At 46.1% G+C, this 288358-nt stretch overlaps 1 protein-coding gene across 1 annotated transcript; it reads right to left on the bottom strand.

Moving 5' to 3' along the window:
• Positions 1 to 53885: 53885 nt before the first annotated feature.
• LOC147705723 (coronin-1A-like) lies at positions 53886 to 281325 on the bottom strand. The gene is made up of 11 exons (XM_086932158.1): positions 281255 to 281325; positions 251899 to 252101; positions 153924 to 154046; positions 124597 to 124726; positions 111765 to 111946; positions 111314 to 111433; positions 110359 to 110463; positions 62862 to 63007; positions 62522 to 62579; positions 60902 to 61123; positions 53886 to 55385 (listed from the first exon to the last, which is right to left on the bottom strand). Exons 2-11 carry the CDS (start codon positions 252094 to 252096, stop codon positions 55281 to 55283), a joined length of 1389 nt encoding a protein of 462 aa, XP_086788284.1. The 5' UTR covers positions 252097 to 252101; positions 281255 to 281325; the 3' UTR covers positions 53886 to 55280.
• Between the last annotated feature and the right edge of the window lie 7033 nt (positions 281326 to 288358).

The raw sequence follows: 288358 nt of genomic DNA, 5'->3' as shown, positions 1-288358 counted from the left end.
ACCCAGTCCAAAGATCAGGGCTTGATCCATCACCGTTATTTATCTCACTGCCCCATCCCAGCTCAGAACCTGGCTATATGCAAATCAGTCTGTCCCTGGCCCAGTGCATCATGGGAACAGGGCAGACTAAACTACCAAGCCAATTCTTCACCAGAAAGGAGACAAGCTACCGGGGACCGGTTTCTGGCATTTCAGCCGTCTTCGGCCCGGCTTGCTTGAATCCTGATGGAGCAGTGAGAAAGGGACTCATGTCTGAGTATACCCTGCCACACCTATAGTTGCCAAAAATGATTCAGAAAAGGGGGTGGTGATGAACAGAGTGTCTGAATTGAGCAGACCACTCTTACCCAGTCCAAAGATCAGGGCTTGATCCATCACCGTTATTTATCTCACTGCCCCATCCCAGCTCAGAACCTGGCTATATGCAAATCAGTCTGTCCCTGGCCCAGTGCATCATGGGAACAGGGCAGACTAAACTACCAAGCCAATTCTTCACCCGAAAGGAGACAAGCTACCGGGGACCGGTTTCTGGCATTTCAGCCGTCTTCGGCCCGGCTTGCTTGAATCCTGATGGAGCAGTGAGAAAGGGACTCATGTCTGAGTATACCCTGCCACACCTATAGTGGCCAAAAATGATTCAGAAAAGGGGGTGGTGATGAACAGAGTGTCTGAATTGAGCAGACCACTCTTACCCAGTCCAAAGATCAGGGCTTGATCCATCACCGTTATTTATCTCACTGCCCCATCCCAGCTCAGAACCTGGCTATATGCAAATCAGTCTGTCCCTGGCCCAGTGCATCATGGGAACAGGGCAGACTAAACTACCAAGCCAATTCTTCACCAGAAAGTAGACAAGCTACCGGGGACCGGTTTCTGGCATTTCAGCCGTCTTCGGCCCGGCTTGCTTGAATCCTGATGGAGCAGTGAGAAAGGGACTCATGTCTGAGTATACCCTGCCACACCTATAGTGGCCAAAAATGATTCAGAAAAGGGGGTGGTGATGAACAGAGTATCTGAATTGAGCAGACCACTCTTACCCAGTCCAAAGATCAGGGCTTGATCCATCACCGTTATTTATCTCACTGCCCCATCCCAGCTCAGAACCTGGCAATATGCAAATCAGTCTGTCCCTGGCCCAGTGCATCATGGGAACAGGGCAGACTAAACTACCAAGCCAATTCTTCACCAGAAAGGAGACAAGCTACCGGGGACCGGTTTCTGGCATTTCAGCCGTCTTCGGCCCGGCTTGCTTGAATCCTGATGGAGCAGTGAGAAAGGGACTCATGTCTGAGTATACCCTGCCACACCTATAGTGGCCAAAAATTATTCAGAAAAGGGGGTGGTGATGAACAGAGTGTCTGAATTGAGCAGACCACTCTTACCCAGTCCAAAGATCAGGGCTTGATCCATCACCGTTATTTATCTCACTGCCCCATCCCAGCTCAGAACCTGGCTATATGCAAATCAGTCTGTCCCTGGCCCAGTGCATCATGGGAACAGGGCAGACTAAACTACCAAGCCAATTCTTCACCAGAAAGGAGACAAGCTACCGGGGACTGGTTTCTGGCATTTCAGCCGTCTTCGGCCCGGCTTGCTTGAATCCTGATGGAGCAGTGAGAAAGGGACTCATGTCTGAGTATACCCTGCCACACCTATAGTGGCCAAAAATGATTCAGAAAAGGGGGTGGTGATGAACAGAGTGTCTGAATTGAGCAGACCACTCTTACCCAGTCCAAAGATCAGGGCTTGATCCATCACCGTTATTTATCTCACTGCCCCATCCCAGCTCAGAACCTGGCTATATGTAAATCAGTCTGTCCCTGGCCCAGTGCATCATGGGAACAGGGCAGACTAAACTACCAAGCCAATTCTTCACCAGAAAGGAGACAAGCTACCGGGGACCGGTTTCTGGCATTTCAGCCGTCTTCGGCCCGGCTTGCTTGAATCCTGATGGAGCAGTGAGAAAGGGACTCATGTCTGAGTATACCCTGCCACACCTATAGTGGCCAAAAATGATTCAGAAAAGGGGGTGGTGATGAACAGAGTGTCTGAATTGAGCAGACCACTCTTACCCAGTCCAAAGATCAGGGCTTGACCCATCACCGTTATTTATCTCACTGCCCCATCCCAGCTCAGAACCTGGCTATATGCAAATCAGTCTGTCCCTGGCCCAGTGCATCATGGGAACAGGGCAGACTAAACTACCAAGCCAATTCTTCACCAGAAAGGAGACAAGCTACCGGGGACCGGTTTCTGGCATTTCAGCCGTCTTCGGCCCGGCTTGCTTGAATCCTGATGGAGCAGTGAGAAAGGGACTCATGTCTGAATATACCCTGCCACACCTATAGTGGCCAAAAATGATTCAGAAAAGGGGGTGGTGATGAACAGAGTGTCTGAATTGAGCTTTGCCCCACAAGAATGTTTTGTCCTTGTTTATGAGATCTCTGAGGGGTTGAGAAAGTATTGCAAACTTTTTGATATACGTAGCCATATATTCAGCCAAACCTAGAAACGAAAGAATTCCCTATTTACACGTTGGGGTAGGTGCTTTTCTCACAACTTCAATGAGACGATCTTGGGTTTTATTCCTTCCTCCGAGATGGTGTGTCCTAAATAATCAACTGACCTTACCCCAAGTTTGCATTCTCTTATTTTAGTAGTGAACCCAACCTCTCTCAGTCTCTTGAGGACCAATCCAGCATTATCATTTTGTACTGTCTCACTTGCACCATAGATCAAAATATCGTCCTGAAAACACATAGTCTTTGGGCAATCTTTTAGAACATATTGCATTGCTTGTCGAAATGCTGAAGCTGCAGACGCCAACCCAAATGGCATCCTCAAGAATTTGTAGTTGCCAAATGGGGTGGTGAATGCAGTCAAAGGTTGAAATTCAGGATGAAGCCTGCTCTGATAGTATGCCGAAGAAAGGTCAAGGACACTGAACAATTTTGCTCCGTGTATAGTGCTCAGCATCGCATTAATCCTTGGTAAGGGATGTCTGTCAACTATAATGTTGGCATTTAATGCCCTCAAGCCATCACATAGCCTTATACTCTGTCCTCTATCCTTGGTTGTGATAACTATGGGTGACAACCATGCCAAACTTTCTATTTCTTGAATGACACCTTGTTTGACCAATTTTTCAATTTCCAATTTTAAAGTTTCTATCATGAGCAAGGGGGTGGAACGTGTTATGTGTACTACTGGTATTGCCCCTTCTTTTAGAAAAGTTTTATGCATATCATTTTTTAACAAGCCCAACTTTTCATTAAATACATCTGGAAATTCCTTAGTAAGATTAGCACCAACTACTGGGGGTTCAATAAGTAAAACTTGCTCATGATTATTGGGGTCCAGGGTAATTCCTAATTCCTTCTGATGTTTCCACCCCAGAAGACTTGAGCCTTGCTTGGTTATATAAACTTTACCCACTGTGTGCCTGTTTTTGAATGAAATTCTCATTCTTGCCATTGCTTCCAAGGGTATAGGTTCTCTATTGTACCCTCCCTGAAGGACTTATATCAGCATTTTCTAACTTGATGTTGTACTTAGAGAACTTCTTGTTAAAGATTCTCTTATCCACAAGTGTAAATGGGGAACACTACGCGTGATGTTTAATTACTGTACTCTCTAATTGGCCATTGGTTAATCTCTCTTTTTCTCTTCATGACTTGATACTGAGAATTGTAAATAGTATATATATATTATTCACAGCCCTGAAGAAGCCTGTGTTTGGGCGAAACGTGTAGGCTGTGGATTTTGGCTGTGGATTTTATGACACAATAAAAGCATTTGAAAATCACGTCACCGCTTGGAAAACCCTTACTCCTGTCATCTGTATTGACTCATATGTATGGCATTTAAAGTCACAAATAAGTATAGATACGCTTTGCCTCTCCACTATTGTGTTGAATAAGTTTATATGTTAAGACCATTTCTGGTGGCTGGTCTTAGGAGGTGGGCAAGAGTGGAAATTGCAGTGTGTAATTGTTAACTGTTCAGTTAGTGCAGCAACAGTGCCTGCCACCCCTTCTGTGTTGCGAACTAGCTTCTTCAAGGTCCGGAGTCCTAGTGAGTAGTTCTTCCTGAACCTTCATATTGTTGGTGCATCTGACTAATTGGTCCCTAATAAGGGAGTCTGTCATAGCTCCAAATTTGCAAGTGGCGGACATGCCCTGTAACACCCTTCCTTTGACATCTTTTGAAAAATGTGTGCCTGTCTAGGACCACGTTTAATTTAACCCTGAAATGTGCCTCCAATTTCCTTAATTTGTATTCATATACATCACCCCCTATTCCTCCAGTGGCTCATCCTCCACAAGTCTTCCTGTGATATCCTCAAAAACTTTACTTCCTTGAATACCCAGATTATGCAACAGTATATATTGCTTCCTTACATTTGAAAAATTACCACCCCCAATGGCTATTAAGTATGATTTGAAAATTCCTTCCCACCTTCTCCACTGTATATCTGGCTCTCCCAACTCATTCAAGAAGGTGGGTGGCTGACTCATGCCTGCACCAGCCATGTCAATACGCAGTATAGACAGTGCTACTTGGGAATACAAAGAGACTAACAGGAGTGTAACCCCTAAATGGAATTACTGTGGGTAGATGGGAAATGCAATCTGTATATAAATATAAAAAATGAATATATGCATAGTGAGAAGAAAATCACAACAATTAACGTAGGCAAATCGACATTTTCACATTTGTGGTGACTGAAAAGCTGATCCAAAGTGTTCTATAGTCCTGTTTTTATGACTATAGATGTTCTATAGAGAACTGCCAGTTCGGGAGGGGGCGGGAACTTTCTGACTGAAACCACTGCGGGGAGACTGGCCCTCAAACCTTCCCTCACACAGCACCCGCCAGAAAACAAGACAAAAATCATGGGCCTCTCCTGAACCCAGTCCGCCTTGCGTGAACACCTAAGAGCAGCTCACGCTGAGGAGCCTTTCATTCTCTCACACTAGCGCCCTGGAAGCGAGCGATGGGAAAAGGATCCAAATATTCCTTCGCTCTGTCTATGCCGTTTCACGTCAATCAGGGCGGTCACGCATCATGCTCGGACCACCTCCACAATGGCGACTGTTTGAGGAGAAATTGCTGGGATGCAGGTACGTCCCCCTTCAGTGCTCCCTGAAGTCCCGGTGGGTGCTGTAGTCACACAGGTGATCGGACCACTCAGAAGGGAACTCAACAACGTAAAGCGGCACTGCAGTAACACAGGCAGGCGGCACCAGGAATACGAAGTGAGCAACACACTGTCCTGCCTCTAAGCGCCTATTATCAACCAAGCAGCTGAACTGGCAGGAGTAGGGCCGGCGGGGAAAGACATCCCAGGACCTTCCCTCGAGGCATGAGAGAAGTGAATATTCGCTCCAAGTAAACACCAGCTAACAACACCTGGCAAGAGCTCCCCACGACTGCCAAGAATGCTATCAGCTTCAGCTGGGGATTTATGAGACTTCCCCCAGTGAACCCCTGGAGGGCAGGCAACTGGCCACCACCGTACACCTTTCCAACCCCTGCCGACAACATGCCTGGGTTCGCAGTTTTGTTCCAGACCCATGGCAGTCCCATCCAAGTGGCCTCTCCCCTGGGAATCTGCCTCTGCTCCTTCAGGTGTAGCTACAGGTGCCTCCTCTTTGTGTTGTCTGCTATCTCAACAGGGGCCTCTGCTCAGGTCCCAGCCGGTTTGGGTAAGTAGTTCCACTCCTCCAGTGTTTTCTCCTTACATCCTCCTGCACTGCTCTCTGTACACATCACGTTCTGTCGCCTGGTAATCCTTCCAGGCCATTTTGCTTCTGGTCTACACCGACATTGTGATGGTCTCCCCCCACTTTAACAGGATTGGCTACCATATGTTGAACCACTAGAATGTCAATCTGCTCATTATCTCTGTTAGCCCCGTGGTCCTGGTGCCCCCGCAATATAGTTGGATGCCCAGGAGACACTTCACAGTACCTCCCACCCAGGCATGGCCAATAGGGCCATGAGGAATCAGCAGTCCGAGAGAGGAAATCCACAATGCCCTGGAGCTTCACAGGAAGGTGGTGGGTCTGGAATGAAAATGGTTGAAGAGCTAAAAACCCGGGCATTAGTGTTCTTACTATCGGATAATCAAATTAGAGAAGCCTGATCAGTGAGCAATAAGAATGGGCGACCCAGTAAGTAATAACTGAAGATCCTCATTAGCCTTCTTAATGGCTAAACACTCTGTTCGAGGCATATGGGCTGCAGATGGTACATTATGAATAGATCGCAATCTGGTGTTGGGCTCGGATGATTGCACTTTGTTTTTCACTTTGAGAGTCTTTTGTAGCTTGGTGACTCCTCCTTTGGTTGGTAGTGCGCATGGGCATCGGCTCCATCCTTAGATTGTTTTTTTCCGCCATCGGGTTCGGATGAGGATTGAAGCGCTCCAGATCGACTTCGGAAAGAAGTGATTTTTCGGCGCGTATTCCCTTTCCAATTCGACGGTATTGTTATCGAACGCGATTTCATTTCCATTCCGACGCGTTTCGACTCCAACATCAAAGAAAAACTTTGATCTACGTCGACGAGCAGGAGGCCTTTCTCGACGTGGTCAAGCCCAGAGTCCATGGAAAGGACTCCATTTAAGAAATGTCCAACGTGTGGTGCTAAGTTCCCACACAAGGACCTACACGAGGTGTGCAACCTCTGCTTATCGCCTGAACACAAATCCAGGGACTGTGAGGCCTGCGCAGCATTCTCCTCCAAGTCGACGATTAGAAATCGTCGAGCTCGAAGACACGAGGTTTCCAGAATGCAGTCGGAGGCGATCCCGGAGCTGTTCGAGGACCAGCACCTCGATGAAGAAGAGGATCATGAAGAACAGTCGGGGTCGGAAGGGGACGAGTCGGATGTCGAGGAACTCGACGTGCAACAAACCGTGAGTGACGACGTCCCCTTACCAAAAAACCGACCCCATGCGGTAACGACCCCGCCTTCGAGCCCGGTCAAACCGCAGAAAAAAGTTTCCGACGCCGCGCCTTCGGGCCCGGCAACGAAACCGAAACTGAAACCGAAACTCTCGGTCTCCCACCATGTCGGATTCGAGAAACGGTCGACATCGACACCGAGGCTTCATGCAAGAGAAAGCTCGGCATCGAAGCGTTCCATGTCAAAACCAAAACATGCTTCGACGTCGAAGACTCACTCGACACCGAAAAAATCGGAATCGAACAAATCCTCGGTGCCGAAAACACCGAACATTGACGATCGAAAGCAAAGGCACCTTTCAGAACCAAAAGCTTCGGTACCGATACAGGAGCAGCAAACAGATCCGAAACAAAAGATTTTGTTTATCGATCCACAAACTGGCAAAGTAGTGACGAAGAAGAGGAAGAATGAACAGTTTGAAGACAAACCTCTTCCTTCTAAGAAGTGAACAATGGGGACAAATACAACTCCTCCTACTTCTCCTTGACCCAAAGTCACACCCTCTTCTCCTATTCCTCACACTATACCAAATATTCCTCTACCTTCTACACCAAGACCATCTACACCTCAGTCAGATGTAGACAGTGATACAGGGGAGGGAGAACCTCATGAGGATGATGACACTATCCCAGATGAGGATGACCAATGGGAAAATTATAACGCAGGGTCAGATGATGACAATGACCCAGAGTTATATCCCTCAAAGCCTTCACAACCTGATGATAACACAGGGTTTGTACAGCTCATTAATAGGGCAGCAAAATATCATAAGGTAGACCTACATACAGAACCTCAAGTATAGGATTTCCTATTAGAGACATTACCTAATACACAAAGAACATCAGGTACTCTACCTATGCTGAAGGGTCTTCTCAGTCACACAGCAGACATATTCAAAGACCCAGTAAGAGCTAGGGTGTTAAACCCAAAAATTGATAGAAAATATAGGGCAGCTCCAAAGGACCCAATATTTATCAAAGGACAGGTACCCCTAGACTCGCTGGTAGTATCAAACTCTCGCAAAACAGCGAACTCATTATCCACAGGAGAAGTCCCTCCACCGGATAAGGAGTCAAAATTATTAGATGCATCAGGCAAAAGAGTAGCATCACAAGCGGCAAATAGCTGGCAAATAGCCAATACACAAGCGCTACTTGCACGATATGACAGGGCACATTATGATGAGTTAGAAAAACTCATCACACATCTCCCTAAAGAACATCAGAAGAGGGCAGATCAGCTAATACAGGAAGGAAAGATTATAACTAACACTTCCATTAAGTGCGCCCTTGAGGCGGCAGACACTGCAGCCAGATCCATCAACACCAGTATCATGTTAAGGAGACATGCATGGCTTAGAGTGTCAGGGTTCAAACAAGAGGTACAAACATCCTTATTGAACCAACCCTTTGATCAGAAAACACTTTTTGGCTCAAGCACAGATGAGACCTTAGAAAAGATGAAAAAAGATACAGAAACGGCTAAGTCAATGGGAGCATTACAACAGCCAACACAAAGGGGTTCCTTTCGTAGATCCACCTATAGAGGAGGCTCAAAAAATACAGGAACAAATCAGCAATCCACTTCTTTTACACCTATGTCACCCAAAGGTAATTCAAGAGGTAGTTACAGAGGTAACAACAACAAGGGAAGAGGCCGCGGGAATAATAACAACCGCAACTCCCCAACCCCAAAACAGTGACTTAATACAACTTCCCCCAGACCACATAACACCGGTCGGGGGACGTCTATCACAGTTCCTACCTGTCTGGGAAAACATCACATCAGACAAGTGGGTGAGACAAATTATCCAACATGGTTATTGCCTAGAACTCACAGCTACCCCACCAAACATCCCCCCCCAAACAGCGTCCAATGAGTCAAGATCATCTGACATTGTTAAAAGAAGAAGTACTATCACTGCTACAAAAGCATGCCATAGAGAAGGTTCCAAAACATCAACAAGAGACAGGAATATACTCTCTATACTTCCTAACCCCCAAAAAAGATGGGTCTCTAAGACCAATCTTAGACCTCAGACCTCTCAATGCATACATAAATTCGGAACATTTCCACATGGTCACGCTCCAACAGGTACTTCCTTTACTGAAGAAAGGGGACTTTCTTTCTACACTGGATCTAAAAGACGCTTACTTTCATATCCCAATTCACAAAGCCCACAGGAAATACCTAAGGTTTGTAGTGGAAGGACAACATTATCAATTCAAAGTCCTTCCGTTCGGGGTCACAACGGCACCAAGAGTGTTCACAAAATGCCTAGATGTGTTGGCAGCACACCTAAGAAGACAACAAATACATCTATTCCCTTACTTGGACGATTGGTTAATAAAGGCCAAGTCACAAGAAGAATGCCTTCACAACACACAGAAGACCATTCAATTGCTGCACCAACTAGGGTTTACGGTGAACTACAAAAAATCACACCTGCAACCAAACAAAATTCAACAATACCTAGGGGCTACTATAGACACAGAAAGAGCCATAGCATACCCCAATCCAATCAGGATACAGACAATGGTCAAGTTAATACAAAGATTTCAACCACAACACTCACTACCAGCACGAGTGTTTATGCAGCTGTTAGGCATGATGTCCTCCTGCATACTGCTAATACCTCATGCCAGACTACAAATGCGTCCACTACAGGAGTGTCTAGCGACACAGTGGAATCAGGCTCAAGGTCAGATTACAGATCTGGTGTTGGTAGACGACCGTACGCATCGCTCTCTGAAGTGGTGGAACACAACAAACATTTCCAAGGGACGGTCGTTCCTAGAACCGATTCCACGAGTGATACAGACAGCGGACGCATCACTCTCCGGATGGGGAGCGCATATGGACAAATACACAGTGCAGGGGAAGTGGAGTGTGCAGCAAAAGAAACTGCACATCAACTACTTGGAACTATTAGCAGTATTTCTAGCACTAAAAGCTTTCCAAATGCAAATAACCAACAAGGCAGTCCTGATCAGAACAGACAACATGACTGCAATGTATTATATTCAAAAACAGGGCGGGACACACTCTCTCCAACTATCCAAACTAGCACAGGACATTTGGAGATGGGCCATTCCTCAAAAGATCTATCTGTTAGCAGAACACCTACCAGGAGTTCAAAATCAGATAGCAGACATCCTAAGCAGAGAGTCAGAACAAGTACACGAATGGGAGCTGCACGACCAGATACTGCAGCCATTCTTTCAAAGATGGGGGCAACCAGAGATAGATCTGTTTGCCAATCATCAGAACGCAAAATGCCAAAACTTCGCATCCAGGTACCCACACCACCGGTCCCAGGGCAATGCACTATGGATAAATTGGTCCAAAAGATTTGCTTACGCTTTTCCCCCTCTCCCACTAATTCCGTTAGTGGTTCGGAAACTGCAACAGCATTCAATGACAATGATACTAGTGGCACCCACATGGGCAAGACAGCCGTGGTTCACCGCGCTACTACAACTCTCACAGGTACCACATCAAAAGCTAAGATTATTACCCATGCACCTTACACAGAACCATGGAGAAATAATGCACCCAGATCCCAAACAATTGAACCTAGCGATCTGGCTCCTGAGGTCATAGAGTTTGGATATTTAGATTTACCACCAGAATGTATGGAAATCATTAAACAAGCAAGACGTCCTACCACCAGAGCATGCTATGCAGCAAAATGGAAGAGGTTTGCTGTACACTGTAACAGTAATCACATCAACCCTCTGGACGCATCCACTAAACAGATTATTTGCTATTTACTACACTTGCAGCAATGTAACTTAGCATATACCTCTATCAGGGTTCATCTCGCAGCTATAGCGGCGTACCTACAAAACAGGCAACATCTTTCCCTGTTTAAAGTACCAGCAATTAAAGCTTTCATGGAGGGACTCAAAAGAGTCATTCCACCAAGGCGGCCACCTTCCCCAGTCTGGAATCTCAACATAGTACTTACCAGACTAATGGGACCACCCTTTGAACCTATGCATAGGTGTGAAATACAATTCCTCACATGGAAGGTGGCCTTCCTCATAGCTATCACGTCACTCAGAAGAGTAAGTGAGTTACAAGCTTTTACGATTCAGGAACCATTCATGCAGTTACACCAAAACAAAGTGGTTCTTAGAACAAACCCAAAATTCTTACCAAAAGTAATTTCTGCATTCCACATCAATCAGTCAGTGGAACTACCGGTCTTTTTTCCAAAACCACAGACGGTAGCAGAAAGGGCCCTACATACATTGGATGTCAGAAGGGCAATATTGTATTATATAGAAAGAACACAAACTTTCAGAAAGACAAAACAGCTATTTGTTGCGTTTTCTCCTACACATAAGGGCAATCCCATCTCTAAAGCGGGCATTGCCAGATAGAATGTAAAATGTATTCAAATATGCTACTTAAAAGCAAAGAGGACATTAACTGTTCCTCCTAGAGCTCACTCTACACGTAAACTAGGAGCATCTATGGCATTTTTGGGAAACATTCCACTAGATGACATATGCAAAGCAGCTACCTGGGTTACACCGCACACCTTCACAAAGCACTATTGTGTAGATGTGCACACAACACAACAGGCTAGAGTGGGGCAAGCTGTATTAAAGACTTTATTTCAGACAGTTGCAATAGACACGGGCGACCACCGCTAGGGAGAGAACTGCTGTATAGTCTATTCATAATGTACCATCTGCAGCCCATATGCCTCGAACGGAATATGCTACTTACCAGTATGCATCTGTTCTTGGCATAGAGGGCTGCAGAGTGGTACATGCCCTCCCAGCCTCCCCGGAAACCTGTGTCTGTTCCAACAATATCTTAGTTAGATACACTTACATGGGCATTTCTATCTGTATTCTATCATACTACTCCATTTAACCCTACTATGGCAAAACAATCTAAGGATGGAGCCGATGCCCATGCGCACTACCAACCAAAGGAGGAGTCACCAAGCTACAAAAGACTCTCCAAGAGAAAAACAAAGTGCAATCATCCGAGCCCAACACCAGATGGCGATCTATTCATAATGTACCACTCTGCAGCCCTCTATGCCAAGAACAGATGCCTACTGGTAAGTAGCATATTCCTTCTCAATTGTAGGGTAGTGGAGCTCACAAGTATGTAATTTCCTATTGATGAAGGCAATGGGTCTTAAACACTTGTCCTCATCTGGTTGAGACAGAACAGCCCCAAAAACCCTGTCTGAAGCATCAACCTGAAGAGCAAACAGTTGTTGGGACAGATTAAAACAGGGTCAGTGCACAAAGGGGAGTTTACGCAATCAAAACTCTGTTGGTGTTCAGGTGCCCATTCTCCAATTTGTTGGTTTGGACCTTGAGCAATAGATCAGTTAGTGGAAAAACTTTCTCTGCAAAATGTGGAATAAACCTACCGTAGTATCCTTCCAAAACCAAAAATGAGCGGACTTCATTTTTACCCTTTAGCCGGAGAAGATTTCATATTGCCAGTACTTTGTCCACTTGGGGACTGATCTTTTCCCTCTGAATGTGATATCCTAAGTACCAAATTGACATAGTAGCCAGAGTACGTTTTTCAGGGTTTGCAGTTAGGCCTGCTTCTTAAAGTGTTTGAAACACAGCATTCAAATGAATGGAATGTTGCTCCCAATTTGGACTGTATATCACATTGCCGTCCAAGTAGGGGGCTGCATAACCCCAATGAGCTTTCAAAATTATATCCATGAGCCTTTGGAAAGTGTCTGGTGCCTCATGTAACCCAAAATGCATAACCATGAACTGATAAAGACTGGTTGGTGTGGAAAATGCAGTTTTTTCTTTGGCTGTTTGTTTCACAGGTATATGTCAGTACCCCTTTGTCACATCGAGGGTGGTAAGGTAAAAGTCTGACCCCAGGTTTTCAATTAATTCATCTACCCTGGGCATATAGGGTAGGTATCACATTTGGACTTTGTATTCAACTGTCTAAAGTCGACACAAAACTTAATAGTCCGATTAGGCTTTGGTACAAACACTACAAGAGAACACCACACACTATTAGATGGCTCTATTGTTCCTTCCTTTAAAATGTTGTTAACTTCTGCTTCTACAGCTTCCCTACGTGCTTCTGGGATTCTGTAGGGCCGTAAGTGGACCACCTGGTTGCCCTCGGTAACTATGCCATGAGTAATAAGCGATGTTCAATCAGGTTTAGTGGAAACCGCATCTGAGTATTGGCTGACCAGGTCTTCTATGTGTTTTCTCTGTGTTACCTCGAGGGCAGTGGTCTGTAAACGTTTTAATACCATATATGAGAAGTTGGCTTGACATATGCTGTCCACTATTCTAGTGGGCACCATGCACCAGTCCAAACGACACTTACTGATGGTAGGTTAAAGACAACCTTTATAGAAAGCTATCCTAGCGGTAGCTGTGGAGAGCAGCCTTCAGGCTAAGTCTTGAAGGAATGTAAAGCAACTTGTTTTACCAGTCTATAATCTTGTGAATGACCAAATGAAAGGAGAACCACACCAGGTATTTATAAAAAATATATGCATTTATTCTAAACACATCCCTCTAGTTTCTTTATGAGGCAAAAGTACATTCAGTAAACTTAATAGCACACAGTAAATTAGCACAATATACGTTGAGACCTAGGGGCGTGCCAAACCATATATTGAGAAAGTGGTATAAGAACCATGACTGACCTAGAGACAAGGCCTAGAGCCTGTAGAACCGCTGGGGCCACCAGGAACCACCCATGGTAGTGACACAGGGGACCCACGGGGGACGCGTGCAGTGTCTAAACACAGCTGCGAATCACCATTAGCTTCTATGGGAAAAGTCGCGGTTGGAATTTTAAGGATTAAGGACACTTAGAAGAGGACTTGGAGCAAACCCCTTTAGAACTTGGCGGTTCTAGATTCAACACCCACGGGAGCACCTGAGGACTCGAGTTACCTCATCCAGGGAAGCCAGGTGCATAGGTGTCTTTTCGTGTCGGGGTTCGTCATCGTTTTCAATGGCGATCTGCTGCAAAGTGCTGCTGGCGTCCAAGTGGAAAGTGTCCAAGCCTGGATCGAAGATGAGAAGAACCTGAAAGCAGAGGGGCAGAGTCTGAGTCACTTGCCAGTGACCAGGAAGACGATGAGCAGATGCCCACCGATGTCGGGTGCTTACAGGTGAAGAAGGTGAAGCTTGACTCTTCAGCCACGAGGACCAGGAGGCGGCGACGATGACCAGTATTCGAGCTGTCAGAACGATGTCGAGTGCTGCGGTGTTGGTTTCCGGACTTGACCCAACAAGCCTTGGCAACAGCAACCCACGCATGAATCAAAGAATTGCTTTGGTGCAGACTAGCAAGGTCTGAGGGACTCCCCATGCGGTGGAGAGTCAGGGCACGTCTGGAGCAACCAGGGAAGCCCAAGGAAAAGTAGAGTTACCTCCAAGGGGACCCACCAGTCGACGGCCAGGGATCGCAAAGGGGCCTCGAGCTGAAATGCAAGAAGCGGGCTCAAGGAACACTCGTGGAGTGTAGGCCCACAATGTTCTGCACAGATGGTTCTCGGGGCTTGGGCTACAAGTAACCCAATGCACAACTTCGGGAAAGCTCAGGAAGTCGATGCACTAGCAAATGTGTAAAGTGTCTAGGAGTTCTGGTCCCATGTCACTCGTGAGTGCTGCAGGACTCAGCTTTGCTGGGATCTCGTGTTGGCCTCTGAGAAGTCTGGAAGTCCATGTCCTGTGTCGCAAATACTTCGGAGTCCGGCGAGAGCTTCAGAAATGCAGACCGGCAAGATGATTTGTTGGTGCCTGTTTGAACAGGGGAGTCACTACTTGACCCCAAGGGAGATTCTCAGTCCTCTAGTCGTTAGTAGTGTGTCGAAGTTCCAGGATTCAGCTTCGGAGTTTCATCCAGGTATAATCTAAAGTACTGTTGCCAGGGGTCCCTTACTTATACTAAGTAAAGGGGTTGGACATACTTTGGGGACCTACCTATGGGAGGGCCTGGAAAGAGGGGTGGCTACACCCATTTCCTTTGTCCAGTTTCGTGCCAGAGCAGGGGCTGGTAGCCCCTGCAACCGTTTTGAACTGGGCTATGCACAGGAACACCAAATGTGCCCCCAGTGCTGTCTGAAAAGCACTCTGAGTGCCTCCACCCAGCCCCAATACACTAAAGCCTGTCTGGGAGGTGGTTACACATCCCTGTGACCGGAAACCTACTGTCCAGGCCTCCCCTGATGGAGTTTCGTCCAGCAGCAGGAGGTCAGACCCGTGTCTGTTGGTGCAGCATCCATTTTGTGATGCTAGGGTTCTTTTAAACTATTACCAGTTAGTCCAGTGTGTACATGTCTCTCCCTCTAGAAGGGTGGAATTCTACCCCTGCTGCCAGACTGGTGGGGGGGGGGGGGCGAGGATTCCAAAGTGCTTGACACCAAACGAGACATGTTTCCATGCAGCCATCCCAAAGTTAGCATTTGCCGCGTGGTTATAATGCACTTAAGAGTATATGGTCTGGCTGCATCACAGAACAGCCTTAGAGAATAGGCTCCGAAAGCTGCAGAGGGGCCAGCTCATGCATGGACACCGTCTCACACACAACCAAGCACTCTGCCTTCAGGATTGATAAGGCCTTCCATATGAGTGACTGATAGGTTTATATGTGATTAAAGGTAAATATAGGTAACCTATATCTTAGTAAGGGTTGCATGCACCACCTTACCCTCTCTGCAGTAGCAGTCCTGTGGTGTCATTTTGGAAGGCTTCCCAGGGGTAGCATAATACATGCTTCAGCCCCTGGTAGGCCTCTGGGGTACCTATGCCCTTAGTACATAGTGTACCATATACTGGGGACTCACAAGGGTACCCCAGTAACCAAACTGGAGTGTACCTAAAGTACCTACAATCATTTTAGAGAGGAAGCAGCTAGGCTGGGGTCCTGGATAGCAGGGCCCCAGCTAGACTGAAGTCGAAAAACAGCGAAACACCAGCAAAAAGTGGGGATAACCATAGTAAGCAGATCCTACTCTCCTACACCATAGGCGCCCCAGCCCCAGTGAAAATAAATTCTGGGGCTCCCCCTCAAAAATTGTCACAATTATTCTATTAAACTGGCAATGTTTAAATCTGTCTAGACCTATTTACATTTTGTAGTTAAGTTCTGTTGCTGTTTTTAAACTGCAGTTAAATACATGATTGCCAAACATACTATTCTGGTCCAGCAGGCCAAACTAATGTGTAAAAGTATCCACTGTGCGATAATTAGAAATGGGGTACTTCCACTGAACTTGCAGAGAGTGCTGTTCCCTTCGTGTCCTCTCTTCTCTGGCTGTCAAGCTACGCCTCGCGGCCCCCGCTCCGCGGGTGCCGCTCGCAGGCTAAAGACCTTGCTCTGAAATCCGTCCCTGGGCTTTCCCAAGTGCATAGGAGCACCAGCGCGACCTCAGTGAGCCTACACCTGGACGCCAAGGCTTGAGGCGGGACTGCGAGGACCAGCGTGCAGAGCGGCGCTGATCGGCCGCAGCTGGTCCTCTTCCCGCCCCCTTCACTTGACCTTCCTAGATAACCTGTGGCAGTAACGCGCACGCGGGACGCGCGCGGGGCTAAGGCCGGGGCGAAGACCGGGCAAAGAGCGGGCCGTTTAAGGCCGTTCAAGGACGGCAGAGGACGGCCCTGGCCCTGAACCCCTGCATTTCTGCCTTCCAACCACCGGCAAGGTAGGCGGCATTGCGACTTCCATCTTTACTCCAAGTACTGAGTGGCCGGCCACTAGATCAATTATTTGCTGTTGCCAAGGGTAGCTTTGCTGTATTCGCGCAGATGTCAACCATGCGCAATAGAACCAGAAGCTGCACCAAAAAAGCCACGGCCGTTGCACAAGTGACTGGACCTATAGATCATTTTATTTCACGGGTTAATGAAACTATTGATAAAAGTATTATTTTGCTGGAAAAAAGAGTTTCCTTGGATCTTATGAACGCTAAGCGCTCGTCTTTGGGCTCTCTTGCAACTGCAAATTCTCCCTCCCAGCAAGCCCTGAATAATTGTTCTTTACCCCTAATTACTGCCGGCACGATCACAGTCCCGAACGCTGTCGACTTATCAGTGACTCAATCTGAATCTGATCCATCTTATGTTGACCTTGAGGCTACTCCAGACTTAGAAGCCTGTCAGTCATCTGATAAGCCAGTGCTGAGAGCAGATAGGCAACTTGACATAGCAACTGCTCCTGTATTGATCGATTCAGGGAGAAGGGCCACTATACCTACAAAGGCTGTGCCTAAGCCCAAGTCTAAGGAAAAACCCAAAGCTAAAGCCAGGAATCACAACTTGATATCGCCCACCCCGCATCCTGCATCAGGCATACCCTGTTGGGTCGAAAATATGGTAACAGACCTGAAACTGGACCTTGAAGCTACAATAGCAGCGCAAATCAAGCCCTTAATTTCCAAACTTGATAGACTAACGTCGCTAATTAACTCGAAATGGGCAAATAAGCCGAGTGGGGCTGGGCCCTCTCAGCCGCAAGGGCCTAAAGAAGCACTTTCCAAGAATACACCTTGCAGTAAGCAGCCTAAAGACCCATCTATCAAGGCTAATATACCATTAGCTACTAAGGATCCAGCTACACTACACTTGACCCAAACAAGGAACAATCCTGTTTTACCCCTACCCTTATCTACCCCTAATGTGGTGGGCTCTACTCCGGCATTACAAACATCTTCTGGTCTAAATAAAGCTGATAACTTACAAGCTAAAGATCCAGATGGGAAGTCCACCAACCCAACAGTACCCTCCTCTTCAAACAAGCCCCAAGGTTCCAAGGCAAAACAGGCGCGTTTTAAGACAATTAGCCTGCCACCGGAAGTCTCTCCCTTTGTGGTTGTGCTGACAGCTGTTCCACCACTGAAGGAGGGAGTAAAAGAAACTTTTGTAGAGCTAAGGAATAAATGCGCCCAGTGGCTCCAGTTACACAAACCTCTCCCTAGCCATATGAGTGGTGAAATTCTCACTGTGCGTAGAGGGGATTGGGTGGGCAGGAATACAAAGACTATAGCAGGCGATGTAATTACAGTTAACTTCAGGGACATAGGGGCAGCAAGTTATATATGTAATACACCCAATAGTGGACCTGCTACCCAAATTAATCCACTCCCCTTGTCCTATTTTCTTCCTATGCCCCCAAGACCAAATTCTCGCCGGCCTGTTCTCCCAAACAGCAGAGGCTTTGTGTATCCCCCACAACATACTACCAATCAATGGCAGCAACCTCTACACTTCCCACTACTTCCACAGCATACTACTTTTCAGTGGCAGCAACCTTTTCAACATTCACAACCCCTTTATCATCCTGCTCAGCAGTGGCAGCAACCCCTTCAGCCCAAACAACCTGCTAACCATCAGTGGCAACAGCCGTGGCAAGATTTGCCCCCTCCCTTCGATCCCCTGTTTTCACAGTTTGCTCATCCAAATAGATTCTGTGTGTTAGACGAGGTAGATTGACTCAACCTCATGGAAGCTCTAGCTCTAAACCTTGTTACCAATTGGGATAAGGAGGATATGCCCTCAGCCATCCCTAACCTTACTTGCCTCGAATCTCCAACAGTGGCACCGGTTATACCACTATCCCATGCTCCAACCAGGGATCGCGTAGTTCCATCTAACCCCAAAACTACTATCATCATTGAAGGTAATTCTTCACATGGTGGGATAAAAATTCTTAGCTGGAACCTTGCGGGGATTACCAGGAAATTGGGTTTGCCTGAGTGGAACGCCCTGATTGAAGCCCATAAGATCTGTGTATTCTAGGAGACCTGGAGCACCGAGCCAGTGTATCGAGTTGGGTTCGTTACCATCTTTGCACCAGCCGAAAAATCTAAGCAAAGGAAGGGGCGTCCATCAGGGGGGCTTATCATTTGGGTAAGCGTTTCGCTTAATTGTCGAATAACCATTAAGCGGTCAGGTAATCCTGATATTCTTGGCATTTCTCTATCTGGTCATCGTGGGGGTCTATCAGTAGATCTCTACGATGTCTATGCTAGAGGTTCCAAAAAAGGGTGTATTTCACCCATAATATCTGAGCTTGAGGCCCAACTTGGGGATCATAGAGCACCTGATCACACCATAATAGCAGGAGATTTTAACTGCACATACGAGCCACTCCCCCTAGAAGGAATACCTGATTTAGGAGAAGAGGACAGTAGGTGGGGTATTCCCATGCTTTCTATCCCTCCTATTAAACGCTGGACTCGCAGTGCAATACAGCTCAATGCATTGACTCTAGAGTTCGGACTAAGAGCAGCTAATGGCCGCACATCTTCCGATCAGATGGGTGCTCCAACATTCAACAGAGTTGGTCATTCCTCAAGGATTGACTATATTCTGTTGGACCGGGGACTCTGGAGTTCGGTTATTGATATGGTCGTTATTCCAACCATAGAGAGCGACCATAACTCACTTTCTTTATCCTTAATGAATCCTTGGTCCCCTGGAGTGTCGTTAGTACTACCGAACTATCCACAGGAAGTCATTGTTTCCTCTTGTGGAAGACGCCTTAAGTGGAACAAAATCTTGAGTAATGTCGATAAACTCTCCACTATTGAAACAGTGCTTAAAGGCTCACTAGAGGAAATCAGTTCCATAGACCTACTTATGGCAGCAGATGGGGTAACACCTATCTATGAAGCAGCCGTAAAATCAATAGGGGACGTTTTTTGGGTAAAAGGGACTGCAGGGAAAGCCATACCCCAAAGCAAAACCAAAGGGAGACACAATTGGTACTCTGCATCATGTAGGAAAGCCAAAACACGCCTAATTGAGGCAGTCAAAGGAAAGTCCCCACTATTAATACAAGCGGCTAGGCGAGAACACAAAAAAGTTCTGGGGCTAGCGAGAAGGGAGTGGGAAGAGGCTTACTGGTCAACTCTCAAAGAAGCTAGCTTGAAAAAAGACCCAAAATGGTTCTGGGATACCATACGAGCTCGCAATAGACCAGATAGCGATCTGTTAACTTGTAATATCCCAAGCCAGGCGTGGGCAGATCATTTTTCTAAACTTTATACCTGTCATGATGTTTCGGGCGAGGGAGGGGTGGCTCTACCTTCGTTCACTCTAAATTATGTAATCAGCCACACCGACCTTGACTTTACGATCAAGGAAGTGGAATATGCAATAAGCACTATTATTCCACAAAAAGCGGCTGGTCCCGATGGCATTCCTGGCAACCTCCTAAAGTCCGATAGTGTAAAATGGGGTAAATTGATTCATTCCCTCCTTGTTGCCATTTGTAAAGGTGCCCCTATTCCCTCGTCATGGAAAGGGGCTGAGGTGGTCCCTATTTACAAGAAAGGATCGAGGGATGATCCATCCAATTATAGGCCGATCAGCTTGTTAGATATTGGCCAAAAAGTTGTCGGTAAAGTCCTGTTAGTTAGAATTCTGAATTGGGTAGAAGAAAACAAAATTCTTTCTGACTTTCAGGCAGGATTCAGAGTGGGTACTGGGACGATAGAGCAAGCCTTTAGGCTCATGATGGTATACTGGAAGGTGGTGGTTATAGGCAAAGGCAGTCTTTATCTCGCGTTCATCGACTTAAAGACTGCCTTTGACCTTGTACCTAGGGAATCACTATGGAAAGTACTCGCCGACATGGGGCTACCCCATTATTTGCTGTCCCTACTAGTTAGGTTGCATCAAGGTAGCTTTGCCCAAGTCAGGTGGGGCCCTGGTGGGGAGAAAACGGGTAGCATTCCGGTTGAGAGAGGTGTCCGCCAGGGATGTGTTCTGGCTCCCACCCTTTTTTCTCTTTACATCAATGGGGTGGTTGAGCATCTCCTTAAACATCCTTCTGACGAACCATCCCTGGCGGGCGAACGTATACCGACCCTCCTCTTTGCGGATGACACGCTGCTAATTTCTAAATCCCCAATGGGACTCCAGAGACTTTTGGACAATTTTCAATCCTTCTGCACCAAACGAGGCCTGGTAATAAATACAAATAAAACGAAATACCTTGTGGTGAACCCACCGAAACAACATGTGCGTTCTCCTACCCTGAACGCTGAGCTCCTGGAAAGGGTAAAGGTCTTCGATTACCTTGGCATACGCCTATCGCACAAAATGGACTGGACGCCACATCTAGACAAAATGCTGTTGAGTCATAAAAGGATTACAGGAGCCCTTTTGAAAGAGCAACGATCCAGTTCAATAAGGCCTATAGCCACAGTCCTTGAGATTTATTCAGCTAAAGGCGTTAGCTCTGCCCTTTATGGGGCTGAACTTTGGGGCTCTTCTACCACTGATGCTCTGCAGAGATCTGAAAATAAATTCTGTAGAGCAATTATGTCCCTTCCACAAGGCACCCCTACACTTCCTTTAATGTTGGACCTAGGCTGTCCCCAGATTGTTGATATTGCAAAATTCTGTCCATTATTATTATGGGCACGCATCTGGCGAGTGGAGGAACTAAGTGGATATGCCAGAGGCCTTGAAGAAATCATGTCATCGCCAAGTTGGTATAAAATTAAATGGCTAAAAGACATGAAGAACTTACTGACCAAGTTGGGCCAAGCTGAATCATGGCTGAATAGAACCTCACCCCCGAAACAAGTTCTCAAAAAGCTTTACTGGGACTGGATTGGTGCACAAAGAAATTCCAGCACCACCTTGGGCAGGCTAACAGAGGATTTTTTGAGGTTCAAAGATTGCCCTAGACGGGAGTTGTACCTTGATGCAATTGGAAAACCCTTTGATAGGGCCTTGTATTTCAGGTTCAGAGTGGGAACCCTTCCACTTAATTCCTTCACTGCAAAATGGAAATCCCATACGGAAATGTCTGAGTTATGCCCAGTTTGTTTTGCCAAACCGGAATCACTGGCTCATTTTATGTTCGAGTGCAGCGAGTACGCTACTCCAAGGAGGGTTTGGCTTAAAAATCTATGCCGCCAGTTGGGGACTAGGAGTCATGACGTGGCAATTAGGATTCTTATTTCTGACAGTAGTGTACCCTATGTTTGTGCCCTAGCCAAATTCCTATCATGGGCTTGGGCTATTCGAGCCAAAAAGCTAAAACCAACTGTTTAATTCTTTTTATAAAATCTTTCAACTGAATGAACTGCCATTTTCTCTTGATTAGGAAACTTGCTAAAATTGAATCGACTAATTGGCTAGTTTATGGCTGTACAAAATTCTATCTCTGAAACCACTGTCTTTGTTAAATGTTTTGTACCCAGACAAAAATCTTCTTATTACTGTTTTTATTTGTAATATTTAATCTATTGAGCTGCTTTTATGATAATTGTTTTATCGAAATAAAGCTTTTTGACTTTGACTTTGAAAGAAATGGGGATAGATGTTTTGAATAACATTTGCAGTCCCTTCCATTTTGACACCTCCTTCCAGCCAAGATATGAGTGACAAAAGATGTTAGTGAAGTCCCATTACAGTTTTTCAGCAAAAAACAAAGCACCTATCAGCATAATGCTTCTTTTGGCCAGTGCCTGGTGACACCCCTATGATCCGTGAGGCCCCCCAGTTTGAAGATCCCTGCTCTAGAGTATTCCCCAGGCAAACTCTCTGTCTCTCTGTATTTTCCCCATCTGGAATGAAGCTGATTTCTAAGGATTGTGAGTTAGTCACACACATAGCAGAGGAAGCTTCCCCTCCGGTGTTGTTGTTTGTTTCCTACTTCTTGAGGAGTTTGATATGGTAAGTTTTTCCCCTTATGTCTATGGGGTATCACCAATTTATAGGTCATGGGATTTACCTGGGCAACAATCTTATAAGGACCTTGCCAATGTGCTAACAATTTGTTGTCAGAAGTGGGAGGAGTACTAACTCCTTCACCCCCACGTGCAAATTCCTTATTGTACTTATTTTGTTATAGGCTATTTTCTGTTTATCCTGTGCTCTCTCCATGTTGTTCCATATCTTCTCCCGGAGACTCTGGACTTCCTCCTTAAGGTTTTTGGCATATTTTACAATTCCAATTCCTTCATCCTCTTCCTCCTCCCAATGCTCTGCCGCCATATCTAGCAGGGTACGATGTTGTCTCCCAAACACCAACTCGAACTGAGTGTACCTCCTTAAGGATTGGACATGGGTTTGGATGGTATACAATACCAGTGGAAATTTTTAGTCCCATTCACTTTATGACACTAGTTTTTTGAATGGTTGTGATGGTGCTGTTATACTGCTTCACAAGGCCATCAGTCTGTGAGCGGTAAACAGAGCCTCTTATGTGGTTTATACCCAATGTTGCACCGACATACGTTATTAACTTGGATATGAAAGGAGTCCCCTGGTCGGTGAGCAATTTCTTGGGGAACCCTACTCTGGAAAAGAATTCGATCATTGCATAGGCAACTGTAGTTGTGGTAATACTAGATAGTAGGGTGGCCTCTAGATATCACGTTGCATAATCAACAAGAACAAGGATATACTGATACCCTCGTGCAGAGGTCACAAGTGAACCAGCCAGGTCCATTCCCATTCGGGAGAAAGGAATGCCTATAACCGGTAGCAGTCATAAAGTGTCTTTCCGTGTGTGCGGTGTACTGCTAATCCGACACCTCTCACATGCAGCACAGAATCTTTGATTATCTGAAAAAACCCCGGGCCCGAAAAAAAAAATCACTTGAGTAGATATTATTCTGTCTATTCACTACCAAAGTGGCCACCAGCGGCTTGACTATGAGCCAGGTGTAAGACTTGTTGCCTCAAAAGAAGAGGTACCAGCAACTGACTTGCTAACATCACTTTCTTTAACCTGTCTGTACAACAGCCCTTTGATGAGAGTGAAATAGGGGCCTACATGACCACTAGGGACCCATCAAAGCCTGCCCCCATGCCTGGGTAAGGTTTGGATCATCTCTCTGAGCGGCTCTGAAACTACGTGTAGTGTCCCTTGTATCAGGTGTAGAGGAAGAAACAGAGGAAGTAGTAGAATCACCAGCCAACACATGCAATCAGTTGTATAGTCGCTTTTTCCGATGTGTGAGCTTCCTCCGGCTCTTACCTCCTTGTATCACCACCTCTCGAAAAGGTGCCTCCTTCCACCACACGGTCTCACTTGGGGCTTTTTCAGTGGTGTTTAACAAGGATGTAAAATCCGATTAGTCCGTCCCTAAAATCATTTCCTCCACCATGTGAGGTATTGCATCCACTTTTAACACTTCAGCCTGCCCCTCCAATCAATTGTGACTGTTGACACAGAAAATGGCTTACTATCCCCATGTAAACATGTGATTATTACTGTTCCCCTTGTTTCCATTGTTCAAGCTTCACCCTTTCTTTGCTTATGACTGAATGTCGACAACCTGAGTCCACTAGTACTGCCATCATAACCCCATTCACATCTAGGTGTCTTCTGTACCTATTTGGACAACCCCCTGCCCAGAGAACTTGTCCCCTAGAATACCCGATTTCCATAGGCTATGCCGGTGTGACTTTTTGGGGAAAGTAATGGGCAATGTGACCCTAATCTGTGCAGTTAAAACATTGAGGTCCCTGAGACAAGTCCCTCGCCTGGGGTTTACCGTATAACTTGGGATCAGGAAGTGGTCGGGTAAGAGACTTGGAAGTGCAGCACCTCCAACGTGTGATTGTAGAGGAACCTACTCATGTGTGATTGGCCCTAAAGTCTGGAGATCTATTAAAGGCACACACTAGATCAATGGACGTAGGGACAGTTACATTAGGATGTTGCTTGATCCAGGCCCTAGTGGGTCCTGAAAGGCCCTCCAGGAACTGCTCCAACAGTATTTTGTCCATAACCTACGGAAGAGAAGCCTCATGTGGTTTGAGCCAGCAGTTTCGCAAGTCCTGAATCCTATAGACAAGCGCCCTGAGGTTGTCCTGCGGGTTCCATTTTTAGGTCTTGCCTGGCGATAGCAGCGCATGCACTGACCTCTCCATGCGTGTGCCTTTTGCAATCAATTCTTCCAAACGCTTACATGCCCGTGTCTGCATGGACAAAGATGGCTGTTCTTGCCATTTGTCCAAAGCTAACAGCATGCGCGTGTCGGTACGGACAGTGGACAGTCCGACGAGATCTTATTAAGCATGCGCACTGCACGACCTCTCTAATAGCTCCGAACTAGCGCGCACCCTTGCTCTCTGCATGCTAGTGCCTTTTTGCAATCAATTCTCCCAAACACTTACATACGCGTGTCTGCATAGACAAAGATGGCTGCTCTCGCCATTTTTCCAAAGCTAACAGTATGCGCGTGTCCGTACGGACAGTGGACAGTCCGACGCCATCTTATTAAGCATGCGCACTGCATGACCTCTCTCATAGCTCCGAACCAGCACACACCCTGCAGTTCCCCCGGGGCACAAGCAGGCATTCACTTCTGTTTTTTTTGCTGACCTGCAATTCCCCTTGGGCCCAAGCAGGCATCCACTTCTGTCTTTTTGCTGCGAACAGCTTGTTTAAATTGTTTATGTGGTGCTGGACACTGCTAAGCTTTCACTGCGCTTTGTATTTCGGTAGGCAGCTGCAGCGGTATACTATTGCGGTTGTATGTTTAAAGCTGTCATGATTGTTGTGCGAGCGATATAATTGCACCTGACAACATAAAGCTTTTCACCAAGCTTTCTTTTTTGGTAGGTTTGCCCTTTTAAATGCGCTATCACAAGCATATGTTTTTTACACTGCTCATCTTGTCACAGCGGTTTGTTTTTCCTTGGGTTTTTAAAAATGGGCGCACACACAAGCATATGCTTTTTATACTGTTTACGTGTCGCTGGGGCCGGGCACCGTGGAGCTTTTCACAGCGCTTTGTTTATAGGTACGTTTTTTTAAGAAGTGCACACACAAGCGTATGCTTTTTTGTGCTATTTTGGTGCTGTTGGATACTGCGGAGCTTTTCACAGTTCCGCGATGTTATTACACTAGACACTGCTAGCTTTTTACAGAATTTTGTCCTATGGTAGGTTTTCCTTTTTAATGGGCACACACCATTGCAAAGCGGAAAAGTAAGGGACAAACGGAGATCAGATCGCACAGGATCATATACATGCGAGTCCGCTCTCTTTATTAGCCTGTCAGTGTCCATAGTTCCATTATAGGTGCAAGACCCCACCCACACCACAGCAGAATAGGCATGCATGAATAAATACACAACAACTTTTTGTTTGGCGAAAATATTGCTGCAGGTTTATTCCATACAACAGTATGCAAATTATGGTGGGTTATCTTACGCGCAATCCAAGGGCAGGTAGCCGTACTAACCTATGCTACCCTGCCCGCCTGATGAGCCAAGCACTGTGGAAACCCAATCAGCGCTACCGGTATAGGGGTGATCCCCTTACTGGATCACGTGACAAATTGGTCCCTTATTACTGATGCCCCTTTCAGGGTGGGGCGTAGCAAGGCAAGCCCTCGGTTGTGCAGGCCCACAACCACCCTAAAGGACTAACAGGGCGCCAACGTCATTGTTCCAGGACCCTCCCCTGAGGCTCCTGTGATTTGGCTCTGGCACCCTATTGTGCACTTGCAGAGGTATCCTTCTGTACCCAGACTGCTTCCAGATCGCCCTGTAACTCCGCCACAGCTCTGGAGGCAGCCCCCGTCGTCTACTCAGCCCACCACCAATCAAACAGCACTTAATTCACTTGCAACCGGCTCCTTCCAGTGTCTCTTGTTTGTCCAAGAGGATCAGGTCCATTCCAAACTGTGACAAGTGAACCTTATCAGCATTGAAATAGCCTCTCACCTTCATTTGTATCAGCTCATGTCTGATAAATCCAAAACCTCTTTGGTCTGTGAACTTGCGCATTGCGCTGTTAACCCTTTTGCGTGAATGTTCCACTGCTTCATTGGACTTGGCCCAGTGCCAAGACAAGCGTGGTACTATTTCCAACCAAAAAAGCTCGCATTGGCCCATGCGCTTGCTGATCTCCCCCAAGTCAGTCTTCATAGCCTGTAGGAGAGCTCCCCTGCCCATTGTAGGGAGATTGTTGCCTCCCAAGTGGATGATCAAAAAGTTGGGAAAACCTTCCCGCCCAGCCATGCCCTGTTCTAGTCTGTTCAATAGGCCGGCCGACCTCATGCCAGGGAAACCCCACCAGACGATCTTGGTGTGTGGGAACTTTAGCATCCACTTCCTGTGTGCTACCCACTGGGTCAGTCTGGCGACGAACGAGTGGCCGATCACCCCCATTTGGAATCCTGGTAAAATAAACGGATGCCATTTTCACACACCAAATCTTCAATAGTATCTTGTGCTTGCAAAATGTACTACAAGTTATGCTGATCAGCTTCACTGCACATATACTATACACATGATGCATGGAAAAAGTAACTGAATTACACTGCACACAAATTATTTACAATTGCCCCTTATATGCGGGAGCGGAGCACCAGTTCAACATGTATTACCCGTCCCACTCAAGGACGAATAAAGCGCTTAAAGCAGCGGTATTCCCAGCGTCCCACTTTCTTGATGCTTTCCTGCCCCATGCCCGCCTTAAATGCTGCCCTGGCCGCCCCAATCCTAAAAGAGTGACTTGAGAACTTCTTGTTAGGGCGGACATGGCCTACCCGCCTGAGGTAAGCAGACATGACCTTGTTTAATTGAAATTTAGAAAGAGGCACATGATCCACATGTATGAGGAAGTAACCCGGGACATTGGGGCGGACCATCAAGTAATCTTTGACTCTGCCGACGGGGCAGTATCTGTGGTCCCCCAGTGGCATTAGGACTATGTCCATCCCCTTCCCAGTTTGGTCCGTTTTAGACCTTCTGAGGTGAATCACCAGTTTGTCCGACACTTTCACATCGTGGCTGCATAATGCATCTCCTGGCTGGTCATTTTTTGCCCTAGCCACCAGTTCGCTAATTCTGAATGCCCCGAAGAATGCGAGGCAGAAAGCTGCTGCAAAGAGTCGAGCCTCAAACTGTGAGAGGGTAACCTGTTCCACAACGTCCAGCATGGTTTGGAGTGTGTGAAACTCAATGGGCGCCCTGGTATCTGGGCCTCTGACTTCTTCTCTGGCCCACCCTTTTAAAGCTGACCTGATCTAAAAGGGGTTAGTGGGGTCCTGTTCTCCCCGCAACTTGGCGTCATGGGTTACTGCTGAAAAATGACCCTGCACCCATGAAATACTCTTTGTCTGTTTCTTAGCCCATAGTACGAAACGCTGCACCCGTTGCTCCAAAGGGTGATCTGCTTGGCCTAGAGTCAGTGAAATCTCCTGGAAGGTGGCAAGCTGATGCCTGTATCTTATTCTGGTCCCTGGTGCAAGAGAACGTTCGCCCAACGCTCTTAGTTCTTGTTCGGATGTATGATGTTACAACGCGTACTTTTAGCACGCATACCATTACAACGGATTTTTTACAACGCAGGTCATTTTACAACGGATACCATTACAACGCAAAACACTACAACGCACATACTATTACAACGCATACCATTACAACGTAAGTATAGGTAAGTATATGAGAATAATATATAATTTTAAAATATGTTGTAAATATTTATTAATGTATTATTGAATTTAATTATTTGTTATATATTATTTTAATAAAATTATTAATTAAATTAATTTTAATTTTTTAATTTGTGAAAATAGGTTAAAAATACCCCTCTACCCCAAAACCCAAACCCAGCCCTAAAACCTAAAAATACCCCTGTACCCCAAAACCCAAACCCAACCCTAAAACCTAAAAATACCCCTGTACCCCAAAACCCAAACCCAACCCTAAAACCTAAAAATACCCCTGTACCCCAAAACACAAACCCAACCCTAAAACCTAAAAATACCCCTGTACCCCAAAACCCAAACCCAACCCTAAAACCTAAAAATACCCCTGTCCCCCAAAACCCAAACCCAACCCTTAAACCAAAAAATACCCCTGTACCCCAAAACCCAAACCCAACCCTAAAACCTAAAAATACCCCTGTACCCCAAACCCCAAACCCAACCCTAAAACCTAAAAATACCCCTGTACCCCAAAACCCAAACCCAACCCTAAAACCTAAAAATACCCCTGTACCCCAAAACCCAAACCCAGCCCTAAAACCTAAAAATACCCCTGTACCCCAAAACCCAAACCCAGCCCTAAAACCTAAAAATACCCCTGTACCCCAAAACCCAAACCCAGCCCTAAAACCTAAAAATACCCCTGTACCCCAAACCCAAACCCAACCCTAAAACCTAAAAATACCCCTGTACCCCAAAACCCAAACCCAGCCCTAAAACCTAAAAATACCCCTGTACCCCAAAACCCAAACCCAGCCCTAAAACCTAAAAATACCCCTGTACCCCAAAACCCAAACCCAACCCTAAAACCTAAAAATACCCCTGTACCCCAAAACCCAAACCCATCCCTAAAACCTAAAAATACCCCTGTACCCCAAAACCCAAACCCAACCCTAAAACCTAAAAATACCCCTGTACCCCAAAACCCAAACCCAGCCCTAAAACCTAAAAATACCCCTGTACCCCAAAACCCAACCCTAAAACCTAAAAATACCCCTGTACCCCAAAACCCAAAGTTTATAAAAAAAAAGATAAACTTACCTATAATTATACTTACGAAGTAATGGTATGCGTTGTAATAGTATGTGCGTTGTAGTGTAATGCGATGTAAAGGTATCCGTTGTAAAATGACCTGCGTTGTAATAGTATCCGTTGTAATGGTATGCGTTGTAAAAAATCAGTGGTAACAGTTGCATACCTTCTTGTTCCATTGTAGAAGACGCCAAAGCTGCGCAGGGAAGGGGGTCATTGTCTCTCTCGCTCACGGCCAGGCCTCCGAGAAACGGAGCCACTAAAATCGAGAGAGAGCGTCAGCTGCTAAATTCTTGACTCCCTCGATGTTTCTTGCCCTAAATTCAACATTGCAGTGCATGCAAACCCAGGCCAGCTTCCTCAACAGGCACAACACCAAGGGGCACTTGGCTGTCTGCCCTTTAATGGCTTGTACCACCTCGAGTAGGGAGGTGCCAAAATGCCACTAAGGGGTGGCTGCCCTCCGAGGTGGCCCCCTGCGGGAGCCGCGGGCAGCTGCATATCTGTAAGGGGCCCTCTGTCTATCTATCTCCCCCCATCCCTTACACTCTCCCTCCCAATGTGAAAAGGGCATCCCTCAGGCCATTCCAGCCTTCCGCAGCACAAATAGCGTTCCAGCAAGAACATTATCAAACAATCGTTTATTTAAATAAAAATGCTCATTGTTGTTAGTGCAGCTTCATAATACGACTTCTCAAACCTTGAGTGACAATAAAGTCATAATTTATTAGACAGGGCATTAAAAAAATATCCATACAGAGTTTAATTAAAATAATCTATTGCTTGTTCAGAAACAGTTATAGAATGCTTCTAAGCACTTGGCGGGACCAACAAGACTTGTACGAAGCGGAGAGACTTCCACCCATGTAGCACACTGTGGGGTTAGGAGGGTACATTCTTTATTTTTTTTGGAAAACCTTTATTTCGATAAAAGTAGACCACCAGTGGCCTGTGCCTACCAGTTCTTGTTCTCTTCTACAAGACTATTCAGGGCTCTACTATTCTGTTCTTTAGGGCCAAAGCAGGCTATATTCCGCCAGTCCTATCCTGTTCCTCATGCCCTCATTCCTGGTCGCTTGTACCACTTCTCCTATTCCCTGCACAATTCTGGTCCCTGTGCTAAGTCACAGGGCACCTGCTCTATCCGATTCTCTTTTACCAAGTAACTTAGCTGCCTGCCCCATCACATTTCTCAGTGTCCATTAGCACGTCTGCTATAGGCCTGCTCTTTCCCATACCCTTGTCTCTGCTATGTGTTATTTACAGTCTGCTGTTTCCTGTTCCTCTGCCCAGTCACCACCTGTCTGTGTTATCCTGTCTTCCTGTACTTGGTCACCAGTAGCCTGCCCTGTTCACCTTTACCATCTCGACTAAAGCCTGCCTCAGTCGAGATCTTCCTTGGTCTCCTCCATTATGTAACATACGGCCCACCCTATTGTGCTTAACTTGGACTCTACTAGAACTTTCGATCCTTTCGCCTGAGCTAATTCTTTACTACGGCTACAGCATTTTATGATGTTGTACCATTTTTATTTTTATTAACTTTACTACTGTATTGCAACGGTTTTAATTCACTTATGCATGAAATAAATAAACTGCAAACTACAAACTATCCTGTTGTAAAAACTACGCCACATATGGCGTGTTCTATCATATTTGCGTCTACCAAATCACTCTCCTCACTTCCTCAGTATTTCAGAGAAGGGCACTCAAGGCTACAGTATTCTGTTCCGCTGTCATTTGTACAAGGTCACGTAAAACCAGGTCTGAAGTCCGAAAACATAAGTGTGTGGATTCATTGGTAAATGCAATATCCGCGGCACTGACAGCAGAACCCTTGCATACCACTTATTTTAATGGGAATGGCTCTATTTCCTATCTGACAGTTTAACGTAACCAAATGGGCATTCTGTTTTGTCACCTTGATAAAAATTGATGTATGATAATCTCAGATTTGTTTAGCAATAAATTATTTTCATTATCCCTTTATCCACAAAATATTACTCCAGTTTTTTAAAATTTGTTTTAATCTATACCACAACTGATTCTTATTTTTGGGACCCCCTGAAACTCACTACAACCCCTACTCGTTTGGTTATGGTTTTCCTGATAGGTATGTCATAGGTATGGTTTTCGTGGTGAAAATTTAAAGATTTCCAATACGAATACAGGTAGGGCGGTGTACTTTTCGAATGCCGCTTATTTGTTTAATCTCATCATGGACACTGTACATATGTTTTATTCAAGGGTAGTTGCTGATATCTGATTCCTGATATCTGTTTGTGGGCTGTAGTCTGTCGTTCAGATCCCAGTATTCTCAGTTACAATAACAACACCAGATGCGACAGTTTGTTCCTGTTACCAATGCTCGAGTTCCTCTCTCCGGGTATAATTTTTTTTTCTTATAGTTATTTTTAACATGAGCCAAAGCACTAGGACAGGCACGACTTTCTCAACCCATTAGAAAGACAGTCCCACCTCCTTGAGCCCTGCCCACACATATCAAATAGTAAATGTAGACAGTTCCATCTACATACAGTTAAGAGCTTAATAGGCGCTCCCTTCTGTGAGTAAAAGGAGATGATACTGTGGGCAAACACTCACACCACTTCGAAAGCTTCTGTGATAGCAGACAACGACTAACATGATAAAGTGAGTCCAGTGCTTAATTCATAGTAAGTCGGTTTCCATTCTCTCCTTCCTTAACCCTAGGGTGTGAGGATGCCTCTCCGAAAGCTACACTCCACTTGCGCTCGTCCGAGGGCCTGTTCAGTCGTTCCTGTGTCCTAGCCAATGTACAGACTATCTTTTGTAATTCTTCATCTCCTTGTAGCAAGGGTCCTGCCGTCATGATCACCCATGTCTTGAAGGCCACTTCCCAGGAGTGGAGGCTGCAGGATTCCAGTTGATCACTTTGCTCCAGCACCATCAGTTTCTCTCAACATCTTTAAGGCCAAACTCAAAACTATCCTAAAGTTTCCAGGGAAAGGCAAAAACTTGCCACTGCTAATTGAACCCTGTCCTGCATGACATCGGCTATACCGCTTACTCTATGATTAACCTTTGATGCTACTATGGACCACTATAGTTTCACCCTCGGGTAAAGTGCAAAACATTTTGTTTTCTGAACTTGAAAATATGGTAATTCCAATGTCTGTGCTTTTCCAATCCAGTGGGGTCTCTGTATTTTCTCTCCATGTTGAACTGGTCTCGTCATTCTCCCCTTCTACAAAAACCATCTGAATTTATGATTTATGAAAATCTGTTGTGCAACAGCTTGATGGCCATTAGTCCAGGCTTACGCTATAGAAAACCATGTGAACAAAATACATCTTTTTTTCTGGGTGACCCTGATTGTTGGCAGAGAACGCTCAAGCAGAACTGTGCATATGCATCTCTGTAAGCAGTTGGCCCGCGCCCCTCGGTGAACAGTCAAGGTATGTACACCCATATGATTTAACGGAGGCATTCCTCTGTCAATCCAAATAGTCATTCGCTCAGAATGCTGGAATGGACTTCGTGCCAGTGAAAACTAACCCGCTCTGTTGAGTGAACGTCACAGCCCACCACCATTCATTCCTTTTTTCCATTACAGATTTAGCTCTTGAACCTCTCCTTTCATGTCACATATGCTTGGTTTCATGTTCTCCACTCATTGCGTACTCCTCCCTAAGCCCACAATACTCCCCTTTGATGCCACATATGTTGGTTTCATGTTCTCCACTCATTGCGTACTCCTCCCTAAGCCCACAATACTCCCCTTTGATGCCACATATGTTGGTTTCATGTTCTCCACTCATTGCGTACTCCTCCCTAAGCCCACAATACTCCCCTTTGATGCCACATATGTTGGTTTCATGTTCTCCACTCATTGCGTACTCCTCCCTAAGCCCACAATACTCCACTTTGATGCCACATATGTTGGTTTCATGTACTCCATTCATTCTGTACTCCTCCCTAAGCACACAATATTCCCTTTTGATGCCACATATGTTGGTTTCATGTACTCCACTTATTGCGTACTCCTCCCTAAGCCCACAATATTCCCTTTTGATGCCACGTATGCTGGTTTCATGTTCTCCACTCATTGCGTACTCCTACCTAAGCCCACAATACTCCCCTTTGATGCCACATATGTTGGTTTCATGTACTCCACTTATTGCGTACTCCTCCCTAAGCCCACAATATTCCCTTTTGATGCCACATATGTTGGTTTCATGTTCTCCACTCATTCCGTACTCCTCCCTAAGCCCACAATACTCCCCTTTGATGCCACATATGTTGGTTTCATGTTCTCCACTCATTCCGTACTCCTCCCTAAGCCCACAATACTCCCCTTTGATGCCACATATGTTGGTTTCATGTTCTCCACTCAGTGCGTACTCCTCCCTAAGCCCACAATACTCCCCTTTGATGCCACATATGCTGGTTTCATGTTCTCCACTCATTCCGTACTCCTCCCTAAGCCCACAATACTCCCCTTTGATGCCACATATGTTGGTTTCATGTTCTCCACTCATTGCTTACTCCTGCCTATGCCCACAATACTCCCCTTTGATGCCACATATGTTGGTTTCATGTACTTCACTTATTGCGTACTCCTCCCTAAGCCCACAATATTCCCTTTTGATGCCACGTATGCTGGTTTCATGTTCTCCACTCATTGCATACTCCTCCCTAAGCCCACAATACTCCCCTTTGATGCCACATATGTTGGTTTCATGTACTCCACTTATTGCGTACTCCTCCCTAAGCCCACAATATTCCCTTTTGATGCCACCTATGCTGTTTTCATGTTCTCCACTCATTGCGTACTCCTCCCTAAGCCCACAATACTCCCCTTTGATGCCACATATGTTGGTTTCATGTACTCCACTTATTGGGTACTCCTCCCTAAGCCCACAATATTCCCTTTTGATGCCACGTATGCCGGTTTCATGTTCTCCACTCATTGCTTACTCCTGCCTATGCCCACAATACTCCCCTTTGATGCCGCATATGTTGGTTTCATGTACTCCACTTATTGCGTACTCCTCCCTAAGCCCACAATACTCCCTTTTGATGCCACGTATGCCGGTTTCATGTTCTCCACTCATTGCTTACTCCTGCCTATGCCCACAATACTCCCCTTTGATGCAACATATGTTGGTTTCATGTACTCCACTTATTGCGTACTCCTCCCTAAGCCCACAATATTCCCTTTTGATGCCACGTATGCCGGTTTCATGTTCTCCACTCATTGCTTACTCCTGCCTATGCCCACAATACTCCCCTTTGATGCCACATATGTTGGTTTCATGTACTTCACTTATTGCGTACTCCTCCCTAAGCCCACAATATTCCCCTTTGATGCCACATATGTTGGTTTCATGTTCTCCACTCATTGCGTACTCCTCCCTAAGCCCACAATACTCCCCTTTGATGCCACATATGTTGGTTTCATGTTCTCCACTCATTGCGTACTCCTCCCTAAGCCCACAATACTCCACTTTGATGCCACATATGTTGGTTTCATGTACTCCATTCATTCTGTACTCCTCCCTAAGCACACAATATTCCCTTTTGATGCCACATATGTTGGTTTCATGTACTCCACTTATTGCGTACTCCTCCCTAAGCCCACAATATTCCCTTTTGATGCCACGTATGCTGGTTTCATGTTCTCCACTCATTGCGTACTCCTACCTAAGCCCACAATACTCCCCTTTGATGCCACATATGTTGGTTTCATGTACTCCACTTATTGCATACTCCTCCTTAAGCCCACAATATTCCCTTTTGATGCCACATATGTTGGTTTCATGTTCTCCACTCATTCCGTACTCCTCCCTAAGCCCACAATACTCCCCTTTGATGCCACATATGTTGGTTTCATGTTCTCCACTCATTCCGTACTCCTCCCTAAGCCCACAATACTCCCCTTTGATGCCACATATGTTGGTTTCATGTTCTCCACTCAGTGCGTACTCCTCCCTAAGCCCACAATACTCCCCTTTGATGCCACATATGCTGGTTTCATGTTCTCCACTCATTCCGTACTCCTCCCTAAGCCCACAATACTCCCCTTTGATGCCACATATGTTGGTTTCATGTTCTCCACTCATTGCTTACTCCTGCCTATGCCCACAATACTCCCCTTTGATGCCACATATGTTGGTTTCATGTACTTCACTTATTGCGTACTCCTCCCTAAGCCCACAATATTCCCTTTTGATGCCATGTATGCTGGTTTCATGTTCTCCACTCATTGCATACTCCTCCCTAAGCCCACAATACTCCCCTTTGATGCCACATATGTTGGTTTCATGTACTCCACTTATTGCGTACTCCTCCCTAAGCCCACAATATTCCCTTTTGATGCCACCTATGCTGTTTTCATGTTCTCCACTCATTGCGTACTCCTCCCTAAGCCCACAATACTCCCCTTTGATGCCACATATGTTGGTTTCATGTACTCCACTTATTGGGTACTCCTCCCTAAGCCCACAATATTCCCTTTTGATGCCACGTATGCCGGTTTCATGTTCTCCACTCATTGCTTACTCCTGCCTATGCCCACAATACTCCCCTTTGATGCCGCATATGTTGGTTTCATGTACTCCACTTATTGCGTACTCCTCCCTAAGCCCACAATACTCCCTTTTGATGCCACGTATGCCGGTTTCATGTTCTCCACTCATTGCTTACTCCTGCCTATGCCCACAATACTCCCCTTTGATGCAACATATGTTGGTTTCATGTACTCCACTTATTGCGTACTCCTCCCTAAGCCCACAATATTCCCTTTTGATGCCACGTATGCCGGTTTCATGTTCTCCACTCATTGCTTACTCCTGCCTATGCCCACAATACTCCCCTTTGATGCCACATATGTTGATTTCATCTACTCCACTTATTGCGTACTCCTCCCTAAGCCCACAATACTCCCCTTTGATGCCTTATATGTTGCTTTCATGTACTCCACTCATTGCGTACTCCTCCCTAAGCCCACAATACTCCCTTTTGATGCCACGTATGCCGGTTTCATGTTCTCCACTCATTGCTTACTCCTGCCTATGCCCACAATACTCCCCTTTGATGCCACATATGTTGGTTTCATGTACTCCACTCATTGCGTACTCCTCCCTAAGCCCGCAATACTCCCTTTTGATGCCACGTATGCCGGTTTCATGTTCTCCACTCATTGCTTACTCCTCCCTAAGCCCACAATACTCCCCTTTGATGCCACATATGTTGATTTAATGTTCTCCACTCATTCCGTACTCGTCCCTAAGCCCACAATACTCCCCTTTGATGCCACATATGTTGGTTTCATATTCTCCACTCATTGCTTACTCCTGCCTATGCCCACAATACTCCCCTTTGATGCCACATATGTTGGTTTCATGTACTTCACTTATTGCGTACTCCTCCCTAAGCCCACAATATTCCCTTTTGATGCCACACATGCTGGTTTCATGTTCTCCACTCATTGCGTACTCCTCCCTAAGCCCACAATACTCCCCTTTGATGCCACATATGTTGGTTTCATGTCCTCCACTTATTGCGTACTCCTCCCTAAGCCCACAATATTCCCTTTTGATGCCACATATGTTGGTTTCATGTACTCCACTTATTGCGTACTCCTCCCTAAGCCCACAATATTCCCTTTTGATGCCATGTATGCTGGTTTCATGTTCTCCACTCATTGCTTACTCCCGCCTCTGCCCACAATACTCCCCTTTGATGCCACATATTTTGGTTTTCTGGTACTCCACTTATTGCGTACTCCTCCCTAAGCCCACAATATTCCCTTTTGATGCCACGTATGCTGTTTTCATGTTCTCCACTCATTGCGTACTCCTCCCTAAGCCCACAATACTCCCCTTTGATGCCACATATGTTGGTTTCATGTACTCCACTTATTGCGTACTCCTCCCTAAGCCCACAATATTCCCTTTTGATGCCACGTATGCTGGTTTCATGTTCTCCACTCATTGCTTACTCCTGCCTATGCCCACAATACTCCCCTTTGATGCCGCATATGTTGGTTTCATGTACTCCACTTATTGCGTACTCCTCCCTAAGCCCACAATACTCCCTTTTGATGCCACATATGCTGGTTTCATGTTCTCCACTCATTGCTTACTCCTGCCTATGCCCACAATACTCCCCTTTGATGCCACATATGTTGGTTTCATGTACTCCACTTATTGCGTACTCCTCCCTAAGCCCACAATATTCCCTTTTTTGATGCCACGTATGCCGGTTTCATGTTCTCCACTCATTGCTTACTCCTGCCTATGCCCACAATACTCCCCTTTGATGCCACATATGTTGATTTCATCTACTCCACTTATTGCGTACTCCTCCCTAAGCCCACAATATTCCCCTTTGATGCCTTATATGTTGCTTTCATGTACTCCACTCATTGCGTACTCCTCCCTAAGCCCACAATACTCCCTTTTGATGCCTCGTATGCCGGTTTCATGTTCTCCACTCATTGCTTACTCCTGCCTATGCCCACAATACTCCCCTTTGATGCCACATATGTTGGTTTCATGTACTCCACTCATTGCGTACTCCTCCCTAAGCCCACAATACTCCCTTTTGATGCCACGTATGCCGGTTTCATGTTCTCCACTCATTGCTTACTCCTGCCTATGCCCACAATACTCCCCTTTGATGCCACATATGTTGGTTTCATGTACTCCACTTATTGGGCACTTCTCCCTAAGCCCACAATACTCCCCTTTGATGCCACATATGTTGGTTTCATGTACTCCACTCATTGCGTACTCCTCCCTAAGCCCACAATATTCCCTTTTGATGCCACGTATGCTGGTTTCATGTTCTCCACTCATTGCTTACTCCTGCCTATGCCCACAATACTCTCCTTTGATGCCACATATGTTGGTTTCATGTACTCCACTTATTGCGTACTCCTCCCTAAGCCCACAATATTCCCTTTTGATGCCACGTATGCTGGTTTCATGTTCTCCACTCATTGCGTACTCCTCCCTAAGCCCACAATACTCCCTTTTGATGCCACATATGTTGGTTTCATGTACTCCACTCATTGCGTACTCCTCCCTAAGCCCACAATATTCCCTTTTGATGCCACGTATGCTGGTTTCATGTTCTCCACTCATTGCATACTCCTCCCTAAGCCCACAATACTCCCCTTTTATGCCACATATGTTGGTTTCATGTACTCCACTCATTGCGTACTCCTCCCTAAGCCCACAATATTCCCTTTTGATGCCACATATGTTAGTTTCATGTTCTCCACTCATTCCGTACTCCTCCCTAAGCCCACAATACTCCCCTTTGATGCCACATATGTTGGTTTCATGTTCTCCACTCATTCCGTACTCCTCCCTAAGCCCACAATACTCCCCTTTGAGGCCACATATGTTGGTTTCATGTTCTCCACTCATTCCGTACTCCTCCCTAAGCCCACAATACTCCCCTTTGATGCCACATATGTTGGTTTCATGTTCTCCACTCAGTGCGTACTCCTCCCTAAGCCCACAATACTCCCCTTTGATGCCACATATGCTGGTTTCATGTTCTCCACTCATTCCGTACTCCTCCCTAAGCCCACAATACTCCCCTTTGATGCCACATATGTTGGTTTCATGTTCTCCACTCATTGCTTACTCCTGCCTATGCCCACAATACTCCCCTTTGATGCCACATATGTTGGTTTCATGTACTTCACTTATTGCGTACTCCTCCCTAAGCCCACAATATTCCCTTTTGATGCCACGTATGCTGGTTTCATGTTCTCCACTCATTGCATACTCCTCCCTAAGCCCACAATACTCCCCTTTGATGCCACATATGTTGGTTTCATGTACTCCACTTATTGCGTACTCCTCCCTAAGCCCACAATATTCCCTTTTGATGCCACGTATGCCGGTTTCATGTTCTCCACTCATTGCTTACTCCTGCCTATGCCCACAATACTCCCCTTAGATGCCGCATATGTTGGTTTCATGTACTCCACTTATTGCGTACTCCTCCCTAAGCCCACAATACTCCCTTTTGATGCCACGTATGCTGGTTTCATGTTCTCCACTCATTGCTTACTCCTGCCTATGCCCACAATACTCCCCTTTGATGCCGCATATGTTGGTTTCATGTACTCCACTTATTGCATACTCCTCCCTAAGCCCACAATATTCCCTTTTGATGCCACGTATGCCGGTTTCATGTTCTCCACTCATTGCTTACTCCTGCCTATGCCCACAATACTCCCCTTTGATGCCACATATGTTGATTTCATCTACTCCACTTATTGCGTACTCCTCCCTAAGCCCACAATATTCCCCTTTGATGCCTTATATGTTGCTTTCATGTACTCCACTCATTGCGTACTCCTCCCTAAGCCCACAATACTCCCTTTTGATGCCACGTATGCCGGTTTCATGTTCTCCACTCATTGCTTACTCCTGCCTATGCCCACAATACTCCCCTTTGATGCCACATATGTTGGTTTCATGTACTCCACTCATTGCGTACTCCTCCCTAAGCCCGCAATACTCCCTTTTGATGCCACGTATGCCGGTTTCATGTTCTCCACTCATTGCTTACTCCTCCCTAAGCCCACAATACTCCCCTTTGATGCCACATATGTTGGTTTAATGTTCTCCACTCATTCCGTACTCGTCCCTAAGCCCACAATACTCCCCTTTGATGCCACATATGTTGGTTTCATGTTCTCCACTCATTGCTTACTCCTACCTATGCCCACAATACTCCCCTTTGATGCCACATATGTTGGTTTCATGTACTTCACTTATTGCGTACTCCTCCCTAAGCCCACAATATTCCCTTTTGATGCCACACATGCTGGTTTCATGTTCTCCACTCATTGCGTACTCCTCCCTAAGCCCACAATACTCCCCTTTGATGCCACATATGTTGGTTTCATGTCCTCCACTTATTGCGTACTCCTCCCTAAGCCCACAATATTCCCTTTTGATGCCACATATGTTGGTTTCATGTACTCCACTTATTGCGTACTCCTCCCTAAGCCCACAATATTCCCTTTTGATGCCACGTATGCTGGTTTCATGTTCTCCACTCATTGCTTACTCCTGCCTCTGCCCACAATACTCCCCTTTGATGCCACATATTTTGGTTTTCTGGTACTCCACTTATTGCGTACTCCTCCCTAAGCCCACAATATTCCCTTTTGATGCCACGTATGCTGTTTTCATGTTCTCCACTCATTGCGTACTCCTCCCTAAGCCCACAATACTCCCCTTTGATGCCACATATGTTGGTTTCATGTACTCCACTTATTGCGTACTCCTTCCTAAGCCCACAATATTCCCTTTTGATGCCACGTATGCCGGTTTCATGTTCTCCACTCATTGCTTACTCCTGCCTATGCCCACAATACTCCCCTTTGATGCCGCATATGTTGGTTTCATGTACTCCACTTATTGCGTACTCCTCCCTAAGCCCACAATACTCCCTTTTGATGCCACATATGCTGGTTTCATGTTCTCCACTCATTGCTTACTCCTGCCTATGCCCACAATACTCCCCTTTGATGCCACATATGTTGGTTTCATGTACTCCACTTATTGCGTACTTCTCTCTAAGCCCACAATATTCCCTTTTTTGATGCCACGTATGCCGGTTTCATGTTCTCCACTCATTGCTTACTCCTGCCTATGCCCACAATACTCCCCTTTGATGCCACATATGTTGATTTCATCTACTCCACTTATTGCGTACTCCTCCCTAAGCCCACAATATTCCCCTTTGATGCCTTATATGTTGCTTTCATGTACTCCACTCATTGCGTACTCCTCCCTAAGCCCACAATACTCCCTTTTGATGCCACGTATGCCGGTTTCATGTTCTCCACTCATTGCTTACTCCTGCCTATGCCCACAATACTCCCCTTTGATGCCGCATATGTTGGTTTCATGTACTCCACTTATTGCGTACTCCTCCCTAAGCCCACAATACTCCCTTTTGATGCCACGTATGCTGGTTTCATGTTCTCCACTCATTGCTTACTCCTGCCTATGCCCACAATACTCCCCTTTGATGCAACATATGTTGGTTTCATGTACTCCACTTATTGCATACTCCTCCCTAAGCCCACAATATTCCCTTTTGATGCCACGTATGCCGGTTTCATGTTCTCCACTCATTGCTTACTCCTGCCTATGCCCACAATACTCCCCTTTGATGCCACATATGTTGATTTCATCTACTCCACTTATTGCGTACTCCTCCCTAAGCCCACAATATTCCCCTTTGATGCCTTATATGTTGCTTTCATGTACTCCACTCATTGCGTACTCCTCCCTAAGCCCACAATACTCCCTTTTGATGCCACGTATGCCGGTTTCATGTTCTCCACTCATTGCTTACTCCTGCCTATGCCCACAATACTCCCCTTTGATGCCACATATGTTGGTTTCATGTACTCCACTCATTGCGTACTCCTCCCTAAGCCCGCAATACTCCCTTTTGATGCCACGTATGCCGGTTTCATGTTCTCCACTCATTGCTTACTCCTCCCTAAGCCCACAATACTCCCCTTTGATGCCACATATGTTGGTTTAATGTTCTCCACTCATTCCGTACTCGTCCCTAAGCCCACAATACTCCCCTTTGATGCCACATATGTTGGTTTCATGTTCTCCACTCATTGCTTACTCCTGCCTATGCCCACAATACTCCCCTTTGATGCCACATATGTTGGTTTCATGTACTTCACTTATTGCGTACTCCTCCCTAAGCCCACAATATTCCCTTTTGATGCCACACATGCTGGTTTCATGTTCTCCACTCATTGCGTACTCCTCCCTAAGCCCACAATACTCCCCTTTGATGCCACATATGTTGGTTTCATGTCCTCCACTTATTGCGTACTCCTCCCTAAGCCCACAATATTCCCTTTTGATGCCACATATGTTGGTTTCATGTACTCCACTTATTGCGTACTCCTCCCTAAGCCCACAATATTCCCTTTTGATGCCACGTATGCTGGTTTCATGTTCTCCACTCATTGCTTACTCCTGCCTCTGCCCACAATACTCCCCTTTGATGCCACATATTTTGGTTTTCTGGTACTCCACTTATTGCGTACTCCTCCCTAAGCCCACAATATTCCCTTTTGATGCCACGTATGCTGTTTTCATGTTCTCCACTCATTGCGTACTCCTCCCTAAGCCCACAATACTCCCCTTTGATGCCACATATGTTGGTTTCATGTACTCCACTTATTGCGTACTCCTTCCTAAGCCCACAATATTCCCTTTTGATGCCACGTATGCCGGTTTCATGTTCTCCACTCATTGCTTACTCCTGCCTATGCCCACAATACTCCCCTTTGATGCCGCATATGTTGGTTTCATGTACTCCACTTATTGCGCACTCCTCCCTAAGCCCACAATACTCCCTTTTGATGCCACATATGCTGGTTTCATGTTCTCCACTCATTGCTTACTCCTGCCTATGCCCACAATACTCCCCTTTGATGCCACATATGTTGGTTTCATGTACTCCACTTATTGCGTACTCCTCCCTAAGCCCACAATATTCCCTTTTTTGATGCCACGTATGCCGGTTTCATGTTCTCCACTCATTGCTTACTCCTGCCTATGCCCACAATACTCCCCTTTGATGCCACATATGTTGATTTCATCTACTCCACTTATTGCGTACTCCTCCCTAAGCCCACAATATTCCCCTTTGATGCCTTATATGTTGCTTTCATGTACTCCACTCATTGCGTACTCCTCCCTAAGCCCACAATATTCCCTTTTGATGCCACGTATGCCGGTTTCATGTTCTCCACTCATTGCTTACTCCTGCCTATGCCCACAATACTCCCCTTTGATGCCGCATATGTTGGTTTCATGTACTCCACTTATTGCGTACTCCTCCCTAAGCCCACAATACTCCCTTTTGATGCCACGTATGCTGGTTTCATGTTCTCCACTCATTGCTTACTCCTGCCTATGCCCACAATACTCCCCTTTGATGCAACATATGTTGGTTTCATGTACTCCACTTATTGCATACTCCTCCCTAAGCCCACAATATTCCCTTTTGATGCCACGTATGCCGGTTTCATGTTCTCCACTCATTGCTTACTCCTGCCTATGCCCACAATACTCCCCTTTGATGCCACATATGTTGATTTCATCTACTCCACTTATTGCGTACTCCTCCCTAAGCCCACAATATTCCCCTTTGATGCCTTATATGTTGCTTTCATGTACTCCACTCATTGCGTACTCCTCCCTAAGCCCACAATACTCCCTTTTGATGCCACGTATGCCGGTTTCATGTTCTCCACTCATTGCTTACTCCTGCCTATGCCCACAATACTCCCCTTTGATGCCACATATGTTGGTTTCATGTACTCCACTCATTGCGTACTCCTCCCTAAGCCCGCAATACTCCCTTTTGATGCCACGTATGCCGGTTTCATGTTCTCCACTCATTGCTTACTCCTCCCTAAGCCCACAATACTCCCCTTTGATGCCACATATGTTGGTTTAATGTTCTCCACTCATTCCGTACTCGTCCCTAAGCCCACAATACTCCCCTTTGATGCCACATATGTTGGTTTCATGTTCTCCACTCATTGCTTACTCCTGCCTATGCCCACAATACTCCCCTTTGATGCCACATATGTTGGTTTCATGTACTTCACTTATTGCGTACTCCTCCCTAAGCCCACAATATTCCCTTTTGATGCCACACATGCTGGTTTCATGTTCTCCACTCATTGCGTACTCCTCCCTAAGCCCACAATACTCCCCTTTGATGCCACATATGTTGGTTTCATGTTCTCCACTCATTCCGTACTCCTCCCTAAGCCCACAATACTCCCCTTTGATGCCACATATGTTGGTTTCATGTTCTCCACTCATTTCGTACTCCTCCCTAAGCCCACAATACTCCCCTTTGATGCCACATATGTTGGTTTCATGTTCTCCACTCAGTGCGTACTCCTCCCTAAGCCCACAATACTCCCCTTTGATGCCACATATGCTGGTTTCATGTTCTCCACTCATTCCGTACTCCTCCCTAAGCACACAATACTCCCCTTTGATGCCACATATGTTGGTTTCATGTTCTCCACTCATTGCTTACTCCTGCCTATGCCCACAATACTCCCCTTTGATGCCACATATGTTGGTTTCATGTACTTCACTTATTGCGTACTCCTCCCTAAGCCCACAATATTCCCTTTTGATGCCACGTATGCTGGTTTCATGTTCTCCACTCATTGCATACTCCTCCCTAAGCCCACAATACTCCCCTTTGATGCCACATATGTTGGTTTCATGTACTCCACTTATTGCGTACTCCTCCCTAAGCCCACAATATTCCCTTTTGATGCCACGTATGCCGGTTTCATGTTCTCCACTCATTGCTTACTCCTGCCTATGCCCACAATACTCCCCTTTGATGCCGCATATGTTGGTTTCATGTACTCCACTTATTGCGTACTCCTCCCTAAGCCCACAATATTCCCTTTTGATGCCACGTATGCCGGTTTCATGTTCTCCACTCATTGCTTACTCCTGCCTATGCCCACAATACTCCCCTTTGATGCCACATATGTTGATTTCATCTACTCCACTTATTGCGTACTCCTCCCTAAGCCCACAATATTCCCCTTTGATGCCTTATATGTTGCTTTCATGTACTCCACTCATTGCGTACTCCTCCCTAAGCCCACAATACTCCCTTTTGATGCCACGTATGCCGGTTTCATGTTCTCCACTCATTGCTTACTCCTGCCTATGCCCACAATACTCCCCTTTGATGCCACATATGTTGGTTTCATGTACTCCACTCATTGCGTACTCCTCCCTAAGCCCGCAATACTCCCTTTTGATGCCACGTATGCCGGTTTCATGTTCTCCACTCATTGCTTACTCCTCCCTAAGCCCACAATACTCCCCTTTGATGCCACATATGTTGGTTTAATGTTCTCCACTCATTCCGTACTCGTCCCTAAGCCCACAATACTCCCCTTTGATGCCACATATGTTGGTTTCATGTTCTCCACTCATTGCTTACTCCTACCTATGCCCACAATACTCCCCTTTGATGCCACATATGTTGGTTTCATGTCCTCCACTTATTGCGTACTCCTCCCTAAGCCCACAATATTCCCTTTTGATGCCACATATGTTGGTTTCATGTACTCCACTTATTGCGTACTCCTCCCTAAGCCCACAATATTCCCTTTTGATGCCACGTATGCTGGTTTCATGTTCTCCACTCATTGCTTACTCCTGCCTCTGCCCACAATACTCCCCTTTGATGCCACATATTTTAGTTTTCTGGTACTCCACTTATTGCGTACTCCTCCCTAAGCCCACAATATTCCCTTTTGATGCCACGTATGCTGTTTTCATGTTCTCCACTCATTGCGTACTCCTCCCTAAGCCCACAATACTCCCCTTTGATGCCACATATGTTGGTTTCATGTACTCCACTTATTGCGTACTCCTTCCTAAGCCCACAATATTCCCTTTTGATGCCACGTATGCCGGTTTCATGTTCTCCACTCATTGCTTACTCCTGCCTATGCCCACAATACTCCCCTTTGATGCCGCATATGTTGGTTTCATGTACTCCACTTATTGCGTACTCCTCCCTAAGCCCACAATACTCCCTTTTGATGCCACATATGCTGGTTTCATGTTCTCCACTCATTGCTTACTCCTGCCTATGCCCACAATACTCCCCTTTGATGCCACATATGTTGATTTCATCTACTCCACTTATTGCGTACTCCTCCCTAAGCCCACAATATTCCCCTTTGATGCCTTATATGTTGCTTTCATGTACTCCACTCATTGCGTACTCCTCCCTAAGCCCACAATACTCCCTTTTGATGCCACGTATGCCGGTTTCATGTTCTCCACTCATTGCTTACTCCTGCCTATGCCCACAATACTCCCCTTTGATGCCACATATGTTGGTTTCATGTACTCCACTCATTGCGTACTCCTCCCTAAGCCCGCAATACTCCCTTTTGATGCCACGTATGCCGGTTTCATGTTCTCCACTCATTGCTTACTCCTCCCTAAGCCCACAATACTCCCCTTTGATGCCACATATGTTGGTTTAATGTTCTCCACTCATTCCGTACTCGTCCCTAAGCCCACAATACTCCCCTTTGATGCCACATATGTTGGTTTCATGTTCTCCACTCATTGCTTACTCCTGCCTATGCCCACAATACTCCCCTTTGATGCCACATATGTTGGTTTCATGTACTTCACTTATTGCGTACTCCTCCCTAAGCCCACAATATTCCCTTTTGATGCCACACATGCTGGTTTCATGTTCTCCACTCATTGCGTACTCCTCCCTAAGCCCACAATACTCCCCTTTGATGCCACATATGTTGGTTTCATGTCCTCCACTTATTGCGTACTCCTCCCTAAGCCCACAATATTCCCTTTTGATGCCACATATGTTGGTTTCATGTACTCCACTTATTGCGTACTCCTCCCTAAGCCCACAATATTCCCTTTTGATGCCACGTATACTGGTTTCATGTTCTCCACTCATTGCTTACTCCTGCCTCTGCCCACAATACTCCCCTTTGATGCCACATATTTTGGTTTTCTGGTACTCCACTTATTGCGTACTCCTCCCTAAGCCCACAATATTCCCTTTTGATGCCACGTATGCTGTTTTCATGTTCTCCACTCATTGCGTACTCCTCCCTAAGCCCACAATACTCCCCTTTGATGCCACATATGTTGGTTTCATGTACTCCACTTATTGCATACTCCTTCCTAAGCCCACAATATTCCCTTTTGATGCCACGTATGCCGGTTTCATGTTCTCCACTCATTGCTTACTCCTGCCTATGCCCACAATACTCCCCTTTGATGCCGCATATGTTGGTTTCATGTACTCCACTTATTGCGCACTCCTCCCTAAGCCCACAATACTCCCTTTTGATGCCACATATGCTGGTTTCATGTTCTCCACTCATTGCTTACTCCTGCCTATGCCCACAATACTCCCCTTTGATGCCACATATGTTGGTTTCATGTACTCCACTTATTGCGTACTCCTCCCTAAGCCCACAATATTCCCTTTTTTGATGCCACGTATGCCGGTTTCATGTTCTCCACTCATTGCTTACTCCTGCCTATGCCCACAATACTCCCCTTTGATGCCACGTATGCTGTTTTCATCTACTCCACTTATTGCGTACTCCTCCCTAAGCCCACAATACTCCCCTTTGATGCCTTATATGTTGCTTTCATGTACTCCACTTATTGCGTACTCCTTCCTAAGCCCACAATATTCCCTTTTGATGCCACGTATGCCGGTTTCATTTTCTCCACTCATTGCTTACTCCTGCCTATGCCCACAATACTCCCCTTTGATGCCGCATATGTTGGTTTCATGTACTCCACTTATTGCGTACTCCTCCCTAAGCCCACAATACTCCCTTTTGATGCCACATATGCTGGTTTCATGTTCTCCACTCATTGCTTACTCCTGCCTATGCCCACAATACTCCCCTTTGATGCCACATATGTTGGTTTCATGTACTCCACTTATTGCGTACTTCTCTCTAAGCCCACAATATTCCCTTTTTTGATGCCACGTATGCCGGTTTCATGTTCTCCACTCATTGCTTACTCCTGCCTATGCCCACAATACTCCCCTTTGATGCCACATATGTTGATTTCATCTACTCCACTTATTGCGTACTCCTCCCTAAGCCCACAATATTCCCCTTTGATGCCTTATATGTTGCTTTCATGTACTCCACTCATTGCGTACTCCTCCCTAAGCCCACAATACTCCCTTTTGATGCCACGTATGCCGGTTTCATGTTCTCCACTCATTGCTTACTCCTGCCTATGCCCACAATACTCCCCTTTGATGCCGCATATGTTGGTTTCATGTACTCCACTTATTGCGTACTCCTCCCTAAGCCCACAATACTCCCTTTTGATGCCACGTATGCTGGTTTCATGTTCTCCACTCATTGCTTACTCCTGCCTATGCCCACAATACTCCCCTTTGATGCAACATATGTTGGTTTCATGTACTCCACTTATTGCATACTCCTCCCTAAGCCCACAATATTCCCTTTTGATGCCACGTATGCCGGTTTCATGTTCTCCACTCATTGCTTACTCCTGCCTATGCCCACAATACTCCCCTTTGATGCCACATTTGTTGATTTCATCTACTCCACTTATTGCGTACTCCTCCCTAAGCCCACAATATTCCCCTTTGATGCCTTATATGTTGCTTTCATGTACTCCACTCATTGCGTACTCCTCCCTAAGCCCACAATACTCCCTTTTGATGCCACGTATGCCGGTTTCATGTTCTCCACTCATTGCTTACTCCTGCCTATGCCCACAATACTCCCCTTTGATGCCACATATGTTGGTTTCATGTACTCCACTCATTGCGTACTCCTCCCTAAGCCCGCAATACTCCCTTTTGATGCCACGTATGCCGGTTTCATGTTCTCCACTCATTGCTTACTCCTCCCTAAGCCCACAATACTCCCCTTTGATGCCACATATGTTGGTTTAATGTTCTCCACTCATTCCGTACTCGTCCCTAAGCCCACAATACTCCCCTTTGATGCCACATATGTTGGTTTCATGTTCTCCACTCATTGCTTACTCCTGCCTATGCCCACAATACTCCCCTTTGATGCCACATATGTTGGTTTCATGTACTTCACTTATTGCGTACTCCTCCCTAAGCCCACAATATTCCCTTTTGATGCCACACATGCTGGTTTCATGTTCTCCACTCATTGCGTACTCCTCCCTAAGCCCACAATACTCCCCTTTGATGCCACATATGTTGGTTTCATGTCCTCCACTTATTGCGTACTCCTCCCTAAGCCCACAATATTCCCTTTTGATGCCACATATGTTGGTTTCATGTACTCCACTTATTGCGTACTCCTCCCTAAGCCCACAATATTCCCTTTTGATGCCACGTATGCTGGTTTCATGTTCTCCACTCATTGCTTACACCTGCCTCTGCCCACAATACTCCCCTTTGATGCCACATATTTTGGTTTTCTGGTACTCCACTTATTGCGTACTCCTCCCTAAGCCCACAATATTCCCTTTTGATGCCACGTATGCTGTTTTCATGTTCTCCACTCATTGCGTACTCCTCCCTAAGCCCACAATACTCCCCTTTGATGCCACATATGTTGGTTTCATGTACTCCACTTATTGCGTACTCCTTCCTAAGCCCACAATATTCCCTTTTGATGCCACGTATGCCGGTTTCATGTTCTCCACTCATTGCTTACTCCTGCCTATGCCCACAATACTCCCCTTTGATGCCGCATATGTTGGTTTCATGTACTCCACTTATTGCGCACTCCTCCCTAAGCCCACAATACTCCCTTTTGATGCCACATATGCTGGTTTCATGTTCTCCACTCATTGCTTACTCCTGCCTATGCCCACAATACTCCCCTTTGATGCCACATATGTTGGTTTCATGTACTCCACTTATTGCGTACTCCTCCCTAAGCCCACAATATTCCCTTTTTTGATGCCACGTATGCCGGTTTCATGTTCTCCACTCATTGCTTACTCCTGCCTATGCCCACAATACTCCCCTTTGATGCCACATATGTTGATTTCATCTACTCCACTTATTGCGTACTCCTCCCTAAGCCCACAATATTCCCCTTTGATGCCTTATATGTTGCTTTCATGTACTCCACTCATTGCGTACTCCTCCCTAAGCCCACAATATTCCCTTTTGATGCCACGTATGCCGGTTTCATGTTCTCCACTCATTGCTTACTCCTGCCTATGCCCACAATACTCCCCTTTGATGCCGCATATGTTGGTTTCATGTACTCCACTTATTGCGTACTCCTCCCTAAGCCCACAATACTCCCTTTTGATGCCACATATGCTGGTTTCATGTTCTCCACTCATTGCTTACTCCTGCCTATGCCCACAATACTCCCCTTTGATGCCCCATATGTTGGTTTCATGTACTCCACTTATTGCGTACTTCTCCCTAAGCCCACAATACTCCCCTTTGATGCCACATATGTTGGTTTCATGTACTCCACTCATTGCATACTCCTCCCTAAGCCCACAATATTCCCTTTTTTGATGCCACGTATGCCGGTTTCATGTTCTCCACTCATTGCTTACTCCTGCCTATGCCCACAATACTCCCCTTTGATGCCACATATGTTGATTTCATCTACTCCACTTATTGCGTACTCCTCCCTAAGCCCACAATATTCCCCTTTGATGCCTTATATGTTGCTTTCATGTACTCCACTCATTGCGTACTCCTCCCTAAGCCCACAATACTCCCTTTTGATGCCACGTATGCCGGTTTCATGTTCTCCACTCATTGCTTACTCCTGCCTATGCCCACAATACTCCCCTTTGATGCCGCATATGTTGGTTTCATGTACTCCACTTATTGCGTACTCCTCCCTAAGCCCACAATACTCCCTTTTGATGCCACGTATGCTGGTTTCATGTTCTCCACTCATTGCTTACTCCTGCCTATGCCCACAATACTCCCCTTTGATGCAACATATGTTGGTTTCATGTACTCCACTTATTGCATACTCCTCCCTAAGCCCACAATATTCCCTTTTGATGCCACGTATGCCGGTTTCATGTTCTCCACTCATTGCTTACTCCTGCCTATGCCCGCAATACTCCCCTTTGATGCCACATATGTTGATTTCATCTACTCCACTTATTGCGTACTCCTCCCTAAGCCCACAATATTCCCCTTTGATGCCTTATATGTTGCTTTCATGTACTCCACTCATTGCGTACTCCTCCCTAAGCCCACAATACTCCCTTTTGATGCCACGTATGCCGGTTTCATGTTCTCCACTCATTGCTTACTCCTGCCTATGCCCACAATACTCCCCTTTGATGCCACATATGTTGGTTTCATGTACTCCACTCATTGCGTACTCCTCCCTAAGCCCGCAATACTCCCTTTTGATGCCACGTATGCCGGTTTCATGTTCTCCACTCATTGCTTACTCCTCCCTAAGCCCACAATACTCCCCTTTGATGCCACATATGTTGGTTAATGTTCTCCACTCATTCCGTACTCGTCCCTAAGCTCACAATACTCCCCTTTGATGCCACATATGTTGGTTTCATGTTCTCCACTCATTGCTTACTCCTGCCTATGCCCACAATACTCCCCTTTGATGCCACATATGTTGGTTTCATGTACTTCACTTATTGCGTACTCCTCCCTAAGCCCACAATATTCCCTTTTGATGCCACACATGCTGGTTTCATGTTCTCCACTCATTGCGTACTCCTCCCTAAGCCCACAATACTCCCCTTTGATGCCACATATGTTGGTTTCATGTCCTCCACTTATTGCGTACTTCTCCCTAAGCCCACAATATTCCCTTTTGATGCCACATATGTTGGTTTCATGTACTCCACTTATTGCGTACTCCTCCCTAAGCCCACAATATTCCCTTTTGATGCCACGTATGCTGGTTTCATGTTCTCCACTCATTGCTTACTCCTGCCTCTGCCCACAATACTCCCCTTTGATGCCACATATTTTGGTTTTCTGGTACTCCACTTATTGCGTACTCCTCCCTAAGCCCACAATATTCCCTTTTGATGCCACGTATGCTGTTTTCATGCTCTCCACTCATTGCGTACTCCTCCCTAAGCCCACAATACTCCCCTTTGATGCCACATATGTTGGTTTCATGTACTCCACTTATTGCGTACTCCTTCCTAAGCCCACAATATTCCCTTTTGATGCCACGTATGCCGGTTTCATGTTCTCCACTCATTGCTTACTCCTGCCTATGCCCACAATACTCCCCTTTGATGCCGCATATGTTGGTTTCATGTACTCCACTTATTGCGCACTCCTCCCTAAGCCCACAATACTCCCTTTTGATGCCACATATGCTGGTTTCATGTTCTCCACTCATTGCTTACTCCTGCCTATGCCCACAATACTCCCCTTTGATGCCACATATGTTGGTTTCATGTACTCCACTTATTGCGTACTCCTCCCTAAGCCCACAATATTCCCTTTTTTGATGCCACGTATGCCGGTTTCATGTTCTCCACTCATTGCTTACTCCTGCCTATGCCCACAATACTCCCCTTTGATGCCACATATGTTGATTTCATCTACTCCACTTATTGCGTACTCCTCCCTAAGCCCACAATATTCCCCTTTGATGCCTTATATGTTGCTTTCATGTACTCCACTCATTGCGTACTCCTCCCTAAGCCCACAATACTCCCTTTTGATGCCACGTATGCCGGTTTCATGTTCTCCACTCATTGCTTACTCCTGCCTATGCCCACAATACTCCCCTTTGATGCCACATATGTTGGTTTCATGTACTCCACTCATTGCGTACTCCTCCCTAAGCCCACAATACTCCCTTTTGATGCCACGTATGCCGGTTTCATGTTCTCCACTCATTGCTTACTCCTGCCTATGCCCACAATACTCCCCTTTGATGCCACATATGTTGGTTTCATGTACTCCACTCATTGCGTACTACTCCCTAAGCCCACAATATTCCCTTTTGATGCCACGTATGCTGGTTTCATGTTCTCCACTCATTGCTTACTCCTGCCTATGCCCACAATACTCTCCTTTGATGCCACATATGTTGGTTTCATGTACTCCACTTATTGCGTACTCCTCCCTAAGCCCACAATATTCCCTTTTGATGCCACGTATGCTGGTTTCATGTTCTCCACTCATTGCGTACTCCTCCCTAAGCCCACAATACTCCCCTTTGATGCCACATATGTTGGTTTCATGTACTCCACTCATTGCGTACTCCTCCCTAAGCCCACAATATTCCCTTTTGATGCCACGTATGTTGGTTTCATGTTCTCCACTCATTGCATACTCCTCCCTAAGCCCACAATACTCCCCTTTTATGCCACATATGTTGGTTTCATGTACTCCACTCATTGCGTACTCCTCCCTAAGCCCACAATATTCCCTTTTGATGCCACGTATGCTGGTTTCATATTCTCCACTCATTGCTTACTCCTGCCTATGCCCACAATACTTGGTGCACACAAGGCAGAGAAGACTTGGGCATGAAACACAGGGCCGGTCCTAGGCATGGGCGGTATGGGCAGCTGCCCAGGGCCTCGCGCTCAGGGGGCCCCCTGCCGGCCCCGCAGAGTAGGGAAAAGCGCACTCGCGCAGGCAGTAAGGCACTTAGAAGGGCCTCACATCTTCCCTTTCGCCCGGGGCCTCAGAAGGCCTCAGAAGGCCTAGGACCGGCTCTGATGAAACAGACTTCAGCGGCATCTACATGTGTTCCAGTTATAGCCTCCTCTGACTTGTCAAGTCTGGCAACTCTTGCATCCTTCATGCAATTCTGGTAGACAGAAACGCGAGCCACCCGATTCTGTTCTCCAAATTCTCTTTATTGATACAACTGTTCTGTTGTGAGACTGAGGATGGAGGTATGATTGGCACACCTGCATATTTCAGAACCAAGCATACAGCCCTCTTTGTGCGGCACCCGCATTTACTGCGGGAAAACACAAAGCACAAAACAAACACATATTGGCGATTCTTCCTTCGAAGGCACCGAGTGCAGCACAGTGTCCGGTCCTTCACGTGGGTTGGTTTCATACAGAGTTCTTTCTGGTTGCTGTTCCCTTTACACAGGTTCCCCGGCCACATATCTCCTCCATATTTAATACATGTTACTTAGGATGAAACTCAGAAACAAGTCACTGCACAGGCCAGTAACTGCTTCTGGAAGGTGCGCAAGTGATCTCTACATGATCAGACATCAGACCTGGGATACTGAAACAGGCACAACCTTTCCAACCATTTTGCAGGACTGTCTGCCACAAAAAATAGGTACGACCTTGTGACCAGGTGTGTGGGACTGGACATGGGTCACTGACATGCATTAGACTTTATTCCAGATAATTTGCTTCTCCTCACAATCTCCCTTCTTTAAATTTCAGAAAAAGGGGGAAGTCAAGTACGTCGGGACATTTCCTCTGGACAGGAGTGTTGCCTACATCATCCTGAAACTACTCTGTATTTTGGATCACACATTTGTACTCTCAGCTCTGCTGTCAGAGAGATTCTACGGCGAAGCAATAACAGAAAATATAGGCTTGAAAAGCATGGTGGTAACAGGTTTGCAAAATTAAGGTTCTATTATGGCTCCTCTTCCTTCTTACGTCTAGAACGCTTAAATTCTAGAAACTAAATATTTGGCAAACAAAGAAGAGTAAACCTGGAAAAAAGCAACAACAAAAAAAGCATCAACTAGTCCAGCAAATCGCCTCTTTTTTTATGGAGGTAGTCAATTGGCAACAGTCGGCACTGCTTGTCGAGTAAAATGATGTAACCTTCCCCAAAAAGCAAAGGTGGTGCCAGTGCACTCGGCTTCCCCTATTCAACCCTGGGAGACCTCTTCTGACAGTTCGAGAAAAGCAGAGGGGCGGCAGGAAAGTGGCTGGCTTCTCCCAAGGTTAGTTGGAGGCATAGCAAAAGGTTGCAGCGCTGGGGGATAAGCAAGATCGACACCTGTCTTCTGAAGCAGGCTGTTGTAGCTTTGCTTGATTGGGGAGTGGTCCTTGAGGCAGAAGCACAACACTTCCCTCACATGCGTATATATACATATATATTTCACAGTGGCTCCAAATACCCCAGAGTCTGCAGCAGTTATTTGGTTTGAACAACAAAATGTAGAAGCAGTACACTTTGGACGATTTTTTAATTAAAATTCTCTTGTATATATATGGATATCATAACTCCCTCCCTCAGTGGTGTCTCTATTTGCTGACTCGTTCCTCCAGCTCTGAGATGCGTCGGTCCTGTTCCTTCACCGTGGCCTTTAGCAGCCTAATCTCCTCAGTCAGCTTCTCCAAGACTGGATCCTACGGAGAATATAAAGAGGAGACAGAGGTAAGACATAGCCGTTGACACGAGAGCGCAACCGATTCCTAAGTTGTAACCTGCCATCCACTGTGGAGGAGTGCAACGCTGTGCTCCATCATGCAGATGGGGCACCAAAGAGTTGCATTTGGAATAGAATCGTGGTGGTAATCTGGGGTACTGTGAAAGAGCTGCCCCATTACATTCCTTTTGGAGATGAATCCATAATTTACATAGATCTTCCTTGCAAGTGACTCGGCACTCTCAAGGGAAGGGAAAGTCAGATTACATGTATGTACAAACACATGGCAGAAACCCTCATTTTCACATGAAAGCCCAACTCATGTGGAACTTTGTGAACTTTAGATATCAACTGTAGTTTTTACGAGGATTATGTGAAGGTTACTAATAAAACAAGCATTTGCAATGCATTAAATTGTGCATTTTTTACAGTTAGAGCTATTGAGGTTGTAAATGTCAATGTCCTTTACCTATGTGTTTTGGTTTGGAGTGTAGTGGATATCTGAATAGACACATCTGCAGCACTGCCTAGAGGGCTTACAATGAGGAATTACCAACGGGACCAGAGAATCAGCTGCAGCACTGGCTAGAGGACGAAGAATGAGGGATTACCAGTGAGACTAGAGAAGCACCTGCAGCACTGCCTAGAGGACTTAGAATGAGGAATTAGCACTTTATACCATACTTTAAATTAAACCCTCATTACCACATGTTACATAACCTCAAAGAAAAAGTTCACAACCCATTAACCACCAGAAGAAACAGTCTTTTACACCGCATAATAAAGAAATGAAAAGTAACAATTACGATTTTGCACCAAGCTAACAACCTGCCGTTATTTTATAGAATTATTTTTCTGGAACAGTATTGTTTTGCTTTTATTTGTTATATTTTAGAGATCTTCCCCCGTGCAACAGGGCCAGGCCTTTGGGAAAGTAAGTGCAGTTTAAAAACAATGGCATAACCACGAAGGTCATCATTCCTTATTCACAAGAAAAATACCTCAACTACCTTTTTCCTCCTTTAGACATGACCCAGAACCACTACATCACCAGACAGAATGAGTCACAAAATCATATAACTAATTAAGGCAAGCCGCCGCCTACCGAAAAAAAATAAACCAAATGAAACACGGTGAAATCTCAGCAGTGTACTCCAATTGCCTCTGATAACAAGCAGCCACCTACAGCAGTTCAGTGCCACCAGTCCTAAAAAAAGCACCAGCAGTTTGCATAGAATAACCTTGTCAACAAAATGTCCAATTGTGATCCCTGAGAAGGGCACAGTGAACACTGACAGGTGAGCAACAACAGAATAAAGAAAGGATTTGATTGTGGTAAGGATTAAGCATGGGGGATCATGTGAATAGAATAACATGAAAGGACTGCAACTCCCATCATTGATTGGTAGTACAGAAGCACGCTGTCTGCATGATGAAGTATTTGGAAAGCTGTTTAGTTACCGATAGGAAAGATTTCTTACTTCTTATATTTAAACACAAAGCCAGCAAGACAACAGAAAATAACAAACTAGTCCAAAGAGAGAGAGAGCTAGAAAATGCTCAAATAACAGGACTGAAAATGATGGCCTGAAAGGAGGAGGAAGAGGACCAGTCAATCCTGGACAAGACTAAACATGGGCTGCAGGAGAGAGAAGTAAAATACTAGGAGCAGCAGAGGAGGCAGTTGCGCTTTATAAAAAAAACTGCAACAAAATTATGCATTGAAAAATGAATTCTGAACCGAGCACAGAATGTCTGATAGGGAAAATGAAGAGGCTTCGCTTCCTGGCACACAAACACAGGAAGCGGGGGCTGAGGGAAGAGATGAAAAATGTATCATTTATTACAGCGGAAAAATATTATTATTAATAAATGCCATGTTTATATTTAAATTATATTAATTAAAAATTAAAAGGCACACTTCCTTTAATTGGCAGTCATCCAGACCGGGAGCTGTGAATAAAGCATATCATTTATGTTTACAATTTGAAGAGGGAGAGTAACTGGCATGGACGGGAGGGGACAGGCAAACGGAAGGAGAATGGATAAATGAGGTGGAGTGACAGGACTCCATGATGGGCTTTGCCATTGGGAGACTGACCTCTCTGCCAAAAAAAGGAAATTCCAGGTGGTATCATATTCCGACATCCGCCTCCAGCAGAATGCAAAGTTCCCAAGCAAACATGGCTTGGCTGAGAAATAAACTGGAGAGACAGGAGAGGCCCAATCTTGTGAGGGTCCCTCTCTTAATAATCCCAGCACTTGATCACAGATAATGTCTTCCATTCCTTAATCTGCCACAACGAAGCACCCACATTCAACAACGTAACACATTTTCTGCCCCGCCTTTTTGCCCCTCAGTACACTACCAGGCCCTTTTCAACGCCTGAATTAGTGCTACAATAAGTGCAAAATGTGTTCAAGTCCATGTTGGAATCATTTGAAACTGTGAAAAAAGCGCAAAATACTCTGCTCCTATGGGCAGTCACATCTAGATATCACTTGGTGGCTTTCCGATAGTGGGACTGGTTGAGAGACTACTTTTGGAATCCCCAACTCTCAATGTGTTGGATGAACCAAGAGTTGGTCCGGATCTGTGTTACCACCCAGCTTGGTGGATTTCCGATAGTGGGACTGGTTGAGAGACTACTTTTGGAATCTCCAACTCTAAATGTGTTGGATGAACCAAGAGTTGGTCCGGATCTGTGTTACCATCCAGCTCTAAATGAGGACCTTTGTCAAGAAATTATAAAATTCTATACTCACTTGTTAATACCTTCAAGCAAAAAACTTTCAAAAAACAAAAGGTGCAAGCAGAAAGTGGGAACAAATTTACATTAACCCTAACAACGAGGATTATGAAAAGATCGCGTAATCAATTGAGAAGGCAGATAAGAAAAAGAATCCGAAAAATATGGATTTGTGCTTAAAATTCAAAAAGGTCAATCACAACCTGCAGAAGTTATTGTGGGACGAAAGGAATAAAAAAAACATGATCTTTGGGCTAAAGTACACTTTTGCAATAAAAAATCAAATTCCAGAGAATTCTGGACATTAATAAACGGCTTAGTGTGGCCAAACAGAACAGCTGTAACATCTTCCTTATCTGAGAATGAGTGGATCAGGTTCCTGTCTATACATCTTAATCCTTATTGGGATAACACTGAGTTGAAAGTTAGGGCCAATATGATTGAACTAACAAAGAACGACATGATATAAACAAGTTGATATAATGAGCAAACAAATATGTAAGTTAATCCAGAAACAAAAAAATGGCGCACCTGGCCCGAACGATATTCCGTTTGCACTTTATAAGAATGACCCCAGTCTATGGTCAGTATACCTGACAAAAGTTTTTAAGGAAATTGTAAAGTCAGCATCGATACCTGAAACTTGGAAGGGATCATTGAAAGCTCCTATTTAAAATAAAGAAAGGAGTTTGGTCTTTGCCGGAAAACTACTGACTCATTACGCTCCAGGATACTGATGCCAAATTATTTGCAGGTGTACTGTTATCTAACTTAACTAAATGGGTAAGAGAAAAGCAGATAATCCCTTCGAAACAAACTGAATTTACACAAGGCTTGGGTACTACAACAAATATCCTTGTGTTATCTGTACTAATGGACAAATACATTACAAAGAAACAACCACTATACTTGTGCTTCGTAGATTTTAGGTCGGCTTTCGACTGTGTGCATAGAGATCTTTTGTGGCAGAAGTTAATTGATCAAGGTATACCACTCTCCCTGTTAACATGAATCCAACTTCTTTACACTGACATATGGGTCGGGGTCCGGATGGGAGATGGACAAACAGTATCAGAAAAAATACCAACAGCGTCAGGTTTGAAACAAGGATGTGTACTGGCCCCATTGCTTGTTTAATTTATTTTTAGCTGATCATACGCAAGCCTAAAATGAGGTGAATGCTTGTCCACCTAAATTAATCAATACTCCGATATCAAACCAGCTATATGCAGATGATGTTATCCTACTTAGTCAAACGAGAATTGGACTACAACGCCTGTTAAATTAGATTTCTAACTACTCTGAAGAAAATAGAATGGTGATAAACGAAACAAAGACAAAAATTATGTAGGTTAACAAATGCTCAAGGTCAAAACACAAGTATAAATGGAATTTGATAACTCACAAACAGAACAAGTGAGTACATATAGATATTTAGGAGTACTATTTGATCACTGAGGATCATTTCAACCACACAAGATTGACATTCAACAGAGAGCAAAAATATTGCTAGCGGATTTCATAATTATACAGAAATCCATAGGAAGGCAGAGTTATGGACCGTTTTTGAAAGTAATATCAGCAAAACATTTGCCAACTCTGACATATGGAAGTGAAGCATTGTGTGGAAAAGACTCAGTCATAATCAAAAATGCAGTCACAGAAATCTATAAAGCCCTCTTTTTAATTCCACATAATGCATCACCCGCGCAGATACGAATGGAATTTGGGATGACTAATCAGGCATTTGGGCGAAAAAGCCAATTTATTAAAGTATGGAAAAGGATAACAACGGATACTGTAAATCAATTGTCCAAATTATTGTGGCAGGAAATAAACTTAAACAGGAAAGCCCAGGCGTGGAAATATCTATGTACTCCATTAGAGGAATATTCAGTAAACTCTGCCTGGGAAATGCCAATTACAGTGAACTCATTTTAAAACGTTATCAATAGTACACATAGGTATCTATCAATACTCTTGGATAAAGATACCTTTAAAAAAAAAAACATGCGTGGTCTCTAATGAATGGATATACCAAGGTAAAACTGCAACTGTACCTCGAGATTCCTTGGTCTGTGAAGTATAAGCAAATATTCATAATAGCCTGCTTTTGGAGTATTTCCGGGCACATGTCATCTAATGGCATGATTGCGTACAGAGGCACCAACGACTTGTAACTTATGTAAACTTGGTGAAGAGAACATTATGCACCTCCTTTGTGTTTGTCCAGAACTGAAAGTTGAAAGAGTATTCATTCTTAAGAGATATTTTAATGTTCGTGGAATAAGGAGCTGCAGGCAAGCTCCAATAAGATGCCTTCATACTGACAATATTATTTTAACTTCAGCTTTTGTAAAGTTCTTAACGCGACTGAGAATTAAGTTAGAACATCAAAAACTAAAAGAATGTAATGTAGGATGTACTTAATATGTAAATAGTATAATGAACTTAATGCCCAAATTTGTTTATAATCAATTTTATAATTGGATTTTATCATTAAGAATTACTGCATATATATTGTAAGGTTTTTAATTAATCAAACAATAAACTTTTCATTCGTTCATTCATTCTTTACTCACAACCCACTTGTAAGTCATGCGCCGCTTCATTAACTTATTTAAACAGAACTAGGTAGATTGACCATCCTTGCTGTCCAGACAGAGGACAGATGTAAGAGTGATCCCTGATTCGCTTTCGTTTGACCCTGCTCTACTAATACAGGTTCTGTCTGCCTCACTCTTACCTTGGAGAACCCAGCTTCATTAGACGAATGGCTTCTGCGTGGTCCTTTGCTGTCCAGAATGTTCTTGTTCACTTTCAGCTCACGGGACTTGCTTGGCACATACCCGTCCTTTAGGGAGATCAGGATGGGATTGGCATTCTTACCGGCAAGCCACTCGTCTGCATCCATGGCAGGGTCCGGGCCTACTGTATCGGGATAGAGGTCCTCTTGGAAAAGGTCTGACTGAAGAAAGCAAAAAAAGACAACATGAGCTTCGATACTAGGAGAAAGAATCACACATCTTTACCAGAGTATCCTAGTATTTTCCTGTGACAACGCTGTTTAAGTACTGGGAGACACAGAGTTCATCTGAGATACCTCAACTTTGACATGCAGCTCTTACTTCTATTCATTACTAAGATTTTAACACATCTGACAATGCACTACAATTCCAACTTACAGCACCAGCTGCATTGCCAGTACTAGAACCCATACACAACTCTACCAGTGCACTACACTCCTGACCTGCAGCTATCAATGGTCTGGGCTCAGTGCAGCTCAGTGAAAGCCCCATCCTAATCCACAGAAATCCATGCTCTTCTAAAACTAGGTGCCTTCCACTTTTCAGGTAGGGCATATCACTTGTGACCTACCCTCCCTTTGTTACGCACTCAAAGCTGCGCACAAACCGGCCAATGCAAATCAATACTGAACTGTATAATGACATATTGTTCCAGTACTAAGACCCACATACACCTGCACCAATGCACCTCTATATTGACCTTCAGTGCACCTGGCTATACCACCACGGGGACCCAAGCACATCTCTGCCAATGAAACTTAGATCTGCAGCATCCCTTGCTATTGCTGCCCCAGGACATTCATCCAGCTATGTCACTGTACAGCATTCACGACCAGCAGCTCCCACCTCGGATTTCAGTACTCAGCAGTCATCAGTAGAGTGTCAGTTCCATTCACTGGGTCATCAGTGTATCCCTGCTTTCTGGCTATGTTATAAGAGCTTAAATTCACACCTATGTTGAGAGAAGCTACTTTTGGCCCAGAGTACCTACTATCGACCAATATGCCCTTAGAGCTAAATTCCTTAAGGGGAAGCGCTAACTCAGCTGTACTAGTAGCTAGAAGCAAAGTTCAGTTCTGTTGTTAAACCAACGCAGCAGCCCAGCTACTCATGTGCTGAGAAACCCACAGAACCAATCAACGGCAGCACCTTCAAGACCTATACCAACCAGGGTCGGACTGGGACAGAAAATACGCCAAGGCCCCAAAATAAAAGTAGTCGCTATAAGTAACTTGGATAGTTAAAACCCTGCACAATGTCTACAATTTGGGACAGTTTTGAACTTGTAAAGTCACTCTGTATGAGTGGTTTGCCAGGTTTTAGAGGTAGCATGTACTTGTGCTTTCCGCAGGTAACGCTTGTTTTAATAAGAGGAAAATTAACAGTAACAACCCCATGAACAGCTCATACACTGGCCTGTCAGACCAGCCAGTCGGGCACTGCTGATTGTCCTGTACGCCAGTCCGACCCAGGTAGCAACCCTCTGTATTCCAGCTTTCGGACCAACATACAACTTTTCTGATAGACGTCTTATTCTAAGTCACTTGTGAGTTCCTCACCTTCCTCGGCACTGTCATTGCAATTGGTTCACATTTCCTCTCATGTAATTTGTAAAATCTAGAAGAATAAAATGGGATAAGATTAAAAGGCAGCATCCCTCCTCTTACAACGTCACTGGCACAACGAATGCAGGGAAAGCAACCAATGAGATCTTTCTCTCTAGCAAGGTGTTGAGCAACAATGTATGCACTGGGGTGAAGTTCCTGGCCCGTCCTTCCTCGGATTGTGCCAGGGTAGCAGTATCTCTGCTGTTTTTTATGCTGGAAGACATCTCTTAATGGGCATTAGGGGTGGTTGATGTCAGAAGTGGGATCCCAAGGCCGAAGGAAGGTAACTTACCTGGCTATCTCACACTTGTTGACCTCCAGGCCCCTCTTCGGCATGTATCCCATACCCCGCTGTGACTCCTTGCTGCTGTACATGGACAGGTAGTGCACATAAGGGGCTTCGTCCGTGATCTCAAAGTACCGTATGCTACTGTCCCCCTACGAGGCAAGCAAAGGGTTCATTGGTCGCTGTTATTTTGGAGGCCATAAGATAGTAAATAGTCAAGGAGGTTCAAGTGAATCAGCAGTCCCATCTATCATCCAACCAACAGCATAAAGTTTGCATACAACGGCTTGCCACGGAACCCTGATGAGGATTTCACAATCTAAACACCATTTACCTTGCGCCCCCCATATCAAGTACTGACAATAATGTGTGAATGCAGGAGGAAACCTTTATTTTCTCTCTTACTTTATGACTCTCAGATCCTCTTTCGCCACTTCGATTGTGTTAGATTGCATTATCACTATGCTCTCCGCTACAAGGCACCTTTCACCATATAATACTTCCAGACCATCACAGTCTAACTACAGAGGCAAACCTCTGCATCCCGTCCCCTGCCTGTCTAGCTGACTCAGTGTCTTGTTGCCTTCTACTCCTTAGATATATCAATGATGCAACATCATGCTTAGTGTACAGTACGTCTGTGTGGTTGTGTGGTTGCATAGCGGCTAGCTCTGCCTTCTATATACTGCTCTCTGTGCACTACGGACATTGCTGTTTCAACACCTTGTTCAGCCTCGTCTCCTATCCTTTGATTTTACACAGAGTACCCCCTGCATGCTGCTCAATGGTCAGTGAACAAACACCACGTTATTCCTACACCTTGTGCTGGCTCCTGTACACCGTCCAAGCTTTCACTATGTTAATAGTGATCTTGTGCACAAAGCACTTTGCTGTTTCGACTTCTTTTGCTTCCTCAAGTACTTATATCAATGTATAACGGACTTAATGTCACTCTTTGCATCCATTTGTATACCATCTGCCACCTCATATATAGCGAGGTGCTTGTGTTATATAACATTTTCAAATAACTAAATAAATATCTGTACATAGTGCTCACTGAGCTAGGACTGACCTTCGCTGATGGTGTGCTGAGAACTGGGCTGTTCACACTCAGTAAACACCCACCAGCTTCAGCTAGGCTTTACCTGAACTAGCTCTAACCTCTATGCATTAACTACCACTCTGCTCATGCACATACAGGGCCTCTCAGACCTCACGGTTTCACTGAGTTCGCTTTTTCTTGGCTGCCCTGACCACTGTGCTCCTTACCACCTTTTTCGCTGCATGCAGTGCCACCGCTACAGCAGGAAGGCGACTGCATGTCTTCCCGCTGCACTTCCTGGCCGGTCCAGCCCCGCCTTCTGTAATGCGGTTTGCCTCACATGTTTGAGTGCATATGTGTCTAGATACTGATTGCATCCCATGCAGGTAGGAAGGAAACCAACCCAAGCGTGCCCACTTTAGCAATAAGACCGATCATGTAGCTCCACAAAACTGGACCTGAGAATCCATAGTACGTTGTATTGATGGCCATGTTGTTGAGTTTTTTATTGGTAATGTCAGAGCAAATATTTGCACAAATGCCAGCTAGCTCATTATCATTATTCAAAGGTCCAAAGCGAGCTGCCGTTTAATGCTTTTACTCACTGCTGTAATGGGGAGTTACATTAAGTGGCAGAAGTAATCAATGCATTCAAAGGTATCTATCTTCCAGCTTTTTCAAATCATAATATCTTATGCAAACCAAAATCTATTATTAATAGTACCATTTGGCAAGCTAAAGCTGTTCCTTACTCACAAAACGCGGGAGAGTTAATTTTAGATAGGATCAATGAACTGTGGATGCTACAGGATGTTAACCTTTTAGTAATGTTTCATCCTAAAATACACACCCTTGTGGTTGTGCCACAACCTCTCCTTACGGTAACTCTAAGTCACAATATGTTGTTTCTCCAGGGCCGGCTTTAGCGCCGGTGGTGCCCGGTGTGAGTGACAATCTTTTTTGGCACCCCCCAATGACCTCCTTCACCACAGATTCCCTCTCTATCACTTTCCAACATTGTCCCTCATCTCTCTATAGCCCCTCTCACATACCTTTCATTTGTTTTAAAGCGCTACTCAAACCAGTGTAGGATGTCAGAGAACTTTACATCACATACACATTATACAGAGACAATGAATCATACATGTGTAAATCAGCCTATAAAAATTGTTATATAAGACAACAAGGTAGGAGTCACATGTCACTCATACTAGTAGGCAGTATATTTTGAAAGTATTTGGTCTGGAGAAGCACAAATAGAGAATTTAAAATGTAAGAAAGTGGTTGGGCTTGTTTTTACCAATAAGAATGCAATTCTACCCAACAATCACTTTCTAGCAGCATTAGGATAATGAACGATTGGGGGAAAAAACCTAACGTTCTGACCTATATCATGCAGTTTGCATGCAGCTCTTTAATGACAGTTCAAAAGTCACTGTGCTATAGTTGGATTATGAACCTCAAGTTACAAAAGGATCTCTATGATAAAAACACTAATGTAATGAGCTATCCACATAAAATGTAGGTCAGTGATCTGCATGGCACATGTTCTTTGCAGCAGACATGTTAACCCTCTGTGCTACATTACGCTGAGTTAAAACTGTTATTAGAAAAAACACTGATCTCTCTCCAGCAGGAACATTGATTTCCAGAATTATCTTGGCATTTCTATTGTTACCTGGAAACTGCTGGAGACACAAGTAACTCTGCAGTGCGTGCTTTAAAACCCATTGTGAGAAAGTGGCTCCTTATATACTGGACCAGAATAAGGTACAGTGCGTATAGAGTCCACAAACCCCAGAGGTTTAACAGAGGTTAAAGCCAGGTGTGACCTTACTCTCTAAAGTGGTAGCTTGGTCGAGCAGTAAGGCAGTACCAGAGGACAGTGTAAAGCATTTGTTATACACACCCAGTCAGCAAAAGGTTCACACACTCAAAGACTGAACTCCAGGCCAATTGTTTTTATATCAAAATATATAGTTGTTTTATTTCTAGAACCAACAGGTATCAAAAAAATATACTGTTCTCAATATGAGAGGTCTCCGATGAGTACTTTGCAGAAAGGCAATAAACTTTGTAAAGACAATAGGTACAGAGAATGCAGTAAGCAACACAATTCTACACACAATTTAGTATTGAGCTCAATGGATTTCCTTATATAAACACAGTTGATTACTTTGTAGATTGCTTTGGTAATTCCAGGACTGGCTCCTAGATTCAGTCCTGGGGTCTAAGCTGAAAACAGTTTAGCAAAACCGTTTTAGGTATTGTAGTGATTTTTCAGGAATAAAAAGCTATTTTAAAAGTTCACACTTAGAAACTTTTCAACAGGAATCTGGCAATGTTATCCAATGGGAGAAAATTCAGGTTGCAGGTAAAGTACGATCTTGTTACTTTTGTAATCCAGTACTGGTCTCCTGGGGCCAGCACTAAATGTAAATTGACACTTGTATAGCGCACTACTCACTCGCAAGTGTCTCAAGGCGCTTGTACGAATACCCCTGTGAAACCCATCCTGGCTTTCCCTGTGAGGCATCCTTAGCATTGTGGAGATTAAGCAAGCTATTGCCCAGAGTTGGACTCCATGATTGGAATAGGCACTGAGGCGAAAATTATCAGGTCCATGGAATTTTTTGAGCCCAAGACCCGCCGAGGCGGGGAATTGAACCCTGGTCCCGGGCTAGACCTCTGCATCATGGTCTGCCACTCTAACCATTGAGCCACACTTCTCCACTTGAGCTCTGGGGTCTCAACTCAAAACAGGTAAGTAATTACGATTCAGTATTTCATATGATTTTTAAAGAAATTTCTAGTTTTCAAAAGTAGACACTTAGAAGAAATTTCATAGAAAAGCAGACAATGGATTCCTATGGGAAAAATACAAGTTACTAGTAAACACGGTAAGGATTACTTTTGCGGTTCAGTTCTGGGCTACAAGGTACAGTACTGGCTTCTCCCCTGATCACAGGTGAGTACTTCGGAATTCGGGTGATTTTATATGAATATTTTTAGTTTCCAAAACTTCACACTTCAAGATTTTTCGAGTCAAACCAGTCAATGTTATCCAATGGCAGGTGAGTGAGTTATCGGTTTCCAGGTGAGTACTTGGCTGGTGAAGTTAGGGTTATGGTCATAGACTCAGGGGTCCCCCAGGGTCAGGTAAGTACAGTTGGTTCACCCCCAGCGGCACAGGGGCGGCCGGATGCAGAGGTAGTTAGGCCAATGTTATCCAATGAGGGAAAGGGGGCCTCCGGTTGGTGGCTGCTGGCTAGCAGGCCACGCGGCTGTGGGAGCTGGGCTACTGGTCACTTGCTCAGGGCAATTGGGGAAGTAGGATAGGGCACAGGTTGCACTGCCAAGGGCACTCGGGCGGCTGAGTGCAGGGTGCTTTTGAGCCGTCGGGCGCTCAATGTTATTCAATGAGGAACTTGAAAAGGGAACAAAGGCTGCAGGCTCGGGGACGAAGGATCTTCTGGAGCGACCAACACTTCGAGGGTTAAGTTGGGGTCTTGGAGGATAGGTAGGCACCCAGGAGTTGGGCACAGGGGTCGTGGGACGCCGGGTGCAGGGGTGTCTTTTGAAGTCGGGAAATCTTACTCCCTGCTAGTCGCGGCCGGAGGGGTCCTCTGTCCTGAGGCTGCAGGCGTCGTCTGGGTCAGCGAGGAGGGTCTTTGGGCACTGGACTGAGGGTCCCAGTCGCCGGGGGGATGTCCTCTTGGTCCTGGATCACTCGGGCATGGGCCGGGCTCGGCGGGTGCAGAGTGGTTTGGTCCGGAGCTTCATGGCTGGCACCAGGGGTGTTGTTGCAGCAGAGCCTCTGCTGATGGGAGTCCCAGTCTTTAAGAGGGTCAAGGCAGGCAGGTCCTCTGGGTGTCCCAAGGTTGCTGTCTGCAGGAGTCGCCGGGATTAGGCAGGAGCAGGTTCCAGGATCGACAAGCCGGTAGGGCTGGGGCTAAGTCAGTTGTTGTCATCCTGTTGTTAGCAGCTGCACGGTGGGTCTTCTTCTTCTTGATCTTCCTTCTTCTTTTCTTATCGGGATCTAAGGAAGGAAGGAAGGTTCAGGGAGCCCCTAAATACTGATTTTAGGGGCGTTACAGGTAGGGAAAGGGCAGGGACCAATAGGTCCCTGTCCCGGGTTGGGTACACACCCTAGCCTGCTCCTCTCCTGTGGGAGGGGGGCAGGAGCCTAGCTGTGATTGGGCAGGGCTCCTCGGCTTCAAGATGACAGGAGCCCGGGGTCGTGCTTCACCTCGTCTCCCCCACCTGAGGGGTGGGGTTGGCACCGGTTTGCACCCCCCTTCCTGACGTAGTTTTTCCCGCCAGTCTTCCCGCCAGAGTGGGGGTCAGGACTGGTGGGGGCCAGTTGCTGGGTACAGCAAATGGTCAGGAGAAGCTCACAGAGGCGAATGCCTTTTAAGCTTCCCCTGCCCATCCTGGGGGAGGAGGACTAGCACCTCGCCCAGGATATGCATTGTTGCAGGCCCAGGAGAGCGGGGGCTCTCCACCCAGGGGTCCAGCAACATGTCTGCGATGTGGCAGCCTCTGCAGCCACTCAGCCCAGACGTGGACTGTGGTTAGGTTTCAAGGGCATCTCTAAGATGCCCTCTGTGGTGCATTTCTCATTAAATCCCACACTGGCATCAGTGTGGATTTAATGTGCTGAGAAGTTTGATACCAAACTTGTCAGTCTTCAGTGTAGCTAATATGGTGCTGTGGAGTTTGTAATGTCGACCTCCCAGCACCATATACTCTTAATGGCATCACTGCACTTACAGTGCCCAGGAATGGCCCTGGGTACTGTAGGGGCGCAGGGCTCATGCACCTGTGCCCTCACCACTGGCACAGGGCACCCAGCTAGAGGGGTGACTGATGTATGCCAGGGCAGTGGGTTTGTGGGCATGGCACACAGGGATGTGTGCCATGTCGACTCTTTGTTTAGTTCTGTACTTAGGCACTCAGCCTTCACAGGCAGTGCGTGGGTGCCAGGGTACAGGGCCCCTAAGTGTGGCACAATAAGTGCTGCAGCTCTTAGGGGTCTCCTCTGGTCACCATGCCCTGGGTACCTAGGGTACCATTTACTAGGGGCTGACAGGTGGCCAGAGATGCCAATTGGGTTTCAGTTTCAACACAGCTTTAGGGAAGGAACACAGGCCCTGGGTACCTGGTTGGCAGGAGCCCAGGGCACACTCCGTCAAGCACATCAGCAGTCAGAAAAAAGTGGGGGGCATACCAATGCAAGAAATATGGCACTTTCTCACACCCATGATTTATTTCTAAACTCAGCTCCACTCCCCCTCAACCCCAGAAACTCAGCACCTGATGCAGCTGCACCAGTCGCAATGTCCTAGGCCCAGCCCTGCATTTCTCTGTTCTTTCATCTTACCATTCTAACAGACTCCAAACAAGTCTTTATTAGATTTTCGGTGAATGTTGTCAAACACTGTGAATTCTCAACTGCAGGAGTCTCCAGCTCAAGTTCTTGTAGCAGAGTGGCCTTATCATGAAGTTCAGGACAGACCTTTTGGGCTTGGTCATTGCGTCTGTGGTCTAAGAATCTTTCCACAGTCATGTCTTCCTCTGTCTCAGCATAATCAATCGAAGGTGATTAATTCTTCCTTGTTCTCTCAGTCAGGCATGGACAGATGGAATTTCGTCTGCACCGATCCTCTAAGTCAGCCATTTTTACTGCTTGCCTCGTCCATTTAGAGTTCAGAGTTTGGATGCCTCTTGTGTGCACATCAGTTTGCTCTTCAGTAGGTGCAGCTCCACATGCATGCTCCTGCTTTCTAGATGGATAGATTGTCTGCAACAGTGTGTGGTTTCACACTTTAGTTCCTGCCTTTGTTTACTCTGTTGTATATATTTAAGGTGCCTGTAATCTAACCTTACTTACTAGTATTATTAACTAGCATGGGTGTGGACGTTGTACCAACCCTGCACAAGGGAGATGCCAGAATAACTAAATACCCCCACTTTGAACTATAGACCTGCCAGTCAGTGAGTGAGTGAAGCCTAAGAAGAACTTAGGAGTCTATCTAGATCATTCTTTATGAGGCTTCCAAGGGGTATGTTCTATCTCCTCCCTTTATAAGCAGGCAAGTCCCTGATTCAAGCTTTGGTAATCAGACATCTTGACTACTGTAATGCCCTTCTAGCAGCAGCAAACAAATCCGTACTGAACAGGTTGCAAGTGGTTCAGAACATGGCAGCGCAGCTGGCCCTCAATATGCCACCTAGAACAGCTTCTCTCCCATTACTAAGACGTCTCCACTGGCTTCCTATTCATAAAAGAATGACATTTAAGATTCTGCTGCTTGGTCCATAAAGCACTTAATAACAGGGTCCCTAATTATTTGGTGGAGAAACTTACATGGTATCTACCGAGCAGATCTCTGCGCTCAGGGGAGAAGGTCCTTCTTACCGTCCCTCGGTTCAACAAACTTCGCTCTGGTGGCAAAACTTTCTCATAACTTGCCCCATGATATTGGAATGCGCTCTCTATTCACTTACATAAATGTTCTAATTTCCAAAAGTTCAGGAAACTCCTGAAAACTGAACTTTTAACAACTGATCCTGCTTCCTAGCTTTCCTACGTCCGCTCACAGCTTGGCGATACCCCTTTGGGGTTGAGTCCTGGGCTGTATAAGCGCTTTCATTCATTCATTCATCCCGTTAATTGCAAGGAAGTTCCCCATGAATTGTTCCAGTAGCAAAAGTTTTCTTCTACCTTTTTCTTTATTCCTTTCTATTTTCTCTTTCCATTTTTCTTTCATTCTTTAGAACCTACTTTCCCTCCTGCTGTTTTTGCTTCCATTTTTTCTTTCCTGCTTTGCGCTCTTTTATTTTCTCCCTCTTTCGCACTCTCAATCCATTTCTCTCTGTAACCATGTTTAGTTCCTTTGCCACTCCTTGGCCCCACCACACAACAGTGTCATGTTACTTCCTTTCTGTATATGTATCGGCTTCTGCTTCTGTCTTGTGACCTCAAGGTCACAGTTCAAAGTTAGGAAGAGCCATAATACACAAGTGAATCTGTCCATCTGACAACCCCGCTCACGCTAGTATAGTGGGTGCTTCACTACGCCCTGCACTTTAGGCGATAACTCGTCACAAGCGAATGTGGTTGTCTATCAGGGTATTTCCACCTCCATTCAGAGAGCTCCAGCACATCTCGTACCATAGGAAGGAGATATCAGTGATACCTAGGGTACAATTTTGTAACCATCAATCAGCTGGTGCCATCACCATTCATGCATGCAAATTTGGAGTGGTCATTGTGTTTTAATCCAGTGTTCCCAGTACAGGACCCTCATTTAGTTCAGTTAATAAACCACAAAATCCCCCCAGTCTTCTATTATGATTTGTGTAGGTCCCTGATGCTACTCTATGCATCTTTCAGAATAAGATGTTTACTATTCTCATATATTCCAATATACATTTTAATTCATCTTGGGCCCATGTTTCACTTCACCTTGGGCATGTTTATGTTGGTCATTACTCTCTAAGATGCCCAGTGGCATACTTTGTCTCAGAAGTAGCACTGCCTTAAAGTCAGGGCCCCCTTTGTTTACGATGGGGGTCCACCAGTGCTCCAGAAACTTTGCAGAGCTCTCATGCAATCATGTCCACAGGCTGGGGCAGTGATTCAAGCCACTCACATCGGCTACAGTGAACCCTGAAGCTCAGGAGCTAGCCAGAAAATGGCACCCTCCAAAGGTTTCATGTTTGGAAAGCATAAACGTGGCTCGCGTCTCCCTACCAGATCCCTGTACTCAATCTACCAAGGGAACTCGGACAACAGAAAAGGAACCAGATGCTGAGGATACCAGCACCACTGTCTGGTCATCAGAGAGATGTGTCCATCGCCTCTCTCGTTCACAGCGGCCCATGCAAGGCAGACTCCTCCTCATCAGCACTCCCTCCTTCAGCATCTATCCCCTAAATCCAGGAAATCACCAACTTGGTCAGATAAACAGCCTTGTGCACCATTTGCAGTGTGCAGCGTGTAATTCACTATAAATACCTTGACATCAAGGCAGCATGGGGGAGGGGGGGGGGGGAGCCTAGTCTAAGCCTTGGGAAGCATAAAAAGAAAGGCCCCGAAGCAACAACAGAGTGTGCTGTTAGCAACAGGGCATTGTTCTCAGTTGTAAGTGCTCTCTCTCCCTGATTTTTAACAAAGTGGTGTCTGGAAAGGAACAACAAATCTAACTCCTACACTCACAATCTTGGTCATGCCGCATATCGACTTTACATGCTGACATATGGATTCTTTTTTTTTATTAACTTTTATTCATTTTCAGTAAAAACAACTCCAGGGTGAACAGCTCCATAACAGTTTTATGAAGAACCCGTTATTTATACTACGAATACTGAACGTTCTGTAAATCATTCTTGTTAAATCTACTTTAAAAGACAAAGAATATTATCCTTGGCGCCCACGTTTTATCTGTGGCAACTGTAACAACATTGTAATCGAAATTTGACGCCATATCTTCATGCCAGTAGCCCACTAATAATTCGAGCATTGTTTTACTTGTGGTGCCTTGGTCGCTTGTATTAGTGGGCAAGATTTCATCCAAGGTACGGATACATCGAATGTAAAAATATAATAGCAAGGGAACTTACATTGAAATACAGTGTCCAAGATGAGATATCATGTAGTTGAACATCGTAAACCTTTACCTCGAGGGGGAAACAGAGACATCCTACCACGGGAGTTTGAGACAAAATGGATTACATTTATGGGGCTTAATGCATTACTTATGCAGAAGGTATTATGAACATCAACATTACTATTTCGTTCATCTATTTTTAACCACTGATATTAGAAATTGAAATGACATAGGCCATGCAAATGTGGCTTATGAATGTGATTATTCAGAGTTATGTATGTGTTTATAAATTCCAGAGGAGTTAATTATGTTTTTGAATTGTGCTACATGTTTAGTATTATGAAATTTTGTAAAAAGTGTAAAAAGCTGATAGAATCTGTCAACACCATGCTTTTCCTGTGGGTAACGTGTCTTTTAGGATTGCATTTTCCTGGTGAGGGAGCCTGTGCGCGTTCCTCAAATGCAGTTCCTTCAAAAAGATGATACATGTACAAAAAAAACGTTTTTGATTTTAAATAATACAAATTCATTTTACATTTAAGGATTATTTCAAGCGGTTACTGAATGGAATTAAATTCAGCGTTGGAAAGAATTACACAAAATTATTATTTTTTGCATGAGCTATCGGGTGGAATTCAGTACGAGTCCTGTTGCATCGTCTGGAGGGCAAAAACAGTACTATCGCTAACTGAAGTGCAGTCTGGGCGGAAGGGACTATAGTATTGCATGGAAAAATTATTTCCCTAAAATATAATTATTGAATAACATTCTGTTGTATCTTCTCCTTTAAGGTCTAGCATTCCTTGCTAGGAATGCGACATGTCATCAAGGGAATGTTGATGGTCAAGCAGAAGCCAGTTGGAGCCTGGACTTTGCTGTGACTACTTGCCTCTCTGGTGGGTGTAAATTGAGCTACCCAGAATCACCTCTACATGTGTACTATCGTTTTATTACTTTCGTTTTGATTTATTTAGCTAAAATAATTGGTGAAAAGGTAGTGTGGAAAGGATTGTATCCAGTTTTGTCTCTCTGTCTTTTTTGCTCCTTTTTCTGGAGCTCGCATAGCTACCATGCTTCGGGCAGTTTATGTTCTGAGAACTCAAGCTGCAGTCAGGCAACCTAAATAAAGTCTTGGTATTACTGTGGGAAGTTGGCCTGGTTTCTGTCCACTAATTATAGTGGGCACCTTGCACCAGTCCAAACAACCCTTATTGATGATCAGGTTAAAGACAACCTTTATTAAAAGCTATCCTAGTGGTAGCTGTGGAGAGTGGCCTTCAGGCTAAGTCTTGAAGGAATGTAGAGCAGCTTGGTTTACCAGATTATAACCTCCTGAATGACCAAATGAAAGGAGAACCCCACAAGGTATATATAAAATATATGCATTTATTACTAAACACTCTCTACTAACCTCTTTATGAGATTAGAGAATGAGACACACAGTATTACAGTACTAGAACAACAGTATATAGCACAATACACAGCGGGTTCCAGGGGGAGATCGAACCATATACTAAGAAAGTGGTATAACAACCATGACTTGACTAAACACAGTGCTTAGAGCACACAGAATCGCTGGGACCCCAAGGAACCACCCAAGGTAGTGACACAGGGGACCCATGGGGGATGTGTGCAGTTTGAGAACAAAGCCGCGAGCTACATACAACTCTATGGGAAAGTCGCGGTTGGAATTTTAAAGATTAAGGACACTTAGGAGAGGACTTTGAGCAAACCCTTTCAAACATGTACCCAATAAGGCCTCCATCTTAGGTTCTCTCTCGGACCTTCATTGGCTTAGTGTTAGAACCGGGGTCTCTAGTTGGTAGGGTTAGCACCCTAGTCCAAGTAGGGACCACCGCTTCTGGCAGGGTGGCTTTGCGCAGAGCAGGAAGGCATAACTTAAGAGGCAATGTGTAAAGTATCTGTGTAACACACACCGACAGTGACACAGTAATAACACTCATGAAAGAACATCACACCAGTTTTTATATGAAAACAAAGGTATCTTTATTTGAAAATTATGTAAGATCCCAAAATACGGCAGGATGTTCCATGTATAGTGTAAAGTTCCAGGTATGTAATGTCTATGGGGAGATTGCCACCAATACTGGGTAGTATCTATCTCTTGGGGGAAAGTACTGGGGCAAACACAACAAAACAGTTCCCACATGTTTTGGAGTAGACACTGTTCCTAGAAGTAGTGAATATAAGGCACTTTGGTGCACAGTTCACGATATTCAGGGCATAGGAACGTCTCCAGCAGGCTTGTGCCCACTATGTCCAGAACAGGAGGTTAGGGAGAGCGTTTTGTTTTAGTCCAAGTGTGGCTGCAGAGATTTGGGTTTCCGGTGCCACTATGTCCCTGTTGTACTTACAGCCGCATGCTACTACAAACAGGCTGGTGTATTTAATGTTATTATGCCCCCGGGATGCAGTTGTGCAGTGACGGTGCCCCCCCTTTGTCTGCCTGGCACTCCCCCGCACTTCTAGGTGTGCTTCAACTAGGGGAAGAAGGCTGCCGTAAGCAGGTCCGGCCCCAGACGGCCTCTCAATAATCCCCTACATCCCCAGCCCGCCCAGGCAGCCCAAGGCATGGTAGCGCGGGACACTCGTTACCTGGGGAGTGGGTTGGGAATTGTAGTCTGCTCCAGTGCTGTCCCTTGTCCGGGGTGGTTTTCCTTCCTGGTGGCGCCTCTCAGGGGAACGGAGCAGCCTTCTTGAATCCAGGCATGGCTTCCGATAGGAAGCTCCCTCATCGCGAAGCAATCCCTGGCGCCAGCACCAATCCCAGCGCTGCTCTCCCGATGACGCGCCTGAGATTCCCGGCAAGTTCAGTTCTGCTGCAGACTCGGGCCAGCAGCGGTGTTCACTGGGGCAGTTTCTAAGTCCGGCTGTAGTATACAGACACACGCGCACAGCCCTGCAGGGGTGTTTGCAGTAGCGTGTTTCGCTCGAGTCAGCGGCGGTGATTCTACGGGCACAACACTTGACCTTAGCGCCTTTAGGGGGGAACATGGTAAAGGCTCCTGTCGCGCCCATAGCGGGGAAATTACCATACCCCGCACATTCCTCCGGCGGCGGTGGTGATTACGGCACACAGCGTTTCTAACTCACAGCCCCTTCCAGCACAGTTTGGTTCTTGGCAGCGGCGGTGAGTCCTGGGCAACAGCGCGTCCTCTGCCACAGCGCTTCAGTCACGGCACACAGCGCTACTTTACCACAGCTCTCCTGAGCGCTTTCCCTGCAGTGCTTTACAGTTCAATCAGGATCGTTATTGAAGCCCCACGGGCCAGCGGCGGAGATTTCAGGGGGCAGGTTGAATGATGAATCACCAGTGCCAGCAGTGGTGATGTTCCTGAAGCCCCTAAGACAGTCACAGTTCTCAGGGCTTCGTGCTAGAGGCAGTTCAGAAACAAGGTGATCCTTATGAATCCCCCACCAGGCTGGGGGATAGACAGTCCTTACAGTCCTTGTGGCTTTTACAATCCCCACAGTGAACAGGGGATTAGTTAGCCTCTTGGTGGAGACACTCTGGTGATGTCATTCCTGGGTCCCCTCTGGCAGGGCAAGATCAGCAGGCAGGCAGGAGCAGCTCAGCTAACTTGGGGCAGCAGTTCCTAGGATCAGTCAGCCTCAGTAGTGTAGCAGACCTTTCAGCACAGCAGTCTTCACTCCCGCAGAGCACCTTCCCAGTCATGTATTGTAACAGAGATGTGTGGTCAGGACCCTTCCTAATATACCCTAAGTAAGGTCAGGTGACCGGGAGGGGTGGAACCTTCTGGAAAGATCTAGGGGTTGAAAAACACTAGAAAAATGCAGGAAGATCTGGGGTGTTCCCTTTCCTACTTGTCTGTCAACTGGGGACAAAAGGCTACAGTAGCAAAAAGTCCCAGAACATGCAGACTCCCAGTATGTACATGAAGGGTAGGCCTCACAGCAGTAGCAGGGCCTGTAGCTGATATTCTAGGGTAACTATCATTTTAAAGGAGAGCACCAGCACCTCAGCACTGTTTAGCAGTGGTAAGGGGCCCAGAGTCCTAATGTCCAACAAAAATATAGGTCTAGTAGGAGGCAAAGAGGGCAACAAATGTAGGGGAAGACCGGTTTAACACTTAGGATAGAGAATCAGACAAAAAATTGAAGGCCCTATGCTACATGCATAAGATCAAATCAGGCACAGCACCTCAGTATTTTAGTGCCTTAGCCCACCCCTATCTTCCTACACACCCTCTTCGATCCTCCTCTCAGGCCAAATTTCTAGTCACCAGGATCAAACGGATGAGTTTGGGTGGCCGATCCTTCTCTTACCTGGCCCAGTTACTATGGAATTCCCTCCCCACACCTCTCCGGCACGAAACCAGCTATTGCAACTTTCGTAGGGTCCTAAAAACCTGGGTACTTAACCAGTAGATGTCCTCCTTTCATCTTGCGTTCTGTCTGATGGCACCGGGAAGCCTCCAGGTAGCTGTGTGCCTTATAAAATTAATAATAATAAAAACTTAGAAGCTTCTAAGGCCAGCACCATGTGAGCATCGGAGTACCTGTGTTACCTAACCCAGGGATGCCGGATGCATTGGTGTCAAATGGTGTCAGGAATCTTCGTCGTTTTCAATGGCGTGATGCTGCAAAGTACTGCTGCTGTGAAGAGGAAAAGTGTCTGGTGTGATCCAAGCCTGGATCGGAGATGAGAAGAACCTGAAAGCAGAGGGGACAGAGTCTGGGTCACTTCAGGGTGACCAGGGGCTTAGTAGACAAATGCCCACCGATGTTAGGTGCTTCAGGTGAGTTGACGCGATGCTTGACTCTGCAACCACGGGGACCGGGAGACGTCAATGACAACCAAAGTCCAGAGGTAAGCTGTCCCATGAAGGATGTCGCGTGCTAGGGGGGGTCAGCGTTCGGATGGAACACCAACAAGCCTTGGCAACTGCAACCCTTGAGGTCCAAGGAAATTAGCTTCGGTGAGGACCAGCAAGGTCATGGGGACTCTCCAAGCAATGGAGAGTCAGGGCACATCTGGAGCAACCAGGAAAGCTCCCAGAAAGGTAAAGTTACCTTCACAGGGACCCACTGGCCAACGGACTAGGGATCGCGAAGGGACCTCGAGTGGAATCACAAAATACCAGCCCACGGAACACACATGGAGAATAGGCCAGAAATCTTTGGTGGAAACACTGCTCGGGGTCAGGACTACAAGTAGCCCAAAGCACAGCCTCAGGCGTCACCAGAAAGCATATGTTGCTGCAAAAGAGCATGGTGGACAGGGGTTCGGGATGCACAGTCCCCACAAGGGATATGGGCCTTAGAATTGCTGAGAACTCAGATCGACCTCAGAGACCTCGAGAAGCCACCTCCTGTGTTGCAGAATCTTCAAAGTCCCCCGGTCAGATGCGTTTTGGTTGCTGCTCAGCAGGGGAGTAACTCCATTACACCAAGGGAGATTCTTCAGTCATCCAGCATTGTGCAGATCGTTAAAGTACTTGGTTTCTGTAGCAGAGTTTAGCCCAGGTAAAATCTAAAGTCCTGTATTCAGGGGTTCCTACTTTATACCCAAGGAAGGGGTGGGACAAACTCTGGGGACCCACCTATGGGAGGGTCAGGATAGAGGGGTGGCTACACCCATGTCCTTTATCCAGTTTTGCGCCAGAGCAGGAGCAAATGGCTCATGCAACCGGTTTGAGCTGGACTATGCACAGGGACACCAAATGTGCCCCCAGTGCAGACATCAAAGCACTCTGAGAGTGCACCCACCCAGCCCCTATACACTAAAGCCTGTCTGGGAGGTGGTCACACTTCCCTGTGACAGGAAACCTATTGTCCAGCCATCCCCTGCCGGAGTTTTGCCCAGCAGCAGGAGGGCAGACTCGTGTCTGTGGCTGGCAGCATCCATCTTGTGATGCCAGGGTCGAGAAAGCTGGTAACAGGTGTACCAGTGTTGTCATATTTCTCCCTCTAGGAGGGTGGAATCATACCTCCCACACCAGTTACTGGTGTGGAGGTATGATTTCAAGGTGTTTGACACCAAACACAACATGTTTCCTTGCAGCCGTTTTAAAGTTAGCATTTACCGCGAGGTTATAATGCACTTAAGAGTATATGGTTGGCTGCATCCCAGAACAACCCCGGAGAATAGATTCCGAAAGGCTGCAGAGGGGCTGTGTTCATGCAGGGGCACCCTCTCACACAAAACCCAGCACCCTGCCTTCAGGATTGATAAGGCCTGCCATAGGGGTGACTGTGCAGTGAAATCAGGTAGATATAGTGAACCTGTATCTAAGTAAGGTGTGCATGCACCACCTTAACAATGCTGCAGTAGCAGACCTGTTGTGTCATTTTGAATGGTCTCCCAAGGGTGGCATAATACATGCTGCAGCCCCTGGGGTACCTATGTCCTAGGTACATAGTATACCATATACTAGGGAGTTATAAGGGTACCCCAAAATCCAATCTGGAGTGTACTTAAAGTATATGCAATCAATTTAGAGGAGAAAGCAGCTAGGCTGGGGTCCTGAATAGCAGGATCACAGTCAGTCTAAGTCAAAAACAGTGAAACATCAGCAAAAAGTGAGGGTAACTATAGGAAGCAGATCCTACTCTCCTTCAATTACTAAAAGTCAACAGATAATTGCAAGGTTATGAACTGCCAAATCATCTTTAAAAAAAGAAAGTTAACAGCCAAGACAAGGTGATTAAAAAACACGAAAGAAATCAGCAAACGGCGGGCATTTTTGGTGAGAAGTAACCTGGTTAAATTTATCTGTTCATGTCCCTGATTCTGGAGATGACGACCTCAATAAACACAAAGAATAACACCATCCCTACCTCCCATTCACATCATCTCCTCTTCCCTCTCGCTCCCTCTTGTTCTTTTTGATCTGCCAAGCAGCATTAGTTTTTGGGTTGCAATTGTTTGTTTTCTTCCCCTAATATCTCCTTTTATGCCTCCTTGTTCCCTCTTTCTTTTACAGGTTCCTTCTCAATTACTTTTCCTGATGGACTCCCCTGCTTCAGGGCTGTTTAAGAAGAAATGACGAACAGCATGTTAAGTGCTGGAAGGGAGTCCTCTGCCCTGGTTTCCGGACAACATTTGAAAAACAAGCATTGACAAAGTCAATGGTTCTTGCTTTTGAAATGTGCTTGCAGATCTTTCTGCTTTGCCAATGCTTGTTTGTAATGTGATTGTTGAACAGCATTTGCAAAAAGTAAAAAAATGAGTATCACCAATGAGGACCAGCATCACTGACTTTAGGGCATAGCTCTACAAACTGTGGGGCGCGCCCCCCTGGGGGGGCGCCGCATCCCTTCAGGGGGGGCTCGACCTGTAAAAAGGTTTAGATGGGGGGCTCGGCTGACTAAAGTTTGAAGACCTCTGCTTTAGGGGATGCCTAACGAACTGCTGGAGAGTGTTCTGTCTCCAGAACATGCAAAAACATAATGGCTGCTACAACATGATGCTTGTGCACACATGCGTGTATATGTTGTGACGTTGAAACCATTTAGCCTTGTATTTTTAATTTAGTATTGCAAAATGACAGACACCCATTTTAATGCAGTAAATTAAAAAATATTAAAAGTTGAGTTTTAGCCAAAAAGAAGCATCGCCACAGCAAATTTCACCTGTCGAGCCCTTCAAGAAGAGAAAAAAAATCAATTATGATGGAAAACGTTGCGGGGAATGATGATGCAGTAACGGAGGAGCAGGCCGTAAGGGCGATAACTCAAGTTTTCCGAGCACTAGGAGCAATGTTGGGCAGAGGGACAGGAGAGCAACTGAGGAGCTGTGGGTTTCAAAATAATGACAAACAAAAATAGCCGAGCGGGACAGGGAGGATTAAGGGAAGGGTAGAACAAGTCTGGGATAGAGAGGTGGGTTTGGGAAGGGAGAAGCAGCACACAAGAAAGAGAGCAAGAAAACACAGGCACTCCCTTGGATTCCTGAAAGAAAAGAAAAAATAATTGTTCCCTGAATGTTAGCCACAGGATACAAGTCATCCACTCAAAAAGATGATCAAGAATCTATGCTCTACAGGAAGAACAGACACAAGGAGAGGAAGAAAAGCCATAGAAGAAGAAGAAAGCAATTGAGATTGACAAAAAAGTCAGCAAATGGTAGGCAATGGGCTGCCCCAAAGCCCACTTTAAAGTATTGGTATTGTACTCTATAGGTTCTCGTCAAGACAGCTAAAAGCTGACTTCAGCCAGGACCTAATGAGCCACTGGAGACCTTATGAACCCCACCATTTCTTGGCTGGCTGCCTGAGTCAAGGTTTGGTGGTTATTTTTTTAGTCACCTTGTCATTATTCTTCACTTCTATAAATAAAGAGATGATATGGCAATTCGTAACTTTAGAAATGTCTGTGGACTGTCAGTAACATAAAAGATTGTATTGGTTACAGAAGTTATGGTGCCATTGGCTTCCTACCTACACTGCCTGATTGCAGCTTGAGTTCTCAGCAAATTGACTGCTTAAAGCAAGATGCTTAGACAGGGAGGTAGGCAAGAAAAAAATACTACCCTACTTTAAAACACATCCTAAATGGCTGTGAGCGACTGAGCCAAAATTTCTTAGGTCACTTTGGGGAATTCTTCACCTCCCCCACCCCCACAATAACTACACGCCCCCCACCCAACCCGATTTTTTTCTAAGTAGACTGTACTTAGCATTCTGCTGTTTTTACAAAGTTGTGTGACACTCCAGTATTGTAGGTCCCTTGGAGTTCATATCAGAGTGGATATGTATGGATGGAGCTTTGTTGTGTGCCAGTAGCAGTTGAATATGCATGCCATTGTGGTGGGTTCCCAAGAGAGTCAAACAAATGCCATCATTTTCATACAGGCCAGAACTGAGGTGAGTATTCATAGATAGACCTTTATTATATTAGCACTTAAAGGGTGTAGCCCAGGCTTGAGGTGCTTTGCCAGATCTCAGCACAAATATACCTAATCATAAGTAACGAATAAGTGCTGTTACAAGTTGGTTTTCTTTCAAGTGAAATTTCTGAGCTGGGGTTTATTTTTCATCTCTTTCTCCGTTCACCCCAGCATGTTTTTTTAGCCATCTCAGTCAAAGTTATATAAAACTTGGGGCTACTGCAAGGCGTTCAAAAGAGCCAAGAAATGTTCCTTTTAACAGTCTAATTTAATGAGGCCAGCGGTAGCGGATATCAAATATGTATTTATGTTGTTTATTAAATCGGTGTTTGTGTCTCTCTTCTAGCACAAGCTCAATAAAACTTTCAACCCGCGAATCGGCAATCGGCTTCAGTGTTGTGTTGCGAGGATGTGGCAGCAGAATGGATCCCCAATGGTAACCGCTAGAGCAGCATAACACCTCTTGGCTTTTTGGTCCCCCACGCAACCCTCTGTCCTAGAGGGTTCACGATGAGAACCTGCTTCTATTTCTGCAATGCGCAACACCAAACTGCACTTACTGCTCCCTTAGTTAAACGCAGCCTGGGGATGCTCTTTGTGGATTGTAGTCTACAGGGCTGGCTTTAGCACTGATGGCACCCTGTTGGACAATGTTTGTTGGTGCCCCCACACCATGACCACTTCTGCCACGCATTTCCTCATTACCACCATTTGACAGTGCCCCTCAAGTCTCCATAACCACTGTCTTTCAGATTCATTTAGTATTATAGCACCACTCATACCAGTTTAAGATGTCAGAACACTTTACATCACACACGCAATTGCACAAGACAATTTAATTTAATGTATTTTTTTTATTTATTTATAGAGTTTTATATAGTGCTAGCTAGACCCGGGGGTATCAGAGCGCTTTATATGCACAAAGGAAAAGAAAAAGTTGCACTATATCGTAGGACATGAGGATGCATAAAATATATAAGCAAAGGCATCACACTTAAATATACATTGAAGGAGTGAAAAACGCAGGTGGTTGAAACAGTTAGATAACCCCCATCCTTAAAAGTCAGAGTGAGAGGGGAGATCAGTAGTCTATTGATGCCTAGGTTGGTTGACTTGGTCAGAGAAGTATTGGTTGAGGAGCAGTAGTTTCAGGTCCTTTTTGAAGCAATGGAAGAAGGGGTTGTATCTGAGGTCAGTAGGGAGTGTGTTCCTTATCCTGGTAACATTACCAGAGAAGGATCTGCATTGGGTCGCTTTCCTTTTTAATTTCAGGGGGATGAGAAGAAGTGAGTTGGTGCTTCTCAAAGTTCTTGATTTTCCTGCTTTAACCACTTTGTTGTTCAGGTAATTGGGGGATTGGGCATGGAGGGTCTTGTGTGTGATGCAGGCCAGTTTATAAATACATCTGCCTTCCATGGGAAGCCAGTTTAGTGATTTGAGGGTAGGAGTGAAGTGTTTAAATCTTTTTGCACCAGTTATGAGTTGAGCCGCCATATTAAGGACTGACCTTAGTGGGGCAAAGTGAGCTTTTGGTGCACCTGTTAGAACGGCGTTCCCATAGTCCAGTTTAGAAAGGACTAGGGATTGTACAATTGTCTTAAAATCATCCTGGGAATTGAAAGGTTTAATTTTCTTGAGGTGTTTTAGAGAGTAAAGTGCATCTTTTGCAGAGTTCTTGATGTGGTCCTTCATTGACAGGTTCTTATCCAGGATAATGCCCAGTGATTTTACTGAGTCAGATAAGACAAGGGGGCAGTTTTGAGCATCAAGATTCTTGAGCCAGCCTTAGATAGATCGTTGGTTACTTTTCGGAGAGAACAGTATTAATTCCGTTTTGTCCGGGTTCAGCTTTAAATGGTTTGCGTTAAACCAGGTTTGGATCTTGGTTAGCGTGGCATTGAGGTGTTGGACATTCTTGGGAATGGTGCTGAAGGAAGGAAGTGAACCATTTTAGTACTGTGCCATTAATGCCAGAGCACCTCTTCAGAGTCTCAAGTAAAGCTGGATGGTTTATTGTGTTGAATGCCGCTGATAAGTCAATAAGGATGAGGAGACAGGCCTCACCTTCATCTAAGGCTACGTGGATATCGTCTGAGATATTGAGCATCACTGTTTCAGTGCTACAACCTTTCCTGAAACCTGATTGAAAGGTGTCCAGCAGGTTGAAGTCGTCCATATGTTTGTTGAGTTGTTGGAGAACACATTTCTCTAATGTTTTAGCTAGGAATGTAAGGTTGGAGATAGGTCTGAGGTTGTTAAGCTCGTTGGGTTCGGCCCCTGGTTTCTTGAATATAGGGGTGATTTTCCCTAGTTGTAGGGAGTCTGGGATGCAACCTGATGCGAGAGAGGAGTTGATGATTTTTGTCCAGAAAGGGGCAATGATGTGGTTGAGATTTTTTACTATTTTGGATGGGAGGGGGTCAAAAGTGTGGGAAAAGGGCTTTAAGCTGGCAATTATATTGAGGACTTCTATTTCAGACATGAGTTCGAAGTTTGACCAATTAGCGCCATTCTTCAGTTGGAAGCAGGCCTGGTTGTCCGTGGTATGATTTTGATCTTTTTGGTCAGGAGCGGTTAAAAAAGGGCAGGTTGCAGGGGAGGGAGGCTTTGGGGTTTGGATGAAGGATTGCTCAATTTTTGTGACTTTATCTGTGAAGAAGCTGGTGATTTCTTCGCATCGATCCTTGGTGGCTATTATTTCTTGCGGGGGTGTGACGTTTGTTTGACTATTTACAATGTTGAAGAGTTCTCTAGGTCTATTCTTTGCCTGGTCTAGTTGGGCGCGAAAGAACGAGGCCTTTTTTCTAAAGATGTGTTTTTTATATGCCTTTCGGGTCGACCTAAGTTGCGCTAGGTGGAGAGTCGATGGGTTTAATCTCCAAGTCCTTTCTGATTGCCTGAGTTGTCATCTTTCGTTATTAAGATTACATTGAACCAGTATTTAGATTTGGTAGATATGAAATGTTGGCGTTTGAGTGGAGCTACTTGATCTAACACCTCTGTTATTGTGGAATTAAAGTGGGCTGTGAGATGCTGTGGTTGTAGGTGGGCATGAATCCTGGATTCCAGTTCGGTTACAGGGACTCCGTTGATGTTCCTGGTCCAGTGCTTTGGCTTGTCCGATCGTTTTGGTTAGTTTCTGACATGTGAGTGAATATTAAATAGTATGAGGTGATGATCAGAACAGTCAATGGGAGAAATAGATCTCAGAGAGACCTGCTCATTTTTGGTGATGATGGTAATCCAGTGTAGGTCCTTTTGATGTGTGTTGGTCGGTTGCAAAGTTGTTTGAGGTTGGTTATTTCAAGCAGGTTGCAGAGGTTCTGTGCAGTGGTGTCTTCTGGGTTGTTCCAGTGAATATTGAAGTCACCCAGGAAGGGAGTTATTAGGTCGGCTAGTTCTTCAGTGAAGATGGCACGTTCACCGGGAGGGTGCTAGATGGTGTGAAATTTGATGGGCGTGGTGCCTTTGATTGTAAGTTCAACACTTAGGTACTCAAGCGTTTGGTATTCCGTGGATTTTAATCTGGTAAATTGTATTCCTTCTTTGTAAATGATAGCTAAGCCGCCACCTGTTTTTATCTGTCTGTCGTGTCTGATGATGTTGTAGCCTGGGGGGGGTGAGAAGGTCTAGGATGGGGGTAGAATGGTCATTGAGCCAGGATTCTGTGAGGAATGCGGTCTATCTCTTCCGTGAGTATAACTTCAGCAATATCTGTGGCGTGTTGTACTGCTGATCTGCAGTTGAGGAGCATGCATGATAGAGGACGGGGAGCCTCAGTGCTGGTGTGTTCTGTATGTATAGACGTGTATAGAGCAGGGGGTCTTGGCGAGTTGGCAGGTCTCGGGATTCTGTTTGTGCTCACTATAAAAGGGATTGCAAAAGGGGCCGTGTTCTGACTTATTGTGAGGTACGAATCATTCATCTCCTCTGCTTCTCATTCTGAGATAGGGCAGACAGTTTGGTTTGGTCGATGAGCCTGATTCCTCATAGGGTTAGTGGGCCATGGTGTACCAGGCAGGGTCATGGACGAGGTTGTATGGGAGGAAGGTGTGAAGCTACCCTGATTGTGTGAGCAAGGTGGCTTAATCCGGTAGGGGAGGTCTTGTTGTAGGTGTAGGATATCCGCCGCTAGGGAGTCTATTTTCTGCTGCATTCGGGTCAATAAGTGGGTAAGTGCGCTGAAAGGGCATAATGCCTTCATCTGTGGCAGTGTATGACTAGAGTCAGTGGAAGGAGAGAGTAGTAGGTTGTGTGATTGAGAGGCATCATTGGGATTAGGAGTGGGGATAGATTGGACATGAGGAGTCGGGTCGTTGTTGCTTCTGGTCAAGGGGTTAGGTGGAGGTGTTGTGCATCTTGTGTCCAAGGGCGAGGACTGAGCAATGTTTAGGCTGAGGGCTATTCGGGTATGTGGTGGTGGGTCAGGAGAGGGTGCATATGCAGTGGTTTGAGGGGGGTCAGTGTCCAAGGGCTTATCAGTGGCATTGGATATAGAGATGATTTGGGTGGGTGGATTAGTGGCATTAGTGGAATTGGGGATAGTTTGCGAGGGAAGAGTCGGGACACCAGAAGTCGAGGGGGGGTATCTGTAGTGAGTTCATTAACGGAAAGATTGTTTATTGAGTCAGATCTGCTTGCCTCAGGATCCACCTTGTGGTGTTTCATAACTGTGCATTTGCTGGACCTGATGGTACCGGTTGGAGCCATTGTAATAGGTGTTTGACTGTGGAGTGTGATGATAGGGGTAGTGAAGTTATAATTAGGGATGGTGGATGCCTAAGAGTTGTGATGTGGGTCATCTGGGGTGGGAGATTGGGTTGGTTCAGGGTTAGCTGTCAGGGTGGGGGGATATGGGAGATTGTGTTAGGTGGTCCTGAAGAGTTGGAGAGGAGAGTAATGTTGCGAAGTGTCAATCAAAAGTGGTGAGGTGCGGGTCCCTGGCCTGTATCAGAATGTTTCCTGTTCTGAAGATGGAGATTGCGAGTTCCCCTTTAAAGGTAGGGGAGACAGCAGTGGAGATTGTTTCACCATAGGGAATGTTTACTGACTTGGCGACTTTAAAGTAAAGTGGGAAGGTGTTTTTCCACTTAGTTGGGCGATTTGTGTAGAAAATGAAGTTAGTTTTCGTCTTGCCATTAGTCACAGTGTGGTAGTTGTCTACAATAAGTGTTTCTGGGCATTGTTTTAAGGTTCTGTGTTTTAGGTTCTTTTTAGCATTGCTGGTCAGATTATCTGGGTAATTTATGGACCATGAGTTGGGTCCGTAGCGCATGAGTTTAGAGTTCCGGGTGGGGTTTGGTGGGGGCATGAGTTTAGAGTTCTGGGTGGGGTTTGGCGGGGGCATAGTTAATGACTGTGAGGGTTCGGCTCTAAATGAATCGGTGGGAGGACAAGCTAGTTGTGCATTTACATCTTGTTCTGGTGTGGATTGGTCTTAATAATGAGGGAATGCCCATTACTGATTTAGTCTCTTTACTAGAATCGCTGTTGGTTAAAAGGCAGTAGCATTCCACGGTCCTGTCTCACAATGTCAGCATATCCAGGAAGACTGTATCTTAATTTTAGATACCGTGTAGGAGCTCTAAGCTGGACCCCACAAACAGGCAGTGTGGATTCGAGGACCTGTAGTATAAGCTAGCAGAAAGCAATATATCCTGCATTTCCTCTTGTGGCCACCAGATGGAGCTCTAGGTTTACTCAAGAGGTCAGGGTCTCCTGGCTAGGGTGCGGGAGACAACAAAAGACAGTGGTGGATGAGAGGATGACAAGATGGCTGTGGAGGAGAGTTGAGTGCTCTTCCCAAAATGGCTGAGGACGCAAAGAAGTTGGAAGCCATATCATGGGAGCATATTCCCAGCAGTGGGGAGGGCTGTCTCACCTTGATATTTTACATGGAGGTCCTCTTGTCCCCACTTTGTGATTAATTACGTATGATTCAGTGCTGTGCCAGTTCCTTGCACATTTACGACCAGCCAGGACTCTCAGATGGAGCAGAATAATGGTAGAGCTCAGCGCGGCATCGTAAGTCCTTTGTAGACTTCCTGGGTCTGGTGGTAAGAGGTGTGTGAGGGTGGATCCAGCGCCATGTATCCGGTGCGCTCAATCCGCTTCAGACTCCTTCTTCTCCCCTGTTCCCTTCTCGTTGCCTGTTCATCAGCTGAGGGTGAGGGGGCGCAGGCAAGCCCCTCACTGCGAGCGGTACCAGGAGCTCTCTTTAACTTCCCGTGCCTGGTGCTGCTGTGTCTGGTCCTGCCGTGCGTGGTCCTCTCTCCTCTCTATCCCCGCAACCCTGTCCTGCCTCTGGGGTCTCCAGGAGCCGAGGTATATAGGGGTGGCCCTGACCCAGCAACGTGACCCTTCCTACTCCTCACCCCAATCGTCGTTCCTCAAAACTGCCTCTGGCCGACTCAATGGCACTGGTGGGAACAACGAGAAATCCTATGAGGTCTCGCAATGTAGATTTCTTGTCCATTGCGGAGCCGCTGCTAAACCGGGACAGCCCTCTCTCGGTGACACAACCCCTCCGACACCCTCTTCGATCGCCGCATCTCAGAGCTGCCTCGGGAGGGCTCGTCGGATCCGATGAGGCGACCACGGCAGCACAAAGTCAATTGCTCGTTTGCTTCGATTCTCCTTCCACGGCAAGAAATCGCCGATACATGTGTGGAGCATCCATTGCGGTGAATCTGATTGTTGCGTGGTCTTGGACATGGGGAAACCCTGGATTTTCCCTGAAGGCGATCCCGTCCCTCAGGAGGTGATCTCGGAGCACCTCCTCTGGTGGCCATCTTCCCTCTTCAATCATTCATTGGTGTGTAAATCAGTATATAGGAAATGTTACATAAGACAGAGGCCTACAAGTAGGAGCCGCATTTCATCCATACTGATAGGCAGTGTAGTTTAGGAGTCCTTGGTCTAGAAAAGCAAAAAATTCAGAATTTAAAATGTAACACTATTGTTAGGGTTTTTTGTTTAATAATTAAAATTGATTTCTTCCCAAATTAACCCCTTTAGCAATATTAGGACAACGAGAACTGGGCAAAAAATATTTAGTCTAATATTGTCCTTGCAGTTTGCATGCAGACCTTTGATGGCAGTTAGTAGCTCACTGCTCTATATCAGGATTTTAACTTTTAAACTGCAAGTAACAAAAGGATCTCTGACAAAAGTGGTAACCCATTGACCTAAGTATATTAGATACAGGTTGTGATGTGAATGGGACACGTTCTTTGCAGCAGGCAAATTAACTCTGCGCTATAATGAGTCAAAACTTTCACTAGACAAAGCTCCAGTCTCTCTCCAGGAAGAACATTAATCACTTGAGTTGTCATTTTTATTGATGCCTGAAAGTTTCTGGGACATTGTCAGTGGCTTCAGGTGCTTTTAAAAGGATGAACGTGGTGCCCCCACCCCAAGTCAGCTCCCTGTGCGGTGGCACCGATTGCACCGCCCTAGAGCGGGCCTTGTTAGTCTAAACAGGCTGGCCATCAGTACGATAAATAGGTCTGGAAACTACAATTCCCAAGATGCATCCTGCCTCAAGTCACAGTTGCGTGCGAGCCAGCGAAGTCAGCTCTAGTAAATGACTAACATTGTTATCGGTCCTGAGAGGCAAAGGAGAAGCCCACCACCGGTGGCCCCTGCTCCAATGAATGGAGCCTTGTTTCACAGCACCACTGTGCTATAAACTCTTCCTGCTGGGTATATCTTAGTAAAATACAGGCAAACAGCCAGAACATTTGTGTCTGCTAGCTGAGTTTGCATAGATGAACCTTAAACATACCTGCCAATGTCTCAGATTGCTAATTTGTGTGACATTTTCATAATTTCAGTGTAATTATTTATTTATTTTATTTTAATTTTATTTTTGCTATTTTTAAAGCGCGCAAATACCCATACAGGTGTCTTGGCGCTGGTGATCACAGAACTCCCTACAATATGACGGGGGTTAGGAAGAAGAGAAAAGCCATGTCTTGAGGCTTTTTCTGAATTTGAGGAGCGTAGGAGCGGTTTTGATATGGAGTGGGAGGGTGTTCCACAATTTAGCAGTGGCTGTAGTGAAGCACCTGTCTCCCCAAGTGGCCTTTTTTGTCCGAGGGACGTGCAGCATGAAGGCTGTGGAGGATCGAAGGGTCCTGCGTTGCTCCAATGGGCGAAGAGCTTCTTTTAGGAACTTAGGTCCTGAGTTATTAAGGGTCTTATAGGCTATACAAAGAGCCTTAAATTTTATTCGGCTCCTGATTGGGAGCCAATGGAGCTCTTTGATGTGGTGGGAGACAGATGTGAATTTGGAAATTGAAAGTAAGGTTCTGGCCGCTGCGTTTTGCACGGTCTGGAGTTTGTTGAGAACTCCTTCCTGAGCATTTAGAAGCAGAGAGTTGCAATAATCTGTTCTTGAAAACACTAAAGTGCTGATGAGTGTTTTGCCGGCTGACTGTGGTAGGTAAGGAAGGAGTTTCTTGATTTTTTTGAGGGTGTAGAAGGCAGATGATACGACGGCATTGGCGTGATGGTGGAAAGTCAGTTTATTATCAAAGGTGACTCCCAGGTTGCGGACCTTAACCACCGGTTGGGGGGGGGATCCCAACTCCGGTGGCCACCATTGTGGGGACCATGTTGGTCTCAAGCTCCCGAATGTCATCACCTCCGTTTTATCGGAGTTAAGTTTGAGGCATTCAACGATTATCAGTTACACTTTCTCGCAAGCAAACTCAAGTTTTGGCCCAGAGTGGCCCTGTGGTGGGCATCCAATACAATCAGCGACTTTTGGGTGTTATAGCGGAAACACCGCCCTTCAGGTGCTCCTACCATCCTGCCACAAGACAGGGTAGACGAAGCACCCTAACTGGGCAAGGCACATCCATAACCAAACCACACAGTAGTAAGGGACAGTCATCTCTTGCCGGCGTGCGTGATTCATTCCTGTAGTTATCCAGTATGCACCCCTGTGCCTACATCCTCACTTTAACCTGATAGCCCAGACGTCATACCCCCACCTTGGACTACCACCGGGACCCGTACTACACGCTGCCACCTCCGCCGGTCGTGCTTAACGCTTTTACTCCAGCGTTTCTTACAACCAGACCATGTACACTAGTAGTCACCCGGGTGCCTAAAGTACCCCTGCGCCTACACCCTCACGCTAACCCCCTAGCGCGGACGTCATACCCCCCACCTTGGACTACCACCGGGACCCACACTACACGTTGCCACCTCCTCCGGTCGTGCTTAACGCTTTTACTCCAACATCCCTTACAACCAGACCATGTGCACTCAAGTAGTCATCCGGTGCCTAAAGTACCCCTGCGCCTACACCCTCACGCTAACCCCCTAGCGCGGACGTTATACCCCCCACCTTGGACTACCACCGGGACCCGCACTACACACTGTCACCTCCTCTGCCGTGCAAATATCGCTCTTACTTCGGCGTCCCTTACTACCAGACCCTGTGAACTCTAGCCGTCACCCGGGTGCCATTCCTCCCCTTCTCCGAAACCCGACACATCGCCAGTTCACTCGCGCTGCCCCAGATCTAGAGACCCTATCCGGACACACTATCACCGGTCTCCCCACACTCCGACATAGGCCTAAGCACTTTTATAGACCTCATGCTTGCTACCTTTCCCCGCACCCCGTACACCGCCCGGCCCCCGGTCTCTCCCTGCGGTTGATGCCTCGAGCATCCCCCTCCAGTGCAATGCGCCCCTTCCTTGCTGTTAACTGCATCAACACTTTTAGCAGACCCCCCTCTTGCTTCCTCCACAGATTACCTTCCAAGTTCCTGCAATTTAGTTGCATCCCCTTCTTCTGTGAGTATACGGGTCAATTGATTCTTCTCCTTGTCCCCCTGCATACTCCCCCTGTTGCTCAATTTAGTCAATTCAATTTATTTATTTATTATGGTTTAGAATTCCGAAGAATTCCACATAAAATACATAATTAAAACACAATTCCATACACCCCAAAATTCAAATAAAATTACAGATTCTCTTTTTCATAAAAAAATACATGAGCTTTAGGTAATAAAGTTGCCGTATATGGATTATTACCAATTTATACAGATTGTTTAAGCTAATTCTGTTCTAAAAGCATTCAATTGAAAGAGATAATTTTTCTATTCACTAAACTGTACTCTGCGGTGGTCAACTTAATTACAATGCAGGTGGTTTTTCAACATATACATGCTTATTTCAGATACAGCACACTATAGTTTATCGGAGAAACCTGATTAAGTAAGGTACGCAGGAAAATTAATATAAGGTTATAATCTAAAAATAATTATCAAACAACACACAACATTTGAAAAGATGTACATGTTTGGTTGTAGACATAAGAGCCTAACCTTAAGGGCTGAAGTCAGAAAAATGTGCAAGTGCTCTGTGCGTCTTCTTTTGGAAAAGCTATCCCAATTAATACTAGCAGCAAAAAGTTTTTATAAGGTGCGCAATAAAGTGCTAATGCTCTAAGCATCCTCTATGGAACACTCTATACCAACAATTAACTAGCAGCAAAAAGTATTTTATAAAGTGCACGTAAGAACTTGAGCAAGGCGACTAACGCGCCGAAAAAAGTGCAACTGCTCTGTGCAACTTTTTGGGAAAGTATTTCCCAACCACCCCTAGCAGCAGGGTATTTTTATAAAATACACAATAAAGCGCAAGTGCTCTGTGCATTCACATAGAATGGTCCTTACCAGCAATAACTAGCGCCATACAGTTTCTTAAAAAATGCACATACACAGAATACAAGTGCTATAGACATTCAAATCACAAGAACATTTTATGATCTTAAAAAATATTTAAAAATTCTTTAAAAAAGCGAAAAAATTTAAAACACATCAGTTCGGATGGAGGGGACAGAAGGCAGTTGCAGGCCTGTTCTGCTGTGGAAATGTTATACTTTAAAAAACCAATCCTTAAATGTCTACGTCGTATTGAGTGGAGTGCAGGGCACACAAACAAATCTTGTATACCAAAATGACATAGCTGACAATACCTTTCATTTTTAGGAATACCCTCCCAGGAACCTGTTACAATTCTTAGGGGTAATAAATTCATACTTAATAACAGGATCATCATACGTACTCCATGTTTCAGGTTCCATAAGACATACGGTTGGGGATTTTTAATAATGGTACTCCCAACAATACAATCCAGACTTCTGTTCATTGAGCACAATTTAGAATCTCTTTCACGGGAAACCTCATATATTGTTTTCTTAATTATCTTCTTTAAGGCTGTTTTACATAGAACCGCTGCCCCGTCCATATCTAAACCAAACATTCTTAATGCTTTTAAGTAATTTCTAAAAATAGCACTTTTTTCCCAACATATTTACAAATATTTCCCTGTGCAACGCTGCCCATTTATCAGAGCATTACACCACCTTAAGCACGCGGCCATTGATAGCCCATATGTGGAAAGGAGACCAAATTCGAGTCTAAGCGCTGCAATCGGCGCTGCATGATTTCGTTTACATATTTGGCGCCAGATCTTTCCTTCCACTTTCTCAAATTTGGCCCACTCTTGCGCATCTACTGTTTCGCTAGCGTAGTTCAGAGTCGGTGGGATCTTTATTTTATAAACTGAAATAATATATGAGAAATGTCTTTTCCCACATTGCGTCTACAGGCAATTAATTGTATTGTATTGTATATTGGATTTATATAGCGCTTATCACCCAGGGGTCTCTAAGCGCTTGCCTTGGGAACCCGTCCTGGCTTTTCCCTGTAAGATAGCCCCTACAGGGCATCCCCAAGGTGAAAGCCAGGCATCCCACCGCGGGGGGCCGTTGTGGAGATTAAGCAAGCTTAATGCCCAGAGTGTGAACCCATGATTAGGTCAGGCACCGAAGCGAGAATTATCGAGTCCGTGGACATTTGAGCTCAAGACCCTGCCGCGTCTGGAATTGAACCCTGGTCCCGGGTCTGACCTCTGCTTCAGGGTCTGCCTGCTCTAACCAGTGAGCCACACTTCTCCACTTGCCGAGGCTTGTGAAATCTCTTTACCCTTGCAATGATCCATTTGTCTATTGGCTGAACACCTGTTAGTAAATATTTTTCCTAAATATGGATAAAAGGTTACTACTTCCAGTTTTTCCTTTCCCAGAAACCAATTCAAATTTTTTCTGACCTTACAGCCTTGATAACTAAAAATCATAACTTTACTTTTTAAAATATTTATTTTAAAAAAAATACTCTTCTGTATACCTAACTAGCTCGGTCAGTCGTCTTTGTAATCCAATTGGTGTTAAATCCATTATTATTGCATCATCTGCATATAACAGACAACTCAGTTTTAGGTTACCTAGTTGAGGAGGGTCCCCTTTACTCTGTCCTACATTACTCGGTAGATAATTGATGTAAATCTAAAAGAGTAAAGGGGCCAGGAGGCACCCCTGCTTCAGCCCGTTATGTGTTCTTATTTTCTTTGAGAGGGCTTGTATCCCCCCCAATAAAACTTTTGTCCAGGTCAAGGAATGGAGAGCAATTATTAATCTTAGGAGGTTCCCCATTGTAACCAATTTCCTCCACAGCGTCCCCCGATCTACCCTATTGAACGCTGTGGAGAAATCTATAAAGGCTGAGTATAATAAAGGCTGAGTATAATAGGACCCCCGACGGATGTATGTTGTTACAACGCATGCTTTTAGCACGCATGCTGTAACAACGCGGTTTTTATACCGCATTCGTTTACAACGCATAACAGAAAGGGGTGTTGGATAGTGAATATTTTAATTTACTATTCCAACACCAGTCCCCGTTGACACTAGGGAAGGTGTTGGAAAGTAAATTAAAAGTATTCCCTATCCTTGAGCGCCCCCCAGAGTCATGCGTTGTAATAGAATGCGATTTAAAAACCGCGTTGTAATAGCACTGCGTGCTAAAAGTTGCGTCGTAAACGACGTTCCCCCCCCCCCCGACCCACTGGATATTTTTTGGTTAAGGTTTGCAAAATAGAGATGTTATCCAGTGTGCCACTATTCTTACGAATCCTGTTTGTTCCAAGGGGATATAATTGTTCCGAATGCCCACTCTTGCAAGTGGACAAGGATACTCTTTGCAAACAGTTTCCCCGTTGCATCTAAAAGGGAAATTTGTCTAAAACTGGCTGGGGAGTTTTTAGGGCCCTTCTTATATAACAGGACTAATATACTTCCCTTCGAAGATTGTTTGATGTCCCCATCATTGTAACAGTGGACTAACAACGGATGTAAAAATGTTGACCAATCATCACTGTCCTGTTTTATTATGGCTACAGGAACATCATCTGGCCCCATTGAACTAGAGTATCTCGCCCCTTTAATGTATCCTTCAATCTCCAAACATGTCGGTGCTCCCACATCACCCCCCGTTAGTGAAGCATTGACGACCTCTTCAATCTGATCAACTGAGTGATTTGGCGCATAAAGCTGGGAAATATAAACAAACCATTCGGTTTCTGGGATTAAAATGGGTTTTGATTTTTCTCTCCCATCACAAAACTTTGCTATCAATGCCCAATACTTTCTAGTATCCCCAGATAAAGCCCTTTCTCGTAAGTTAACCCATTTTTCGTCTTCAGTCATCCTCCGATCTGATGCTATTTTCCTTTTCCGAACCTGTTGTAGCCTATATATCGCTCTCTGCCTTTGTAACCTGGGCTCTCTAAATTGGTCTCTAATTAAACCATTAATCTCCTTGTTCAATTTTTTAATTTCCCATGGTCTTATTGCTATTGGGGGGACTCTCGCACCTTGCTTATTCCTTCCTAATCCTCTAATTGCTGCCAAAACCCTCTCATACCTCGGAACCGGTGTCTCCTGACTTGGGCTAAAAGCAATATTCTTGAAAACCCTCTTAAAGTTTGGACGCAACTTATATGACCAGCAAGTACGGCCATTATGTCGGGAATAAGTGAGTTTTCATTCCTCTGATTCCAGAGTTCAGGCTTCTCAATTTTTATAACCATGTTTGCCTCTAGAATGTCATGGTCACTCAACTTTGTGGGGAGTACCTTAAACTGTGTGCATGCACTAAACAGTTGTAAGGAGACTGCCAAATAGTCAATTAAAGAGTGGCCATATGTCCCATTAAAGGTGTAAGCAGCGGGAGAGTCCTCCGGGAATCTATTATTTAACAGTACAAGGTCTAGATTCCTAAGATTTTGCAAAAAGGATAAGCAACGTTTATCAGATTTTAATTGGGCCGGAAATACAGACTCTGGGATAGCCCAAACCTCCTCCAGGTCCGAATTAGAGAAAGACAAGACTGCACTATTACATAGCTTAGCATTAAAATCCCCTACCATCATTATACGTGTGCATTCTTCAGTATTACCTAAACTTTGCACAAAAGTGCAAATGGAGTCGACCAATGGATTAGACGCCTTCCCCAGGGGACTATACACATTTACCAATAACAGAAACATTGCTTGCCCCAAGTTATCTTCCCCTATTTTCAGCTTTGCAGAAATACAGCAATTTGAGGGATGCGTAAGGATCACAGGGTCCCATGCTATGTCGCAACTGAGTAAGATGGCTAGGCCTCCACTTGCGTGCACAGATTTCTTTGCTGTGCTACAGTACACATAAAAGTTTTCAAACTGGAACTCTTCCCCCGCCCACGTTTCCAGGAGGCAGATTATTTTGGGGTCTAATTCTACTAAAGCTTTAAGCTTATAACTTGATTTTCCTAAACCCACCACATTCCATGATATGATGTTCACCAAGTGGCTACCCCCGCTCTGTGGGCTTTATGGTGGATGTTTTTGCCCCATTCAGAGCACCTGCAACCCAGCTCCACTTTTTTACCTCATCTTCCCCATTTGCACTAGGTACACAGCGAACCTCAGGTGTTGAAATATTGATTTCTCTAACACCGGTGTTTCTTCCTACTGTTATTTCTATATCCTCATACTTTATGTGGGTGTTTACACCCCCATACTCAGTGGAGCCATTCCCATGCGCCTGATACATTTTTCCAAGACTTTCGGACGGAACACTACAAGGGACTACACTAGGGATCACGTCTATTCCTCTTTTCCTAAAACCATCGATGTTTGCTAAAACCAGTGCTGACACTACCCCTGATGAGAAAGTAGCTTTAGTTCTAGGGGGTGCATTCCTCCAATCTAAGTATACCAATTCAACATCTTTGCTGGTGATTAACCCCAGATCCTCTATTTCAGTCAGTATTTTAAGGAGGGCGCTTCTATTCAATAGCATTGGTTTAGCTTTGAACAGGGAGCTAAAAGTTAAAACCCTACTCACTTGACCGGCGCCTGTACCAGTATTCCTTATTTGATTGATACCTGGTTGTCCCAGCGATAAATCTCTTTCTAACTTACCCTCTTTACTGTTAACAGCCGTAGTCACTCCCAACCCCCCACCTATCCCCTGGCTGGACTCGTGTCTCATTGGTGACAGATCCTGCCCACAGGGGTGCTGTACGGCACCTCCAGGAGCTAAATTTGATCTATTACAGGGTCACCTAAATTATCCAATATACTTCTTAATATAAGGACACTGCTTTTGTCATGATTTAGCCCACTTTCTTCCTGACCCTCTTGGTTCGAAGGGGCGATCAACACTAAATTTGAGCTATTCGGCTGAATGTCATTGTCTTGCCCATGTTTTTACTCGCATTCAGTGTAGTTTGACCCAGAGTCCTCATATTCTCTATGATAGATGGGGATGTAGTGCTATTTGCTATTTCACTTTCTAGATGGAACCGCAGTTTTTTTCTGTTCACGTTTCGGGAAACGGCGATTCTTCATCTTCTTCTTCCCCCTGCGGCCATTTTTAGCTTTACCTTTACTCACTATCGAGACCTCTCCTGATGTTAGCTGATTCTTCAGGTGCCTGTAGACTGAATTTTTTTTAATTACTTTTTTTTAAAATGGGTAAACACGTAATGGGTTAGGGGTTGAGGGTACCTTTAATTCTAAGTTTTCCATTATTGTAGTGACCTGTGCACTCTCGTGAAGATTAGCTCGAAACGGGCTTATAATTAGCTTTCCTTCAGGAGAAGCACTTTCAGGACCCACAAACATTTCTTTTATTTCCCCCTCCACTGATATTGTATCACTATTTTGCATCCCATTGTGTATTTGACGTGCTTGACTGTATACTAAAGGAGCCTTTTCTGGGTTCGTTAGGGCTTGCCTAATCTGCTTAAGATCTTGAACCCCTACCAATATGGGCAAGAGAACTTCCAATATATGATCAGTATTTAATGTGCTTTTTTCCAGCAAAGATAAGATTGCAGAGAGGGTTCTTTCTAATGCATAAAAAATCTCCATAATCCCCCCCCGTCCAAGCATTCTCACTTATGTTCAAAAAGTTTCCTTCCCCTTTATCATCCCCCTTAACCACTGAGACTCCTGATATCCTTTCAACAGAAAGGTCTAGTAAGTCAGCAGCTTGGGATAGATTAGTAGGTGTACCTCTATACATAATAGGCGTACTGCTGTACATAGTAGGCATATGTGTTTGAGCTCCTGCTGGAGCTGGATACACTTCAGAAACCGGGTACAATTCTGGATCCATCTCCAATGTGCCAGTCTTTTTCAACTGTGTCATTAGATCTGCATTCTTTTCCATTTGCCTAGCAATGTCCGGTAAGGTATAATCTTCCGTTTTCACCTGCCCAGATCTGAGGCTGGATTCTATCCGCTGTTGTGCTTTAAAAGAAAGATCACTTGATTGAGACAATAGGAAACCAGGCACAGATCTCTGCATGCCTATTGAATTATCCAAGAGGGTTACCAATCCTGCCAGAGGAGATAATATAGTGGCTTCCTTTTTTTCAGCATTCATTTTCAGGGGAGGGCCTTCTACTTTGCCCGTCGATGAGTCAATTTCCATTTCCGGAAAGCTACCCTCCCTTTTTTATTTGTCGTACATCGAATTCACGTGGAGGTTGTAACACACCAATTTCACCCCCCATAATTCTGATGAATGATTACAGCGGGGAAGGGAGCTTCCGTGTTTATACATCGACTCTCCACCCTATTCCCTGCTATTACATAGGTGTCCATCACTTCGTCACCTAAAACCTCCTTTATCTCTTCCTCTTTTAACCTCTTACCTCGCTTTGAGAATCTTACCCCTTTGGTAAACATTGACATCACAGATGGGTATGTTTTCAGGAGTGAGAGGTGATCCTCATTTCTCCGGCGACAAATGGTTTTAAGGAGCTTAAGGGTACTCTTTTTGTTCAGATTACAGCTTTCTGACTCAACTGTTAATTTTGATTTCATATTTGAGCGCAAACACCTAGATGGCATTACCAATACTTAGATGACTTAGAAGACTGTTACTTCTTGCTGCTTTTCCACATGCGGGAAAATACAAGGGTGGAATAGGGTGAGGAAGTAGAAGGGTTAGAAATCTACCAAGGAATCGCAGGGCCAGCTAGGGGAAGCACTCGGTAGACACTGCACTTATTTATTCTCTTGTCTCTCACCAAGGGTTTGAATCCTCGGGCCGTGTTCTCTCCACTCTCCACTCTGTTGCTGCTCTGGGCACAATATATATAACAACAATGTGGCAATATGGACACGACCCAACGCAGCACTGCACACGAGTCGCCAGAGAGCAACGCCCACTGTGTTCTGTAAAGCCACAAGGCTCCTACACTGGGAAGCATCCGAGACTCATGCCCACTGGCTCTCGCAAGCTCCCACCGACACCCTCAGCAAACCACTGTTGCTTCCACGTCGCACCAGTGTATCCCGCAAGACACAAGGGGGAACACCCTGCCCCACCGCCGTGCTCCACTGTGCACCACGCTCTCATGCACGCAGTCAGCGGCAAATGGGCCTGGACGAGGTTGACTTTTAGTGGCTCCTTTTGGCTCCGTGTGGCTCCGTGAGGCTCCAAGAACTGGGAACTTGACCTCACCCAGAAGCACCCCAAAAGCACCCCTGAGGCTCCGACAAAGAAAATGTCCATCTCCGACCTCACTGAGGAGGTTTGAAACGACCCTTGCCTCCCCTCCCTTCAGTCACTTCCTTCTGTCGCCACTCAATCGTATTCTAGAGTAGACCGCAAACAAACAACTCACTGCTGCCCAGAGTCACGGCCCGGAGCCGATGCCACACACCTGTATTAAAAAACGCTTTGTGTGCCTCCTGCCTCCTGCCGGGTTGAGCTCTCTCTGCCAGGCAGCCGGGTCGAATCTTAGTTCCTGCTTCGGGGTCAACGAGTGCTCCTGCCTCCGTGGAGGTTTGTCTTACTAAGAGCTGCTCTCCCAAAGCAGTTCCCTCGCAGCTCCTTCACAGCTGCACCCCAAACCACCGCTGCAATAAAGGGCTGGTTGGGTGCTCGGGCGCTCAGGCGGACACCTCCTAGGACCACCGGGCACTGGGGCACCTGCAACCCAGCCTCACCGTCTCGGTGTTGGCGTTGGCCCGTTGGTCTCAGCGATTTTTGGAGTTCGGCAGCTCACTCGCCACTCGCGGCTCACTCGTGCCTCTCGGCTCACTCTCGGCTCGTGAAAAAAACAGGCGTGGATTCCTCCTTTCGAATCCGGAAATAGTAGTAGGCCCTGTTAATTCTCCACGCAGATTTTCTCCGGACATCGACTGCTCCTTTGGATGAAGCTCATCTTCGGACCTTTAGTAAGTCCACATACATAATTTATCTGGGGCTCCTAAATGCACCTCTTTTTTCATATAAGCCTAGACAAGCGGTAATTAGCAGCAGCGCCTTCTTCTTCTTATATCTCTTCCCCACACCAGTAGCTCGATTGCCTCAGAGCTTCTTTCGGTCCTTTCTTGGTCCACTTGTTAGTTCCTCTGTACATAAGTAAATTTGTATATTCCTTTATCTCCAGCACTGCATTTATGTAACCGAATCCTGATGATGGCCTAACTTATCTACAGGCCTAAAACACCGTTGACTTCCACAGCGAAACTTCTGGTGCCTTCACGTACCAGATACACTACCTTACTTCTCTCTATTCATGTACCATTTATTGTTGGGTATCTCAAATTGTACTAAGATTTTTAAGTTCACTTACCTTTTTTTGCGCCCATCACAATTGCTGTATAAACCACATCACCTGTCACTTGCGTCGTCACCAAAACATGCCCTTTAAATGTAACGCAGTGCTACTGTCTCATTTGTTAGTACATATGAATTTGAATATGTCCAACATGATCAGCAATTGAAATACAATTTATCTTCATAAAATTTCCCCCTGGCTCCCTTTACCCCTCTTGATTTTATCCATTGTAACTAATTGTGCCTATTATACTTGCACGCCAAACAATACCTTTGTTGAGAAACTGTTTGTTACATACCACTGACCCAGTCTCCAAGTGGTTTAAGGGTTACCTCCTGTAGTCCGTTACTACTATCTCTCACAAAGAGGCCGAGAGAGTACCCCAGCTGTGCTGTATCGCTTAAGAAAAAAAGAAAACACTTCACCTGTTTCCTGAACCTCAGCACGAACCACTGCTGCTAGAGTTGCAATGAGAACTGGTGCAGACTGCAGCCAGTCATGACACAAAAGGCACATTCTCAGCTGAATTGTTTAAAATTGTACATCCTGTGTAGCCCTGCCAAGTGCCACACATTGCATGACATTATCACACCTTGCAGCGATCTGGTCAAATGATTACAAAAGCGTTAATCTAACATGAGATGTGTGGCACTTGGCAGGGCTGAACACACTGCCAGTGTTATGGTTTGACTTTAGTTTGAGTAGTGCTTCATTTGTAAAAGAATACGTTCTGGTGCGCAAAGCTCTGCGCAGAAGCCTGCAACCAATGCTATTGAATATCGATGCACCAAATGCCCAGACTGGACTCCACCTCATGCCTCTTAAATCCACTACCAGGAACCCTGCCGCTTAACCTTCTCTTGCAGGTTCCTTCTTTGTCCCTTTGTGTTGTTTTTCCGTCTTTCTCTTCCTCCTTCATTGGCCTGTTCTTGTTTTTCCATCTTTTACTCTTGATCAGTGGTCAATGTGGGCAGGATCTGAGGAACACAACTTGCCCAAACTTTTTAAACATGAGTAAAGCCGTTCCCCTACTTTATGTCGAAGGACAATTGTCCCTTTACTATTAATGCTGACAGATTAAATGCTTCAGCTGAAGTGCAAGGGAGAGTTTCTCCTCTGCTGTGAAACCGAGGGAGGCACAGACAGCTAGACAAGCCTTCTTGTCAGGATCCCTGTTGCCTGAAAGAAATGTGAATGTGCACTACTTCTTAATCTGCAAATGTAAAGGGTGCTTGGAAGCCAGTATTGGCTTTAATTAATGGACACACTTGATAACACAAATGTATTCTTTTTAAGGATATTATAAGCGAGTTACCAGTTTAGCTGTGAAGTGTGAGCTTTTGAAGGACAGTTATAAAAATTGCACTATCTACAGTCTGGGTATTACTAAAATTTATATTTTGGAAGCACTTTTTTTATATCAAACATTTTTGCACATTTTGTAGAAGCCTATCTTTTACTGTGTGTTTAAAATAATGACTTACATGTTCATAGTGCTTTTTGTCAGAGACTGCAGCCTCGTAGCTCTAGAAATACACAAGTCACTATTCTCCACTGCACCAACCAGGACTTGATTCTGTGGCCCTCTGGGTACAGGCACAGACCTGTGCAGTGCATTAACTATTAGAGGTTTCATAATTATTGATACTGCATTTCTCACTGATTAAGTTAACTTGCATTAATTTTTTATTTAATCTGTGCGTTATTTTGTATGAAGTTACCTAAAGGGAAAAGACACATTTGACCCTGCCTACACGCTCACTCACCCCACCCCATTGCACACAGCATACCAGTTCCCATACTTTTTTTATGCACTTCGTCCACTGTTCTTTATCAATGTCTGAGGAGGAAAAAAAGGTGGCAGTCCACAAAAATTTGCACCGGTGAATCCCACCGACACAAATAATGTATACGTTTCAACATAGATTTTTGTTGTTGTTATGTTTAGGTGTGTGCAGCATTTAAACTGGGATCCCACTATGTGTATACGTTAGAAATTGGGTTTCTGGTTGTCAGAGTATGCACCCTGTACTAGCAGGAACCACCACTCTAGTCAGGGTAAGCTAGATACACCCTAAAAGATAACCTATGCTCACCCTCTGGTAGCTTGGCACAGAGCAGTCAGACTTATCTAAAGAGGCAATGTGTAAAGTATTTGTGCAACACACACACACAGTAACACAACAAATACACCACAAAAAAACTCCCTACAGGGTTAGAAAAATAGATTATATTTGAAAAATAAATTAGATTTTTATGAAGAAAAAAGCCAAAAACATCAAAAATCCAATAAGTAGACCCAGAGTTATGAAATTGTTTTAGATTAAATCAAAATGTAGTGCTTAGAAGCAACTAGGGGTTACTTTAGGTCCAGTTGGACGGGGTAAATCCAAAGTTCAGGCTGACCACGATGGAGGGCAGGCCAGCAACAGGATTCACGTAGGTCCTGCTGAAACTACCTTGGATGGAGCAAGCGTTGACATAGAAGGCTAGATGTGCCAGTTCCGATCCACGCAGGCTATGAAGGCTTCATTGACGAACCCCTTTACGATGCAGACTCTGCATCATAGTTGAGCCAAGCTGTTCATCATTACTGAGCTGCGCAGTCTATCAAAGCAATGTAATCAATCGGCTCCTGCGTCAGCGTCAGAGGGCATTACGTCAGTTCTGATCAGCGCAAAGTTGTCACTGCTTTGATTTTGATGGTTCTGGACAGTAGAAATAACATTTCAAGAGCCCAGGACTGGATTGGCACCACTTGGCAGGGCAGAACTAAAAAATGGCAGAATCTAGGTGCTGTTGCATAGTTGAGGGAATTATTTGAAGGCTCTGAGACTTCTGAACAGAGGGCAAGCCCTTGGAGACACTCTGGGTTGAAGTGAGATGGGCCCAGTCCTTGTCCTTAGCAGGGCAGAGATCAGCAGACAGCGGGGTGGTGTAACAAAGCAGAAAAGCAGTTCTTCCAGAGTAGCAGCCAAGCAGAGTGGCAATCCTTGTAGCACCGCAGTCTTTACTCCTGGAAGAGTTCTTCACAGGTCCAGGTGGGGTCAGACCCCCAGTACTTATACCCAGTAGTGCCTTTGAGGTCTGGGTGACTTCAAAGCAGGCCCTTGAAGTGCACAGGTCACTCTTTCACCCCAGGCCTGGCTATAGACTATCAGTAGGGGGAAAGCCCTTTGTGTGGGAAACAGGACACTGCCTATTCAGGTGTAAGTGTCAGCTCTTCCCCTCTCTTCCTGCCTAGGGAGAGCTTTCAGAATACAGATGAATGCAGATGAGTTCTCTGTCACACCTACCTTTCCTGTGTTTGTGGCTGTCTAAAGGGAATGCACAAAGTGTAGCTGTCACCCACCCCAGATGTGTATTAGAGACAGGCTCCAAGGCACACAGAGCAGTGACAGCAGAGAAATACCCACTTTCCAAAAAGGGCATTTCTAAAATAATAATGTTAGACGTAACTTTACCATTAAAGAGAATTTATCTATATCATTCTAAGGATATGATATGACATGATGCAGCTACTCCTTTCTGATCAGGAATTACAGCGAAAAGTGTATTAAGGAAACCCTAATGCTATTCTATGAGAGTATTAGTAGGCCTCACAATAGTGAAAAATGAATTTGGGTATTTGTCACTGCCAGGACATGTAAAACTTAAAAGTACATGATCTACCTTGTAGATACACTGCACCCTGTCTTTAGGGCTACCGAGGGTCTACCTTAGGGTGACGTATGTCTGATAAAAGGGGAGTTTAAGGCTTGGCAAGTGATTTTAAATGCCATGTCGAAGGGGCAGTAAATTGCACTCACAGGCCTTGCAATGACAGGCTGGTGACAATTTTTGAAAGGCTACTTGTGTGGGTGGCACAACCAGTGCTGCAGACCCACTCAGGGCCGGACTGGCCATTACGGGCACCGGGCAATCCCCTGGTCGGCCGCAAGTTTGGGGGCCGCTTTTGTTATAGGGCCGTTTTTGCAGCATAGCTGCAAAATCGGCGAGAAACCGGCGCTGGCAAAGAGCTTGGTTGCACCCCCAATCCCCCACCCCACCCCTCCCCAGGGGGGCAGGCCGAGCACTTTGCCAGGGCCGGTTTTAGTTCCCAGTCCGGCCCTGGGCCCACTAGTAGTATTTAGATTACAGGCCCTGGGCATATGGTAAATCACTTTACAAGGGACGTATAGGTAAACTAAATATGCCAATTGTGTATACACCATTGTTACCATGTTTAGGGGAGAAGCACATGCACTTTAGCACTGGTTAGCAGTGATAAAGTGCTCAGTGTCCTGTGGCCAACAAAAAGATAAAGCAAAAATTGGAGGTAAGCAGGCAAAACATTTGGGGGAAGGCCCCCATCAGGTTGACAGGTCTAACAGCAAGCTTTCTCTTGGAGGAAAAGTCTACGGCCAAGCACAGCTGTTCAGTGCCTAGAATGACATCTGTTGCTGCCGAAAATTGTGTGTAACATGTAGTGCAAGGAGAGCGAATTGGAGGGAGCTGTGTTCTTTCAGGCCCTTAAGAGCCTTAATTTATGAAACCCCCAGGGTAGATTTTGTTTAGAAAACTATCCTAAGCCTCATTATACTAATTATGAGAGTGGTCCAGGGTCCTAAACATTTGACCCAATTGAAGAGTTCAAACGCTTTACTTCAGAGTGGTGTTGAGTGTGAGAGGAGAACCCTACACTCACAAGACTGAAGGTGCTCCACCAGGGCCTAATATAGAGACATTTATAAAATGTTTAATCACCTTGATTCTAACAGAATGGCAGCATGTAGGACCAGCAGATATGGTAATATGAGTGAATATGGTCCTTTCAGATGTCTACAATACCTAGTACCTCTCTAAAGTGTTGGGTAGAGCTAACATATTGTCTTTTAGTATTTCGTTGAAGGCTCAGAGAATATGTAAAGTAGACGTTTCACCCTTCTAAAAAGCGAGCATATGTGTCACAGATTCTTGTAGGTTGTGATAAAATAAGTTGGAGTATTAGTTAAGAATTGTTCTGATATTCTTATCGGATCTTTTAAAAATGAAAGTGGACAAAAATAATACATTAGGAGCTATTGAACACAACCCAGACCAGGTAAAATATTCATTTGAAAGCCTCAGGCGAAGAGGAAGCTTGATTCAAGCTGGTATTTTATTGTTTCTATCTAATTAAGAGACGTGGCTGATATGTTGCGTCATGTGTACTTAGATGTGAGTATTTGCATTAGAATAACCAACGATTTGTGGTTCCAGAGGTGACACATTAGCAAAGCTAAAGAAAATGTCCTTTTCACTAAACTTTATAGGAAATACAGTAAAACAGTGTTTACCAAACTTTTTAGAAGCACAACCCAAATATTTACATTGGCAAACCTACGTGACCCAACAAGCTTTAATGAATATGAAACAGGGTGATTTTGCGTAGTGACTATAATAGATATGCTTTTCAATTGCTGTGAATTACCAAAATAACATACTCTTTACAATTTTTTGCGTTCCTTTAACAGCAGTTGTTTAATTGTTTATAAACGTGACAACCATGACCATGTCCTTTGATATTGGACTGTGGGCAAGATATTGTTCTGCCTGTAAAAGTGGCAGATGGGGAGCTGCCCTGGAGTTTGAGCTGGAACTCTCCAGTGAGGGGTGTTGGCCTGTGGTATCTGTTTATAAAATTCACCGGGCTTCTTAAAAATCTTGGTGTTGATACAAGTAATTTTAGAAAATATGAGAAACTTCTTCAAATGGCGCGTACATGGCCCAAGATCACTGGAGAGCTTTACATGACCAGCAGATCACATTACACAGGGACGTTTGTAGTGCTAGAGGCACTATTGTAGTCTGACACCATGTGATGACCTTTGACTACCATTATTTTAACTGACTATAGTGTGTTGTTTTATCCTAGCCTGGATGTACGATGGTCCTGCATATGCCTGTTTCTCTTACAGGTTTCCTTCTTGTAATCTTGCAGTCTTTCAGTGGGAGCAATAACGGAGTAGGACAGCCTTGCCAAGAATACAACGTGTGGGATGTGCATTTGAAAGCATGAAAGGGAGAGAGAGGTGTGGAACATACTTTTTGGTTACAAAGTGCAGTGTTATGGGCAGTGATGCTCATATGTGCTTGGTGTTGTACATTGAGAGATGAAGTATGTGAATCTATAAGCAGTTGTGTTGTACATTGTGTTGTACATTGATGAGAATTATTATTTTCTTACTATTGGCTTTGACATTGCCTCATGTCATCCTTTTACCTTACTTTGCCTTGCTTCAGCTTTCCTGCGTGCACAGCATCGCTTGCAAGTTGTTTGAGTTATCCACATTCAAGGATTGTTTTTTGTTTAATGTACCCTGAAAGGCTTTGTGAGCTTCCTCAAGATAAAGGCTGGAACATACGAAATTTGGAGAAGGGGATGTGAGAACTCCTTCCTGCCATGGGAATGCTTGCTTGGAACCTGGCATGTTCTGGCAAGATTCCTCTGGCCCGGGGGAGGTCTTTCCCGAACCTCCTAGTGTGTTTAAAGCTGAGGGTTGTTAACTCAGAAACCCGGAGTTTGGAATCTGAGTGGTGACGGACGCGTCTACCTCGGAGTGTGGAACTCTGGTTGCTGAGGCTCTCAACCACGGCTGTTTAGCTTCCCCAGTCAGGAGTGGGTGAGATGCGGTGTTTGCACCAGGTGAAGTATTGAGTTTTGGTTATTGCCATTGTGATGTTTGGCCAGTGGCTTTGATCATTTAATGTATTTTCTTTGTGATGTGTGAGTGAGTCAAGGTGTACCTCCAAAGTAATTATTTGATGTATTGATAGTTTTCTGATCTCTTGCAGGATGTCCTGTATATTTGCTTGAGTCTTATTTCATAATATTTGCTGCTTGTTTATTAATCATAATATTCATGCATTATATTTACCAAGTGTGTTATTATTGCTTGCATATAAACATACATATCTCTTTGTGTATTTAAATCTTGTGCATTTGGCATCTGGGAAAGCCTTTCTGTTAGAGAGCATTGTGTGAAATAAAACCCCAAGTCTTAATCTAAAAGAGAAAGAGTCCTTGCATTTTGTAAAATAAAACCCTTTTCTAAAGGGTCTGTGTTGATGTCTCCTGCTTCAGCTTGTGTTGTTTGGGCTACCGTGTGGAAGATTCTATATTATCTGATAGGTGCAAGCAAGACAGCATTTTATTTTAAGCATGAGAGATCTAGAACCAAAGGATGATGAGCCAACGCAGGGACTTAAATCTGGTTCCCCCAGATCCAAAGTTGGCAGGTCTGGCTGTTAAGCCACACATATTTCTGAATTTTTGTGTGAAAGTCATGCACACACGGTATAGTTGTATATGAGCCCACATAGTGAGCAGATTCTCTGTTGAAATGGCTTTGTGAAGTAAAAAAAACAGCAACAGCAAATACTGGAAGGTTCACCCAAACTCTTGCTCTGAAATGATTGCAAAGGCTTTGCTTTAAAACTGGAATTAGGGACATGTTCCAGCTTCTTTGCACTGGTATACAAACAGGGCTGATCTTTTTAAAGATCATTTACATATAGAGAATTACTTTCGTGACCGACCAAAAATTAGCTCCCGACTCCCCAGTGGATCCTGACTCACAGATTAGGGAATATTGCTGTAAAAGGTTCATCTCATTTACAAATCGCTCAGCGGCAAGTGTGTGTAAACTGTAAGATTTAAATGACAGTTAAATCTCAACTAACTGGATAAATTTCAGATCTGAGTCAAACATTTCCATCCAGTGGGAGATGAAAAATAAAGTGGAGTTCTCTTTTGGATAAGACATACATGGAGGTTTTAGAAAGGCAAACTCAACTGCTATGACCAGGTAGCACACAGTTACACACAGCCTTGCATATATATGTCAAGAGCGTGAGATTTCGGCTCGAGGTAATTTGTGTGAGGCTGGGCCGGTAAAAAAGTTAAGTCCATGAAGGGGGAGGTGGACTCCTTGGAGATTAACACCTTGAGTTTGGGAACTACAGTTATAGCTCCCTGAAAAATGATATGGACAACTGTAGAACAAAGTATAGATTCCTCTGTGCCACAGGGTTGGGAAAAGTGAAATTACCATTGCAATACAGCTCCCTTCTGCTTAAATCCTTTGCTTGTTTCGATTTGTATTACATTTTAAAGCATCCACACAGGCAACTATGCGAACCTATAATATAGTTCACATTTCAGTACATAATTTATTTTCATTGGGTTGCTTTGTTTTACGTTTTCCCAGCATCTAACGGACATCAAAGTGATCTTTTAGGTAAATATTTTTTACTCCTTAATGAATAACGCCTCCCACAAAACAACATTTAAAATATTTGCATAGCCAGTGTGGGAATTTAGAATACGTTACCTTCTTTATTGGTCTTTGTAAAAAAGCCTCTCATATGTCATATGTCAGTTAATCCACATGCTCACCCTATCTTTTGCTTGTCAGTGTTCTTTTTCTTCTCAATTACCTTACAGATATTATGTTAAAATTGTGGGTGGTTTAACTCCATCCTGTAAATAAGACACCTTTTTCACGCATGTTGCGTAAAGTTCTGCCCCTTCACCCCGCCCAAGCCAGGCCGGAAGTAGTTCGCGGTACCATACTAAGTCGCTTAGACTATTGTAATGCGCTACTTCTGGAGGCCCCAAAAAATCTGGTGGGGAAGCTTCAACGAGTGCAGAACATGGCCGCCAAGTTGGCTCTCTCACGCCCTAGGTCTAGTTCTTCTACCCTAGCTTTGAGAGAGCTACACTGGCTCCCGGTACATCTGAGAGTGCTGTACAAAGCCGCTTGTTTGGTGTTTAAAGCAGTACATCATCTGGGCCCGATACCTCTGCAGAATATGTTCACCTGGTACTCTGCCCCGCGACTTCTCCGTTCCTCTTCGGCGCATTTGCCGGTAGTCCCGCGGTTTCAGAGAGTCAGGATGGGTGGCCGCTCATTCAGTGTTGCAGCGGCCAAACTTTGGAACTCCCTGCCACTCTCCTTGAGAAGCCACAGTGACTATCTTCCGTTCAGGAAAGCGTTAAAAACGCATTTGTTTCCTAAAATTGCTGTGCAAGTGAATAGTGCCACCGCTCAAGTTCAAGCGCCAGGATGCCCTTTGGGTGACAGGACTGCGCTTTATAAATACACTAAATAAATAAATCAATAAATTAGAGTGAAAAGGGCTTGCAATGGGTGTTGCAGTGGGTGTTCCGCAGCAACACCTGTTGCTTTTTGACGCTGCCCCATATTTCCACGGATGGGGCAGCCCCAAAAAATTAAGACCAGGGAACACCTGGTATTAAGATGGCGATGAGGAGAAATTACTGATCTCTCCTCATATTTTGCTCTTCTGCAGCATACATAGATACAGCACACATAGAAAGAGCAAATTGTGTTTTAAAACTGTTTATGTGTAGGAAGATGTCCGTTCCTGCACATAAACAGTCACCCCTGCAGCTCAGGCACCCTTGCAACATGGCACAAGGGTGCCTGCACTGGCGCTAGGCAGAATTTTTACCTCCAGCACGAGGGGAAACACAGGGGTGCACCGTATTTTTTTAAATATTGCAAATCCATGCGTTTAAAAAATGTCAGAGTGCTGTGTTACCATTTTAGAGTAACACTACGCTCCAGCATTTATTTTGTAAATATCCCTTTAAGTGTTTCCATTTCAATCCACTGTATATATGCACATGCAATTGAGTGTGAAATCTAGGTGGTCATAAGGCCCCGGCCTCATTCTTGAAGCGGAAGAAAGTCCATCTTATGCTCTTGAAATGGCTATAAAAACATTTGTTACTTTGACTAGGGGAATCAAAAAGGGCAAGGGACAGGTCTTCCTGTCAGAGCCTACTGATTGGTAGCTTGAGGCAATGTATGCTTCCTATACAGCTACTCAACTATATTAGTTATATCCTTATGCACCTCTGGAATAACAGATGAGGAAATCACTGACAAATCTAAACTGAAGGCAGTCTGATGTTATTTGAGGATTAAGCTTACCTTTCCACAGAGGTAGACGATGCCGGTGTCTGGGTCATAAAAAGGGATAAGCACTCCACTACTGGTGTCTAGCTCCTGTAGCGTCAATGGTTCATCAAAGTTTTTCTATAAAGAAAGAGAAAAAACACCTCCTAAACTGATTTTACGGAAACACTGCAACTGCCTTGTAAATCACTGGGTGGCAGTGGCCACCTTGGAATATGATACAACACGGTGGCTTTTTTTTTGCATACATCAACCTATTCCAACACTTTTGCAATTCACAAACACAGTAGCCATCTTGGAATGCAATGAAACACAGCCACCCAGAAATGCACTGAAACATTGAAACAAGGTAAATATGTTCGAATGCAGCAAGAATGCAAATATTCTTCCAGTCAATTTCACACGGCCAAATACTAAATGACTCTTTATTTTTAGGAAAAGCCTAAACTTTTAAAGCAATTATTCCTCTTTTTGTCATGAAAAATACTCCCATTTTCAGGAGGGCATGCATTGTTTTAGAAAAAGGTTTCTATGCTTTTAGCAGTTTAGACAAAGGCAGTATGTACAACACTGGGGGCTGAATCAGGTCATTTTAATGCCCAAGTTGCATTGTATGGACAACTTTGGCTTGCATTTGTCAAGGCGGTCGACTAAAGAATTTCTGTTCATAGGGCATCAGTTAAAACCATGTGCCAATGTAATCCTATTCCTCTCTACTGAAATTATTAACAAATGCGTTTGTTGTATTTTTACAGAAAGCATTTCCCCTTCCGAATCCAATCTAAAATCGTCATAACAATCAGAAAGCCAAGGACTTATACAAGGGCTTGGTTGATGTTAATCGGTGAACTGGAGCCAGGAGGTTGGCAAATCTCCGAACCGCCATTGACAACTGCAATATTTTGTTTAGTCCAATTACAGGCAAACGTCTACACATTGTGAATTAAAAAATAAGCCCCATGTATCATACCGGATCCCAAAGAGCCACTTGCCGCTCGCTCATCCGGCTGAATCCTGTTGTAAAAATCTTGCCGTCAGAAACAAAGATGGTGCGCACTGGCCTGCTGCCTTCATGTGGTTTGTCTTTCTCCTGAAGAAGGCCAGAAAGAGAGAACCATTACACACTATACAACCATTGGGGTTTGAAGCAGTTTACTTTCCTTATTCAGAAATCATACAAATAGCTATATGCAGCATCCAGTAATAACATATGAGACAATATATCCCATACTGTATATGATAAATCTATTACCAGTCACGATTTCTTTCACTTTTTCTGAATTAAGGACGTGCGGTTGGATGATGTTTTTGCTCCATTTTTGGCCCGCCCACAGAATCCCAGTCCTAATTCATATTTTCTATATACAGCAGGAGTGTGTGAGAAGTAGGTCTCCACTGTCTCTCCCTTCTGGAAGACTCACCACCACAATCTCGTTCTGGCGTGGGTCGATCACCCGGATCTTTTTGTCCTTGCAGGCAGTGCAGAGGAGGCTCCCGTCATAGTTCCAGCTCACACTGTAGATCATGTCCGGGTGGGTCTCATCTAAAGTGATGACAGCCTCGCCCTTCCCCACGTTCCAGATGATGATCACGTTATCACAGCCTGCAATATATTTGGAAGTCAACATTGGTTAGTAGGGATGACAGGAACCCCAGTTTCTGACTACCAGGGGAATTTCTGAGAAAAATACATTTTGGGCACGGCCATAGTAGAAATGATTCATTTCACGGTATTCCCATGGAATCCAAGGACTTGACTTCTGCCGAAGCACCCCCATGAAAGCCAAAACCCTTTGTCTCCCTTCTTTCATGCTCATATCACAGTTTGACCCAATGTACTATTTATACAAGCCCCCAACTACATGTCGTGCCTGATGCCTAAACTGGCATGGTCTGCATGGAACAAAACTATAAAAACATTTAATTTTAAATATACCATTACAACCTCCTGCCTGTTTCAATCGCCCATACTTACATCCGACAAATAATGCCCACCGTAGGAAGCTTCCTGGCAACGCAGAGTCCTGGAGTTCAAAGTGAGGCCTGTCATCGGAGTCTCCTATCAGGGAGGACTATTCAGAGTTTAACATCCATTGAGGCTCGAACTAATATTTCTTCCAAACCTTCGCATAAATTTGGTGGGAAACTCACATACCCTGCCCTGCATCTGTACATATATTCTGATAAAAAGTATCCGTGGACGACCCTCATGGTTGTCCAGTGTCTCTGAAATTGGAATATTGGTGCCACCATGCTCACATTTCTATGCTCGTTTCCTGGTTCCTCATGTAAAGGATTTGCAACTTTAACCATGTACCATGTACCTTATTTTAGGGATTGTAGTAGGTCATTACCAGCCCTACCCAGCATTTTGCTTACTCTTCCTTTACTTCCCTTTCTCAGAATCAGAATAAGAAAATGCTTTATTCGATTTTAAAAGTTAATAAAATCATGAAAGCTGAAAATACAAAATATCAATTCATTATACATTTAAAAATACATTAAACTATGCAGTAAACTGTCAATTTATACTTTCTCTTCTCCTCCGTATACTTTTTAAAAAAACAGACATGATTCCAACACAATACACATTGCTCAATAATTGAAGAAATAAAAAGGCCTGACAGCATTGTCCTTCCTTAAGAAGGGAATAATCCATCTGTCCCGTTCATTTACATAAAATTTACAGAAAAGAGTCCCGTGCAAGGTCGTTTGGTTTGATAAATTATCGCACGGACAAGGACAAAGCTGTCTGGACCAGTCGTTAACTGTTGGAAATGCAACCAGGCGATGAAAACAATCAAACCTAAACCTAGTCAAGATATATCTATCGTAACCCCCTATACACCATACTAAATAGGGTTGAATGGAGCTACAGACCAGGGTAAGTTGATGTTGTATCACAGTTTTTTTATTGAACTCCAACCCCATTCTTAAAGTCTCGAAATAGGTCAGACATACAGTTTTAAGCTCTTTTCTAGATACTGAATGCAAGGAATCAGGGTTAACATAAAACTCAGGTCTCCCCAAATCATTAGATAGTTTACTGATGTAATTTAACCAAGGAATTGTACTAGCCTGATCCAGGCCCATAGAATCTCTAATAATATCTCGGTTTAACCCAAGATTGGGTGCAGTCCAGGCTCTATGCTAAAGTATCAAAGGTTGCATTTTAATCACATCACTGATATGATGGATCCCTAGTTCGCTGTGACAATTAAAAACAGCTGTGCTCTGAGGAACGGCTAGTATAAATCTAAGAAAAGCATTTTCTAATCCCTGAATTGGTGTAACATCATGAAATCTCCAGACCCCTGCCCCATATGTGGCAATGCTTATACACTTAGCCTGGCAGATTTTCAGTAAGATCTCTGGCGGCCTTCTACACATCTTTTTAGAAAATATCATCACGGCCGCCGTCGACCTTTTAAATAAAAGTGCCCTGCTCTTAACAGTAGCACTCCAAGAGCCGGTATCCTCTAGAAAAATGCCAAGGTAGGAGAATGTTTTAGTTGGTTCAATTTGATCAGTCCCAGGTACAAGTGTACAACGTTTATTCCCACCCTTACCACAAGACATAACAACGGTTTTCTTCACATTAAGCCTCAATCCCCTTTTACCCATAAAGTCAATGTAAGTAGTGAGGGCCCTCTGAAGGCTAATCTGGGTTCTGGCCATTAAAACTACGTCCTCCGCGTAAAGAAGGGAGACAATCTGCTTGTTGTTAACTTGCGGTGAATCACTCACACTGGCCACCAGTTCCTCCTCCAAGGCGTTGGTGTATAATGAGAAGAGGAACGGGGCCAGTACACAGCCCTGTCTCACTCCCTTCTCCACGCGGAAGGACCTGGTACACTCTCCCTTTAAACCATACCTCACCTTTGCTGATGCCCCCGCATATAGCTGTCTCAGAAATAACACCAGAGACTGGTCAACCTTGAGCCCCTCTAAAATCTGTCACAGCCGACTATGATTAACGCACGCGAGAAGACGCCACGCGATGGAGCCGGCCTGATCCACATTCCCAAATTGTTGCTTTTGGGCTATCTGACCCTTACTGTACAAAACCCAACGAAATTGGATTGTCTCTTCATAAAATAAACGAACAAACCTGATTCTAAATTGGAATCTTCTCCGGATGGAATAACAGTCATTTGACCTAAATTAAGAAGAGCTTACTCCAATTGCCCTGAAGAAGTCCGTGGAGGACAAAACACGTTGGCTACTGGATTGAAGAAATGAATAAAGATTTAAAAACTTCAAAAAACATCTGAAGACTCTGCTATTCGACTCACTTAATAATTTTGATTGTTGTGAAATGGTTATTAGTGTAACAGATCTCTAAAATATTGACGTGTGTGCTGGATCAATTGCTAAAAAAAATTGTTTGTTAGAACAAGTTTCTTGTTTTGGGAGATCTAGGGAAAGGAATCTCCGATCCGTGCCACCACATAACAAACTGGGCATTATACAGGATAGGTGCAATCGTGCTGTAAACCCCATTTCCCATCCTTCTGCATTTGACTATGATTAACGCAGTCAAAGGCGGCGGTAAGATCTACAAATACCGCAAATAATTTTCCTGACTTAGCCTGGGTGTATTTCCCATGTAAAATTGAAAAGTTTAATACCTGCTCGACAGTACCCCTTCCCTCCCTAAACCCATATTGAACGGGGCTCAAGATGTTGTTATCTTCCGCCCCCTCTTGCAGTCTATTCAAGATGACCCTTCCTGCAATTTTCATAAAAGAATCTAGAAGGGATATGTGTCTGTAACAAGCAGGATTTTCCCGGTCCCCTTTTTTAAAAATAGGTATTATTATGGACTCCGACCAGGATTTAATAAATCCCTCTACACAGCTGGCTTCGAGGACGCCAGGGTTAGAAGTGGGGACTATAGCTCAGCCGTGAATTTATACAAGTCAATCGGAGTCCCATCGGGTCCCGGGGCCTTTCCACATTTACTCTCTTTTATTGCCACCATAACTTCGTCATGTGTAAAATGAATATTAATCGGTGAGAAATGAATATACTCGCCCAGTTTTGGCTCGTTGGGTTCTAAAATGTAATTGCCCCCGTTACCATAGGCCAAAGGGAAATAATCAACCCAGGAATTTTCACTGATTGCCACTTCAATCCTAGCTCCCTCGTTATTCATGAAGAACGGGGCCTTTACTGCTTGCCAGAAATGCGAGCAATCTCTACTAAGAGATGCTTCATAGAGGTTGTTCCAGGCCTGGTCTTTTCTTTCTTTTTTGCGTTTATTTCTAGCAAGATTATAGGCCTTCCTAAACCCTCTGATTTCCTCATAGTCCCTCACTGTCTTGTGTAGTGCAGCCTTCAACAAGGAGTATGCCTTGGTACACACAGAATCAAACCAGCCGTGTTTTACATTTCTTGGCTCCCTACAAGGGCGAGTCAAAGTTTTTGGGATCGCGGCTGTAATTTGAGAGAATGCAACCAATATATCAGAGTGAGAGATCACTTCTCGCAGGCACTCATTAATGGGAATTATGGCTTGTGACATTAATTTTAAATTCAGTGCCTCTGGATCATTCTTAGGCCAGCGCAATGAATGACCGTTCTGACGATTCAACACGCTGCCTTATGTCCAAGCCAAGCTCTCTACTACATTAGTGCTCCTGTGGGGTATTAAAATGTAAATGCTTAGTGGAAGATGATTGCTGAGCCGTTCGGGTGGATACTAAATTTATTCACCCATGTTGCAAGTCGATTTGGGAGAATAATGAAGTCTATTGTGTAGCTGAGGCCTCGACCAATAAACGTGGTGTCAAACTCTACAGGAGGGGAGCACAACATCTTGGCGAAGCCAAGATCTTGCAAGGCCATGACTTCATTAAAACATTCACCCCTAATCGAGTGTACGAAGTGGGCCGCATGGCCATGCTCTTCTTCCTCAACTTCCCCAAACCCACAAGAATACTGGGTACAAACACTGGAATTGAACTCCCCTACCCTGATAATAATATTATCCTTCCCTTTTGCTACGGTTAAATTACTTATATCGTCATTGACATTTTTTATCAAATCGATGAAGTTGCCCATATCAATATTGTTATAGAAATTGATGACAGCTAACTCGACTTGCGGGGAAAAATATATGGTTACAATTTGATAATAGGTGGTTAACTTTACCATTTTTATCTTCTGAGCCCACAGCATATTCGAGATGTACATACATAGCCCCCCTTTATGTCTCCCATGAATTGAACGCAACGCAGGGACATGGAACGTTTTAAAGCCATCAATATGTAATTCGTCCAACAACCATGTCTCCTGCAGGCACAATACGTCAAGGTTTGCAATAAATTCCGTCCAGACTGGGTTATTGACCTTGGATTGGAGCCCAAAAATGTTACAAAATGCTATTCTTACCTGCCCGTAAGCTTATGCTTAATGAGACCTTAAAGTCAAGTCCTCCTCCCCCGACTATAACACTTTTCTAACACTTTTTCAGCACTCAAGCTGCTATCTATAGCTCCAGTAATTACTACTTCGCTAAATGCTTCCTTGGTCACAAGGGCATATTGGTCCACTTCCTAAATACTTGTTGCAGGAAGATCTCCCACTTTTTGTGGGCCTATGCTGGTATAATAATTTGGATGTTTATGGGTTGAAGAAGGCGAGTCAGCTAAAGGAAAACACCCACCCACTGCCTTAGAGACTGGTTTCGGTTGTTCCTCCAGGGATACTAAATAGCGTTCTCTCTGGTCAACTTCAGGGACCTCACTAATCCTCGACTTCTTGCGAACTTGTGTGGCTCTACGTCAATCCACCTCGTCCAACGAGTATAAGGGCCCATACTTATTTGACACATCTAGATTGTTAATCCACTGATTATTAAAATAAATACCAGTAGGAAGGGCAGTAACTCTATTAGGCATATTGGGCCGATAAAAGAAACCCAGGGGTAACACGTTAATTCCCTCGATCAAAGATCTATTTGTGCCATCTCTGATTAAAATTTAATGTACTAGGGCAGGGGAGCCTAAGGATAGAACTACACAATCCCCTTTGAAGGTCTTTCTGCTGAGGCCCACCCATTGAACTCTTCTCACCATTTTAAAGGAATCAAACATCTCTAGGATCAAACCTATTTTAGCCCCTAGATAATGTAAAGATTTATTCCTCAACGTCACCCACTTTTCCTTGTCTCCCTCTGTGGGCAATGACACATTTTCCAGAACCAGAGTGTAGGGAGCCGCTGCTGGTGGATGATTCAAGTTAACATGGTTTAATGTGGGCACTTGATTATGAGTCATTCGTATTCCTGGGCTGAGACAAATATCTACTCGAGAAGTCATTACATCGATCTCTACCAGGGTCTATTATACCCCCCTTGTCTTTAGTGATCCTAGCTGATTGCGCACTAGCGGAGTTTATCTTCTTTGGCCTAGAATCTGCAATACTACTAGATCTCTCCCTATCCCTGGTCTGTATACTACAACTAGGGGCACCATCACCTGTTATATGGCTATAGTTTTTGTCTAAACCCCGCCCCTTTCTGGGTCTGCTTGTATGTTCTTTAGGTGCCCTGAGATTACTGCCAGGTCCTGCTCAATTATATCAAGTCTTTTTACCAGGGTACCAATGGATTCTTTAATAAAGATGGATAAAACAGATATTGAGTTCATGATTCCTATCATGTTGTTAGCTACTTGGCCTTTATTTTTACTTTTGACTTTAATAGGACTTGCACATTCTTTGGGTATACTTGTGGCTGGGTGATCCTTTCTGTGAACAGACTTTAAATAGGGTTTTGAGGTTTTTGGTGTAGTGGGAGCCTCATGAATCCGTGGTGGTAAAGATATGTGGGCCTCTGAGTTCTTTGATACACACACTCTTTTTTTGGGGGCAATGGCGCTACGTCGAGATCGATTAATAAGATCTCATCCCCCCCTATTTGGACACAACCATTCTGTTGTTCCACAGGTGCCTTTGCTGAGTTCTATTTTAAAAACCCCTCAGGCGATCTATGGGCAGGAGAGTGGGCTTTCTAGAGTCAATCGTACTATATGACTCTTTGTTCATGGCCTCCTCTACATTCGAAATTTGCTTTTCTATGGCATCCACTGCCCCTGACAGGTATTTCATTAAAGATGTACTGAATACCTTGGCCTGCTTTGATTTTTGTCCAGTATTTGAACTATGCTATTTTCTTTTCCCCATATCGATTCCAAAAGACAGCCCCGATGGGGAGCAAAAATTGAAATTCCCCACTTGCGTCACAAATAGCAAAATAAACAGTAATCAAGGTTCAATACCTAGGGGTGTGTTAACCACAGTCTCATAAAACCCTAGAGCCCCCCACCAGTCAATCAATGTCAATAGACTGGCGGCAATAGTTCTCATGAAATGGGGAGCCGGAAGTATAATTGACTGTAATATTTACCGTAGACTTGAAGGCAAAAGTTTTTCACCAGTGAGCCAAGAGCCGTGTTCCATCCCAGCCTCTTTCGGCTGATGACGGGCAAGGACGGCCCCCTCTTGGCCCGGGCTTTGCCCGGGCGAGCCAGCGCACGTCCCCCGCCGCGGGAGCCCTCCCGATGTCTTAAGCGTTGGATTGGCGCGAGGACTCCTCCCTCGAGACCGCACTGCCCCCTGGGACTTGGAGTCCCTGTCCTATGTTGGTCCGCAGTAGAATGGCAGCCAAATGCAGGACAAGGTCCTAGTAGGTGCGGCGTCTGGCGTTGTCTACCCTTGTAGCGTATCTGTGGCTCTGGGACAAAAAGGAAGTGTGTGGTAAGGTATCTCCTGGGACCCGGGACTTCTCAGGAATTCCACCGCTTCCGCTTCGCTATCTCTTTCACCCCCTTCCTCCAGTTTGTGCCACTCACTGATGAAATATATTAATCAGGGGTGGCTCTTCCACAATGGAAGAGGAGCGTCACCCCACTGGGTTAGAGCCAGCAGGTGAAAAATTAAATGATATTCTATCATCGTTTTATTTTTCACCTGCTGGCTGAGCCTGTCTGCATAGGGAGGGGTAGGTCGGGCCATGGGAAGGGGAGGAGGATTGGTTTGAGCACTTCTAAGTATGCATGTGTGTTTGGCTGGTCGCCTTATGCCCATCAAATACACATGCGCACTTAGGGTTCTCCAACTGAGCTGTATTGAACAGCCAGGTTGGAGAAACAGCACAGACTCCCTCTCCTGAGCAGAGCATCAAACCAGCCCACTCAGGCCAATCCTCACGCTGCTCTCATAGCGTGAAAGCAGCACGGGGATTGCAAAGGGAGCCTGTGATGCTGTCTCAGTGTCTGCTGGGACAAGGAAGAACATAGAGGTGCAACACGGGAGGCGGCCGGCAGCTTCAGGTAAGTTCCTTTTTTTTTATTATTACCTCTCCCATGCTCTCCCTCCTGCCCTCCCCCCTGCACCTGTCCACCCACCCACTACTTTTTCTTTGTGGCAGCAGCCACTTATATTTATGTCAATAAAAGGAGCAAATGGTCAATACTTAATGTAAGCGGATGCAGGTGGCAGGAGGAGCCCACAGGCGCACTAATCTTTGGGGACTGGCATTTATTTTTCCTCATAAGACTTTGACCCAGAGCAAGAGAGACCAAAATCAAAAAGGGGAAAGAAGGTGGAAGAGAAAGATGCAAAACATTGACAAAGAAAGAAAGAAAATATGGAAAAGGTACCTGAAAGAGTGAAATAAAGAAGGCCTTTCTCAGGATCAATGAAAGAGGCTTCAGGTAGAATGAAGAGAAAACAGCCATGGTATTCAGCACTGCTGACATTCGATAATGCCAACTCTGAGCTTCTGAGCAACAACACTTATTCTTTTATAAAGTAACCACTGGTAACGGTGATTTTCTACTAGTTTGGTCAGAGGTGACTAAGCCTTCTGAGATATGGGAGTATTTGCCAACTGGCCTGTGCCTTTTAGAAGTCAGCCAAGCTGAGGCAGACCAGGCTTCATCTCAGAATGACAATGGCCCAGCTGAGCTGGTGTATCCTAGGCACTGACCCATCTCCAAATTATCCTACCTTAAGAAAAACCAGTCTGCCAAAGAGGGGAGTCAAGTGTGCCATGTTTCTATCTTACCAAATGGGGGACACAGTCTCTCTAATTCATCTTCTCTCTTTCTGTCTCTCCTCCCCAGTAAGGAAGGTTCTGTTGTGTTCAAACTTCGGGCTGTGAAGTGCTCATGGTGTGCTATAATTTAATACAAAATTCATTTGAGCACCAGACACCTTAAAACTAGAAATTGTTGTACGTTTACACTAGTGCTTAATTTATAAAACAATAGGTGCTGGGGCCTAAAGTTTTGCTCAGAAGCACATGGCCGGTGCTTCGAACATCAGCGAGCAGAATACCAAGGCTGCCTAGTCTTGATCCCACCTCCTGCATCTTTAATCCACCACCAGACACTCCCCGACCCTTTAGCTCAATCTATCAGGTTCTTTTTTCATCACTAACTTCCCAAGGCTTCCTCCTTCTCTTTCTTTTCCCTTTGTGTGTGTTCCCCTCTCTAGTTCTGGGTCAAAGTCTGATGAGGACAAGTAAGTGCTACTCCCCAAAAATCAGTCCCGGTGGGCCCACCTGCAGCCGCCAGCCACCAGCTTAAATCAAGGATTGAATTTACTGAATGTAATGCCTAGGACTCAGTGCTGTACAATAAAGTTACTACATATTTTCGAGGCCTCCCCACCAGCGTTACCAACACACTAGTAGCATTCTGATAGAAGAAGCTAGTACAGCTGTTTGTATTACCAAACAATAAACAGAAATCCTAATTTTGGACAATCCAAAAACTCCATAGGTCTACACCCACCCAACAATACTGAAGAACAGGTCACCCCCTTTTGGTAGTCCCGCTGTATCTGGAGTCAGTTGATACTGGAACTCTTATCCCAGTTCTTAGACTTCTTCCTACTACCAGAGGTCGACTGAGCGCTTGGTGTCCTAAAAGATAGTAAAGAAGCCTTAAACCGCTTTAGGACTAGGAGTTTTGACTCAATCAAACTAATTCTAACATGTTTAGATGTAGAGGCACACTACACAAGTATCCCTCAGCATTGCATGTCATAAGAGGACTGTTCATGTCTAGGGAACTAACTTAACTTACACTGGGCTAGATGTACAACCTTTTTTTGCGGTCGCAAACGGGAAATCGTCCTGTTCGCAACTGTAAAATAGGTCTGTGCAATGTACAAACCCTATTTTGTGAGTCAGTAACCCGTTACCGACTCGCAAAATAGGATTTGTGACTCGCTATTAGGAAGGGGCATGCCAAGTGCCTAATAGTGAGTTGCACTTCTGTGTATGATTGTTTTGCAACTCCGATTTCAGTCACGAAACACTCGCAGTTTACCTCCTATTTCAAAAAGGTGGTAAGCCACTAGCAAATGAGAAGGGGTCCCCAGGGGAACCCTTTCCCTTTGTGACTGGCCGCAAGAATATTTTTTAAGAGCAGGCAGTAGTCCCACGGACCACTGCCTACTCTTAATAAATGAAACAGAAACGTTTCATTTTTTTTTTAAATGCATCCTGTTTTTCTTTAAGGAAAACAGACTCCATTTAAAAAAAAAAAACACCTGCTTTATTTAAAAAGCAGTCACAGACATGGCGATCTGCTGACCCCAGCAGGTACGTAATATACAACATGCCACTGATTAGGTTTTGATCTTAAACGCAATTGCGGGCCCCGTAACTTACAACGCGATTATATTTTGCAGATTCTAAGCAAACTTACGTCCAGAGTATCGACGGACGCAAGCAATTCCATGGCTTAGGTGAGAGCTGTCATTTTGACTTTTCTCTTTCTATATCTACCAGCTTTATTTACTTTACCTAAAGCAGTCGCATCTTGATCATTTAGACTATCCAGTGAGCAGTACTGTGACCACGTATGTTTACTATCACCGCAATGAGCTAAAGATCCCATGTTCAGAGTGAATCCCATAAGGCAAGCAAACCTCCATATTCTCATAACAATACTCTTGTCGACTACAGGTGGTGGTATCCACGTCATGTATTACCTTTACAAACTTTACACGCTGGGGTGACCTTTGAATATTGGAATTTGTTCCAATTAGGATAAATACTCCATTCCCTTTCTTTTCTTTAATGAGCACCCACTTTAGCTTTGAGTGCAAATCCTATATTTTTAATGCAGTGTATTTACTGCGTTTGTTGTGTTATAGATTACTGTGGATTGGAACGAAATTGAGAAGATATCCCGATTGACTGAATTGATTCTCCCCTGACGAAGGGTTCCGATTCTTGAACCCGAAATGCATTGGGATTTAGGGACTTTTTAAGTCAATAACGTTATTTTACATTCACATGCTCAAATTTAATGTTATGTTACTTAACCATTTGAATAATATTGTATTCTTGAAAAGGACACATGTTTATCAGCATGCATATCATGTTTGTAACCATGTATCTACGTTTTTTTGCAAAATGATGATTTGAAAGTTGATAAAAAAAACTTTTGCCTTGAGCATTTTTCGATTGATTGTGTTTGAACTTAACCTAAATATTTCGAAGAGAAATTATTGTCCATTAGCTGTGCACTACCCTGATGTGGGTCTCCCACAGTCTACCTTTGTAGACCCCAGCAGGCCACCATCCCTGAGAGTGCTGGCCATTCCGAATGGGGTCACAAATTGCAATATACCTCATGAATATTAATGAGGCAGGTTATTTGCGACCCCATTGGGAATCACAAACAGTGTCTGAGACACTGTTGTACATTCCATTTTGCGAGTCGCGAAACGATGCAATTTGCGACTCGCAAAATGTAAGTGTCGTACATCTGGCCCACTGTTCTCACTTGTGCTGGCATATGCAGAACTAACACTCATAAACAAATGCTCAAATTTGAGGAGTCCTTTTGCCTACAGATGGAGAGGACTTCCATGAGCAGCTCTATCGCTCCCATCGTAGTGAACCAATATGTCCATGCTTTTGAAACCACTCCTATATTTATTGACACTTATTCTGACTGTAAAAACCTTAAGGTTTGGAAAATATATATAGTCGACATTCTAATTATCTGGTCTGGTGATAAGTAGGAAGTAGAGGATTTTATTAAATGGACTAGTATACAACACAAACAGCCATGCTTCATCATCACCATTGAGAGGCAAAGTCTGTTTGTTCTATATGGACATAATGAAGCAAGACAACAAAGGGGTTTTCTAAACCCATGGATAAAACACCCTGCTGAGCTATGTGAGTCCTCATCCGAGGTCCCTCGGAGAGAACTCACTTTTTGGTCAGGTCCAATGTACTTGGAAGAATTGCTCTTACACAGACACGTATAACGAACAAGCAGAAGATCTTAGTAAAAGATGACAACAAAGAGTGCACACTAAAACCTTGTTCAGAGGAGCCAACAATAAAGCCCATTATAATAGAACTCAGACACCTGGTGGAAACCCACACAAAGAATTAAAACAATAAATAGCCCATTTCAAATGGAACAAGTAAAAAAATATATAAATACAAACTAGTGCCTCTTTTAAATAAATACATTTCATTTCACTTCCATCCACCCATGTGTTATACATTTATCCTAACTTGAGCCTGGAGAACAACTTCACTTCTTTCTGTAGACGTCTACAAGATTTTTAGTAATTGGTGTAGATTTATTTTCAAATTTCTCTCACCAGTTGGAATTAACCAAGGCTCCTCAGCTTGCATATTGATGCATGTTGATGGGGAGCCCAGGTTGTATGTAACTTTGCCACAGGCATGGAGAGTGGACTTGGATTCACCTACAGAGCACAGTTTTCTTCTTTTCAAAACACATAAAAAGCAGTGTAAAGTACTATAAACTTCTGACAACTCTGTAAACTCTCTCTGCCCTTGGCACAATCATATTCAGTCTGTTGGTACTCTGTTGGCTTAAGGCACCTGTGAAACCATCCCATGTATCCCCATGTGCCAAGGCAGTTAATTAAAAAGAAAACTACACCCAGGTTACTGGGCACATCATTTGATCTGGAGACAGAGATAGAACATGAAACGTTGGTACCCACCATATCACTACTGAAAGCATCTAGAGATGGTTCAGTTCACTGTTCGAAGTGCCACACATTTTCTAGTTCATTCATTCATTCACTCTCTCACTCAATTTACCAGTATGAAAGTACACTTTCAGAGATCAGCCAAAGGTCCAATAGCCTACTCTAAGAGCATGTACCTTGCCTAATCCTCTCTGCCCTGAACAACCATGGATGGTGTCTGTTTCTTGATTTGAATCAACCTACCTGCACTCAGCAAGATGTTCTGGGCCGTGGGATGCCAGGAGATAATACCCACTCGCTTGGAGTGACCCTCCAGGGTCACTATGGGCTCGGTAATAGGGCGCGTTAGACCACCATCGGGGATCTCCCAAACCTTGGGATGAGAGTGAAAAGTCATCATGTAAAGAGTCTCGAAGAGTCATGAGTCTATCATTAGGCAAATTCAATTTTAGCAGAATATAGAAGCAAAAACATACATTTTGATCCCCAGATCACAGAACGTACCTCTGATATACCTTATCTTGTGTGCTACCCCTGTAGTACAGAATAGATAGTAGGTTGTTTTGTCTTTTGCAATGCAAAAAGCTTTTGGCGTTGCCCAAGAGTACCTTAGGTTGGTCTCAAAGTATCTTTACACCAAGCACCAGGGCAGTCAAGGGCATTCGCTTACAACCTTTCAAAATTGTGGTGTGTGTCACATGACACATGATAGCAAAATGTTGATATAATTCAAACTTCACCCTCCATGCATACCAGGCTTAATGTGCATCTAACAAATTGGAATTTTGCTATACAATATGTGGCAAAAGGTAGGTTTAAGTGAGCGTCACCTGACAGGTACATACAAACATAGATGCCAACACCAGATTCAGGCTGGAGACTTCTGATTATTATGCCAAAAATAGGTTTATTTAAGTTTCTTCAGTCTGAAAATCCTCCCACATTAATGCAATTCAATGGGAAAACACGTTCCTCCTGTTTAGTTTTCAATATCCCCCTCTTTCCTGCTTCTAAATGTTTCCATGCATGCATGAATGGTGTGTCGGTACTGACTTGCTCCAGCATAACAGCGTCTCTCCAACAGAGCCACATGGGTCAGATGTGCAGCCGGCCATGCCAGGGTCTTGTGATGCCCACGTGCCACATCCATCTCTTGTTCCACTTCCATGATTAGTAACCACTACCATTGGCATAGGCATTATTATGACTGCAGCAAGGTTCGAGCATGGTAGAGGAGAGATCTGGGTGGGGAACAGCAGCTGGAAGTGTAAGAGGAGGTGGTGCACTGTGTTTTACATTGTTGCAGCAAAGCAATGACCTAAGTCCCATTCAGTGTTTTGGCCAGGAATAGTCCCTGAGGTGTCAGTTAGCCACAGAAACACCAAATGGAGCTGCCTCTCTGCGGTCCTGTGATACCCATCCATGGCGTTTCTGACCCCAGTCGTGCACACCTCACGTGACCACACGCAGATACTCTATGGGTCCTCTAAACCCATCACCACCTGAAAACTTGTTCTTAGTTACATTAGTCCTCCCTTTTCTATTAAGTGTTGATTGATGAGTCTATGTTATTATAAAATTGCTCAGCTTGCCATGCTAATGTAAAACTGCAACCGAAGTGTTAGAGGCAAGGTGAGGTTGCTTCTCACTGCCCTGCAGGGTGCTTAGCTTTAGATACATTTGCTGGTAGAACGCAGCTTCCATTTACTTTACCACAATGTATCAACCCCACCCCTGTATAAGACATGTCAGCCACAAGAGGTCCTATTGCCAGGCCCACAGAAAGATACCAAAAATATTAAATAAGGGTCTGGGAAAGAAAAACGTTCATGATTTTGAAGTGGTAGTTCAAAAGGCAGCAAGTTCCACAGGCAGGTCTGCTAAGCACTACCAGTGAGGATACCATAGAAGACACTGAACGAGCAGCGCTAAGATAGCTGGAACGAACAACACAGCCAGAGAAGTCAGGAAGAGAGAAAGAGGCACCTTCTGAAGTATACATGAGAAGAAGGGATTGATTCATGATGCCATGCGCATCTTTCAATCAATATTTGAAAAGTGCAAAAGAAGGATGAGGCACAGGCAGTGATTACTGCAAGAATGCTTTCAAGTGAAGAAAGGATATCTGCCTACCTGGCACGTAGACCTACAGGACCAGAATTGTTTGGAGCATGACCTCCATCTAACAGATGAAATATGTAGACTGTCCTGTTTTCAGTGTCTATATTTTGTGAATTTCAGTGGTGTTTTCTCAGTGTTTTCCAGACCTTTTGAAATCAATGCTTTTCAGCTCAGCATCTGGTCCAGGAAGATGCCCTCAGATGGATCACGTCATTCCTCACGGGACGAACTCAGAGAATCTGCTTACCTCCTTGTGCCTCAGAACCCAAGAACACTATCTGCGGCATACCTCATGGTTCGTCCCTCCACCCCACCTTCTTTAACAACTGCATGACACCTCCAGACGATATTGTCAGAACATACAACCTCAACATCATATCCTACGCCAATGACACCCAGGTCATCTTCTCATTCACAGCAGACAGCCCCACAATGAAGACCAACTTCCACAACTGCATGAAGAATGTTGCAGACCGGATGAAAATCAACTGTCCTGAAGAACGAAGTGTGGATCTTTGCAGCAGTGCCTCCCCTTGGAACAACACCTGTTTGCCCACTGAACACAGACCCACACCAACAGACCACGGCCAAACCTTTGCATCATCCTGGACAGAAAGCTCACTATGAAGCAACAGATCAATGCAACTCCTCCGCTTGCTTCCACACCCTCTGCATGCTCTGAAGAATCTTTAAATGACTCCCCATCTGCACGAGGAAAATCATCACTCAAGCCCTAGTCACCAGTCGACTGGACTGTTGCAATGCACTGTACAAAGGAACCACCACCAGACTCATGAAGAGACTACAGACGATACAGAACTCAGCAGCCAGACTCATCCTCAACCTGCCCAAATGGACCCACATCACCCCACACCTTAGGAACACCCACTGGCTCCCCATTCAGAAAAGATGCCAATTTAAGATATTGACACACGCCTACAAAGCCCTCCATGACCTAGGACCAGCATACATCAAACACAGCCTGACCTTCCACCAACCATCCAGAGTCCTTCGATCTGCCACCCTTGCACAGACACAGCACATCGGCCAAAGCCACTTAGAGGCTGCTCCTTCTCCTACCTCGCTGCCAAGTCCTGGAACGGCCTTCCCGTTCATATCTGGACATCACCATCGCTGGAGGAATTTGGGTAGAGATTCAAGATCTGGCTTTTCGACTGAGCCCTGCTACCTAGTGCCTGGATACCGGTAAACAACCTTTACAATGCAACTTTTACCGCGCAGTGCCTTTACGACGCAACTTTTACAACGCAAACCATTACAACGCATTGCACTGGGTGGCGCTCTAGGATAGGGAATAGGTTTAATTTACTATCCAACACCTTCCCTACTATCCACGGGGACTGGAGTTGGAATAGTAAATTAAACTATTCACTATCCAGCGCCCCAAAGCACTATGCGTTGTAAAGGCATGCGTTGTAAAAAGCGCATTGTAAAGGCATGCGTGGTAAAAGCATGCGTTGTAACGTCATACATCCCTGGATACCCTCACAGGTGATTAGCAGCGCTATACAAATACTGATTGATTGATTTTTTTATTTTCCTGCCTAACCCCAGTTTGCACTTACTTACTCTCACATTCACTCTGTTAGGACTCTCTCTGGCTTACAGGAATATTAATGAAGTGGAAAAGTAAAACTGCTATATTCAAATGTTTTAATAAACAAATTACTGGAACTAGTTGGGGTAGTTTGTGGTTGTGCAGGTGATTATCAGTGTTTATATGTTTAATCTGAGGATGGTTGTTTCCCTTTAGGTGGAGTTTTATCAGTTACTATAGGTTTAAACTGATAACAGGTTAGCACAGAAATATGTATTCTTGGTAATCCTTCTATAGTCACTCTACATGGTTGAGCAAGCAGGCCATTCACAGACACTAGAAACTAGGGGTTTGCCAAAAAAAGAGAAAATGAAACCAGACAACTATATAGACAGGGTTTTAGATCACAAAGAGCTGGACCATGACATTGAGCGCTAATGCGGGGAGAAGTGCAGTGAATTAAAAAATAGAAGAGCATATCTACATTGACTCCAGGGGACCGGACAAATCCAACCAGCCTCGATACTTCCTGTTTCATAAAGTGACCACAATTTTGATCGTAGAAACTAATGGGAAGGAAATGTTCTGACAGTAATTCCACCCACAGCACTTCCAAATACTAACGTAATTCCAATGAGATGGAGAAAGGAATATTCTGGTTATCATCAATCTCAGCCACAAGTTGCCCAATGCAGGCAGGCAGAGGGCATAGATATGCGTCTGAGAAAGAGAGAGTGGTGACAGCAGTAAATGAAAGAAGTAGGAGTGGACAATTGGCTTAATAAACACAATTTAGTTTGTTCTATTGAGTGATGATGAAAGACATTGGGCCAAACCAAAGTAAAGCTCTAGAAAAGGCTAACAATATCTCCAGGCTCCCATTGCAAGTTAAAGTTTTATTTCCTATACCTATGGAAACGTTTGCATTGTGTGATACTAATCACATGCTGGCAGTTTACCCCCTATAGACTATGGCCGGTCAAACCTTCCGAAATATATTGAGGGGGAAAAGGCCTGAAGTAATGCAAAACATGCAGACTTTGGTGTGTTAAAAATGATTCTGAATCAATGCCTTATTTTCCAGTTAAAATGTGGCATAGGAGCCATTCACCCCATGTCGTTAATACCTCAACCTGGGGTAATGTATGTTCCCTGTGTGGCAAACACTTCTCCCTATTCAACTTAACTTGAGGGTCTTAGTGTACAGACATCACATGTCTACTGGGAAGTCGATCAACTCCAAACAACATCCAGTAAAATGCCAAAAAGATCACAGCCAAACACCAATGGTTGAACCCATAGGAAAAAGAACTCCTCAACTAAGTTATTATTGTGAGATCGAAGATAAGAAAACTAAAGAGTTTATCCACTTTAATTGAAACTTAGCTATTTCTAATTTTGACAAATTGGAATCCTTGAAAACCTGTTGATTCCCGAAAATTTAAAGTGCAGGCCTGGCTTCAGGGGAAAGGAGCCTGGGGCCTGATTATATCTCATGACCAAAGAGATGTCCTATGACCCAGAATAGTCATCCTTTAAAGATTGCAAAGTGGTGGGTTGCTGAGGGGAAAGGTGAGACCAAATACGCTCTTTAGAAATAAATGAAAATTTGAACTTTAAAGACTCAAACTCCAACTTAAAGCTTGTAAAAACAATTCTGAAGTATGAAAATGCAAAATCATGTCAGAATCCTGCCTTGAGGCTCATAGATGCATCTGTTCACCCCTGCTCCAGTCAAATGTTTCCTACTGTTGTTTTTTGAAGCAAATAAACAGTCCCCAAAAGTAGACGAGGACATCTCATACAAGAAAATGCATGGAAGCAGCTTTTAAAGAACTGCTCAGGTGCATAGGCTGGAAGATGTATGTACATGTTTGATATCCACTTAGGTGAAGGTTCTTGGAAGAACAAAGGAGCCTGAAAAGATAGTATTGTATAGAGCATGGAAAGAAAAAATATTCTTAGTGTTCAGGTGCTTAACACTAGGGTTCATATTAAAGAAAGGGCCCTGGGTCTCAGCGAACATTTGCACCCACTTCTTGGGACCTTGGGACACTTTGGTATTAAAGAAGGGGTCTCATGTGCTTGTGTGGTCCCTTCTGTACAACAAATCACCCTGTCAGTCTTCTGATGAGAGGAGATGTGGAAAAGGTTTTTGCTTTACGAATCCTTGAAGTCATGTCCTGTTCATGTATGATTTCTGATGGAGGGAACTGGAAGGTCATCCCTCATTTTACCCCATCATGCCTGAACTTCCCACTCACCGCAATCCCCTGTGTTTTGCCCTATATCTAGAAGGATCTCTTAGCTTAGGGCATCTTGAGTCAAAGGGAAAGCAGGGATGCCAAGTGTTGCCCCAATTCCACTAATATACCCACTGAGTCTATGTTGGTGGCAGTTGGGGCTGTATTGTTGTGATGCCTGTACGGGTGGATATTTGGTAGGACCCTGTGCTGGGACTATAAGGTCTGGGTGGGCCTTACCCTCCTGGATCGTCCATATATTTCTCTCCTTTTGAACGTAGCCGACTTCATGTACATTCTTGGAGCCACCAAACACAGGAGTGTGGTACACTTCTGTGTTTGGTCCTTTTGGAGTGGTGGTAATATTGAGTATTATGCGCTCTCCAGGTTACACACGAACACATCAGTTGTGCATGTTTGGTGTGGTTTTTATGTAATGAACTGCACATGGAGCACATCACAACACTCAACCACTCATAGGCTTGATTAACACAATCCTATACATCACCATACTTTGCTCACCTCTCCTGGAGCCGTAACTAGGCCCTGCCTCACAGTCCCTAGGATGAATCTGTAATTTTGTATTTTATATTCTCTTCACTACTGAGACTGGCCATATTAAGTTCCTTATTACGCCAGCTTCGATCTCTTCTTTAGCTTAAGTGACCGATAAAATGAGGCAGTTTTGCTTATCTGCTTTTGATCTTATGTTTTAAAATTTCACATTTACAAACACAGTTTACTTCTAAGTTTTGGAATATTTTTGGAAAATGATAAGCATATCAGCATATGCAGATGAAATATTATTTATTCCGCAAGTATGGTAAAACAAGCTTTTTACTGTATAAGCATTGATTTGCATAAAACAGATCAGTGTACCATGCTAACACAGATGAGTAATAAGGCGTTAAGCATAGCATTGGAAGTGTTCCTCATGGAGAGGAAGATGGCGGAGTGATGCCGCCGAGGACGCCTACCTCCGTTTTGGCTCCGTGAGCGCCGGATGTCCTGCTACCCTCCCGCCTGCAGGTGAAAATCAGCGATTGTTGCTGCAGCATCCGGGGGCATCCTAAAGTGTGTTAGCGGTTGTGACCCCTCCCTTCCCTGCCGATTTGCCGTATCACGGGGGTATACAGAGCAGTCAGCGTGGCTCGGCCGGCTCTCTGGCAGAAACGGCAGACACCATTTGAACTGCATGAGCTAGTCGGCGCGCAGAAATTCCAAAGTGGTTGGTGGAGGCTGGTTCCCAATTTTGAAAGGCAGCAAGGAGAAGACCCGATGGCGCCACCGTGCACTACAAGAGGCAGAGGTCGTATGGGAGTGCAAGTGGAGGCTGGAGAAGCGGGAGAAGCCATTGAGGGCTGGAGGATCGAGAAAACAGCAATATTTTGGAAGCTAATGCAGGTGAGCTGCTGGGAAGTGATGGTACCCCCACCCTCACCCCTACCCCCAGCTCGGATAAAAAGAACCGGTTCACGTTTGGGGAAGCCTTTACTTACACTGCTGCAGTCTGCAAAAGGCGCTAAACTACTCCAGTCCTGTAGTTTAGAGTCATCCAGTCTGGATTTTGATATGGCCGATTTGCTAAATACTGCCGTTCAGGAGGGCTTGGGGATTGAAGATGGTGCTGCCCAGAAGGGCTTGGGGACTGGAGACGCTGTGATAAAAGGCTCTTCTGTGTTGGTGGCCTCTCAGAGGGCAGATGGGCTAGCTTCCGGAGGAGTGGGTGTTAATGTCATGACAAAAGGTGGAATGAAAGACCATCTTACCACTGCCTCTATTCCAATTACATCAGCCTCCCTTGGGGACTCAAGCTGTCTGTCATTGAGTACTCTACCAAAACCTGGAAATATCACTTCCAGGTCTACGGGAGAAGATATGGCTGAGACAAATGTTGAGACAACTCAGATTATGGAGGAGGAAGTGTCTGATTTCTCAGAAAATAAAAAGGGGAATAGTGCTAACAGTGGTGCAGAAGACCAATTTGAGTGCTCATTGCACAGCTCTGATGACACTGTGAGTGGCGTAGATGTCGGGTTTGTAGCAAACGACGATTTGGCCACAGGCGAGGTGGTCATTGATGCAATATTCCCAAGTCCTGTTCAAGTCAGCAATACTTGCTCTCCCAGTCTTCCCAGTCCTTCAGCGAGATCTGTGAAGCAGCAGGACGCACTGAGTTATATGCTGAGAAGTCATGGTAATGATACAAAGGCCCAGTGCAATTCTAAGGCCAGTGTTACTGAAGGGGCGAAAGGCAGTAAACTTAAGGGCCCTAAGGCTATGAAAATTGGCAAGGGACCTAAAGGTCAGTGGAGTAAAGCAGCAAGTTCCTAATACTGTGGGGCGGCTTAAGGAGGCAGTGGCAAACACCACAAAGACTGGCTCGGCTTCTAGTCCTATATGTAAATAGGTTTCTTCAAAGGGAGAAGTCAAGGCTGTGGTCTTAAGGTTGTCTAACTCTGGCAGTCTGACAGCAGAGACATCAGCTGGAGCTGGCACAGTCATACCTCCCAACAAGGAACTAGAAGGACCTCCTAACAAGGAACAAGAACAAGAAGGACCTGTAAAGGTGTCGGTAATAAATACTGGAGAAGGAGCAAAATATCAGGGGAAAATGTTGGGCACTTCAATTAAGTCAACCGCAGGCCCTCTCACAAAGTCAATTGAAAATGAACCATCTGGGGTGACTGCAGGCCAAAAGACCTATAACACTTTCTCGAATAGTGAAGTCTCTCCCGAAGAACATCTTTCAACAGACCGTGAGGAGCCATCACTGTCTAGCATAATGTAAGCATTACTGACCCATAGAGCAGAGGCACACGTGTATTATCAACAAGCCAAAGTGGACAGTAAGCAGATAAAGCAGGCTCTGTTGGAGGTCACATCCAAGGTTACCCAGCTCTCTTCAGAGGTCACAGATTTGCAGGAACGGGTTGCAGCAGTAGAGGAGGCAAACACATACTCCACGAACTTGGTGGAATCCCAAAACTTCCAAATCGGATTAATGCAAGCAAAGTTGGAAGACCTTAAGAACAGGCAACGTCGTCAGAACCTAAGGGTCCTTGATATTCCAGAAGGGAAGAAGGGCAGTGATCCAAGAGCATTTATTGTCAGCCTCTTTCAAAAAGTCTTTCCCGACCTAGGAGAATGGGACATGGACTCACAGATCCAATGTGCACACCGGTTACCCCTGGCTTTAAAACAGGCTAATCAAGGTCGCTCCAATTTTGCTCGGCCAATTCTGGTATATTTAGGTAATTTTTTGTTTCGCCAGGCAATATACTTGAAGGCCCGCCCATCTGCACCTGTTAAGGTTGACTCAATGTCCATTTTTCGCGATCAGATTTATGTAAGCAAACAATGGACAAGTGATTGAAGCTGCACCAACTGATGGACCCTCTTAAGAATCTTTTCACACAAGTATTCCTACAAGAGTCAGCCCATCTTAAAGTTATGAAGGATGGTCGAACACACTTTTTTTTCAACGAACATGATGCTCAACAAGCTCTCTCAGAGTGGCAATCTGCTGCCAAGAATGGACCGAATACCCAATGAACTAGTTTGTTTTTTGGCTGCTCCTTTCTTTCCCCGCTTTCCCTGCTAGGATTGTATAGCGGCCAGAGTCCATTTTAATCTAGATTTATAGAGAATAATAATTACTGAATGGCTTTAGAATGTGTTAAGGGGGGTTCTTTGCATAATATTGGGTGTAGCAGATAAGTATTAAGATAGGCATGGTGGGATTGGGTGGCGGTCCGGGGCTCGCGGGGGCCTACGGGGGGAACATCTTCCCAAGATGCTGCCAGGGTGGGACAGCAGAAAGAGGGGCAATTCCTTTCCACAGACATGGGGGAGGGCTGGCTGCACGGGGGAGATTTGGAGCTGGGTGTTTTGTATTTAGCGTACAACAGGTTGGGTGGGAAGGAGAGGAGGGAGGAAGGGGGTAAGTAGCCACAGTTTTGGGAAGACAACATTGACCAAACACATGGGAAAGAGAAGTGTATATAGGGGGAGCAAGTGGGTCAGGGTTTTTCAGTTGATAAAGTGATGTATATAAAATATATGTGTTGGAACGTATCTGGTCTTAACAACTTTGGGAAGCGTCTGCTAGTTACAGAGGAACTTCGGATTTTTAAACCTCATATATTAGGACTCTCCAAAACCCATCTGGCTTATAAAGACAGAGCACACTTAAAACAGCTTGGTTATGAGGTACTGGTTAGCACATCGCAATCGATTTCTATTCGGGGGTGGCTATTTTAAAGTCTAAAAACTGTTGGGCTACTGTACTACGTACATTGGCTGATTCTAAGGGGAGATGGGCAATAGTTCAGGTATTGATGTCTGGGCACAAAGTTACGGTGTGTGTCATCTATGGTCCCAATACTGACTGTCCTGATATGTTCTCCTATTTATGTACCGAGTTATTGGAATGGGACAGCAATCTGATTCTCATGGGAGATTTTAATTGTATCTTGGATAGAAAAATAGATACTACTAATACTTTAACTCGGTCTAGGATGGGCAAGGTTCGGGTGGCTATATTTGAGCTTCTGCACATATTTCAATTAGAGGATGTCTGGCGCAGATTAAATCCTACGGTGCCAGGCTATACGCTTTATTCACACCCTCATAACACATACTCTAGAATCGACATGATTTTTACTAGTAGTAGGATTTTAGAGAGGGCACACATTGAAGTCAGCCTCAAGATTACTTCAGACCATAATCCGTTGATGTTGACTTGGAAGCTTCAATTGGGGGTTAAAGAGCCAAGGAGAGAGTTTTCTTTCCCCAGATACCTTCTAAATAGCCCAGAGTATGTGGAATTTCTGCAAGGAACATTGGGGGAATTCTTTGATAATAATGAGGGAACAGCGTCAGAAGCAATGGATTGGGATTGTATGAAGGCGTTCGTTAGAGGGGTGACACTACAATATATTTAAACAAGCATTTACAATGCAATGGTCTTGGCATTTTTAAAGTTAGAGCTATTGGCATTGCTCATGACATTATTTTTATTTATGTTTTTTTTTTAAACATAAATAAATGGCAATGTCATTTACAATGGCAATAGCAGGGCAAGAGAGAAAGCACAAGCAACAAGGGGGGGGGACAGCAAGCATGAGCAACAAAGTGGGGACAGGACAGCAAGCACAAGCAACGAGGGGGGGCAGGGGAGCAAGCACAAGCACTGAGGGGGGAGAACAGCAAGCACGAGCAACTAGGGGGGCAGGACAGCAAGCACAAGCAACGGGGACAGGGGAGCCAGCACAAGCAACGAGGGGGGAGGACAGCAAGCACGAGCAACAAGGGGGTAGGGGAGCAAGCACAAGCAACGAGGGGGCAGGAGAGCAAGCACAAGCAACAAGGGGGGGCAGGAGAGCAAGCACAAGCAACGAGGGGGGGCAGGACAGCAAGCACAAGCAACAAACGGGGGGCAGGACAGCAAGCATGAGCAATGGGGGGCAGGGGAGCAAGCACAAGCAACAAGGGGGGAGGACAGCAAGCACGAGCAACGAGGGGGCAGGACAGCAAGGGGGTCAGGACAGCGAGCACAAGCAACGGGGGCAGGGGAGCAAGCACAAGCAACGAGGGGGGAGGACAGCAAGCATGAGCAATGAGGGGGCAGGACAGCAAGGGGGGGCAGGACAGCGAACACAAGCAACGGGGGCAGGGGAGCAAGCACAAGCAACGAGGGGGGAGGACAGCAAGCACGAGCAACGAGGTGGGGCAGGACAGCAAGCACAAGTAACGAGGGGGCTGGACAGCAAGCACAAGCAACGCAATGCAGGGAGTGGTGCTTATGAACGACCTAGACAGGACCCCTAATAAGGCGGGAAAGTAAATGGGGTGGAGCACAATAAAAACGTGTGGGCCAGCGGGCATGAAGCCATGGATAGGGCCACGACAGCGGCACACACCTGCACAATGCCGCCCCCTCTCTGACCCGGGCGCCGGGCTGTGAGGCTGGCCGCCACCAGGGGCCCAACTAAAGAGCTAGGACCATCGGGTCAATGCCCGGCGGGCAGGCAGCACCGGATACCGCCTCGCTGCAGGGGTACAGGTTCCTCCACAGCACCCATAAAGGTAATAAAAGGGGTTTGTACGCCGCGCTTGCTGCGCACCCACACACCCATCTCACGATGACACACCCGGTCACTCGACGCCTCTTACGCCCCGCCGAGGCTTGTTCCCAGGGCAGGCAGGTGGAAAGCCAAGTGCCCCGTAAACCCCAGAAGACCCCAGGGCTGCACCCCCTTACCTTGCACATCCACCGCGGGAGGGAAGGCGATGGCGGCCGCTCCTAGAGCAGGCCCTGCGTCCTTGTCGAGGCTGGGTGGGGCTTGGACAGTGTAATAATATCTGGGTCCTGATTCACAGGCCTAGAATGGCAGCTGGGAGAGGGGGCACCCGGGCATTCCTCCCAGCTCGGGCAGAAATAGCAGCCTACAGCTCTCGGAATGCGTGGGCCACCGTGCCATGACACTGACATTCGTAGCACCCGTTCAAGCGACCTGAGGCTTCGCAGCGCACATCAGAACAGAGCACAGGCTCGCCTCAGGCGTGTCTACATGACTGAGGCCAAAAATTTACATAAAAGGACACCAGGTGCCTGCGAGTATTTTGAAATATATATATAATTACAGACATTATTTGCCAATGAAGCACTCCATTGTCTAGTGCCTCCAATTAAAGAAGTTATACTGTTAAAGTTAAGCGCCTCTAGCACTCAAAAGATGCAGTGAAAAGCCTCAAAGCACCAACAGCAAGCAGTGAGTCTTCCGTGTGTGCGGTACAGCAAAGGACGGCGTTTTTGCACTTGGGAAGACAAAGACAGGTGCAAATAACATAACAGGTATTTGTAAAAAGCACGCTCCCCCGTGAGGATCCTGGCACTGAATAACATATGTTTGCTGTTACCCAACCCAATGGGACTCATTTTATCGACCTCAGAAGGATGGAAGGCTGAGTGACCCACCGGGATTTGTACCTGTGACCATGAGGTCGAACACAGGCCCCTACAATAGACACATTAGTCCACTGAGCCACTGGACCCGGCGCAGGTGCTCACAATAGCAGCTTCTTGCACATCTAGGCACTGGGAAAGGCAAGCTGTTTCAGCGTGCGCATAATAACACAGTCAATACCCTATGATGCTGGTGCAGTGACGTTGATAACTACCAGGTACAAGAACAAATGACTTTACCTCACAATGGTATTTGAGGCCTATTTACTGCTTTTGCTTTTGTATTTACGCATTACTAGTATCAGCTGCAGGTGACTAGAAAGTAAATATTACAAAGTAACATAAACAGGCAAAAAATTTGGAAAAGTAACGCGGCCCGGAACGGCGAAGCAAGCGCCTTTTAATAAACAAGCACAAGCAACGAGGGGGGGGGGCAGGACAGTAAGCACAACCAACGAGGAGGCAGGGGAGCACACACGAGCAACGAGGGGGCAGGAGAGCAAGCATGAGCAACGTGGGGGCAAGACAGTAAGCACAAGCAACGAGGAGGGGTGGGACAGCAAGCACAAGCAACGAGGAGGGGCAGGACAGCAAGCACGAGCAACGAGGGGCAGGACAGCAAGCACGAGCAATGAGGGGGGCAGGACAGCAAGCACTCACCTGAGGACGACTTCTTCCGGCGGCAGTCGGGCTGTAATGGCTTCAGCAAAGCGCCGACATTTTCCAATTCGGGGCCGTGGTTTTCGTTCTCTCCTCTTCCCATTGGGTGGAAGGTAAAATTCCAGCCAATGGGAAGAGGAGAGAACGAAAACAAGAAAGAAGAGAAAAAACACTACCCCGAATCTGGAAAAGACGGGGCTTGAACCGAGTGACGCCCCTCTCCTCCAATGGCTGGCCTCCGTTTAGGAAGCCAGCCAATGGAGAAGAGGGGCGGGCTCAAGCCCCCTACTAAGAGACATTAATTCTCGGCTGCGCGAGCACTGCTGCGCAGTGCAACGCTAGTCCGAGACCTAAAAAAGAATAGGCACCGGCTATCTGTGCTTGAACAGAGTTATAGATATACTTAGAACTGGAGCAAAAGCATGCTAGGGCTATTGTTTTAAAAGATCCTGGAGAACAGCTGATCTATCATCAGGTGATAGACCTCAGAGCCAAACTTAAAAGAGGTTTAACGGACAAAGTAGCGAATAGCTATCAGAAGTTTAAAACTAAACAGTATAAGTATGGGAAAGGGTTGGGCATATGTTAGCTAATCAAATTGCTGACATGAGGGTTAGATCTAGTATTAAATGTATCAAAGGGGCAGACGGAGTAGTCTACACTAGATCGGAGGATATACTCGAACAATGTAAACTATACTATGCCAATTTGTACGACAATCCAACTTGCTTTAATCATCAAGCTGCTGTAGGGTATATTGAGAAGCGTGTTATGCCCATTTTGAACGACTCTCTCTCTGAGCTGCTGCATAGGGAAGTGTTCCTCGCTCTGGCACTTGAGGTACTCCAAGTCAGGTGTGAGAACTTTTTCTGAAGTTTTTATTACATTTTGTTATGCAGCCGTGAATTTATGAGGACAATGGAAAAACCCTTACAAGAATAACAAAGAAAGTACCTATGAATTACTCAAAGATGCATAGTTTGCCACACGTCACCACACCACCAGTTGGTACTAAATCACCTCTTTCTGCTGTTGCATGAAAGCAAACAATCGATCAGGTTGTATTTTCAGAGGTAGGAGAGTTCTGGCTCGTTGAGGTACATTGAGCACGTGCTAGAGAGGATAGAGGTAAATCTTCACACACCCTGGCACAAATACATACATGGAATGTTTTATTCAGTGAACAATAACATTTAAATCAGTTGTAGTAGTTCTCTCAAAATCCCTGAATCTGTTGCCAGTTCTTTATGCAAATTGTGTTGTGTGATGGACCGGTATTGACAAAACGTCTGCTAGAGGGACCTGTGCTACCTCACTTAGCTCTTTCGATCTGCTCACTCCCTTTATTTTGGGTAGGGTTTTAAGCCCTACCTCTTTCCAAGTTCACTAACTGGAACTGGAACTCACCCCCGACGGGACCATGTGAACGCTTTTTGCCTTCTGCAAATAATTGGCCACATTTTCACTGTTCAATATTTTAGGGCACAAAAGCATGCCATATTTGGGCCACAACAAATGCACAAAATGGTTATCAGCAAGATTTGGGTAAATGAAGCAAGCAAACAGGAGAAAATATTGTAGGAAGTAAATCAACATAGGTCAATCTTTATACCACACCCTAATAACCATGCATTCTGGAACAGCATAGGGACAAAACACAATTCAGAGTGCTGTGTGCCTCATCAGGCGTATGAAGCGCTATATAAATGCACAATATCGTACAGTGTAAAAACAGAAGAAAAAACATAGCTGACTCATTGAGCATCAGAAACACATGGGGAAAAACTGAGTGTGCTTGGAAGGGTCATGAAACATATGAGTCAAAGCAGAGTGTAAAGAAGCACAAGAGAGAGAGGTCACAGCAGGTCTGCTACAGAAAAACATTTTCTACAAAATCTAGCAATATGATATATAAAATGGCAGATGTCCCGTCTACCGTATTACAAGTGCATTATAGTCTATGGCACTCATGATTCGACAGACTATCCTGTTTGCCAAGCTCTAAATAAGGCCCTAATTCAATGCAATGTCAAACAATGGATTATACGTATTTTAAATAATAGCAGAATTTAGTCTCTCAGCACCTTTATTTTCTTCATTAGTTTATTAGCAGCATTTCATAGTAACATAAATCCATGTTTACCGAAAGACCCAGAGAAACCCCACCTATGTGTGTCGCTCTCTGAAAGCTTTTTCAAGGCTTCATGGGAACGATCATTACAAACATATTGTGGGGTTGATTTCAGTTTTTGTTCTGCACAAATAATTAACCACTGTCCGGCACAGAATACAACTTAGTATCTCTCAGTCTGTAAGAGCCGGACTGGGGAACCAAAAGCAACCTTGGCAAAAATGCTCAAACGAGCCCAGCTCCTCTCCTTGCACACTCTTTATCTTTCTATCCGTCTCTACTCTGTCTAATAGTTTTCTCTCTACCTTCCCCCTCTCTCTCTTTCTTGAGGCCTTACAGTGGCTGCTGCAATTAAGCTCAGGGAATTAAGGAAAGTAATAGAGGCACCAGGCGTGGCCATTGGCTTTCAAAACCGGCCTTCAAGTGCTTAAACCCACTGAGTAAATGTCCAGTGGAATTAAAGGCTTGTCCTGCCCTACACTGTCTGCAAGTGTTTGGATCTGACAAATGGGTGCTCGAGTTGTAAAGATTTTTGGCTAGGAGCATGAAGTCCAAAGGGTTGGTGTAGGAAAGTGTCCTTTTTTGGTGAAGCCTAGGCAGAGCACGCGCGCTGGTGCAAGACCCGCTGTAGTGAAAAAACACGACTTTGGTCCCACCTGCTGCCTGTTATATGTTCATGTTAGACCTGGCACCTTGGCGTGAGTCTCCCTTCCACTTTTTGCTGATGTGCCTCTGATGTTTTGCTGGTGTTCGCTGCTCAGGGCACTGCGCCACGGCCAATCTGTGCCGCAGTGCAAGTGCTCCCAAGGTAAAGTGTACCTGGAATTGATTTCCATGATTGGCTCATTGGATTTACTGTCAGTCCCCAGTAAAGTGCACCAGGAGTGCCAGGGCTTGTAAATACCAATACTGCTAATGGGCCTGCAGCGCTAGTTGCGCCACCCACAGAAGCAGCCTTTTAAAATATGTCTAGGGTCTGCCACTGCAGAACCTGCGTGCAGTCTGGTACTGTCATGCTGGCTGGGCAAGTGCACACACTTGCCAGTCCCTAAACCTTCCCTTTACTTCATGTGAGTCACCCCTATGGCAGGCCCTAGGGCATGGTGCATTGTAAGCATAAGGTAGGACAAGCCCGGATGAGTGTGGCATGTCCTAATAGTGAATTAGAGCCATATTCGTTTTTCACTATTGTAAGGCTACCTGTTCTCATAGGCCAGAATGGGCTGCTGGAATTATTACACTCTATAATCCCAGCAGGCTCAGGGAACATGGTAGAGAGTCAAGTTTAGTATGCCTGAACTCAGAATAATAAAATACTTCTTTTAGTAAAGTTTATTGTTTGCAAATGCTACTTTTAGAAAGTTAGCATTTGCTTGCCTGACTATTTCAGCCGGCCTCTGCCAGGATGTGTATCTGCTGTCTGGTTTGTGTGAGTGACAGGGCTGGGGAATTCCAGGGGACAGTCTGGGCTTCCAGGTGGTGAACAGAGGATTACCCCCAGGATAGGTGGGAGGAGTGCCCCTTGACTCTGAATAGGGCTGTGCTCTGCCACCACAATGCTGGCTCCAACTCCTGCCGAGTGTCTGATGTCCCTGCCCTGCACCCTGAAAGAAGAAAGCAGCTTCCTGTCAACAGAGTGCTCCAAAACTGGGTTGAACCAGGCTCAGGCCCCCTGGCCTGGAAAGACAAAAGAATTGGTGTATAAAAGAAGGAGCCCTGCTCCTAAGAGATTAGATACTGTTTTGCCAAGAAGAAGCTCTGCCTGAAGAGAAGGACCTGGAAAAGCTGCATGGAGGACTACTGTCTCTAATCCTGAGGGACTGGCCTGTGGTGGGTGCCTTGCTGCAAGAAGGAGAGAGGAATAAAAGACTGAAAGACTTTTTAATTCAACTTGTGCATTTGAAACAATCTCCAAGGGATCGCTGGTGAACTTGCCCCCTGAACTACGCCTCAGGACCAGTGGGCGCTACCCCCCCTGAAGGAAGAACTGTTAGCTGTACTGCTTATCCCTGCAGCCCTGATCAACAAGGAGCGAAGTCCGTGGTGAATTGGCACCTCGCACCCTGAGAACCTGTGCCCCTCCGTTCCCGCTGAAAAGCGCAACTTCTGCCCAGCTCCGCCACACTCGCACTGTAAGGACCAGCCCCCCGCCAGCCCGAGCACTGTGTCAGTGGTGGGACCCGAGCCGTAGCTCGCAACGTCGGCAGAGACCTGTCCTCCCAAGCACCGTGATCTACTGGCCCGCGCCGTAGCTCACACAGCAACGTTGGACTCTGCCTGGGTTTGCTAAAGCCTCCTGATCATTGCCCCGCTAGTACCCCTGTAACACAGCTGGCCACTCCCCCTCCAGAGTAGAAGCGTACGCTGCGTGTTTGTTGACCCCCCCACAATGCACCGTTAACCCAGGAGTCCGAGCCGTAGCTCGCATCGCCCCTGGGACGACACCGTGACGTCGGAGGATCGACCCCCGCAGCTGTTCACCTCGACCTTCCCCCTACAAGCAAAAAAGTACTGTGCCCGTGTTAGGTGCGCCGCGCTCTGGACACGGAGTCTGTGAGTTGCGCACCCCTTGTGTCCACTGTTTGCCCCAACGCTGTGCGCGCCGTACCAATGAGACTCCTCCAACCCGTCTCACAGCGCAGTACAAGCCGCACAGCTACCAGCGCTCAGTAGGCCTAGTTTCCTCACCCGTGCCGTACATGTGATACGCGAGACGCGTGAGGGTTAGCGAGGCCTTTCTGCCATCGGCGGTACGAGATGTACCAAAGCGCTATGAGGCGCACCAGCTGGCACGAAAGGAGTCAGCACGTCATGGACATTGCCTAGATCATTTTGGGGCCAATCTGAAGTACTGCAAAGTCGGTTTTAGGACCAGGGACACTGTTTCTGATACAACAACTGACTTTTAACAACTGTGGCATCTTTTAAAAGTAACTGGAACCAATTTAAGAACCAAAAGACTGTATTTTTACAAGCCTGCTTGAGAGATTATATATAAAGAGTATATTTTTACCAAACAACCAGCTTGTGTCTCTGTGTGGTGGGTTGATGGTTTATTGTATGTGTTATGTCAAGTGCTTAACCGTGTGTACTATGGAGTTTAGCCTTGTCTGCTTGCGCCACGCCGCCTAGAGGGTGAGCAGGGGTTATTTCTGGGAGTAGTCCTTTGCCCTGACTTAGAGGAGAGGGTCCCTGCTTGTCACAAGTGAATACTTCACCAACCAGAAACCCCCAACTCTAACAGTTCACATTAGTGTTGCTCATTTTTGCTGCCTCCTAACTTGTTTGCCAGCCCCTACGTCACTTCCGTTCTAAGTCAAAGGAGCACTGGTTAAGTACGGTTTCCTTACTCTTTCATTCTTCAACAGTTGGTTGGCAGAACTCTTTTGTTTTTTATCTAGCTTTCCGCCCTTCGTTGCTTGTTGTCAATCTTTCCTCTACAGAGACAGTGTTTTGTTGACTGCAGGCAGACGTGGTGGGGCAGGACACTCTGATGACCGGAAGCAGTACAGCATAGGCTAAAAGTCACAAAAAAGGTAAACTGGTATAGATTCTTATCTTTGATTGGTTTACCTTTGGCGCCCCAGCCAGGTGAAGCTATTTGTTTGGTTTCCCTCCGACCTCGGTTGCGTCTTGTGCTGTCCCGACATCTTGAAAATGTGGGTTTTTCTTTCTCACTGTCATGGTGAGCTGCAATCCCAGTCTTACTTCAGCTAGCCCAGGTTGCCTTCCGGGTGTTCTACCTGAAATGTCTGACCATGTGGGTAGTCGGGCAGCAGTTGCAGACGATGTTCGGCGTGCCTCCTCGCCGCTTCATGGGTTTGTTCCATGGTTCAAGGCAGGGTGCAAGCTTATCAACCGTAGATTCACTTGAACTAAAGCCTGCCTCACCGGCCAAATTAGATGGAGTTGTGGTGTCTGGAAAGCCAGCACTATTTTCTTCATTACAGCAAGATGCCGAACTGGCAGACAAGAGAGCTAAATAAGGAACAGAGGATTTCAGCCAAAAGGTACAGGTACCTCTTGTTTCTTTTTTTACTGTACCGCGCAACGCCACACATCTTACACCAAGGGGGGGGGGGGGGGGGGGGGGTCGTGGCTCGCCCAGCTCGATTTCAACATCTTTATACATTTTTTGATAAGTTCCAAGGCACGCCACTTGCTCTTAATCAGCAGCAATAGCGGCCCAGCCCAATTCTGCCTGTAGTTTACTTCTTCTTTTCTTGTCTGTTTCAAATTCATGTCCTCCCTTCCCACCTGTCGTTACCTCTTCCGAATCGGGTGGGTGATAATCGTAAAGCATGGGAGTGTAAAGCATGGGAGGTAACACATTATGGTATTTTTGATGTTAGCCCACTCAGGTGTTTTTATTTCATGTCACTTTGTATTTTAATGCACATAGCTTTACAACTCAAACTGCATTCTAGTAGCTAAAAAATTTACATTGACATTAGAAACGTCAACATTTAAAAAAGTCAGCCTCCTCAATCATAACAAATATTGAAGCTCCACCTTATCCGCATGTAACTGTATTTATACAGCGCTTACTACCCCTAACAAGGCTTGCTACTCTGAGAACCATGTGATGCACTACTCATTTTGTAGGACTGGCCCTCTTCACAAAAGTACAGGGAGGGGAGTATACCAAACTATCATAAATTGTGGATTTAGTTCCACCAAGATCAACTTCAATGGCAGTTTTAAAGTTCACTTAATCATCTCATAGACTGCTTCCATCTGTGCGACTTTATGGCGTTCCTCCCGATACTTAAGGGAAGGACGTGTCTTTCCTGATACGCATTGGGGGTTATACATACCCAATCGGTTTTTAAGCTGAATGATCCTTTATTTAGGGTACCCAGACACACATCTCTCTCCCTTTGCACCCTAAATAATATAGGTGTCTGTGGAGGGGGTTTGCTTATGATTGACGCCACTTTGAAGAGGGTCGCCAATAAAGTACATGGAACTCCACGTACCCTACATACTACCTTAAAGATAGCTTCATGCAGAGCTAAGGTCGCATTGATGTAACCAGGGGTGGATCCATATACTCAAGAGATCTTTCTATACCTTCGACTACCCTGCTATTTACCATCTTTTGAGCCCTGAAGAAGTTTCAAAAAGGAACAAAACGCGTTGGCTGATGCCTTTTGAGAAATTTTGAAACAAATAAAAATGACTTTTTCTGAATATAAAAGCTCTCTGGACTGATTCTTGGTGCACTGTCTCTAGTCCGAAAAAAATCTCATAGACTGCTGGTGAGTTCGTTTGCTGGAGTTAATATGCACTTTACGCCACAAGGGCACAGAAGCTATCCTCACCCCAACTGAATAGCTACAGGAAAACATAATAGCAATGTGTGACCAACTAACAGGCAATGTCTCTAATAGATTACCAATTTGTGTTGCTATTTGGCTCCTTTTCTTGAACATTCTTATTAAAAAATGAGGTAGGAAAGCAGAGTTCTCTCAGTTCACTGGAAATACTGCTGCTGATTCTATTGGCGTTATACTTCAGTGAGCTTGTAACCATAATACTAATTTTGGTGTAACAGGAATAACAACTTAATGCATGTCCTGTATTACAATGTTGTATAGCCAGAATCCTGGATATGTTTAGGACTAATAAAGTGACGTCTGCTTCCTGATAATGTGTGCATTGCTTGGTCCCCGTCAACTACACCTACTTTACTGTTATAAAAACGTGTGTCTGTGTGTGTCGCGGTTCCTTACCAAATGCAATAGGCCTCGCATTTGTTAAAGTTGGAGCAATTGCAAAAGCAAAAACAAAAAAAATGCAAAAACAGAGAATGTTTGCATTGTCAGCATTCGGTCCATCATTTGTTAGCTGTAGCACTTTTCACCCTAAGTGGGATGGGTATGCCCAGACGTGGGTCCCTTGCTCACTGTGCCACTGGATTCAAGCTAGCCTGGATGAAGAAGGGTGACATACCCTGAAACCGATTCCAGATGCTTGTTTCTGGTCCAGGGAGGACCTGGCCTGGCTGTTTGGTCTGGACTGTTCCCATGAGGCACAGGGTCAAGACTGATTTGCGTATGGCTGGGTTCAAACTGGGGTGGCGTAGTGGGCAAAAGAACGATGAATTTAACACAGATCTTTTGACTGGGGGAGAATGTTTGCATTGTCAGCATTCCGTCCATGATTTGTTTGCTATAACAGGAGTTAGAGTTATTGGCATTATAAATGCCAATGCTTTTTGACCTAGCCATGTTGCTGTGTGCAGAACCATATGAGGCCAAAAGAGGTCTTTTAGCCACATATGGTACTGCACACGGCACCATGACTAGGTAAAAACGTTGCCATTTGTAATACTAATAACTCCTCTCCAACAGATGCAAGACCTACTGCAATTGTAATGCTTGTTGACATGCTCAACCCCACTTTTTGCCTCGTATTTGATGTGATTTCAACTGAAAGAGTGCTAGGATTCTGCTAACTGGGTCCCCAGTGCCAGATCTTTTCCCAAAAACTGTGCAATGGTACCCCCATTGGCAATATATTTAACACCCCTGTAAATCCCTCGTAAATGGTACCCCTGGGACAAAGAGGCTTAAGAGGGAACTTAAGGGCTGCGCCACGATTTGTGCCTCCCTAAAGGACTCCTCACAAAATACATACAGACTGTGTGTCTTGGTGCAGACAAAAGTGATAATACGACATGGTCCATGTCCCTATGTGCCATGCCCAACGACGCTGCATGCAGTACAGGTAAATCACCCACAGGGCAGGTCTTACATCCCTAAGGCAGGGTACACTTGACTACATGTGAGGAAATATCTGCCCGAGCAGAAATGCCCCTGTGCTTTTCAGCTCCATTGCTGCCAGTACAAGTGAACAGGAGAGCCATTCTGAGTACAAGTGCTGGACATGGGTGGAAACGAGTTCCCCAGGTACATGATGGCTTCACTGTAAATATTGATGTTTGGTATCAAACATCTCATATTTACAAACCCCACACTGATGCAAGTGTGTGATTTATTAACACATGCACCTAGAGGACCCCTTAGAGGGTTTTGCCAGCCTACCACCAGAGACATGCACTTTTAGAAGGCCAGAAATCAAACCTACTCCGGCGGAGGGTGCAGATACCCCCTACCACTGGATGACCTGCATATTAGAATTCCAAGGCAAAGGAGCTTCAATTAGCCCACTGCCTTTGGTAAGTGGATCTTGCTTCTCTCGCAGGAGAGGAAGCTGACCCTCTTTATCCAGAGCCCTTTGGCACCTGGATAAGCGGGAATATTAGCTAGTCAGATAATCATGTCCACCCTCACCCAGTACCACCCCTAAGGTGGGCTATCTGAAGTGGAGTAGAGTTTTCAGAATTAGCCATGTTGGTGATGGCAAACCAAGGAACTCGGGGGCGTATTGACCATGGGGGAAGGTAGCCCATTAGCTCCCACCTGATGCTCACCTAAATTCAATATTTAGGAAAGTCTCTGGCACCAGAAAAGCAGATCCTGATGACCTACGAAGAAGAAGGAAGCTGAAGAGCTGTGAAAGCAGAAAACTGAACCTGTCTGCTGTTCCTCATCAAACCTGCACCAAAGACGTCTCTTCCTGCAGCTATCACTGCTTCAAAGTCAGAGAGGATGGCCTGTCTTCAATAAAGACTCAAAACTTCTTGTGGGGCGACAGAACTGCTCCCCTGCATCCTGCAAGCAAACCAAGAAGAAATGTGAGGACTCCCGAACCTCCTAAACCTGATGTCGCCAAGCACCAATGCAACCGAGGTCCCCAGCCCATGTCAAAGTGGGCCAATGGTGTCAGCAAGGTCCCCAAACTCTCAAGAGACAAAGTCCACCTTGGTTTCAACCTTTGTGAACTCCCCAACATCTCCTGCAGCCTCTGCTTGAAGGCCCCTTCATCTGCGAGTGCTCCCGTATGAAGAAATCTAACACCTCAAAAACCTTCTGCACTTAGTCACCCTGGCCTGAAGAGAAGAGGACCACCAGTGTCCCCACATTCCCTAATATCGTAAAACTTGAACCCTCCTGTTGGTTCAGCCTGACTGGCCTCCCAGTCGAAACCTGCAGCTTCTTTTCACGCAGACTGATTCCAATTGACTAACAGTGGGCACCCAATGCTGAATTATACCACTGCACCCGGTGGCCCAAGTGCCGCTGAAAGTGACCTGCTGATGCTGTCTTGGACCTGGCCCAATAACATAAACATAACATTTACTTCAAGTCCCGTAGATTGGTCTCATAAGTCGCTGTACTGTACCTGAATGACATACTTGTTTTTCCTCTGATAGGATAACCTTGCAGCTTCCGAAAAATGTTATGCTATGTTATGGTATGTTTGTAATGTTATGTTAAGGATTTACTGACAGAAGATTGGTGATGTTTCCGATAGGGAGTAGCAAAGAATTCCAAAGGACAGGAGCAAGCACCTTAAATGAGCGCCTCCCCTGCTCTGGCCCCTCGCGGCACACGAGTGAGATGTAGATCTGCGGAGCGAAGGGCTTGGGGTGGGGTGTAGGAATGACCAAGATTGTTCAGAATAGCCGGACCAGCGCCTGTAAGAAATTTGTGTGTAATGCAGAGCATTCCAAACTGGATTCTTTGCTCCACGGGCACCCAATGAAGGCGATGCAGACCTGAGACAGAACTATATCAAGGCAGAGAAAACAGATTACGGGCTGCCTCATTCATGGTGGGCTGTAGCCTCTTGATAACGGACTTATTAGATCCCAGCAGCAGACCATTACAGTAATCCAGCCCGGCCAGAACCGTAGCTTGAACGACCAACTGACGGGTGTGGGGGTCAAACAGACCCAATAATGATTTAAGACAGTGGTTCAAAAACTTTTTCAACCCATGCTCCCTTGGCTTATTGGCTGTGGGCCGTGGCTCCTTATTATGCGGATTTATTTGCGGGTGGTTGGCCTCAGGAGTACTTACACTTTTCTCCATGGAAATAATTGGTATAAAGTTGGGTCATGTACCCATTTCATGCCTAACAGTCATGGGGTACTCCTGTAGTGTAGAATGGGATGGAACACCTAGCTCAGTTGGGACATTTATCACACACAATAAATGTCAATTCTTTTATAAGAAGAAAAATGACTTAATTTACTTTGGGAAGATGTACTTTATAACTTCAGGAAGCCAAATATGCGCCACAGGTCACGACAAACATTGTGTGGGTGTTGGAAGAAATGAAGCCACACAAATGAGGTAACATTGAATAGGAAGCCAAATATGCGCCACAGGTCACCACAAACATTGTGTGGGTGTTGGAAGAAATGAAACAACATAAATGAGGTAACATTGAATTCAAGCATTTAAACAGGTAGGGACGCCAAACTGAATATGCCTTCTAAAACAACCAGCTCCACCAACTGTCCGTTCCAGCCATCTACAGCCTCCCAACACTCCAGAATCAAGAACAGGAGAACACACTCCCAATAACACAAGTAAGCATAAGTAAGCACCACTTACAAATAACAATAACAGTTAATAAATAATATGCGTACCTATATTATTATTGTAGTGCCTTTGAGGCAACTTCTTAGTAAAGGTTTGTCTTTCGTTTGGGTGAAGGAACACGATGTAGCTTTTGAAAAAGTCAAAGCATTCAGTTATGCACTCTTAATAAAGAGTGCTCTGCTGCCATCTGGTGGATAAAGAGGTTTCATGCTTTTACCAAATAACTCACATTTCTGTGATGTTACCGGCAATTTATGGCTTAAAATCGAAATTCTGAAACCTTTGGAGCGTGGCGCTCCTGGCTAGTCTGGAGGGTGCACCAAGGAGCTGCGGCACACAGATTGAGAACCACTGGTTTAAGACCACGGAGTAGGTCAAAGCATGTCCCTGCCTTGGATTTAGCATGTATTCTCAGAAAAAACAGTGGTTCCTGTGGAATAGATACTCAATAATGAATTTAAAGAACAAAGCGTATATCGAGTATAAAAACAGGGGTAATGTGAGATGTCAAATAGAAAGAAATGCAGATACACTGAATAATTTCATACACATAATGACAAATATTTGCAGTTGTGTAAAGTGTCCCAAGTGAAAACTATGAACCAAAGCATTAAGATAACATTTTTGAAAACGTTTTTTGTGCAAGGTTTCAGATCGATTTTTGCTCATAAAAGCGAACACTTTCTTTCATCAAATTGCATAGCATCTATACAGTCATAGAGTGCTATTTTCAAAGGTTCGCTTTTCTTAATTGTCGACGGTGTTTCGACCCTAATATGGATATAGGGTCTCTTCAGGACCTATGGTGTGGGGGACATCTGGTTTTCAGAATTGCTACAATACTGGTGATGTGCGTGCAAAACCGTGTGTATATGAAATTAAAAGTTACTCACTAGGTTCCCTAGTAAGGGCGTGAGTCTAGCAATTCCAGTAGAATGCACAGTGGCTGTCCTTTTATTTATAGAAACACCAATTCAATGCGATGTAGGGTTCCTATCTGCAACACGTTGTTTCCTTTGCCCAAAATGTGTATGCAGTGGCAGTGACCGTGTGTTTCCGAGTGATTTCTTTTATGTTTTATCCGGTGTAGGACCGCATCCGTCAGTCCTCCAGTTGGTGCAATGAAAGTGTTCTTTAAGTTTATTATTGAGTATCTATTCCACAGGAACCACTGTTTTTTCTGAAATACTTAATTACCTTGGTTCCATTGTGAGTATGGTTCCCTTGTCTTTCCTTACGATGGATTTATCATGGTCCTCAAAGGAGAGAGCATTTTCGAACCAAACACCCAGGTTTTCTTAAGACGGTTTTGGGCACCAGGGGAGTACCAAGCATCAACAGCCACCACTTTTCTCTACAGAGGTGAGAGTCTCTGCCAAACAGGAAGAGCTCCATTTTGGATACAGTTCATTTCCATCCAGATGGCTATGGCAGATAGATCATCTCGAAATTTGGCAGCATCTTGGCTAGGATCCTTAGGATAGGATCAGCTGCGTGTCATCTGCGTATGACACCAGAAAGATATTGTGGGTTTTGGCCAACACGTCCAGTGGTCGAATATAGACATTAAACAGTATCGGACATAATGCGGACCCCTGCGGAACGCCGCAACAGAGTGGGTGTTTCTGAGAGTGAAAGGGAGGGGCGATAACCTGAAAGGACCTGTCAGACAAAAAGGAAGTGAACCAGGCAAGGTCACTACCAGTAATGCCGATCTCCTGCAGCGATGAAGCAGGATGTTGTGCGAGACCGTATCAAAGGCGGCACTAAGGTCCAACAGAATGAGTGCAGCTGTACTGCCCTCATCCAGACAAGCTCTGAGTTACTCCGTGACTGTCAGTAGAGCTGACTCAGTGCCTGAAAACATTTTGCGAGGAATCCAATATGCAATGGGATTCCAGATATTGCGTTAGTATGGTATTCACATGTGACTTCGTAGTTTTTGCCAGGAACGGAAGCAAGGAGATCGGACGATAGTTCTACGGCCTAGAGGCATCTAGTGACGGTTTCTTCAGTAGCGGGATGACCTTCGCATGTTTCCAGGCTTGCAGCAGCTGTGCTGTCCTTAGGCAAAGGTTAATAAGTTCCAGGCATCTAGGAAGTAGACATTTCTGCATTTTGACGAAGAGTTCCGGTTTGAGGGGATTATAAGGATACCCTGACTTTATTTTGGTGAACAGGGCCTGAAGGTCTTCCATCAGAATAGGTGGGAAAGTAGAGAGGGATTGAGTATCACTGCCAAGCAGAGCTTCCTTCATTAGTACATAGCCTAACTCTTTGATTGAAAACTGTCTTAGATGCCCACCACTTTATGGATGAAACTAGTGGCAAAGTTTCACATTGAGCATTAGACACAATAGTGTTGCCTGCTGTCTGAGGTGACTTCACCATATCCTTTGACAATGCAACAATTGTTTTGCAGGGGTTATTACTGGTATTAATTTTGTTTGCAAGATGTGCGACATGGGCTTTCCGTATCTATTTATCGTAAACTTTCCTGGCCTTTGTATATTCAAGTTTGGCTGAGGGACTGTAAGTGCGTCTCCAAGTACGCTTAAGTACTTTACAGTATTTCCTAACAGTGGTTAGAGTCTCATAAAACCATGCATGCGGCAGGGCTTTCTTCTGAAGGGTCAATTTAGCAGGGATGCACTTATCCAAGGCCTGATCAATCCATAATTCCAAAGGAATTGCTAGACCTCTCTATGCCTGCGAACAACATAGGCTGAGAGATGGCAAGAGTGTCTCGAAGGGAGGAGTAATCAAGTTTCTGCCAAGGGCATTTATACACCAGATTGCGAGGAACCGAGAGTTTAAGGACCAGCAAGGTGCAATGAAAAAATAATAAAGTTATGGTCAGACCAGGCCATCAGTAAAGATATCGGGGCCTGTGGAAGCAAAATGTTGGACAGTACAGGGTCCAGAAGATGTCCCGCATCATGAGTGGGGCCTGAGACCAATTGGAGGAGTTGGCAAGCTGCCATGTCATTTAAGAAATTGTGCTTGTCAGGTTCATTATCAGACTCCAGGTGCAGATTCAAGTCTCCAATAATAGTAAAATTGGCTGACTTGAGTGCTAAACTGCTCACCATGTTAGCTATTGCTTCTCTAAAAAAGGTATAGACGGTCCCTGGGTGCATTAAATCGATAATCCAGAAAACATGAAATTGGCTGTTAGAGCTAGTCCAAAAAAAGGCGCTTTCGCAATCCTGGATACTTTCCTGGGTGAAGCTGCAGGTGTAGCATCTTTATAGATTATAACAATTCTGCCACCTCTCCATGACCCTCTATCCTCGTTCTTCATAATAAAGCCTGGGGGCAGGGCCAGAGCTGGAATGGCCACTGAATTTTGAGAAAGTCAAGATTCGGTTAAGAATAGAATGTCTAGCAGGTGCTCGGACAATAAATCAAAGACTTCCACATGATGTTTAACTAGCGAGCGGTAGTTAATGCTGCCGATTTTGAAAAAATACACTGTCGACTGTTTAAACACAAAAGTATTTCTCTTGCAAAACTTACTGAATAGATTGATTATGAGAGCTGTCACTAATTTTAAAAACCATGATGACTGTAAATAGATTTGTATGGAGATTGGGACTGTTTTTTATTGTATGTGCTTTTATGAATTTTATGAAATTCGAATAAAGGTCTTTTGAATTGAATTGAATTGATTCTGGTGCCTAAACATATATAAAGATATGTGTCATTTTTATAAATTGGTGTCAATGTCCTCATTGAGTTGTGTGTTTTATTTATTGACTATTGTGTGTATTTGTTGATGTCTAATACTCCTCTCAGATAAGCCTAGTGCTGCTGGACCACACTACCCCCTGGAGGAGCACCTTAGGATTGCTAGGGCAAACCTGTTTTCACTTATTAGGGAATACCTGAACTCTTGGCATAATATATCTAATTTTGGTATGTAATTTAAAAAGCCAGCTTCCCACAATTAGTAATAATACTGTCCGTAAAGGGTCAGTGCACTTCTTCCACGTGCTGGGGAATTGCAGAAAAAGAGTGCAGGGCATGGGGCTGAAAGCACCAAAATGTGATTAGGAGTGTTTACCTACTGTAAGGCATTTTACACACTAAGAAGTGGTACTGTGCATTGGAACTCAAGCTCATGCCAAGAGATATGAATACGCTCCATTTAAAAAAGTTTTCACTCTGATTTCCTTCCTCCACACACGTCGTTTTTCGCAATCAGGGGATAGGACTAGCGTATATCGTTAGAAATGAATACACATTACAATTGGGTTTCATGCAACACTACTGAAATGGTGGAAGGGAGAAGAAATATCTACAAGCAAGTTACAAGGACACCCCACGCCCATTGAAACAGCTGACTGATGAATAGATGATTAGTGGTATAATGTTCTGGTCTCATTGTTGGTCGTCCTGCTGCCCCGTACTGGCATCATAAACTCACCATGACGCTGCAGTCCTCTGAACCACTGGCGATGACGTTGTCATTGTGAGGGCACCATTCAATGTCAAGGACTGGGCCTGTGTGGCCACACACCACAGGCTGTGATTTATCCAGGCGTCCTGTCTGCGGTGAGAGAAAACAAAATCGAGAGCATTATCATTAATAATGTAAATCGTTTATAGATCACATGGCAGCAAACAACAGAAGGAGATTAAGGAACATGTGCATCTTTTCCCAGAATTACATTTGCCAAAAGTGAGAAAACAATTTAAGGAAAATCAGTTAAAGTAAATTTGTATCCATTTAAACACAGAGAATATGGCAGAAATGTACTTGAAGTTTAACCACAATTAGTGGTAATACAAATAATCTTTAAAATATGAATGAAACCTTAATGGGGAAAATGAAAAACACAGACTAAAGGAGGCTGAGCAGAGATTTATTGAAGGTTCCTGAGGATGTTATAGACCTGAAAGATCCTGTCGAACAATGGCATGAGGAACATACAATTACTGTCAACGAGTGGTCACAATTTTGATTAGAGGTGTGGACATGAGAAGCTCAGTGAGGATTACAGGTGTTGAGGGTACACTCAAATTCTCAGTGGCAGCCGCGTAGCTAGGGGGGGGCGGTCCGCTCCAGGCGGCACCTTTCTTGAGGCGGCACAGTGCGGCACCTTTTGGACTCTGATGCGGCCGCGCGAGCCGGCACTGACAGTCACTGTCTGGACTGCAGGGAGGCCGAGCCCTCGGCCCGTTGCGGCCGCGGCGGCCTCTGTGTGACTGTAGGGCGCTTTGTTCCAGGAGTGCTTTGATCACTTCTTTGATAATAAACCCGGCCGTTACACGTCGGCATCACCACCAATCTGTGTGAACCCGACCTTTGTTGCCCCCTCCCCAGCCTCGCTCACACTAGTCCTCCAGGGCCGTCAATCAGTGGTAGCGTGCGCGGCGCGTGCGAGCGCAACCAATGACGGCCCTGTAGGACATTTTTGGCCAGCCCTCGCCGCACCATAGCAGTGTGACGCATTACGCGCTCACTGCCCCCTACGCTCGCCCCTCATCATGTCGAGTAGTCGGAGTGCGTGGAGAGGAGACCGTCATTCTGACTTACCTGCAGCTTCCTGTAATTATAGGTGAGAAGACTGAGAGAAAGTAATAAAGAACCGTCCAATAAATACAATGATGAATGCACTGTGCACGACGGCACCAGGTTACACTCTGACTGTTTCCCAACAAGCAAGCACCCAGACTCGTTTTGCACTCTGCCGCGGCCCGTTAGATTTTGGATCTCATTCTAGGCCTCCTTGTTACCTAAGTTAGTGCAGAGTCGCGTGATTCAGTGCAATTATTTAGTGCTGCGAATGAAAGCCTTTAGTGTTAATCAATACATTGACGCTACCTTCGGGGTCGGTTCGGTCATGTAGGGACCCAAACATAACTTTAGTACATGGAGACCAAATGTACAAACATGACTTCCACTGCACCAACTGGTGTGACACCATGCTGCTTCTACGCTCCAAACACCTCACATTGCCCCTCCGTCCCTCTGTGAACCTCTCTACCGCCTCCATTTTGCTGCTGAGGGGGCAGACTAGAGGGTAACGAGAATACAATGGAAACTAAACGTTACTTGCGCTGTGCTTACTTCTCGGCCCTGCCTTCACGGAATCACGGCTCATGAATGATGACGGAGGGAGGGGAAAAGTACCATATAACTTGCTACCCTGCGTCCACTGACTGACTTCCATGTGCGTTCCTGTTGGCACTGACATCCAGCCAGGTTACACAGGTGCAGAAGCGCCAAACCTGAATGAAAAGCCACAGACTGAATGCCCACATACATGGAAGCAGTGTTAGGCCTGGAGGACAGTCTGAGGGTCAACTTGAAAGGACCAGTGGGTGGGCACTATTTGTTGGCCCCATGTGACAGTGCATACGGTTTGACAGGCTAGCCCAACACTGATGAGAAGGTGGTGGACATACCTCATGCGGAATCTCCTCCACATTTAACAGCTCCTCCAAAAATCAAGGCTCCAAGTCCTATGGCACCCCTGAAAAAGGAGCCCTCCATTGAATAAACCCCAACCATCTCCCAAGCCTCCATACCTTCTCTGACCCTCCCAGCTCCCTTGCCATCGTCCCACTATCTGACGTTTGCACTAATTTATGAATAGTTTCAGTACTCTGGCACGTGCGTTTTACACGGAAGAAAAAAGCATGTATGGCGACAGCCATGCACTATTCACAAGTGATTTCTGTACACCTTGCCTTCCTAGTGCTGGCATGCAGCCGTCGTGCACACTAGAGTTCACAAGTTGACATATTAAAAATAAACAGGCTCGCGGGTGGCACACTCACCTTCCGGCTGCGTGTGGATGTGGGTCAGTGCATATGGATGGCATCTTTAAGGGGTGGTAATTATCAACACTTAGTAGTCATATTGGATTGATTACTTCACCTGTAATTGTTCTTATATTGGTGCACCTTAGCGTAATAATTTCTTGCCTTCATTTGAAAAGGAAGCGAGGCAACAGCGCAGTGGTGCTGGAAGAATTTTCCTACTGCGGGTGCTGCCATCAGCGTCGCCTCAATAGAGATATGTTGTCTGCAAAATACGACAGTTACCTAAAGAGTGAGTGTACAAAACGGGACAAATAAATTCTATGGAAGTGTGGTTTGGTGGTGTAGGATCCAGTGGTGTACTTTGGATGGCATTTTCAGAAAAGTACATATTGCTATATGTCGTGTGTTGGAGTAATGCTATGAATCAATAACACATACTCCATAAAAATGTCTTTATTTGCAACAAAATCACCCAAAGTAAAAACTGGACTGGTAACTCAGTTTTGAATGCAAAAGAGCTAGTCTTTCACGTTTTCACCGGTTATGATTGTTTTGAACTCAAACCAGGAGAACAGTGGTATCTCAACATGAATGAGCTCTGTGCTACGAGGCCTTCCAACAACGGGTGTACACATTATTGGTCCATGTTAACATGTGAAACAGGTGGTTAGAGGACGACTTTCTAATATGGGTACTATTCATACTCAAGTGATAGTGCGTGGGGTTCACCGCGCAGACAAGCTGCCCAGGGGCTGTGAAGCCCCTCTTGGCTTTGCAGTGATGAAACGTGAGGTGAATGAGGTCCAGAACAGCTCCAAAGCACTGAGTGAAGAAAAGCATCACAACTTTTTTTCCGAGGCTCCCTCTCTCCCCTGAAGAGTCAGGTACTCCAGGTCGTGGCACCTCCTATCGAGCTAACTGCACATAGTCTGCCCAGGTTGCGCGGGGCACAAAGCTCGCAAAGTCACCCGGACTTCGCCTTCAAAGGGCAGTAACGCCTTGTTGTATTCACTCATACACTAGGCCTAATCATGTAAGAAAGACTAGGATGATTGCTGATCAAAGTAGTGTACCTGTTGCGCATTTTGAGTATATTGAGTAATGTCAATGACCTAGCGATGGTTGCAATATTTATTAGGAAGAGGAGAACTACAGATCTAGCCAATAGGGTGGGGGTATTAAGTCTGCAGTTGTTTTCCTGTCCGCTGATCTCACTATGATGTATGGTCATGGGGCGGCAATCTGAGGGAGGAACTATACAAAAGAATGATGGATGGAATGCTTAAATTAATCTCAGCCATTAGGAATTAATTGGACTACATCCCAGACCATTGTTATTTTGCAACCATGCCACCTCATGTTGGACACAGCCATATACAAATTAGTCATGACCCTGCTCCAAAAGGAACAGTCGAGCCTGAACGGCCAGGCCTGGTACTCCCTGAAACAGAACATAGGCAACACATGACCAGTTTTGCCCTAATCAGGGCTTATCAATCAGGTATAGTTTGATTCTTGTGGCAAAGTGTGCACCGGACCTACATTGACACGGGTGTCTATGAGGTGTATTTCAACTTCTTTACCTAAATTCGGTTAGTACATTGATATTGATATTGTACTGATATACATTTATTTGATGTTTATTGTACAGCCCTGATGAAGTCACAGACCATCATAGTGGGTCAGACGAAACACGTGTAGGCTGTGAGTGAGAAGAGAAACTTTCTGTATTGAAGTGAGACACCAAGCAACCAACATTTTTGAGAATAAAGAAGAATACTGCTAAGCTGTGGACATTTATTTACTTTTCACTTGGAATAAGGACCGTTTGGAAACTAATCGGAGGAATGATTACTGTCCAATTTTGACTGAGTTACATTTTGGTCATAGTTTATTGATTTAATACAAATACCTTGTATTACAGTGTATGTGTTAACAAGCTTATGAAGTCCAAAAACTGATAACCACCTGACTTTCATTTAGATATTGGAGCGCAGGAGAGATCACTCATTGTGAAGTTTATTCCCACACTCTATGTGGTTGGTTGGGGGTAGTTGGTAACCACCCCTCTTCTCACCTGCAGCACCACTGGATTTCTTACTATTTACTTTACTCTGGTTACACTTGAGCGCCCTTATAAGCGAGGTTACCAACAGTGTATATAACACATTTGGGCATACTCGTCCCACCTAGCATGCCCTACTGAAGCATACAAGAAAGTGATGGGTGGGATGCTTGAATTAATCTCAGCCACTGGTAATCACCTCGGCCACATCCCAGTCCATTGTTACTATGTAGACCAAGCCGCCTCAGTTTGGAACTATTCATATGCAAACCTGTCTTGACCTTGATGCAATTTAAAAATAACAGCCCGAACTACCAGGGCAGGCCCGCCCTCAGCCACTAGTAATCGCTCAGGACCACATCTCACTGGAACCAAGCTATACCTGGCTGATGAACCCTACATAGGACGAAACTGGTCCTGGGTTGCTAGTGCTCTGGTTCAGGAATGATCTGGCATAGTAGTGGCCTCTGTACCACCCACATCTGGAAGTGTTCTGACCTAAGGGAGAACAAAGGCCAGAGTAAGTAATAAAACTCACCCTGTGCACCATGAGTGGCCACCTACGGAAGTGCAGGCCAGAGGACTGAGCCATAACTTCGAATTATTGCGCAATGGGGCAGAACTTTCCAGGAGAGTAGAGACCCCCAGGAAGGACCTGGACAGTCAACCTGTGATCCAGGCAAGTCCCCTTAATTCCCACTTTAAAGTGACAAGAAGACTTGATGAAAATTCTAAAAATACAAAGGTAGACCTCAATAGATGACCGCTTTCGTGGCATCCCCTTCTACATGTCACATAGCACTTTAAAAAAAAGCCCTGCTACCCAAAGGCATAAGGGTACAACCAAAGAAACAAAGCAAAAAACAAAGATGGCCCAGGTCCTCTCCGATATCTGTGAAGCCTGTGTCCAATTCCAATACGAATGATCTATAGGAGAGGCCAACAAAGACTCCCTTTACAAGGAATGTGGGAGACAGCAACTCAGCCCGCTTCTAATTTCTTATGAAAACCCCGGAGAAGACCGGATTAAGCCCTTGCATTAGTTTAAAATAACACAAGATTTGCCACGCCAATCTGACTAACAAGCAAATGTCCTACCTCCCTGAACCCTAAAAACCCATTGCCTACCTTTACCTCTACCCGCCCCTGAACCCTAAAAACCTTTACCTCTACCCACCCCTGAACCTTAAAAACACTTATCACCCTCTACCTCAACCCAGCTAGAACCCTAAAAAGAATCCCTTAACCCTAAACACCCATAAATGTCTTTAAAAATATATAATTAAAAGAAAAACCTGTGTGGTAAAGTGCCGTGCTGTTAGTAGGCCAGAAATGATATGTGATTGATTGATTGATTGATGATATGTGCAGTACTTACCTGAGTTTTACTGACCTGTGTTCTAATGCCCCAAGTAGTAAAAACGGAGCCATAAGCGTTACCTACACCCAATCTGGATGAGTAAGCACAAGGGCTTGCACTGCGGAGGAGACAGCAGTGGGGATGGTCAGTTTAAGCTGCTTAGTAAGTGAAGTTTATAAGAAGCCCCTTTAGTTTCTTACTTTCATTACCTCAAGGAGGAGACTGTTTCACAAGTTCTGGACTAGATATTGAAAAGAACGTCCTTCAACATGATTTATTTTAAACCGGTGGAAGGGAAGTGGAAGTGGAAATCCTTACTGGCGATTGTGGCGGGGAATGTACATTTGCAGCAGTTTGGACACTTCTGGTTTTTCGAGTCTAAAAAAAGATCTATGTGCCATGCAGGGTACTATATTGCACTCTCTTATCTATCGCCATTCAGTGCAACTTCCTCTGCGCGTCCACACAGTCAAATTTTGTGAATTTGCGAAGTCTTTGCATTAGCCTGGCCACACAACTCTGACCCTCTTGGAGGGTTGGTGGTAGGTCATTATGTAGCCCCATATAGAGGTTTTCATCAGCTATCAATTGTAGGCAGCACACAGCTACCACCGGAGCGTGCATATTGCTAGCAAAGGGTGTAAAAACAAGCATTTGTTGATGCCTTGACTGGAGCATTTAGGGAAACTTCCTGGTCTAGTATTGCTCCAAGAGATATTTTCTGCATCGGAAAAGCTCTGGTGCCTGGCATCCACAAGTCGTCATTGCAATGAGAGACGTAAGTGCCCAAGAGCAATAGCTCAGATATGTTGGCATTGAGCTTTAAATAATTGTGACTCACCCGCTGATGGACAGCCGCCAACCAGCTCTTAGGATGTGCAAAGGAGGGTTGAGCATCAGAGCCCTGTTGGATTATTCATTTTGTGTCATCGGCATAAGATGTAATATGGTATCCAAATTATCCAGTTTGGGCAGACAATGGGAGAACACAGATGTTAAAGAGAACAGACCCCAAGAAAGAGTCTTGCGGTACTCTGCGTGACAACAACCTGTCTGACCTGGAGGAGGGAAGAGACAGCTCTTGGAAGTGCTTAATGAAAAAAGATGTATATGTCTTCAAGATGTTGTCTTCAATGCTAATTTGTTTCAGTTTTGAAAGACGGGTATCATGCACATACGCAGGTATATTGATGGGTATTTGTAAAGTGTAAACATTAGCTGGGTTTAGGCTTTCTGGATTGGTGCGTCCTATGGCGTTGAGATGCTGTGTGCTTTGAAAAGGTGGGTCTTTAGCTCTTTTGAAACCATCCACATTTTTCTTTTTCAAAGGCAACATCTTTGAGTATCTATTAGGAATGTGGGCGTGTGTGTTGAAACAGTGATTCATTTTAGAAAGGAAGTTGCTGCCCATTGGCTGCTGTGTATGGGCCTAAATTACTACTTTGCTTACAAGATTAACCTATTTCATTCCACAGATTTGCATTGCATTTCGTTCAGTATTTAGCAGCAACTACTGGGTAGGTTCCAAAACTGAACAATCTGTTCTTGAACACCCAGTGGCGGCTGGCATCTATTGGGAGTGGTGAGGCAGGCAAATGGGTGGTGGGTGAAAATAAAAATTAAAAAACACTTACCTAGGACATGTCCAACTCCAACCCCGTCCGCGCTACACGTCTTTCTTCTGCAGTATGATCCCTTGAGAAGTTCCTTAACCAATCCTGGTGCTGCTCTCATGCTGTGAGAGCAGAGCCCGGATTGGAGAGAGCAGCCTCACTCACCACTCCCAAGGACCCTGGAGCCCTGAACTGGGGTGGTGTGGAGTGCAAAAAAACGATGGATTTAGGCCCAGATCTCTGTACTGGGGTGAATGTATGACATTGTACTGCATTCTGTCCATCAATTGTTGTTTTTGCATTTGTCACTCAGCAGCGGGCTGCCCCCGTCCTGACACGAGCGTCAGGACATTGTTATATTAAAAAATAATATGATAATAAACCAACGTTATTACAATTTTTATGTTTTAATTCTGGGTCATGGAGGGGTAGTCTAACCAGTGGGGAGACGCTCCTCTGCTCAAACGGAGGAGCCGCCCCTGAAAACGCACCCGTTTCAGAGAAGCGTAATCCCCCTATGCATCATAGCCAAATTCTGACCACTCAGCTGCATGGCGCTAGAGCTTCCTGTATGTGTGGACTATTTAGCAGTGTTCCCGTCAACCTTTCCCTTCACCTTTGTCATTGATTGTGGAATACTCCACGCCGGCCCATCAGTCTCTGCTCACACACTCTGCTGATGTAGGTCGAGCACTGGCATGCACTTCACCACGTCCAGCCACCATAAGGGTGGGATAAGTGAGGCCCTGTTGCGTCACGCATGAATCACAAAAGAGGCTTTCTCTGTAACCGCCAGTGCCGTCACCACTACCTGCAGGCAGGCTGCCATTGAATTTAATGTATTCAAGGTAGGCGCATACCACACAATGGCTTGATGTACAGTTATAGGGAAACAGATGTCCAAACATGCGAGCAAGACTTATTTATGCAATACTATGCACTTTGCGAAGGAATCTGTCGGCATACATATTTCGCTTCAGGTGTATGAAATGTAACAAACGTTTATTCCCTACATCGACTTCCATGAGAGTGCCCAGATTTATGAACACTTTATAACGGGTTTGCATTACTTTTGTAAAGCAAACCCTGCGCAAAGTGGTGTGGTGATATTTACTTTCCAAGGCAAATCAGGATTTGCATTGGAAAGTTGACTGGAGTAAAGCACAGTCCTTTGCGTCAGGGGGTGTTCCTATGCAACCACCCATGAACTTTGATGAAATCCATTCTACTAACATTTGTAGACCCGGTAGTTGCGCCAAAAGGCTTCAACTCCTTGAGGCAGGCATACCTTTGCAGGAAGCTTTAAAATTCATGTTTTCAACTTTGCATGCGTGCTGCACTGTACAGTACACATACCAAGAGGGAAAAGTATTAAAGCATAGCTTTTGTACTGGAGTGGTTCAGTTCCAGCTAAAAACCTATCCTTGAACAGAAGGAAATCCATACTCCGTAGTGGAAAATCAATTGTGTAGGGAAAGTTGAAGATGTAGAAGTAGGTATGATAGCTGTGCACTTTAATAGGTGGGGAAGAGATTGAAAGTTCAAGAATGTGACCTTGTCTAAATCTAAAGTACAAATGTTTGAAAGTGGGGAAAATGTGAACGAGTTGGTGGATAGTTTCAAGGGAAAGGGTGCTTTAAAGGCAACAGCACTGACGGTGCAACTATTTCTGTCATAAGGGTTGTGCTGTGCTGTTGGGATAGCAGAAAAATCTGAACATATTTTTGGACCATACCCATCCAGATAAAATAATATGTTCTAGAGAGATCAGCTAAATGTCTGAAGACAATTGGGGATGGAAATTCCCTAAGGGTTTTTTCTTTTGCTGAAGAAATTAGAGAAGACTTTGCCCACAAAGTAAGACTCAACAACAGAGGTATGCCTTGTTTGCACAAAGTGGGAGAGTCACGCCAAGTGTGCACAAAATGAGAGCACGGGGATTTATTGAAAGAGTTAAAGAGATTTTAGGAACAGGAAGTCACTGAAGAGAATGAAGATGATGAGTGGTTGCCTCTGGTGGTCTCGATATGCAAGATGAGTGGTGAACTAAAAACATGTTTCGGATTGTGTGACCTAAACAAAACTATATAGCTGGCTCACTGCCTGCTACCCAACATCACTGAAATAATGACACTACTCCAGACAGCTACAGTGTTCATCATGTTGAACATGTCATCACCCTACCACCTGGTGGAACTACCTCTAAAGTTGTACCATTTAACTTTTTTGTTACTCCTTGGGGAGCTTTCAGATACAAAAGGATGCCTTTCAGGTTGATGTCCGCTTCAGCTGTCTTCCAAAGAGTCATGCACATCTTATTCTATGATATGGGTGTGACTTATTTTCAGGGCGAGTGTTTGTAAAAGCATCCGATGGGGAGTATTGTCTATTGCTAAAAACAATGGTGTGGCATTAAAGAAAGAGAAACAAAGGAGTTAATTACAAAGATCCCAGGCTATCTGCTACAGCCAATGAACTTAGGGGGTGCTAATTAATGGCAACCAGGCAGGCCCTTAGTTAAGAGAATAATTAGCAGTGGAGGTCTTTCTTAGGTTTGACTGAATTTTATGCACCATATATGTCGTATTTTGCTAACACCAGAGTTCCACTGAGTCGGTTAATACAAAAAAATGAGACAACTGTGTGGAATGAGTAATGCTAGCTTTTAAACGATTAAAAGAATGGGCTATGCAGGTCAAACCCTTAAAACAACTTGATACCAACGCAGTGATGCCGGACATATGAAAACACATAATGGTCCTACCATTACTGAAGAAAGCGAATGGGGATCCGGAAGTGTTCTTTAACTTTCGTCCTGTCTCACTACTGCCTGCTTTTTCCAAAATTTTGGAAAAGCATGTGAATAATCAATTGTCGGATTTTGTGAACTCTAATCTTCTTCTGCACCCGTCCCAATCCGGGTTCAGAGCAGGCTATTCAACGGAGTCGACACTCCTGGGAGTGGCAGAAACAATTCGCCAGAGGTTGGACAAGGGTAGCATGGTGGCACTCATACTTTTGGATTTTAGTGCCGCCTTCAATATCATTTGCCATGTAACCCTTGTCCAAACTCTTACATCTAAGGGTGTTGGTGGCTCCGCCTGGAAATGGCTGGAGAGCTTCTTATCCAATAGAACTTTCCAGGTCACCTCCAAGAATAATAATTCCAACATTCTGTTCTCCCCTTATGGAGTGCCTCAAGGTTCTTTTTTAAGTCCTCTGCTTTTTAATGTGTATATAAGTCATTTAGCAAATATAGCAGAAGAAGCCGGCCTTACTATATTCTCCTACGCAGACGACACCCAGCTTGTCTTCTCTTTATCACCGGTGGACAAGTCTGAGGTGTCACCCCTTCGTATAGGACTCCAAAGGATTGCTGAATGGATGCACTCCAATAAATCGAAGCTTAACGGCGACAAAACAGAGCTTCTTATCTTTGGCAATCAGAAGGAGCTCTGGGGTCCTTTACATTGGCCAACTGAAATGGGTCCTAACCCTCAACCATCTCAGTATGCTCGCAACCTGGGCATCATTATTGGTGACCAATTGTCCATGCGATAACAATATAAGGGGCACAAAGGACAGTAGTCCAGGCCCTTATTGTTTCAAGGCTGGACTACGGGAACATCTTCTACTTAGGAGCCAATAAGGATGTCACTCAGCGACTGCAAGTGATCCAAAATGCTGCAGCGAGACTGCTATATCGCCTCCCAAGAAAGACCCGCATCTCTGACTACCTTCGCGATCTACACTGGCTTAAGATTGGTAACCGCTCTATATTCAAAGCACTCTGCTTCATGTTCAGAATCAATACTGGAAAGGCTCCCAGACTGTGAGCTGGTCAAACAATACATCCCTACTCGTCATCTTCGCTCATTGAATCAGGCTAAATTTGCGGTCCCTAGATTCAAACGAGTGAGGTTGGGTGGCCGCTTCTTTGCTCAGCTGGCTCCTGTCCTGTGGAATTCGCTACCTCTTCCGCTCCCGCTTGAACAGAACTATGAAAAATTTCGAAAAGGCATTAAGACATGGTTGTTCAATCAACTTATTTGATTCTTCCTTATCTTGTGCAGGTCCAGTGCGCCGGGTAGCTGTTGCGCCATACAAATCCATTAAATAAATAAATAATAAATAATTCTCAATCCCAATCTGTTGTCAGTGTTTCTGATCCATTAACCATTCCTATTGACGTTTTGAAAATGGTAGGGAAGGACAGTGCCTCACAATGGGAGATGCTGCCCGGGAAGGACAGTGCCTCACAATGGGAGATGCTGCCAGAGAATGAGATACCTAAATCAGGAGTGCACAGAGTCAACCAGCAATAGGTCTCGCAATTACATTGTTTTGAGCTATTGGCATTGAAAATGTTATTGTTTTTTTTTTTACCTTTGTGAAGCATTAATCAAGTAATGGCGTTGTAAATGACAATGTATTTTATCCCGTTAACCCCCGCATAGAGACATACATAGAAACCGCACTACAAACAGGCACACATGCATGCACACGCTGAGAAACACATGCACCCCACGAGACAGACACACTAATAAGTAGAGGCACATGGGTGCACCGAAGCACGTGATAACACACACAGGCACAGTGAGTCACAGGCACACTGAAGCTTTGGGTATGGCAGACCAGCAGACACACCCGCCACTGTAACACTGAGTAGAGGCACACACATGCTGAGATACGGTTCATATGAACACCCGAGGCAGAAGCATTCTGAGAGACTCTGGCACGCGGGATCAGCAAACATGGAGACACAGGGTTCACCCAGGTGCAGACCATTTGGGGTCACTGGCACACTGAGGCGAGAGCATCCTGGGGCATAGGGTTGAATAATAAAAAAATAGAAGAGGTCTCAATAGGCTTTGCCACTGTGTTCACAACATACCTGTCCTGTTATTCCAGTGCTGTAAAGGATTTCAATTCTGTACTTAGCCTGAAGATGTTACATCTACCCTGCCTTTGTTACAAAAAGGGGGTGGGGTCGCACACTACTCACACACCGGCGGATGTTGCCCCTAAGGACTCTGGTCATTGTAGTAGAGTGTTCGCGATGCATCATCTTTCAATCTTGCTATCTTCGCTGTCTTCGCCATCCCTGGACACGTGTTTCGGGTTTTCAACCCTCGTCAGCAGGGATAGGCAGTGTTCTGGGGTCGCCAATGGCTGCCAATATCTGCCAGGTATAGTACCACTCCGGCGCGTAGGTGCGGGATCCCAGGCTCGTCAGCCCGCTGCTCAAGGGAGCTTTAAGTTACAAAAAGGGGGTGGGGTCGCACACTACTCACACACCGGCGGATGTTGCCCCTAAGGACTCTGGCTTTGTACTCTTGGATAGTGTATCTGTCTTGTAGACAAACTCATGGAGCTGCACCAGTTTAAGCCATTGCGCTAACGGTTAATACAATACACGGCACAGCTGGACCTTCCTCAACTCTGCACTCTTTCCTCTGAACCCCCAAAATTCATCCCGAGCCATAAACCCCTAATGGTATTAGTGTCACGTAGCCCAAGAAGGGGAGGGCTACCTGAGTGTTCCGGGATCCAGAACCCAAGGACTGGTTCGTTCTCCTCTTGTGGACATAATTAGCAATGGTGCCGGCCAGGACGCGTCTGGGCAGTAGTATGCATGGTGTCAGCGTGAACACCGACCGCCTCCTAACCCCTCGAGCGTTGGCTTAGTGTGTTATTGTGCTATTTGCGATGCAGCATTCCGGTCCTGGGTACTTCTTGACATTATGTGGTGTTCGTGGGTAAAGTGCCCATCCTAGATTGTGGATGCCTGAGTTGTAATCTTTGCTCTCCCACTTGACTTCATTGTGTGATCCTGGACAAATATGTTTATCCCCGTTGCTAGAAAATAGAGCTCTCCTGCATATGACTGCATGCGTCTTTGTTGGATAAATGTATCTATGCTCCCTCCCTAGGTAAACTCGTCTGATGTCCGACCTAAATAATACAATAATACATTACGATGGGTAAAAAGAAGTCTGTGCGACCGTGAGGGAAGCAGTGTGAATGGAAGTCACACGCAGATCTGCAGGAAATTAAGGTGCGTGGGGAAGGTGCCAAATAGAGCCGTACTAACGATTCAATGGGTTGTAAAACAAACAGGGAAAATCCCCTGCGCCATATTTGTTTGACAAAAGGCTGATATATGTGGGGTGCGTGCAATGTGTAACTGTTTACAGAGGAGTACAGTTGTGTATGGGGGTGTAGGGAACGCTGATCAAGTAAGAAGGAAACGGTACAAAAGGGGGTAGTGATGGACGGAGCATCTGAATCAATCAAACACTCACACCCAGTCAAAAGATCTGGGTTTAATCCATCACCGTTCTTTAGCCCACTCTGCCACCCCAGTTCAGACATGGCTATATGCAAATCAGTCTGACCCTGTGCCTCATGGGAACAGTCCAGCCCGAACTGCCAAGCCATGCCTTCCCTGGACCGGAAACAAGCTTCCGAGTACCGGTTTCTGGCATTCCAGCCGTCTTCAGCCCGGCTTGCTTGAATCCAGTGGCAAAGTGAGCAAGGAACTCACGTCTGAGCATACCCTGCCACACTTATGGCGGCCAAAAGCGGTACAAAAGGGGGTGGTAATGGACGGAGCATCTGAACCAATCAAACACTCACACCCAGTCAAAAGATCTGGGTTTAATCCATCACAGTTCTTTAGACCACTATGCCACCCCAGTTCAGACATGGCTATATGCAAATCAGTCTGACCTTGTGCCTCATGGGAACAGTCCAGCCCGAACTGCCAAGCCATGCCTTCCCTGGACCGGAAACAAGCTTCCGAGTACCGGTTTCTGGCATTCAAGCCGTCTTTAGCCCGGCTTGCTTGAATCCAGTGGCAAAGTGAGCAAGGGACTCACGTCTGAGCATACCCTGCCACACTTATGGCGGCCAAAAGCGGTACAAAAGGGGTGGTAATGGACGGGGCATCTGAACCAATCAAACACTCACACCCAGTCAAAAGATCTGGGTTTAATCCATCACCGTTCTTTAGCCCACTCTGCCACCCCAGTTCAGACATGGCTATATGCAAATCAGTCTAAGCCTGTGCCTCATGGGAACAGTCCAGCCCGAACTGCCAAACCATGTCTTTCCTGGACTGGAATCAAGCACCTTAGACCGGTTTCTGGCTATCAGCCATCTTCAGCCAGGATAGCTTGACTCCAGTGGTGTGAAGAGCATGGGACTTACGACTGAGCCTACCCATCCCACTCGGGGTGACAAATGCAAAAATAACAGTTGATGGACAGAATGCAGAACAATGTCATACATTCACCCCAGTACAGAGATCTAGGCCTAAATCCATCGTTTTTTTGCACTCCTGGAGTCAAGCTATCCTGGCTGAAGACGGCTGATAGCCAGAAACTGGTCCTAGGATGCTTGATTCCGGTCCAGGAAAGACATGTCTTGGCAGTTCGGGAAGGCATCCTTAATCTCCTCCACCATGAGGGGTCACACAGGTACGTATATACCTCTTGAAACGGGATTCCACCTCTCGGCCTCCTCCCTACCCCAAAGTTCCGTTGCCTCTTCTCTTTCTTATGACTGCAGCCGTGGCGTCAGCCTTCATTTACCCTGAGAACTGGGATATTGAGCCGACAGGCTGGCAGGATCTTCTGGGCGCACTAGTAAACTGCTTACTGTGGGAGTTGAGAGCATGGGCGGTAGGCTGGCAGAAAACAAGAGCACATACATGCACACAACCATACGAATCTATCCTGCACATGCGCGCTGCTACCTGCAAGATCTTTTTCCATGTCTCACACTAGCCAAGACCTTTCATTTTACTAACAGTATATGTAATATATTCTTACAAGTCCTTTCAAGCAGCCCTCTTCATCCATTGGTGTGGTGGCGTGTCATTTACATTCCACTTCCGTTCACTGCAGCTTACTGCATTGGGCCATGGGTTAGCCGTCTTCAGTCTTTGGCTGGCTACAGTTTAAGTACCAGCAGTATTCCCTTTCAAAAAGAGGACACACCCAGATACACTGTAGTTTCCTTCAGTGCCTGTGACTACTATGCTGCTAGGGGTAGAGTTCAGTCCCTTAATGGGGAGGGGGTTGTATTATGTTGGCTTTGAGCCACATAAGTGTTGTGACCCAACAGATAGGGCGACAGGACAGTAGGACACTAGGACCCTGTGGGTCATGAGGGAGGTGACCAGGTCACCGGACACCACATCCGGTTAGGGACAGGAACAGGGCAGACTGACCAGGACGGGTACAGAGACGGACGTGCATGTAGCGAGCACCAAGAAAAAGAAATAAAGCATTGCATAACTAACCTGTGTCCTGAGTTGTGATATATTGCCCGGCGCCTACCACGGAGACACGACAATAAGGTCGGTCGTGTGTCTTGCTGCAAGGTCAAGAGTTCAGTACCTTACTGGGAGGGTGAGCCCTGGTGAAAAGAAAGCCAGGAAGGAAAATTGCCCATTTCGCGGCTGTTGTGCGTAATAAAATACAGCAATTATCAGGGCTCAATGCGCCCCACATAGCCCTGTGCCCTGGTGCCACTGCACCTGCTGCACTAATGTAATAGCTACGCCTCGGCAAATTACAGCAAACAGAAATGTTGGCATTATTATTACCTGGTCTTTGGGTCCTTGGTCTGTCCTCACTTTCTAAATACGCATCGACTTGGATGAGCCTTGGAAAGCTGCAGTTGCCTAAATTGAGCAGCAGATGGCATCAAAGCTCCGTTTCTACCATGGGCCTAGAATAACGGATGTGACAACGGAACGACTCGACATTAACTTTCATTAAATCGGAGGATTTCTTAATCGAGAAAGTGGTAAGAAAATCTGGAGTGTGTTGACCTAACCAGGGAGTGTTGGCTTGTCACTCTAAGCTGGGGAGAGCATTTTTAATTAAGCGAGCGTAGTAACACGTAAACCTCGCGTACTCGGTTACCGGTTATTTAATGTAAATGTACTTAATTCACGCGGATCGGCGTAATTTCACTTGCTGACTGGTTCGGAAAAAAAAGTGTCTGGGGATTTTGAAACTGAAAGTCTTCCAAGAATGCATGTATGTGCTGCCTGCGCTAGTTATTTTCAGCAGGTGACTACATAAATTGCATGGGCCATGCCTGGAGCAGGGTATGATACCTCTTGTACATACGGGTAAACCACGCATCTAGATTTCCTACAGACGTCACCCACACCTAAAATGTAATTCCCGTGAGGATGCCACAGTTTGCGCAATTAAAACTATTGTAATTTTTCTTCCCTGGTTGAACGAGGAGTCTGTAGGGCATTTGCTATTTGAACCTATGAGACCTGTGTAATCTGTAGAATAAGCTAGTAAGTCTTTCTTTGGCCGACTGTAACAATTGTATTACCTGCGAGACAGTGCTAAAGTCTGAGGCCTAAGCATTAAGATCTGTGGCACTTAAACCACACTTTCTGTTGTGGATTCTTCGATCCAGTAAAATCTGTGTAACCTAACGACTATCTCTGCTATCTGAGCTTGAAGTTCTCTGTAACCTGAAGGATAGATCAGCTGTCTGTGGGTGAGCCTGTAAGATCAGTGTTACTGTGAGAGCCTTGAATCCTCGAGCCTGCGCCTGTATGATCAGTGTTACTGTGAGAGCCTTGGTTCCTCGAGCCTGCGCCTGTATGATCAGTGTTACTGTGAGAGCCTTGGTTCCTCGAGCCTGCGCCTGTATGATCGGTGTTACTGTGAGAGCCTTGGTTCCTCGAGCCGACACCTGTAAGATCAGTTGTGCTGTGATAGCCATTCTTTCTCGAGCCTGGAGAGGTACGATCAGTGTGACAAGGGGGAGGTCAGGTGGGGTCTGGAATGTACCTGTGCCGGATGCCCAGAGGAGACGTCATCAGTGTGGATGACGTGATTTCTACACCTTGTAATCCTCATTGGTTTATGTGACATTCCCCGTAGACTGATTTATTGTCTCTGAATAATGTGTGCTGTTATGTAAAGTACTGTGACACCCTACACTCATATGAGTAGCGCTATGCAACAAATGGAATGGATATGAGAGAGGGGCAACGGCGAGATGAGGGGCACTAGTGGAGGGTGGCAGTGATGGAATCCAAGTAGGAGGTCATGGGGTGGGGGGCTACGGAGAGATGAGGGGCGCTGGTGGAGGGTGGTAGTGAGGGAATCCAAGTAGGAGGTCATGGGGTGGGGGGCTACGGAGAGATGAGGGGCGCTGGTGGAGGGTGGCAGTGAGGGAAGCCGAGGAGGAGGTCAAGGGATGGAGGAGAACTACAGAGAGTTGAGGGGCACTGGTGGAGGGTGGCAGTGATGGAATCCAAGTAGGAGGTCATGGGGTGGGGGGCTACGGAGAGATGAGGGGCGCTGGTGGAGGGTGGCAGTGATGGAATCCAAGTAGGAGGTCATGGGGTGGGGGGCTACGGAAAGATGAGGGGCGCTGGTGGAGGGTGGCAGTGTGGGGGAGGCCATGAGTGGGAGTGGCTACGGAGAGATGAAGGGCACTGTTAGAGGGTGGTAGTTGAGTTATCTACAGAGAAAGAGGTAAAAAAAAGGTAAAAAATACTTATTCACCAGCACTAAAGCCTGCCGATTAGGACAACTGTGGAGCATACATTAACATGCATTGTAATTGCATTTACTGCTATATTCAATGTTTCAAGTTTGAAGGGGATTTTACTATTGCTTTTTACTGGGAATAATGAAAGTGGAATTGAATGGTGGCTGATATGGGGTTGGGGCCCAAGGCCAGCTGTGAAATAAGGTCTAATGGAGAGGGGTGGAAGAAAAGTGGATAATCAAGCCTGTAAGGGAGAGGTGGAGGTAGTAATGAAGTGGGTTTCTCCCTGAAGGCTCGCACAGAGGGAGCCCGAGTAGTGTCACTTGCTTGATACTCCCACCTTAGAAACCTCCTCTTCCCATCAAAGGGACATTACATGGAAGAAAAGCACTTTTTGAGAGTGATAACATTTAGAAGGAGACTTTGAAAAGAGTGCGTTTTACTGTGCCTTGTAAGACTAAGGAGAGAAAAGAGGGCCTGGCTAGATATATAAGGGATAAATCAGGCCAGCAGTGGCCCACCCGAATGTACCTTTGGCTCACCCAAATAAATATTCCTGGAGCCGGACCTGTGCTTCATGAAGAGTGTAAAACACAAAGCAGCTTTATGAGGAACGTGGTCACGTGCAGCGAAGCCGCCGCTGTGAACAGCAGTGACTGTCCATGACGCCTTTAATGCAGCCTGTCAGCCCGGTAGAATGTATGCAGTGAAGCCGGAAGTCGCGAGGCTGTGACACTCCCATAAGTCCTTGGATTTCAACAATGACGAGCCTTTATTTATTAACATTGAAACATGTATTGTGTGTCTAGTACAAACAATCTCATGACCGGCAGCCTTGGTTGATAAAGTACTGTTCATTCTTTGCACACGGGGAGCTGTGTTTAGTATTCCTTTCTCTGACGGTATGTCCAGGGTATTCTGTCATCTTAACTTGTGACACTCTCGGTGCATACAGATGCGAGGCAGGGGCACAGCTTCCATTGGTGCAGCAGGTGCAGTGGCACTGGGGCCCAGAGCCTGATGGGCCTACTGAATCCTGATTATTTCATTATTTTATAATTCAAACAGCCTCCGGAGGACTATTTTGTTCCTTGCACTAGGGCCCATGATGACACACTGGTAACACTACTTGTGAAAGGAAAAGGCCACGGTATTCTAGAGGTTTCCAACGCGCACACAAAGACGTGTACTTGCTTTACAAAGTACAAATATCTCAAGACACTGAAGTCAGGTGATGCTGATGGCCGGCACCCCCCACCGCCACTGAGTGTATGACTCGGCCACGCCTGCCTGCAAGTGCACTCGCAGGACCTGCTTCACCCCGTGGATAGGTCTGCCGTGTGATGCCAGAAAGGTAGCTCAGCTGTCCGAGTCATGAGCGTTGTATATCTGTATAACATGAAGTACAGCTGCCCTGCGGCCGGAACCCAGAAGAAGGATAGGTCTGTTGCATGAGGCTGTGAATCCTATTCGGCCAGGAGATAGCTCTGCTGGCTGAGCCTCCACCACTTTTGTAGCCCGGGAGTAGCTCTGCTGGCTGGCCTGGGGCCTGGGGATATATATACCGCCTGTTGCCAGGTGCCTCCTCTACCCTGGCACTTACACTGGACCTTGCAGGGTTACAGCCTTTGAACTGCGTACAGAAGTTGGGAGGCGGGACCTGGGGCGATCTGAGTGATGCAGTGAGTCATGGCGTGTGTCTGCGCAGTATCCACTGTACACTTCGGGAATACGAGGGTAAATACGTTCAGCTAGTGGTATCCAAGAAGTGGGCCATGGGCCCCAATACAAGGAAGGAGAATGCCCAGTTCCCGATCTTAGTTGCGGAGTGAAATACATATATATATTTAGAGGTCCGTGGACCCCTCACACGAGTGTTCCCCGGTGCCACTGCACCTGTTGCACACTAGCACTTACTCCCCTGATTGGATTTGAGAAGTAAGAGAAGTAAGAGTCCCAAGTGGCCTTTACCCCCACAGCGCCTCTGCTGTGCAACCATGCTCCACGGGCACACATACGTGACTCTTGGAAAGGCATGAAAAACCTTGGGGTGAGGTATTAGGGCTGTCCATATATTTCCAGGCCTTTTGAAGGTACTTTAACACCAAACCACTCAGAACCTGCAGCTCTTCTCACAGAAAAACCTCATTATGAGATCCATCCATCTCTAAACAACCAAAGAGCTCGGTGCATACACCGAAGACTGTGATCCTTTTTTTCTGTGCCCTGAAGTACACCGCCCTGTATGCAAGGTAGAGCGGTACAAGCTGTATGTGTCGGTTATCTCAATCTATGTGGCGGTTGGGTCTTTGTGCACCCGCTCGGGCAGATTGCGCGCTCTAGACTTGCGACACTGTACCATGCTTGGTGCAGCCTTACCATATAAGGCTACGCCGTGATGGTTCTCCTTTCTGAGGCGCTCTCAACACCCCCCACCACCAGCTACTTTTCACCCTGTTTTGGGGTTTTCAAAGTTAGTGTGACAGGAAATGTCTCTTCTTCCACCGCTGTGGCAGGAAACCCGGCTGCACCCGTAGCTGCCTTATAAAGTAAGCCAGCATGTGTTTGATAACACGAGGTGTGACGCAGCTCTGCCAATGCAACTCAATCGGGCCGCGACCCCTCTTCTACTTCAGCACTGCTGTAACCCAAGCACAGTTCGACCAAAGCACCAAACTCCTGACCAGCAGCCCCTTCAGTCCCCCCCCCCCCCCCCCACACACACACACACTCGCGCGCGTTCTTGCTCTATTCTAGCATTTGGTTCTTGGGCCTGCATAGGACACCTCTACTGTTCCCCGAACAAACCCCGCTGCTGCCCTAGTACTGACACTGCATCCCGGTCGGGGACAGAACACAGGTTGTGGACTAAAGAACGAGTGCAACCTTAAATGGTGGCCCCCCTGCAAAATGTATTGAGTGACAATATATTTGTATTATTGAGGCTCTCTACCTCACCTCATAGCCTGCCACGTTATCTGCTACTCTCTGATAATGTAGTCATGGGACCAGCACCAGGGGCGTGGCTACCATTGGCGCAGCACGGACAGGGGCACCGGGGTCTGTAGATCCCTAGCAATGCTACATTTTACTACCCCCAACGCCAGCCAAAGTGGCCGTTTCACTTGCACCGGGACTTGTGGCACCCGTGCTAGGCTACTGATCAGTAGACGTGTCTAACAATACATCGCAAACCTGACACACTGCATTCCCAGCTACTCTAACACTGGAATTCCTACAAAGCTCCATCAATGCACCACGGCATTATGCACCTCTACCAATCTGCAGCACCCCAGTCCCAAAACCGCATTTCACATCAATCCTAACCTGGGCTCTTCATTTACCCCAACACAATTTATAATCAGCGACCGTTTTGTTGGGATTTGAATCCGAAGTGATTTACCAAGTTGCAGGAGTGATTGGTAGACCCCATACCCTGTAAGGTATGAACGCTGGCTGCAAGGGCCTCACATCTATCAGCCTAGGACTGCCTGGGAGCGCCGGTCTTGGGAACCCCAAGGAGTCCGTATCATCTCCTTTTGGTCACGATGGAGGAGTCATAAGACATCCAGCCGGAATAGAGACACTCAACGGAGAGGCCTCGGCTCTCCATAGGCTGCCGGGAACAGCTCCACACAGGGGCCTTTGTCCCAGAAGAGCTCCCGTAGGGCAGAGGCGGGTACTAGGGCTGGAGAACGGACGAGCAGGGTGCAGGGTTTGGTCACGAGGCTCCACCGCAGCGTGCCTGTGTGACCTCACGCGGGAACGTTTACCGCCTGACATACTGTGTGATCTGATGCCAGGGTGTCGTACCTCAGAACGCAGGCTGTCCTGCGCATGCAGCAGTCTTGCCTCCTGGGCCCCAACTTGCAGGGACTTCTTTGTGCTCCTGGCGGCGCCCTTCCCTGCACGCCACCCCGCCGGAGATCTTGGCCTCTCTTTGACCTCTCTGGCCTTGTAATTGCTGCTCTTGCTGTTCAATCATCATTGACACAGTATAACATATATTCCCAGAAAAATGCAATTTTTTAGACCGCTTCTGTTTACTTACTGCAAGTGCACGAGTCCGGGATACACGCAGGTACACGGCATCCACCCACTCTTTTCACAAGGTGGCCGCCCCCCCCCCCCCCCCCCCCAAGAAGTCGGGCCCCACAGAAATATGCTGAACGTGTCCCGGTGTCATTTTTAGACACCGGGACACGTTTAGCAGCGCCTGCACGTTGTCTGCTTTCGATTCCCAGCAGCAACGTGGGAGGGAGCTTTTTTTTCATCTTCAGTTAAGGGGCCATCAGGCCGCCTTTTGTTTGAAAATCCTGATGGGAGGCGGCCTGGACCCTCACAATTCAATGTAAATGCCAAGGAGGGGAAACAAAGGCACACTGCTTGTTATCTCTTCACCAGTACTTAAGAGAGGTAGCTTCTGCCTTTGTTGAGTCCCTGTATATAGGAGATGCATGCACTGTAAGAATGGCAGATACATTTGTCTGTCCTAGTATTTACACAAATAACAATTTCAATAGCACTATTTTATTTCTTTTATAGGGCTATGCAACCTAATGCAGGGTGTCAAAGCTCTTTACATGAGACAGTGAGAGTTACAAGGTGTAAGAGTCACTTATCCTTCATACCTCACTGTGGTCTTTTAGAAGGATTACAATTTATGAACTGCCGGTAACAAAAGGATCTCTGTTTTGAAAGCCGTTACCCACTTTACTGTCCACAATAAATACAAATATGTCATCTGCCTGTTAGATGATGTGCTTTGCAGGAGACACATTTAACTTCTTTACTACTTCAAATCTGGGACTTCACAAGACACAGATCTCTCCAGCAAGTGCATTAACTACCTGAGTTATCTCACCATTATTACTATTCCATGAGATCTACTAGGCCCCTACACAGCAGATGCCTTAACCCATTCAAATATTTAAAAATGTAGTCTTTGCAACCAATTAGGCATGATCGATCTACTACCATGCTTCTCCTTGTTGCCAATTTCTTCGTGGCAGCGTTTAAAGAAATGAATGTATTAGTTGGGTTCCAGATTTTGCATGAGGATCGTGCCACTTTCTTGGCACAACCCCAACACCAAATCTAATTTTTTAAATCTCATAATGCGCTTAAATGTACTCATGATAAACGAAATGAACATACGTATGAGGTCTTAATATCGGATGTCCCTTCTTGTGATGTCACTTCCATCACATCCTGTGATGTCGCATGCAATGTCACGCGTCGTGACATCATGAGCTGTGATTGCGCACGTCATGATTTCATTAGTATACTACCTAACCTGGTTAGTCCCCCCAATTCTTTTATTAGGACTTGTGCCCTGCTCACTGCCATGTTCTCGCAGCAGCTGTAGTCTTGTATAGTCTCAGAATCGTGAACTGTTGTTTGCCATGTAGAACGTGTTAAAATAGAATAAGCCTTGTTAGCCTAATCGTATGGATGCTGGAGTGTTTTGTGTCAACATATGATGTGTGTTTTTTGGTATCTCCTCTGGAACACTTAGTGCTGTGTATTCGAGTTCGGAGATGCGCAGAATCTTGTTCAGTGTCCTCATGCCTCTCTCAATCACTCCCTACTCTCCTGTGAGCAATCTGAAGACACAATAGGTATTAAGCAAACTCACTTAATTGAAATGGCTGGCCATTGCTGGTCTGAATCATTCAAGAGATCCAGCTGTCACGATTATCTTTTCGAATTGTGACACTTGGTAGTCAAACAGGGGGGCAGTGTCCGTTCTTCAGGACACACCTACTACTTTTAGGCACATATCATCCATGACCTTCAAATAAAACGACCTATTGTTATTCTGCAAGAATAGGTGGCTGGTAATTGAGCTTTCGTTATTGCATTTAATAATCCCTGCGACAGAACTATGACAACTGAGTCCATGACGTACCATTGGACTGTTATATATACCTATTACTGAGGTCATTATTATGCTAGAAAAAAAACACTACTAAGCTCTAGACAGCAACCCTAATGTCAAAGAAGCCCAGAATATGGCAGTGCAGAATGTATGTCAGGTCTGGCCAGATCTGTCCGGAATAATCATCACTATGTCTGAAATTACCATCATTTAGTTGAGGATGACACCATAATCTAATGATGCACAGAATAAGCTAACGATGCCCACAGTATGCTAGGACCTCCATTACACAGCAATGATAGCTACCAATATACCAGGAATAAGCATATTCACGCATAGGATACCGTCAATATGCTGTGGACAAATTCATGCGGTACAAAAGGGGGTGGTGATGGACGGAGCATCTGAATCAATCAAACACTCACACCCAGTTAAAATATCTGGGTTTAATCCATCACCGTTCTTTAGCCCACTCTGCCACCCCAGTTCAGACATGGCTATATGCAAATCAGTCTGACCCTGTGCCTCATGGGAACAGTCCAGCCCGAACTGCCAAGCCATGTCTTCCCTGGACCGGAAACAAGCTTCCGAGGACCGTTTTCTGGCATTCCAGCCGTCTTTAGCCCGGCTTGCTTGAATCCAATGGCAAAGTGAGCAAGGGACTCACGTCTGAGCATACCCTGCCAACTTATGGCGGCCAAAAGCGGTACAAAAGGGGGTGGTGATGGACAAATTCATGCCATGTACCAGCCTCTTACCCTATCCTCCACGGACAAAAATGCATGCACACTCACACATTTAACTCATTCACTCATTCACTCACTCACTCACTCACTGAGAATTAAAAGAGCACGTCCAGCGCGGGCCTTAGTCTTTTTCGTTAACTTCTGTAGAACTGCTCCTCGCCTTTATCGAGAACCACATAAAATGCCTTGCTTCTTTCTATTCGACCGTGTGGACGATGTCTATTCTGTGAAAAAAGACATACCCTATGCACACACTCGTTAAGTATAAGAAGGTCACAATGTGATCATAAACAATTTTACAATTAAGTGCAGAGAAACAATAGTGAAATACAAGGTAATATACAGTTGGTACAAATAAATAGACGTATATTGGCAAAAAAGTCTTGGTCTCCTTGTTTAATATATTACAGCTTTAGAACAACCAGCCGACACGTGTTTCATCGCATCTCGCGAATCTTCAGGGCTGGAAACAATACAGAAAATAGGGCTATTCTTGGGAATATATACAAATGTACATGGCAATTGAAATCCTCAATACCACTTCGGGCCGGCTATCGAGACAAGCATCAAGTGGAATAACTTCATGCATGGGTCTATATTCTTGAGAAGGTTTGTGGAAGACATCCTTTGGTGTGCTCAGGTGCTCTCAGTTTCATCATTCACTATATACCGGCATTGTGTACATTCCATGCGGATGATTGAGCACTCGTGCACATTGACACCCCAACAAATTGTGTTCGGTTTATGTGCAGTAATCTGTGATTCTATGTAGAAACTGTATTAAGTGAAGTGCTATACTTAGTTCAAGGGTAGTGTGAGAGATCATGCGTATAAACAGTGCACCGTAATTTAATGAAAAACATTCCAACACATACCTCTGAATGGTTGTGCTTGGACCAAGAGGTCTGAATTTTGGAGTAAATGAAAAAACAGGAGAAGGAAAAGAGGCATGGAAAAGAAGAACAGAAGAAAGGAGGGAAAAAAGGGGAAACACGGTAAAAAAACAAAACTAAGTGTGTAACTAAGTGCAGACTCAAGGTCTGATTTCATCTATTGTGCTAAGGAAGACGTTAGCCTTGAGGGCCAACTATAGTCCATAGTTAAGTAGCCGACAGAATATACAAAAAAGTAGGCTCACCGCTCTTCCGGTGATAATTCCGACCCGGAGGGGCCCAAGACCAGCAATAAATTCAATAAACTAGTGGAATGAATTAGCTGGAACAAAATTAAAGGAAATAGATTCAGGCGTAAAGCATAGTAAAACTAATAAAGCTTATCAAATAACCGTCATTGTTGATGGAGAAAACGATATATAACAAAGAGTCATTTTATCTCAAAGCTCCACTTGTCTATAGATTGTGCCCGACCAGGGTAATTGTATGCCAGACAACTTTGCAACATCTAGCTCTAAATCATATGAAAATTCTAATGGAGTATGTTACAGAAGTAACCAGTGAGGAACAAGAATCCTGTACCTTCAAAATCACACATTATTCTATGGAGATTATGTCCTCACATAAGGGAAAAAGAATATGTTCAGAAATTGTCAATTTACCTTACAAGCGTAATGCGCTCTTTTAGGTCACCCGGGAGATGGTGTGACGATCAGATAGTGTCAATACACTCAGTGTCTGAAACATGATATACACGGATAATATTAAGGTCGAACACTGTTGCGTGGCATAAAGCATGCATTTCTATAATGTAAAAGTAATGCCTCTGGTTGCTTACCTAAGTAATCCTGAAGCGAGGAATGATAGAGGTTGCTCTATGGCCTCGTGAAAGTTGCTGTCTGTAAGACAAACAATCAGAGCAAACAATTACGCTCTGTAGCGGATTATATTCGGTGGTCTAGCCCATACGAAAACCAACTAATTGCGCTACCTGAAGGCGTCTTGTTCTCTTCGATTCTCCCGGGTCTTTGCGTTCGAAGTGCGGACACGTGACCCGGAAGTGGTTTCCGCTTTTAAAGCGCTCGGCCCCATAAGTGACGTAGACGCTGTCTAAAAGGAAAGAATTTAAAGGAACAGTAGAAGAGAGCGGAAGACGGGACAGTGAAGTGCACTCGTCGATTGTATAAGACAAAATTGGATTGATTGTCTGGGCAATAGCGTGTAAATAAGAAAAATAGTGCGCATATAGTCAAGATTGAAAAGAAAATTTTATCTTTGAAAAGTGACAAATGTACATTCTTGCGGGACATGAAATTGTAAATCATGTTGTGGATACATGCTTTTATGCCGTTGTGACACTGCCAGTACGCAGTGTGTAGTGGGTGATTACGAGACGATCTCGTAAATGTCTCGCGTGCATGGAAACCTGCTTTATAGCGTCGTGACACCGCCAGTACGCAGTGTATCGTGGGTGATTGCGAGAAGATTCTATCAGATATTCAATGGCAACCTGATACATTTCTTGTTACTATGGACGTTGTGTCCTTATACACAAGCATCAACATTGATTTGGGTCTTCTTGCCATGAATAGATTTCTACACAACCGACCAGCTTCACTCTACCAACATACTGTAATGCTATCAGAAATGATGGAATTAGTTTTGAATAATAACTTCTTTGTATTTGACAAGAAATGGTATCGCCAAAAGAAGGGGGTGGCGATGAGTTAAAATTTTCCCCATCGTTCGCCAACCTGTTCATGGGTAATCTTGAATCTGACCTTATCTGGGGGGAGAAGGGCTCCCAATACATCAACTCTATAATTTTCTGGGGACGCTATATAGACGACTGCATTCTCCTATGGTCAGGCACTGAGGAACTACTCACAGAATTTTTCACCTATTTGAATAACAATACGTGGGAAATCAAATTTACAATGACATATAGTCAAACCAGAATTGAATTCCTAGACATTGAGTTGTATGTGACAAATGATATTTTACACAGTAGACTCTTTAGAAAATCTACCTCATGCAACTCTATATTACATGCTGACAGTTCACACCCCCCACATCAGATCAAGTCTATACCATATGGGGAATTTTTAAGAGCTAGAAAGCTTTGTAGTGAAGAATCTCAATTCAAAGACTGCGTACATGACATGAAAAACAGGTTCTCTAAAAGAGGTTATTCCAGTAAAATTATCAAACAAGCTGAAACAAGAATAAAGAAAACTGTGAGAACAGATATTCTGCAGCCCAAAAAAACAACCTCCATCTACAGACAACACAATAAGGTTGATTACAGAATTCAATTTCTTTCACCATACTTTGAGGAAAAGCATGAGCAAACATTGGGGAATATTGAAAAATGAGAAATCCCTACTTCCATTTGTCACAGACAGACCCCAGATCTGTTTCAGGAGAGGTAATTCCCTCAGAAACAGATTAAGTCCCACTGTACCACATGGCCTGAATGCAAAAGACTGGCTTTCTACACGAAGCAAAGGTTTTTTCAAATGTGGCTTTTGTGCCATGTGCAGATGGGCGAAACACAACACTAAACAATTCTATAATCCCAAAGGCGAATGTTTTTCTATAAATACCAACATTAACTGTCTTACCAAATACGTAGTATATATTATAGAATGTAAGTGTGGCAAACAATATGTAGGGAGTACTATACGTGCACTTAAGGACAGAATTTCGGAGCATATGAGAGCAATTCTTAAGCAAGATCCTAGATATCCCGTAGCCTTACATGTGGCAGGATGTCAAAATTCCGAAAATGAGAAAGCTGTTTCCTTCTTTGGCATAGATGTAGTCAACTTGGGGGTCAGAGGAGGCAATAGAGAACTGAAATTGAGACGCACAGAGGCCATGTGGATTATGAGAATGTACGCAGTTGGCCTAGGTCTTAACTTCGACTCTGAGCTTCAATTTTTCTTGGGTGACTAAAAAGATTTTTTAATAATATCAGTAAATACTAGACTCACATATCTTCTCTACGCAAACTAAGATGTAACTCTATGATGAATTCCATATAGTGACTTATCTCTATGGAACATGATGTTTTTTATGGAGGTATCCACAGAATATCAGGTTCGTTTTGCAATATTCCATCAAATGTAAACTTGGTTGCACATACGTGCTGGTCTAATTACTATGTGAATTATTGTACCAATTTATATACCATATGTTGTCATGTTTTCAACTAAATGCTACTGAACTATGACTTTAGAATTGTAAGAGAGGTTGGGAAGATATCGTTTACACTTCTCCCACAACCTGTATATCAAATAACTTTGCATGCAAGGCATTTGTGACATCTTCTCGCAATCACCCACGATACACTGTGTACTGGCGGTGTCACGACGCTATAAAGCATGTTTCCATGCACGCGAGACATTTACGAGATCGTCTCGTAATCACCCACTACACACTGCGTACTGGCAGTGTCACGACGGCATAAAAGCATGTATCCACAACATGATTTACTATTTCATGTCCCGCAAGAATGTACATTTGTCACTTTTCAAAGATAAAATTTTCTTTTCAATCTTGACTATATGCGCACTATTTTTCTTATTTACACGCTATTGCCCAGACAATCAATCCAATTTTGTCTTATACAATCGACAAGTGCACTTCACTGTCCTGTCTTCCGCTCTCTTCTACTGTTCCTTTAAATTCTTTCCTTTTAGACAGCGTCTACGTCACTTATGGGGCCGAGCGCTTTAAAAGCGGAAACCACTTCCGGGTCACGTGTCCGCACTTTGAACGCAAAGACCCGGGAGAAACGAAGAGAACAAGACGCCTTCAGGTAGCGCAATTAGTTGGTTTTCGTATGGGCTAGACCACCGAATATAATCCGCTACAGAGCGTAATTGTTTGCTCTGATTGTTTGTCTTACAGACAGCAACTTTCACGAGGCCATAGAGCAACCTCTATCAGTCCTCGCTTCAGGATTACTTAGGTAAGCAACCAGAGGCATTACTTTTACATTATAGAAATGCATGCTTTATGCCACGCAACAGTGTTCGACCTTAATATTATCCGTGTATATCATGTTTCAGACACTGAGTGTATTGACACTATCTGATCGTCACACCATCTCCCGGGTGACCTAAAAGAGCGCATTACGCTTGTAAGGTAAATTGACAATTTCTGAACATATTCGTTTTCCCTTATGTGAGGACATAATCTCCATAGAATAATGTGTGATTTTGAAGGTACAGGATTCTTGTTCCTCACTGGTTACTTCTGTAACATACTCCATTAGAATTTTCATATGATTTAGAGCTAGATGTTGCAAAGTTGTCTGGCATACAATTACCCTGGTCGGGCACAATCTATAGACAAGTGGAGCTTTGAGATAAAATGACTCTTTGTTATATATCGTTTTCTCCATCAACAATGACGGTTATTTGATAAGCTTTATTAGTTTTACTATGCTTTACGCCTGAATCTATTTCCTTTAATTTTGTTCCAGCTAATTCATTCCACTAGTTTATTGAATTTATTGCTGGTCTTGGGCCCCTCCGGGTCGGAATTATCACCGGAAGAGCGGTGAGCCTACTTTTTTGTATATTCTGTCGGCTACTTAACTATGGACTATAGTTGGCCCTCAAGGCTAACGTCTTCCTTAGCACAATAGATGAAATCAGACCTTGAGTCTGCACTTAGTTACACACTTAGTTTTGTTTTTTGACCGTGTTTCCCCTTTTTTCCCTCCTTTCTTCTGTTCTTCTTTTCCATGCCTCTTTTCCTTCTCCTGTTTTTTCATTTACTCCAAAATTCAGACCTCTTGGTCCAAGCACAACCATTCAGAGGTATGTGTTGGAATGTTTTTCATTAAATTACGGTGCACTGTTTATACGCATGATCTCTCACACTACCCTTGAACTAAGTATAGCACTTCACTTAATACAGTTTCTACATAGAATCACAGATTACTGCACATAAACCGAACACAATTTGTTGGGGTGTCAATGTGCACGAGTGCTCAATCATCCGCATGGAATGTACACAATGCCGGTATATAGTGAATGATGAAACTGAGAGCACCTGAGCACACCAAAGGATGTCTTCCACAAACCTTCTCAAGAATATAGACCCATGCATGAAGTTATTCCACTTGATGCTTGTCTCGATAGCCGGCCCGAAGTGGTATTAAGGATTTCAATTGCCATGTACATTTGTATATATTCCCAAGAATAGCCCTATTTTCTGTATTGTTTCCAGCCCTGAAGATTCGCGAGATGCGATGAAACACGTGTCGGCTGGTTGTTCTAAAGCTGTAATATAATATATTAAACAAGGAGACCAAGACTTTTTTGCCAATATACGTCTATTTATTTGTACCAACTGTATATTACCTTGTATTTCACTATTGTTTCTCTGCACTTAATTGTAAAATTGTTTATGATCACATTGTGACCTTCTTATACTTACCGAGTGTGTGCATAGGGTATGTCTTTTTTCGTAGCTTTGGACTAGTACAGCTTGCTGACTTCTCCATTGAGTGGTTATATGGTTGTCCACTCACCCAGTTGCACCACCTTCTATTATATCCTATAGTGCTTCCATACTGGCAGCGCGCCCATTCTCTGACTTCTAAAAACCATTTTTCCTTTCAGATGTCTATTCTGTGGAGAGTGTTTTATGCGATTTGCATGACCTACTCAATTTCAGATTTTAAGAATCGTCTGAACTTCATTATCAGGGTGTTGCTTCTAAAGGTCAAAATATCTATCGTTTGTGAAAGTCCATTCACTTGGGTTATATCTGCCCTGTGTTTTAAATTTTGAAAAGTAAATATCTGCAAGGTACTTCCTGGTTTCTTTGGTGTGTTCAGTTGTGCTTGTCAATTTACAGCTGTAGTATCTTACTAGGGGACAAAATAATGTGTTTCTTTGTAGCCCATTTTCCTCTCTGTACAGAATCACACTAACCAGAATTAACTGGAGACAGACTTTGAGTTCATACTGGATTCATAATCTTAGACACACAGTTCATGGAGTCACAGACCATGCACCGTGTACACCACCCACTACATGAGCATGGCTGCAGCCAAAGGATGTGCTTGTATGTATGCAGCAAGCGCATGCTTGAGGCATAGACCACAGTTAAAGGTGGCGGACTGTCTTTGTTGTATCTAGGTGGTGCCTTCAGCTTGGACTGCTGGTCAAAACGGGAAACAACCTTTACAACACAACTTTTACAACGCACTACCATTACAACAAAACTTTTACAACGCATGACACTACAACGCATACCACTACAACGCATGTCATTACAACGCATGTCATTACAACGCAGTCATTACAACGCATACCATTACAATGCATACCATCACAACGCATAGTACCCTTAAACTATCCAACACGTATCCTACTGTTGCACCCCCTGGAGTTAGAATAGTAATTTTTACCCCTACACTATCCAACACTTACCCTACTGTTGCACCCCCTGGAATTAGAATAGTAATTTTTACCCCTACACTATCCAATACTTTCCATACATGCAATATAATGGTATGCGTTGTAATGGTATGTGTTGTAAAGGTAGTATGCGTTGTAATGGAATGCGTTGTAAAGGTAGTTTTTAAAAATTCGTTGTAATGGAATGCATTGTAATGGATGTTGCGTTGTAAAAAATGCGTTGTAAAGGTATGCGTTGTAAAAGTATGCGTTGTGACGTCATACATTCGTGAAAACTGGTGGTACTGTTTGGTGCATCTCAGCGAAAGACACAAAGCACAACCAAATGTGGCGTGCTGTGTTTGCCGCATGGATCCATGAAACAATCTACACTAAAATACTGCTGGCTATGTTTTCTGTTTTTGAGTGGTATACATGCCATTGCCAATGGCCTATGTACTTCACACACATGGGCGAAACACATCAGCAGCCAAGGTTTGGATTTTGGGTTTCTTTGAGCTAAGTTATTTGGATTTATAGTAGCTTACTGCCACAATTTCCACTTAAGTCATTGAATAAAATGTGTGCTATGTTAGCATGAAAAATATATTTCCATGAAAAAAATATCAGGTGAAGAAGTCCCCAAAGGCCCACCTTTTCCAGATGGAAAAGGTATGCACAGCTTCTCGTGATCTCACACTGTGTCGCCGATAGCATTATAGATGAGCTTGCCACTGATGTCACCAATCTGACATGATCGACCATGAAATCACCAACATCTTCACTGACAGCATCTTACCACATATCTTGACGCTAGTGTTAGATATGATGTGAAAGAGGAAGTTGGGCATCGTATCTTCAGCATTTGGTGAATGTCTCCCAGGGCGGCTTTGATGCTGGCATGGGTACCTTATCAGCCAGCCCCAAACGAAACACAGTTGACTTAGGGTCTTTAAATGCAGTTGAAACTTGGGATACGTCCAATTTATTCTACTTTGCCCACCATCATAATGACTTTTATTGTTTATTCATAATAACTTTATCCGATTTAAAGACCTAGATCATCAAAGTGTACATCTTTTATTGTTGATTACCCAACCTGCCCACATCTGATCCATCACTCCATTAAGTCTTGAGCTAGATGTTAATACTCTTTCTATAAATGTCCCATCAATCCAGCTTCTATGGCAAACAACATATGGTTTAATCACCCTACTCCATCAAAACGCAATAAAAGGCACAATGAGTCGACTTGTCACTTTGAATCTCCAGTGCCTCCAATAAGACATTCTTGTTTCTAAGGCTTTGATCATCATGTGGTCAGGAGAGGCGGTAAATTAAAAGAAGATCTTCATTATCAACATATCATATTGGGATGCCATGGAGTTTGAGCAATTGAAATGTAGTAGCTAGTGATGCTGTAGCCATATAGAAACAAGCATTACCAAAGCCAATAGGATGAGCTATTGGCTTGACACTGATTTGTACCCATGGCTTACAACAGCACAGCTAAAAGATATATCTTTTAAAGTGCTATGCTGTAGCCAGCACGAATGCACTTTAAAAGAAAATAATGCATTAAAATATGCATTAGCATGTCCCTGGGGCAGCTGTACCACTGCTGCTGCCTAGCTTGAGCTCCCAGCTGGAGCTGCTCAACACTACAAGTGTCATCCTTGTGTTTCTCCTCTTCAACCCATCGTTTCCCCATCATACTCGCTGCAATGTCGCCATCCTTTTCTCCTTGAATCATTCTTTTCCCATTGTCTCGCTGTTTTTCTCCCCTTTAGCCATCAATCTTCCCCATTTAATCTCGATTTGTTTTAACCTCCTTAACCACCATCCTTCCCCTTAATCTCGCTGTTTTTCTCCTCCTTATCCATCATTCATCCATATTAATCTCATTGTCTTTTCTCCTCCTTAACCATCGTTTTCCCACCATTATTCTTGCTGTGTTTTCTCCTCCTTAACCATAATTTTCCCCCATTAATCTCACTATTTCTCCTCCTCAAACATCGTTTTTCCCCATTAATCTAGCTGTTTCTCCTCCTTAATCATTGTTTTCCCCAAATAATCTCGCTGTGTTTTCTCCTCCTTAACCTCCATTCTTCTCCTTAATCTCGCTGTGTTTTCTCCTCCTTAACCTCCATTCTTCTCCTTAATCTCGCTGTGTTTTCTACTCCTTAACCATCATTCTTCTCCCTAAACTCACTGTTTTTTCTCCCCTTTAACCATCATTCTTCCCCATTAATCTTGCTATGTTTTTTCCTACCCTTCTCCTTTAACTATCATTTTCCCCATTCATTTTGCTGTGTTTTTCTCCTCCTTAACCATCATTTTCCCCTAATAATCTCGCTGTGTTTTCTCCTCCTTTCCCCTTTCCCCTTTAACCATTGTTTCCCCCCACTGTCGCTGTTGTTGTTTTCGCATAACTTTCGATTGTTCTCGTTTTTTCATTTCTTAAATAATGTTGTCATTTTCCTGCTTTTTTCCTCATAACCTCTGTTTTTCTTTGCAGTGCCTCCTTCCCTCCCAAATCCCTCACCCTCTCGCTTCCGGCTGAACCCGCCCAGCACCCCTTCCAGGACCCTAGTTAATGGAGGCTGCATTGCGGCCAAGCAGCGGATGAACCACTGGTGCACAAAAGGCGCCCCAAAGGCAATCCCATCTGCACCTGTCCGCACCTGGACTGCCCCAGCCAAAGGACCCAGGCCCCTGCCAAACCTACAGCCACACCAGCACCAAACTCATAGCCCTGAACTCCGGACTTCGCAACAACGACTGCACCCACAATTCTCCATGATCAATCATAGGACTATTTTCATGCTGCCACTGTCCCTTCCATTGTAACATAGAATCCCCCGCTCAAGAACTCCCGCCCTCCGGGAGACATCCTTTACCACAAAACCATTACAAAGCGGTATGGTTACATCGCGGTTTTGACAATGCAAGTCGTTACATCGACTTGCACTGGAGGGCGCTCTAGACTAAGGAATAGTGTGAATTACTATTCTAACCACCTTCCCTATTGTACGTAGACCCAAATTGGAATAGTAATTCACACTATTCCTAAGTCCAGAGCACTACAGCGCAAGTCGATGTAATGACTTGCATTGTCAAGACCGCGATGTAACATACCGCGTTGTGATGATACGTGTTGTTCCATCATACATGCTGCCCTCCACCACCACTGCAGGACAATTCCACTGCCTGCTGATTAATACCCGTTGACTCCACAAACATGCCATTGAGTTCTGTGACATCATCACATCCCCCACACCTGATGTCGTCTTCCTCACAGATGCCTGGCTCAACCCTTAATGGGAACCCAACATCGCCACATCCACTCAAAACGGATACAAGATCATTCAATGGGACCCCTTCAACAAACACAGAGGTGTAATAGCCATCATTCAAAAAGAATCCCTCAGCTGCACAACCAACACTGACAGTGCCACCCCATCATGGAACACCTTAACTTTCCAAACTGCACTTACGGTCAGAGGCACTCTTGCCTACAGACCCCCAGGACTTTGCAATGCCTTCTTCGAGGCCATCTCTGACTTCATTGCCCCTCTGGCGATCAACTAAAAAGACTTCATCTTCCTTGGGGACCTCAAAGTTCACCTTGACGACCCCAACAGCACCAATACCACCAACCTCCTCGAAAGCATGGGCACCCTTGGCCCCATGCAAGTAGTCACCAACCCCATGCGCATTGCCGGACACATACTGGAAGCCATATTTTCAGATAGCGACAGAATCAAGTACAGCCACTCCTCCGAAATCACCTGGTACAACCACTTGATCTTCTACTACTACATCACATCCACTTACAACATCCCCACCTACCAGTCCAGCACCCCCCACAGGAGCTTGAGCAAAGTAACTGAAGACTTTTGGACCAACACCCTCAGCACCTGCCCACAGATACCACCTCTTACCTCGAGGTGGCCGTTGAAAACTTCAACAAATGGATCACTAACTTTGCCAACATAGTTGCACCCCTCAAACCGACCAAAACAAACAGACCCCCCAAACACTCTAGCTGGTTCACTCCAGAACTTAAATCCACTAAACACAACTGCAAAAGGCTTGAAAGGGTCTGGCACACCATCAAAACACCAAATGTCCGGCCCAGCTTCAAAGTAGGTATCAACAAATACCACTAACATCTGAAAAGTACCAAGAAAAGGGCCCTCACCGCCTGCCTTGAAGCTAGCTCCCTGCAACAAGGAGCTCTCCTGCAACATCAAAGAGTTCTCTAACCCTGCAGCTTCAGAGAACACCATCATCTCCTGCCATAACCACTGCAATACCCTCGCAGACTTCTTCAACAAAATCGCCACCATTTATGAACACTTCAACACCCAACTACCTGCAGCCAACTTCAACAGCTTCTTCAATCTCACGGATTCCAACAGAAACACAATAACCACGTGGTACCCACCCTCCACACAGACCACTCCTCACCATCATGATCTCCCTCCACTCAGGGGCTCCCAGAGAACCCATGCCCCCACCACATGTTCAACCTGGGGAACAGCACCACCAGCTCAGAGGGATTAGTCTGCACTATGAACTACCTGGTATAGTCTGGAGCTTTGAGAATTGTTGCTGAGCCTCTTTCAGGGTGTCAAACACCTTTTGACAGCTAACTGTCCAGTTTACCTTTTTGGGTATCTTCTGGGAGGTAAGTTCTGTGAGGGTAGTCACAATGGACCCATATCCCTTCACAAACCTTCTTACTTGGGTCTGGGTTGTTGGAGCTGTTCAGTCCAGGATAGCCTAGATCTTGGGCTTTAAGGGTTGAACTTGGCCTCCACCAACAAGGTGGCCCACGTATACCACTGTTCCCTGCCCTATCTGGCATTTGGATGCCTTGATTGTTAGGCATGCAGTAGTTTAAAGGGCTTTTAAAACCTTCCCCAGGTGGATCAGGTGATCCTGCCAGGTGGAGCTAAAGAAAGCAATATTGCCTAGATATGCTTCACTAATGGACTCCAGTCTAGCAAGGACTGGATTCACCACCCTTTGGAAGTTGGAAGGGGCATTCTTTAAACAAAAAGGCGTAACAGTAAACTGGTAATGCCTCATTGGGTTTAGAGAATGCTGTCTTTTCTTTTGCTCCTGGTGCCATGCCAATCTGACAGGACCCTGCAGTTGAGTCAAAGGTACTTAGAAATTTGTCTGCACCCAATGTATCTGTCAATTCATTAGCTCTTGGGATAGGGTGAACATCTGACTTGGTGATAGAGTTGACTCCTCTATATTCCACCCAGAACCTCATCTCTCTCTTTCCACCCTGTGGATGAGGTTTGGGACCAGAGCCATTTGGCCAGCCCAGGGGCTCTCAGAGGGTTCAATAGCCCCTAACTCCAGTATTATCCGGTAATCAACGTTTACTCTGCATCTTTTTTTCCGCTGACTTTGAGCCCGCATACCATTCATCACTCCGCATTTTTTCACAACCCGTATGCATTTACCATGCATGCCTTTACAACGAATTACGTTGTAAAGGCATGTATGGTAAATGCACACGCGTTGTGAAAAAAAACAGACTTCATGAAGATGGAACCAGGAGGAGTGTGGAACCACGACGAGAGAGAGGTAAGGGTTTTTTTTTTTTATAGGGGTGGGGGGGGGGGGGGTCGTGCTGGGGTAGTGATTGTGTAGTGTTTGTGTAGTGTAGGGTTGTGCTGGGGGTAGTGTTTTAGGGTTTAGGGTAGTGTTGTAGTGTTTGTGTAGTGTAGGGTCATGCTGGGGGTAGTGTTTTAGGGTTTAGGGTAGTGTTGTAGTGTAGGGTCATGCAGGGGCAGTGTTTTAAGGTTTAAGGTAGTGTTGTAGCGTATGTGTGGTGTAGGGTCATGCTGGGGGTAGTATTTTAGGGTTTAGGGTAGTGTAGTATTTGTGTAGTGTAGGGTCATGCTGGGGGTAGTGGTTTAGGATTTAGGGTAGTGTTGTAGTGTTTGTGTATTGTAGGTTCATGCTGGGGGTAGTGTTGTAGTGTTTGTGTATTCTACGGTCATGCAGGGGGTAGTGTTTTAGGGTTTAGGGTAGTGTTGTAGTGTAGGGTAGTGTTTTAGGTTTTAGGGCAGTGTTTGTATAGTGTAGGGTAGTGATGCGGTGTTTGTGTAGTGTAGGGTTGTGTAGGGGTAGTGTATTAAGGTAGTGTTTGTGTAGGGAAGAAAAGTTATGTGTTATTGTAGGAAAAGGACTGTGTGTCGAGGGTGGCTTGTGAGGGGTCCTACATTAGGGTAGGGTAAGGTAGGGTACTCACACTTACCATTAAAACCTACTTTTAAAATGAGTATACCTTTAACATGCATGCCTTTGCGTGGTAAAAGCATAGTCGTAAAAGTTTGTGTTGTGATAATTTGCGGGGTGTTTGTCTTTGCGCAATAATAATTGCAGAGTGATGGTATGCGGGGTATTTGTTTGCGGAAATATGTCACATATTCGTATTATCCTGTCTTCAGCTCTGATGCTTTCTTTGACATGTTCAGGCTGACAATAGATTTTGTTCTTGACAGGTACACTGTTCCCAGTAGTTTTGTCTGACCAGGGGTCAAGAAAAGAACTTAGCATACTGATGCAAGACTTGCTTACTATCAGCCGGCTGTTGGGCAGAGAGGTTGTCTGAGTAGACAACTCCATCCACTGACCCATCTTTGAGGCTGCAAGAGAGGAGGTCAGTGAGAGGTTTACTCTCTGTCTTTTGATCCTCATTGGTCACCATCAGCATGGTGATGTCAGCCCTTCCTCATTGGTCACCATCAGCATGGTGATGTCAGCCCTGTCATTGAAAAGCGTAAGGCGGTTCACATGGAACACCCTTTTGGGGGTCCTGCTTGTGCCCAGCTCAACCAAGTAGGTGACCTCCATTTTCTTTTCTAAGATGGGGTATGGGTCACTCCATCTGTCCTGGAGAGCTCTTGGTGCCACTGGCTCCAAAACACACACCTTTTGCCCTGGTCGGATCTTCACCAGTGCAGCTTTTTGGTCATACCAGTGCTTCTGGAGCTCCTTAATGTCCTCAAGATTCTTGGAAGCATTTTCCATGTACTCTGCCATTCTGGACCTTAGGCCTAGTACATAGTCCATAAGGTCTTGTTTGGGTTCTTGGAGAGGCTTCTGCCAACCCTATTTTACAAGACAGTGGTCCTCTAACAGGATGGCCAAACAAAAGTTCAAAGGGGGAAACCCTACTCCCTTCTGAGGTTTCTCTCTGTAGATGAAAAGCAAGCATGGCAAGAGGCCATCCCATCTTCTTATGAGCTTTTCAGGGAGACCATAATCATTCATTTCAATGTCTTGTTAAACCTCTCAACAAGACCATTGCTTTGTGGGTGATAGAGTGTACTAAACGTGTACTGCACTCTACACTCTTTCCTCATATCTTTAGGTAAGTAGATATGAAGTTTGACCCTCTGTCTGAAGCCACCTCCTTAGGAAACTCCACCCTGGTGAAAACCCCAATGAGGGCCTTGGCTACTGCAGGAGCTGTAGGAGTCCTAAGGGGAATTGCTTCAAGATACCTGGGGGCATGAATCCACTACCGCCAATATGAATTTGTTTCCTGCTGCTGTGAGAGGTTCAACAGGACCCACTATGTCCACACCTACCCTTTCAAAGGTAATCCCATCCTCTGGTAGTAGAATTGAGGGGGCCTTTGGGTGGCCACCTGTTTTGCCACTGACTTGGCAGGTGACACAAAATCTGACAAACACCTTTACCTTCCGAGACATCTGGGGCCAGTAAAAAAGGCTAACAAGCAGTTTCAAAGTTTTGGTTCAGTCCAGATGTCTAGCTTGGGGGATGCCATGAGCTAAAGTTAGTAAGAAGTTCCTGTACTTCGGAGGCACTTCCACTCTTCTAGTGACTCCAGGATTGGGGTCTCTGGCCTCAGTGTACAGCAATCCCTCTTCCCAATAGACTCTGGGGGTACCACTGACATCTCCCTTTTCCTGTACAGCAGCTTGCTGCCTCATGGTTTCAAGAGTTGGACAGGACTGCGGTCCAAGGCACAGCTCTTCCCTAGTGGGTCCACCTGGGCCTAAGAGCTCAACCTGGTAAGGGTCAACTTTCATAGGCTCTGTTCGCTCTAGGGCTTCCAATTCTTTTCCCCGAGGAGAGGGGTCCTGCTTCTTTGGCTGTTCAGAAGCTGGTTTCTCAGTCTTCTTACCTTTCCTCTTGGAAGGTTGGGCCATTCTTTCAGGCTCCAGCACTACTTTTTCACCCTGTGTGTCAAAACTAGAGCTCTGTGCTCTAGTCTTGACACACACAAACTCAGGGATGTTCAGCATTGCTGCATGGGTTTTCAATTCTGCCTCAGCCCATGCTATGGTTTCCAGGTCATTACCAAGCAGACAGGCAGCTGGAAGCTTTGGAGAGACCACTCTTTGTTTCAGGCCAGTCTAATGTCGCCATGGCATGGTTAGTAGTGACATTGTCAGCATTGGTGACTGGGTAAGTTTTCCCAATCAGGTATTGCTCTGGGGAAAACAGTGTATCTTTTACCATAGTGACACTGGCACCTGTATCCATCAGGACCTCTATTCTAGTCCCATTGATCCACGGGTATTGCAAATACTTCTTTAAGTTGAGTGGCCACACAGCTAAAGTGGCAAACTCAACTTCACCCTCTGTGACTAGAAGTACTTCAGTGTGAACCCTGATTTGTTTTGGGCACACTGTTGATCCCATCTGGAGACTGACTACATCAGTAGAAGCCGTAGGGGGACTAAGGGACTTCTTGTTAGGACAAGTAGCACTCCCGTTAATTGTCCAAACTTCCTCCTGATGTGACACCATGCCTTTAGGGGATCAAAGTTCTTACGTTTGTATCTGTTATTGGACTTGTAAGAGTTTTGGGACCCACCCCCTGTGCAGGTTTTAGGGGGCATTTTGAAGACTCAGGCGTTTTATCTTTGGGGTTCTCACCCCGTTTCCCCAGGGAAGGTTTTGTAACCATTTTCTTTTGGTCACCCCCAGTGGCTGATTTTGTTACCCTTGTCTTGACCTAGTGGTCTGCTTTCTTTCCCAATTCTTGGGGAGAAATTAGACCTAGCCCTACCAAATGCTGATGTAACTTTTCATTAGTGCAATTATTTAAATAAGTTCTTTCATAAATAGACTCTAAAGTCCATTAAATGCATGCACATTATTTCCAGTTAACCAACCATCTAGTTTCTTAACTTAACTGAGTAGTCAACAAAGTCAATCCAGGATTGATTTTGGGTTTTGTGTTCCCCCCTGAATCTAATTCTAAATTCCACAGTTGTGAGTGCAAAGCCTTCAATCAGAGTAATCTTCATGAGGTCATAAGACCCAACATCTGCCTCTGGAAGGGTTAGGAGTCTGTTCCTGTAGGTACCAGTGAACAGTTCCCAAAGGAGTGCCCCCGGTGTGACTTCTTCACTTTTCTCATTTCACCGACTGTCTCAAAGGCTGTGCACCATTTTGTGATATCATCACCCTCTTTATATTTTGGGACAATCCCATGGGGATTTTAGGATCATAAGATTGCTCTTTATGCTTATTTAGTAAATTGCTGCCACCATTGATGGGAGCTAAGCCCATCTCTGCTCTCTCTTTCTCTAGAGCCAGGAGTCTGGTCTCCAGATACAACCTTTTTGTCAACCTTACTAAGAGGTTGGTCTCCTCACTGAGGCTGTCTTCAATGCCCTCAGTATTGCCTGACCCATCTGTGTGGGATCTAGGTGCTGTGAGCTGTTTTCTTTGATTGAGGGGCATTGGGGCCCTTCTCTCCCTATGAAGTGGGATGGGGTGATAGTTATCCTCATATCCTCCCTCTTTTTCTTCATCTGGGAGGTCTTCACCATTCTCAGAAGGATGGTCCTTAGCATACCCTCCTAGAGCTTTTGTTTGGAGGGATGGGTCCCTATGGTAATACTTTTAAGTTTTCATAGAGACCTTAACTCACTAAATTCTAAGTGGAGATAAGTGGTGAGGTCGAGCTCCTCAAACTGGTTCTCTATGCCCAGGTTATCTTTACTAGCAGCTGGGTTCTTGTTAGGAGACATTCTAACAAAAAGTTCTAACCCCTCTTACCCCTAACTAAAGTGAGCTATTATTATTCTAAAATTCTAAAGGGACTGAACCAAGGCCCTAACGGGACTTTTAGTAATATGGAAACATTTGTCAAATTCAAAAATCAGAACTCTAAAGACAATTTAAGAGTTCTGTCGAGTGATCAGGTGTTGGCCAAGTCAGTCCAACACATGGAAAGTTGAAAGTTGTGTATCCCATGGCTGATCCACCAATGTAGGAAGCTGGATCTGTATATACTATTCCAAAATGAGGTTTAGTGTGCACAGAGTCTAGTGGAACGCCAAAGGTAGGCAGAGGTAAAAGTAGATGGCCCATTACTCTCTATTTGTGGTTGTGTGGGCGAGAAGTAAGGCTTTATCATAGGGTAGTGTTAAGCATTTTTTGTACACACTCAGGCAGCAAATGATGTCACACACTCACAGACGGAACTCAGACCAATTTGTTTGTATACAAATATTATTTAGTTATATTTATTTTCTGGAATCAAGCAAGCCTGGTACAAGTAAGTGTAAATGGTACTTTTCACGGGCGGCAGATTGAACAAACCAAGCAAGCTGAATGAAAATGTCTTTGTTACAGGTTTGTAAATCTTTTCAATACAGTGGAGATTAGTGTTAGATTACTTTTGATTACTTTTCAGATTACTTTTTCTACTGAGTGTGATATGCCTAGATATCACACTGGGACACTTCCTAGAGAAACAGTAAGTAAAGCAGTTTTTAGTTATTTGCAGTTTTTCAAGTTCTCACATCAAACCAACTCCACAAAATGTTCAAGGAAAAACAGTCAATGTGTTCCTATTGAGAAAATTGGGTTATCTTTTAACTTGGTTGTGAGAGTTGGTATTCTGGGGTAAGAACCAGGGGTCCCCCAGATTCAAGGATGCACTCTCAAAGCACCCTCAGTGGCACTAGGGCAGCAGGGTGCAGAGTGCTGAGACCCAATGTTATCCAAAAGGGGACGGGGCCTCTGTTTGGTTGCTGCTCACAAGCAGGCCACAAGGTTGTGGGAGCAAAGCTCCTGGTGTTAGGCCCGGAGAAAAGGGAGATCCGATTTAGCACCCAAAGTACACCCACAGCGGCGCAGGGGCGGCTGGATGCAGGGTGCTGGTTTGGCGTCGGGTGCCCAGTTGATTTCAATGGGGATTCTCCAGTTGCAACAAAGGCTGCAGGTTTGGGGATGAAGATCTTCTGGAGGTGACCACCGGTTGGAGAGGTAAGTTGGGATGCCTGGGGATGCTGGGATACTGTCAGTTGGGTCACCCAAGGCTGTGGGACGTCGGGTGCAGGGGTGTCTTTCGGCGTCTGGTTTTTCTTAACATCTCCGGTAACGGTTGGGGGGATCCTTCAGAAAGAGGCTGCAGCCTACACTTGAAGATTCGAGGCAGGTCAGAGATCACCAGGTTTCAGGTCCGGATCGCCCAGGAGATCCCCTCGTGGTGTTGGGCCATTCGAACTCGGGCCGTGGGAGTCAGGTACAAAGTGGTGCAGACTCGCGGATTTAGCCAGAGTCTGTGGGTGAGCAAATCTGATGCACATAGTAAACAAAGTATTTGACTTGGAAGTCAGGGCAGGTCCTCAGGGTTCTTGAGGATGCCGGCTGCAGGACACACTGGGATTTTGCTGGAACAGGTTCGAGGTGGGGATAGGCTGGCAGGGCTGGGGCCAAGTCAGTGGGCATCCTACTCTTCTTAATTCAGCACGGTTTCTTCTCTTCTTCTTGTAAATTCTTGTCTGAGGTGGCAAGGTTCATGGTTGCCCCTAAATACTAGTTTTTAGGGGTATTATAGGTAGGTAAAAGTTGGGACCAATGGGTCCCTTCCCCGGGGTGTTAAAACCCCCTATTATGCCACCCTCCAGTGGGAGTTGGTCATTTGACTCATTCTGGTTGACAGGGTCCCCCCATCTGCAAGATGGTGAGGACTGAGAGTTGTGCTTCACCACGCCTTCCCCACCTGTGGGATGGGGTTGGCAAAGGTGGGCACACTTCCCTTCCTCACTTGGTTTTCCCATCGATTCTCCCACCGAAAGTGGGGATCAGAGCCGGGGAGGGCCAGTAGCTGGAAGCAGCAAAGGCTTGGTGTGGCTGACAAAGGCGGCAAGCCTTTAAAGCTTCCCCTTAATGCACCCTGCCTATCCTGGGGAAGGAGGTTCGGCACCTCGTCCCAGGATGTGCATTGTTTCATACCCACAAGAGCAACAGGCTCTCAACCCAGGGGTCCAGAAACATGTATGTTGGTGGAAGCTGGCGAGCAGCCACTCAGCCTGGACACTAGTTTTAAGTCGTTTTCAGGTGCAATTTGCATTAAACCCCACACTGGCATCAGTGTGGGTGTAATGTGCTGAGAAGTTTGATAGCAAATTTCCCAGTGTTCAGTAAAGCCATTATGATGCTGTGGAGTTCAAAATTACAAACTCCCAGCACCATATACTCCTAATGGCATTACTGCACTTACAATGTCTAAGAATTGGCTTAAAGACTTTAGGGGTACATGGCTCATGCACCTGGACCCTCACCACTGGTATAGGGCACACAGCTAGAGGGGTGGCTGATCTATGTCAGGGCAGTGGGTTGTGGGCATGGCACACAAGGATGTGTGCCATGTCGATTCTTCACTTTGTTCTGCACCAAAACACACCGCCTGCAATAGCAGTGTGTGTGTAAAGGTACAGGGCCTCTAAGGGTGGCACAATAAGTGCTGCAGCCCATACAGACCTTCCCTGGCACAGTGCCATTGGTACCTGTGATACAATTTACAAGGGACTGGCCTGTGGCCAAAGATTGCCAATTAGGTTTTGTTTTAATGCAGTTTAGGGAAAGAACATAGGCTCTGAGTATCTGTTTGGCAGGCACCCTGGGCACACTCAGTCAAAGTGCAAAAAGTGGGGGCAATCATGCAAAAAGAGGGCACTTTCTTACCAACTGTGCCCCACATCGCTCTCCCTAGCCCACACGCCCTGCATCCGTAGAAGCAGGAGCAGCAGCCTAGCCTTCTCTTACCTGGCCACTAACTCCTGTAACAGCCTTTCTCTCCCACCTCTGAATGGCCCCCACCCTGCAGCAATTCAGGAGAGACCTAAAAGCCTGGCTATTCGACTGACATCCCTTGGCAGCTTAACCCCCCCCCCCCCCACCTAGAGCTGGATACCCTCACAGGTGATAAGCAATGCTTTACAAATCCCATTTTATTGATTAGCTCTGGCCGTATCATAGAGCTTTAAAAAACATATTAATATCCATGTGATTCCCATTACCTATCACTGGCTCACTCCCACACAGCCTCCTTCTCTCCTGCCCTTAATGTTGACCCAGCCCACTCCCCAGACAAACAGGTGAGTTGGTTAGGGAAAGAGACAACATGGAGGGAGATAGAGCTGGAGAGAAGAATGCATATGGGGTAGACGACAGGTGAGGGAGTATGAGGGCTCACACACACAACAGAGGTTATACGGGAGGTGTTCGGGAGAGCCCACAGACAATGGAGAGTGGGTGGGCTGGGATAGTGCAAGTACACAGTCAATGAAGACTCTGCAAAGAGACTAGTGGCAAGCACATGGACAACTGCGGGTGGGCATGAGAGGCTAGGAGAGACTGTGTATTTTTGGCTGCCCTCCCTAAGCTCCTCCAATGGGAACAGGTATGACTTTTCTCAATGTGTGCACAAGGAAGATACTAATCCAATTCTCCCCACTTCCTTCAGGACGGCTAGAATTTATTCAGCAGTTCACTAATGTAAAAGAGGATGCTGTCTACAGAAAACAAAACAAGGCAATGTGCTTCCCTCCTGTGGACATCCTCCGTCAATAGTGCCCCCTGAACAAACAGAAGCAGGGAGCTTGTATGGTCACCATTTATGTTCATTATTCCAATATTACTCTGCCGATGTGGTCTGAAGTTCGGTCACTTAAGAACCTCAAAGAGATGTCCGCAACCAAGTACCAGGAAGTTCAGTGGCTTCTCTGCATCCAGTGAGGCTAAAGCTAAATGTAGGTCTGAGAACTGCATCTCTTCAGTTAAATGGAACAGTTGATGTTACCCAATGGCCATATGTCTGTAAGGTTTAACATTTGTTTGACACCTATTATTGGGTTTATTACTTTTTGAATGCTGGAGTCACATATCTTGCTAAAACCTTTTATATAAGGGATAAAGTACCCCCTGCCGGACATCATAAAGATATTGCAAGTCATCGAGGAGTTCCATAACAATATAGAGGAATAAGGCAAAAGACCGAATTTTTTTATAAGGTTATGGATCTCTGAGGTGACTTGCAATATCCTTATCATGTACAGCAGGGGGTACTTTATCCCATATAATACATGGTCACACCATCACCCTTCCCACAAACAATTTAAAACCTTGGTGTGTAGCTCCTTCATATGAAAGAGAGTGCATGGTTGCAACCACAAAGAATAGAAATGTGCATTAGTTCCGAATGTCCAAAAACATGCAGAAAGATTTAAACTTTTCTACAATAATCTAAGAAATGTAAAACAAATTATGTTCTTTCTGCTGGTCACTTTAAGCTAGTAAAATTGAGCTGAAAAAAGAAAAGCAGCATTTCATTTTCTTTGATTTAAACAGCTGCTCCATGGCTTGACCTACTTTTCACCTTGGCTACTGGCTCTGGCAACATGAATTGTGATGTCAGAACTCGACTGCAAAACCTTATTACAGTTGAGTTCTGATGTCTTTATAATTGGTTACTGGGTGCGACACTAGTCCCCGACAATCAAGAAATTAGAGCCAGACGTTTATACAGGTTTTGCAGAATTCCATTTGTTATATCAAGCTTTAGTGTAGATGGAAGATGGTAGCACAATCTGTCCTGGCTGCATTTGAGTATTCAGGCTAAATATCGATTAGTCTTTCACCTTCCCTGTAATGTTGTGATATGTATTCTCAGTAGGCAAAGCTTTCAAGGCTCCTTTTTTACTCAACAAGTTCTCCCTAGGTGCTTGTGCCGGGCTTGGATTGGTGACTAGTACAACATCTTGACATCCCCAGACCTTTGTTTGAAAGGGAAGAACATAAGACACTACCTGGTTAAGGCAGAACGACCAGAGATGGTTAAGAAAGATGTAATTGGCATGCTAGGTCTCCCGCCAGTAATGGGACACTTTACATGAACCAACTGTGTAACATGTAACATGACACAAGATTCACAATCTGTGATGATAAATGGACAAAAACACCAGCAGCTGGACGTTTCCAACTGCAACACAAAAAAAATTCATTTATTGTGTCACATGCCCATGTGGAAAGACATATATAGGTCAGACTACTCAACTGGTGAAAATGCGCATACTCCAGCACAAGTCTAGAGTGAAATGTAAAACCATTGGGGCCACTCTGGTTGAACATCATGAGGCTTACAACCACAATGAAGATTATATGTCTTGTCAGTCTTATTGGTGGTCAAATGCCCCAATAGGGCTTCTTTACCATTGCAATTGAACAGAAAAGAAGACATGATGATTGAAAAATATAAAACCGCAACCCATGGCCTCAATGACCATGATGAGCTTTGGGCACTGATATAGATTTTCGAAATGTTACATCTAAGCGTGAGCATTTGTCATTGAGTACGACTTCGGTCGCTAGGATCGCTGTTACTTGATAAAACAAAACTGTCAATACTGTGATATAGATGTTCCAGTTGTTAATATAAGTTGTCTATATAATTGTTTATATAATTGTATATATTGTACATATATGTGTGCAAACAACATTTCTGATTAATATATTTTGTATACAGGTCGAGATGGTTTCCATCTGTTTGCGATGCATTGCATTTTTTGCATTACCCAAGTGCCCTCCCTTGAATTTACATGGCCCCCCTGAGAGCACCTCGCTCTTTTTGTTGCCAGGAGAGAATCCGTTTTCATGCACCTTCGGTGATGGGTTCTATTTTCTATTTTTTTATGATTATTTTTTTTACTAATTCTTGTTTCTGAACTTTATCATATTTTTTTAGAGTTTGTTTCGTGTATGAGACATTTCTTACCAACATCTCTAGTTTATTCACTGCGTGTCAGTATTTCTTTGCGCCTCATTCAGGAGGCCGCCACGTGACATCATCCGGATATATACCGGGTTTACGCCAGACGCGTTTGGAACACTGCGAACTCGGCGACGCAGAGCTCTTTACTTTTGCAGAGCACTTGAGAATTAAGATCCCGAGATTGGACCAGTGGGTAAGCGTCCGTTTGGCACATGCTGTTTTGAATACATTCCCAAAAGACTTTCAGCAATTTTTACTAGACGGAGTAGCGCAGGATCCGATTAAGCCTCTGTCCCTTTTTGTTTCGCAGCGAGTACCGGCCCGCCATTGGCAAGCCAAGACCTGGCCTGGACTTATTTATGTGAAAAGGAGACTTAAGGTACTTTTTCCCGCTCGCAATTGCCGTAGAGCGTAGTCTTGTTCTCGGTTTTGCTGTCATGCAAGCGACTTTTTTTCTTTTTCAATAGAATGGGGTATCGCAGGATTAAAATAAATCTCTGCTCCTCTGTTTTTGTCTCACAGTGAGAATCGGCCCGTGCTAGGAAAGACTTGAATTGTAGGTCCTTCCTAACACCCCCGTCCTGATGAGACCCAAATGAAGGGGTCGAAACGCGTAGACTACCGGAAAAGGAGGAACCCAATGATCATTTAAAGTGGTATATATTTTTCTCTGTACAGACAAAAAGGAATTCTTTGAGGTGAGGCTGTTTTTCTCACCTGTACAGTAGGGTTAACTCACAGTGGACAGCAACAGAATTTGCTGTACCGACACTGTTTATGCAAAGAATTGGGGTCTAGGAAATTATTTTGATTACTTGTTTGTGTTGTACATATGTCAAATGTATTTGTTCTGTATATATGTAAATTGTTTGTTTGAATATATGGAAGAAAATGAATAGTCCTAACCAGATATGAAATAAGAAATAAAATATGGTTGCGACATGGAATGATTATGGCTGAGATACCCGCCACCCCCTCTCAACACAATCCCCAAGGATGGGAAACCGGAAACAGTTCTGAAGTTTTTGGAGACGGGAGGGAGTGACCCTCCCGGGCCGTATTTATTAAAATATGAAACAAATTAAAACATTAAATCAACAGTTTCATATTATGTACAATTTCCTTACCACATTGTGATGTTTGGCTAACCTTAACATATCCTCTAATACAAAGGTTCTCCTAGCCGAACTAACATCCTACCAAACATTTACTTAACTTTTTGAAATTGTACATCCTAACGTTTAAGGGCCAACGGCAAGGTCGTAACCGGTGTCAAGATCCCTAACCCAGACATATCCCCCTCACTTGAGAGGGGCGGCACGGAGGCATACCTCAAGTGCAACTACCAATTTCCCTTGACTTGACGGGGGCCCCAATAAAACTCGACGCCACTTAAAGGTCGTACGAGGACTCGTGTGAGGTATCTAGAAGGTAGCGTAGACCCCCCCCAAACCCCACACAACTTACCACATCTGCCGTCGCAGACGTCCTGGCCCCGGGAAATTCCCCAGGAGGGGGCTGTAACCCCTCCTACCCATGAAGGGGCCTTGACCGCCTTCCCTTTCCTTTCGGCGACCCATCCTTAGAAGGGACCGCCTCCCCGTTGAGGGGCCAATGGCCACCTCCCCCGAGCGCCCCCATCCGTAATGGGTGACGCCCACTCATAGGGATCTTCCAATTAGTGCTCACCGATCATGACCTTACCGCCACAGGTCCGGATAGTTGACCGGCTATCCGGACCCCCCACCACACTCCTACCTAAAGGTCATGTTTTAACGTCGTCAGCCAAGCTATGAAGTCTCCTATGAGTAACTCATTCCCCATCCGAGACAAATGAACACCGTCCCCCAAGTACATACTGTCATTATTAATACATCCATGCGCGATAGAATGCAGTGCCTTGGAACGGAACAACCTACTTATTTTGTTATTAATTTTTCTCACAGAGTGATTTACAGCAGAAACAGAAAAAGCCCCCCGCCACACTTTTCGTGGGATCATATGGGACCACCCAATTGTGCACCCTGGAACTCTCCTCGCTAACCAACTCACAGTGGAAAGCATCGCTTCCAGGAGAAGTCGTCTACCAGTGGTGACCAAATCATTGCCCCCAAGATGTACTATGACTACAGACGGCGGTGACCTCGTCCGCCCTAGCAAACCCTCGAAAAATGATTGAAACTGGTCAATACAGAGACCGCCCTTTCCGTAGAAGGACACACTGTACCCGTATTCCCCAGCCACGTGCACCATGTCACCTGCCTTGAATACGTCCGCGGCACGCCTCACGTATGAGTGGCCCACGACCCACACCTCCTTTTTAACAGCCGGTGATGTCTGACCGCTGGCCCGGTGTAGGGTCGACTGCATAGTCCGCCCCGCCTCGTAGGCTTGCGTAACTGAAAACCAAACAAAAACAAGAAGCGTGAGTACATCATTACAGCTTCACAACATGTGCAAACGCACATACCTTTTATAACAATTGGAGGACCAACGCCCCACACGTTTAACTTGTTCCATATTCAGACCCCTGGCTGTAGCCTCCGTAGCAGCCCCTATCCGAAAGGAATGGGTCCCAAACTCGCCCGGGTTCAAGCCCGCAGCTGTAATTGACATCGCAAGCACCCGCTGAAACTGAAACCTTGTCAGTGGGGCGGCGTCTGCGTGTCTCAACAAGGTCCCCCCCCATGATGCCACCCTTTGTGTCAAATAATCCTCTAAACACTTCACTGGGCACATGGACGACCCGGGAATCCTGTGTATAATTATGCAGTCGCCCATCCCGCTTTGATCGGTCTTGGACTTTACAAAAGAGACAGTCATCGACTCCCCTCTGATTTGAACGTGCTCTGCGCACAACCCTCCCGTAACATCCTGCTTGTTCCTCGCCACTAATTCGCTCACCCGCATAGCTCCATGAAATGCTAGCGTAAAAGCAGCTCGGAATAACACTGTCTCAAATTGAGATGAACATGTTGTAGGGAGTCTGGATAATAACTGTGCTAACCTGTCCAAACCTATCGGGCGCCTCTCGTCTACTCTGCGACCCTCAAGGCGTTGCCACCCTCGTAGCGCTTTTTGCACAGTGAAAGACGCTGTCGGGTCCTGTATCCCATGAGCCCTAGCAACAAAAGAAATGGCAGCCCGATGCCTCTGGGCCGTGGCCACCGATTTCCCTGCCCGATGTAAAGACATCAAAAAGTTCACTACCCATTCCTCCTGCCCCCAAAGGTCCCCTCTAGCAGTCCCCAAAAAGGCTAAATAGGAAAGGAACGCCCCTTCATATGCCTTCCTCGTCCTGGGTGCTAAACTCTCTCCCACGAGGTTACGAAGCTCGGGGCACCGAGAGACCAGAGAGCTTCGGGAAAGGGTGCAGGCTCCGGGTCCGCTGTGGGAAGGAAACCCCAGAAAGCCTGCATACGAAAACGAGAAAGGGCATCAGCCGCCTGGTTCATTATCCCCGGGACATGTCTTGCTTTGAATAGTACATTCAATTGCATACATAATAATACAATTTCCTTGAGCAGTCTCAAAATCCATTTGCATCGTGCTGCCTGGCTATTGATACACTCAACCACGGTCATATTGTCAGACCAGAATACCACAGAGTGATTTCTGAACCCTTCAGGCCACGTTCTCAGGGCCACCAAAATGGGGAAGAGTTCCAGGAAGGCAATGTTACTTGTCAGCCCACTGTCTCGCCACCATGCTGGCCATTTTTGTGCAGACCATCGAGTACCGAAAATGGCACCAAAACCTATACTCCCTGCCGAATCTGTCCATAGCCCCAGTTCCTCAGAGGACACGGCTGGTTTGTTCCAGACGACTCGCCCATTGAAATCCGCCAGAAATGCCAACCAAATGCGCATGTCCTGGCGGACCTCGGCCGAGAGCCTTGTGCGATGATGGCCCTCCTTCAGTCCGACCATGGCTTGAGCGATCGAACGGGAAAAGGGGCGGGCCATTGGTATAACTCTTAGGGCAAAATTCAACTGCCCCACTAACTGCTGTAGCTGATGCAGTTTAACCTTAGTTTCACTCATACACATTTGCAGGGATGCCCTGAACTTTAACACTTTATCACCTGGTAAACGGAAACAACCTTCTCCGGAGTCTAACTCGATCCCCAGAAACTCGAGGCAGGTCAAAGGACCCACCGTCTTACCTGGTGCCAATGGCACGCCAAACTGATTCATTAAAACACAAAATGCAGCCAAAGCTTTCCCACATTCCGAATCCCCGGCTGCCCCCAGGAACAAAAAATCATCAAGATAATGCATCACATGTTGAAAACCCGTCCTCTTAGTAAAGACCCATTGTAGGAAACTACTGAATTCCTCAAAATAGGCACAAGAAATAGAGCATCCCATCGGCATACACCTATCCATGTAATACTGTCCCTGGAACGTGAAACCCAGTAGACGCTGATCGTCGGGATGTACCGGGAGCAACCGGAACGCTGACTCGATATCCGATTTTGCCATCAGCGCACCGGGCCCCAGGCGATTCAAAATGGCCACGGCCTCATCAAAAGATGCGTACCGTACCGAACATATTTCTGGGTCTATCGCTTCGTTTACGGAAAGACCACGTGGGGCTGACAAATTATGTATCAGCCGAAACTCACCCGGGTCCTTCTTGGGGACCACTCCTAAAGGCGAACAAACAAAGTTAGCCACCGGGGGTACACTAAACGGACCGGCCACTCGACCTCGAGTAACCTCCTTCCGGATCTTTTCCTGTACCACGGTCGTATGCTGCAAGACCGATATCTGATTTTTGCATCTTTCCACACCCTGAAAGTCCCCTACTGGGATGCGGAAACCATATGAAAACCCGTTCCGCAACACCCCAGCAGAAGCACGATCCGGGTATTCACTGAGCCAGGGAATCATTGCCAAGGTATCAATCGGGGTAGGTAAAGGCGCCCCTCGGACTATGTTAGACCTGTTTGGCGCCTCCTCTACCCCCGTTATCACCCGTTTTGGCTCTGCACATGGACTCAGATGGGATGATTGCCCACACCCACTACATTCGTGTCTGAATTTGCACGATCCCTGGGGCCTAGTACATTTACCTCTGTTAAAATTCCAACAAACCCCCTTTTTACCTGTATTACCGGTAGGCCTCGAGTGATTGTCGGTACCCGTACCTGATCGAAAGGGCGTCCCCGCATACTGGCGGGAGGATTCACCCACATTACTCCCCACTAATGGCACTTTCAACATACCATTCTCCTTCATTTTGGACCAGGACACAGAATCGTAACAATCCCAAGTTAAGTTTTTATCATGTTCTTTTGCTTTTCTGAAAAGATTATCATAGCAAAACCAATGATTACCCTCGTGTGATACCGAGTACCCCATGATCCGTGACTGATAACTTGGCAATTCGGGAAGCAATTCGGGCCTCCGTTCTCCCAAGATCGATGTGAAAATCCCCCATGCCTTGCCCCAATTGCCAATGTTTTCATTAACCTTAAAGGCGGCCATCTTTGTGCGCCAAACACTCGGATGCATGAGATCCTTCTGACTTTTAACATGCTCCATTTCATAATGATCAGTAAGCAACGAGAAGATGTTCACATATTCCCCTGCCCATATCTTTTCTTTAATAGCTAAAGGAACATGCTGACCCAACCTCTCCCTTCGAGAGGGTGCCGACTCTTCCCTCGCAATCGGCAATGGCCGCTTACCTGAACTGGACGCTGTCTCCGCGACTAAAACCGTCCCCTGAGGCTTCTCCACGGCCGCGGCCGGCGTGGGTACCCTCGCTGCTTCACGAGCCTCCCGCAGTTGCTTCATTAACACCTGCGCGTCGACAGCCGTGGCGCCCTCGCTACTTTTACCCAACCACGCTGCTACTTGTGCTGCCAGCTCGGGCGGCATGTCTTCCCCGGACACGGGGGTGACCACCACGGGAATCGGATTCCCTTCCTCCGGCACGGGAGTGGGTGCTTCGAGCGGGACACTGGGACCCGGGGTATCTCCCCCAGCTGCTCCTCTCTTGGGCCTCTTGCCTTTTCCACCCGGGGCCGTTCCCTCCAAAGGTCGTTTCGGGCCCCCTTCCTCATTTTTATCCATCCGCCTCTTTAGGTCGGTCATCTCCTTCATGAGAACACGCAGCATCTGTTCGGTAGTCATTCGTTTTCCCGCCTTCTTCGGCATTCTCCGACAGAGTATCTGCAAAACAAACGAGAAAGATTATAACGCTCAAAATTGGCTCTTCGTTCCGTCTCGAGCTCACGTGCAGCGAGGAGGTGCAGCTTCAGAGCACAGGAACAAGAGGATGCCTTCTGGTCTCGTTCCTCCTTTTATCCGTCTTCAGGGCGGGCGTAAACCCGCCCCTGCCTGCCCCTTGGGCGTGGCCAGCCGCGTCAGTGTCTAGGCCAACCCACTCTAGGGCGGGAAAAGGCGCGCCCCGGCTACGCCGCTTCGGGCATACCAGCCGAGGCTCGCCTCCCGCCCAAGATGGCTTCCCGGGGGGATCGTGGTACTCTGCCATAAGTTCGGGGGGACCGATTGGTCGCCCCTTTCCAATATGATTGTGATTTGGTTTTGATTAATACAATCTAAATTTGTTGGTATTAGGACCCGATGCACTGGAGTAATTAAATGTACTCCGATATAATGATGTTATGATATTTGTTCCTCCACCTCATTTTCTCTTTTGAACGGGCTGGGATTGTACGTTCTGCTTTTATAAAATATTTTCTAATGTGCTATGCCTATGCGCCCATGCCTTTCAACCCATGGACAGTGCACTGAGACACACACTTGAGAATACCTCCTTTATGTGCCTCCCATTTATTCGCCCGTGCTACCAAATGTGGATTTGAAACAGAGTAATAACTTGTCTATGATGGTGGCTTGGACCGCAAAGTCCTGCAGTGACTCTGCTTTCAAGGTGATATACCAGGAAGCCTCCTAGTCCACCACAGAACACAAAATTATGGGAATTGATCTAAGTGTGTCCTCCTAAGGTACTAGATTCTCAGAAATTCTGAAATGAGTTGGTCCTGGTGAGTATCACAATGTAGTTCCAAAAGAAAAGGGAGTGTGGGGTCTGAGGAGATTTAGAGGCCTGCGAGGGTTAGCTCCCCAATCTAGTCCTGAAGAAATCCGTGAGACCTCTTGTGAGGGTTAATAGGCTGAAACATGTCAACCACCTTTTGTCACTAACCGCGGGTATATGCTTTTCCCACCAGTGCCCTATTTTTAATCCTGGCCTAGGGACGTTCAAATAAAGGAACACTACATACTCTGGAGCTAGTTTTAATTCCACATATTTTTTTCTTTGCGCTGCTTTCCCCACTGACCTTGAGCTCCTCGTTGTGATATTTGGTATACCTCCATTTCCATACAAAACATCCCTGAGCTCCTCCTTCTCAGTGAGAGGGCTGTAGCCCGTGCTGTGACTAGGCATCATGGCAAGAGGAGAATCCCAATGGTGAAGCATGCTACCTTTGGGGGTGAAGGATCTCATCTTTTTAAAGAGATACCCCAATCCAGCTAGGTCACCCCTTGTAATAGTTTTTCATTCCTAGACCTGAGAGTTTCTTGTTTCTGATATAAGAGTATCATGATGTACCAATGAACTAAGGACCCGCAGACTGTGCCATTTTACTAGCGCCCTACATAAATGAACTTAAAATTCTTCCTTACAGAACGGAGTTAAAGTTACACATGCAAGGTGTTTCCTGTTTGTACACATATTATCATTTTTTCGTGGAACAAGGATGGATTGCCAACTTTGGGTGTAAGGTTAAGCATGCACATCAATCTTCCTTCAAACGCCCATATAGAATGACAGTCACAATGTTGGTGAGTCTGCACAACACATAGATCAAATAGTACGTCACTCCTTATTAGAGTATCTCTCCTCTTGCGTCCAATGAATAAAATGCACAATTCACAGGACCGACACTCTCCGCCCTTTGCTCCCTAAATGAGGGCCGGCTTTAGACTAGCAGTGGTACTTTATTTGATTAAACATATAATCATAAAAGCAAGACATACATACCATACGTATAAAAAATGGAGAGAATAAAATGACCAAAGTGTAATAGGACTACATGTTTTAAAACCAAATAATAGCATAATTAAAAAAAAACATTAATAATGTAAAAAGGGAATGAATGTTGCAGCTAAAAAGTACAGATAAGACACTGAATTGCAGAGAGACACAAGAGATGAGAACAGTTCAGTGAAGCAGCTGTCAGTTGTCGGTAGTAAGTATTGAGTCGTCGGGATCCCGGTCCATAGAATTGCAGGGGCAGAGAACACAGGTTGTACTGAAATAGAGCTTCATAAGTTTGCTAGTTTTAGTTGCCTGTGCACTTCCTCAAGGTTGTTGCCGGGCCCGCAGTTTGCTGGTTGAGTCTGCGATATGCACAGTGAATAAAGATTGTAAAGCTTATGTTTAAAGCTGTGTTCTCTGGGTTCAATGCTGTGATAATTGCCTGCCTGCAGGACCGGACTCCCAATCTGTTCCACTCTGGCCTCAGTTTTAGTCTGCACCAGGTCAGCAATGCAGGGCAGAGGCATATATCATGCTCCAGGGATTCCACCAAGTCCCCGCAGCCCCTGCACTGTAGCTCATCTGATGTGCGACACCAAAGACGTAAATGTTTCAGAAAGTGCCATTCCCCCAGTCTAATTGCCATAAACCGCAATTTTAAGTACAGGGGGTATGTGCAGGGCAGGTGTAATGGAAGAGAAGCCAGCTGGTAAGAATTGCTTACTGCCCATGCATGCTTACGTTTAGCGAAAATAACTTTGTCCGTATTATGAGACCCCATACGGATGCGCTTTTTGATGCTCGTTTTGAAGACTATGTTACTAGGGTTAGGATTCCAGAGATTGCTTTCTGATAACTGGTGTACGAATTCATGGAAGAACTGACTATAGGACACACCTGGGTTATTAAGGCTAATTTCTGAGGGTCTCAAGGCGCTGAGGGAGAGGAGAGGGGCCGCTACTGCTCGAATTGCCAGGTCTTGAGGTGTTTCCTGAAGGTGAGATGGTCCTGGATCAGTCGTAGGTGAGCAGGGAGGGAGTTCCATGTCTTGGCGGCTCGGTAGGAGAATGATCGTCCTCCGGCAGTGGCTCTGCGGATCCGTGGGACGGTTGCGAGGGCGAGGCTGGCGGATCGGAGTTGGCGGTGGGAGAGTAGAACGAGAGGCGGTAGTTGAGGTATTTGGGCCCTTGTCGTGGAGTGCTTTGTGTGCGTGGGTGAGGAGCCTGAACAGGATCCTCTTGCTAATGGGGAGCCAGTGCAGATTTTTCAGGTGGGCCGATATGTGGCTGTGGTGAGGGACGTCGAGGATGAGTCGTGCGGAGGCGTTCTGTATTCGCTTCAGTCGTTTCTGAAGTTTGGCTGTGGTTCCTGCGTATAGGGCATTCCCGTAGTCCAGTCGGCTGGTGATGAGGGCCTGCGTGACCGTCTTTCTGGTTTCTGTGGGGATCCACCGGAAGATCTTTCGGAGCATGCGCATGGTTTTGAAGCAGGAGGATGAGATGGCATTGACTTGTTTGGTCACTGTGAGCGAAGAGTCCAGGATGAATTCCAGGTTGCGTGCGTGGTCCGTGGGTGCCGGTGCGGTGCCCAGTGCAGTGGGCCACCAGGAGTCGTCCCAGGCGGATGGGGATTGTCCGAGGATGAGGACCTTCGTTTGTCTGAGTTCAGTTTCAGCCGGCTGAGCTTCATCCATTCCGCGACTTACTTCATTCCTTCCTGGAGGTTGGTTTTGGCAGTGGTTGGGTCTTTGGTGAGGGAGAGTATCAGCTGGGTGTCGTCGGCGAAGGAGATGATGTTGAGGTTGTGTTTGCGTGCGATGGCGGCGAGGGGTCTCATGTAGATATTGAAGCGGGTTGGGCTGAGCGAGGAGCCTTGGGGTACGCCGCAGATGATCTTGGTGACCGCGAATTGGAACAGTAGGAGGCGGACTCTCTGGGTTCTGTTGGAGAGGAACGAGGTGATTCAGTCCAGTGCTTTTCCTTGGATCCCAGTGTTGTAGAGGCGGGTTGTTGGGGTGCGGTGGAAGACGGTATCAAAGGCGGCTGAGAGGTCTAGGAGGATGAGGGCGGTTGTCTCCCCGTTGTCCATCAGGGTCCTGATGTCGTCGGTGGCTGCGATGAGGGCTGTCTTGGTGCTGTGGTTGGCTCGAAATCCAGACTGGGATGGGTCGAGCGAGTTGTTTGCCTCGAGGAATGCAGTCAGCTGTTTGTTGATGGTCTTCTCGATTGCTTTAGCCGGGAAGGGGAGAAGAGAGATTAAGTGGAAGTTCTTGAGGTCCTTGGGGTCCGCTGTGGGTTTTTTCAGAAGGGCGTTGATCTTTGGCTTTAAATGGGAAACTGGGTGCTGGGAGAAACCGTATAAGAAGGTGAATGAGATGGAAAAAAACTTAACAAATGAGAACAGAAATATGACCAATCAACAATGGGGGAGGCTGTCGAAGGAGGGCCACCTAATGTAAGGGACAAACATTCCTTCATGATGTTAATGGTGATGTCGTCATTCCATCTTAAACATTTTTGGTTTTCAGAGTGAACTCCCTTATAAGTTGTTGGAGCAGAATTGTAATAAACTGGGTTTACGTTGACAGTGACAACTTGTGGGCGGTGGTCGCTCTCTGATCGAGCTATAATAATGTGGTTTTCCAGGTATGAGAACAGGGCTGAGTTACAGATGGTGTAGTCTAAGTAGGAGTACTTTCGACCATTTGTCCATGACCCATTTGGGGGAATATCCTGTGTGAACCTGCCGTGCATTACGATGAAACCAGCACTGTAGAGTTGCAACACACCGAGCTCCCCTAAGCTGCAACATGGTTGATTTGGGGGTTTAAACTGAGCCTTCAATGCTGGCGATGTCAGTGGTAGAAGACCTCCAATATCTGACAGATTTCCTTGAAAAAGATTGGTATTGAAGTCCCCGGTGAGCAGGCAGTCAGCATGAGGAAAGTCCACTGTCAAGTCATACATTTGAAATTGGGAGAGCAGTAATGGTCTGTTGATCCTGATGTAGTGGGGTAAAACTTGAAACTTGTTTATTGTCTGAGGTTTTAAATAATGGGAACAATTTAAGTTCAGCTGTAGCTTGTTCCTTTGTTTGCGTTGGTGTTTTCTCTCTCTCATACTGAGAGGATGGAGTGGTCGAGGGTTTGTCTTTGAGTGAGGTGAGGCCGGAGTGGGTGGCTTAGGATTCAACTCTGCATGAGCACAGTCGACTGAAATTGTTGAGACACTCACAATTTGGAGGTTCAACGGCAAGGATGGTATAGGCTTGGCTGGCGGTGTCAATCCATGATCTTTATGATGCAAATTTGATGCTACTGAAGCTTTTGCCTCTATACTATCTGGAATCCCGTCGACCCCTGATGTCAGAGTGTTGTCAAATATTTTGACGGAGCTTAAATCTGTGCACTTTAAGTGGTCCTGGCGCTTGCTGACACTACCTCCTGACAGTTGTTTGACTTCATCTAAGACACAATTTAAGAAAGCTGGAAGTGCTGAGAGACTGTCAATGATGTGTGAACAACAACAAACTGACTCGACCAGGTTTGAAGAGGTTTGAGCCCTTATTATTAGGTTGTTTATATTCTCTAACTTGTTGTAAATACCTGCTGTAAACAGGACTAATGTGTTCAAGAGGTCAACTTGCAAGTCCAATTTGTCTGAATGGTAATTTAATGCAGTGACTGTGGTTTGAAAGGTTTGCAGCAGTTGTGGCCAAATGCTCGACATAAATGTGGGGGGTGCTGGCCCGTGAGTCGCGATCGGATTTCAGATTAGGTCGTTTATCTGAGTCTTTGAGAAAGAAAGATAGATCCAATAGTGATTGGTCATTTACGTTGGTTCCTTGTTGGGGCTTTGTGAGCACTGTAGCTGTTACTGTGGCTGAATTTGAAGGCGTTTGAGGCAAAAGCAGTTTAATGTTCCCCTTCAGTGGTCTATTCCATTGAGCTGCAAGAGGGCTAAATACGTCAAAGCTTGGTGTTTGATTTATTTGTGTAGATAAAGGGCTAGCGGATGAATGTTGTGGTAACGTAGTCATAAGGATGTGTGTTTGTTGTGACAAGACATTAGATTTTGGCTCGATGGTTTCGGTCCAAGAATGATTGTTTGAGGCGTGTAGTATGCAACTTTCCTGCGAGGGAGATGGAGAACAAAATGGAAAATGCTGAGTAGCCGAGGCGTACCCAAGGGGAGTACCGGAGGCGTTTTCTGATTGCCACGGATGATTTTGCGCTGGGGGATGAGCATCGGTGATATCGATTTATTGATTGGCAGGATGTGGACAGTTGCTTCTATTGTTTGTTGGAAATTGCTTGCCTTGGGCGCCTCCAAAACTTGAGAAAGAGGGGAAGGCTTAACCCCTCCAGGTACTTTTTTTAAGTAATCCAAGATAGAGAGAGATTGCGAAGTCTTAAGGCTCGACAAAGGAGGGTGGTCCCTGTTACTGCCAGGGTCAAGTCTATGGAGGGGAGGACTCAGTGAGTGTGGCGGGGATGTAAGCACCAGTTGTTTGGTAATATTCGCTGCGGCTCCTTCTACTGCTGCTGCCAGCCGCTTTAGTTTATTTTGCTTCGGTGACTGAAACGCCTTCCTTATTCTCCCAGATCTCATCACTCTACTTTGTTAGGCTGCGTTACTGATAGGGATAGGGAACTGCTTTTGCTTCTGCTAAGTCCTGGATTCAAACTGGGTTCACAATGGTGACTACAGGCACTGCGCCTTAGACACCCCCGTTCTTTCCCCTCCCCCTCCCTGCCCACAACAACCTGCCCTATTACCCTTGTGACCCTGCCACCTCAACCAGGTCTAAAGTGCAGCTGGGGCAGAGTGTGGTATACTGCGTGAGGTATATGCAAGGACCTCAACAAGAGGTCAATATGGTCAGTGTAGAAGTATGGGCAGGAATAACGGAGGGGTGGTGGTGCTGGGGGAGTGGAACGGGGCTGGACAGGGCAAGGTAGGTCAACACTAGAGCAGGGCAGAGCGTAACTAGGGTAACTAGAGCTGAAACCAGCAAGTACGGCAGCTGCAATACAATACAGGTTAGTGTGGGCTAGTTGAGCCAAGACTAACCTCTAACCGTTCAGTATGAATGACACAGTCAAGAAGAAGCAGGCACAACAGGCACAACACGCGCCATAGCTATAGTACTATGGCACAACCGGGTGGGTGCGAGAGGTGAGAGAAGGAGGAGGGTGGTGTTGTACTGCGAAAATGGAGTTAGAAACCCCATAAACAAGCGGGGGATCGGCGGGGGACTATGCCTGCGGAAGGGGAAGTTACTGGAGGATCCGAGGGTCAGGACTCACTCACCTCACCTCAACAGGCTTCACCAACTGCTGTCCCCCTCTGGCAGGAGTCCGCAGGAAACCACAGGCGCCCCCGCAATGTTCTCGCTGCACTCTATCCTGCACCCTTCCTCCACCTTCCTCCACCTCCTCCACACTTTCCTCCACACCCCCACAGCGCCACAGACGCCACGGACTACGATCGCCGCCGACACCACCACCGCCGGCTGCAACCGGTGGACTGCTGCTGCTGCTAAGGCTCCGCCCCTTCGCACCGCCCCAAGGGGCAGGGACTCTAGGGGGATGAGCATCGGTGATATCGATTTATTGATTGGCAGGATGTGGACAGTTGCTTCTATTGTTTGTTGGAAATTGCTTGCCTTGGGCGCCTCCAAAACTTGAGAAAGAGGGGAAGGCTTAACCCCTCCAGGTACTTTTTTTAAGTAATCCAAGATAGAGAGAGATTGCGAAGTCTTAAGGCTCGACAAAGGAGGGTGGTCCCTGTTACTGCCAGGGTCAAGTCTATGGAGGGGAGGACTCAGTGAGTGTGGCGGGGATGTAAGCACCAGTTGTTTGGTAATATTCGCTGCGGCTCCTTCTACTGCTGCTGCCAGCCGCTTTAGTTTATTTTGCTTCGGTGACTGAAACGCCTTCCTTATTCTCCCAGATCTCATCACTCTACTTTGTTAGGCTGCGTTACTGATAGGGATAGGGAACTGCTTTTGCTTCTGCTAAGTCCTGGATTCAAACTGGGTTCACAATGGTGACTACAGGCACTGCGCCTTAGACACCCCCGTTCTTTCCCCTCCCCCTCCCTGCCCACAACAACCTGCCCTATTACCCTTGTGACCCTGCCACCTCAACCAGGTCTAAAGTGCAGCTGGGGCAGAGTGTGGTATACTGCGTGAGGTATATGCAAGGACCTCAACAAGAGGTCAATATGGTCAGTGTAGAAGTATGGGCAGGAATAACGGAGGGGTGGTGGTGCTGGGGGAGTGGAACGGGGCTGGACAGGGCAAGGTAGGTCAACACTAGAGCAGGGCAGAGCGTAACTAGGGTAACTAGAGCTGAAACCAGCAAGTACGGCAGCTGCAATACAATACAGGTTAGTGTGGGCTAGTTGAGCCAAGACTAACCTCTAACCGTTCAGTATGAATGACACAGTCAAGAAGAAGCAGGCACAACAGGCACAACACGCGCCATAGCTATAGTACTATGGCACAACCGGGTGGGTGCGAGAGGTGAGAGAAGGAGGAGGGTGGTGTTGTACTGCGAAAATGGAGTTAGAAACCCCATAAACAAGCGGGGGATCGGCGGGGGACTATGCCTGCGGAAGGGGAAGTTACTGGAGGATCCGAGGGTCAGGACTCACTCACCTCACCTCAACAGGCTTCACCAACTGCTGTCCCCCTCTGGCAGGAGTCCGCAGGAAACCACAGGCGCCCCCGCAATGTTCTCGCTGCACTCTATCCTGCACCCTTCCTCCACCTTCCTCCACCTCCTCCACACTTTCCTCCACACCCCCACAGCGCCACAGACGCCACGGACTACGATCGCCGCCGACACCACCACCGCCGGCTGCAACCGGTGGACTGCTGCTGCTGCTAAGGCTCCGCCCCTTCGCACCGCCCCAAGGGGCAGGGACTCTAGGGGAGTCCCCTCCAGGGCGCGGGCAGTGCCGCGTCATGTCCGGTGCGCGAGGTGGGGTGAGGGGTATATATGTCCCCCTCACCATGCTGACGACCTCTTTGTCGGCGCACCAGACACGCACTGCCGCTGCCTCGCGGGACACGCTGTCTCCCACCCTATCGCTTACCCGGCGTGGTTGGTGGTAGGAAGCATGGTGAAAATGCTGTAATGTTGTTCTTTTTTCGTTGCAGGCGGAGTTACAGGTCGATCTGGAAGCAATTGGGTACAGAAGAGTACCTCTGCACGGCACATAGGGGTGCCAGAGCCCAGGAGCCTCATGGGAGGTTCCCGGAAACCGCGTTGGCTCCCCGTTTGTCCTTCGGACGGTTGTGGGCCTTAACAACTGGGGGCTTGCCTTGCTACGCTCCGCCCTGAAAGGGGCGTGAGTAATAAGTGTCACGTGATCTGGGAGGAGGATCACCAGAAGGGGCAGCACAGATGGGGTTCGCCCCAGTGCTGCTTGGCTCATCAGGCGGGCAGGTGGCGAGTATGCTGCCTGCCCTTGGATCGCCGGTAGGATAACCCACCGTATTACATTACGTTGTATGTAATAAACCTGCAGCAGTTTTTCCCAATAACAAAATTGTGTGGTGTGTATTTATTTGCATGCATGCTATGTGCTTGGGGGTGGGGAGTGTCGCCATGATGGTACTATGAGCATCCATGCATGGTGGAGTGTGGGGAGTTCTCCAGCTCGTTGAAAATGACCTGGGCCCTAATACTTGAAAATGGTACCCCACTGCACTGTTTTGTAGTTAGATGGCAATGAATAGGGTGCAGTGGCCACTCACACACCTGGCCTTTATGCCAAAGCACCTTCTGCACTAATGGTAGTGGTAGCCCATTAAAAAAGCAATATACTGTGGCCCATCCTCAGGGACGTCTCTCAGAGAAAGCTGTCGCTGTTCATTTGTAAACAGGAAACAAGCTCCCACATCTCTTTTACAAAATCCATGTATCTGACTAATTTCCTCCTTCACCTGGGCAAATTACTTTGAGGCCGAAGGGCCCGAATGATCAGGGCTCCACATTTGAATGCAGCCCTTCTGGGCTCCTCCCTGACACCCCCTGGATTCATCCGCTTATAAAAAAAACACAACCATACCTGATAGGATAAGGCTGATCTTGAGACGCCTTTGCCTGAAAGTTAAAGGGTGGGACTCCTGCTCCGTGCAGCTGACAGGGAGCAGAAAACTAAGAAAATACAAGCCTTCTCACCAGGGTGATTGCTAACTGAAAATAAATGTGTGCAATTGGTTAAGCAATAAACATAGAGTCTATCTGGAAGTTCGTACAGGCTTTAAGTGATGGAGTCACCTGGAGCTCCACAGTGACAAAGATGTATTCGTCTTTAGAGCTAATGTAAGGGTGTTACCTGCTGAGTTCTGGAGTGTCTCTTTTTTAAAGGGGTGCAACAATTTTCTAGATGTGGCCAGATTAATTAAAACTAAAATATATTGATATAAATAATGATTTGCACAGTGCTTTTTACCACAGGCTAGGACCTCGTAGCACTGTCAATACACAAGCTACTATTCCAACAAGGACTCCGTTCAGTGACTCTCTGGTCACACTCAGGCATCTGCGCTAATCGCATTAGCCAACTGATGGTTCATTAAGAAGAAGTGTACAATTCCCACCACTTAGTTTAACATGAGATTATTTTTTCCCTTACGGTCTGTGCCTGTTCTTTGGTATGCCCGCTCTTTTGTATGAAGTTACCTGAAGCAGACAAAATAACCAAATAGTTACTGGGAAATGTGTTCTACTTAGCCACATTTTTGGCCATGCCACCTCACTCTCTGACTCGGCCTAAGTGCACTCAGGATCGCAGTTCAACACTTTTGTATGCACTTAAATATCTGTATGAAATGAAAGACAGCCTAACAACCCGCCAAATAAACAAGGTAATGCGACCAGACCATCCTTATTTATTTGTCCCTGCAGACACGTTTGCGCTCTCCTTTGGGAGTGCAGCCATGCCCCCCCCCCCCCCCAGTTTGAAGACCTTTGCTCTAGATTCTAGATCCTACACTCCGAATTCCAAAATGTCTGTCTAATGAAAATGTGATCCATTTGAGTGCGTAGTCCCACTTATTACTGGTATTATTGTTCCTACTAATATGTTCTACAACAATAATAATGGTCATCATTTTAATAATGATAGTAATAATAATAATTGCTATTACTATTGCCCGTATTATTCGTGGTCACTCCTCACCCACTGTTCAAAGTTCGCCCCTCGTGTTTCGAGGCGCCTCGTGTTGCTTGCTTTTATCCAGGCCAAGGGCGGGCTTCTGTCATGGGCCGAGGCCTCGGGCGCCAGTCCTCTCAGGGGCTCACGGAGCTCTCTCGACCCTGGAAAGAGCAACTTTCCCCGACCTTGGCTACAGTCAGATCCAGGTTAAAGTGTTCCTAATCGTCTTTAAAGTGCTGCAATTGGCTGCTTTTAATACCCTGCCAGCGTTTTCCTTACCCTCCCATTGACCTTCCACTCCTGACACCACACACCTCTTCTCCAACCCAAAGACCTGGCGTCAGTCTGGAGGCTCAGGTAGTAGGTGGGAGGTGCGGAGCTGTTGGTGTTCCGAGACAGGTCACTGCTTTGATGTAGCAGCCAGGGGGATGCCTGTGAGAAGGGGCCCCTGCTGCCTGAATGTATGCACCAGCAGCAGGGAGAGGGTGGCACATATTTTTCTGGCCAGGGCGCTATCCCAGCAAGGGCCAGCTCTGCCCAGACCCCACCCATTGGACGTCTTAGATAAGCTTTTCGTCGACACCTTGCGCGCTGAAAACCACTTCCCTTTTTGCAAGGCGGAACACTTCCTGTCCTGGGGTTTCCGCATTGAATCCGCAAGCGCCATGTAAGGGCTCAACGTAACCGTAGTGATCTTTGTACACATCCAGGCCAGGTTTCGATGACGATAAAAAGGCTCACAGGGTTGAGGTGCAGCTGAAGAGTTGTGTGTCATCTGCAACCAAAAGTTTAAAAGGTTTTACGATTCCTTATGACGTTAATGAGCCTGCTTCGGAGATGCCTGCTGCGGAGATCTGTGAGTCAAATACAGGTTAGAAGTGCCACTTCCTGTTCAGTAGTGACCGTAAGTACATACGCTAGCTGGAGAGACCTGTGTGTAACCGATAGGATGCAATAGTAAGACATCTCATTTGGTTCAGCTTAGGGCCAGATGTATGAAGCTCAAATGGGTTCGCAAACGCCGAAATTCGTAGAATTTCGGTGTTTGCAAACTCATTTGAGCAAAATGGTATGTATGTAGCAAATTTCAGTGCAAAATAAGGAATCGCACATTTGCGATTTCCTTATTTTGGAATTGCATTTAAAGAATCGCAAAATTTCCGATTCCTTAAATGCAATGTATGATGCAAAAAAAATTGCTAAGTGTCCCTAAGGAATCGCAAATTACCACCAACTTCAAGTTGGTGGTAATTTGCGAATTTCTTGAAAAATGCCCATTTTTGCATTTTTAAAAGTGCCCTGTGATGCACATACATGCCGTGCACCACATGTGCACCCATGCTTATTTCAGGGGTGCACGAATGGTTTTAAAGTATGCTTTAATCCAAGGGAGTAGCAAGAAAATAAAATACACCACACTTGAAACATACCTCCAACCAGACAGAGCACACATAGCTCTAACTCCCTCTTCATTTATCCATCCATGTATCCATCAATCTATTCATGCACCCAGCTGTCAATACTTTCACCTTTACTGATACCCACCCTTTGCTCCATCCATCCATCTTTTCAACCACTCACCCATCAATATGTTCATGTATCCATGAATCATTTACCCATCCATTCCTTCTCTCTTCTTCATCATTGCATTCTTCAATACTCCCATCCCTTCACACTTTCCCCAGTCAATCCTCTCCCATTAGGTCTATCATTCACCTTTCCATCCTACCTTTCTTCCATCTTTTACTTCACAGTTCCTTCCTTCCTGGCACCCTTTCTATTTCCTTCTGTTCTTATCCCCATCTTTTATCTCTCATCCTTGCTTTTTCTTTCATATCTTACTTACTCTGTCATACTCACTCATTGTTTTCTAATTATTCCTCTCTCGCCGTGTTCTACTTTTTAACTTTTTTCTTTGTGTGTATTCATCTCTGTGCAGCTCACAACCCTCTATCGTGGTGTCTGGTAGAAGTGCTATTTATTGTCATTTTGTCTGCAAACCTGCCGACATAAGAGGTCCATAAACAATTAATTAATTGTTATGTGGACCGAGTTCATCAGCTTTAGAGGCCCAGTGGAAGCCCTCTCTTAAGCTGCTAAAGTGTGTGTGTGTGGGGGGGGGGGTCCCTATGCCTCTGCTTTAAGCACACTTTACAACAATTTGTTTTTGCATTGGTTATTTAGAAGCGCTGCACGTAGGCATGTGGCGGCAAGACCTCAGTTACAAAACCGCCCCCTCCCACCAGCAGTGAAACTGGCACCCACCCTGCCAGCCCTCCTAAACGCCTGGTAGCCAGTCCGGCCCTACTCTTTGGCATGTGATTAGAACAGGTTTAATATGTTTTTGAGTTTTGCGCACCTCTACAGGACTCTCATTTAGCAGCCTAGGGTTTGCACATCAAAATGTAGTCGGAGGCTCAGCCATGTGCTACAGATTTCAGAAGTCAGACAAGTGTGAAATGAGAGGAGAACATCATGGTATTCTCAGAAGAATGTTGCTTGAATTCTGGGACATAGGCAGGAGAGACTGAGTTGAGGAAACGCAGATTTTAAAGGTGTGAACAAGGGTCACAGAGTTACTGTTAGAGAGGGAAGGGACGAATGTCCGGCCCAGTTCTTTTAGCCAACTCTTAAATTTCCAGATACTTTTATTCATGTTTGTGCAGATTACAGAGTTTTTTTTTTAAACAACATATATTAGAAATATACGAAACAGTGCCCAGAACAGATCAAGCGGCCGTGCCACGAGTCCTAGTGAAAGTCAGTTGAGGCAATGATCAACGCTTCCAGCTTTCCAAAAACCATAATCTGCACGCCTACCTCTCACACTTCTTTACCCATCAGTGTTTGCCACACTTCGTTGTCACCACGTACCACACAGAGACGCTTCCCACATAGGATCAAAACAAAGACCACACTTTCCAACCCTACACAATGTAGCCTGCTACCCATGTAGGCAAGTGCTTCAGCACCCCCGACATTGGTGGTAAGCACTTAATAAACATTGCAATACGATAAATACAATGCAATTCTTCAGGGTAAATGTACGTTTCCAACTCAATTCTATCCACTCTCCTTGCATACATCGCACGAAAATCAAAGAAAGTGGGGGTTCTAGTCCAAGGAGTCCTTCCCCAGATATTCATTCATTTTATCAGTCATTTCCTCCAAACCCTCAACACCTCAAACTCTTTATTGTTAGTATTCTAGTACTGTACAGATCTCATCAGCAACCAATTTCCCAATTCACAGCCCCCATTGGTCCGTACTTTTAAGCCGATGTATGGATGAACATGGCCATAAGCCGTATACAAATAGCAAGCACAGTTACAAGTCAAAAATTTCCCCCTTTAAAACTTGGGTGTAAACCCAATACACATTGCTTAAGGAAGGGCACAACCAGCAGCCTTTATTTGAGTCACCACTCTCCTCCTGTAAGTTATCACCGTCGGGCATGACCAGATCATATGTAAGAAATCCACCTTCTCAGCCCACACCTTGCACATTCATCTGTGCAACAAGGGTACATTTTGGGTAGTTTATTGTTGGTATTTTCATTTAGAGTTTTATATAGCGCAAACTCGACACAAAGGTATCAGTGCGCTTTACATGAGCACCAGTTAAGTTGACAGATTCATTTTTATCAAGCACAGGGAAATTAAATGATTTGCCCCAAATCACAGGATGTTGTGAGTCCCTGCCGAGACTCAAACCCAGTTCCCCAGCTTCAAGGCTGACTGCTCTAGCCATTGGGCCACATCCTTTCTGGGTTACTCGAGTTAGATATGTTCTTTATGAAAAAAAAAAAAAACAAGCATTGCTCATCACATTTTGTTTCTGCAAGCTGGACACTATCTCACTCTGCATCAGTTAACTGGGATCCAATATCTCTCTCCCGTTAAACCCTTGTAGGTAAACTTGCTGCAGGGTGATGTCTGTATTTGGTTGATATCGATCAATCACCTCTCACTATCCATGTTCCAGAGATCTACTAGGGTTTGGTGGTCTTCCCAAGAATCCATATGAGGTAATTCCTGAAGCTGTCAGTCTGGCTTAAACGAGTAGTAGACTTTCCCTAACCCACAGGCAGCTCTAACTTCTTTAAACATTAAAAACATGTCACTGGTGTATAGGTCGCCCATAATCAGCCAACCTCCCTAAATCCATTGAGACACACTAGTGTCCTGCCACCGCTCATGAAAGTTCGGCAAGCCCCAAAGCCGCGTTTAATCTAAGTAGGTGATTTTTTTAGCACTTACTTTACTATCCTGTTGGACGTGGCCCTTTCTGTAGGGTCAGCCCAAACCTCTTGCCGTCACTCACCTGTTTTATGATGCCATTTTTGTTGGTCTTTATGACTCTGCACTTTAGCACTGCTAATCAGTGCTAAAGTGCTTGTCCTCTCTTCTTTCAACAGGTAATATTGGCTTACACTCAATTGGTACATTTAATTTACTTGTAAGCACCTAGTAAAGTGGTACTACATGTGGCCACAGTCTGCACATTAAATGCTCCTAGTGGGCCTGCCCATGTACTGTGCCACCCACTTCCATAGTCTTTTAAACATGCCTCATGCCTGCCATTACAGTCTGGTTATGCAGTTTCAAAACTGCCATTGTGACCCAGCAAAATAAATCTTATGCCAGGCATAAACCTCTCTTTTTAATACAGATAAGTTGCCCCTGGGGTAGGCCCTATATAACCCAGAGGGTAGGTTGCAGTGTATTAAAACAATTGGACATGAAAACTCTTAGATTCGTTTTTCATCACTGCAAGGCTTGCCTCTCCAATAGGATATTATTGAGTTAGCTTATTACATTTAATAAGTGGTAACTTTCAACTGGGAGCAGATGGGGATGTTGAGTGTGGTGTCTACAGAATTGTAACTTAAAATCTCCCTTAATGTTAAAGTCAGATTATCAGTCATAATTCAGAAAATACCACTTTAGAAAGTACTCTGAAACCGGTTCCAGAATGCTTGTTTTCTGTCCAGGGAGGACCTGGCCGAGCAGTTCCAGCTGAACTGTTCCCATGAGGAGCAGGATCAAGACTGATTTGCATATGGCTGGGTCTAAACTGAAATGGGATGGTGTGCAAAAAAATGATGTATTTAGGTCTAGATATCTGTACTGGGGGTGAATGTTTGCCATTGTTTCAGCATTCCATCAATCAATTGTTCTTTTTGCACTTTTAGAAAGTTGGCATTTTCTTGTCCCAACCGTTTGTGCCTGCTGCCTTTATCCTGGGTCACATGACTAGGCGTAGCTGGCAGTTGGTCTTTGTGTATTGCATTCAGACAGTGAGACAAAGAAGATTATTAGCTGGCAGGATGGGTCATGTCTGACTTGATGACAAGGAGGAGCAGTCACCTACAACACTTGCACATCACTAAAGTTCTACCCAGCACACTTACTATGGGTTTTGACACTAATATGTATATATATTTTTTAATGAGTTTAATATAGCTCAATCTTAACCCCAAGGTATGAGAGCACTTTACATGAGCACCAGTTGCGTTACAGATAGACACATTAATTTTGCTAGGCATGGGGAGATTAAGTGATTTGTCCAGAATCACAGGATGTTGAGCGTTCCTGCCGAGACTTGAACCTGGTTTCCCCGCTGCTGGGTTGACCGCTTTCGCCATTAGGCCACATCCTCTCCTGTTTTGCGACCGCAGACAAGCTGGGGCCAGGGCATGGTGGCAGGAACTTCCAAACACCTCAGAGTGTGAACCTTCACAAACCTCTCCTACTTCAAAGCGGGCACAGGTATAAATAATGGACCCTCAGACCCAACTCTTCAGTACGGCCCTTTGACCCATCAGAAGGACTGCTGTGCTACTCTGCAAGAAAGACTGCTGCTCTACTGCCGTGCTGCCTGAGTAAATCGATCTGGCTCTTGATCCCAGGACCCCTAGAGTTGGCTGGCCTTCTGATCAGAGCCTCGGGGACAGAAAAGGCTCCAACCACCTTGAACCCAGCACCTGTGCTCTGCTTGCTGTGAGGCTTGCCCTCCAAGGGGTGCCACTTTAGTCCTAGACCCTTGGAAATGCACCTGAAGATGATCTACCAGCCTAGCTGTTGTCCTGTCGGCAGAACTGACGGAGCACAACGCATCTCTCCATAGCTTCGCTTCAGACCAGCCAAAGCATAATGCATCCCCGAGTTCGGACCTCGCATCACAGCCCACATTTTCCTCAGAACCACGACTCAACGATGCATCCTTGACACAGGCCTTTGCATTGCAAACTCCTCGTCAACACAATCCTTCACGAGGATGCAGAACTTTATATTGCAACCCGACGGCATCTTCGGAACTGCTGGTGCGCAAAACATCTTCGAAGTGGGACTCCACATAGCAAGCCTCTCATCAATGGCATCCTCCACAATGCAGGACTCTGCTTTGCAGCCCTGCAGCTTCCCCATAACCTCTGCTGCTTGACGCATCCTCAATGCAGGATCTCACAATGCTCTGGAACCAGGATTTAAGGTACTTTTTTAGGCAGGCCTAACTTGGTCACTGTATCAGGCCCGCGCTCCATCTCAGTTGGCCTGAACCTGTGACTTTGTCCTGGTCTGGCACAAAGCGATAACCCCAGTTGGCGCTTTGCGCGTCCAGGCACTATTTTCAGTTGAATATTTAATATTGTATTTCCGGTTCTACTGATTGGATTTTTGTCATGTTGATCTTAAATAATTTATTACATTTCAATCTATTTGTTTAAATTGGTGGTGGATTTTTCTTGTGTTTTTACTTTATTACTGTTTGAAGTGCTGTATAAATACTTTACACATTACTGCCAAGTTATGTCTGACTACTTAATGCCAAGCTACCAGAGGATTAAACACAGGTTAATTGGGGATTTGCTTGTGACGTCACCCTGACCGAAATTGTGACTGCTGTTTGAGTAGGGTTTCACCCCCTCAGCCAATTTCCCAATTTCCAACATGTCCCATATCAAGTACCTTGACAGATGCAGCAAAAAATCCTCTATCTTAGAGCTGTTTGAAGTCAAGCACTCATACTATTTCTTCAGGGCAACACTGCAGTGGTAACCAGCCAAGAAAAGATTCTCACAATGGAGCAATCATCTATCCACATGGGTAAAGGTTACAATGAGAGGTCAAACTGTAGCATTCAAAGTCAGGGTGGCCCAAATACCCTAGTTCACAGGGAAGCTTAAATGTGGACATCTTTATCCTGAGGTGAGAATGCGTTTAGATCAAAGTGGATGCCATGCTATCCATCTCCCCAACCATCAACTTGGGCAACACGCATGTCTCCCTGAAAAACAAAAAAACACCTGGGAAGCACTACCACTTTTTCAATCTTGCTACAGACAGCTCTAACTGACTGTCAGAAAAAATATTGTGTACAAGCTACAGAGAGTGGGCTTAATGTCAGCCCTTCCTAATTATTTCTAGTAAATCACAGTTCCCTGCTCTTCACGTAGTCTGTGTTCGTGTCTCCCCTGGAGTATAGCTTGGGTAACCTTACTGTTAATTGGCTAAGGAGTAGCATTGTGTTACTGATGCCATGGACGTGTTTTTTTTCTTTTTTCTCTTTGTTTAGCTCTCCTTGAGTGTATGCTTGTGATCTTTACTTTGTTCCCTTCTGACTCTGGCCATCTCTACCATCCCACCTGATACTCCGCAGGAGCATGCCAGGTGCCAAATGGTAGTCTTGTTGATACCCTGGATGTAGGAAGGTGGATATCTGACTATATGGTTACACCCACTTTTTGCCTGGTGTTTTGCTGGTTTTCGACTTAGTTGGATTGGGACCCTGCTATTCAGGGCTCCAGTCTATCTGCTTTCACTATAAAATGGACTCCATGTACTTTAGGTACATACAAGATGGGTTACTGGGTCACACTTGTGAGCCCCTGTATATGGGACCCAAGGTACCCAGGGTGTAGGTGCACTCTAGGCCTACCAGGGGCTGCAGCATGTATTGTGCCACCCCTGGTTAGCCTTTCAAACTGACACCACAGGTCTGCACTCACAGCCTGGGTAAGGTGGTGTAATCACCCCTTACTTAGATATAATATACCTATATATATATATATATATATATATATATATATATATATATAGACACATATTAACCTATAAGTCACTCCTATGGCAGGCCTCGACAATCCTGGAGGCAGAGTGCTTGGTTTTGTGTGAGAGGGTGCCCTAGCACGAGCTGAGCACCTTTTCAGCTTTCGGAAACATCTCCTTATAGCTGTTCTATGATATAGCCATACCATATACTCTTAAGTGCATTATAATCTTCGGGGTTATATGCTAACTTTGGTTTGGCTTTATCAAAACATGTCCTGTAAGGAGACAAACACTTTGGAATACTACCCCCCACCAGTACTGGTGGCGGGGGTAGCATCCCACCCTCCTAGAGGGAGAAGACATGTAGTTACTGGTAAACCCGGTTAAAGTGAGACAGAGCCCAGCATCACAAAATGGATGCTGCTGCCACAGACACGAGTCTGCCCTCCTGCTGCTGGACGAAACTCTAGCAGGGGAGGCTTGGGCAATAGGTTTCCTGCCCAGGGAGGTGCTGGCACCTCCCCAGACAGGCTTTAGTGTATTGGGGCAGGGAGGGTTGTATTCAGTGAATGCTTTTCAGACACTGCCTGGGGCACACAAGGTGCTCCATGCATTTCCCAGTTCAAACCGGTTGCTGGGGCACTCCGCCACAGCTCTGGCGGGAAACTGGACAAAGGGGAAGGGGTGTAACCACCCCTTCCTCAGGTCCACCCATAGGAGGGACCTTAGAGTTAGTCCAACCCCTAAACTTGCTATAAGTATAGAACCCCAATCCCATGGACTTTAGATTACCCTTGACGAAACTCTGCAACATATATCCTGGACATTCAACATTCCATATTGACTGGAAGATGGAAGAAATCTCCCTTGTGGTCAAGGAGTGACCACCCTGTTCAAACAGGCACCAACTGCATCTTTGCCAGACTGCATTTTCAAGGCTCCCGCCAGATCCCAAAGAATCTGCGACTCAGGACATGGACTTCCCGACATCTTCGACGCTGACCTGCGCTCCCAGCAAAGGTAAGACCTGAGGCGGACATGAGAGATGTGGGACCGGAACTCCTAGACATCCTGCATTTTGCAAGCTGCACCGACTTTCCGAGGTATCCTGAAGTTGTGCATTGGGGTGCTTGAAGCCCCTGCCCCGAGCACCTTTTGACCAAAGTTCAGAGGCCCACACTCCACGAGTGTCCCGTGGGCCTGCTTTGTGCATTTCAGCTCGACGCATCTTCTCGGTTCCTAGTCCGTTGGCTAGTGAGCCCCCACGAAGACCAATCTTGAATTCCTTTGTTTTCCTGGTTGCTCCTGGCTTGCTCCAAATTCCCCCCAAAAGAGAAGTTCCTCAGACCTTGCTGGTCTGCACCGAAGACAATCTCGACATCTTGCGTGGATTGCGTTTGCTAAGGCTTGTTGGGTCCAATCCGAATACTGACACCGCAGTCAACTAGATCCTTTGTGGGACAGCTCGAATCCAGCTCCTGGTCCTCGTCGATGCCTCCTGGTCCTCGTGGCTGAAGAGACAAACTTCACATTTTCACCTGGCATCACCCGACATTGGCTGGCATCTTCCTGTCGCCATCCTGGTCACTGGCTAGTGACCCAGACTCTGTCTCCTCTGCTTTCAGTTTCTTCACATCGCCGAACCACCCTTGGATCCACCCGGACACTTTTTCTCTGGTCGCCTGCAGCACTTCTTCGCAGTTCTCCATTGGAATCGACGACGAAACCTGACACGAAAATACACCTATGCACCCGGCTTCCCTGGGTGAGGTAACACAAGTACTCCGGTGCTCCTGTGGGTATTGACTCTCCAAGTGTCCTAGTCTAAAAGAGTTCCATAGCAGTTCACTTCCTTGTACCCTTATTCTTTAAAATTGTAACTTGTTCATTCTCCATAGAAAGTCAATGGTAACTGGCGGCTGTGTTTAGACACTGCACGGGTCTCGACGGGGCCTCCTGCATCCTAAACGTTGGTGGTTCTAGGCAGCCCCAGCGATTCCACAGGCCCTAGGCCTGCTTTCTAACTCTCACGTGGTTCTTATACCACTATTTTAGTATATGGTTTGTGGAACGTATACTATGCAACTTATCATAGGCTAATTAAGTTCCTTGTATTGTACTTTTACCTCTGACCTCATAAAGAGTCCAGAGGGGTTGTGTTTAGAATAAATACATATATATATATATTTGATATATACCTTGTGTGGTGTGCTTTCATTTGATCATTCAAGAGATTATAATTGGTAAAATAACTAGCTTAACTCGCCTCTAAGTCTTAGCCTGAAGGCTGCTCTCCACTGCTACCACTAGGATAGCGTTCTATAAGGTTGACTTTACAACCTACCATCAATAAGGGTCGTTTGGACTGGTGCAAGGTGCCCACTAGAATAGTGGACATCATATACCAGACCAACTTCTCACACTGGATATCAACATTTCCTAGGATTTCCTCCACCAACCTCCATTCTGATGGTCCTCTGCGGTGCACCAGGTGTCCAATGGCGTCCTTGATCATGTTATGTTCATTCAATTTATATTATGCACTAATCACCCCAGTAGGGGTATCTAGGCACAACACAGCAAACATTAGTAAAGGAGAAGAGAGTTTGGAACTGGAATAATAAAGTTTTGAGAAGTTCCCTGAATTTGTAATGGTCTGTGCATTGACGTATATGAGATGGGAACTTATTCCACCAAAGGGGAGCCAGACTCATGAGCGAGATTTCATGATATGTAGGGTTGTCAGCAGGGCTTTTTCCATGGATCTCAAAAATCTGCAAGGACAATATTGAACAAGCTTTGCAGAAAGATAGCTATGTACAGTGTCCAGCAAGGACTTGTGAGTCAGGCAGCAAATCTTGAAGATGATTTCTTGCAAATTGGTAGCCAATGAAGCGAGTGCAAAAGAGGATCAGATGACATTCTGGCTGCAGTATTGAGGGTGAGACGTGTTGCTGTATTTTGGAGGACTTGCAGTCTACTTGAAGCAGTCTCATTTATGGAAGCCAGCAGAGCATTGCAATAGGCCAAGCTACTGATGATGAGTGCTTGGATAAGTGTTTTTCTCACAGAGTGAGGAAGGAGGGCGAAGACTCTTCGTAAACGACGTAGCATGTGAAAACAAGTACCAGTAGTGGCTGTAACTTTATCTATCAAGGTAAGTGCTTGGTCTAGGTGTATGCCCAGATTTCATTTGACCATTCTGGGGGAAGGGGCACAACCAAGTTCTGAAGGACACCATTCTGGTGTCCAAAACTGCTGAGCCTTGCCATACAGCATGATTTTGGTTTTGTTGGCTTCAGCTGGAGACAATTCACAGACATCCAGGAGGCAAAAGAAATCAAGCCTGCTGTGATACTGGCTTTAACATTCTTTAGCTTATGATCCAAAGTAAATATCAATTGTGTGTCGTCCGCATATGAAAAAGGTAGAAAGCCAAACTTTCTGGCAAGATTGGCAAGGAGGACAATATATATATGTTTAAAAGTGTGAGGCACCCCTTTATCCACTTTCACAGTGTGCGATTTATAAGCACCAAAGGAAATAGTTTGGATGCAATCAGCAAAAAAGTCCTTCAGCCACGATAATGCCGTCCCATGAATTCCTACCTCCTACAATCTCAGCAGCATTTTAGAATGAGAAACAGTGTTGAATGTTGCTGAGAGGTCCACCGGTACAAGCAATGAAGCAATATTATCCAATGTAGTCAGTCACTGCAAACAAAGCAGTCTCTGTGCTGTAATAGGGTCTAAAACCCGACTGGGAAGAGTCCAGCAGCAAATTTGTTTCTAAGTACTCCATGAGTTGGATATTATTTTGACTCTCCAACAATTTGCCCAATGGTGGGAGAAGAGGAATAGATCTATAGTTGGTGAGATCTATAGGTGGCAAATGTGGCTATTTTTGAATAGAAGTAACTAGTACTGCTGTCTAAGCCAATGAAAATTTGCCTGAAGAGATTGATAGATTGAATAATGAGCAAATAGCAGGGGCAAGTTGAAAGAACAGGGAGGCGGTCATGTAAGCTGGACAGATATCAAAGGGGGCCCCTGATTTACCCACAGCTAATGCTTTCTGGACAGGCTCTGGCACAATGGCGTAAATTTGCATAAGGTGGGACTATTGGTAGAGCCTGGGTAACTGGTCTTGAGCTCTTCACTGTTTTGCTCAATAATATTAGGGAAATTCTGATAAATGTAATTAATTTAGCTTTCAAAATGAGCCGCTAAAGAACCACAGAGGGATTGTGACGGCACAATATGAGAGGAGCAGGCTAGTGGATTAAAAAAGGAATTAGGAACTTTAATAAGCATCTTGGAGGAGTTTACTGCCTGATTAATTTGGTGAGACATAAATGTTTTGCAGGCATTTTTTATATTTCAGTGATAATTTGTTGAGGCTTGTTCATATGCTTCTTTATCAGCAAGAGTATTGTAGCAGCGTTATCTCCTTTCAAGTTTTTTGACACAAGGTTTCTTCATTGTGCAGTTCTTAAGAGTACAAGGGAGTATGTGTTCCATGGTTGGGCCTGGACCAAAATTTTAGTATTAAATGTTTTTATTCAGAGCAACAAAAAACTCCGACCCATGCATGCGAAGGCACCGGTCACACATTCACAGTAGTAAAGAAATTCTTGACTGGCATCAGTATTGTTCGGTATAAATTAACATAGTAAGCCGCCTACAACCCTGCCGGGCCGGCCGCGTCAAACTAATGGAGCATGAGTCGGATGCTGTAGCAATCTGTGCAAAACGGTAAAACCCCCAACAAGCCCCAACAGCCACCCCCATCCCGTGCTCCACCCCGCTTCTTGTACGCTAAGGTATGCTGGCCTGACCCCTTCTATTACAACTAGTCTAGTGAGGTGGTACCCGCGCCCTTCCGCCTTGAAGTGCGTGCCTCCGAGTCTTGGCCTGAGGTTCCGGGATAGGAGTATCTGCCAAATGCAGTAGACGTAGGTAGCGAGGGCAGCTCAATTCCCTAAATTCCCCAGTGAGCAGTGTCAGAAATGGTCGCCAGATGTCTGCGAACTCCTCACCCCGCCCCGCTGCAGTCAGGGATAGCTTCTCCATCCCCAATACCATCCAGAGCCTATGGAGCCAGCCAAGGTGCATGGGGGGTTGTGGGTCTCTCCAGCGTGCCACTATATTTTGTATCGCGGCACCCAGCGCTATAGCAATCAACCTTCCTCTCATGGATTTCAGGGGATACATCAGTGTATTCGGCAGGCCCAGTAGCACATAAGCAGGGAATCGGGGGAGTTGAGTGTCTAAGTGTGCGTCTATAAGATCTAGGATGGTGGACCAGTATTGTTGCAGCTTCTCACAGCTCCAGAGTAGGTGTTCAAGTGTGCCTCGTTCCCCACACCCCCTCCAGCAGCGATCGCTTGTCTTGGGATCCCATCTATGTATGCGTGCCGGGGTGTGGTACCAATACATGGCTACTTTCGTCAGGGTCTCCGTGAGGCCAGTATGGTAAGCCGCGTGTCTGGCTCTATGATAGATTCCCTCCCATTCCTTCCGTGTGAGTTGCCTCCCAAGGTCCTCCTCCCATCTTGCCTTCCCTGGGTGATAGGTGTGTATGTGTGTAAGGAGTAGGTGTTGGTACAGGTCAGAAAGCAGTTTCTTCTCTGACGTGCGGGTGAGAAGCCATTTTTCATAAGGCGTGAGGAATCGTTGCGCGCCCGGACGAACGGACGGGTGCAGGACCCAGTGCCGGACCTGCAGGTAGGGGAGCCGATCCGCATCCTGTATTCCGTAATCCTCTCTCACTTTCTGAAAGGAGAGGACTCCCTCCAGGTTAAACATATGCCCCACCTCCCTGCAGGGGGTGGCCCGCCATGTTTTGAATGCCTGCGGATCCAGGCCGGGTGTAAAATCGGGGTTACCAAAAATGGGCGTCAGCGAGGAAGGGAATGAGGTGAGTTCATTCCGCACCGCCACCTGATCCCAGATTTTCATCACAGTACTTGTGATATACAACGCGTAAAGATTCGGGGGTCTGTGACACCTCGGCAGGAAGGGTACACCCTGGAGGGGGCGGCCAGCCACCGCCTGGTCTTGAAAGAGCCAGTGCTTGCTGGATTCAAGTTGGTACCACTCAACCAGAGTGCGTAGCTGTGCCGCTTGGAAGTACAAGGTGAGGTCTGGCAGACCCACGCCCCCGTGCGCCGGTGGGAGAGACGCTATTCGCTGCTTGAAGCGGGGACGGCGCCCGTTCCAGACATAGCGTATCAGGTCTGCCCGGGTCTTCTGAAGCCACCCCGTCGGTGGGCGTAGCAGGAGGGTTTGAAAGATGTAGAGAATCTGCGGCAAAAGCGTCATCTTAATTGCCGCCACGCGCCCGAGCCAGGATAGAGTGAGGCGGTTCCACTTTCTCAGTGTCTCATTGATTTGCATGCCCAGTTTGGCGTAGTTAGCGTCGGCCGTTCTCCGCACCGTAGGCGCCAAAAGGACCCCCAGGTATGAAACCGTGGACGCTGACCACTGCAGGTCGAATTCGGTTTTGGTGTCCGCCAGAATGTCAGCGGGTAGGGACACGTTCAGAGCCATCGACTTGTCAATGTTGATTTTAAAGCCTGACGCTTGCGCGAAGGAGTGCAACTCTACCAATAGAGCCCGTAAAGATTGCATAGGGTCCATCAGGGAGAGTAAAACATCATCAGCGTACAGGCTGATCTTGTGCGTGTCCCCCCCAAAGGGGATGCCCCGAATACGAGGATGGTGCCTGACCCTTTGTGCCATAGCTCCATGTAGAGCGCGAACAGGAGAGGGGAGAGCGGGCATCCCTGTCTGGTCCCCCTGCCGATCGGGAGGCGCGGCGAGGTGTCCATTGACCCTCACTGTCGCCGTGGGCTGGCAGTAGCAATTAAAGATTCGAGTACGGGTGGTATCCCCAAAGTCGAATCTCTGAAGGGTCTGCTCAAGATAGGGCCAGTGCACCCTATCAAATGCCTTCTCGGCGTCGATGGTGAGCAGCATACTTCCCGGTCTTGTGCGAGAACCGGCCTCTATTAGGTGGAGAACGCGCCTGGTGTTGTCGCTCGTTTGCCGCTGAGGGATGAAGCCGGCCTGGTCTGGATCGATCAGCTGTTGCATATACGGTGCCAGCCTGCCAGCGATAATACCCGTATACAACTTCAGATCCACATTCAACAGAGAAATGGGTCTGTTTGAGCTGCATCGAGAGGGGTCTTTCCCGTCCTTGGGTATCACAGATATTGCCGCCTCCAGCATTTTGGGGGGGATAGTCCCAGCCTTATCGAAGGTGTTGAACAGGTCCCGTAGCAAGGGGGGCACCTGCTGGCAGAACTTTTTGTAAAAAGCCGCCGAGTAGCCATCGGACCCCGGGGACTTCCCTAGTTTAAGGCGGGAAATCGCGGAAATGACCTCTTCCAGACCGATGGGTCTGTCAAGGAACTGAGACTGGGCCTCAGTCAAAGTCGGGAGAGTTGCCCCGTCAAGGTAGTCGCTGCCGTGCTGCCAGTCCAAGTCGTCTGCATCGTACAGATTGGTGTAAAAGGCCCCAAAGGCTGCCGCTATGGCCGCGCTGTCTGTGATCAGATCCCCCTGATTGGGCTGGAGGGCCTGGACATGTCGGCGTTGCCTTTGTTCCCGCAGTTTGCACGCCAACAGCTTCCCACATCGATCTCCCCCTGTATAGTAGGCATGCTTCAGGCGTATCGCAGCAAATTCCGCGACATCCTGGTCTAACGCCGCTAGCATCTTCCGTTCCGTGCAAAGTTGGCGCCATGCCCTGGCCGCTCCAGTGCGCTGATGTAACTGCTCCAACTCCCGGACACGCTGCGAGAGGTCAGCCCTCTTCTGCGCACGCTCTCTATTGTTGGCCGCTGCCAGAGAGATAAATTCGCCACGAAGGACGGCTTTGAGCGCGACCCATTGGGTGGCCTTGGAAGTGTCCTCGTTAGCATTGTGCCGGAGAAAGTGCTCGATGGCCGTCTTAATCTTTTCCACGAGGGAAGGGCTCTGCAGCAGGCCGTCTCGCAAGCGCCAGTGTCATTGCGGGCTCGGTGCATCAGGCACCAAGAAAGTTGCTGATATCGGGGAGTGGTCAGAGAGCGAGGCCGGTAGGATTTCTACTCCCTGGGCGCGCGCAGCAAGGAGAGTCGAGCAAAGCAGGTAATCTAGTCGCGCGTAAGTCTTGTGGGCTGCGGAATAGTGGGTGTAAGTCGGGTCGTGAGGGTGAAAGTGTCTCCACAAATCGAGCAGTCCCAGGTCAGTGAGTTGAGCGTGCCCCTCCGCTGACAAGGCTCCCACCTGGCCCACCCTCTGGCTGGAACGATCAGTGACATTATGAAAGACTAGGTTGAGGTCCCCCCCCAGGAGTAAGTGTTGGTGCGTGTTGGCCGTGGCCTCATCCAGCGCCGTGCGTAGGAACCTCTCCTGACCCTCATTGGGCGCATACACAGAGCCAATTAGAAGTGTCTGCCCCGACATCTGGAAGCGGTGGAGCAATAGCCTTCCCTTGATCTCCGCCTCCTTTCGCAGCACCTTCCCCTTAAAGGACCTCGCCACCAATATGGCCACTCCCGCCACCTTCTTAGAGGTGGACGAGAACATCTTCTCGGGAAAGGCCCGGGACCTAAGCCTATGGTGATCTTTGGACAGCAGGTGCGTCTCCTGCAGGAGACAGATGTCAGCTTGTGAGCGCTCTAGGAAGGAGAGGATTGCCTTGCGCTTGTTTGGGCTGTTGAGTCCCCTAACATTTAGGGAAAGAACGGTCAAGTGATACATCAACCTGGATGCGGGGCGTGAACTCGCTCATGGTCAGTGCGGGTCGGTGGCCTAACAGATAAACATTCAGTGCCATCCCGTGGTGCCAGCGGACAAGAAGGTCCCCACCCATCCCCCCATCCCTCCCCCCAAACCACTGCCCCCCCTGTTTCAGAACCAACAAATCCCGGGGGCCCTCCCCCTGCCCTCACCCCACTGCCCTCCCCGTCCTCCTCCCTCTGGGGAACCCCAACTTGGAACCAAATGAACTGAACCATAGTCCCGGTCCTGTTAAGCCTCACAGGTCCGTAGAAGAGTGTCTATGGGAAACGTGACAGTGGCGGCCCTCTCTCGGCCCCCCGATCCCCCCATTTCAAAGCGAGGTGTGAGCAGTGGCCCTCTCATGCTGCTCACGGGGCTACAGTGGTATCTCGCTCCACTTCCTGTACTGCTGCCGCCTGTTCCTGAGCTATCGTTTCAGGGTCTGGCTTCAAGCGGGCCCCCCGCCTGCGTCTCCGTCTGACTTTCCGCCAGTCACCCTGACCTCGCTGCTCCGACCCTGCCTGAGAGCCATGCTGCGTGTCATCCTCCGAGTCCGAGGGATCCGGCAAGTCAATGTTCAAAAGAGAGCAGGTGTCCTTGAGGGAGCGAAGTTGGTGCAGCTTCTCTTGCCATTTAATGATGATCCTGAACGGGTGGCCCCAGGAATATGGTATTTCTTTCTCACCTAGAAAGGTGGTCACGGGTTTGAACTCGCGCTGCTTCTGCAGCGTGATGGCGGACAGGTCTTGATACAACGCCACGGTCACTCCTCGGAATTGCAAAGGTTGCTGCCGCCGGGCCTCTTGGAGAATCCGTTCCTTCAACGGGAAATCTAGGAGGTAGGCCAGTATGTCGGGCGGGAGGGCTGGTGCACGTCTCGGCAGTCCCACTCTGTGTGCACGGTCTATGCGGACGGGAAAGTCCTCCGCCTCCCCCAACACCGCACGAAAGAGGGCCTGCAGGTATCCAGCGACACTGTTCCCCTCGGCACCCTGTGGCACCCTAATGTTATTCGTGAGCGGTTTACCAGGTCCTCCGCGTGTGCCTGGAGGCCTACCTGTTGCTCTTGAAGGCGGAGGACCTCTTGTTGCAAGTGCGTGAGCTCGTCACTGCGAGCGTGGCCGGACTCCTCCACCGCCGCTACCCTCTCCCCCAAGCCATCCAAGTCTCGGCGTAGTTCCCGCTGTTCCCCTGCAATGTCCTGCTTGAGAGCCTGGAAGTCATCTCTAAGGGTGTTAAATAGTGTCTCCAGGAAGGTGCGCGTGATGGGAGCCTCCCGCTCTTCCTGCTGCTGCAAACTTGTGGCTGCCGGGGTAGAGGGGGGTGTCTGCGTCTTCCCTCCCTTGCTAATGGGTTTCGCGAGCATGTCTGTGATGGTGCGGTTGGTTCTGCGACTCGAGCTGGCCATACCTCCTCCTGCCTCAGGTCCGTGGCTCGGTCAGCTCCGGGGGGAAGCCCACTCCCGTCCGCACTCGTCCGGCGCGAGGCCACCAGCAGAGCCCCCGCGGCCTCCGACCCTCCCCCACCAATATCTCGGGGCCACTCCTCTCCGCAGGGCTCACCGGCCCCCGCTCCCAGATCCTCTACTCTCTCGTGTATTCCTCACCGGGGGCTCGATCACTCCACCCCCCGAGAACAGCGGCCTGGCCCGCTCTGCCGCCGTGGTCTATCGGCACCCCGGGCCTCTCCAGTAAGCTGTGTGCTTGGGGGCACTGTTCCTGCTTTCGCCGGTCCCACCCCACCTTCAATGCTCCGGCGGGGGGGGCCAGCCTCTTCCCAGTAGCGCCACAGGGCCCAGGTCACCCCGTTGGTGCCGCACACGTCCGGCCCTCTGCTCCGCAGCCTCAGCACACCTCCTATCCGAGGCCAGGCAACCACGTGGCCGGAGGTCCAACCGCCCAGACCCCGATGCCGCTCCTCTGGGCCGCTGGCACAGTGCTCCGCCTTTCGGACCCTATGCTAGGTCTCACCCGCACCCCCCGGGGCCCCCTGCTGCCTGTCTAGTGTCCTCAATCCGTCGCTGCGGGGCCCCAGGGACGCGCGGGCTTACCTGTGAGTGTTCTGTTCGGGCTGGACCACGGTGCTGTGGGGGGGCAAGGGTGTCACTCGGCGAGCCCCCTGTTGCTCTCGGCTTCCGCCGAGTCCGTCCGTCGCTTACCACGCTGGCTTTGCCGCTGCTGCTCCAGTCCGCCGCACCTTGCTGCCGCCTCCAGGCCCAAAGCCGGGGCCTCGCCCCGGGCAGCACGCCGATGGAACGCCGGGCGGAGATCGCTCCCTGCCGCCACTATCGTCCCTCCACAGGTATGGGGCCCAAAGCCCCCGCTCAGGCCGCTCGACACGTCCCTCGGCTCCCGCCTGGCTTCTCGCTGTCTCCGCGGGTGACGGCTGGAGATGCCCGCATAGGCCCAAGCCGGGGCCTCAATTAGTGACAGTGCAGACGTGCACCGGGTCGCCACCTCACACTTCGTCTCGCGGGCGGGCGCTCCACCTCCGCCAGCCCCCGGGGGCCTGTACACTGCCGCGGGTGGGGGTGCCGGTCTCTGCTTGCTCCTCCGCCAGTGGGGTCGATCCGCGGTGCTCCCCGGGTCCCCCTGCTCCGGGCTCGCTGCGGCCGGGGCCGCTCTTCACTCGGTGCCTGCGCGCCGGCCGCGCCGAATCCGCTCGTCACAGCCTGCTGGCAGACGGTCACCAAGCCGGTGGGTACTGGCCACCTCTCACGGGTCAAGATGCACTGGTTTTCGGGGGCCACTGCTGTGCGAAGAGGGCTAACAGGGCATAGGGCCGGGGAGCCGAGGACAAGCACGTCCGTTCAGCCCGCCATCTTGGCCACACCCCCTGGACCAAAATTTTATGATGGCAAGGACTAGGTACTGCTACACTATCCAGCCCTGACGTCTTCATGGTAGTATTGCTATTTACCGCTCTGTGGAGGTATAAGCCATGTTAAAAATATAGAAAACATTGAAACCAATTTTTTTCTATACTTTCAAGATGGGTATCACGTTGCATGAGGCAACAGCATCTCATCACCTCACGTGTCTATAGACACCTTATACCAAGCACCTGCTTGCACCAACCTTGGTGCAATACTTACAAACTTTGTCCTGAATCATATGAAGTGCATGTACCAGAATGCGAAGGGGCGACCCGGCTGAGAGGTCAGGAGTGTGCTCCCTCCCTGTTTCCTGTTTAGAGCTCTGGTGAGCCTCCGTAGCTGACGAGCTATAGGCGAAGCACCTCCGCGCCCGAGAGGCAACGAAGCCTGGATTGTTTGGCAGCCTCTTAGCCACCCCAAACTGATCTCTACTGATGAAGGATACTATCCAGAAACACGAGGCATGTCTCGTGTCTAGAGACACCTTATACCAAGGACCTGCTTGCACCAACCTTGGTGCAATACTTACGAACTTTGTCCTGAATCGTATGAACTGCATGTACCAGAATGCGAAGGGGCGACCCGGCTGAGAGGTCAGGAGTGTGCTCCCTCCCTGTTTCCAGCATCTCATCACCTTATGCAACGTGGGACCCATCTTGAAACATTGTTTTCCATACTTAAAAAAAAAGACATTGATTTGTATCTTCAAACACAATGCGATGGCACTACATGATATGTCACACAATATGGCAGCCATCTTGATAGTGTAGAATCTTCCATACTTTTAATATGGCTGGACGGGTATTTTAAAAGCCAACCATGTCACCTGTTCAACATTGGCAAATCGAGGCAGATTTCCATTGCCAATGCTTGTTAAAGGTTAAGAATGGCTATCGCATGAGTATAGCCTCAGAGCTCTGGAGATGTTGTTCCACGTAGTAGGTGCAGGCCCTGCGAAATATTGAGAGAAGGTGCATGATTTAGTGTAACAGAAGGTTTCAAGGCGGGGAGTGCTGGAAATGTCTAGCTTTTTGCCTCTGTGTAATAGTTTACATTTTTATTTTAGGTAGTTCAGTTCATTCATATTACTAATGGAGGTTGATCTGAACCTGAAATATGCTTCAAATGGGAGCCATGTGAGGTGGTACGAATAGGCAATGTCAACTAGTTCATGGTGTCAGAGATCATTCTAGCATGTACGACTGCCTTTAATGGAGCAGTCCAATGTGCAGTTGTTGATGAAGAAGGGATGCCTTGGTAGATAATAATGTCATCACTGAAAGTCTTATTATATGTTTCTCTACTTATATTCTCTCTTCTTCCTTTTACAGTAGAGCTGCTATACAGCCCATGCCATCTTAGGCTGTCTTTGAAAACAGGAAGGGCAATGAGCACACAGCAGCAGCTGCTGTCAATAAAGAGTGGTGGGGCAGCGCCGAACGGTAGAGATAACAATGTTTCAACAAGCATTGGCATAGCCAATCGGTCTCGCAGTTTGTATATACATGGCATGGCCAATCGCAGACCAAAGAAAGGACAGGCTTTCACGCTAATGGATGGTGAATTGTATGTTTATATTGAAAAGTTATGAAAAATGTAGGAGTAGGAGTCACAGAGGCGCTGAAGACAAACGATTATTGTTTAACTGTAAAGGTTGCAAAGCTTGCAAAAAATAGTCTGACAGCACAGACAGGTTTCCTGATTTTTACTTCCTCTGTGACTCATTTGTAAATCTTACTGTAGTATTGAGGACTGAACAAAATAACTTTTTTGTTGCTGCAAATAGTAGGGACCCTCCCTGGCCATCGCACTAGCTAATCAAGAGGCGGAGCGCAGTCCATAGACCTAAGAAGGATCAAATGCTCAGTTAGCCCCCACAGCATTGCAAACCCTGAGCTTCACGCTGTGTGCTGAGCTCTGCAGTATGTGCATTAACCTAGTGGTCTGTATTATTGGATTCAGAAGTATTGAAGTCAGAGTGAGAAGGTCGTACAACACAGCAGAATGCTGCGTTCTACCAGCCAGCAGCTGCTTAGAGGACCCATAATAGAGTGAACTAGGAGTGGAGGAAGGTCCTTTGCATTCTTAACCCCTGAGCTTTGGAACAGGCTCCCACAACATATTAGGAGAACAGAGTCCGAACCTAAGTTTAGGAAACTGCTAAAAACGATCCTGTTTAATTAATCCAAATCATTTTGACAGCTCCTGCTGATGGTTTAGTGGCCCTTCTGTGCAGCCATTCACTTTATAAAACCTCACAAATAGAATAGAATAGTGAGAGAAAAGTAACCTCTAACTCCCAGAGGCACTTCACATAAGCACAGACATAATATTGAAATGTCTATTTCCAGCTATTCTATACTTTAAACGTTACTTGCTACGTGCTTTGACACCCGGGTGTACCTAGAGCCCGAATTACTGACATCTTTATAGCAGTAGCGGTGGGTGACATTTCAAAGTGGTGGGGCGCAAAGTGATTTGCATACTGCACCGTAGCGAGCGAGCGCAGCGAGCGAGCCCGAACCCCCAAAGGGGTGTTTTGGGGGATAACCCCCCCCAAGAAAATTTTGAAAAAAAAGAAGAAAAATCGTCTATTTTCAAGCAAATTTGAGAAAGCAGGAAGGTTAATAAAGCAATTGTGAAAGTGCAGTTATTACATTAGTAGATGGCATAACATAGGTAGCTGCTTATTCAGTATAACCACAGAGCTTCATACATTCAGTCCTATTACGCTCATGTGCTGAATTCAGACTATAAGACTTTCATGAAAATCTCAGCTCTAAGAGTAGAAGAAGTTGCACAGCAGTTGGGAAACAGCCTTCACAAAGCATTAGGAAAATGAGAGGCAATTACTTGAAAGCAAACTGAAAGAAATGCATCAAGTAGTAACTTAAAGCAATGCATCCAGCAAAACAGTGCATGCAGTCAACCATACAAAAGTAAACTAAAGCAAGAGTGAACCTGTGAACCTTCACTTTGAAAGCAGGGTGTTAGTCAACAGGCCAGTCACATACATTTAAACTGAAGAAGAGTACACTTCAGCATGCAGGCACCAACATAAAAGCACCAAGCAAGTAAAAAAATGAAAGCAATACATCCAGCAAACTAGACAGTGACTCAAAAAGTAAACTGAAGCAAGTGCAGACTGAAAGGAATGCGCAGTCGTAAGTCAGAAAACCAGTCACCCAGAAAACCAGACCAGCACACCAAAGCATCCCACCCCTGATTGGATGGCAGCTGTGCTCTTAGGGTCACCCCTCAGTTTTTTGGCAGGGTTGAGCGCCCCCCAGTTTTACGCCCTCTGCGTCTGAAGGGGAGACAGGCAAAAGGGGTCATAATGGGACATCTGGCACAGCCACTTTGTAATCGAGGTCACCCACCCAGCTCAAGACTGAGTTACAGGCTGATCTTAAATCTTTAAACAACCGCAAGGGTCTCCAGCTAGTTTGTTCTTGAGCCAAAAGAGTCCTCAGCTCACTGGTAATCTTTACATCGCGCCTGAGATCACATGACAATGTCCCTTAATCTGGAGCAACTGTGGGGACTGGTCTGGGTCCGGATCAGACTTGGTACGAGCAGGATACAAAAAGTAACGGGTAGGTGGTAACCCACTTCAAGTGAAGGAGCTGTAAGGAACCTAAGCGTACTGGTGTTCATACCACTTACAGGGCAGCTCTGGCTTTTCTCAGGGTGGGTGTCAGCTGTGTGATGAAACCAGCATGTGAAGCAGTTACCTCAAACAAACTAAAACCAATGCACTCATCAAGACAAGGAGTTACATGAAATCAAATAGAAAACCACCATCAAGCCAGGTAGTCACCTAAAGGCAAATTGAAGTGACTGCACACTATGGGAAGTGCACTTCACCAGCCAGCCTATTACACTAAAGGAAAATAAAAGCAATGCTCCCAGTAAACAAGACAACATAAATTGAAAATGTTTCCCCGCAGGACCAACAGTCACAAAAAGTAAAGAAACAGAATGAAGTCAGAGGCACTCCAGGAATCCAGGTAGTCACACAAAATCATAACTGATTGAGCAAACTGTGTACTGAAAACTATTGCAAATAAGACAATTATATCAGAACAAACTAGTCACAGGGAAATAAACGCATGCACCCATCAAGCCGTGCATCACAAGTCAGCAAACGGAATCGAATTAAACCAGCAATACTTGGTGTCACTCAAAAGCAAGTATAAAGTGCACTTCAGCAAGCAGGTCAGCCACATTAACAGGAGACTTTCGAGGATACACCCCTAAAAGTCATAGAATCAGTTGCAAAAAAAACAAATGCACTCCAGCAACATAGTAAGTCGAATGAACACCACTGTACATAACAGCACTGTACATAACGCACACATTACACAGAGACTAGCAATCATAGGTGTGTAAAACAGTGTATGGGACATGTTATATAAGACAAACGTGGCTGACTGCTTCGTCTGCGTTCTCCCACATTGCCCTGTCCCTTTTCTCCACACACCCCAAAAAGCCCAGCTCCTTTTTCTTTTCTCGTTTTCCTCTTCGTACATTTATTTAGGTTTTATTATGGCGAGGTCTCGAATTTCCTTCCTATTGCTCTACTGGCTGCCTTCCTCAACTCTTTGTGAAGCCAAGCCCTCCATGTCACCCCTTACTTTCAGGGTTACCTCTGCCTTTTTCCCCTAAAGCATAATGAACGCATGCTCTCCCTATAACCATAACTGATGCCCGTCTCCCTTTGCCATTGACACAAGGTCTCCTTTCCATGGACCATTCTATCCATCTCATCACTAAAACCACTGCCCTCTCCGTTAAGGCCCATGTCTCCATCTCACCACGAATGCTCCTCAGAGGCGTGATAAAAACGGTGCCCACTCCCCTCCCGGAACACAATGAGGAGCCGCCGAGTCTCCCATGTCTCCAAATATATTCAGTGGCCTCGGGCAGGAAGCCCCGCACTCCATGAAGCGTAGCAGGGGCCTGCCTGACGCCCCAGTCTTCCTTTCTCTATTAATGCCCGTCTCCCTCTTACAGTGCCCCCGTCGCCTTCTCTCTCCGCTGACGTCCTGTCTTCCTTCTACCATTAACTCTCCCGTCTCCCTCCTACTGTTAACACCTTTCCCACTCACTAGTCACGCCCTGCCTGCTTCTCGCTCCCCATAACTGCCCTGATGCCTCTCTCTCACCACCACTAATGGCCCTGCTGCTTCTCTCTCACCATTAATCGCCCTGCTACTTCTCTCTCACCATTAATCGCCCTGCTGCTTCTCTCTCTCACCATTAATCGCCCTGATGCTTCTCTCTCACCATTAACGCCCCTGTTGCCTGAAAGCGTCATTATTACCTGGAAGAACCTGCGGCGTGAGTGGACTCAAGAGATTCTGAGTTCGGCAAGAGGCTTCGGCTCTTAAGAGTCATAGCCCTTTCCCACCCTCTGAATAGTAGTAAATGCCATACGACACTCTGCACATTTGTATATACTATAGCAATATGCACATATAGTCTTTTCAATCCATTCCAAATTAATATCATAAAGTTATAGGCTGACCTGACAATTCGCATCCCAGTAGCTTCATCCTTAAAGTGCAATGTCTTCTGCACACCTGTGGAAACAGCCGTACGTACTGCGCTTCTACTGGAGGTGTGAACGAATTTACGTAGGGAGTGTTGTTGTCCACATTTCCACGGAACACATATAATGAGAGCACAGACAATCACTTTATGTTGCCCTAAATTTTCATTTAAAGAGTTGCAGCATGTCTCAATCTTCACTGATGGCTAAATATCCTGCCTCTGTGTATTTTCCTCCCTGCCCTGGCTGCACCCCTCTGACCCACACCTGCCCCCTGCTTACACCCCCTGCCCTGGCTGTACACCTCTGACTGCAGCACAGCTCTCCCCTCTACCCCGCCCCCTGCTTGCACCCCTGTCCTGCTGCACCCCTCGGACTGAAGCACAGCTCTCCCCTCCACCCCGTCCCCCTAATTGCCCTCCCTGCCCTGGTTGCACCCCTGTGACCCACACCTGCCCCCTGCTTACACCCCCTGCCCTGGCTGTACACCTCTGACTGCAGCACAGCTCTCCCCTCTACCCCGCCCCCATGCTTGCACCCCTGTCCTGCTGCACCCCTCGGACTGAAGCACAGCTCTCCCCTCCACCCCGTCCCCCTAATTGCCCTCCCTGCCCTGGTTGCACCCCTGTGACCCACACCTGCCCCCTGCTTACACCCCCTGCCCTGGCTGTACACCTCTGACTGCAGCACAGCTCTCCCCTCTACCCCGCCCCCTGCTTGCACCCCTGTCCTGCTGCACCCCTCGGACTGAAGCACAGCTCTCCCCTCCATCCCGTCCCCCTAATTGCCCTCCCTGCCCTGGCTGCACCCCTGTGACCCACACCTGCCCCCTGCTTACACCCCCTGCCCTGGCTGTACACCTCTGACTGCAGCACAGCTCTCCCCTCTACCCCGCCCCCATGCTTGCACCCCTGTCCTGCTGCACCCCTCGGACTGAAGCACAGCTCTCCCCTCCACCCCGTCCCCCTAATTGCCCTCCCTGCCCTGGTTGCACCCCTGTGACCCACACCTGCCCCCTGCTTACACCCCCTGCCCTGGCTGTACACCTCTGACTGCAGCACAGCTCTCCCCTCTACCCCGCCCCCTGCTTGCACCCCTGTCCTGCTGCACCCCTCGGACTGAAGCACAGCTCTCCCCTCCATCCCGTCCCCCAAATTGCCCTCCCTGCCCTGGCTGCACCCCTGTGACCCACACCTGCCCCCTGCTTACACCCCCTGCCCTGGCTGTACACCTCTGACTGCAGCACAGCTCTCCCCTCTACCCCGCCCCCTGCTTGCACCCCTGTCCTGCTGCACCCCTCGGACTGAAGCACAGCTCTCCCCTCCATCCCGTCCCCCTAATTGCCCTCCCTGCCCTGGCTGCACCCCTGTGACCCACACCTGCCCCCTGCTTACACCCCCTGCCCTGGCTGTACACCTCTGACTGCAGCACAGCTCTCCCCTCTACCCCGCCCCCTGCTTGCACCCCTGTCCTGCTGCACCCCTCGGACTCGGGCACAGCTCTCCCCTCCACCCCGTCCCCCTAATTGCCCTCCCTGCCCTGGTTGCACCCCTGTGACCCACACCTGCCCCCTGCTTACACCCCCTGCCCTGGCTGTTCACCTCTGACTGCAGCACAGCTCTCCCCTCTACCCCGCCCCCATGCTTGCACCCCTGTCCTGCTGCACCCCTCGGACTGAAGCACAGCTCTCCCCTCCACCCCGTCCCCCTAATTACCCTCCCTGCCCTGGTTGCACCCCTGTGACCCACACCTGCCCCCTGCTTACACCCCCTGCCCTGGCTGTACACCTCTGACTGCAGCACAGCTCTCCCCTCTACCCCGCCCCCTGCTTGCACCCCTGTCCTGCTGCACCCCTCGGACTGAAGCACAGCTCTCCCCTCCACCCCGTCCCCCTAATTGCCCTCCCTGCCCTGGTTGCACCCCTGTGACCCACACCTGCCCCCTGCTTACACCCCCTGCCCTGGCTGTACACCTCTGACTGCAGCACAGCTCTCCCCTCTACCCCGCCCCCTGCTTGCACCCCTGTGCTGGTGTACTCTTCGGACTATAGCACACCTCTCCCCTCTACCCTCCGACCCCCCTGCTTACACCCCCTGTCCTGGCTGTACCCCTCGGTCTGCAGTACAGCCCTCCCCACACCCCACCCCCACTGCTTGCCCCCCTTTCCTGGCTGCACCCCTTATTATCTTGTGTCCTCTTGGTTTAACATAGTCAAGAAGCTCATTATCCAATTGACGTAATTTCAGACATTATTGTGCTCCTCTCAGTGTAAGCTACGGAGGTCGGTCATCTTTCGTGTAGCGATTATTATCCAAATTTTCTGGCAGAAGCATTGAAGACCTGTTTAGTATCCTCATAAAATGACTTCCTGCCTCTCGCGAAATTGGATAATACTTCCATGAAGAATAGATGGTGTTCATAGGTCTGCACAGCTCATCTGCACAGCTCAAAGCTGAAGGAAAATGGAAGGGTATTCCTACAGGGGCTTCTTTCGGTCCTACAGGAGCAAGTAGCAGAATAGACTGTGCTTTGTGTTTCAGTTTGCTGCACTTTACAACAAAGTTTTAAACAACGACGCCTCATGGCACCTAAACATGCTTTTTAACCAGCTCCAGTCACAGAGCTACTTGAATAAATAAAGGAAGGACGGATGTGCTAAGGAAAACAAGTGATTAGTGAATAGTGCTTATTATTTATACATTGTGCAGCACAGATATAACAATTATCACCAATAGAGGTTTTATGTAATGCAATTCAGCTTGTCAATGGTAACCTATAACTCGCAGTTATGGCAATGTCTGTGTATACGGGTCTTTACGATAACAATAGCCATCATTTATTATGTACATCGAGAGAGAAGCAAAGCTAGTGATGGGCCCAGAGGAGGACAGAGCAGAATAAGGTTTCTGGTTTATATTCACCTCACTTTCCCGTAGAAAGCCCTTTCAGAGCTGTATTAATACTTTGTCATTCGTCTGGAAAGTTGACTTTTCAGAGCTAATATGAACACCGGACACCCGAGAATCCCAATAATGCCCCGTGGCATTTTTGATTTCTTGGCTAATGAAAAAAAAGGACTTTTGAAATGGAAGGTTATATATTACGCAACCGGGCTTCAACTGCGCAGGTGGAGCCCCTTTCACGGATTTCATTATTTTCAGTTCTTTGGCACACATCATTGACTAAGATAGATTTTCAACAAGCCCCTGGAACTCGGATGATGAGAATGTAAACGCTCAGAAGAATTAAGTCCCCCCCCGGAAATAATGACTTTTCATATTCTCCTCTGCGTTCCACTCTCAAGCAATTAACCGGACCCTGGTGGCTAATTCCGTTCTGCAAAGGGGTCGGGGAATGCAACTACATAGATAGACATACACATTACAAAACTTGCCGAAGTTTTCTTACCGCCGTCCGCCGACATCCTGTTCCTCCTCGCAGCGTGTGCGTCAACAGTGTGTGTGCCACCCCCCGCGCGGCATCCAATGGCTGCTGCATGCTGGTGGACCAGCCAATCCTGGCGCTGGGGGGGGCACATTTGCTGCTCGCCCTGTCGCCCTTTGAAAACCCGGGCTGTGGCACTGGCAGCAGGCGAACAAGTACCCCCCTGGGTCCCGCTGGGGAACTTAGTGCGCATGCTTGAGACAGTAACCAACAATCCCAAGCATGCGCACAGTGCACTACGGTCTGCCTGAGTGTCACTCAAGTTGCAGGCCACCCCCCCCCCCCCCCCTCCCCCCTCCCCCCTGCACAATTCCCGGCGGTGGGCTGCGGGCGGAGGGATTGTTGCAATGTATTTAATAAAAAATGAATAGAAAGGATTGCGGCCGGTGGCCGCAATGCGGGTCCATTGTGGCTGGTAGGGCTACGCCCCTACGCCCCAATGGACGCACCGCTGCTGCTTTATAGATGCTATTGATACTTAGCATATGTACAAATGGTGGCAGAATCTTCTTATTAATTCAAATTCTTAACAGCCAGAACATTCTGGAGGGGTGTGTCCAGTAGGGCAACTGGACTAGCCTCATAAACGTGAGCTCCGTCCCACCGCCGGAATTCGTCCTGCTACATCGGCCCGCACTCCCCCTCCCGAAATGGCACCGGAGGACACAGTGTCAGTGCCTCACTAGAGGCGTCTCATCCAGCCCGCTCCAGAAGGGCTGGATGAGCCAACCGCAGCCTGCAGGATGGTGTGGGAGGCGCCATAGCGGGCAGTCCTGAGGAGTTGATTGCTACTCCTCCCCTGCTCCACAGGGAGCCTGAGTGGCCCAGGAGATCTGGAAGCCAGCACAGACAACTACTGCCCCACAAATTTTGAAGGGGGGTGGCATGGGGGTTGCATGAGTGGATGCGGGCCCTCATGAAGCCTGTGACTACCAGGATGGGGAAGAGACAAGGGGAGCCACGGTCAGAGGTTGGAGGCAAAGGGAGCGGACAGTGTAGTGTGCTTTCCCTTCTCAATGCACCACCCTCTGCAGATGCTTTTAACATGCCCCCCACCCCGCTTACTAGCAGGAGTTGCATAATAGCCTCGCACAGCAAATGTACTTGACAGCCCGTTGCTAGGGAGTTGCCTAATGTTCCCCGTGCAGAAATTCTTTACCCTTGTTCGTGGCTCTAGCTGGCAGCGGGACCCAGGCTCGGCTGCTCCTCAGCTTTCACCTTATTTGGGACATTTTCTCTCAGGAAACCTCCGCGCCTCTGCTCTTAGTTGAATTAAGCTTGTTTCACGAAAGGAGTACTTTGCTTGCAATGAGCACCACCCGCAGCAAAACATTGCTCATTTGTGCTCTGAACGTTTCCCTGCTGATGTTTCTATCCTCAATCAGGAGTTGATGTTTACTTCATGCGACTCCTTCATGAAATGCATGTGTTTTCAATGTATGCACAAGGACAAAAAACATGGAAACAGAAAACAAGCGTGGCCGCGAAAGTGAAAGCTACTGCGCTGTGTTTAATTAGTAACATGATCCACAACAACAAGGGAGGAATGCAGCTGCCATCCTGCGCGCCGCTGCTCGCTCCTGAGACCAAAACGCCATGGGAGTGAACCTTTAGAGCAAAGGTGGGACATGCACCTTATTGAAAGCCACACGCAAAGGCCAATGGAAAGTGTGGGAGTTGCCAGACCCACACAGAGAATCTTCGGGGAAGTTTGGAGTGCTCACAAGCAGCCTCCCATAGAGCAGCGAATGCGCGCTGCGCTAGGCTCGACCTAAAAAGCACTTATGTGCCACTGTCGCCCGCCATATCAGTGCTTTTTCACAGCTTCTTGGTTGCTGCAGAAACTCTCCACCCAATCCAGATACTGCTTTCATGCTATAACAAGCATGAGAGAACAGCCGGGATTGGCTTGAGTGGGCTGGTCTAACACTCGCTCAGGCACAGGGAGCCTGTGCCTTTTCTCCATCCAGCTGTACAACCTAGCTGAGTTGGAGAAATCTAAGTGTGCATGTTGGTTTGACCGTCCTATGACCGCTGGCCGAACCAGCTTGCACACTTTCAATGTTCACCACTCCTTCTCCCTTCTGCTCTCCAAGGAGGATGGCTCCATCCTTACCTCAGCAGACTCGGCTCACAGTGAAAAATAAAATGATAATATAATTGTTTCATTATCATGTTATTTTTCATAAGCTGGCCCTGACTAGAAGGGCGACGCTCCTCCGCCATTGCAGAGGAGCTGTCGCTGGGAGCACATACATAATTGTGGGTCATGGGGGCTATGTCTATAACCTGAGGCTAGTGGCCCCTAGGAAGGGAAGGCAGTGATCCCTGCCTTCCTTGCCTTCCAGGAGGTTGGAAGATTACTGTGCGTCTTGGAAGATGTGATTTTGGTCTTCTGGAATGGCTAACTCATTAAACGTCTCTGGAATCTTTCCTTTTTGTTTTTTTTTTTTACTCCAGCACATATGTATGCAGGGGATTCAATTTCACCCATGACGTTTTGAACCAACTTTTAGGTATCTCAGACTTGATGACCCAGACATGGGTGCCTGGGTATGGCCATTTGGCAGTTTGTCAGGCAACCGCCTCACTCTATAAGGGCCAAGTGCCCAAGAAATCAGCGGCCATAATCTTTCTGTCCATTATCACAGTAAGTGAAATCTCTAATAAGATTGAGGAGTGACCGGCAATAAATGGTAGAGAGCCATCGGTCCTGCTCTGTAGAGACAGCGCAACCCATAAAACCATGTTCTACTTTTAGACATTCAGCAAAGTGCTATCAGATAAGACATCCCTGAGTAGTTTGACGGGCCACAGAACGCCGGGTTCAGCAGGCAGCCTTGTTTTGAATAGAGATGGGCATAATTTTTCTAAAATATGACATCGGTGAACTCTGCCCCTCTCAGCAATTTACTGACCAGTGGCATAGCTTGCAGTTTATGGGGGGAGGGTGTGGGATTATAGAAAAGTCTGGTACCCTTCTGGGTACCAGCTGTCTGTGGACAAAAGGAGATGGTGCAAATTAATAATTGTACACACATTAAGGCAGTAAAAATGATCATCACTTAGTGGAACTAAAAGGCTGCTTTGCAAGATTGGTGGATAAATGTAATTACCTGCCAGTCGGGTGTTGCTAACAGAACAATTTTGCATGCTGCATCAGCAGCAAACAGTACACTCATTCGATAACAGTTTGCATACAGCTGTAGCGAAGCGGCTGCATTATGCCAAGGTATTTCTGAATGTTACAAACTTTTGCAAGTTGAATGACAGGAAGACTACCCCTGTTTCCCCTCTGGCTAGTCAACTGGCAGAAGTGCTTTCCACATTTTTATTCTGCCTTACTTGGTCACACAGTCTGCTTAAACAGGGCAACCCATGCACCTGATTCCTGTTGCACCTAGGAGAATCTACAAAGCTGGTCCAAGAAGGACTGTAGAGTAGCCAATCAGAAATGGCTGAACACAGGATATATTTCTGATTGGGGTACTCAATGTCTTCATGGACCACTTGGGTATTCAGAAAGTAACTTGTTGGCCAGTGTCAGGAGGAAGCACAATACAACCCCTGAAGTCTATTTCCTGCCAAAGGACTCATTTCATTTCAAACTTGCTTTATTCGATTTAGTAATTAAAATTCAGACTCTTCCCTCCATTTGTCTGCTTTTTTACTGATCTGGGATGTTGATCTAAAAATGGTGAATAGCACTCAGCATTTGCAACCAAGGAATGTTAAGGTACTAACCCACAATCCTGACAATTTCCTTTTCTGACTGCAAGCCCTTGTAAACCAAATCCTAAGGTAACTAAGGTCTTTTTCTCATACTTTTGTGCCCTGTGTGGGTATTTTATAATTTATTTTCTTCCAGATACACTTGTGTGCATGAATCTACAGTTATGTTACATATCACGGCTTGATAACCTTCTGAGTATCAATCCTCAAGCAATGATTTGCAATGTTCGCACAAGCATTTCTAAGCCAAATACGTTCTACGAAATAGCAAGGATCAAGAATATCCAGAGGAGCTGGAAAAGGACTATCTGTCTGACTGAGACAGGCTTCTCACCAAACACAAAGTCTTATGTCCTGCATTATAGGGTGTGACACAATGAAGGGTGGGTTTTAACCCATCTCGCTTACCTTTGACAGTGGTAAGACCATAAAGGCTCCTCCGCCACTAGCTTCAACAATCATGGCCACAAACTTTGGGTTAACGGTACAGAAGTTACTGTCCCACGTTGTCTGTGATACCCTGATATCATCATAGCACTGGTCGGCCTTTACAGCTTGCCCGTACACATGGCGGAACTTACTTGTGCGCACAACCTTCCGGCTCATGGTGGCTGTATAAAAAAAAATACATTAACAAATAAGTTGTTCATCAAATTAATACATTTTGGGCTACAGATAACTGATCTGTTAAATTAAATATGGGGTCTTCCCATTTATTGCTAGTGTTTGAAGTGCATATCATGTAATCCGAGTACAGTGCAAAATTGTATTCTAGTACTGTGAGATTGAAATACCATTAAAAAAGTGCCAAGTTCAAATGGAATTTTATAAAGACATTTCAAAATGCAGAGTAAAAATTTGGTGCAAAGTTACAATCAAATAATACTAATATTTGCAAAGTCAAAATCAAGGCATGAGAATAGGCTAAAGTTTGAATATGATAAACCAACACAGGAAAGTTAACAAATATTAATAAAAGGACTGGCCAAAGTTCTATCAATATGAAACCAGTTCAAAATTCAAATCCAATTTTACAAGCACAGACCAAATTTTAAATCTAATAATTTACGGAGAAGGCAAATAGCAAATCTATTTACCAGAGAAATGCTGAGACTGTTATATTTCACCAATGTCATATTTTGGGGAAAAACTGATGCCCCTAAAGAAGGAAGTTGATTTATATGCTATGGAAACAGGGCGACATTTATATCTAATGATAAGAATATTTGCCGATATTGTCTTTAAAAAAAACTGGGTGAAGGCCAAATCTAGCAATATTAAACCACTTTAATGTTGAAATCAAATTTATAAAAAACTGGGCAAAGTTTAAATGTAATAACTCGATGACAGGGCAAAGCTAAATTCAGGTAATATAAATCATAGCGAAAGTCTAAAATCTCATGATAAAACACGAGTCCAAAGTTCAGCTTTAATGAAATGTTGATGGCATACATAGCCCAATCACACAATGTGAGGACAGTGAAAAATACCTCAAATTGTAGAAAAAAGGTCAATGCACAGCACTGCCACACTATAGGCAAATTGTGTGCTGTAAAAATGCTAAATAACAATGACAAGGTGAATATGAAATCTAATAGTTCAGTGGCACAGCATAGTTACAATCTTGGCATGTTAGAACAGGGCAAAATTAATATCTCATAATACAAGGGCAATACAAAAGTCCATATCTATTTGTCTTAGAACATGATGCAGTTCAACTCTACTAATAAAAAAAGGCAAGGTGACGTTCGAATCTTATTGATGGACAGAGCAAAGTTCAAAATTAAAAACCTATGATACAGGTGGTATGAAATCTACCAATCTGAACAAATGACAAAGCTTAATTCGATTGATATAACAACGGGGCAAAATTAAATAGACATTGCAAGGCTTACATCTAATATTTAAATGCAGTGTAAAGTTCAAATCTAAGAATATGGTGGTAGGGAAATACTCAAATCTAGAATAGGAGGACTGACCAAAGTTCACCTTTGGTGATAACTGGACAGTGCAAAGGTTAAAACCCATATCTAATAATACAAGAACGTGGCAAAGTGTATATCTATTATTATTGGGATAGGATAAAGTTGAATTTTAACAATATCTGAAACGTATAGAGCTTAAATCTAGTGATACATAGGTAGGCAAAGACTCAAATACAACAATACAAAGCTAGTGCAATGTTTAATCTTAGTCACACAAGGAAGGTGCAAAGATTAAATCAAGTATGATGACAGCAATCTATTTTTTAACCCCCAAAAACAAATAACCCATTATCTTTTACATTGCTGTTCATCAGCTCTACAGCACCATGTACGGGGCACACACACCATGTGCCGATAAGGAAGGACCTACATGTGAGCTATTCAGAGACAAGGTAAGGTAATCCCCTCCCATACATCTGAATATTTATAGCAGACATATTTGACTTTACCAGCCCTATGAAGTACGTAAATCTAACTGACCATATGTGTAGTTCGTGACCCAAGAGGTGTTCTGCAGCTTCCCTGCTCCCGCGGATTTGGACCTGCACATTGAGGCTGGTTGCTGGGGGAAATTGAACAGAGCGGGGCTGCGAGTCCCAGTAGTGACTGCGGCGCTCCACCGGCCGCACCTGGAGACTCTTCCCGCCCCGCCTCCCAGGTCTTCTTCACGACTCGCGGCCCCCGCTCCGTGGGAGCCGCTCGTAGTCGCGGTCTGTGACCCAAGAGGTGTTCTGCTGCTTACCTGCTCCCGCGGATTTGGACCTGCACATTGAGGCTGATTGCTGGGGGAAATTGAACAGAGCGGGACTGCGAGTCCCAGTAGTGACTGGAGCGCTCCACCGGCCACACCTGGAGACTCTTCCCGCCCCGCCTCCCAGGTCTTCTTCACGACTCCTGGCCCCCGCTCCGCAGGAGCCACTCGTAGTCGCGGTTTGTGACCCAAGAGGTGTTCTGCTGCTTCCCTGCTCCCGCGGATTTGGACCTGCACATTGAGGCTGATTGCTGGGGGAAATTGAACAGAGCGGGACTGCGAGTCCCAGTAGTGACTGCGGCGCTCCACCGGCCGCACCTGGAGACTCTTCCTGCCCCGCCTCTTCCTATTTAACCACGCCCACACCCACGTTCGCGGGACGCGCGCGGGCAGCGCCGGGCGAAGCCCGGGCCAAGGGCGGGCCCGTTCTAGCCCGTTACAGACCGGGTAAGACCGGACCGGGCCACCCCTCTTGGCTCTTCCACTGGATCAATATTTGTCAACGTTCTCAATACCCACTGGTTTGCCGCTGCTGATCTCTCAGACACCTAAGAACAATGACAGCGCGCGAAATGAGAAGTAAAGCCACGGCATCGACCGCTATGGTTACAGGTACTTTGGATAACTTTTTAGTGAGAGCGAACTCCATCTTGAACAATGAAATTTTGAGTGTAGAAGGGCGCCTTTCGCAGGGGATTGAAAACTTCAGAAGATCATCACTGGGACTAATTTCAAATGCCAAAACCCCGGCGAAGGACGGGGCTCTGCCTACTTCCATTCTAGACAGTATAGACCAAACAATTGACAGTGTGCTTCAGGATCTTAGGTCAACTCCTGAAAGGCACAAACAGACTTTATCAGTCATTGCTGAGATTAACCCCAAACCCCCAAATCTGATTTGTGTGTCTCCTGAAGTAGTACACGAGGCTGCTACCCCTCAGTCACGTGGAACTAGGGAGGGCGCTGTCCCCAAGAGGAAAAGAGAGACCCAGCATAGGGGTGGTAGAAGGGCAAAAGTTATTCATGCCCGATTGCTTAGGCCCCTGAACCTTTTGGTTCAGTGGCAACCGGGGCGAGTATCTCCTTGCCTATGGGAACTAGAAACGAACCTTCCCAATCCCACCCTGTGATGCAGAACGAGGCAATTACACCTGGGGCTCTTGTGACCACTAGGGATAACTATCTTGTCCAATCCTTGGAAAAAATTATGAAAAGGTTGATTAATCCCCTAGTTACTAGACTTGATTGTATTGACCGTAGACTCAACAAAATAGAAACGGTTACTGGGGGTTCGGAAGAGCAGCTGAAAGCAACAAATATCACCCAGAAGAACCCAGGAACTAGGGGTGGGGGGTCTGATCCATCTAAATTCCCTACTATAGCGATTACCCCTGCTTTGACAAACCCTCCTCTCGCAGCACAGAGCTCAGAGAACGGTGCAGTGGCTATTAATACCGGGGCGAGTTCATAGTTGTGCCTGACCCACCAGGGTACTGCTGCTGAGGGAAACAGACCAAAGACCCGTAAGGTAGTTAACTTACCCCCTGAAGCAGCTCCTTATGCAGTTGTTTTAGCAGGTGTGCCCGAGCTTAAGGATTCGACAGTAGAAACCTTTTCTTCCTTGAAAAATAAGGCAGTAAATTGGCTGAATACGCATAGACCACTTCCCCCTCACATCACAAGTGAAATTATAATGGTCAGAAGAGTTCCATCGGTGGGATACACTCCCCCAAAAATTAAGGGGGACTGCATTTTGGTAAATTTTAGGAACACTGGAATGTGTCCCATATCTGTAGCTGGGTGGGCGGAACGGCCGGCACTGTAATACAGGCACTCCCACTGGCCTTCTTTTATCCACCCCGAACTCTCACACTGAACCAGTCTTTGAAGAGGGATGGACAAGGGTTGGACATGGGAATCCCTATAGGATTTACAGGAACAACTTCTATGATCACACTGTCGCCCAAGACTATAGCCACACGAATAGATATAGTTGGCTAGACCAGGTGGATTGACCACTACATGAAATCGGACTAAGGCCACGATTGGAGGCCGTTCCACCTCGGTGCAGCGTTCTGGAATCAACTAGAAATAAGATTATTCACCCAGAATCCCCATCCACTGCTCTAATAGGTTGTACTGGCAAAACCCCTGGTGAAGCCCGAGAGGTAATGAATGACTTGTCTTTCCCTCCTTCGGCTGAGGATCTCGTCCCACTAATTAAATGCTCCCAAACAGTTAGTACTGGATTAAAAATTCTTTCCTGGAATGTGGCGGGTTTAAACAACAAACTGGAGTGCTCTGACTGGGGCTCCTTTATAGATAAGACCGATATATGCCTCTTCCAGGAAACTTGGGCAAGGGAAGAACAATTTAGAGTGGGCTTTGCTTCCTATTCAGTCCTTGCAAATGGGGTGGGAGAGGAAGACCTTCTGGGGGGCTCACAATCTGGGTAGCCGTCCAGTTGGGTTGCAGTTCCAGGGTCTTGCACACAGCATCCGAGGATGTGCAATGTGTTGTCCTAGAATGGTCAAATGGCTCAAAACTCGCAGTGGTTAACATCTACTCCAGACCTGTGAGTATTACCTCGGAGTCGAGAGCTATAGAAGATCAGTCCGTCTTCCTTAATGAGATCCCAGAAGGAGTTACCTATATAATAGGTGGAGATCTTAACTCTCATTTTGAGCCACTGGAGGACCTACTGGACGGTACATTCCCTGAAGAAGACAAACACTGGAAAATACCCCCTGTAGATAGCCCCCCCTGCCAGGTCATGGGCTCCTTTATCAGTACAAATTATGACCTTGACTTTGAGATATTCAATCAGGGCCTGTAACGGACGCTTAAAATCCGATATGCCCTCTAGGTGCACCTTTAATAAGCCCGGCCACGAATCACGATTGAACTACATTTTTGTAGAAACACATGTATGGCATAAGATTCTGGACTTCAAAGTGGTACCCAGAGGAGAAAGTGACCATAACGCACTGATCCTGGACTTCCAACACTCTAACATGCCCAAATCTTTTCCCAAAGAGCCTGGATTAGAAAACAGGGTGGTCCTCTCTAGTAATAGAAGGAGACTTAGATGGGACAAATTGGTCACATATCCGAAACTAGTGGCGGGGTTATATGCTCTAGTAATACCAGTACTGGAAACGGCTAATGTACTAGACCTCCAGTATCCTACCCCTGAAGTACACTCTAGATTGGGTAAACTTAATCAGGATTTAACTAATGATCTTGCGCTGGTCTTAAACCCTCCACGCTCCAAAGCGAGAAACACTGTTAACAAGCCCACCTGGTATAACAGGGCTTGCAAAGTAGCGAAATCGAAACTCCTCGAGGCCCTGAAACATAACAACAACAGGGAACTTATTAAAGAAAGAAGATCAGCTTATAGGCAACTAATTCACCATGCAAAGTTGGAGTGGGGGACCGAGAATTGGGAAAAGCTAACCACCGCACTGGCAACTAGAGATGCTCGGAAGTTCTGGCAGATTGTGACCATGGGCTCGGTTGACGATGTCCCAGGCATTCTGCCTAATATCGCCTCAGAGGTCTGGAAAGTGCATTTCCATACCTTGTATTCTAGCGAGGATTCCTCCGAGGACCCAGCTTCACTAGGAGCACCACATGGCTGTTTCGCCGACACGTCCACCTTTGACTTTTCAGAGGGTGAAATCAGGGCAGCTATTGCCAGACTCCCCTCTGGTAAAGTTCCTGGGCTCGATGGTGTCCCTGGTGACCTTTTTAAACACAAGCCACGGGTGTGGGCGCCCTATTTACAGCTTATATTTAATGCAGTCCTGGACGGCATGGCGGTCCCTATTACTTGGCTGGGAGTGGAGATAGTACCCATCTTCAAGAAGGGGTCACCCCTGCTCCCAGCCAACTATAGGCCAATTAGCCTCATTGATGTGTCCCAGAAGCTCTTCGCGAGGCTAATATTAGACCGTCTCTTAGACTGGATGGAGGATTCTGACATCTTGAGTCCCTATCAAGCCGGAGTTAGGAAGAAGGTATCCACCACTGACCAGATTTATAGATTAAACATGCTCTTTTGGAAAACTGTGGAAATCGAGGGGGGCTCCTTATATACAGTTTTTGTCGACTTGCGAGCCGCCTCCGATTTAGTTCCCCGTCGGAAATTGTGGTGTGTCCTATCAGAAATGGGTATTCCTCTTCCGCTTCTGGGCATATTAGTACGCCTGCATTCTGGAAACTATGCGCAGGTCAGATGCGGTAAGGAAGGCCTATTATCATCAACATTCCCCGTTGGCCGAGGGGTAAGACAGGGTTGCGTATTGGCGCCTACCCTGTTTTGCCTCTACGTCAACGGGGTAATCGCGCACCTGAATGCGGTTCCCAATACCGACGCTCCAAAGCTTGCTGGTTCTAGGATCTCTGCGATCATGTTCGCGGACGATACCTTACTACTATCTAAGACACCTATGGGCATCCAACGAGTGCTTGATGGTTTTGTGTCCTTTTGTAAGGATAGGGGACTAGAAATCAATACCCTAAAAACAAAATATATGATTTTTAACCCCCCTACTACAACACGCCCGAGTCCAGTGATAGACTGAGTCTGACTCAAAGAGTCAAGACATTCGTGTATTTGGGTCTAACCCTGAAGGAAAATATGACTTGGGTTCAACACCAAAGAAATTGTCAAGTGAAGTTAGCCCAAAAAGCGGGTGCCATCTTAAAGTTATATAACAAATCTATAGTTAAACCTGTAGGCCCACCCCTGGAAATATACAAACTGCAGGCCCGAGGTGCGGTCATATATGGGGGTGAACTGTGGGGCTACAATTGTGTGTCTGCGATTTCCAACAAGAAGACAACTGGCATCACTTCCTCCCACAACACCACTACTGCCACTTAGGATGGATCTGGGTCTCTGACCGATAAGTGAGGAATTAGGCACTAAACCCTTGATCTTTTGGAGGCGGCTTTGGGCAACTCCCGAACTCAAGCATTACAGACAGGAGTTGCTAGAGGTGCTTAGCCTCCCTAATGCGCGAAACATCAGATGGTTTAAATATGTCAAAAAGGAATTTTACCATCTCGCGCAAGCACATTCTTAACCTATATCATCAGAAGACTCTCAGTACCTCTGTATTGAATGCTAATGTGGGATCACTTTCTGGGTTGTTTTTAATGACAAAGGACTTTTTTAAATTCAAAAGTGTATTAGACAATGTTAGTCCAGTCCTTTTAAGGAAATTATTCCTCCAATGGAGATATGGCTCCCTATCGATTAGAGCATTCACGAGTAAATGGTGTGTACCTACACTGAAAAACTGCCCTGCTTGCACATCAGACCTCGAAAATGAATTGCACATTCTGTTTTTTGTCCCGCCTATCACTTACCTCGAAAGAAGTGGATCGTTCCCATTTGTAGAAGCTTGGGGTTTAGCCGCTGCAACCAAGCTTATAGAATACTTAAAACTGATCTCTCTCCCCTTATTGTTTTCGCAGTACCTAAATTTCTGGCAGCGATGTGGAACATAAGGAGGAAACTAGAGAACCCTAGGGGAAGTGGTAATCCCTGATAACTGTCTTGAGTTTCTGAATGTCTCTCTTTTACCTAGTTTTAGCTGCTAGGGATTTTATGGGATTATTCCTTTAGGAAATGTATAATGACTATGTATTTATACCAATGACCGAAATGTCCACGATGATATACTCTGTTTTAGCTGGTTAATTTTTAATGATTATGTTTCATATAGTAAATCGTATTATATGTGAACTCTTTTATGACATTATTGTCGAAATAAAGAAGATAATGAATGAATGATATGTAGAGTTAAGCAGCAACTTTGCATGCGCTAGGTATTCAGCATGGACCAAACATAATCCTCTCTAAAGCATTATAGCTAAACAGGTGTGTCAGTGTCTGCGTGTGTGTTTCTGTGTATGTATGTGTGTGTGTGTGTGTGTCAGTCAATCACAAGACATTTGGGGGGGCATGAGGCAATCAGGAGCTACTGGAACTCCTCCGCAGAAGGATAGTTGAGGATGTTGGCCTCTGATATCCCAAGATCCATCCTACTATGACTCTGCAAATGGGCCAACTACAATCCTTCTGCACATGACTCTCAGTGGTATTGATGGGGAGAAGTCACGGGCTTCTCATGGGTTTATGGGGTTTGTGCCAGTACTCAATAATCACAATATTGGAATATAACACACTATAATAACAATATGCAATTTAATGTCCTGGTATTACTAGGCAGGGCTGCACCTCATTATCCCCCAACCTTCTCACTTGATCCAGGTTTTGTTCCCCCCGGGTCTAGGTGCACCACCTGCCTATAGGGTATGAGGAAGTTGTGTGTTTATGGGAAATGTGCAGGTATATCATTCCGGAAATCAGGGTGCTTCGTTTTTAGTTATCAACCTTAACACAAGCATTGTATCAGTTCCCAAAGAATCAGTGCACCTGAGCGAACAACAGCATCATCTGTGAGTACCTGTTCATTTGCTGGGCCCGCACTCCTGCAGTGCACCTGTCAGAAATGGAGGCTGCAGACCTGAGATGTCCACTGAGGTCCACTGGTAAGGGCAACAGCATTTGGGGTCTTCTAGTGTGGCTTCAGGTGCAGCCTCTTTCAACTGACTACATCAGCATTTGCAGCCAAGGACAGTCCAATCACTGTGTGCAGCCATGGCCACGCCCAGACCGATCACTCTAGACTGCTGCACCGGGCACAGGCCGATCACTCTGGGCATCTGCAGTCACACATAGGTCTATCATCCTGGGTAGCTGTGGCCATGCACGGGACAATTTTGTCTTGGCTGTTGCAGTCACACACAGGCTGATTCGTTCGACACACAATCACAGCCCCAACCTGACTTTGGTAATCGCGGTCGCAATATGCGAAGTTCGTGCCAGGAGCCCGTATGGGGAGAATGCAGACCCACAGACACTGAGGTCAGATCAGTTTCCTTAGTGTCTCTCTTCTGGGTGTTCCACAGAGACCATGGGCATGATACACCTTGCTCGTCCTGGTCAGACTCCTCCTGCAGGGTTGGCAGGATTTTTCCTCTCTCAGAAGGCAGACAGGCTTCTAAACAATTCAGGACAGAAACACAGCTCTTCAAACCAGAAAGCCAGACTCTCATGATGGTCCTTCACCTCTGGAATGTTGACTATTAAGCACACAGCAGTCAGATCTCTGAGTGCTCTGTGGAGCACTCCTTTCCTTGGCGATAGAGGGCTTGGAATTGGACCAGCAAGTGGGGTAGTGAGGTCCCACCTTCATGCACCAAACAGCAGTTGTGTATCTACTGTCTGCAATGATAACACCTTTTGGATTTGGTCTCCTTTCAAGTGACCTTTACAAGCTGCTCTGCGGGCCCAGCCTTTGTAATGATTCTTACAACAGGGTAGTATCCAACATGAAGCATCCAAAACAGAGGCACATTGAAATGTGAGGGTTTTGTACCTGATTATCATCAGACAACTGAAGGGCTAATCAGGGAAAGACAAAAAAGCAGATGTGACCTAAAGCTTTCAGCTCCTCTGCACAACCTCTCTTTGCATGTATGACCAATAAATAGTACGTTTGTGTGACTCTTCCCCTTACTCATGCCACACAGCAGCACTTAATTTTCCAAATTTCAATTGTATAGGATACTGTTCAAATGGCCTACTCAGTGTTCAACAACACCAACTTCCCAACGACAGATATGTAGTTTATATGCTTATTATATGTAATTATCTTTTTGGATCTTGTGACATCATCTACTTGCTCCTACACCACTATCATAATCAATGTTTTCCCCTGTCACCTTGTCACAGACTAAATATCATACCACCCTAAGCACAGATGACATTATAACCTCTATAATACATGGATACTGCAATCCTTGCATAAACGGCAGTCTCTAATTTCTTTATAATCAGCAACTTGTAATGCACACAGTCGCCGATTGTTAAAAAAAGACATTAGAACTCGACTATTTTAAAGGATTACAGTCAAGTTCTGGCATTTGGAGTTCTGACATCACAATGTCTGCTGCCAGAGACAGCAACCCAGGTGAAAGGCAGGTTAGGTCACGGAGGATAATGAAAGTAGCTGTTTAAAGCAGCACAAAAATGTAACCTTGCTTTTCTTTCTTCTGCTTAATTGTTCTTAGCTTACAATGAAGAGCAGAAATAACACGGTCATTTTTAAAACTCCTTAGATAGCTAGAGGAAGGCTAGAATCTTTCTGCATATTTCTACACATTCCAAGCTAATGTAGCTTTGGAAAAAAAAACGGACTTGTATTAAACTTTTTTTAATATCTGTTTGCAGCAAATAGTTAACAGGTTTTCATGTGTTTACTTTTGAACTAGAGGTTTTATTTTCATTCTTCATGTTTGCAAACATGTTTGCTCTTTCATATGACAGAGCTATGCACCAAGTTTATAAGTGATTTGTGGGAAAGGTGATGATTTGACCATGTATTATATGGGATAAAGTACCCCATGGCATACGTGATAAGGATATTGGAATTCGCCTTGGGGTTCCATAACCTTCATCTTCGATCCTTTATATCTTATGGAACTTTACGGTCACATGCAATATCCCTATAATGTGCCTTAGATCATTAGAGACACCAAAAACCCGTCAATTATTTGTGACATCATAGGTTATGTTCCACAAAGGTGACACCTTTACCACTGCTCTTCGTCAGTGAAACCACAGTACCTGCACAATATTACTGACATAATAACCCCTTTCCATCATTGTGACCACATATTTTCTTCATATCCTTAATGACATAGTAACCTGAATTCACAATTAGTGGCATCATAATCTCAGACCTGCATTAGTCACATCATTACTTCTGTCCAGCAACATTATCACTCCTGTCTAACATTTATGGTGCTGTAACCTTAGGCCACACTTTCTGGCATTGTAAATTATAATTTCTGCCTAAAGCCATAACAAAACCTCTGTTCATCATTAATAACATTATAATACAGGAAAGCTTGCAATCTGAGAAAAAAGAAGTGTATTCACGACTGTTTAATCTTTCCTAAAATGAACAGGGATCAGCTGGAGGGAGATAATAGTAATAAGCTTATTGTTTTGCATGGGATAGGCAATTATGGATAAAATAGAACTGCTGCATTTCTACTCATTCGGAACTACATTTTTAACCTGACCTTAAACGGATTTAAATCATCTTTCAACAAGTTACTAAATGTAAATGGTGTGTTTAATTGAGCACTACAAATTCTGCTTTTTATTTTTCATCTCTGCAACCTTATTATTTCTTGCATATAAAAGAGCAAGCCACCAAGGATTTAATCTATTAAAAAATGGGTGATAGTGATAGTATGACCATCTCTTTGTTGTACGTTAAAAGCACATTGCAAGTCACCTTGGAATCCCATGACATTATATGAAACCGTGGTTCCAAGGATATCTTTATAGTGTACAGCAGTGGGTACTTTACCTCATATACATCCTCTATCCATCCTTGGAAGCATTATAATCTTTGTCATAAGTTCTGTCCAAAATGAGTGGCATTATACTTTCGACTCTTCGATAGTGATATCATAGCCCCTGGCCACCATTAATGACATCATACTTTTTGTCCATTATTAGTGAAACCATATGTGGCATTGTCCTCGGCACTCTAACCTCTTTTCCATTGTTAGTGGCATTATAGCCTCTGTTCTTCACTAATGGTATCACTTTTTTCACTTTTAGTGATAACATCCTCATCCATAATTAGTAAATCATACACTCTGTCATTAGGTATAAGACTTTTTCATCATTAGTGCCATCAAGCCCTCTGCCAAACTTTAGTGACATCACAGCCTTTACTCATCATTAGCGACATCCAACCCTCTGCCCATCTTTAGTGATATATATCGATGACATCATAACCAATGACCACCATGCTGACATAATTTCCTGTAACGTTCAATAGTTCGTGTCTTTAGCAGTCATGAGTGATCTCGTAACTGTTTTTCGCCATTAGCGACATAGTAAGTAAGCCCTGTCCACCGTTGATATTCTAACCTTCCTCGTGAGTGGCCCTATAACCTCCGGGCCCCTTTGGATGCCCTCTGCCCATCTTCCGTGGTTATTGCATCATTTCAGACCCGCTGACTCCTACTGTTCTTCCCCGTGGAACGTTTGATTTTCCAGGCGCGGTTCTGGTTAACGGCGAAGACGTGTATACGCTCACTCCTCTTATTATGAAAAAAGGAAGTCTGGTGTTGGCAATGAAGAGTTATTTGTCTCTGCAGGGAGCCGCCCGTGGACTGCGTGACGGTGCCGGCGCGCGGCACATTAAGAAGCCGCCGGGCCTTTTCTTGTTTCTTGCCGCTTGGAGGTACAGCTTGGGAGGGAGGGGGCGCTTTCCCCAGACTTCCTCATCTTCGACACAAAACCCCCCGAGGCTCGTAACCCATAAATATTGATCGGTATGGCTAGTTGTCATTATGCTCACTGATTATAACTAGCCGTACCCAGCTGGTGAAGTGCTGAACGTGGGCCAGCCGGGCGTGACTCTTGCCCCTCCCCCTGCGGCTGAAAATGCTCTGAGAGTCGGGAAGAGTGGTCATGCATTGATTATAGCTTCATCCCCTTCCTCGTCCCATTCCTTACTCGATGACGAGGTCTCCTCGACTGGTACCCTATACAAAAGCTCTCTTGTTACAACAATCCCTTGAAAAGAGAGGTTGCCCACCACCCTTGACCATGTCACACCTGGTCCCTGAAAAGGGAAAGTCGCTCTCGGCTCTCCCTGTTGATTTATTTATTTGTCCTGTGCATATTGAGACCCGTCTACACCAGTTCGTGAAAAAGGAGTTTTGAGCTTTGAGCCTATTCATTTTGATGAACTTGATGGCTTAATTCGCAAAAAGTGTGTACATTTGCATCTCTATATTTACAATTACCCACAGTTGTAGATAGTATCATTCAGGGATGCCCCTTGGTGTATTTCTCTTTGTGTGGCTGATACATTGTTGCAGCTGGGGAACTGGGGCCGGACTTCTTACCCCAGAGGCCAGGGCACTTGTTCTAAAAAAGGAGTGGGGGGAACTAACCTAGTTAGACATCACAGCGCGAAATTACGGTTAGCGACAACACGGCCCATGACAATATGGGGCATGACATCACAGCGCATGATATCACACATGGCATAACAGGAATTGACATCATAAAAAAGTGGCATCAAAAGCGACAATTTTACAGGAAGTGGCATGACAAGAAGTGACATCAGATCTAAAGCCCTCACATATATGTTTAACGGGTCTATCATGTGTACATTTGAGCGCATTGCGAGGATAATAGCACAGTGAGCCATGGAAGATGATATGTGACTTCTACACCTTGCAATCCCCAGTTTTATGTAACACATCCTGTAAATTCATTTACAAACATATAATGATTTGTACATGTAATATGTACGTGTTGATGTAAAGCGCTCTGACACCCTGCATTGGGATGAGTAGGGCTATACAAGAAAAAATGTGGCTACTTCAATTATTTCAACGCCTCCTCAGGTGTAAGTGCTATATTAATGCAATTTGCTGTGTGTAAATACTGGGAAAGACCAACACATCTGACATTCTTACAGTGCATGCATATCTTCTGAACAGGGACTGAACAAAGTGAAAACAAAGTGAAAAGCTGCCTTTCTTAAAGTATGTGTGAAGTGCTAACTTTTGTTTCCCCTCCGCTTCATTTGCATCTAGGTGTGAGGCTCCTGACTTCTCCAAGCTAAGAGACTCACAAAAGTTGGCCCGATGACCCCTCCAATTCAGCCTTTGTTATGGGCCCAGCAGGAGTGTGTTTGAAATTGGATTTTTAGTTGGCTAGGGCGTGTGCCAAAGTCGGGCAAAAACCACCACTGTAGTCAGGATAAGGGAGTTACACTCCTAAAATAACCCCTGCTCAGCCCCTTGGTAGCCTGGCACGAGCAGTCGTGCTTATCTTAGAGGCAGTGGGTAAAGCATTTGCACATAACCAACAGAAACACAGTGTTCGCACTACAAAAGGAAACCACACAGGTTTAGAAAAATATCCAATATTTTTATATATTTAAGACAAGACCAAAAATTATTAAAAACAATCCACAATACAGTACTTCTGTTATCAAATTATGCTTGAAAAATAGTTCCTTGATGTTGATAGCTCTGTTCGGGGCTATCACAGCATTGTGAGCAAACAAATCCAAACAGTTCTGGCTGACCCCAGCGTTGCGGGCCAGCTGCGGTGTCGGGCAAACCCGCTAACAGTACCTTTTAGAAATGCAGGGCATCTGCAATCTCTCGTTGAGCTTCCGAAAGCACGGCGTCCGCAGGCGTCGGTTCCGGAGGTCGGTGCAGGAGTCGTCTGGGCCTTGAAATCACACACGTTGCAGATCGAACTCCTCTCTGATGAAGTCAGGAGCGCTGGCGTCGGCAGGTGTCGGGTGCTGCAGTGCGAAGTGCAGTGGTGCGGCGTGTGGTGCCCTCGGGTCGCAGTGCGAGCAGCGGCTCGGTGGTGGCGTCAGATGGTGTCGTCAGTGAGACCAGGGTCATGGTGTGAAGTGAATGCGGGGCTCGTCGTGGTGCTGCCAGTTCGAGGCGCAAGCAGCGGCACCATAGTTGCTGAAGTGCCGCGTCCGCTGATGAACTGGAGTCGATGGCGCCAGTAGGCCATGGCTGTGGTGCGGGATGAGAGCAGTGTGTTGTGTAACTTTACGAGCGGTGCCCTCTAACCACGGTGCAAGCAGCGGCATAAATTTCGGCGTGGAGCGGCGGCATAGGGGACACCAAGGTGTCGTCGTGAAGCAAGGCGGTGTGGAGTGCGGTGGCCACAGGTCGCGGTGCAAGCAGCGGCTTGGTGGCTGCGTCATCGGTGAGACCAGGGTCGCTGTGCGGCATTGCGGCGGGGCGCTCTGTGGTGCCTTCAGAACATGGAGTCGGCAGTGGCCTTGTAGACATCGTCAAGTTGCTTTTCTTCTGTTGCAGCACAAAACACACAGTCCCCAGTTATGAGGACAGAAGAGCTTAAAGTCTTTGCTGTACCTGAGACTTCGTGAACAGGGGGCAAGCTCTACCTCAAGCCCTTGGGGAAACTCACAAAGTAGATTGCAGAAAGTTCAGGTAAGTCCTTTCACTTCCCAAGACAGAAGCAGCCACTGCAGGCGAACACAGCAAAGCACACAGCAAAGTGGTAGTTCCTTCTCACAGCTTCTTGTCAGTGTTCTTAGTCCAAAAGATTTCTAAAATTCAGGGGTCTGGGCCCCAATATTTATATCCCAAACTCCTTTGATCTCTCAGGCAGTACTGCCTTCTCTGGTGTGACTTTCTGGCAGGAGGTGGAGATGGCATTGTCAGAAGCAGACCAGGCCCTTTGAGGTGCAAGGAAATCTCCTCCCCCCTCCCTAATTGCAGCCCAGGTCTATTCATCCCTTTCCTGACCCACCTAGACTATTTATAGCCACTCCTGCTCCCCAGTCTTCTGTCATCCAAAACCCAGACAGGCAATCCAGATTTCAGCAGAGGCACACGGGATTACCGGGCAAGAAAATATCTACTTTCTAAAAGTGGTATTTTCAAACGCAGAATGTAAAAATCACATTCACTAAAAGATGCATCTTTAGATTCTGAGTTCAGTTTCTTACCTAGTTCCCAAGGCCAGTTATGTTTATAAGATGTTATAAACAAACTTCTCATTCTATCCTATAGGGAACAGGTAGCCTTGCAATAGTGAAAAACGAAATTGGCAGTAATTCACTATCAGGACATGCCACACACACCAGGGCATGTCCTACCTTTTACATGCACTGCATTCTGCCCACAGAGTTACAGTGGGCCTACCTTAGGGGTGGCTGGCATGTAAGAAAAGGGAAGGTTAGGGACTGGCAAGTGTGGGCACTTGCCAGCCGACATGGCGGTACCAGACCGCACACAGGCTCAGCGAGTTACCTTTTACGGGCCATTTGTATGGGTGGCACAATCCAGTGCTGCAGCCCACCAAAGGCATTTGATTCACAGGACCTGGCACACACAGTGCACATTACTAGGGACTGACACATAAATCAAACAGGGCAATCATGGAAACACCAATCCATAACACATTTTACCACAGGAGCACGTGCACTTTACCACTGATCAGCAGTGAGAAAAGTGCGCACAAACACTAAGCTAGCAAAAACAGAGTCTGGACAGGGAGGTCAGAAAGCAAAAACTCAGGGGAAACATGCCAAAAGATGCCAAGTCTAACAGAGTGCAAAATAAGAAAGCCCGGTTCCCGCCTGCACATTGTTGTTTGTTGCAGATTGAAAGCAGACAATGTGCAGGCACTGCTGAAAGTGTCTAGGTGTTTGGAAATTACACCGGGACGAGTTCAGCACATTAGTCAGTGGGGCCCAAAGTCTTGGCAGGGTGGACGGCGTTCACCCTGTGAAAATAGTGGGTGAAACCTGTCCACCCACCCGTACCCCCGACTCGTACCCTGCCAGAGGTCCGTGTTGTGACAGGAGGCGGAGTAAGCCCTGACATCGTGCTAAAAGTGAGCCGTGCCCAGGTGGAAGAGCAGGCCAAGAGCGGGTCAAGTACGTGCCTGTATACACTTGTCTGTGGCCGAACGAGGCTGGGTTGGGCCTGTTCTCTTGGTCCGTGTCCCTTCTTCTTTATTCCTGTACACAACTGTTGGCCTATGCCAACCCAAATCAGAATGCAACTGTCTTATCATGAAACTGTGAGTGAAGGATTGCCCACTTAGTTTGCTATCTTTTATACAGTCCTGTAACATTTACCGTTGCTGTTCAGCAAGGCTCAGCAAGGAACGGTCTGTGTTGGGGGCTAGTATTCCATGTTCAAAGGTCTTCTTTGGTCCTACCTGCTACTATTGGGAAGCACAAGGTTGGAAATGCCAAGCCAGCAGTAGATGTGAACCATACTGCAATAGATTTGTTTTTTTAGTATGAGGAGTCATTGTAATTTCTAAGGAAATAGACTTGGCAGAATGTCGTTATTTCTTTGGGCACGTCTGGGTCTGTCAGGCCTGTGGTGTCTACCAAGGAATTTACGACAACCCCAGCTAGTGAGCAGGAGCCAGTGGCGGGGTATACAGCTAGTACCAATGTGGCCCTGGATGATTCTATTGTACAACTAACTTTTCTCGAGCCCACGGCAGCCCCCTCTCCTGTGGCCTCTACCTCCATAGCATGTTTACCTGCACCTAAAAGAAAGAGGAAGACTAGAGAGGCCATTGTTGGTAATTCAAGTACCCCTGTTCTGGCTGCCCCAATTTATCTTGGGGCTGCTAACCACTCGGCTCCCCTGGATGAATCTCTCTGGGCCCCTGCCTTGAACAAACTAGTAGCCACCTTTGAGGATTAATTGTTGCCACTCAGGGAGAAGCTGGAGAGACTGGAAGGGGAAATTGAAAAAGTCATTTCCTTCTCCCAAAATGTGTTAAATGTGAACTTGACCCATGCCAACTTAGTGGGATCACCATTATTAAACCTAGGGGAACTGTTCGGACCACTAATGCAGGCCTGGTTCAGCAATCAAGAAGAGCTCTCCATAGGGCCTGTTCTAATTCGGGGGAGCCTTTGAATGGACCAGTGGATGGGCGTGAAGAAGAAGTGGATTCAGGGCCCCTAAGGCAGTCATCCACTATGGCTAATTCCCGTTTGAACCAGGAATTTCTATCAGGCACTTAGTCACAACCTTCTATATTGAACTATGTTGGCCTTAATGTCCAAATGCTCCTTTGTGATCCTGTAACAATTAATTTACCTCCAGCCTGCTGCCCTTATGTGACTGTTTTAGTGTATGTCCCCCTTTGAAATCGGGACTAAGCGAAACTTCAGAATCCCTGAAGAATAAAGTTTTGCCTCACACAAACTGTTTATTTCCATCTCATGGAGCATATCAAGTCCTGCTGACCAGGAGTGGGATGGATCGGACCATTACAGAAAAGCTTTAAGGGTGCATTACATAGTTATTAACTTTCAACATCCTAGCTTTGCTGAAAAAACTCTAGCGAAGCCAGCGCCACTTTCCCAGTTGACCCTTTTCCCCCTGGGTTTCATTTTTGCTGCTCCATACAAATGCATGATGCAGCTCCTAAATTGCTCAGAGTGACCAGGCTTGTTCTCCTTTGGCAGTGTCCAATAGGTAACAGGTACTGAGTTCTTTACACAATATTGACTGACTTAACCCTCACAGGTGCAACGAATTGAGGTGTGGTGAAGATATTTCTGGAGGTACCACGACGGACTATGCTGCTGAATTGCTTAATACTGAATTACCTGATGTCTTAGGGTTGTTAAAGGGGCCCAATGCTGTTAATTTTAAATCTTTTGTTGATATCATTGATTCTAATCCCAGCCCAAGCTGTTTATATATGAATGAGATAAACGTAAGCTGCTCTAGCCAAATTATGGAAGTGTGTTATAAATTTGCAACAAGGAATGTGGGCAGGCTGATAAATAAGTTCAAAACTGTTGAATGGACAACATATCTGATTAGGATGTCATTTGCACCCAAGAAACCTGGTGTGTGAACCCGACACATCTTGAGGGTTTTTCTTCTCACTTCCTTGGGGCCCTAACCTCCCTTGCTTGGCGGGCAAAGGGCAGGCTTCAAGTTCTTATTTCCAATAAGATAAGCTCCCTGTAATAGTGAAAAAATCTATGATGGTGTGACCACACTACCAGATACTGTAGTTAACAATGGATGGGGGCCATGACTCGGTGCTGGTCAATTACTATAATAATGCTTTTGATACTACACGCAATAAAGTGGTTAATGCACTTGACTGTGGCATGGATGTATTTTTACACTTTGCCCACACAAATTTTCTATTATTATGGGTAGGCGATTTTAATATCCAGTCTTGCCCCTTATCCGCAACATGTATATGTGGTCATACTAACCAGGATGGGGTAGGGTTTACATACTTCTGACATAATGAGTATGGGAATGCATTGAATTCTATAATTTCTAAGTATGACCTACAGCTACTAAAGTGTGAATGTGATGATAATAGAGTGCAAATGCCATCCTTTAGTGGAAGAAATGCTTCCACGGTTATTGACCATGTTATGTTTTCTGCGTCTGCTAGTTGCATGTTTGGTACTCCAAGTATTGTACAGTCTGTATTAAGTGATCATGATCTTATTATATTACCCTTTCTTCTTTGGGGCGGAAATTGTGAAGCTTTTCCATGTATAAACAACATTATTCCCATTTGGCCAAATGGGTTGCGAATTAGGTGGGCTGGTATTGTACCCACTAGCTGACTACGTGAAATAGTAGCTAGAAACTATACTGATATTTGTTATTGTCTAAAGGCACAGTTAACTCCTAATCTCTTGTTGGCTAGTTCTAATCACATCCCCTGTTCCATCAATTTTCTTTTGATCTGTACAAAACCCCCCGCCCGTGTAAGCTATAGAGGATGGTTGGTTCACGCATTTACCCAGGCCTCTCAATGATTGAAATTGGTTTTCCATAGTTCTCCTTGGGATAATGGACTCATTAAGTCCCTTCGACTTAAGTAAAGACAGGTTCTTGCTGCAAGGAAGAAGTTACTTAAGGAAGAGGCATGGACCCTATTGACCCTGGCTGCTGAATCCAATAATAATAAACTATTCAGGGATTTGGCAACGCATATTTTTTTCTTAAATTACACAATTCCTGAGTTCCTCTTCCTTGTTCCCTGTGAAGCATTGGCGGCGGATTTCTCAGATATGGACAGTGGACCAGAAAGAAGCGAGATGATGAGTAGCTGGAACTCTCTCTCGTTAGACATTTCTATTGATGATGTTTTCTTAGCCTTGCATGATAGTCATGGGTGAAAGGCCCATGCCCTGATGGGGTACTTGCCGATGCATTCAAATGAGCCAAAGAAATATGGGGGGCCATTCTAATCAGGGTGTTCATTGCAGCAGCTGCTGGTATCCTTCCACCATCGAGAGGCATTTCTATTATACCTATCTATAAAAAGGGCAACAAAGCAGACCCAAAGAATCAGTGTCCCATCTCGCTGTTGAGATTCCTCTGTGAAAGTGATGAGTAGGATCCTACTGAAGAGGCTAGAGGAATTGGTTCAGGATCACTCCATTTTATCACTGACTCAGTTTGGTTTTAGAAAGGGCTTAGAGCCATCAAGCAATGCACTTACTTGGATCTGCTGATCAGGAAATACACAAGAGCGAAACCAGGGACCCTGTATTTCTGTTTTGCAGATCTAAGCAGTGCAGTTGACTTAATAGCTCATACTATTCTTTGGTCATTGCTGTCTACTTGTGGTGCCCCTAGGACAATCATAGGTTTCCTGGCATGTGTGTGCAAGAATTTATCTAGTAACGTTCGATTTAATATACATGGAGAATGTACGTCCACTTTTAAAGTAGGGAGAGGTATTTGACATGGCTGTGTCTTAGCCCCTTTATTGTTCTCACTGTTTATCAATGGGGTGGATAATGTTCTGCAGTCTGTGGAAGCCGATGCTCCCTGTGCCGCCGGGCGCTCTAAACCAGTGTCGTTATATGCAGACAACCCTGTTTTGCTATCCAGGACCCTGGTTGATCCACAGAAACTGATTAGTGTTTTTTGGGAGTTTATGTCATCTAACAAAAAGTAGATCAATACATCCAAAACCATGACTATGATTTGTGGGAATAAACCAAAAACATTTAGATTGTTCTTTATAGATTATACCCCAATTGTTAATGTATACTCTTACTGGTATTTTGGCATCCTATTTTTGAGCAATGGGTCCTGGGCACAACAGATATTAAACGCTAAAGTGAAAATGAGTAGAAATTCCTATGGGAATTTTAGGCTATCAGCAAAATTGGGTAGCTGACCGATTAGAGAAATGGTAGGGATATTTAGGGCCAGTGTGGTAGCTCCTGCCTCCTATGGGGCTGGTCTATGGTGATGTACCATTAGTAGATCTTTGCATGTTGAGGAAAATAGTTTTCTAAGATGTCTACTTTGTTTACCTGCTTCCGCTTCAACTGTGATTGCTCACTGAGACGTCGGTTTACACCACCCGAAGGACCTACTTATGGTAAGACATTTGCTGCTCTAGCTTTCTATATGGGCAAAAGAAGAAACTGTTTTGCCAAATCAACCATCCTTGATTGTCTAACCTTGGATAACACCTTGTGTATTCCTTGGCTAGCTTACATGAATTCCTCTTTTAGCACCTTGTTTAAAATGTTAGTTTGGGCTGATCCTAACCAGATATTATCACCTACTAAGAATCATATAAAAGAATTGTTGGACCCGGAATATCCGGCCCACTTGGGGTAGCATGACACAGGGTGGTAAGGCCTAACTTCAGGGCACATGTGTTGTACCTGGGTCACACACACCACAACTTTCCCAATGCACCCTCACCAAAAATGACACCACACCGTCTTATGAAAAATATTAGAAATGCTTTATCGTTTTTTGTTTAGGTTAGCTTCCAACTTATACTTAGCATTTCTGCGTTTGATTACCTGCAACAATGAGAACATGACCATACATACTGTCTGGAATCAGTCTCCAGCTGAGGTTAGGAATCAGGTAATTTTTACTCAGTAAATAAAATCGAGTAGGTATTTCACAGTATAATTGAATCTAGCAGAGTTTACATTCGAAGAGAAGTGAGTGGGTACTTATTTCAATTCACCATTAGCTGTAAAAGTACATTAGAAGAAAGGCAGGCAGGTAATCATATTACTTCCAGTAAATATTTAAAGACATGAATTCAAGCAGACAAATGTAATAAGTTCAGTTCCAATGACAGTTGGCTTCTATAAATAGAGTGGCGCTCTATTTTCATTCCTGTCACAATTTTCCCCGTTCAGGCTTTGCTATTTTAGACTTGTGTGGGAAAGTAGAGCAGACCGGAGGACATGGGCCCACACATGGCTGAATTTCACTGCCTTGGGAGATCTTAATCTCCACCTGGATCTGACTCAGGACAGCGCTATCTGCAGTCTATTAACTGACCTGGATGTTCTACAGTTGGAGCAACTAGTGTCTGACCCAAAGCACATTTCCGGGCATCTACTAGACCCTGTTTTTTCTAACATACAATCCTTGAAGATCGAAGCACCCAAACCCATGGTATGGACCGATCATTCCTTGATAGAAATGTTGTTACCAGTCATAGAACCTTATAAATTAGATACAGACAACCCGGTCTTTAGACGTCCATGGCATAAACCCAGGATAGAAGACCTCCATGCCTTCCTTATGGCTAACCCCCTGGGAGACATGGCGGATCCTGGGGTGGCCTCCAAGGCGTTTTGCGAATAGATCTTAAAGGGCCTGGTTACCTTTATTCCTGCAAAATGGATCAAGGGGCGCACATCCAACTCCAGTCCCTGATATAATGACTCACTGAGAACTCTCAGGAAAGCGTGTAAGAAAGCGGAGCGTGATTGGAGAAGGGACTATACGTGTGAGAAAAAAATAACTTATCTCTCTCAAATCAAGCTCTATCATAAATCTATCTTCTCTGCTCGTGCAGCCTTCTATGCTAAGGAAATAAAGTTAAGTGCTAATCCAACGAAATGCATTTTTAAAATCTTTAAAGATTTCAAAAGTAAAAAAGGGGTTATGCCAAATATAGTATCCACACAGCAATGTGAAGAGCTTGCGACCTTCTTTGTGGAAAAAGACCAAAAGATCTATCAATCTTTTCCACACACGTCTCCTGATTCCATCCTCTCGTCCACTAGCGATGAGGCTTGTCCTACCTTATCGGCAATCCCGGAGATCTCCGAGGATGAATTTACCAGGCTGAGTCACAGTTCCACACTTAAATTCCGCTCCCGCTTTGGTACCCCTGGCTGGCCCACACCTCCCTGTGCAAGAATCCCACCACCAGCCCTTGACGGGTGAGGCTAAAAGGGAAGGCAGTCCTGGCACATGGGTGCCCTCCTCAGCGCTCCCACTCTCTCTTACCGGCCTTCTAACTTTGCACGGAGCCGGCGCTCCTTCCACCTCCCACCTGGTCCCTCTGGACTGCTCCTGGGCCAGAAGAAGGGGCGTTAGCGTCTCCAAACCCCCTCCAGGCTCCACCAGCTGCAGCCGCGCCTTCCCCGGGCTTCCAGGTTAGCGCGGCGGCAGCAACACTTCCGGCAGCTTTCCTCCGCCTCCTCTGACCAAACTTGCTGGAACTCCCTGAGGAGGAGCTCCGACAACGCGGGCCCACCCCTCAGTTCCAGGCAGTATCTCTGAGGTCCAGGCCGACACTACAGCTCATCCGACCCTCCCAGAGATGTCCGGCGGTCAGAAGGCCCGGCGAGAACAGTTTTGGGGGCAGCGCAGCAGCGAGCATTTCTCCAACCTCGCTCAGTAAGTACCCAAGCGCTTGAAGGAGGGAAGGAACCGGCCCTTAAATGGGGATTCCTTGACGCAATGATGTGCTTCTCCTTTCGCAGCGGAAACGCCTCGGGGGGGGGAGGGGGGGGGCAGGTCCCAATTAATCTTTTCAGTGCGGGGCTACCATAAACACCACTTAGAAAGGGGAATTAGAAGAAGGTGGTGATCCTGGGCAATCTTCACCCGGCTTGATTTTAGGAAAGGGGACCACAGCAGTGCAGGCTCTCACAGGAGTTCACTCACCATCCTTCCCTCTGGCAAAGTCGGTGGTCCCTCAGCAGCCTGGCAGTCTTAAGTTCTGCAGGTAGGGGGGAATAGAGGTTGGTCACTCTTCCCCACAGCAGGGTCAGATCAGTAGGTAAGAGGGCAGATTTTATCTTACCAGGCAGCAGCCCCTAAGAAAAATCAATCTGGTCAGTTAGACCAACCCCCAAATGCAGCAGTCTGCACTCCAGCCGGTTCCTCAGAGTGGACAAAATGGCCACCCAGAGCCCTCCCTTATATAGACTAGCCCCAAGTCACTAGAGTGGACCAGAAGGTTCTGAAACCCTACAATGCTTTTTTATTGACCAGGGCTCTGAGGTAAATTCTAACCAGGCCACCATTTTAAAAGAGCGCACCTGCACCTCAGCACTGAGTAGCAGTGTTGAGGCGCCCGGAGTCCTAAGGCCACTCAAACAAAATGGTGGGAAAAATAAAAGTGAGAGGGAAACCACCCAAAAGGCTGACAGGTCTAACAAGAATCTATATGCCGTATAGATCAGATAGGCATATTGGCAATGAAATAATGTAACTGACTGTGGTTTTCTTCATATCACCTACTCCTGAGGTGGGATGTCTAAGTTATTTATCATGTGTCACCAACATACAGCACACTTTTCTGACTACAAGATTCAGATTTGCGATTGTGCACCATCTGGTGGCTTTTCCTATCATGAGGTCCCGCCCCTCTGAAACGACCCCTTGCCCCTGCGATGGCCTGAGTAAACAAAGTATGATGCACTTTGTTATTTTGTGACCTATATTTGAATTATAGGCCTTTTTTTCTTAAACCTTTATTTGCTTCTCAGATCTTTGATCTCCAAAGTTGCACTTAAATTCTTGCTTGCATTAAATACCATCTAGTGTGTCTTAATGTTGCCCTTTTTACTCTGAAAGCCATTACTATAAGGAAAAGTGTTATGTATTAAATTGGCTCTGGTTTTGGAATCCTGTACAAAAAAATAAGTGCTGATGGTCTATATATTTTAACATATGTGTTGCTGGGAGATGTTTAATAATCACAAATACTCAGAAGGGGGAGAGGCAAAGTTCCACTACTCCAGCCTCCCCTTGCACATAAGTTTCACACACACGGAGGAGTAGGGAAGGTGTATTCCAAGACTGGCACCTGCTTTGTGAAAAACTACTGCCCTCACTCACATATTCGTAATATGCTTGATCATTGAGCTTGCTTCAGTACGCCCCTGCGCAGACTAACGCCTGGGGCGGAGCAAAGGGAGGAGAAGACAAAACAAACTTAACATTTTGGGATCACCGAAATAAAAGTGCAATGAAGTTTAAAACTAGCTCAGAGGTGTCCCCTTACGACCGTTTATTCCTGCCCCCCCATGCTTGGTGTAAAAACATAAAGGATGGTGGTGATAGGAGAAGATTAAGAGTTCCTTCATCCCTCCTTACTGCCAATTTGTCGATATTTTTCTGCCGTTTGTTACATGTCCACAGTGTTGGGTCACACCAGCATTCCTCAGGACCCTTAAGATCCCAAAATGTGTAACCCTCTGTACCTCGGTTAGGTACCTTTGGAAAGTGTAACTTCCAAGAGTAAGGGTTCCCCTATGTAACTTACACTTGCTAATCTGCCTACCAAAAAAGCATTTGCACTTGCTACCTTTTTTCTTCCTGTGGCGAAAGATGTCGCCTGGCATGTTTTCTTTTTTATTGTTGGCGTGGTGGCAAAGGCAAGGGGTGTCCTGCACAGCCCCACCCTAGAAATGAATTATTCCCTCTTTTTACAAGCAAAAACTCTAATCATTGCTACAGTGAGAATGGCAGAGAAAGCGTTTGTGAATACCCATGAAATCACAAGTTTGTGAGTATGTATGCCTTTTTCTGAACATCTCTACTCTGGAACATTCACAATATCGCATTCTGTGAATACGAAATGTAAATTGACACTGAATCAAGCCATATAGATGTGTAGGTAAGCAACTTTTACAACGCAGTCATTACATCGCACTACCTTTACATAGCTGTCATTACATTGCAACATCCTTTACATAGCATGTCATTACAATGCAGCCATTACATCGCATGTCACTACAACGCAGGCATTACATTGCAAGAAATTAAAATACATACCATTACAACGCATAGTACCCTTACACTATCCAACACTTACCCTACTGTTGCACTTACTGGAGTTAGAATAGTAATGTTTACCCTTACACTATCCAACACTTACCCTACTGTTGCACTCACTGGAGTTAGAATAGTAATTATTACCCCTATACTATCTAACACTTATCTTAAATGCCATTTAATCGTATGCATTGTAATGGTATGCGTTGTAAAGGTAGAATGTGATTTAATGGAATGCATTGTAAAGGTAGTTTCTGAAAATGTGATGTACTGCCGTGCGGTGTAAAAGAATGCGCTGTAAAGGATGTTGCGATGTAAAAACTGCATTGCAAAGGAATGCATTGTAAATGTATGTGTTGTAACATCATACATTCGTATGTGTAAGCTAAAATTACATTTGCATTTGGGCTTCCTCAGGTTTTCTATAGTCAAAGACCCAGTTTATTAAAACCAGCACACGGTACAATAAAATCTGCAGCGCCGCTTTGAACGAATGGTAAAAGAACTGTGCATTGCCATATTTACAAAGTGTTCAATCCCAACCATTTGATGGACCACACTCTGAAAAGTTGGTGCTGTAATTTACAATGAAAATCCCTGCTGCCCACCACACAAGCAGTCATGCAAAATAACAGTACATCCACTTATCCAATCACAAAGGAGGGACTCTGGGTTTTTTGGACAGGTCCAGCATACGTGCCCAAACTTAGTAAAGATGCAGAAAGTATGCTGTTCCTAATTCCGAGACAGGGGAAAACTAGGGGAACCGGTTTTGTGTGGTCATGAGAAGTAGGAAGATGGTGATTCCTCCTCTTAGAATTTGGGGCCCTCACACACCCGGCTGGTGTCATGCTTCATCATAGGGCTGCTCCTCGCCAGGTCGGCGCTGCAATACCTGAGGGGGTCCCTATGAGGGGCTCTTTTCTTCCAAATTGCCATTTGGTGCCATGTGGGTGAGGGGCCCAACCAGTGTAGATGAGTGAGTGGAGGTGTGTAACCTAAATGAAGTTTAAAACAGGTTTGGAAGTACCAGCGAAAACAATTTTAATCAAGAGGTCTCCCAAGCTGATTGAGCATAGCACATCGGATTTGATGACCATTGGCAGTGTTGAAAAGACTGGGCCCATCTATGGTCTGAGATGCATTGCACAAAGGTGAGCATAACATCAAACACAAGGGAGACACAGATAACCTTCTGGCATTTATTGCAGACCCACCCTGTATCAACCTGTGCCATTGAGCGTACTGGATTGTTGGCATGTGCATCTAAAAGAATGGATGGGTCCTGCCACTGCCAGGCACATATCATCCATTAACCGGACCTGTGTCTGAGCTCAAGATCTGTTCAGTGGTATAGACCTTTCAGCAATTCCCTATTTCCATGGGGGGCCACTTCACCGCTCTGCCTGTGTGTAGTGTTATCAACGGAAGGACTGGTCTTGGTGGGGCCCAAGCTCATAGATTGCTCTTAAAATCGTTACACCCACCCCCTAGTTTCTTGGCTAATACAGTCCCTGCACCTGATGTTTACCACGACTTCTCTCCAGTTCACAAAAAGGAGAAGCAAGAAAGGAACCATTTCGAAAGACTTGTTTCCTGTGATGTGAAACACTAGCTAAATGTGAAAGTGGTGCGCATGTCATGTCAGTCGGTTCTCATATTGGAGTTTTGTTCGTATAAACACAACACCATAATTCAAACTCCAGGTGCATTAAGAACCCCACATTGGCAGCATAAGGTGGGGAGTGAGTATGTGTAGCATAACACTTTTTAAAACATGACTGGTTCCACTGGTGTCCAAACAAAATCTCATAAAAAGCATTGGAAGAGAACAGAAATCATGTTAGAGCTTTGGAGTGAGGGGAAAGGTGGAAAGGGGAGGGTGGGCTGAAGGATGGATGGAGAGACGGATCAGGAATGGATGGAGAGAAACATGAGAGCATGTACAGATGTAAGGGGAGACAGACGGAAGGGTGAATGGACAGAAGGATGGAGCAAGGCTGAGAGTTTGGTTGGAGAGTAGGATGAATGGGTGGGTGAGTGACGTGGAAGGGAGGACGGACAAATGCGTTAAGTACAGTGCATAAAAAGCACCAATTGATGGGATTGTTGTCAACATTCATTCGGGAAAGCAACCAAACGAGAGCTGGACTCGCTCGCCACACGTGCACATTCATTACCATCCGGTATGTGCTTCAGTCTGTAGAGGGCCAGGGGTGGGGCATTTTTTTTTGTTTTACTTGCGATGGGAAACAGCTTATCCGCCGTGCCCAGGTCTATAAACCACTAACCTTCCCATTATGCCACTGCATCCTGCGCGCGCACACGCACGCATTCAGAAAGTGCCGGTAAAATAACGCTAAGTGCACCGAGCGGATTCTTAGACAGTCTTACAATGATCAGCGTCAGCGAACTGAGACCCCTTCGGCTCCACCTGAGGCACCTCTCTGTGGGAGCTAGCCTAGATCTGGGGTCCTCGCACAGGGGCTGATGCTACTTGCAAGACTCTTCAAGCGCACACGCGCAGACCAAGGTCTCCCATGCACAGTCACGGCGAGCCCTTTGACACATATGTGGGGCCCCTCACCACCTGCAACTGAGGGCGCCTCACGCTGGCGGCACCTCAAACACTGCCACACCCACCAAAACACCGCATCCTCTCCGGCTTCGACACTCTCCTCTCCCTCTTTCAAGAAGTTCCTGCACCCCAGGCGTCACTATCTGCTGAACTGTGAAGCCTACCCTCTCTGTCATTATCTTTACCCATCTCTGTTAATTTATTTCGATGGATCATGAAAACCCCCACCCCCGTGACTTCACCCCCTCTACTGCCCATGCATACCCATCCCTGCCCCTCTCTTCCTATCACTCTTTCCACTCCCTTTGCCTTCCTCCCTGCTCCATCCCTCTGTCACCCCGCCACTCTACCCCATTTATTCACCATATCACCCTTTTCCTTTCCACCCATCCCCATCAACTCTTTCTTGCCTTCCATGTCTTTCTCTCACCACTCTCTCCATTAGGGCAACAATCTCTCCCTCTTCCCTCCATTGCTCCTTCCTCTTCTACCCGTCCCATCTTTTTCTGTTTATCCCGTGCTGTTCTCTCTATCCCTCCTCCCAACCCACCCTTCCTACTCTCGTCCATCCCTAGTCTGCTTATGCCTGCCTCCCTCACCCGTATCTCCCCTCATAATTTCTCAGAGCCATACCATGTTACCATGTTTCTGCATTACCTCTATACCCTTCCTCCCTTATCCGGTCAGCTTTCACTGTCTCCCCATTCCTCCATCCTCTGCCCCTCCCCTCACCTGGTATCCCCCGGTCTCTCTTGGTCCCTCCTGCAGCTGCACAATGAATGAAGCGGGCGGGCGGCGTCTTTAAGAGAGACAGCGCCTGCCTGGGGATGGCCTCAGACGAGGAACGCCCACTGCACGCAGAGAGGCGGGGCTAAAACGACGAGGCGGGTTTACAGAGAGCGACCCCTATCAATAGGCACGCATCGTTCCGCGCAAGGCAAGAGAACAGGCGCAAGGGCAGAGCCATGATTAGGAACAGAAAAGGTGCAAGCTCAGCCCCTTACCCACAGATAGACGCCTGGACAAGCCAGGAATAGGGCCAGTCACAGGGCTCCTTATTTCTAACTGGAACAAAAGCAAGTGGTGAGCCATTGAAGGAACCCTCGACGGGACGAGGGCTCGAGGCGCAATCTTGGATCCTGTCAAGGACCGGAACATAGCACCGGTGACACGAGAAGAGACAGAATCTCAGACAGAACCAATAACAGGGTCAGAGAAAGGACCAGCAATAGGCTCAAGGCCAGGGACTGTGTCAGGACAGAACCCAAAAAAGAGCCGGAGACAGGATGAGGGATGGAACTGGGAGCACAAGTAGAAATCGCACTAAGACCAGATCCTGGCAGAACCACGTAGAAGAGGCAGAACATGGGCAGGCCCAGGTAAAGACCCATTGGCAGCACAACAAACCAGGACAGAAACATACAAACATGCTAGGACACTAACCAGAACAAGAACAGGATTCGATCAAAGACGAACTGACAGACAGGGCAGGAGACAGGAACACAAACAGGTGTTAAGGTAGCTGTAGTGTCCTGCTGGACACGTTCTAGTGTTCAGCTTCCTGTTGTACCCACTCTGAACACCCACCCATCACAGGCTTCACCAGTCAGGTGACCCTGCAAATAAAAAAGGGGCCGGGAGCACGTGCCTTGGGCCAGTTATCAGTACACTAAGCATGCCTCTGTCTGCATTAATTGTGTAGCATGTGGGCCTGGGGTCCACAACACTACAACGGGGACAAGGGGGTCTGCCCCCACCGGCCCACTGCCCAGAGTGAAGTGCTGTGACAGTGACAGCCGTATCTGAGCTGCAGCGTAGTTCAACCCAGGCAGAAGTCTAGGTGTGCTGAACAGGGGGAGAAGAATGAAACCATCCGCCTCCACCACCTCACTGCGCCTGCTGCCACCCGCCTACGGGGAGATAGCGTGAAGCGGCGGCTGTGTGAAGAAGTGCATGCAGCACCAGCCCCATAAGGTGAGACAGGGCTGTCATCTGAAAAGCTGCTAGAGCTGCGATTAAGCTAATCCCGTGCTGACGGCAACAATCTGGATGGTGGCAAAACACTACATCCAGCAGAGTGGTCTCCGATGCATGAGCCCCCCTCAACAATGCCAGCCTCCAAGACACCTGCACACAACTCTACGCCCACCTTGCTGGACGGGAGACAAGAGCGGTGCAGCGTACCCTGCAAGAGACCCTGCAAGCAGGGAAGAAGTGCATGGATCATCCCCAGCTGTTTCCACCCAGGCATCCACCCACACCTGCAGTGACATGTATAGAGCAGCTGCAGTGGCCCACGAGTACAGTGGAAATACAGAGCATCTTGAATGCGGAGGCCCAGGCCCAAATAAATAAAAGAGAACATGGTTACAGCACCCATAGACAAGCAACCGGCAAAAGGCTGCACTGCACACTTAATTCCAGCAAAGCAGGAAGACTGCATTTGCCCTACTTACCACCTGCATCGAAATACCAGCAATGCCCCAGGCTATGTAGGACAGAAAAGAAAGTGCATAAAGGGCTGTGGTGTCCTCCTGCAGTTGCGGGCACCGCGGTCCTCTAACTCAGTGAGTAGGCCTTCCTCTTCATGCTGCCAGCTCCCGACGAGCACCGTGCGCCTTCAGGCATCCTCCTCGTTATTAGGTCTCACCTAGCGACGCAGCGCATGCGCTGCTCGCTTGCGAGACTATTGTCGTCGGTTTTGCTTCGGAAGCAGGGTGGAAGCTCCACCCAAGCTTCTGATTGGTGTGCTTCAAAAATGCACGCTTTTAATTTGAAGAGAGGCATGTTTGTACCTCCCCCTGTCTCCTGTTTGCTGTGCCTGCCCAGACAGGAGATGTGCACGCGCACAGCGTCTCTTTTGCTTGTGACGTTTCCGGCATTGTATTACGTGCGAAGTCCGTGCTTTCACTTTCCTTTTGTTCGCGCATGGCGTCTCTGGCGATCTCAGCTGCTGCTTGTTAATCTGCGGCGTCATCTCAGTACTCTTTAGCCTGATCTATAACATACAGTGCGACCCATCGCCGCTCGCTCTTTGCTCTTTTGCTCAGCAGTGACACGGTGTGGTACGCGCTGCACGCTTGCTGGAACGGGCCTCCCTCCCAGCGCATCTAACCCCTGGTGGTGTGAGCATGCACTGGCCGGCGTCGGTCTTCTATCTCCCGCACAAGCCCCTCGCGACCTCTGCCTCGGAGTGTTGAAGCTGCCTGCTCAGAAACCTAGCGGAGCTGAGAGATGTTGCACACTCCTCTCTGGGGCCCCGGTAGGTCTCACTTCATTGATGCTCTGTTTCTGAATCCGCTGCTGCCATTCAGTCTCCTCATCTTCGCACCCTTGCCTGCTGCTGCTCCTGACAGTGCTGCCTCACACCGCAGGTTCGCTGTCTGGATCCCAGTTTTGGTGGCCACTTGCTTCTGTATTATTTGACCTAGTACGTACGCTGTGATTTTCTGTACTATTGGTGTGGACGGACCCAGTGGATATGTGTATGTGCTTCGCGGGTTTATTGTCAGTCGCTCAGTGGAAGGTCTGTCTCTGGTCGCTGGGCAACATAACGTGTCGGCCGGCAGTGAGTAGGGTGCATGAGGAAGCTTTCACCTGAGTAATTCATTTACGCAACAACCCTCACTTTTCACGTCTTCCAAAAGTACAGTGTGTCTGGTTTGGTGTGATTATGAGCAGATTGATTTGGTAACTAAACTGCACTCTTCGGAACCAGAGATCCGGGTTTGCAAGTTGGTTGCTGTTGCTCAGCGTTGTGTGATCTTGCCCAAATTACCCGAGTGTCTTCTCTGACCCGCGTCTCTTGTCTGGCAAAAGTGAACAGGAGTGCCTCAGTGCATTATGTAAAGTTTGTATTGTATGTTATACATGAAAATCATAATTATAGTGTTTAAAAAAACAAAAACGTAATGCTTGTAAGTGATTGGCATGGTAGGTTGTTTATCAGGCACACTAGTTTACAAATTGGATTCTGAACCAGACCGACAAATTGGTTTTTGCTGGCCCTTTACTTCCCCTGAGATGTCTTTAATGCGATTGAGTTGTACGCGTGGGTGACTCTGCAAAGGCTAGTAGCAGCTGTGTTCTTCTGCTTCAGTTTCACTTGAAGTAATTTTTTTGACACAGGGACGATTCTTGCACGGTGCTTCATGCAGACGGCGTGTTTGTGTGTGTCTCTGTGAGTGTCTGTGGGTGTTTGTGTGTTGACAGGTGTATGTATGCTTCTGATGCATTCTTACAGATAGAGAGACATTATTCTCTATTAGTTTAAACACAATACGTTTTTGTGCAGCTTGTGTTGTACATGCATGTAGATGCAAGCACTTTCATTTGTGACAGTGAAGAATAAAAAGGATCAGTAAAAAAAATATTTGCCCAAGATCCCACAATTTAGTTAAGCAGGAAGCAGCGATCAATGCAGGTTTTTTGGTTTTACTTTGGACAAATCAGGAACCAAAAAGTTGTCTGTTTGTCTCTCATTTGTACCTCATATGTTAATGCTTTGTTTACCTCTTTCTGGATGAGGGTAGAGCGAGCATGGCAGGTAGAAGCCACATGAAAGCTCAGCTCGATATAGGCTCAAGGTTCCAACAGTACCCCGAGCTGAGCCTGTGCCATGCTTCAGACTCGAGCCTGGCTTGGGCTTTCAGTGGCTCACCCACCTCTACTCAAAATGATGGACATTTACTATTTTTGTATGTGTCACAGTACTAAACCTTAGAGTTTTTGCAGGAGTCCTCTTAAAAAGTCTTAGGCAGACTCATTGTAAATGTATTGTAAATGTATTGGCATTTATATAGCGCACTACTTACCCGTAGGGTCCCAAGGCGCTTCGACCGCTGCGTAACCCTTCCTGGCTTCCCTGAGAGATGGTCCCTTAATGGGTATCTCCAGGGTGAGACCAGGCATCCCCGGCGGTCTGGTAGGGCCGTTAGTGAAGATGAGGCAAGCTAATGCCCAGAGTTGCCGAGTGTGATCGCTGATCAGAGTGGGCACAGAGGCGAGAGAATTATCGAGTCCGCTGACCCTGGTCCAGAAACCTGCCGCGCCGGGAATCGAACCCTGGTCCCGGGCCGTCCTCTGCTCTCGGGTCTGCCGCCTCTAACCAGTGAGCCACACTACTTCATTCATACATGCATGTATTTGTCTCCAGCAAAGAAAAATGTAATTTGGCTGATTACGCTTCACTATGTATAACTCCACCCCCACAACATTGCTTTATATGATCTGCTCCATTGTGATCTTAGTCTCTGTGCAATGTGGTCCGAACAGTTATTTACTCCATGTGACTTCCTACATGTGGTTTGTTCTATGCTAATTTTTGCTTTGTGATTTGCTTCACGTCAGTTTTAGGTAGAGCCTGGGCAGCGCATGCGCTGCTGCGAAGCATGCAGTAGTTGAGTATAGCTTTGAAGTCCCGCCCACTCTCCGCCAATACTTTTAATTGGCTTGTGTCGTTGTCTTTCGTAAATGCTGGCTTCTGAGTCGTTATTAGGCTTTTTAGTCCCTCCTTGGTACCGCCTTGTCTGCATTTGTTACCTCCCATAACAACTGGACCTTTTACTGGTGTTGTTACATGGTCTGCTATATAAGTTGGTGAGAACTATTTTCTTTAATGCTCTTCCCCTATTCAACCAACAACATCGCAGCACCGCATGCATTCATTTTAATAGTGTTTTTTTTATCCAAATTACAGTGTGGTCCCCTTTAACTATAGCGGCACACTTATTTATATATTTAATATACAGAGCAGTCCTCTTTCACTTTAGCGGCCTGTTAGAAATGGGGGTCTCTAGTTGGCAGTGGCTGGCCACAGAAATGGCAGTGGCTGGCCACAGTCCAAGTAGGGACCCTTTTTCCTAAGTTAGAATAAGGGGGCTACACCCTTTGATAACCCCTGCTCAACCCTGTGGTAATGTAGCACGAGCAGTTAGGCTTATCTCAGAGGCAGTGTGTAAAGCATTTATGATCATACACAGTAACACAGGGAAGGACACTACAAAGGGACACCACGCATGTAGTTATAAAAAATAAGTATCTTTATATATAGACTTAACACAAGGCCAATAACGGTAAAAAGCCACAATACTGAAAAAGGGGGGTTCCTCTTGAAAGGATGGAAAAAGAGTTCAAAGTGTTCAAATAGGGGTTCAGTTCAAAGCAGGGGTCTCTGCGACCCTTTTACTCACAATGTACCTGAATTTCATAGCAAAACAAACAAAAGGTCGCAAAGGAGCTGTAGCAATGATTTTCCCCACGCTAGGCCGGCGATGCGTTGAATCCTGGCCCCAAGGGAGGATGATGCGCCGGGCTGCGGGTGGGACAAAGCGACAAGTTTCCTCACGCTAGGCCAGCGATGCGTTGAATCCTTGCCGCGAAGGAGGATGATGCGCTGATCCTGTTGCGTGTGCGATCTCGTTGCGATGAAACAAAATGGTGCTCCGCGAGGAAGCGACGATCCAGGTGCGATGCGAGGAAAATGGCGGACGCACGGTGTCCGCACTGCGATGATCCGGGGTCAGCAAGCCTTCGAAAAGCCTGCAAACATGCAATGCGAGGATCTCTGAGGTTAGCGAGCACTTTGGGGCCCTCAGACGTGCAATGCGATGATCTTGGGATTGGGAGCGCTCGGCGGTGCGTGGATTTTTCTTACGCTTTTCGGCTGCGGCGGCTCGCAAACGGGGTTAGCGACGATTTTTAGCTCTCTCTTCTCTGTAGTAGAACTAGAGCCCTGGAACTCACAGGGGCCTCACCTGCAGATAGAAATCCTCGCTGGGAGGAATCAGGAGGCTGGTGGGGGAGTCAGATGTGCCTGTGACTCCAGCAGGAGGCTAGCTCTCTTCTAGCCCTTGGGTGATTGCTTTAGCAAAATAAAAGTCTCTCAAAATTCCTTTTCCCTCTTCTTCCAAGTCCAAGGGGAATTACTGCAGGCCAATCCAAGAAACAGCACACAAGCACAAGGACAGTCCTCTCCTGCAGGTTCCTTCAGTAAGACGGACAGAGGTTCCTCTTGACATCCAGGAGCAATACAAATTGTAGGGGTTTGGGCACAGATATTTATACCCCAAAAGTCTTTGTTCTCAGAAGTCTCTAGTCACTGAACCCAGCCAGAACCAGTTCTGCTCAGGCCTGGAGCACTTTGTTTACCAGGCTGCAGTCTTCCTTTCAGAAAGAGGGGGTCTGCCATCAGACGCACAGTAGGAGGTGGAGCCAGCATTCACCTTGCCAGGCACAGCCCTATTCAGGACAAGGAGCTACCCAACCCCAGTACTCAATGCAGATCTCTCTGTTCAACCCAGGTCTGACTCAGCCTGCCTTGCCCCTCTAAACCCGGACAGCCAATACACATAACAGCAGAGCACACTGGAGGCTTAGGCAAGAAAATACCTACTTTCTAAAAGTGGTATTTTCAAACACAGAATATTAAAACCAACTTCACTAAACAATGCATTTTATTAGTCTGAGCTCAGACATACTAAATTCGATTTTCCACCATGTTCCCTGAGTCAGATAGGACTATAGGATGTAATAGCCAGTCTGCCCATTCTAGCCTATGGAGAACAGGTAGCCTTGCAGCAGCATAAAACAAAATGGAGGGAGATTCACTACCAGGACATGCTACACACATCAAGCCATGTCCTACCTTATGCACAAAATGCACCTACCATAGGGGTGACTGACATGAGGCTAAGGGATGGGTCAGGGGCTGGGAAGTGTGGGCACTTCACAGCCAAAATGGCAGTTCTGGACTGCGCGCAGACACTGCAGTGGCAGGCCTGAGGTACACTTTACAAGCTACTTCTGTGAGTGGCGCAAACCAGCGCTGCAGGCCCA

This window comes from Lissotriton vulgaris, chromosome 7, assembly GCF_964263255.1.
Source record: "Lissotriton vulgaris chromosome 7, aLisVul1.2, whole genome shotgun sequence".
Classification (NCBI taxonomy): domain Eukaryota; kingdom Metazoa; phylum Chordata; class Amphibia; order Caudata; family Salamandridae; genus Lissotriton; species Lissotriton vulgaris.
The sequence above is the reverse complement of the archived record's forward strand: the minus strand, read 5'-3'. Positions and strand labels throughout refer to the sequence as shown.

Bases quoted from the DNA above. Each gene is read 5' to 3' on its own strand.
- LOC147705723 (XM_086932158.1), bottom strand. From the start codon at position 252,096: ATGAGCCGGAAGGTTGTGCGCACAAGTAAGTTCCGCCATGTGTACGGG. The intron at 124,727-153,923 runs GTGAGTTTATGA...TCTCATCCCAAG, and splicing joins CAGAGGACTGCAGCGTCATG to GTTTGGGAGATCCCCGATGG. The intron at 63,008-110,358 runs GTAAGCTTAATC...CTTGCCTCGTAG, and splicing joins TCGTCTACCTCTGTGGAAAG to GGGGACAGTAGCATACGGTA.